The following is a 258,241-nucleotide window of genomic DNA, read 5'->3' as shown; positions in this document are numbered from 1 at the left end:
AAACAAAAAGCAATACATACAAGCAACAACAAGAAACAAAATATAATAACAGTATAAGTTTACAAAACAAGATGATAGGAATTTGACAGTGGCTGTAATATTGCATATTGTTACCTTAAAGAGAGTGGCTTAGACTAACAGATACAGACATATAAATTGATCTAAACGTATCAACTGTTTTTTTCCAATAACTAATACAATTAGTTCAGTCAGTTTAGCTATCTTACATTTATAAATATACAAATTTATGTCTTTTTTCTTTTCTCTTCCTTCTTTCCTCCTTTCCCTTATTCCAATTACTTTTCCTCTTGGAATGGTTTCTTACCCTTATACAGTATTTGTTGCAGATTTTGGATCAGATATACTTTTTCAGTTGCCTACACTTGAGAGACAAAATGGTATTTACCCATATATGAGTTTGATTTATTTCACTTATAAGTATGGTCTCGACTTATATCCATTTATTTATAAAAGTCTTGATGCAATCTTTATTTATACCTGAGTACTACTCCACTGTATAAAAATATCACACCTTTATTATCCATTCCTTGATTGATGGGTATTTGGGCAGTTTCCAAGATTTGGCTGTTACTAATTGTGCTGCTATAAACATGGGTCACCATATATCATTGTGTTGTGATGTTTTCAGTTCTTCTGGGAAAATGCCCAGAAATGGGACAGTAGGGTTAAACAGAATCTCTTAACCTAGCTTTCTGAGGAATCTCCATACTGATTTCCACAGTGGTTATAACAGTCTGCACTCCCACTGACAGTGGAGAAGAGTTCCTTTTTTCCCACAAGCCATCTAGAATTTGTTATTGGTTGATTTGTTGACACTGGCCATTCTTTCTGGGGTGATAGGAAATCTCAATGTGGCTTTAATTTGCGTTTCATGAATGACCATTGATATTGAACATTTTTTCATATCTATATTTGCCATTTGTATTTCTTCATCTGTGAAGTATATTTTCATCTCAGATGACCAATTTTGGATTGGGTCCTTGAATTTTGAGGGCCGGATATTTTAAATTCTTTATAAGTTCTAGATAGAAGTCCTTTGTCTGAGGGACACCTGGCTAAGATATTTTCCTAATTTTGTGGGTTTTCTCTTCACTCTGTTGGAGATTTTCTTTGACATGCAAAAACATTTTAATAAAACAAGTTCCGAATTGTTGATTCTTCTTCAGTTCATAAGTATTTCTTCCTCAGTTTGATTTTTTTTATGAACGCTCTACCTACTCCTGTTTTCTCAAGATTCCTACCTACTTTGTCTCCCAGGAGATTTAGTGTTTCTGTTTTAATATTTGGATCTTTGATCCACTTTGACTTTAGTGCAAAGTGTTATACATGGACCTAGTTTTACTTTTCAGCATATGGAGAGTCAGTTTTTCTAGCATCACTTATTACAAAGGCCATCTTTCTTCCAGTGCACATGTTTGGCCCCGTTGTCAAAGATGAGGTAGCTGAGTGTGTTTATAATTGTGGCTATATCTTCCGATCTACTCCATTGATCTTCAGGTCTGCTTTTATTCTAATACTATGCTGATTTTATCACAGTAGCTTTGTAGTATAATTTAAAGTTGGAGATTGTGATGCCTCCTGTCTTAGCTTTCTTGCCCAGAATTGCCTTTGCTGTTCTAGGGCTTTTATGATTCCAGATGAATTTCAGGAATGATTTCTCTAGATATGTGAGGTATGCAAATGATATTTTGATTGGAGTTGCATTAAATATGTATAAGAATTTTGGGATAATGGCCATTTTGTCAATGTTTGTTCTTCCTATCCATGAACAAAGAGTGTCTTTACATTTTCTGAAATTCTCTTCAAGTTCCTTTTTCAGAGTAATGTAATTTTCACTGTATAGATCTTTACTTCTATTGTTAGACTGATTCCTGAGCATTTCATTTTTGTGGATGCTACAGTGAAGGGTGTTGTTTCCCTTATTTCTCTCTCAGTGAGTTTGTTGCTTGTGTACAAGAATGCTATTGATTTTTGAGTGTTGACCTTGTATCCAGCAACATTACTAAATTTGGCTATTACATCTATAAGTTTTTCGATGGAGTTTTGGGAATCTTCTAGGTAGAATATCGTATCATCTGCAAATAATGATAATTTAACCTCTTCGTTTCCTATTCTTATTCCTTTTATTTCTCTTACTTGTCTAATGGCTCTGGCTAATGCTTACAGAACTATATTGAGTAGGAGTGGTGGTAGTGGACATCCTTGTATTGTTGCTGATTTTAGATGGAAAGTTTTTCCATTTTTGTACATGGACTACATTAAAGAGAAATGAAAATCTATTGTCTATGCAAGAAAACCAAATAGGAGGTAAGAGGGATCACTTCTTTTTTGTACTTGTGGCACACTCAATGACACTAAGTGTGGTGTTTCATTGCTCTTTTCTCTGCCTATGTTTTTACAGTAGAGATATTGGTAATAAATCTCTTATTTTTCTTTGATGGAGAATATCTTGATTTCCTGTTCAGTTTTGAGGATATTTTTTGCTTGATAAAGGATTTTGGTTGACAGTTTATTTCACTAAATAAAAAATTTTGTGCCATACCGTTCTGATCTGCATGGATTATGCCATACAGATCACTCCCATGTAAATTACTTTTAACATATAAGTATGGTGTTGCATCCCTCTGAATTGAAAGGCTGATAATGTAGAAGACAGAATGAGAATTCATGAACTTTGCTGTTGATGGTACATAACCATTTCCTCAAAGGCTCTTAAAGTCTGATCGGTTCCTGGCTTTCTTTGTAACCAATATTTTTCATGCCAAATAAGAAAGAACTCTTCATAAATCATACCTTAATTATGTGTCATAATTCACCAGATTTTAGTTAATGTTTTTCTACCTACTATGGGTGCCATAGTCAAATTCAGACTTTGAGATTGTCTGAAGAAATAAATAGTAAGTGCCCAGGCTGAAAACATTGTCAATGTATTATTTGACATTACTCTATTTCTTACTTCTCATGTATTTCATAGGCCTTCAATTTTTCAATGGATGTAATAAACACTAGCAAACATGGAGTTGTATGAATTGGTGCACAAATAATATGGATTTTCAGTCTATTTTCCATTTATAGCTATTCCTTTCTCATTTTATGGAAGGTACAAGCTATTTATTTATTTATTTATTTTAAAGGGAGTAAAACAGAACAGTAAAATGAAACAAAACAAAACAGCGATAAGGCAATAGGAAACCTACAGTCATTATTATTTTGCATATGGTTATTCTCTAAATAGTTGCCCAGAGCACCAGCGCCAGCCCTATAAAATCAATCAAACAACATAAATGTCAGGTTACTTCTCTGCTTCAGTGATTATCATCTCAGCCTGTGTCCCATCTGGTCGCTCATGTGGGGGTGCGACATGAGGTGAAGGTGCCGCTTGCTGCTTCTCCCCAGCTAACAGGATGGAAGATGCAATCTTTTTAATAGTTCTGCACTAAGATTTTAATTTTAGTGCCCTTTGGCCATCTACATGGTGAAGACAACAGTGACAAGAGTGAGTAAGACCTCTCCCTTATAACTCCTCCTCTTCCTCCTCCTCCTCCTCCTTCTTATTCTTCTTCACTCTGACCATTACTTCATTAGGATTTCATTTGTCAGCACAAGGACACTGAGCAGACTCTGCTGCTGACTGATGGAATAGAACAGTGGTCATGATTATGCAATATTAGCCTTTACTCTGTCCCCATTCCTAATAGACAAATAAATGTATACTCAGCCTGAGTTTTAAAACACAGTAACTGAAAAAGGAGAACCCATCAACAGCCCTGATCCATCCCGTGTTTGAAGTGGGATGTGTTAGTTTGATGTTTTATGTGGCGTCAGGATCACTTTCACAGAGGTGGTAGTTGTGTCTGCAGTTTGAAGTCTTCAGCATGCAAATAGGCTTCCCCGTGTTGCTATTAACTTCTGACACTGCTCCGCTTCCCCACCACCATGCTCTTGCTTTCTCAAATGAGTGTGTGTTGTCTTAGGTTTTCCACTTCAGTCTCCAGCATCTGTGCCTACCCCCATCTCCTCATCCTGTGAGTGGCCACTGCTACACCTTTACAGGTAAAAGTGTGAGCTACAGAGTGGTAGTACCATGATCTGAAAGTTCAGTAGAAAGAAATGTCACTTGCCTGTAAGCCCAGCGCTTGGAAGAGTGAAGCAGGAGAATTGCTGAGAGTTTGAGGCCAGCCTTGTCTACATAATGAGTTCAAGGCCAGACTTTACTACAGTACCTAAACAAGACCCTGCCTCAAAAAATAAAAACAAAAGTGGATGTGAGCCCCAATTCAAGACTGACTCCATCAGAGTGTGTATTTTAGTAAGATTTTCATATGAAAAGTAAATCAACAAGTTAAAAAAGTAAAGTGACAGTGATGAATCTTCATATTTTCTTCAACCTAAATTATGAAGACAAAATTTTCCCTTCATAATGGAAAAGAATTATAGGTGTGCACTAGTTCCCCACCTCCCTCTCCAGCCCCTCACTTAGCAGGATGTTCATAGTGTTTTCAACCCAACAACATCATTTTATGTCTGTCTGAACAAGCTAGGATAAAAGAAAACTAGTGAGTCCAAAATTAGGGTGTGATTCCAGTCCACCAGTCACAGGGATGATTTTTTTTTATTTTATTTAAGGAGAAAAAGAAAAAAGGCAGAAAACCGGTACAAGTTATACAGAATTTCAGAAAAAAATAAACAGTAGGAAGTCACTAGTTAATAGATTACATATTGTCATCTTAGAAATATTTGTTCAAGTTACATAATTAAAGCATATAAAGTGGACATCAAATAGTGAGACTGCAAACAGTTCCGTTCAGTGATCCAACAAAACTCAGTAATATGGTTATCTATCTTATACACTTAAATATACATGCAGTTATATCCTTTAGAGCAATTTCTTTTCCTCTCTTTTTTACAATAACAATTACACATTTTGGGTTTTATTACTCCCACAGTTCTTATTACTTTTTTTGAAGAGAATAAAATCAATTGTGACAAAACAAAACAGGGACAGCCAAATCAAAAGGATGAACATACTACATGATGTAAAAACAGAATACAAGATGATCAACAATGGTTACCATAATGCCTCTTGCAGTCTTAAAAAGAGTTGCCTATATCATCAGTTATAATAAAATTGAACAAAACAGTGCAGAACAAAACCAATAAAACCGAAATATTGGAGACATTACAGGACTTCAAAAGAAGATAATAATCAAACCAGAATGAGCAATATAGTGAATCTTAGTGTCTTCAAAGTAGTTTCCTGTACCCTCAAACTTGACAATATCAAGCAAAACAGTATAAAGTCAGTCAAAACAAGATGGTGACAGCAATACAGGGCTTCAAATCAAGTTAATAGGATATAAAAATGGTTACTATAATATATCCTGCTTTTTTACTTATTTTTCCCTTAATTAAAAAAATAAAAATAAATTTTAAAAAAGGAGATTGAGATAAAAGAGGACATAACAACACAACAGCACAGGTCAGAACAGAACAACTTAAGCAACATAGTATTTCACCACAAGATAGTGTCACTTTCCTTGAAATATTTGAGTATAACTTCGTATACTATAGCATCAAACATATCAAGACAATGTAAAACCATTCAAGAGAATGAAATTATTACAGGGTATTCAGAACCAACTAACAGAAAACAAACAATGGTTTCTATGTTATCTCCTTGTCTATAAAAGTTTTTGTTGTATTATCACATATAATAAAATCTAATAAGATTTTAGGATAACACTGATGGAGACAGAAGAACATAAGCTTGATGGGACTTCAAAATAACATGATATTACATCAACAATAGCTATTATAATGTCCTTTTTTCTTCAAAATAGATGTTCATACCTTCACAGACAATAAAATCAAACAGCACAGAATAAAACAGTTCCAACAAATGAATGAAAATATTATAGGCTTTAAAGCAAAATAATGGGAAATCATTATTAAAACATACTTTTATGTATTCTTACCATTTCTTACACTAGGGAAACTACTCGGTATTTATACATGCGAGTTTGATTTATTTCACCTATGAATACGGTCTCAAGCTGCGCCAATTTATTTATGAATATCTCAATGTGATCATTCTTTATAGTTGAGCAATACTCCATTGTATAATAATACCACAACCTTTTCTCCATTCCTCAGCTGATGGACACTTATGTTGTTTCCAAGATCTGGTGATTACAAATTATGCTACTATAAACATAGGTGCACATATATCACTGTGGTGTGATATTTTCAGTTTTTCTGGGAATATGCCTACAAGTGGAATAGCTGGGAAAAAATGGTACTTCCAATCCCAGATTTTTGAGAAAATTGCAGACTGACTTCCACAATGGTTCACAGTTTGTGGGTTTTCTTTAACTATGCTGGAGATTTTCTTGATGTGCAGAAACTTTATAATGAGTGGTGAACCCAGGTGTTGATTCTGGGAAGTATTTCCTGTGCCATTTGATTCCTGTTCATGAATTCTCTACCTACCCCTATGTCTTCAAGGTTTTTACCCAATTTATCTTCCAACATATTTAATAATTCTGTTTTAATATTCAGATCTTTGATCCATTTAGATTTTAATTTAGTACATGGTGATAGGCATGGGTCTAGTTTTAGTATTCAGCAAATGGAGAGCCAGTTTTTCCAGCACCATTTATTAAAGAGACCGTTGTACTTCCAGTGAAAATGTTTGGCCCCATTATCAAAGATAAAGTTGTTGAGTGTGTTTCTACTTGTAGTTCTATCTTCTAATCTATTCCATTGATCTTCAGCTCTGATTTGATTCCAGTACCATGTTGATTTTACTATAATTGCTTTATAGTATAAATTCAAGTCAGGGATTGTGATGCCTCCAGCCTTGCCTTTGCTGCTTAGAACTCTCTTTGCTATTCTAGGGCTCTTCTGGTTCCAGATTAATTCAAGGAGTGATTTCTCTAGATCTATGAGGTATGCTGATCATATTGTTATTGGGATTGCATTGAATTTGCATAATAGCTTTGGGACAATGGTGATTTTCACAATATTTATTATCCATATTCATGAGCAAGGAATGTCCTTTTTTTAAGGAGAAAAGAAAAAAAGTGAAAGGGTACAAGTTATACAGATTTACAGAAGAAAACAAATGAACAGTAGGAAATCACTAGTTAATGGATTACATATTGCCATCTTAAAAATAATTGTTCAAGTCACAAAATTAAAGCTTGTAGAGTGGACATTCCAACAATGATACTGCAAACAGTTCTGTTCAATGATCCAATAAAACTCTGTGATACATTTTCTATCTTACACACTTAAATATACATGCAGTTATATAGTTTAGAGCACTTTCTTTTCCTCTCTTTTGTACAATGACTATTACACATTGTGGGTTTCATTGCTCCCACGGTTCTTATTGCTTTTTTGGAAGAGAGTAAAACCAAATGAGACATAACAGGACAGAATTGGTCAAGTCAAAAGGGTGGACATAATAGATAATGCAAAAACATAATACAAGGTGATCATCAATGGTTACCATAATGCCTCCCGCTATCTCTAATAGAATTGCCTATATCATTAGTTATAATACAATTGAACAAAATAGTAAAGAACAAAACCGACAAAACCAAAACATTGGAGACATTGTAGGTCTTCAAAAGTAGATAAAAGTCAACGAGAATGAGTGTTATAATGAATCTCATTATCTTCTCAGCTGATGCCTAAACTTTCGAACCTGATACTATCCATCAAAACAGAATAGGGGTACATCAGTCAAAAACAAGATGGTGAGAGTAATACAGGGCTTCAAATCGAGATAATAGAAAGTCAAAGTGGGTTACTATATTATATCCTGCTATTTTTTTTTCCCTTTAATTAAATGGATAAAAATAAAAAAGTAAATAATGGAGTGGAGATTGAGAAAAAAGAGGGCATAACAGCAAAACAGCGCAGATCAAAACATAACCATTTAAGCAGAATAGTGTTTCACCACCAGATAATTCCGACCTAAAAGTAGTTACCATATTGACTCTTTCCTTGAAGTCCTTGAGTACAACTTCATATACTGTAGCATTAAGTATATCAAAACAATGTAAAACCATTAAGAAAATGACAGCATTACAGAGTATTTAGAATCGACTAACAGAAAATGAACAATGGTTTCTGTATAATCTCCTTGTCTTTAAAAGGTTTTTGCTTATACTATCGTAATAATAAAATCCAATAAGATACAACCTGTTTAGACCATTGGAGACAGAAGAACAAAAGCTAGATGAGACTTCAAAACAAGATGATACTAAATCAGTATTACCTATTAAGATGTCATTTTCTCTAAAATAGCTGTTCCTATCATCCAATCTTCTCTGTCTCATTTCTGTTGAGCTCTTTTTCTGTCAGTAGCTGTCAGTTTGTCTTCTTCATTTTGTTCTCTGCTCCATTCATTGTGGCCTCCCCACCACCATTTCTGGGTTCTTTGTATTTTTCTTTTTTTAGAATATCCTGCAATACTTTCTGTAGGGTTGAATTGGTGGTTGCAAATTCCCCCAGTTCCTCTTTATCCTGAAAGCACCTTGTTTTTCCATCAATTTCCAGGGACAGTTGTGCAGGATATCTCAATCTTGGCTGGAGATTATTATCTTTCAAAGCTTGAATTATTTCCTCCCACGCTCTTCGTGATTTGATGGTTTGTGCAGAGAAATCTGCTGTAATTCTGATGGGTGTTCCCTTGTAAGTGGTCTGTTTCTTGTCTCTTACAGCTTTTAATATTCTGTTCTTGTATTGAATTTCTGGAATTTTTATTATTATATGCCTGGGTGTTTCTCTGTTAGGGTTGTAGGTAGCTGGGGTCCTGTATGCCTCGTACATCTGAGTATCTTTACCTTTTGCTAAATTAGGAAAATTCTCCTGGATTATTTCTGTGAGTAGCTTTTGTAGTTCACTTGTTTGTGTCCCTACTTCTTCTTTTATGTTCTTAATCCTTAAGTTATGGCTCCTCTTATCATCTTCTTGTCTTTGTATTATTGCTGTTTGTTTCTTTGTTATTTTTAAGAAGTTTTTCATTTCATTCTCCCATATTACAAGTCTGCCCTCCAGCTCAGATAGTCTGTCCTTAGTTTCTTTCAAGCTGTTATGCCAGTCTTGGATAGACTTCTTAATTTCTTGATAGTCCCTTTGAACCTGCTTCACGTACTCTATGCTTTCTTTGTTTTCTCCATCAAACAATTCTCCCCTCTTTTTCTGTTCTTCCATTCCACCATCTGTTTTTTCCTGGGTGGTGCTTAGCATTTCTCTAACTATTCTGCATACTTCTAGCTTCAGGTTGTTGATAACTTCATTCCTGAATTGGTCTATGAAGCTCTCTATATGGCGCTTAATGTCTATTGGTGCGGTGTCCGCTATTGCCTGTTTCTCAGAATTGGGGGCCGAGGAGCCTTTCTTGTTGCTTCCCTTCCCCATTTTCTCCGTTCCTTATAAAATGCAAGCTTACATAGGAGGCCCAGCTTCCCTGCCTGTCAGCCACAGCCTGATCAAATTGCGCTGGCTAGGTGTTCCCGCCACCGCTGTGCACCAGGGAGTTACGGACTAGGCAGCCTACGCGGGAGTCACCCCTCCGGGCCACCATCAGGCTCTGGGATCTGGGTTAGGCCAGCCTACCAAGTCTGCCCGCAGTGTCACACAGGCCAGGCACTTTTCACCAATCCCGTCCGAGAGGGGAATGTGTGGCTGGAGTCGCCACCGCGCCCTGCTCTTATAGGACTGCCAGAGCCCAGAAAGTCCTCCGCTGGAGTCAAACTGTGGTGGAGTGTCAGTTTCTCTCACTCACCTCGCCACCAGTCAGTGTACGCCTCCTTGTCCGTCCTGTTTTCGACTCCGTTCGCAGACTCCCATTCCCAGAGCTTCTGCGCATCTCTCCTTGCTGAGCCGCTGTGGAGGCAGTCAGCCGCCAAGCGGCGGGAAATCCAAACCATGGTTTCCAATGGCGCGGGGTCCAGCCTCCACAATGAGACTTTTCTGTTCCTATTTTAGCGCCAGGACTGCATTCCAAGTTGGTTTCTCTCAGCCCAGTTCGTTCCTGAGTCAGCAGAGCATATCTCTACCGGCTCATGTCTCCTTAGTCCGCATCATTCCTGATTTCTGAGCCGAGCCTTTCAGAGAGCCTCCGGTAGTTGCTGTTAACTATCTGCCATGTTCTCCCGGAAGTCAGGAATGTCTTTCCACTTTCTGAGATACTCTTCAATTACTTTTTCAGTGTATTGTAGTTTTCCCTGTATTTCAATTCTTTTGAATTTTTCAATTCAATTCTTTTTGTTTTTCAATTCTTTCATGAGAGTGATTACTAAATATTTCAGTTTTTTGGTTGCTAGTGTGAAGGGTGTGGTTTCACTTATTTCTGTCAGTGATTTTGTTGTTAGGGTATAGGAATGCTATTGATTTTTGAGTATTGATTTTGTATCCAGCTACATTGCTGAATTTATTTATAATATTTTAGAGTCTTTCCATGGAGTTTAGGGGGTCTTCTACATAGAGTATAATGTCATCTGCAAATAATGAAAATTTAACTTTTTCTTTTCCTATCTTTACCCCTTTTATTTCTCTCTCTTGTCTAATTGCTCTGGCTAGTATTTCCAGAACTATATTAAATAGGAGCAGAGATAAGGAACATCCTTGTCTTTGCCTGATTTTAAGGTAAAGGCCTTCAATTGTTGCCATTCAGTGTGATACTGGCTGTTGATTTGTCATAGATGGGCTTTATTATATTGAGGTAAAGACCATCTATTCCAATATTCTGTAAGGTGATTATCATAAATGAATGTTGGGCCTTCTCAAAAGCTTTTTCTGCATCTATAGAAATGATCGTGTGATTCTGGCTTTTGGCTTTATTGATTTGGTGGATTACATTTATGGATTTACTTATGTTGAACCATCCCTGCATGCATGGGATGAATCCCACTTGGTCAGGGTGTATGATCTTCTTGATGATTTGCTGCATCCTATTTGCCAATGTTTTATTGAGGATTTTTGCATCATTAGAAAGATTGGTCTATAGATCTCTTTTTCAGATGGGTCCTTCTCAGGTTTTGGTACTAGAGTAATATTTGGTTCCTGGAATGACTTAGGAAGGACTGTTTCCCTTTCAATTTCATTGAAGAGTTTGAGGTGTGTCGGCATTAGATCTTCTTTGTATTTCTTGTAGAATTCTGCAGTGAATCCATCTGGGCCTGGGCTCTTTGTAGGTAAGGACTTAATTATGTTTGCAGTTTCATTAATAGAAATTGGGTTATTCAGCAGTTTTACATCTACTTGACCTAGCTTTGCTACTTCATATGTTTCTAGGAATCTATTTCTTCTGTGTTATTAAACCTTTGAGAGTAGAGTTTTTCGAAATAGGTGTTTATGATTTTCTGTATTTCTATAGAGTCTGTAGTGATTTTGCCTTTTTCATTCCTTATTGCATCAATTTGAACTTTTTCTTCCCTTTTTTAATAAGGTTGACTAGGGGCTTATCAATTTTATTTATTCTTTCAAGGAACCAACTCTTTGATATATTGATTTTTTGGATTGTTTTCTTAGTCTCTATTGCATTGATTTCTGCTCTGATTTTTATAATTTCCTCTCTTCTTTTGGCGTTGGGCTTCACTTGCTCTTCTTTTTCTAGATGTTTGAGGTGTAACATTAGGTTATTTATTTGTATTCGTTGTGTTTTCCTGATGTGGGAACTCAGTCCAATAAATTTTCCTCTGAGGACGGCTTTCATTGCGTCCCACAGGTTCCAATAAGTTGTATTTGTGTTTTCATTTGTTTGTAGGTATTGTTCATTTTCATCTTTAATTTCCCCTGGGACCCACTGATTACTCAAGAGTGTGTTATTCAGTTACCATGTGTTTGTGGGATTTTTGCAGTATTTTTTATCATTAATTTCTAATTTCATAGCACTATGATACGATACCATGCAAGGGATAATTTCAACTCTTTTACATTTATTTAAATATGTTCTGTGAGTTAATATTTAGTCTATTTTAGAGAATGACCCATGTACTGCTGAGAAGAATGTTTATTCTGTTGTTGTTGGGTGGAATACTCTATATATGTCTATCAAGTCCATTTGTTCACAGGAGCGATTCAGTTCTTTTATTTCTTTGCTGATTTTTTGTCTGGTTGATCTGTCCATTGGTGTTAATGGTGTGTTAAGATCTCCTGTTATGATTGTATTACTGCTAATTTGGTTTTTTATTTCTGTTAATACTTGTTTTGTATAACTGGATGCTCTGGAATTTGGTGTATATATATTTATGATAGTTGTGTCTTCCTCTTGAAATTTTCATCTAACCAGTATGTAGTGACCTTCTTTATCTCTTCTGATCATTATTGGTTTGAAGTTCACATTATCTGCAAACAGAATAGCTACGCCCACTTTTTTTGGGTTCCTGTTGCATAAAGTATTGTCTTCCATCCTTTCACTTTCAGTCTGTGTGTATCCTTTTGGATTAGATGGGTTTCTTATAGACAGCATACGGTTGGATTTTGTTTCTTGATCCATTCTGCAAGTCTGTTTCTTTTAATTGGTGAATTGAGACCATTTACATTAATGGTTATAATTGTTATATGTTGGTTTATTGTTGACATGCTGTATTTCTGCTGTAGCATCTTTATCTTTCTGTTCTGTTTAATTGTCTGCTTTGTTTAGTCATTTTTTCCTAAGTGTATCTAAACTGTCTTTCCATATTCTTTGCAGGGTTGGCTTGGTGATCATGAATTTCTTCAGCTGTTCTTTGTCATGGAAGGATCTTATTTTTCCATGCATTTTGAAGGGCAGTTTTTCAGGGTACATCAGTCTAGGTTGGAAATCATTTTCCTTTAGGATCTGACATAATTCACTCCACGCTCTTCTTGATGTTACTGTATGTGCTGAGAAGTCTGCTGTGATTTTGATAGGTTTTCCTTTATAGGTGATCTGTCTTTTCTGTCTGACATCTTTTAATATTCTATTCTTATGTTGGATTTCTGGGATGGTGATTATTATGTGTCTGGGTGTAGTTTCATTTTGGTTATGACTATTTGGAGTTCTATATGCTTCACTGATCCTGATGTCAGTTTCCCATCTCATGTTTGGGAAATTTTCAGCTATTACTTCTCTAAATATCCTCTTGACATCATTTATGCTGTCCGCTTCTTTTTCATTTATCACTATTAATCTTATGTTGTTTTTCTTTGTGTAACCTTGCAGTTGTTGAATTGTTATTTTCTGATTCCTTGTTATTTTTAAAAGATCTTTCCTTCCTGTTTCACTAGCTGCAATCTTGTCTTTGAGGTCTGAAATTCTGTCTTCACTTTCATTCAGGTGGCTTTTACAGCTTTCAATGAAATTTTTACTCTCTTGTGTATCTCTTTCATCTGCTTTATGTATTCTTTTTGTTTCTTATATTGTCCATCCAGGAATTCTATCTTTTTGTTTAGTTCCTCCAGTTTTTTAACTGTGTCTTCTTTAGATGTGTTCGGCATCTCTTTCATTTCTTTTATCATTTCTTCTTTACCTGGGAGATTATTTCTAGTTTGAATTCCTTTAAAGTTTTCAAGAGTTGCTTCTTTATTGCTATTATGTCTGATATTTCAGGTGTATGGCATATATATTCTTCCATGTATATCACTTGGATGGGCTAGAGGTTTGAGATTGTAATTTGGTCTTTCATTTTGTCATTTTCCTATATTTCTGTGTTTCAAGTGTTTCAAGTGTTATTCCTAGGCTTCCCCAGGTTTTGTTGGAAATCCTCTTCTATGCCCTCAGCTACTGGTACTCTGGCCACACATTTTCTCAGATTGAGAGAGGGTCACTGGGCGTGGGGCAGACTGGCTCAAGCCCAGCCTCTGGAACCGATGGCACCCACTTGCTTGCTTAGAACTCCAGAGTCCACCAAGCTTTGCCAGTAGCAGGGAGGCAGTTGTAGGCCTGCTCAGGACCTGCTGTGCTATTTCCTGTATATCTCTTTGCATCTGCTTTATGTATTTGTTTGTTTGTTACATTGTTCATCCAGGTATTTTACCTGTTTGTTTAGTTCCTCCAGTTTTTTAACTGTGTCTTCCTTAGGTATGTTCAGCATCTCTATCATTTCCTTTATCATTTCTTCTTTTACCTGTGAGATTATTTCTACTTTGAATGTCCTTAAAGCTTCCCAGAGTTGCTTCTTTATTTCAGTTGCAATTATGTCCAATATTTCAAGTATATGGCATGTATTTTCTTCTATGTTCATAGCTCCTAAGGTTTCTTGGGATGGGTTGGAGGTTTGAGATTGTAATTTGGTCTTTCATTTTGTCATTTTCCTGTATTTCTGTGCTTCAAGTGTTATTCCAAGGCTTCCCCACCTCCTGGGACTCTGGCCATCCAGTTCCCTGTTTCAGAGAGGGTCACTTGTGGTGAGGCAGGCCAGCTCAAGACCTGCCAAGCTTGTCCAGTGCAACAGGAAGCCACGAAGTTCCCTATCCAGGACTGAGAGAGGATCCCAAACTAGCTGGGCTCAGAGGATGGTGCAGGGGCACTCACCCTAGGTTGCCCAGTCTCTGGAATGGATGGTGCTGGCAGGCCCAGAACTTCAGAGTCTGCCAAGCCCAGCAGGGAGCAGCAAGACCTGTGCAGGCCAGTACAAGACCCACATTTTCCTTTCTTATCCTTATTTGATTTATTTCTCTCTTTTGTCTAATTAATTTGGCTAATGTTTCCAGAACATTGAATAATAGTGGTGATAATGGACATCCTTGTCTTGTTCTGGATTTTAGGTTGAAAGTTTTCAGTTTTTGTTCATTTAGTAAGTTATTGGCTCTTGGCTTATAAAATATGGCTTTTATCAGAATGAAGTAGAGACCATCTATTCTGATTTTCCTTAGGATTTTATCATGCATGTGTGTTGGATTTTGTTGAAAGGTTTTTCGGCATCTATTAGGATGATCATTTGATTCTTGTCCTTGGCTCTGTTGATATGATGTATTACATTTATTGATTTGCAAATGTTGAACCACCCCTGCATTCCTAGGATGAAGCCCTCTTAGCCATAGTATACAATCTTTTTTGTTTTTTTTTTTATTTAAAAGGAAAAACAGAAAAAACAAAACAAAACAGTGTAAGGGTACAAGTAATACAGAACTCCAAAAAACAGTAAGAAATCACCAGTTAATAGGTTACACATTATCATCTTAGAGATAGTTGCTCAAGTCACAGGATCAAAGCATACAAAGTGGACATTCAAACGGTGAGACTGCAAACAGTTGTGTTCAATGATCCAACAAAACCTCAGTAATATGGTCATCTATCTCAACACACGTAAACACACTTGCAGTTGTATCATTTAGAGCACTTTTTTCCCTCTCTTTTTTTACAACAAAATTTACACATTTTTTGTTTTATTACTCCTCAGTTCTTATTACCTTTTTTGGAAGAGAATAAAGTGAAATATGGCAAAACAAAGCTGTCAGTCAAAACCAAGGATAGACATAGCACATGATGTAAAAACAGAGTACAATGTTATCAATAATGGTTACCATAATGCCTATTGCTTCCTTAAAAAGAATTGTCTATCTCATTAGGTATTATAAAGTTGAACAAAACAGTAGAGAACAAGACCAATAAAACCTAAACCTTGTAAACATTACAGGACTTCAAAAGGAGATAATAGTCAAACCAGAATGGGCATCATAGTGAATCTTACTGCCTTCAAAGTAGTTGCCTATACCTCAGACTTGATACTATCATACAGAGCAGAACAGAGTCTAATCAGTCAAAACAAAATAGTGAGAGTATAGTGGACTTCAAATCAAGTTAATAGGAAATCAAAAAGTTACTATAATATGCCCTCCTAATCTTTTTGATTTTTTTCTTCATCAAAAAATCATAAAAAAATAACAAAATAATTTTTTGATGAATAAGGGAGAGATTGAGATAAAACAGGACATAACAACATAACAATGCAGGTCAAAGCATGACAGTTTCAGCAACCTAGTGCTTCACCAGCAAATAACCCGACTTAATAGTAGTTACCATAGTGTCTTTTTCCTTGAAATATTTGAATATAACTTCATATACTATAGCATCAAACATATCAGGTCAGTGTAAAACCATTCAGGTGGATGAAAACATTGTAGGGTATTTAGAACCAGCTAACAGAAAACGAACAATGGTTTCTATAATATCTCTTTGCCTATAACAATTTTGAAATATTTGAATATAACTTCATATACTATAGCTTCAAATATTGCCATATAAAGAAGCCCAGAATAAAGCCTTTCCAATTAATAAGTGGAAACTTTATGAGGCTTCAAGGCCACATAATGGGGAATCATGATTACCACATACTTTTATATATTTGAATCATTTCTTACATTAGGGAAACTATTCAGTATTCACACATACGAGACTGAATTATTTCACTTATGAGTATGGTCTCAAGCTGCGCCCATTTACTGATAAATATCTCAATGTGATCCTTCTTTATAGATGAGTAGTACTCCATTGTATATGAATACCACAACTTTTTTATCCATTCCTTGGTTGATGGGCACCTGCGTTGTTTCCAAGATCTGGCGATTACAAATTGTGCTGCTATAAACATAGGTGCAAATGTATCACTGTGGTATGATGCTTTCAGTTCTTCTGGGAATATGCCTAGAAGTGGGATAGCTGGAACAAATGGGACTTCCAATCCCAGCTTTTTGAGAAATCTCCAGACTGACCTCCACAAAGGTTGTACCAGTCTACACTCCCCTCAACAGTGTAGGAGAGTTCGTTTTTTCCCACAGCCTCTCCAGCATTTGTTGTTGTTGATTTTCTTGATCCTGGCCATTCTTTCAGGAGTGAGATGGAATCTCAGTGTGGTTTTAATTTGCATTTCTCTAATGAGTAATGATGATTAACATTTTTTCATGTATTTATTTACCAATTGTATTTCTTCATCTGAGAAGTATGTATTCATCTCAGATGCCCATTTTTGGATTAGATCTTTGAATTTTGGGGGTCTGAGTTTTTTTTAATTCTTTATATGTTTTAGACAAAACTCCCTTGTCTGAGGGGGAGTTCACTAAGAACTTTTCCCACTTTGTGGGTTTTCTTTTCACTATGCTGGAGATTTCTTTTGACATGCAGAAACTTTTTAATAAGAGGTGGTCCCAGTTATTGATTCTGGGAAGTATTTCCCGTGTGGTTTGAGTACTGTTCATGTATTCTCTACTTACCCCTATGTCTTCAAGGTTTCTACCCTATTTGTCTTCCAATAGATTTAGTATTTCTGTTATAATATCCAGATCTTTGATCCATTTAGATTTTAATTTAGTACATGGTAATAGGCATGGGTCTAGTTTTAGTTTTTGGCATATTGAGAGCCAGTTTTTCAACACCATATATTAAAGAGACTGTCGTTCTTCTAGTGAATCTGCTTGGCTCCTTTATCAAAGATAAGGTGATTGAGTGTATTTTAGTTGTGGTTGTATCTTCTAATCTATTCCATTGATCTTTGGCTCTGTTTTGATTCCAGTACCATGTTGATTCTACTAGTGCTGCTTTGTAGTATAACTTCAGATTGTGATGCCTCCTGCCTTGCCTCTGCTGCTTAGAATTGCCTTTGCTATTCTAGGTCTCTTCTGATTCCAGATGAATTTTAGGAGTGATTTCTCTAGATCTATAAGGTATATTGATGGTATTTTTATTGGGGTTGCATTGATTCTGTGATCCAATAACATGCATGGAATAATTTCAACTCTTTTTCATTTATTTAAATATGTTCTCTGAGCTAATATATGCTCTATTTTAGATAATTACCTATGTACTGCTGAGAAGAATGTGCATTCTGATGTTGTTGGATGGAACACTCTGTATGTCTATCAAGTCCATTTGTTCACAGGTGTGGTTCAGTTCTGTTATTTCTTTGCTGATTTTCTTTCTGGTTGATCTGTCCCTTGGTGTCAATGGTATGTTAAGGTCTCTTATTATATTTGTGTTATTGTTAATATGATTTTTCACTTGTATTAATATTTGCTTTGTATAATGGGGTGCTCTGTAATTTGGTGGATATATATTTAAGATTGTTATCTCTTCCTCTGGAAGGTTTCCCCTAACCAGTATGCAGTGACCTTCTTTCTCTATCTCTTGTGATCATTCTTGGTTTGAAGTTCACATTGTCTGCAAACAGAATAGCTACCCCTGCTTTTTTTAGGGTTCCTGTTGCATGAAGTATTGTTTTCCATCTTTGACTTTCAGTCTGTGAGTATCCTTTTGGGTTAGATGTGTTTCTTGTAAATACCATATGGTTGGATATTGTTTCTTGATCCATTCTGCCAATCTGTTTCTTTAATTGGTGAATTGAGACCATTTACATTAATGGTTGTAACTGTTATATATTGATTTATTGTTGATATGTTATCTTTCTGCTATTGCATCTTTATCTTTCCATTCTGTTTAATTTTCTACTTTGCTTAGTGGTTTTTTCCTAAGTGTATCTAAACTGTCTTTCAGTATTCTTTGCAGGATTGGTTTGGCGATCATGAAGTTCTTCAGCTATACTTTGTCATGGAAGTATCTTATGTCTCCATCCATTTTGAAGGACAGTTTTTCAGGGTACATCAGTCTAGGTTGAAAATCATTTTCTTTTAGGATTTGAAATACTTTACATCATGCTCTTCTTGACTTCATTGTTTCTGCTGAGAAGTCTGCTGTGATTCTTTATAGGAGATCGGTCTTTTCTCTCTGACAGCTTTTAATTTTCTATTCTTATGTTGGATTTCTGGGATGGTAATATGTCTGGGTGTAGTTTTATATTGGTTATGGTTATTTGGAATTCTATAGGCTTCACTAATCCTATGTCTGTTTCCATTCTCATGTTTGGGAAATTTTCATCTATGATTTCTGTGAATAGCCTTTTGATATCACTTGTGTTGTTCCCTCCTTTTTCGTTCATCCCTATTAATCTTCTGTTGTTTTTCTTTGCATCTGTTGCATCTTACAGCTTTTGAATTGTTATTTCCTGATTCCTTGTTATTTTTAAAAGATCTTTCCTTTCCTATTCACTGGCTGCCATCTTGTCTTAGAAGTCTGAAACTCTTTCTTCACTTTCGTTGAGGCAATTTTGACTACTTTCAAAGGAATTTTTGATTTCTTGTATATCTCTTTGAATCTGCTTCATGTATTCTGTTTGTTTCTTATATTGTTCATCCAGGGATTGTATCTTTTTGTTTTGTTCCTCTAATTTTTTAACTGTGTCTTCTTTAAATATGTTCAGCATCTCTTTCATTTCTTTTATCATTTCTTCTTTTATTTGGGAGATTATTTCTAGTTTGAATTCCTTTAAAGCTTCCAGAGTTGCTTCTTTATTTCAGTTGCTATTGTGTCTGATAGTTCAGGTATATGGCATTTTTTTTTGTATGTACATAGCTCCTAAGGTTTCTTGGGATGAGCTGGAAGTTTGAGATTGTATTTTGGTCTTTTGTTTTGTCATTTTCCTATATTTTCATGTTTCAAGTGTTATTCCAAGGCTTCCCCTGGGCCTGTTGGAAATTCTCTTCTATGCCCTCAGCTCCTGGGACTCTGGCCACCCACTTCTCTGGATTGAGACCCTAAGGCAGGAAGGTGGGGAGTTCCTTGACAGGCAGCCGCAATGAGCCCAAACTCCTGGGGCTCAGGATGGTGCGGGCCCATTCACCTCAGGCCTCCCAGTTTCCAGAATTGGGGGTGCAGGCAGGCTCAAGATCCCCAGAGTCAGCCAAGTATGGCAGGAATCTAAGAATTTGGTGCAGGCAGGCCCAAGACCTGCTGAGCCAGTCCTGTGTGTCAGGAAGCTGTGAAGTTCCTTGACCGATGGGAGCAATGATCTTAAACTCAACTCCTGTGTTTTCATTGACACCTATCAATCTTACATTGTTTTTCTTCGCATCATCTTGGAGCTGTAAAATGTTATTTCCATGGCTCTTTTCTTTTGTGATCACTAGTTGCTATCCTATCTTCAAAGTCTGAAAGTCTCTCCAGGTTTGTTCAAAACATTTTTCTGTCTTTCAGTGGAATTTTTAGTTCCCTAAATATCTTTTGGAATCTGTTTCAGGCATTCTATTTCTTTCCTATATTGTTCATTCAAGGTTTCCATCATTTTCCTATGCTCCCACATTTTTTTAAATCTATGTCTTCTGTAGCTAAGCTGTGCAATTCCTTCATTGAAGTTGTCATTTCTTTTTTTGCCTGAGAGATTATTTCTTATCCGATTTCTTCCATAGCCTCGTGGACTTCATTACTTCACTTACTATCTTTTCAGAGATTCCAAGTGTCTGTCTTCCAATGTCTTTAATGCTGATGTCTCTTTTACTTGTTATACATGGGCTGGGAGTTTGAGATTACATTTTGGTTTTTCATTTTGTCATTTTGGTTAACAGTCTAGTCTTTTCAAAGCTACTGCTTTTGACTGTCCATCAGGTGTGCCTTGGGGTCTTGCTGTATGTCTGACATTTACCCAGATGCTGGTCCCCACAGTGTAGGGAATAATCCAGTCACCTGAATTCCTCCTGAGGGGCCAGATGGGTGACTTGTGGATTTTTCCTGGGCTGAGTAGCTTAGGGGTATTGATGTGAACCCCAGCTCATATTGTTACTGTGACCTCAAACTGTTACAGGTTGCCAGACCCACCTGTCCACGGTGTGTGCCCCAGCCAGGCCCCTACTATGTCACTGGGGGTCGTACAGTCCCACCTGGGTTCCTCTGGGTGTGGGTGCCCTCACTGGTGTTCCCACTGACCTGCCTGAGGTTCTGTGTGTAGAAGAAGGGATTCCCTGCATTCTAGCCAGTCCCTGAGGTCATCCATTTGGGGTGAGGTGTTGCCAAGGTTCCTGCTGACCCACTGAAGTTCTCCAGGTGGGGAGCAATGTTGCCAAGCCTCCTCGGGTCCTCAGGTTGTCACTTTGTCCATTTTAAATTTCACTGTTCTTTAAAAAAAAAAAAGCCAGGGATCAGACTCATGACTTTGACCTTGCCATGCAGGTACTTATGGCACTCAGCTAACCCCTAGGCCCTGTTCATTTTTTCTTGTAAATTTAAAACTATTAATGTATTGTTTATTAACTCCTGTCTCATTCTATATGTTCCAATCTTTTTCAGTATGTGTTAACTATACTTTTATCTTTTTTGAGACAGAGTCTCACTATGCAGTTAAGGCTGGCCTTGAGCTTAATTTGTAGCCTAGGCTGGTCTTGAGCGTGCAACGATCCTCTGTCACAGCCTCCCAAGTGTAGGAATTATAGGCATATACCACCATGCCTGGTGTTGTTAGTTTTAGAGGGGCAACCATTTATAAGTTTTCTACAGTAAACTATGTCAATAATTTTAAAGTTTTTTTCTGATAAACTTCACTAGCATTACAGGTTTTAATCTATTAACATGTAATAGTCATATATAGATAGACACATACATAGATATATGAAATGATGTAATGTTTTGATGGATAATTGAAATGACACTGACTTGTATAGTAGCCCCTGTTTGATTGAAATGCAGAGATCTAACATAATTATTCAAATTGAAAATTCTCATTTAGCATGTAACTTTATAATGTCCTTAATTCTCACATAATTTTTCAGGTATTTGTTTTCATTTCCAAGCCAGACATTGGTACTACACTCTTTAAATTGTCATCCATTTACTGCACATTTTTCATATGTTTGAACAAGTTTTTCATTTTTTAAGGTTTTCATTTTTATACTCTACTTTCCAAAGAACATGTTTTGCATGTTTGTTCTTTAAAGTAAAATTTAGAACCATTTTGTTAATTATTATACTCTCATTTTATTTTTTTTATTTTAAAGAGAATAAAATAAAACAGAACAAAGCAGATCAGAACAAAACAATACAAGCAACACAGGATTTCAAAACAAGAGAGCAGAAAATCAACAGTGGCTACCATAATGTCTCTTGTTTTCTTCAAAATAGGTATTCATATCTTCATATACAATGAGTTCAAACAAAGCAAAATGATATAAAAGCAATCAAAAAAAGAATGAAAACATTACATGCGTTCAAAACCAGACAATAGGAAAATCAACAATGGCTACCATAATGTGTCTTATTCTCTTTAAAACAGCTGTCCATACCTTCACACATACTGAAATCAAATAATAAAAAAAGCCAATAGAGACCAAAAAAAGCTTTACTGGACTTCAAAACAAGATGATAGAAAATCATCAATGGTTATCATGATGTCTCATTTTCTTCAAAGTAGCTGTACATACCGTCACACATAATAAAATCAATTCTTTAGAAGTTCTAGGCATGTATAAGCCTATACATGTACACCTATCCTTTCTGTATCAGCGAGAAAAGCAAAACAAACGATACAAGAAAAGCAAGAAACAAAAGAGACAAATAGCAATAACAAGGAGGAAAAAACAATAACAATATAAGTTTTCAAAACAAGTGGTAGGAACATAACCAAGATTGTTATTTTGCATAGTTATCTTCAAAAGAATTCTTCAGATTAACAGGCATAGACATGCAAAATTGATCTAATCCTATGCATGTTAATCGTTTTGTTCCAAGAACTAGTAGAATCAGTAGTACAATCATCTTAGATATCTTAAGTGTGTGTATACAAATTTACATCTTTTTTTTCTTTTCCCTTCCTTTTCACCTTTTCCTATTTTCCCCCTTTGTGTAGTTTCTTAACCTTTCACAATATTTATTGCAGATTTTGTATCTTATTTACTCTTTCAGTTTCTTAGACTAGGGAGACAATACAGTATTTACACATGTGAGTTTGGTTTATTTCACTTATGAGTATGGCCTCAAGTCTCATCCATTTACCTATAAAAGCCTAATGTGATCCTTCTTTATAGTTGAATAGTACTCCATTGTACTCAATGTGATCCTTCTTTATAGTTGAATAGTACTACTCCATTGTATAAAAATGCCACATCTTTTTAATCTATTTCTCAGTTGATGAGCATTTAGGTTGTTTCCAAGATCTGGCTATTACAAATTGTGCTGGTATAAACATAGATGCACATATATCACTGTGGTATGATGTTTTCAATTCTTCTGGGAATATGCCCATCAGTAGAATAGCTGGGTCAAATGGGACCTTCAATTCCAGCTTTGTGAGGACCCTCCACACTGATTTCCACAGTGGCTGCACCAGTCTGCACTCCCATCAAGAGTGGAGAAGTGTTCCTTTTTTCCCACAGCTTCTCCAGCATTTGTTATTGGTGGTTTTCTACATCCTGGCCATTTTCTCTGGAATGAGATATAGTCTCACTGTTGTTTTGTGCTCCCCTTGTGATCAATGATGCTCAACATTTTTCATGTATTTATTTGACATTCATATTTCTTCCTCTGAGATGTCTGTATTCATCTCAGATACCCATTTTTGGGTTGGGTCTTTGACTTTTGGGAGTCTGATTTTTTTAATGTTTTATATATTCTAAATAGAAGTCCTTTGAGGAACACTTGACTATGATTTTTTTTCGCAATTCATGGATTTCCTTGTTATTCTGTTGGAGATTTCTTTTGACATGCAAAAAAATTTTAATAAGATGAGATCCCAATGGTTGACTATGGGAATTATTTCTGTGCAGTTCAATGTTTGTTCATGAATTCTCTATCCACCCCTCAATTTTAATTTTCTTGTCTAGAATTGTTGTGTCTTTAACTCAGAGCCACTTGCATATCTGAGTGGGACTCAGGCTTAGGCTGTGTGAATGATGGGTCCTCAGTGGGAAGGGCTGGGGGTGGCATCGACTGCGTCCTCAGCAGTGTTTTCCTCACTCACACACTAAGCACAGGTCCTTCATGATTGTGGTTTTAGGGCACACTGCACACAGCTCAGCAATGGGGTGAAGATACCAGCTGGCACGCCTCCCTCCTTCTTTGCATGAACGCCACTCTGCTGAAATTCAAGCTTTACCATCCCTAGCCAGTAGAGGGCACAAAAGTGCTTTTCATCCTCTCTGAAACCTGCACCTAATGCATGCTGGGACCTGATGCCCTGAAGAGCACAAACTCAGGGAAAGGATTGAGGGGCGCTGTCACAGGTCGATCCATTCTTCTGTGTGAAACCCTGTATGTCTCGGTGAGCATGGTATTACCTGAAATGTGAGTCTTTTCAAGAATACAACACTTAAAACTTACAAAGTAAGAAAGTTTTAGAGGAGATTCCAGCCTTACAGCCTCACCTCCTCCCCGCCCCCGACTTACAGGGGAAGCACAGGACTTTTCAGTTAGCTGGAGACGCCCAGTCCCTTGAGTGCTCACTGGCGAGCACGGAACACCTTATGAAAGCTTTCTGGAGCCCAGATCCCCCCACTCCCACATTGAATCTGTAGATTACTTTTTCCAACTGGAACTGAAATAATTACGTGTATTTTTATTCATGGGACCTTGCTAACTGGTGGAGATTTACTGGTAAAAAGTGGTCCTTGCTTGTGGGGGTACATGAAAGTGTGAGCAGGGACCATAAAATAAGATGAGCACAGGAATGGTTAGGTTCCTGTCCGCAGATGTGCTTCTGGTCTTGGTTTTGGTTTAGTATTTTTAAGACTCCTTTGTCACCAGTTTGAAAAAATTCAGCTATTTGATAAAATCCCATTGACTGTTTCTTCCTAGATATTTTGCTGCTGCTGCATGACCCAAAGATAAGGATCGGGAATAGGAAAAGCAAGAGGATCACGGCTTTAAAAAAATCCTTAAACAACATAATCATTCCAAATGCATAAGGACAGAATAGACATCCTCTACTCAGACAATGACAAATAGAAACAAAGTAGAAAGTATATTGGAATCATAGAAAAAGTTAGACATGTCTTGGAAAAACAGATGTATCTTATAAATTCATGTGATTTCCTGCTTCAGGTACTCACAGGTAAATTTATTTTGCATTATTTGCTCACTCTTTCATCACTTAATGGCAGTCACCTTTATTTTAATAGCGCATACACACAAATATATATTTTAAGGCACTTTCTTTTTTATTTTAAAGATAATAAAATGTGATGAAACAAAACAGAATAAAGCCAATCAAAACAAAGCAGTGAAATTGGTATAGAACTTGGAAACAAGATACTTGAAAAACATTGGCTACCATAGTATATCTTGCCATCTTCACAATAGCTGTCCATTCCATCAAGTGTAGCAAAATCAAACCAAACAAAACAGAAGAAAACCAATCAAAACAGAACACTGAGTAAAGCAAAACAATCAGAACAAAGCAAAACAGTGAGAACAATATTGCATTTCAAAGACAAGACATAAGGAAATTCCTCATTCTTGCTACGTTGCATACTGGTATCCTCCCAGGAGATATTCAGACCGCAGACCCCAGGCCTGCAAAGCCAAACAATACAAGCACTCAGTTGCTCTTTGTACCTTAGTTGCTATCAACTCAGCCTGTCCTACAAACCAGCTGGTTGCTTGGGGGGGTGGCGCAGGTGAGGGGCGGGTGTTTGTTGATTCTCAGCCTCCCTGCTGGTAGGCTTATAGGAGACTCTGACTTTTGTCTTCCTGGGTCCCATAGGCTTTTGTGGCTTACCAGAAAGGCTGGCTGGTGGGCTTCCTTAAGACACTCCCTTTTTTTTTTATTTAAAGAGAAGAAAAAAAAAAAAAAAAAAAAACAGAAAACAGGTACAAGTAATACAGAATTTCAAAAAAAATAAACAGTAAGAAATCACTAGTTAATAGATTACAAATTGTCATCAAAAAATAGTTGTTCAACTGTTTGCACTCTCACTGTTTGAATTTCCACTTTTAATGCTTTAACTTTGTAACTTGAACAACTATTTCTAAGATGACAATATGTAATTTATCAACTAGTAATTTCTTAGTGTTTTTTTAAAATTCTGTATTATTTGTACCCTTTTTTCTGTTTTGCTTTTTCTTTTTAAATAAAATTTTTAAAAAAAAAGAAATAGTTGTTCAAGTTACAAAATTAAAGCATATAAAGTGGACATGCAAATAGTGAGACTGCAAATAGTTGTGTTCAATGATCCAACAAAAACTTACTAATATGGTTATCTATCTTACACACTTAAATATACATACAGTTATATCCTTTAGAGCACTTTCTTTTCCTCTATTTTTTATATAACAATTACACATTTTGGGTTTTATTACTCCCACATTTCTTATTACTTTTTTTTGAAGAGAATAAAACCAAATTTGACAAAACAAAACAGAGTCAGTCAAATCAGAAGGACGCACATAGTACCTGATGTAAAAACAGAATACAACATGATCAATATGGTTACCGTAATGCCTCTTGCTATCTTAAAAACAATTGCATAAAAGAGATAACATAGAAACCAATGTTTGGTTTCTGATAGCTGGTTCTAAATACCCTGCAATACTTTCATTCTCTTGAATGGTTTCACACTGTCTTGATAAGTTTGATGCTATAGTATACAAAGTTAGACTCAAATATTTTAAGGAAAGAGACACTATGGTAACTACTATTAATGTCAGGCTATCTGGTGGTGAAACACAATGATGCTTAAATTGTTCGGTTCTGACCTGGGTTTTTCTATTGATATGCTCTTTTTTTATCTCAATCTCCCCCTCCCCTCCTTTTTTTTTCTTTTTTAAAAAATTAATTTATTTCTTAGTATCTTTTAGTTAAGGGAAAACTAAATTAAAAATAGCGGGATATATTATAGTAACTTTTTTGTTTTGCTATTAACCTGATTTGAACCCTTATATTGTTCTCCATATCTTGTTCTGATTTTATTATATTCTGTTTTGTTTAATAGTATCAAATTTGAAGATATAGGCAACCACTTTGAAGGCAAACAGATACTCTATGATACCCATTATGATTTGACTATTCTTTGGAAGTCCTGTAAGGTCTCCAATGTGGGTTTTATTGGTCTTGTTCTGTACTGTTTCGTTCAATTCTTTTATACCAGCTGATATAGGCACCTCTTTGTAGGATAACAAGAGGCATAATGGTAACTATTGTTGATCACCTAGTAATCTCTTTTTGCATTATATACTATGTCCATCATTCTGTTCTAACTGACTCTGTTTTGCTTTGTCACATTGGGTTTTTTTTGTTCTGTTTTGTTTTGTCTTGTTTCTTGTTTTATATTTTTTTTCTTTTCCTCTTCAAAGAAAAATTATAAGAACTGTGGGAGTAATGGAACCCAAAATGTGTGATTGTTAGTGTAAAAAAGGGAGGAAAGAAAGTGATCTAAAGGATATAACTGCAAGTATATTTAAGGGTGTAGGACAGAAACCCATATTACTGAGTTTTTGTTGGATCATTGAACAGAACTGTCTGCAATCTCACTGTATTAATGTCTATTTTGTATGCTTCAATTTTGTAACCTGGACAACTGTTTCTGAGATGACAATATGTAATCTATTAACTTGTGAGTTCTTACTGTATATTTCTTCTCTTGAAATTCTGTATTGTAACCTTTTTACTGTCTTGCTTTGTTTTGTTTTGTTTTTCTCTTTAAATAAAAAAATTGCCTACATCATCAGTTATAATAAAATTGAATAAAACAGTATAGAACAAAACCAATAAAACTGAAACACTGGAGACAATACAGGACTTCAAAAGAAGATAATAGTCAAACCAGAATGGGCATCATAGTAAATCTTTGTGCCTTCAAAGTAGTTGCCTATACCCTCAAACTTGATACTATAAAGCAAAACAGAATAGAGTAAAATCAGTCAAAACAAAATGGTGAAAGCAATACAGGGCCTCAAATCAAGTTAATAGGAAATCAAAATGATTACTATAATATATCTTGCTATTTTTCTTTATTTTTTTCCTTTAATTAAAATAATTAATTAAAAGGAGATTGAGATAAAAGAGGACATAACAACACAACAGCACAGGTCAGAACAGAACATTTTAAGCAACATAGAGTTTCCCCACAATATATCCTGACATAACAGTAGTTGCCATAGAGTCTCTTTCCTTGAAATATTTGAGTATAACTTCTTATACTGTAGCATCAAACTTTCTTAAAGCAGAACTGCTCCTCGTGATAGCAGATCCAATGGCAACTCATTTCTCTGCCTCAAGTTTTTATAGATGAACACCCATACATACACACACACACAGCTTTTGGAGTCCATGTTATTCTTAAACAAAGAAAGTCATCTTTGCTTAACATTTTTCTGTTTCCTGCTCCTCAATGACCACACTGTGTGTTGAATGAATAATAGTTAGAAAGCAGTGAAGGAAGTGAGCACAGGTACTGAGAAGGGTCCCACACACAGGTCTTCACTGTGTGGTCTGCTTCTCTCACAGTCTGTGTATCATGAACATCTTTTTTGTGTCACAGTCTTTTCTCTTTAGGGTGAATTTAGTAACCTGCAGGGACCCATCACAGGGCTGCACCAGAGTTCGCGTCTGTTGCCCCATTGCTGGGCAATGGTTTGTGCTTTCTGGGTGACCACACTGTGCTACGCCAAGGGGAGAGCACTTTATTCACCATTACCCTGACAGTCCTAGGCTCCTTCTGGCCTCTGGGATGAGGACGTGGGCCTGTGTGGCTCATACCTGTTCCTCTCAGGAGCAGACTGGTAGCAGAGAACAGGCGATTGCTCTGCGATGTCCGAGCAGGCAGCCCATGGTGAAAAAGTCAGCACGATTAGTGTAGGGCTCCTTGTCAGCAGCGGTGTCTGCACACAGGAGTCTGTGCCCAAACAGTCAGGGTGGACAGTTTAATCTACACACATCTGTGTGTCCTCCTGGGATCATTCTCTCTGTGTATATGTCAAGATCATCATGTATATCTAAAATGTACCAATTAACTTTATATATATATATATATATATATATAATTTTTCGGGTTCCAAGCTGAGTCCCGTTGTCCCTAAATACTGTTTCTGGGATTTCCAGGGTTTCCAAAATCGGAGGACGATCATGGCATAGCATTTGGAGAGAACCTACACACACCCCTCCGTATGTATCCATCTACCTCTACATGCCTGCAATTCTTAATAAAGTATAAATATTGTGTGAGTGGTTGTTATGCTGTACTGTGTTGTTTAGGCAGTGAGAAGAAAAAATTGACATGATCATTACAGATGTAGTTTTTTAAAATGCTTTGCATCTGTAATTTGCTGGATTTTTCAGGCATAGGGCTAGTGATGTGGAGGCCAATTGTTTTTTTTAGGCCTTTTGATACGTGTACTTATCTTCCTCTCTAGGAAGTTTGTACAAAGTCTGAGTCCTACAACAGATTACAGTTAAGATTATGTTTTATTTAATTTTATTTAAGGAGAAAAAGAAAAAAACAGAAAAAGGGAACAAGTTCTACAGAATTTCAGAAAAAAATAAACAGTAGGAAATGACTAGTTAATAGATTACATATTGTCATCTTAGAAATAGTTGTTCAAGTTACAAAATTAAAGCATATAAACTGGACATTCAAACAGTGAAACTGCAAACAGTTCTGTTCAATGATCCAACAAAACTCAGTAACATGGTTATTTATCTTATACACTTAAATATATATGTAGTTATATCCTTTAGAGCACTTTCTTTTCCTCTATTTTTTACAATGACAATTACACATTTTGGGGTTTATTACTCCCACAGTTCTTATTATTTTTTTGAAGAGAATAAAACCAAATGTGACGTAACAAAACAGAATCAGTCAAATCAAAAGAATGGACATAATGCATAATGTAAAAACAGAATACAAGGTGATCAACAATGGTTACCATAATGCCTCTTGCTATCTTAAAAACAATTGCTTATATCATCAGTTATAATAAAATTGAACAAAACAGTAAAGCATAAAACCAATAAAACCAAAACATTGGAGACATTACAGGACCTCAAAAGAAGATAATAGTCAAACCAGAATGGGCATGAATCTTACTGTCTTCACAGTTGTTGCCTATATTTTCAAACTTGGTACTATCAAGCAAAACAGAATAGAGGAAAATCAGTCAAAACAAGATGGTGAGAGCAATACAGGGTTTCAAATCAAGCTAATAAGAAATCAAAGTGGGTTACTATAATATATCATGCTATTTTTTATTTATTTTTCCCTTAATTAAAAAGATAAAAATAAAAAAGTAAGTAAAAAAGGAGATGGAGATAAAAGAGGACATAACATAACAGCACAGGTCAGAACATAACCATTTAAGCAAAATAGTGTTTCACCACAAGATATCCCAACATAAAGTAGTTACCATAGTGTCACTTTCCTTGAAATCTTTGAGTATAACTTCATATACTGTAGCATCAAACATATCAAGACAATGTAAAACCATTCAAGAGAATGAAAGTATTACAGGATGTTTAGAACCAACTAACAGAAAATGAACAATGGTTTCTGTATAGTCTTCTTGTCTATAAAGGTTTTTGTTTATATTATCACATATAATAAAATCCAATAAAATACAACATGTTAAGACCGATGAAGACAGAAGAACAAAAACTTGATGGGACTTCAAAACAAGATGATTTTAAATCAGCACTAGCTATTATGATGTCTTGTTTTCTCCAAAATAGCTGTTCCTACCATCCAAACTTCTTTGCCTCATTTCTGTTGAGCTCTTTTTTTGTCATTAGTTGTAAGTTTGTCTTCTTCATTTCGCTTTCTGCTCCATTCATTGTGGCCTCTCTGCCACTGTTTCTGGAATCTTGGTATTTTTCTTTTTTAGAATGTCCTGCAGTATTCTCTGTAGAGTTGAATTGGTGGTGCAAATTCCCCTAGTTCCTCTTTATCCTGGAAATCCCTTGTTTCTCCACTAATTTCTAGGGACAGTTGTGCAGGATATATCAATGTTGGCTGGAGGTTATTATCTTTCAAACTTGAATTATTTCCCCCCATGCACTTTGTGATTTGATGGTTTGTGCCAAGAAGTCTGCTGTAATTCTGATGGGTGTTCCCTTGTAAGTGATCTGTTTCTTGTCTCTGATGGCTTTTAATATTCTGTTCTTATATTGGATTTCTGGAATTTTGATTATTATATGCCTGGGTGTTGTTCTGTTTGGATTGTAGGTTACTGGGGTCCTGTATGCCTCATACATCTGAGTATCTTTACCTTTTGCTAAATTAGGGAAATTCTCCTGGATTATTTCTGTGAATAGCCTTTGTAATTCATTTGTTTGTGTCCCTACTTCTTCCTTTACGTTCTTATTTCTTAAGTTATAGATCCTCTTATCATCTTCTAGCCTCTGTATTATTGCTGTTTGTTTCCTTGTTATTTTTAAGAAGTTTGTCATTTCATGCTCCTGCATTGCAAATCTGTCCTCCAGTTCAGATGATCTATCCTTAGTTTCTTTCAAGCTGTTATGCCAGCTTTCAATAGAGTTTTTAGTTTCCTGATAATCTCTTTGAACCTGCTTCATATATTCTATGTTTCCCTCTATTTTCTCCATCAAACAATTCTCCCCTTTTTTTCTGCTCTTCCATTCTACCTTCTGTTTTTTCTTGGGTGGTGCTTAGCATTTATCTAACTATTCTACTTATATTTTGCTTTACTTCATTAAATACTTCATTTTTTGAACTCATCTATGAGGCTCTGGAGATATCACTTTATGTCTATTGGTGCCCTGTCTGATATTGCATGTTTTCTGTCCTCATCCTCCTTTGCATTTACATTTCCTGGATCAGTGTTCTCAGGATTGGGGGCTGCAGACCCTTTCTTGTAGCCTCTTCTTCTCATATTTTTTGTTCCTTCCATACAGGTGTATATAGGAGGCCCAGTTTCTTTCTTTGTGGGTTACACTTTGTTTGAATCTACCAGCTAGGTGTTCCCACCCACTCCAGTGTACCTGGGAGACACAGACCAGTGACAGTGTATGCTGGTCCCACCCCTCCAGGTCAACCTACTGAAGGCTTCACTATTTTAGGATGCACTGCCAGGCATGGAGACCTGGTTTGGGTTAGTTTACTAGGTCTTAGTCCATGGCTTCAGCCAGGTCAGGCACTCCTCACCAATCCCACTTGAGAGGGGAATATGCGACTAAAGTCTCTGCAGCATCCTGTTCCAGCTAGTCTGCCCGGTCCCAGAATGTCCTCTGTTGGAGCCTCCTAGTCTATGGAAGGGTCCCCGTTCCTCTCACTCACCACAGGTTGATGCAGAGCTCCCCACCAGTTATGCTCCTAATTCAGTTCACCAATTCCTGCTCTCAGAGCCTTTGCGTCTCTCTCCCTGCTGTGCCGATTCAGACACAGCAGCAACAGCAGGAAATTCAAATCACGGTTTCCAGAGGCATGGGTTCCAGCTTCGGTGCTGAGATTTTATCTGTTCTGGTCATAGCATTGGGATTACATTTCCAGTTGGTTTCTCTCAGCTTAGGTCATTCCTGGGTCGGCAGAGTATCTCTCCCCTTGCTTAGGACTCCTCACACTGCACCATTCCTGGATTCTAAACTGGCTATCTTAGAGAGCCTCTGTAGCTGCTGTTATCTATCCACTATGTTCTCCCGGAAGTCTAATATTATGTTTGAAAGCTGAAATGTTTTTCAAAGACCTGTATCTAATTGAAGTTATATAAAATATACTTGAAATCAAATGCTACTCAGAGTAAATATTAGAAATAGAAAAAGAAAAAGCATCATTTATGGAGTTCTTAACCATCTGAGAAATTCCATATGAAATAACTTTGGCCATTTGATGTATATTAGTCTTGTGAATGTATGTTTCCATTACGTGATTTCAATAGGGGCATTTGGTATAAGACACACAGACAGGAGATTTAAGATACGTTATATCATTTTTAGAAATAGGGAATGGATTATTGAATCAATTAAGTCAGAATGACCTCCAAAAATATCACTGGGGCACTCCCTCTCCCTGGCACCCTAGAGCAGAGGTGTCACCCTTCCTCTGACGCCCCATAACAGGCACTTTGTGTCACTGAAAGCTCTAAAAGATTCAAGTCACTACCCTAGTGTTAAATAATGAGTGACAGTCATTGTATTCAGAAGCTGGAGGTTTTATTTTCATGAGTCACATGTTGGGGGGTCATTTATTCAACACAGAGGTTTCTGTATTTTGACCAGGAACAGGAGAGGGTCATAGATATCCATTGCTTTGCAAAGACTTGAAAACAAGGGCAAAATCTTCACCCAACTGTTGAAGGTGTTCATCCACCTCCTTCTCAGTACTGGGTGAAGTTGGCTAAGATGTGCTCGTGATTGAAGGGTACATACTCAGCCACCCCTAGAAAGAAGAAGAGCAGAACTTGAGGTGACCATGGTGCACATAACGATCCCTGTTCTAACGGGCCTGCCCATTAAATGCTAGAGCAGTAAAATCACCTAGAGAAAAAGCAGCTGTGCCGTTAGTCTGGAAGAAACAAGGAATTGGGACTTAGGATATTCTTGTTTCCAGTCTCTAGGTCACCACTCGTGGAGTATGTCTTCAGTTGCAGCCCTTAAGATGTCCCAGCCTCTTTCTCCTCAGATTGTGTCTTATTTACCTCTCCCCTTGCTGAGACAAAATACCCAACTCCTAGAGTTAAAGGAGGAAAGGTTTATGCAGCTCACAGTTTGCAGAGGTTTCAGTGCATAATTAGTTGGCTCCAAGGGTGGCATCAGAGAGGAGAAACAGCTCATGTCTTGTAGGAAACAGCAAAGGCAAGCAACTGAACAGTGACAAGCACCGTCTGTCCCTTATATCCTTTCCAGGCTACCTGCCCCCAGGGAGGGTATCATTTACACCCTTAATTCTGGCATTGTACCATGACTCAATCCCAACATCACATTCTTGAACCTGGCAGAACTGAGCTAAACCATCAGTGAACTAATTTAGTAATCACACACCCAGGATCCAGCTACCTCTGAAAAGCTCTACATATGACTGCATGAGGCTTTGGGGCACATCTAGATACAAGCCACAACAGCTAGGAATTTCTTCATAATATTTCTTCTGAAGACTTATCTTCAGGAACACAAGTAATGATTGCTGCATGCCTGGTTCAGTACCCAATGGGTAATATTTGTGCAATAAGTTATTATGAAAATGGCTTTGTAGGCCAAAATTAGAGCATTTCACATCAATTTTTGAAGATATTGAAAGAAATAAGAAAGGGCAGAGAATTGACAATTCTTGTTTCTCATGACAGAAAGGATATGTGTTGACAGCATCTATTATTTTTCACATAGTTCACACAACAGAAAGAATGTTACTCTCAGGCCCAAATATTTTATTGGGTCTCAGAGGTTTCTCTTGTACCCTCCTTTCTCCTAGAGAAGACAAGTACATAAATGGCAAACATGAAAATACACTGTGCCAGGTGTGGCGATACACATCTATAATCCCAACACTTGAGAGGCTGAGGCAGAAGGATTCTTTCAAGTTTGAGGCCCGTACAGAGTGACTTTAAGGTCAGTCTGCACGACATAGTGAGACCCTGCCTCAAAACAAATATAAGACTAATTTACATTACCAGGGCAATTACTTAAGAAAGGCAGTAGAAAAATGAAAGCCAATAAAAAATAATGAGCATTTAAACATATTTCATGCATCAGGTACAATAATAATTTAAAACATTATTTCTAATCCTCACAATAAAACATGAAGTGGTAATGCTGTTTCCGTTTTATAGTTGTAGAAACTGAGGCCCAGAGACAATGGATTACCTGAATATGTAGTTTGTAAATAAGAAAAACAGCTCCAAGTCTTGTGTGACCCCAGGAGCTTTCTTACATGCTTTTGCTGCAATCCCACAAATTCCAAGTTGCCAGGTTCTGTTAACTGTATGATAGATGCTAGGAAGGACATCAGCTACACTCTTAGCTGGGCTATTACTTGATCTGCCTTTACAATTTCTCCCCTGTAATGACTAGTATCAGCTTGACGAGTTTACATCACCCTGAGACAGAGGCATGCACCAGTGCTATTTAACTTGGAGGATATTGTAGTATTTGTAGAAACTTTAATGGATGCTAAGATTTGGCTGAGGCCCAAGGTTTAATCTCCTATTTTCTCCACCAAAACATGCAAGCACAGCTATTCTTTTCATTAGAAATTTTAAAAGTAATACACACAAAATGGTGAAGAATAAGTTTCCTTCTCTGTAAAATAAGAGTCACTAATACATATAAAGTTCACTTATCTACCTAACAATTATGTGTATGCCTATGTATATGTGTATGTAACTCAGATATATGATTGTAACGACATGTACACTCTGACAATTATTTATTGATTAAATAAATGAAAGAGTTAAATAATTAATAAACACAGCCTTCAGACTCCAGAAGTGACCAACCTCTTTCTTTTCCTTACCTGCATCCAAAGGTGTCCCATTACTCAGGAACTGCCAGTAAGTCTTGTGATTGGCGTTTTCAGCAATGTTATTGATAGAAGTAACCATAAGACCCCAGGATGTCATCACTGTTTCAAATCTAAGCACAGAAGCACATGTGATTGACACCTCACTTTAGGTCTGGCTATACAGGGTGAAAGCATAGTGCCATTCATAAGTCCTCTAAACTGAGGAAAAATCATGCCCAAAGGAGAAAAATACAGATGATTAATGAATATGAAATCACCTCACTTGATATTAAATGAAATTAACATGAATTCTTCCTAAAACACAACTTAAAAGTGTTAATGCCCAACAATGAGTGAAAAAGTAGGTGAGTGATTGAATATCCAAAATCAACATTTGAAAGTTACCAAAACAATACATTTTTAAGGATTTTCAGTAAAATCATTAACATTTATGTAGTATTATTAAGTGAACAGATGGTATAGAATTTCACAGAGCTATCTGTCCCGTGTAGATGAACCACAACCATTTGTGATATGCATAGAAAAACTTTTAAAATAGCAGTTGTTTTGAATGAACTGTAAATGATTTAGTTTCTTCTTAATAATTTTTTGTGAAATTTTTACTACGCATATTTCTCATAGTTACAATCCAGCAAAGGAAGTTCAGGTAACATTAAACCTAGGCTTAGAGGAGTAAGTACATTTGGAGGCTATGAAAATTAAATCACTCCCTTTCCACTAGTTGGTCCTGTTCCTGACTTTTCCTAACCTGAGATTTCTCCAAGCTTCTTTGCTGTTTTTCCTTTTTGCAAACAAAATGATTCCCCAATGTTTAACATTCTGTGCTTTCCCTCTCTGACGGGAACAGAAAGAATGCAAGCTTCAGAGTCCATCCAGCTGGGGCTTGGCTCTCAGCTCCCTCAGTTACACTTTATGTGAGTTTAGGAATTTTTTATTAATAAACCTTTATTGAAAAACAACTATGCTTCTACTTCATGGTGACAAACAAAACAAAATGTATCACATACAGGAGTTTTAACATATGAAATAATGATAAATCTCACCACAAAATTTATAACACATATACAGAAAACATAGAGAAACTGACCATTTCAAGTGACACATTTTGAAGTGAAATACTTAAAGGTAACAGTTTCCCAAAAACTGATTTGAAAACAATTAAATGAAAATTCCCAGTTTTTCCCAAAGAATTGGCAGTCTTTTCTGAAATTGATGTGAAGATCCAAAAGACTTGAAATCATTAAAACAATTTTGAAAAAGAAACACAATTTGGAAGGCTAACATGATGTTATTTGTAGAATTAATATACATTTATAATATCTTGTTTACCCTTTCAGCTTCTCACATTAGAGAGACACCACGATGCTTGCATATAGGCTTCTGATTTATTTCACTTATAAAGATGGTCTCAAGTTGCACCCATTTACCTGTAAAAACCTGCAGTGTATCCATTTTATGATTGAGTGCTACTCCATTGCATAAAAAGATCACACTTTTTTCATCTATTCCTTGGTTGATGGGCATTTGGGTTTCTTCCAAGATTTAGCTATTACTAATTTTGCTGCTATAAACATGAGTGCACATATATCACTGTGGCATGATGTTTTCAGTTCTTCTGGGAAGATACCGAGAAGGAGAATAGCTGAGTGGAATGGGACCTCTAATCGTAACTTTTTGAGGAATTTCCACACCGATTTCTACAGTGGTTGTACCAGTCTACATGCCCACCAGCGAGGGAGAAGGGTTCCTTTTTCACTGCAGCCCCACCAGCATTTGTTATTGTTTGAATTCTTAATGACAGCCATTCTTTCCAGGGGGAGGTGGAATCTCAGTGTTGTTTTAATTTGCATCTCTAGAATAACCATGGATACTGAACATTTTCTTTTAAAATATTCTTTAACTTCCTTGGAATTTTTAACTTGCTAGTAATGAATTTGATTCCCACAAAATTAATAGGTCTTAACTGCCTTACCTACAAAATGGGGATAACTGGAGCTGTCTCCTGATCCTGTTTTGTTTTGTTTCCGAGCACATGCATCTGCCTCCTCCTGCTTACACATCACTGTCACATATCTTGCTCATCCTGACCTCTTCTTTTTAGCCTCCTCCAAAAGCCTTCCAGGTTTCTGTTTTGAACGCCTTCAGTGAAACAAGCCTCAGGATAGGAACTCCTCTCTGAAAGATGGTCTTTCTTCTCAACGCTCCTGTTAGGAGTTCAGAAGCTGTGCGTTCTTGACCCCAGTACTTGGCACGGTCTGTTGATCCTGGGTCGTGCCCTTGTCATGTTACAGCTTCCTGAGTTAGTGGCTCCCAGCTTTTCTCCCGTCCTCTATCCCCACAGCCCAAGTCACACTGCAGGGTGGATTTCCTGGCTCCAAATTTGCAGTGCTTTCATTTGCATTTCTCTAGTTGCTGGTGGTGTTGAACAATTTTTCATGTATTTGGGGGCCCTTTTTTGTTTCTCTTCTGAGTTCATTTCAGTTCCCCATTTTTTGACTGAGACTTTCAGTTTGGAGGTCTAATTTTTTGAAGTTTTTGATATATTCTAGATATTACTGTGGAACTCTCCCGAAGGACTAGTTGGAAATTTGTTTTTCCGCTTTGTAGGTTATCTCTTCATTGTTTGTGGCTTCCATTGCTGTGCAGAAGCTTCATAGAATAATGGAAAAAAAATGTGATATTGCTGACTTCAATTTGGAGCCTTATACAGAACCAGTACACACAGTGTATTGGCATACACAGTACTCTGATATAAAGAAGGACAAAATTCAGTTATTGATAGGAAAATGGATGCTCCTTGAAAATGCAATGTTAAGTAAAATAAATTAGACTCACAAGTTTAAAATCATACAGTTTCTCTCATGGGAGAAATTTAAAGCATAATAAAGAGCAAAATAAAAGAGATAAAAGGCACCAAGGAGACAGATCAAATGCAAATGGACAAGGGAACAAGAGATGGAGGGAACAGAAAAAGGACAGCAAGGGGAAAGGGACATAAAATACTCAGTTGTGTCACAAACATGTGCCAAACAGCCACGGGGAAAGTAGCTATTATGCATCTCAAGCATGCACACACACACACACACACACACACACACACACACACACACACAAAAGAAATTAAAGGAAAACACACCACACAGTAAGAAGGCTACCTCCTACCTGGGGTCTCAGGCCCCTTGCAGTCTCAGCCAAGCTTCTTTTCATCCCGCATTCTCTTCCAGAGCAGCTGGCTGTTCCCGGACCCCACATTCCTTGCTCACTACTCCCTCAGATGCTTTTCTACAGCCTTGCATTCTTCCTGGAATGAACCCACCCCACATCTTCCTAAACAGTAACTAATCCCTGTGGTCCAGAGCCCAGAACCCCCTATGACTATTCTAACCTACCCTCTCACCTTTGAATTTCTGGAATCATAACTCTCTATTGCTTTGGATGATTTAACTTTTATTAAGAACGTCTTTTCTATGTACAACGCTGCAAGCTAACAAGCTGTTAGATAAAACATGGTAAGTGAATCAGGAGAAACATAAGAAAATGAAGGAAAAAGAGAGAATTGAGATTGGATTAAACCAAGGAGCAAGGTGAGCACCTCGCAAACACTCACTTGAACGTAGCACTTTTGCGCTGGGCTTCCTGTAGGACGACCAGGAGCACTGAACCCTCTTTCACGCTGACCTCGGTGGTCACATTGAAGAGCAGCTCCACCCCTCTCAGCTGGTTGTTTATGGTGTACATGACTGTGATGTTAGATGTTGATGTGGGAGCTGGGCTGGGAAAGATGGGGTCAGACGGTGGTGTCACTTGATCTGTGAAGAACAAAGTGGTCACATCGGTCAGGGATTTCAGGGTTTCTCTGATACATGCAAAACCTCTATGAGTGGCAGCTTATCCCTGAAGGGAGTGAGGGAAACAGTAAACTTCAGAGCATTTAAGGAAGCCCTTGGGCAGTTTATGTAGAGTCCTGGCAAAGACTTCCCAGCAGTCTCCCAAAAGTAGGGACATTCCCGAGAGCAGGGTAAGGAATTGGGGAGATGTGGTGTGTTTGATATGATTGGGATTGGTTTGCTAGGTTTTGGTCTCTATAGATTCTTCATTGTGATAGACAAGAGATTAATAACTTTTTTCTTGTCATAATAACTCCATGCAGTGTCAATGAATAACATGTTAGTAGTTGTTCAGAAAAAAAAATCAAAGAAATAATTACTTCTGGAATGCTCCAACTTTTGTGAAGAATATAATTTCTAAATGTGTATTTTTCACGTGTTTATTATATTTATAATTGTAGAAAATAGTGATATTTCAAATTAAAAAATTGGATCCCATGTTTCTACCTCATCCCTTTGGGGTTCTAGGAGGACAAAGCTTTTTTAGTTCCATCTCTAAGGCTTGGCTGAAATTTCAATTCTATTCGCCCAAGCCTCCCAAATAAAACCAACAATTAGTCCCTACTTGTTGTAATGTGTTTGTGCTGTATGTAGATTTAATTTTGTAATAATTTAATTTTGTAATAGTTTGAATTAAGTTTCTATTTAATACTTGAATCATCATTCCAAATACTGTAGCTCATTGTATACATATTTCATAGTTTGCAAAGAGCAGATATAATGAAATAGACATAATATTTGGTGGTATATTTGCCAAGAGAATGAATGAAAGTATTCATGCAGGTGAATGAATGAAAGAGTGAATGCAGGTTCCCCACCCCTAGGATCACACAACATGCTTCCCCATAGCAGGTGCTCAGAAAATCAAAGCTGATTGAAGTAGATGGGGGGCTGCATTCTGAGGGCTGAGTGACTGCCTGGGTGGTAGTGTATGCCCTGGGAGACAGGAAGGCAGATAACTTAGCAAGCTTGTGTGCCACTTAACATCGAACCCCCTTGATCCTTGGTGTGTATCGCTGCTTTTGGATAGAAGAAGAGGCTGATGGTAAAAGAGTTCTTACCAGAACCACATTTCACATGGGGCACATCTAAGTAGGTCTTGCCCTTCAGAGATGGCAGGATTTGGGCAACGGACATAGGATTCTGGAATTTCCCCTGCTTGATCTCATCGAGCACGGTAGCCATCGTCTTCTCACAGTCCCACTTCTTGCTGGGCTGCTCAGGGGTCACAGACAGCGCCTGGGGCGGGGGTGGGGAGTGGCAGAGAGACAGAGAGGGAGAGATGAGGCCCAGCTGAAAGTCAATCTCTACCGGCCTGTAAGGGGCAGACCTGGTCAGTAACCTTAGCGATCTTCACAATCCCTACCAAGGCCACACAGGGACTGGGATTACATTTACCCTCTGCGGTGAGACATGGGCATCCTTAGGGCCCTGCTCATCACCTGGGAGTCCCAGAGCAAACACCTGCATGGGATCAGCTTGAGCGATCACTGCTCAGGCTGCCGCACTTCTGAGCAGGCTTTGGGTGCAGAGCGAGGTGAGACCGAGACAGGCGAGCTCCCCAGAGCTCTGTGTGACACCCTGGCCACATACATGCTTCCCTGAGTTTCACATGGTCACACACAGGCTCTGTGAACTTCTCCCACAATTGTAATTGGTCGTGACTATGGGGCTGAGGCTCCATAAGCCTGGACACAGGGTGGATTCATGGCCCGGGCTGGGCAGAGCAGGGTGCCCTGTGCCTCGGTGTAATGGTTAGTGGGTCCAAGCACTCCCCAGCACACATTCACTGGGGAAGAGGGACCTTTACTCCTATGCTGTGGTCATTCAGCTGGGACCTGTGCACAAACACCAAATTGCTAAGAACTATCTTTATTAGACACCTTGCAGAAGTCATCCAGAATGAGGGAAAGCAGGGTTACAGGTGACAAGAAGAATGGTGTCTCATTTTGTCATCTGAGGCCTTATTTTAATGATTTCTGAAACCACCTAATCCTGGAATATCGATATATATGCAATAGTAAGTCACTATTTTTTCTTGAACAACAAGGACTTGGGTTCTGTCGCTTGCAAAATGAATCTCAGTGAATGCACCTAGCAACTTATTTTGCCCTGCTGAGTTTTCTGTCTTGTAGGTAAAATAGAAATCACAATTCCTGCCTGTCCCTGGGGGAGCATCATTTGATGGCTGGAAATGCATTCTGTAATGCAGGATGCAGCATATATCAGCAGCTCCTCCCTTTACAGCTGTGCCCAGCAGGGCCAGTGAATCATGTTAGGGGCTGAGATTTGTGATGACCAACTGGCCTGTAGCTGGGAATGGAGAATGAAAGGAGGGGAGTGAGGAATGGTCTCTCCTCCAGAGGGCAGTGTGCACACTTGGATGGTTGTGACAGGCGTGACCATCTAGGTAACTTTGGAAATCATGGGCTGAGTCTTGCTAAGGGCCACATTATGAGGTAGGTTGATTTAGGAGGCATCATCAGGCAGTTACTCCTTAGCAAAATCAACACCCTAAATTGCACTGAGTGAGAAATTTCCCTGGGAATAAAACATTACCGATGCCAGCCCTCTGGAGTGTTAAGCTGTTAGAAGCTGTTCATAACTCTACACGAAGAACTTTGTCAGATGCTTGGTCAGTGTAAGTTCCTATTTCAGGAAATTTGAAAGCAATACAGTATTTTTGGAAAAAGGGAGAAATTTTGGGACATGGGAATTGTTACTCAGGTCCCTTTGGGAAGGGATGAGGTATCTTGGGCCATGTGAAGGACACTGACACTGGGAAGTAGGTAAGTGAAGGTGAAAACATTTAATGACCCTACTGTTCTGCTATAGGAGACTGTGAATAGTGAGCATGACATTGATTCTGTCGTGCTTTTGGACATTGTATTTCATTTAACCAGCTGCTATTGTGGAGAAGATTAAATTCAGAGAAAGTCAATATTGGTTCAGGATGGTGGTGGATGTAGGATTGAAGCCCAAGTTGATAATGCTTTGAGTCCTTTGATCTCAATACCAGAACATTTTAGATTAGACAAAGGGCATATTTTAGACATCTGCTGATTTGAGATCTGAGAATCCCTGTGCAAATTCCACATAGGGACAGTAGGGAGGGTAGAGGGAAGTTATGTATCTTAACTGACAAGAAATCCACATGGCCGGTGGTATCTGCATACAGCTTATCAAAGGTTCCTAGCAGCTGATAAACTTCTAAACAGAATTCAGGAGCCATATTAGCAAGAGTCAACACTTTTCAGTCTGGCACTAAATTGAAGTGATGTTATCTTAAGAGAGTAGCTCTAGCCATCCCCACCAAAATTTTGTATTGATTGCATTCATTCCTTCCAGCATACATGGTTTCTTCTACTAGAATTGAGTACTGGGAGTAATTTTATGTTATTTACCCTTGGAAAAAATGATAGTTTCTCCTATGAAAAATTCTCATTGACCATAGCAGAACTGACATTGTTCTTAATAGTGACTTGTGCATGTGGTTCTTTGGGGTGGAAGGTTATTCTTATTCTTATGCTCATTGTGAGCTAATTCTTAGCTGCTTACACTGTTTCTCGATTTTTAATATATGGATATTAATTGTGGTCTCTATTTTTACACTGAAGAGACAGTTTCTTTCTCAGGGGAATCCAGAACTATACTAGTTTTAGAGCTAGCAGCAAAACTCCATGTTTCTCCCTTTTTATTAAACACTATAAATACAAACTTGCTTTTTTGATTAAGATGAAAGGTTGAATAAAGAATATTTGGTTGCAAGCCTGAATTTAAAAATTCAGTATTTTTAAGCACTTGCTTTACATATCATTATTTAGATAGTGTTATAACCTAAGCCCCCCTAGCTATCCTAAGGTCTGTTCTAAGGTATAAGCCCACCTGCTGCTTCCCCTCCCCTTCTCCCTTCAAATTTAACTAGGTTAAGTTTTAACTTCCTAAAGGCCATAAAACAAAGGCCTGAGGTAATAGCTCCTCTTCCCTACCCGGTAGCCCGTCACAAATTGTGTTAATTGTATTAGATTGTACATTCTTCACAAAAATAGCTTCGTTTATATCACAGTAATACCTGTAACTTGGCCTTACTGTAAATGTGTGTTTTCCTTTCCCTCTGGGCAAAAGATTGATATGTTAATCGATGCTCTCTGCTGTAAAGAATTGTAAAATCTTACCTAATTGATATGTTAACCATTGTTGCCCACTACAAATAGAACAGTTGTGGTGCTAAAGTAAGGTAACTAAGGTTGTTAATTGCTGTTAGACCTCTCTATTCTTTGCTAAGGAAAACAAGATTTCTTCTTATCTAAACTTGATAGTATGCAGGGAGACTTGCAATTGCCGTTTCTGCTTTGTAGTGCGTCACACCCCCACCCCCCTCCTTACATTGTGTGACCAGCAGCTGTTTGTGGATTTACAAGATAAAAAGTCCTGACTTTTAGCTGTGAGGTGCGCAGTCTCCAAATTGGCTTCCAGAGACTCGTCACCAGGCCTGGATTTTACCTAATAAAGCCTTTGCTTCCCAAATTTTAATTTCTTGCTTTCTTGGATTTTATACCAGGGTCCGAGTTATCACAATAGGACATTTGATAGTCAATATTTATTACCAGTGAACTGTTCGTTATTGATAACAAACCACAAATTTCTTGAGTATTTTTCTATTTTTTCCAAGGGAGGAAAATTCATTTATGTTAGATTATTTTCCTCCTATTATGTTGTTTGGAAATTGTATAACACTATTTTTATTCTTTTTCATTGTAAAGTAAAAAAATATTGTCTTTATGCCTTATTCATGAGGTAATGAGCATTGATTTGCATTTTACCAGCAGAAACGTGAAGGCCCAGGCACCACCAGGATGTGCTCTGAGTCGTGCTGGTTGGCATCTCCAGAGATGTCTGATACAGAGTATCCAGACACCAGAGTCCAGGCTGGTTGATATGGACTCAGTCTAGAGCACCCAGGGTGGCTTTACCTGCATGGCGAGGCCAGTACTATAAATGTCTCCAATGATGCCGCTGTCTGTGACCCGCCTGCTGATATTCTCCACAATGCTCTTCAGCACTTGGCCAAACAGGGTTCTGTAACTGTACCCAGAACCCACAGGGGTCCTGTTGTACATGCATGTCAAAGCCAAGGTCGCTACCGCTCCTGTGTCTGTGAATCACAGGGGAACAGGACCATTACTACCACCACCACCACCACAGTTGAACACCCACTCTTGCCATGTTCTTATTGCATTGTAGGCAGAAAATCAGGATGAACTGGGGAAAAGTCCCCACAATAATTTAAGAGATGAAAAAATGGAGGCTCAGAGAAGCTAAGCTGCCCAAGGCCACATGCCCAATAAGCAGCGTGGCCAGAATTTGAACCCAGCTTCTCAGCTCATGCTTTTATTTAATGAAGATTGTCACTGTGTTCAATTCCACTTCTCTTGCCCCAGTGTTTATCTCTCCTAAGGTCATCATTCTTCAAGGCCTGGCTGTCACCTTGTTCTGTGAAGCCTTCCTGGTCTTTTCAGTACAGCACGTAGTCTGTGTCCTGAGCTTCTCTAGCATCTGTTTTTATGTCTACTTTGCCATCTCTGTGCTCTCTGCTGTGCAACATTGCTCCTATGCTCTGTGAATGCTTGATGGTGGAAATGTGGTACCCCCATGGCATCCAAAGGATGGATTTTTTTCCATTTGTACATGATAAACATATTGAAGAGAATGAGCAAGTTCTGGAACAATAAGACCAGAACAAAAGAAAAATGTGTCCAGTAGCATCTTTTATTTCAGTGACATTTTCCTCCCACCCTAAGCAAAAAGTTGCATAATTTCATTAAGGATAATGTTTCTGAAAGCCAACGACCAAAGGTGCAGACTTCTAGAACTGGCCAAGATGTCCCAGCATCATGTGAGGTTTCTTATGGGAAAAGCAGACCAGACATGTCCTGCCCCCAGGAGAGAGACAGCAGAATATTGACCTGCTCTCTTGTCTGATAGAATCTGAAATTGGAGGCATTTCTGAGGAGGTGTGTATAAAGAGTGAAAGTGTGAGATACTACCACAGCTCAGAGAGCAGCAGAGGAGGAAGGGGGACCAGGACAGAAGGCCATGATACTGGCCTAAGGGGAGAGATCACTGCACAGTGAGAGGTGGATGGAAAACAGATGTGACATTGCAGAAGAAAAAGTATCTGATCAACACAGTCATATGCTTGCATGGCCAAGAAACCAGATGGTCCCAAGTTTCCCGGAAGGTTTAGGGTTGAAGTAGTAGCTATTTAATAGAAAGAGATGTAATAAGAAGCATCAAGGGGAACAGAGGGTGACACAGTGGCAGCAATTAAAGAAATGGTTTCATGGCAGGGAGGATGCCTGACTAACTTGCTATTTAATTTGGAAACAACTTCTGACTCGAGTGATATGTTTACTGTTTACTGTTGAGGTTTTTTAGTTTCTGGATCTTTCATGCATTGCCCTTGTTTCTACATGTTGCTGCCTCTTAAATCTGTGAAGTCCCCATCTGTACTCCTTCTAGGCTCTCAGGTCCCCCACGGGAAGTGCCCCACACTGCCCACCGGCTCCAGCATGGGCTCAGGGCAGCTTCTAGCAGTGGCCAGCCACTTACCTACATCAAAGGGAGAGGTGTTAGCCAGTAGCGCCTTGGCAAAGCCTGCAGCTACAGGCAAGGTGGCCTCTGAGTTCTTCTGGCACAGAGCCAAGACTGCCAGGCTGGGCCCATAGAAGGCTACAGCTTCTTCATGGGGTCCTGGAAATGGGGAGAGAGTATGTGTCAGAGTAGTGGTCATCACGCCAGGGACATCTGTGAAGGAGGAAAAGCCAAAGCTTTTCAAAAGAAATAAAGTCTATCTCTGAAGACAGGCACAGTCACAGAGAGGGATCACTGTGGCTCAGGATGAGGGTTTTAGCTAGCATTTGAATGGCAGGGAAGGGACAATGCTATCTGCAGAAAGGAGGTGGCCCTGCCAGTCTGTGTGGTGGGAGAACTTGGCTTTCAGGTCTTTTTTGGCTCAGAGGGGAGTCCCTCACAGGTGAGGCTGACAGAGTGGAGGGGACCTTGTGTATCATCTCTCACTTTCCACTCTCACCACCTCTGTCCTTCTCCTTCTGGGTTCCACATTCTCAAGAAGGTCCCTATGCCTCGCCATTCCCTCCGTTCCTATGAGGACTCACCTGGTGGTGTCCATCTCTGCATTTCTCTTTGTAGAACTGACACTTTGCTCGCAGTGTCTCTGCAGGAGGAGGTGAGGGCCATGATGTTGAGGGCAAGTTGTCCCATGGTTAGGTCTGCAGAGGAACAGACAGCATAGTGACACAGAGGGACAATCTCAGCTAGGGACCACAAGAGTTGGGTTGAGCTTCCTGCTTCCATCTCAGAATCATTTTGATTTTTAAAATAGTGCACTCACATAATGTTTTCATGTTTTCCAATAAAGATAGAAATATACTTAAAGGTATATTGAATCTAGGATCTTCTCTATGACTATATGACTCAATCAAAAATCGCTAGTTTATCTGGATAGAAAAGCAGCAAGAACACCCATCCAAAATATCTGTGGAAATCACCACTTGTAAAATAATTTAAACTTTATTATTCAAAGTTTAAATTATTTGCAAGGTTTAAATTATTTGAGTTGCTTTAAAGCAACTCAAATATGTGGAATAAATATCTTGTTGTCAATGCCATTGCTACTGTTGTGGCACTGAAGCATTCTAGAGGGTAAGATGAGGAAGAGTAACAAGGAGGGACTAAGAGTGTGTACGCAGCACACAGAACCAGAAGCCTGCTATTTTCATATCTATCCAGGGCTCATTCTATTTCCCTCACCTCCCGCCTGAATGCTGTGACTTCAGCCTTACTTCCTTCTAGGTCTTTTTCCAGTGTGCAGGGAGAGGAGCTTTAGATACTAACACTGGTGGCACTGGGATGCAGGGTAGCACCAAGCTGGGCTGGGGGGAATACTGGTCAGTGTTATAAGACTCAAGGAGTAGTGCTGCTCTTGGGTCTCTCACCAGCAGTGTCACTGGCAACAAGCTCTTCAGTCAGGAGCTTCTGTGCCTCCACATTGTAGGGTCCAGCCAAGTTCATCGCAATCAGGATGCTGGGGTTGGGGTAGGATGACCGGGTCACTGAGTTCTCCATGAGCACTTGTATGCGATCGACCCAGGGCTCCTCTTCTGAGGGGACAGCTGTGAAGACAAAAGCCACTTACCAGACCCCTCAGCACCAGCCCTCATCTCAGAAACATGATCTCCAGGTCTCTTACTTAGCCTCGGTATCCTAAGTAGTTGAAGCAAACCACAGGGAACATTGCAACTTTTTGTTGACAATCAGTTAGTCCTTATATTGTCTCAAATTCCCCATTCTACTAACTTTAAGCTATATAATAGTTCACTACCCTTCTATGTAATTCCTAGAACTTTTTAGATTGACTTCATTGTATGCATTCTCCCTCAGTCTTCCATAAATAATGTTGAAGATCTGGGATATCATGTATACCCAGCAAGCACCAAAACCTCCAGCTCTTAGTGGTCCTGGTCACAAGAACCATTTAAGCATCTGTACAGTAGCTGTCATTGTTGCATAAGAGTCACTCAACTGCTCTTAAAAAACACTTGTCACCTCAGTTCCCAGGGAGCTTGTTCTGTTAAATCAGGAAAGATGAGGTCATACACTAGCACCCACCTGCACTCATCCCCACTGGAACTCCTACAGTGATTGCTGTGTCACCCTCCTTCTCCTCAGCAAACTTCAGTGTCTGGGGTCTCTGCCTGTGCCCAGGGTCACAGTGGTCCTGTCCCATTGAGAAAGAGCTCCATACTCACAGCATGAGCTTCTGACCTGGGTAGAGGTCCCAGCTGTAGCCCAGAGATGGCTCAGGAGGAAGAGGACAAGCCAGGCCATCTTGCTCTCTCCTATCCTGTACCAGCCTCCTCACTTGTAGATCCAGAATTTGCAAGCGGGTGTTTCTCAACTTCTTTTATAGGTGCATCTCCTTACCCTATTGTTCCTAAGTACCCATGCTGACCTCACCTTCCCTAGGTAAGCAAATTACCATTTGCTTATCTATGTTTATTGGCAGTGTGGCCCTGTGATAGGTTTTGAAGGTGACTTCTAGACATTTCAGTCTTATGAGAGACTTAAGGATATGCAACAAAGCCAAAGGTGACGGTACATTCTTTCACAAATTCCTGGGTCATTGCCTTCGAAGTTTGGCTAACATGCAAGTATAAGAAATCTTTTCCTGGGATGTATTCTATGGATTCACGGAACCTTGTGCTTGTTTATCTGCAACCACTTCCTTGAGGTTTGGAAGGTCATACAGAGTCCAGCTCATTTCATGGTCCAGGGCACCCTTTTGGGCTCACAGGTGAGGCTCTGCCTGTAGCTGAAGTCTGACTTAATGCAATCAGCTTAACCAGAACCTGGGTGCGAGCCCAGACTCTGGGAAGTAGTTTGAGTTTAGCAAAAATAGTCCTTCGTTTTCGCCAGTATCACTTTGTTTAGTTTCTCTTTCCTTATTCAGGAATAGAAACAATTTCTAACACCCAAGGCTCTCAGATCTAGTCAGTAATTAGAAAATGTGGGATCAGTTAACTGTATCACTATGTACTCTCTTAAACTATACACCCGAATGTTTTTTATTATATTGTTATGTTTGATATTATTGTGTGTGAAGGTATGCTCAACTATTTCAAAGAAAAGAGACATTATGTTAGCTACTCTTGATGTCTAGTTGTTTTGTTGTGAAGTTCTGTGTTGCTTGCATTTTCCTGTTCTGATTTGCTTTGTTTCATTCTGTTTTCTTTTGTTCTCTTTAAAACAAAAAAAATTTAAAAACCTATACACCCCCCCTAAAAAAGTAGGCATATAATAAAGCTAAAAACTCCTCCCTATATAGAGAATTGGAATAGTCTCTTGAAATTGTGAGGAAGGGACTGACTCCTTACTGCATTTTAAATACATCCTTTGAAGGGAAATTCTCCAGTGGCTCCCACTGTAGAAGAAAGTAGAAGTCCTTTTAATGGCCTACATAGTGCTGGAGGATTGGCTTCTAGTTTCCTTTATAAATTCCCCTCCACCACATACTCTGTTTCAGCTGCATGCATCCTCTTGTGTTCCTTGAAAACTTTGCTCAGTGTTGTACTTGATAGCCTCCGGATGACTTCCCAAACAGTCTCCTGGATGGTCCTCGCTTTCTTAATTTCTCTGTCCAGAGGGAGACTGTTAGAAAGGGCTCCAGGCCCATGCTCATAAGACAGCCTCACCACCACCTGGCCACCCTGCATGCCTGTCCCTGCTGTACCAAGTCATGCTGTGTGTGTCATTCACTGTCACTTGTCTTCCTCCTCCCCAGAAGGTCTGCTCCAAGAAAGAGGCATCTTGCTCGCTATTCTATGCTTGGCAATTATGACCTGCAGGTCTGAATGAGTGAACAAATAAAACACGGTGAGTTCTAAAGCAGCCTTTTCCTTCTCAGGGAGCATGAGTAGCTTTGAGAGGTAGAAGCATATTGGGCTGCAGCAAACAGCTTCTCACATGACCTGTGTCCCCACTTCCTGATTGACATTCCCAGGAGTCCCCTTCCCAGGGTGTAAGCTGTCAAAACTCTGAGGCAGTTCATGCAGCAGGAACAATGGGCCCAAATCTCGAAGATTGACTACCTCTTGCTCACGATGAGGTTTCTCTGGCTCCTTCTGGCTGTTGCTGTGAAGAAGCGGCCAAGTTCTGAGCTGTCTTATGGAGAAGCCCATGAGATGAATACCTGCTAGAAGCTTCTAGTCCACATCTGGGGGAGAAGAATCCTGTAGACAGACCTTCCCCTGGGAGCTCTGAGGTGATCCATCTGGCTGCAGCTATCTAGAGACTAGGTTAGAGGTGACATTAAGTCCTCCTGACTCCTGGACCAATGGAGCTGTGGGATAAGAGATGTCCTATGTTGTTAGGCTTTGTGGTAACCTGTGACGCCATGATGCTCGGTGGGTGACTGAAAAACATGGTGAGTGTTTGCATTTAATAACAGTAAAAGACACCTTGCTATTAATCACAATCCCTCCTCACTTTTACACCCTCACCCTGTTGTCCTTCCCTCTATCCACAACAGCTCCAAATTCCTCTTTCTTGAGTGACTGTAGCTATGCTATCTTGGATGTATTGATGTCTTGAATTGATTCATAATGCTGACCTTTCATGTTCATTTTAACTTTGGGGTGGAGCCATAAGTCACATGATGCTAAATCTGGTTATAAGGTGGGTTGGGACATGTAGTAGTGTTTTTATGAGCCTGTCTTTCTGTTGGATGGTATTGGGTATCAGCAACCATTGTATTTTTATTTTTAAATTTTATCATACCTGGCAAGAATGATGAGATAAGTGTGTTCAAAGTGAGAGAAGGGGAATCCAGAGGAAGACTGTTTGGGTCTCTGTGGTGGTGGAACTTGTATGCTCTGGAAAGGAGCAGGGGACAGAATAATGCCATCTTCTCCTCCCTGCCCAGCCACCTGGCCTTGTCCCCATCTGTGGGACCTGAAAATATATCACATAGGTTGAACAGTAAAGGGGAATTAAAGTTACACATAGCACTGGGGTTGCTAATGAGTTGACTTTAGACAGGAGCATTAGCTAGGATTATCTGTGTGAGCGCAGTGTATCCATGGAGTCCTGAGTAGGTGGGAGAGGTGGGAGAGTGAGCAGGAGAAGCAGCCGTGCAGATGGACACAGAGGCCACAGTGATGGTGCTGAGGGCGGAAGGAGTGTGAGCTGTGGAGGGCTGGGAGTGAATGAACTGGGAAAGACCAGGGTACACTCTGAAGGGGATGCAGCTCATTCACACCTAGAGTTTAGCCTGGTGAGACCCATTTGGGATGTCCAATCTCCACAACCTTAAAATGATACATTTTTCTTGTTTTATATTAATAAGATTTTGTACTTCATTACAGCAAGAATACAGCTCTAACTAACACTGCATTAGTCACCAGCACGACTCTGCCCTTGGGGTCCACTTCCTGCTGGGGACCACTCCGAGGTGACCACACACCTGTCATGTCCTTGCTTCTCACCACGCATGGGTTTCCTGTAGGTTAACACTGGCACCCATGGTTGCCACAGAATATGACACAGCAGTTGTGCTTAACAAATACTGGAATTCCACAACAGGAACCCTGCAAACCAGACATTTCTCCATGAGTACTGTTTTGACACTCTGGTTAGCTCTTTACTGGGCTCAGCCATTTGCTTATTTCCCTATGCCTGAGATTTTGTTGTCAAAGTATACACACACGCACACAAGCACACATGCACACACGTATGCATGCACACTTACTCGTGTTTATTTTTCTACGCCTAATATTTTGATATTAAAGTTCTCTGTATCCCTGTCTCTCTGTGTCTGTGTCTTTGTTTGTCTCTGTCTCTGTTTCTCTCTGTATGTGTCTGTGTGTCTATCTCTGTCTCTCTGTCTGTCTCTCTGTCCCTCTCTCCTTGTCTCCCCCCCCCCGCCTCACGCTCTCTCTCTCTCTCTCTCTCTCTCTCTCTCTCTCTCTTTCTCTTTCTCTTTCTCTCTCTCTCTCTGTCTTCTATAAGGTTTATTTGTGGAGATTATTCTTCCCTATGGCAACAGATGGAAGTTTCTCTCCTTAGATTTAGTCTAGTTCTGACTTAACAGCCCTAAGCCTCAAGAGCTTCTCTTTAGGCAAATGTGACCAGAGCTAGGTCTTACTGACCAATGTTCATAGGGTGTTAGGCATGTCCTGCATCAGCCTTCATCAGTCTCTGAGATTAACAGTGCTTCTCAGGCAGAAGCGTCACTCTGCTCCAGTTAGAGAAGCCACTTGCTGGGGGAAATTCTGTCCTTTGTTAAATATGGAAACTGGAAGTGCTGGACAGAAATGCTAGAAAATATGAGAGACCATGTTTGAGCCAATTAGAAAAATTGAAGAACTAAAAAGAAATTGCTTTTTATTAACAATTCAATGTTTCCCTTTATTATTTTATTAGTATGTGTTTGGGGTTGGGATGAATGAAAAGGAAGGCCCAAAATCTGTTTCTGTGTGGAAGTCTATGTGATGAAGGTCCAAGTCTGTTAGTATTGGCTTCAAGGAGCCTCCACATCTTCTTCATTGTAAACCACATAATTACCAACTCCTGAAAGCAAGAAGGAAGCGAACTGGGTCACATAGTTTGGTCATGGGTCACCAAAGAGTGAGACTTATCTCTTCTGACTCTGTGGTCTGTTCCCAGAGAAGCTCACTCCTGCTCCCCTAAATGCTCTGGGCTGGTCCCTCTGTGCTCTTTTTGGTACATGTCCTCCTTACCTTCTTGGCTCAGGTTCTGCCTCAGCTTAAAAGTCCCCGTAGGTCTGTCATTATTGTTGGGCTTCAGGCCCTGAGCAGAGGTGATGAAATGGCCCCACAGTTCTCCACTGTGAAACTGTGGGGGCCAAGGCACAAGTTACATCTACTTAGATTTTCAAAGTAAACTCATGGGTATTCAGTACACTTTAATATACTTAAGAATCACCTGAATCACACTTTAATATACCTAAGAATCACCATTACAGAAATGTGAATTTCCTGGCTCCGTGCACAGATAATTTCATTCTTAGATTGAGACCAGGGTCCAGGAATCTGCCTTGTTTATAAACAGTCCAGGTGATTATGATGTAGCGCTCAGCACTCTTGGCTAGTGGCCCACCCGTGGTTCTGCCCCCACCACTGGTACAACAGACACTTTGAAGTTAGCAGCTTATCAACAGTTATCAACTGTTGAAGACACAGAAGCAGTAGAAGAAAATGTGAACCTCATATTCCAGAGGCCACATAGGCTAATGGATTTTCTCTTAGGAAAGACAATCAGGAAACAAATAATTTGTCATTTCATGTTGTGTGTACTAAAAAATGATGGTCAATGTCCCAATTTCCCATTCTTTAGTTATCTTTCTCCCTTAATCCTGGCTGTGAGGTATGGATGAATAGCAAAGGTACCTGAAGTATTTCAAATGTATTTTTGTAGGATAGGGATCTAGCTCAGCAGTATAAGCCCATGCCTGTGACATCATGAATTTGATCCCCAGTACCAAAAAAAATTTAAATAAATAAATAAATATACTTTGTATTGGGTGCAGTTGTATTCTTGCTAAGTCTTTCAAAATCTTTGTAAATGTCTTAACCCTAGGTAACATTTGGACACACTCAAATAGTCTCATTCTTTTTCTGAGCTTCCTCCATCACATCTAGGAAGACAGAGCCAATGGGCATGGTGATGCTGGTGGAGTATAATTACTGATTTTCACAGAGTAATGGACGGATGTATCTAAGGGTGAGTTAAGAGGTGTGATAGATGTAGGCTTATGACTGGAGATATGGGAGTTCCCTGGCAGAGAAAGAAGAACAGAGAGAAATATTCAGAACATTAAAAATGATGTCAGAGTCTCCACACTTAGCTGATATCTAAGGATTCCTTTCCCTTAAAGAAAGATGGACTTGTTGCGAGTAGCAAGTATCACCAATTAAGGGGCAGAGCTCTCATATAACTAAGGCAGAGACTTCACAGGCTATGAGTATTGCCATTTGTCCCAACTCCCAGTTTTTTAATCAGTGTAGTTTCTCCAGTGGTCCATTTCTCAAGGACGGCCTTGATTTTTCCTGTTCTTTCTCTTTTTTGTGAAAAATCCAATGATGCTTGTTCATTTCCCCTTTTAAATTTAATACTTACCATACTCATAATCCTACATCAATTATTTCACTCAACCTTACAAAAATCAGTATTAGGTACTGTTATCAGTTCCCATTTTTTTACTTTAGAGCTCCCTAATTTGTAAGTGGTTGAATCAGGAATGAACAGAGACTAAAGGAAGTGTCTCCTTTCTTCCAACCTTGTGGCAAAATTATGTCTGAATAATTGACTCATTCCTGGTTTTTATTAGATTACTGCCACATTCCCTCCATGCAGATGTCTTAGTTCCCAAAGGGGTCACTGACTGGGAAGAAAGGAAAAGTCAGAAGCATGATAGGCAACTTCTTTACTTTGTTTAGAAGGAGAATAGGGCTCAGATCTTGTGTGTCCAACAGGAGACATGCCCGGGAGTCAGACATCATTTAATCAAGTCCACCTTGCAGTATTTGACTGGGAAGCTATGTCTACCACTCTGGCAACAAATCCTCAGGGATTTGTAGTCCTTGGTGATGGTAGAAGAGCTGAATTTAGCAAACTGTTATGCTTGCTTATTTGGACATTTTGTTCCCTTGGGACAGCTATATCACACAAACTTTTGATTGAGTGATGCTGAAAGCCAAAAGGCAGCTTACTCTTTAGGTCTTATACCTAAGCGACTGGCACAAGAAGAGTCTTGGCTGACATCCAGGTAGGTCTTCCCCACAAGGGCAGTAAGATAGGAGCCTCAGCAGCTGGAATATCAAACACTCCCTGAGAAATCTCCTTAAGTACTGTATCTAGAGTTTGTTGGCAATTCGACTCACTTTCTTTGTAAAGTCTGATGAGATGAAGAACGTCTGATGAGAAAGAGGAAATGAGAGACCCTTCCATGAGGGGGACAAGGCTACATCTACCTAACTCAGTAAGTATTTTTTTTATTTAAAGAGAAAAACAAAACTAAACGAAGCAAGACAGTAAAAGGCTAGAAGCAACACAGAGTTTCAAGAAAAAAAAATACAGTAAGTGTTCACCAGTTAATAGATCACACATTGTCAACTTACAAACAGCTGTCCAGATTACAAAATTAAAGCATACAAAGTGGAGATTAATACAGTGAGATTGCAGTCAGTTCTGTTCAATGATCCAAGAAAAACTCAGCAATATGGTTCTCTTTCCTACACATTTAAATAAACTTGCAGTTATATCCTTGAGATCACTTTCCTTCCTCTCTTTTTTACACTAACAATCGCGCATTTTAGTTTCCATTACTTCCACAGTTTTTTTAACTTTTTCTTTGAAGAGGAAAAGAAAAAAGTTTGAAAAAAAAGGCCAAAAAACAAAAAAACAAAGCAAGACTTACTGAACATTGAGTACTCAGGAGGCAACTCACTTAATTCAGTTATCATTTCTGCAAACAAGAAGTTTATAAACTAGCTTGGATGGAAAGGTAAGGAATTGCTTAATAACATAAGCTACAGTGGCTTCAATGGAAATAGAGAGTCCCAGCCATACTCACTTCTCTATCCCAAGTGCTGAAAGAATCACATAGGAGGCTCTCAATCAATACAGTTCTCAGGTGAACTGTTGAGAAGGAAGCCCTGAGAAGAATGCCGTGAAAGGTGTGACATGGTACAATCTTTCTAAAGAGGAGAGGAGCTCATACATGTTTCCTGAGGCTGAGGAAAGGCTTCGTCGGAGAAGGCAGTGATTGAAGTAGGCATGGAGAGTCCCAAAGGGCCTTGCGGAGCTCTGTGTAAGTGAAGGTCTCATATAGAGACAACAAAGACAGGACCTGTGTGGTGAGGGCGCCTGCATTTTTACAACCCCTGCCCCGAGGAGTCTCTTCCTCCTCTAGGACTGGTGGGTAAAGAACATGCAAGATAACCATGGAGGAATAGCCTGGCTCACAAGCTCAGGGGAAGGCGTGTAACTTCCTCTGACTCTCGTCATTTGTTTGAACAGAAACTGTCTCTGCAGAAGAATGTAAGCTCAATGAAAGGGACAGAACTATGATGTCATGGAGGGTCCAAGGGCAATCGAGTAAGTGATGCAGTGAGCAATAACACCTAACATACGTTGGGCTTGCATATGTTGCTCTGTATTTTCCAAGAAAAAGACACTTCAGTTTTTCTTGAAGATTCTTAAACTGATCAAGTGTCAATAAGCACTCATTATACCTTAAGAGAAAAGCAAACCTGATCCTATTATACCTCCTCTTCAGAGCTATCTTACAGGCAGTTGGTTCTCAGGCTTGCCAGGCAGCAGTGCCACCTGTTGGGCTTTCAAACAAGACCAGGGCTTGTGCCTTGCCCCTCCATTTCTGTGTCTAGCGCTGGCAAGGGATTTAGACTTTGCATTTCCTCAGAGCTGCCTCAGATGATTCAGCTATGCAGCCAGACTGGGAGAGTTCACATGTGGCAAAATACATGACACTATTTTGTACCTTTTCTTTTTTGTCCTTGCCATCCTTTCTCCTGGTAAAATCCTCTCACCACCAGTCTCACCTCAGGCAAACAACTGTTAAAACCAGCGTGTTGGTGGGTTTTGAGCTTTACTAGCTCTCTTCCTGTATCTGCCTCTTGATGTTGAGTAAATTGATGAATGAATGTGGAATTAAAGTGCTGGACCTCAGGGAATGTGTGTAACAGGTGGGTCCTGGGAAGGGATTTTGAGAAATGTCAAGGTTCCAGGATCTCCAACAGCAACGTTTTGTGGCTGTGTAAAATTAGGCAAGTTACCAGCCCCCTGTAGCAGAGCCGCCTCTTCTAGGAAATGAAACTAATGATTCTTTCCTGATTGTGTCATTGTGTGCATTAGTAAGTTAATAGTGCCCCACATAAACTAGCTTCTGTACCACCACTGCTGCTTGCTACTTCTGCAGCAATTATCTTATTTGGGAGCACTGATGCATGCTCAAAAGCAGGATGCACAGCAGAGTGTAAAACTGCATGGGATAGCACAAGACAGGTAAATTTCACACTTCACAAGAAAATTGTAGTTAGGGAGGAGAGACAGCGCTCCCAAGATCTGGCCATGGTGGGACTTAGGCAGCTTATTTGCCCACTTATTTGGTAAGCATCCCTGGCGCGGGCCAAGAAGAAAACTAGCGGCTCCTGTGAGACTACCAGTGCTCAGTCTGTGAATCAAACACACACACACACACACACACACACACACACACACACACACACACCGTAGCAACTGAGGTTAGATGTCTCAGCATCTCTTGGGAGGATGACCATATGCAATATAGCAAATATGGGGGATTTCCTTCTATCTTCAGTTTGAAGGCAAATGTTGTTTTCACTGGTTTTTTTTTGTTGTTGTTGTTTATTTTGCTGTATTCAATACTCTCTTTCAACTGGTTTTATAATGTTCTATTTTTTGGTTTGATTTTGCTATACCTAATTGACTGGACAACTATTGTGAAGATAATGAGATATACTATGATACCTGTTACTACTATCCCAATATCCTGCTGTGAAGTTCTGTACCAATTCCACTGCATTGTCTCAATTGGCTTTGTTCTGTCTTGTTCTGCTGTATTTTTACTACCTTCAAAATAAAATTAAAAAGAAAGAAAGAAAATTATAGTCAGGAACAGCCTCACATAGCATTTGGATATGGAGAAGTAAAGATTGACGGTGAAGGGAATGCATTTCAGATGAGGTGGAGAATCCAGTGGAGATTAGCATAGAAACACTGAATGGAGAAGATGTTAGGGAACTCGAAAGAAAGCATCGAGGCATCACTTTCCTCCCTGGCTCATTTCTCCTCTTCCTGTTTTACCCTGTGACTCACCTGCAAAGCGGCTCCAGTGCTAAATGTGTTTCCAACAAGATCATTTTCTTTTTTTCTCAGACAAAATCATTTTTACCAGTGACCCTATATGATTATAGAGGCTGCTTAAATCTTCTGTATCTGTCTCTGTCTGTCCACATGTTACAACTGTCTTCACACATGTCAGGGCCAAAACAGCCATTGCCCTGGTGTCTGTCGGGAAGGGAAACTCTGGTGAGCCTCTACACAAGTTTGTCCTGGACTGAGGGAATTTCTGGGATGTGGGACTTTCAGTGCTCTGAGAGTGACAGAGCTGGAAAATGCAAGATGGCTGGTTGCACTAATCGATGACAGGGGAGAAGGATTTCAAACATTCCTGCCATACCTGCCCTTGAATATTTTAAGCTTCTGCCCTGTGTCAAGTTGCCAGGTGCCCCATACTTAACCCTGCATTTCATATTATGGCTGTGGATTTGTGAGTGCATGCCTGTGAATAATCTTCCACTTTTAGATGCTGGTTGCTCTTACCTTTTCTATTTTTCTCTAATATTCCAGCCACATTGGCAAAGGAATGGAGGAAACTCAGGATGATAGACTAAACAATCAGTCCACTGTACTGAGAAGGAACTGGCGGTTAGCAGAAGTCCTCATTAGTGGCAGGATGGGGTTCCTTATCCGGCTTGGGACTTGGTTAGTATAGCATCTTCCCTTCCTGATAGGAAAAGGAGTATGAGAAAACTTGCATTTTCCTCTCTGAAATACTGAATGGTGCCTCCTTTCCAAACCTCTTGTGGAGAATGGACTTGCATATCTGGATCCCCAGTCCCTAGAGGCTGGATACTGTGCTGGTGCTGGCGGTCCAGAGACTTCTTGTTGAGGGTGAAAGTGACATGAGGGTAACTGGTCCTGCTCCCTGGGATCCTGCTCTGTGTTGATCAGACTTGATAGACTTTGTCACAGAAGCCACTTTATCTAGATCACTGCAGCAAATCAGAAACAAAGGCAATTTTAGTAAAGGAATTTCACTTTCCCAAGCTCTTACACTTCCTACAATGTTTCATATAAATATTCTCATGCTTGCTCCTTGTTTCATAGCTAAAATGACCAAGGAATTAGGTCTTTCTGTTGTACCCTATATCCATAAAGAGGCTAAACTGTCATCTGTTATCCATTATTCCCCCTCAAAACATTCTCTTCTGAGAGTAGTAGGGTAAAAAAAAAAGCACTGAAAATGAAAATTTGAATAATTTTCATAGAAAACTCAAAGTACATAAAAACTATTGACCAGGACCTCTGTGTCAAGGGGATTAGATGGTGACCTACTACAAGGTGGCAATGGAAATAATAATTTTTATTTTCAGGAGCAAAGAGTTCAGCAATCTGGGTGGTGGAGCATCATCCATGGCACAGGCACAAGGTCAGTACATCCAAGATGAGTGGGGAGCACTTAGTAAGAGTGATCATATGCCTCAGAAAGACAGTGAAGAGAAGAAATGCTTTACCCAGAGACGTGGAACTGGGGAGACACAATTTTTAATCTACTATTGGTTACTCTATTCCCATTTGGCTATAGAGAAAGGAGTGCAATAGATGGGAGAGATCACCCAGAAAATCAGCAAACCTGAGAAATTTAAAGGCTCTTTAGGGACACCAAATCCAACTCCACTAGCTTCATTTTTATTTTTTTTATTTTTTTAAGAAAAAAAAAAACAAAATAGTATAAGGGTACAAGTAATACAGAACTTTAAAAAACAGTAAGAAATCACTAGTTAATAGATTACATATTGTCATCTTAGAAATAGTTGTACAAGTTACAGGATTAAAGCATTCAAACAGTGAGACTGCAAACAGTTGTGTTCAGTGATTCAACAAAAATTTAGTAATATTGTCCTCTATCTTAAAACACCTAAACACACTTGCAGTTGTATGATTTAGAGCACTTTTTTTTCCTCTCTTTTTGGCAACAACATTTCCACATTTTGGGTTTTATTACTCCCATAGTACATATTAATTTTTGGAAGATAATAAAACCAAGTATGATAAAACAAAGCAGTCAGTCAAAACAAAGGATAGACATAGTACATGATGTAAAAACAGAATACAGGGTAATCAACAATGGTTACCATAATGCCTCTTGCTACCTTAAATGCCTATATCATTAGGTATAATAATATTGAACAAAACTGTACAGAGCAAGTACAATAAAGCCTAAACAATGGAAATATTACAGGACTTCAAAAGAAGATAATAGTCAAACCAGAATGGTATCATACTGAATCTTATTGCCTGCAGAGTAGTTGCCTATACTCTCAAAACTTGATACTATCAAACAGAACAGAACAGAGTAAAATCAGTCAAAACAAGATGGTGGAAGCAATACATGGATTCAAAGTTAATAGGAAATCAAAATGGTTACGATAATATATCCTGCTAATTTTTTTTTATTTTTCCCTTAATTGAAAAATAATAATAAAATAAATAAATAAATATTTTTTTAAAAAGAGGGCAATGGAGATAAAAGAGGACATAAAAACATAACAATACAGCTCAAAGCATAACAATTTCAGCAACCTAGTGCTTCACTACAAGAAAACCTGACTTAATAGTAGTTACCATAATGTCTCTTTCCTTGGAGTATTTGAGTATAACTTCATATACTATGTATTCAAACATATCCAGGCAGTGTAAAACCATTCAAGAGGATGAAAGTATTACAGGGTATTTAGAGCCAGCTAATGGAAAGCAATGGTTTCTACATTATCTGTTTGCCTCTAAAAACTTTTGTTTATACTATCACATATAATAAAATCCAGTGAGATGCAACATGATAAAACCAATGGAGACAGAAGAACAACAGGCTTCAAAGCCACATAATGGGGGATCATGAGTACCACATACTTTTATATATTTGAATCACTTCTTACAATAGGGAAACTATTCAGTATTCATACATGTGAGTTTGATTTATTTCACTTATGAGTACGGTCTCAAGCTGCGTCCATTTGTTGATAAATGTCTCAATGTGACCATTCTTTATAGCTGAGTAGTACTCCATTGTATAAAAATACCACAACTTTTTTATCCATTCCTCAGTTGATGGACACTTGAGTTGTTTCCAAGATCTGGCTATTACAAATTTTGCTGCTTTAAACATGGGTGCACATATATCACCGTGGTGTGATGCTTTCAGTTCTTCTGGGAATAAGCCTATAGGTGGAATAGCTGGGTCAGATGGAATCTCCAATCCCAACTTTTTGAGGAATCTCCAGACTGACCTCCACAATGGTTGCACCAGTCCACAATCCCACCAACAGTGCAGGAGAGTTCCTTTTTCCCCACAGCCTCTCCAGCATTTGTTGTGGGTAGTTTTGTTGAACTTGGCCATTCTTTCAGGAGTGAGATAAAATCTCAGTGCAGTTTCAATTTGCATTTCTCTAATGACTAATGATGATGAACATTTTTTCATATATTTATTTCCCATTTGTATTTCTTCATCTGAGAATTGTTTATTCATCTCAGATGCCCACTTTTGGATTGGGTCTTTGAATTTCGGAGGTCTGATTTTTTTTAATTCTTTATATGTTTTAGACAGAAATCCTTTGTCTGAGGGGCAGTTCACTAAGATTTTTTTCCCAGTTTGTGGTTTTTTTTCACTATGCTGGAGATTTCTTTTGATGTGCAGAAACTTTTTAATAAGAGGCGATCCCAGTTATTGACTCTGGGAAGTATTTCACATGCGGTTTGAGTCCTGATCATGAATTCTCTACCTACACTTATGTCTTCAAGGTTTTTACCCAATTTGTCTTCCAATAGATTTAGTGTTTCTGTTTTAATATTCAGATCTTTGATCCATTTAGATTTTCATTTAGTATATGGTGAAAGGCATGGTTCTAGTTTTAGTTTTCGGCAAATGGAGAGCCAGTTTTTCCAACACCATTTATTAGAGAGACTGTCGTTCTCCCAGTGAACATGTTTGGCTCCTTTATCAAAGATAAGGTGGTTGAGTGTGTTTGTAGTTGTGGTTGTATCTTCTAATCTATTCCGTTGATCTTCAGCTCTGTTTTCGTTCCAGTACCATGTTCATTTTACTACAGTTGTTTTGTAGTATAACTGAAAGTCAGGGATTGTGATGCCTCCTGGCTTGCCTTTGCTGCTTAGAATTGTCCTTGCTATTCTAGATCTCTTCTCACTCCAGATGAATTTTAGGAGTGATTTCTCCAGTTCTCTGAGATATGTTGATGGAATTTTTATTGGGATTGCATTGAATCTGTATAAAGGTTTTGGGAGAATGGCCATTTTCACAATATTTATTCTTCCTATCCATGAGCAAAGGATGTTTTTCCATATTCTGAGAACATTTTCAATTTCATTTTTCAGTGTAATATAATTTTCCCTGTACAGGTTTTTCACTTCTTTTGTGAGAGCAATTCCTAGATATTTCATTTTTTTGGTTGCTAGTGGGGCTTCTCTTATTTCTCTCTCTGTGACTTTGTTATTAGTGTATAGGAATGCTATTGATTTTTGAGTATTGATTTTATATCCAGCTACATTACTGAATTTATTTATTATATCTAGCAGTCTTTCAATGGAGTTTTGGGGATCTTCTATATAGAGTATCATGTCATCTGCAAATAATGATAGCTTAACTACTTTTCCTATCTTTATGCCTTTTATTTCTCTCTCTTGTCTAATTGCTCTGGCTAGTATTTCCAGCACTATATTAAATAGGAGTGGTGATAAGGGACATCCTTGTTTTGTGCTTGATTTTAAAGTGAATCTTATTGCCATCAAAGTAGTTGCCTATACCCTCAAACTTGATATTATCATATAGAATGGAACAGAGTCTAATCAGTCAAAACAAGATAGTGGGAGTATTACAGGACTTCAAATCAAGTTAATAGCAAATCAAAAGTTACTATAATATATCCTAACTATTTTTTTATTTTTTCACCTTAATTAAAAAAGTAATAAAAAGTGAAATAATTTTTAATGAATAAGGGAGAGATTGAGATAAAACAGGACATAACAACATAACAATACAGGTCAAAGCATGACAGTTTCAGCAACCTAGTGCTTCACCACCAAATAACCTGACTTAATAGTAGTTACCATAGTGTCTTTTTCCTTGAAATATTTGAATATAACTTCATATACTACAGCATCAAACATATCAAGACAGGGTATAACCATTCAAGCATTATAGCTTGAATTCTGTAAGCATTATAGGGTATTTGGAACCAGCTAACAGAAAACGAAAAATGGTTTCTATATTATCTCTTCACCTATAAAAAATTTTGTTTATACTATCACATATAATAAAATCCAGCAAGATACAACACGATAAAACCAATGGAGACAGAAGAGCCTTAGTTTGGTGGGGCTTCAAATCAAGATGGTATTAAATCAGCACTAGCTATTATGATGTCTTGTTTTCTTCAAAATAGCTGTTCCTTTCATCACAGGCAATAATATCAAGCAGCCCAGAATACAGCCATTCCAATTAATAAGTGAAAACTTTATAAGGCTTCAAGGCCACATAATGGGGAATCATGATTACCACATACTTTTATATATTTGAATCATTTCTTACAACAGGGAAACTATTTGGTATTCACACATGCAAGTTTGATTTATTTTACTTATGAGTATGATTTCAAGCGGTGCCCATTTATTGATAAATATCTCAATGTGATACTTCTTTATAGCTGAGTACTAATCCATTGTATAGAAATATCACAACTTTTTTATCCATTCCTCAGTTGATGGACACTTGGGTGGTTTCCAAGATCTGGTGATTACAAATTGTGCTGCTATAAACAAAGGTGCACATATATCACTGTGGTATGATGCTTTCAAATCTTCTGGGAATATGCCTAGAAGTGGGTTAGCTGGAACAAATGGGACTTCCAATCCCAGGTTTTTTGAGAAATCTCCAGACTGACCTCCATGAAGCTTGTACCAGTCTACACTCCCACCCACAGTGCAGGAGAGTTCCTTTTTCACCACAGCCTCTCCAGCATTTGTTGTTGTTGTTGATCCTGGCCATTCTTTCAGGAATGAGATGGAATCTCAGTGTAGTTTTAATTTGGATTTCTCTAAGGAGCAATGATGATGAGCATTTTTTCATGTATTTATTTGCCGTTTATTTCTTCATCTGAGAATTGTGTATTCATCTCAGATGCCCATTTTTGGATTGGATCTTTGAATTTTGCGGGTCTGAGTTTTTTAATTCTTTATATGTTTTAGACAAAAGTCCCTTGTCTGAGGGGGAGTTCACTATGATCTTTTCCCAATTTGTGGGTTTTCTTTTCACTATGCTGGAGGGGTTTTTTTTGACATGCAGAAACTTTTTCATAAGAGGTGGTCCCAGTTATTGATTCAGGGAATTATTTCCCATGTGGTTTGAGTCCTGTTCATGAATTCTCTACCTACCCCTATGTCTACCCCAAGGTTTCTACCCAATTTGTCTTCCAATAGATTTAATGTTTCTGTTTTAATATTCAGATCTTTGATCCATTTCGATTTTAATTTAGTACATGGTGATAGGCTTGGGTCTGGTTTTAGTTTTCAGCAAATGGAGAGCCAGTTTTTCCAGCACCATTTATTAAAGACACTGTCATTCTTCCAGTGAACCTGTTTGGCTCCTTTATCAAAGATAAGGTGGTTGAGTGTGTTTGTAGTTGTGGTTGTCTCTTCTAATCTATTGCATTGATCTTTGGCTCTGTTTGGATTCCAGTACCTTGTTGATTATACTATGGTTGCTTTGTAGTATAACTTCAAGTCAGGGATTGTGGTGCCCCCTCCCTTGCCTTTGTTGCTTAGAACTGTCTTTGCTATTGTAGGTCTCTTCTCGCTCCAGATCAATTTTAGGAGTTATTTCTCTAGATCTATGTTGATGGTATTTTTATTGGGATTGCATTGAATCTGTATAACAGTTTTGGGAAAATGGCCATTTTCACAATGTTTGTTCTTCCTATCCGTGAGGAAGGGATGTCTTTCCATTTTCTGAGATCATCTTCAATTTCTTTCATGAGAGTAATTCCTAAATATTACATGTTTTGGTTGCTAGTGTGAAGGTTGTGGCTTCTCTTATTTCTCTCTCTGTGATTTTGTGGTTAGTGTAGAGGAATACTATTGATTTTTGAGTACTGATTTTGTATCCAGCTACAATGCTGAATTTATTTATTATCTAGGAGTCTTTCAATGGAGTTTAGGGGGTCTTCTATTTAGAGTATCATGTCATCTGCAAACAATGATAATTTAACTTCTTCTTTTCCTATCTTTACCCCTTTTATTTCTCTCTCTTTTCTAATTGCTCTGGCTAGTATTTCCAGTACTATATTAAGTAGGGGTCTCCTTCCCTTCTACAAAACATCTATCTCTCTGTTTTCTGTCATCTTTTCTTCCACTCTTTTATTTATTTATATTTTATAAATATATTTATATTTGCAACCTTATTTTCAGTTTCAAATCTCTATGGAGATTCCCTAAAAATCTAAAACTAAAAATTCCATTCAACCCAGTGATTCTCCTTCTAGGTACCTCCATGAAAGAGTTAAAGACATCACATTACAGAGACCCATATATACTTAGTTTATAGCAGTACAATTCACAATAGCTAAATCTTAGAAGCAGTCTCTGTGCCCATCAGTAGATGAACTGATAAAGGAAATACGATATTTACACCACATGGAATACTACTCTGCTATAAAGTAGGATAAACTGGACAGTCTCTTAGTCTCTTTAGTGTTATATCTTCTGAGTTACAAAATGAAACCAGTTGATAGAAAATAAAGAGGATTTACAGCCTGTTTCCGCCTCCCTGTTTCCGACTGTGCTTGGAGGACTGTGGAGTTCTAAGCAAGCAGGTGAGTGCCACTGGTTCCAGAGGCCCAGCAGCCTGGCGTAAGTGACTTGTGCACTTTCCCCCAAGCCCAAAGAGTTTGGGGCCTTCTCTTGCCCTGCCCTCTCTCGCAGCTTCTGGGTGCACTGGAGCAGGCAGAAGGTACTAGGAGCAGGAATCAGCCTCCCCTCTCCCAGCTGTGCTGGGCAGATTGTTGAGTGCTAAGCAAGCAGGGGGCCGCCATCAGTTCCAGAGGCTGGGTTTGAGCCAGCCTGCTCCAACCCCAGTGACTATCAATCCAGGGAACTGGGTGCCAGAGTCCAAAGATCTGAGGGCATAGAAGAGAATCTCCAACAGACCCTGAGGAAGCCTTAGAATAACAATGGAAACACTTAAAACACAGAAATATAGGAAAATAACAAAACAAAAGACCAAATTACAATCTCAAACCTTCAGCCCATCAAAAGAAATCTTAGGAGTGATGTATACAGAAGAAAATATACGACATACACCTCAAATATTGGACATAATAACAACTGAAATAAACAAGCAACTCCGGGAAGCTTTAGCTTTAGGAATTCAAACTAGAAATAATCTCCCAGGTAAAAGAAGAAATGATGAAAGAAATGGAAAAGAGATGCTGAATATATCTAAAGAAAACACAATTTAAAAATTGAAAGAACCAAACAAAAAGATAGAATCTCTAGATGAGCAATATAAGAAACAAACAGAATACATAAAGCAGATATACAGAGATATACAGGAAATAAAAAACTCCACTGAAAGCTGCAAAACCACCTCAATGAAAGTGAAGATAGAATTTCAGACCTTGAAGACAAGATTGCAGATAGTGAACAGAAAAGGAAAGATCTTTTAAAAATAACAAAGAATGAGGAAATAACAATTCAACAACTTCAAGGTTACACAAAGAAAAACAACATAAGATTAATAGTGATGAATGAAAAAGAAGCGGACAGCATAAAGGATGTCAAGAGGATATTTAGAGAAGTAATAGCTGAAAATTTCCCAAACATGAGCTCAGAAACTGACATCAGGATCAGTGAAGCATATAGAACACCAAATAGTCATAACCAAAATAAAACTACACCCAGACATATAATAATCACCATCCCAGAAATACAACATATTAACAGAATATTAAAAGCTGTCAGAGAGAAAAGACAGATCACTTATAAAGGAAAACCTATCAAAATCACATCAGACTTCTCAGCACAAAAAATAAAGTCAAGAAGAGCATGGAGTGAAGTATTCCAGATCCTAAAGGAAAATTATTTCCAACCTAGACTGATGTACCCTGCAAAACTGTCCTTCAGAACTGGTAGTGAAATAAGATACTTCCATAACAAAGAACAAATGAAGAACTTCATGATCACCAAGCCAACCCTGCAAAAAATATTGAAAGTTTAGATACACTTAGGAAAAAACTACTAATCAAAGCAGATAATTAAACAGAACAGAAAGATAAAGATGCAACAGCAGAAAAAAAAACATGTCAACAATAAACCAACATATAACAGTTATAAACATTAACGTAAATGGTCTCAATGCACCAATTAAAAGAAATAGACTGGCAGAATGGATCAAGAAACAAAATCCAACATATGCAGTCCGCAAGAAACCCATCTAACCCAAAAGTATACTCATGGACTAAAAGTCAAAGCATGGAAAATAATACTTCACACAACAGGAAACAAAAAAAAGCAGGAGTAGCCATTCTGTTTGCAGACAATGTGAACTTTAAACCAATAATTATCAGAAGAGACAAAGCAGGTCACTACATACTTGTTACGGGAAAGCTTCAAGAGGAAGAGATAACAATATTAAAAATATATGCACCAAATTCCAGAGCACCAAGTTACATAAAACAAGTATTAACAGAAAAAAAATGAAATTATCAGTAACACAACTATAACAGGAGACATTGACACACATAGACACCAAGTGACAGATCAACCAGACAGAAAATCTGCAAAGAAATAACAGAACTGAATCACACATGTGAACAAATGGACTTGATAGACATACAGAGTGTTCCATCCAACATCAGAAAACATATTCTTCTCAGGAGTACATGGGTCATTCTCTAAAACAGATGGTACAATTAGCTCACAGAACATATTTAAATAAATGTAAAAGAGTTGAAATTATACCTTGCATGTTATCAGATCATAGCGCTTTGAAATTAGAAATTAATGAAAGAACATACTGCAAAACTCCCACAAACACATGGAAACTGAATAACACACTCTTGAGTAATTAGTGGGTCACAGGGAATATTAAAGAAATTAAACAATACCTACAAGAAAAGGAAAATACAAATACAACTTACCGGAATCTGTGGGATGCAATGAACGTCGACCTCAGAGGAAAATTTATTGCACTGAGTTCCCACATCAGGAAAACAGAATGAATACAAATAAATAACCTGATTCTTCACCTCAAACATCTAGAAAAAGAAGAGCAAGTCAAGCCCAAAGCCAAAAGAAGAGAGGAAATTATAAATATCAGAGCAGAAATCAATAGAGACTAATAAACAATCCAAAGAATCAATGAATCAAAGAGTTAGTTCTTTGAAAGAATAAATAAAATTGATAAGCCCCTAGCCAACCTCATTTTAAAAAGGGAAGAAAAAGCTCAAATTCATGCAATAAGAAATGAAAAAGGTGAAATCACTACAGACTCTATAGAAATACAGAAGATCATCAACACCTATTTCAAAAACCTCTACTCTCAAAGGTTTGATAACACAGAAAAAATAGACAGATTCCTAGAAACATAAGAAGTACCAAAGCTAGGTCAAGAGGATGTAAAACTGCTGAATAACCCAATTTCTATTAATGACATTGAAAACGTAATTAAGTCCTTACCTACAAATAGAGCCCAGGCCCAGACGGAATCACTGCAGAATTCTAAAGAAATACAAAGACCTAATGCTGACACTCCTCAAACTCTTCAATGAAATTGAAAGGGAAGCAATCATTCCTGGGAGCAAATATTACTCTGGTACCAAAACCTAAAAAAAAAAATCAAATAAAAAAGAGAAATATAGACCAATCTGACTAATGAACACAGATGCAAAAATCCTCAATAAAATATTGGCAAATAGGATGCAGCAAATCATCAAGAAGATTATACACCATGACCAAGGGGGATGCATCGCAGGCATGCAGGGATGGTTCAACATACGAAATCAATAAAAATGTAATCCACCATATCAATAAAGCCAAAACTAAGAATCACATGATCATCTCTATAGATGCTGAAAAAGCTTTCAATAAGGTCCATCATTCATTCATGATAAGAACTTGACAGAAAATTGGAATAGATGGTCTTTACCTCAATATAATAAAGGCCCTCTAAGACAAACCAACAGCCAGTATTATACTAAGTGGCCAAAAAATGAAGGCCTTTACTTTAAAATCAGGCAAAAGACAAGGAAGTCATTTATCACCATTCCTATTTAATATAGTACTGGAAATACTAGTCAGAGCAATTAGACAAGGGAGAGAAATAAAATGGGTAAAGATAGGAAAAGAAGTTAAATTATCATTGTTTATAGATGACATGATACTCTACATAGAAGACCCCTAAACTCCACTGAAAGACTCCTAGATATATAAATAAATTCAGTAATGTAGCTGGATACAAAATCAATACTCAAAAATCAATAGCATTCCTCTACACTAACAAAAAAATCACAGAGAGAAAAATAAGAGAAGCCACAACCTTCACACTAGCAACCAAAAAAATGAAATATTTAGGAATTTCTCTTCTGAAAGAAGTGAAATTTCTCTTCTGAAAGAAGTGAAATGTTTAGGAATTTCTCTTCTCAAAGAAGTGAAATATTTAGGAATTACTCTTCTGAAAGAAGTGAAAACCTTTACAGAGAAAATTATAATACACTGAAAAAAGAAATTGAAGAAGATCTCAGAAAATGGAAAGACATCCCTTCCTCACGGATAGGAAGAATAAATATTGTGAAAATGGCCGTTCTCCCAAAACTCTTATACAGATTCAATGCAATCCCAATAAAAATACCATCAACATAGATCTAGAGAAATAACTCCTAAAATTGATCTGGAGCGAGAAGAGACTTACAATAGCAAAGACAGTTCTAAGCAACAAAGGCAAGGGAGGAGGCACCACAATCCCTGACTTGAAGTTATACTACAAAGCAACTATAGTAAAATCAACAAGGTACTGGAATCAAAACAGAGCCGAAGATCAATGGAATAGATTAGAAGATACAACCACAACTACAAACACACTCAACCACCTTATCTTTGATAAAGGAGCCAAACAGGTTCACTGGAAAAATGACAGTCTCTTTAATAAATGGTGTTGGAAAAACTGGCTCTCCATTTGCCAAAAACTAAAACTAGAACCATGCCTATCACCATGTACTAAATTAAAGTCTAAATGGATCAAAGATCTGAATATTAAAACAGAAACACTAAATCTATTGGAAGACAAATTGGGTAGAAATCTTGAAGACATAGTGGTAGGTAGAGAATTCATGAACAGGACTCAAATCGCATGGCAAATACTTCTCTGAATCAATAACTGGGACCACCTCTTATTAAAAAGTTTCTGCGTATCAAAAGAAATCTCCAGCATAGTGAAAATAAAACCCACAAAGTGGGAAAAAAATCCTACTGAACTGTCCCTCAGACAAAGGACTTCTAAAACATATAAAGAATTTTTTTAAAAATAAGACCCCAAAATTCAACGATCCAATCAAAAAATGGGCATCTAAGATGAATACACACTTCTCAGATGAACAAATACAAATGGCAAATAAATACATGAAAAAATGTTCATCAAAAATAGTCATTAGGGAAATGCAAATTAAAATCACACTGAGATTTCATCTCACTCCTGAAAGAATGGCCAGGATCAAGAAAACCATGTTACAAATGCTGGAGAGGCTGTGGGGAAAAAGGAACTCTCCTGCACTGTTGGTGGGAGTGTAGACTGGTACAACCATTGTGGAGGTCAGTCTGGAGATTTCTCAAAAAGCTGGGATTGGAAGTCCCATTTGTTCCAGCTAACCCACTTCTAGGCATATTCCCAGAAGATTTGAAAGCATCATACCACAATGATATATGTGCACCCATGTTTATAGCAGCACAATTTGTAATAGCCAGATCTTAGAAACAACCTAAGTGTCCATCAACTGAGGAATGGATAAAAAAGTTGTGGTATTTTTATATGATAGAGTACTACTCACCTACAAAGAATGATCATATTGAGATATTTATAAATAAATCGATGCAGATTAAGACCATACTCATTGGCCATAGGTCTGCAGAGGAGGAGCTGGGCAGATCTGGGGTGCCCTCACCGGCCTGCGTGTCTGGAGGACTCTGGATATCTCCGCCCAGACTGCTGGAGTTCCCCCAGGCTTCCAGGTGCAGTGAAGGAGAGAGGTGGGTTTGAGGCTTCCATATCAGCCTCCCCATTCCGGCTCCACTTGGAGACCTGCTGAACTGCGGATGGATGGGCGGGCCCACACTATCAGCCTAGCCCAGCCTGTTTAGCTGCTGCGCCTGGCCATAGGTCTGCAGAGGAGGAGCTGGGCAGATCTGGGGTGCCCTCACCGGCCTCTCTGCGTGTCTGGAGGACTCTGTATATCTCCGCCCAGACTGCTGGAGTTCCCCCAGGCTTCCAGGTGCAGTGAAGGAGAGAGGTGGGTTTGAGGCTTCCATATCAGCCTCCCCATTCCGGCTCCACTTGGAGACCTGCTGAGCTCCTGATAGGTGGGCTGGCCCACACTACCAGCCTAGCCCAGCCTGTTTAGCTGCTGCGCCTGGCCATAGGTCTGCAGAGGAGGAGCTGGGCAGATCTGGGGTGCCCTCACCGGCCTCTCTGCGTGTCTGGAGGACCCTGGATATCTCTGCAACCAGGGAGGGTCCACAGGTTCCTGAACCACTGCGGCCTGTGGTGAGTACCCTAACCCGGCTGCGATTGAAGAACTGTGGAGCTTCCAAGGGGCAGGTGGGCGCACAGTGTCCCTGAGGCCGAGCTTGTCTGGAACTGTGGAGTTCTGAGCAGGCAGAGGAGGGACACTGGTTCTGTAGGCCCAATGGCTTGGGGTAGCACGGTGCCAGAGTCTCAGTAGCTCCAAACATAGAAGGGGATTTTCAACAGATCCTGAGGAAGCTTTCAAATAACACTTGAAACACAGAAATATAGGAAAATGACAAAACGAAAGACCAAATTACAACCTCAAACCTCCAGCCCATCTCAAGAAACCCTAGGAGCGATGTATATAGAAGAAAATATATCCCATCCACCTCATATATCGGACACAATAGCCACTGAAATTGACAAGCAACTCCAGGAAGCTTTAAAGAAATTCAAACTCGAAATAATCTCCCAGATAAAAGAAGAAATGATAAAAGAAATGAAAGAGATTCTAAATATATCTAAAGAAAACACAGATAAAAAATTGGAGGAACTAAACAAAAAGATAGAATCCCTAGACGAGCAATATAAGAAACAAACAGAATACATAATGCAGATGCACAGAGATATACAGGAAATAAAAAACTCCACTGATAGTTGTAAAAACCGCCTTAATGAAAGTGAAGATAGAATTTCAGACCTTGAAGACAGGATTGCAGCTAGTGAACAGGAAAGGAAAGATCTTTTGAAAATAACAAGGAATCAGGAAACAACAATTCAACAACTGCAAGATGATGCAAAGAAGAATAACATAAGAATGATAGGGATTAATGAAAGAGAGGGAGACAACATGAAGGATGTCAGGAGGATATTTAGAGAAGTAATAGCTGAAAATTTCCCAAGCATGAGATCAGAAACTGACATCAGGATCAGTGAAGCATATAGAATTCCAAACAGTCATAACCAAAATAAAACTACACCCAGACATATAATAATCACCATCCCAGAAATCCAACACAAGAATAGATTATTAAAAGCTGTCAGAGAGAAAAGACAGATCACTTATAAAGGAAAGCCTATCAGAATCACAGCAGACTTCTTAGCACAAACGATAAAGTCAAGAAGAGCATGGAGTGAAGTATTCCAGATCCTAAAGCAAAATGATTTCCAACCTAGACTGATATATCCTGCAAAACTATCATTCAAAATAGATGGTGCAATACGATACTTCCATGACAAAGAACAGCTGAAGAACTTCATGAACACCAAACCAACCCTGCAAAAAATATTGAAAGACAGTTTAGATACACAAAGGAAAAAACCACTAAGCAAAGCAAATAATTAAACAGAACAGAAAGATAAAGATGCAACAGCAGAGAGATAGCATTCCTACAATTAACCAGCATTTAACAGTAATAACCATTAATGTAAATGGTCTCAATGCACCAATCAAAGAAACAGACTAGCAGAATGGATCAAGAAACAAAATCCAACCATATGCTGTTTACAGGAAACCCATCTAACCCAGAAGGATACTCACAGACTGAAAGTCAAAGGATGGAAAACAATTCTCCATGCAGCAGGAATCCAAAAAAAGGCAGGAGTAGCCATTCTGTTTGCAGACAACGTGAACTTTAAACCAACAATGACCATAAAGGACAAAGAAGGTCACTACATACTCGTAAGGGGAAAACTCCAAGAGGAAGAGATAACTATCTTAAATATATATGCACCAAACTCCAGAGCACCCAGTTATATAAAACAATTATTAACAGAAATGAAAACTCAAATTATCAGTAACACAGTTGTAACAGGAGACCTTAATACACCACTGACATCAAGGGACAGATCAACCAGACAGAAAATGAGCAAAGAAATAACAGAACTGAATCACACCTGTGAACAAATGGGTTTGATAGACATATACAGAATGTTCCACCCAAAAACATCAGAATACACATTCTTCTCAGCAGTACATGGATCATTTTCTAAAATAGACCATATATTAGCTCACAGAACATATTTAAGCAAATGCAAAACAGTTGAAATCATCCCTTGCATATTATCGGATCATAGCGCTCTGAAATTAGAAATTAATGACAAAAGATACTGCAAAAATTCCACAAACACGTGGAAACTACATAACACACTCTTGAGTAATCAGTGGGTCACAGAAGAAATTAAAGAAGAAATTAAACAATACCTAAAAGAAAATGAAAATGCAGATACAACTTACCGGAATCTGGGGGATGCAATGAAAGCCGTTCTGAGAGGAAAATTTATTGCACTGAGTTCCCACATCAGGAAAACAGAACGAATACAAATAAATAACTTGATGCTACACCTCAAACATCTAGAAAAAGAAGAGCAAGTCAAGCCCAAAGCCAAAAGAAGAGAGGAAATTATAAAAATCAGAGCAGAAATCAATACAATAGAGACTAAGAAAACAATCCAAAGAATCAACGAATCAAAGAGTTGGTTCTTTGAAAGAAAGAATAAAATTGATAAGCCCCTAGCCAACCTTATTTAAAAAAGGGAAGAAAAAGCTCAAATTCATGCAATAAGAAATGAAAAAGGAGAAATCACTACAGACCCAATAGAAATACAGAGGATCATCAACACCTATTTCGAAAACCTCTACTCTCAAAAGTTTGATAACACAGAAGAAATAGACAGATTCTTAGAAGCATATGAAGTACCAAAGCTAGATCAAGAGGATATAAAACTGTTGAATAACCCAATCTCTGCTAATGAAATTGAGAATGTAATTGGGTCCTTGCCCACCAAGAAGAGCCCAGGCCCAGATGGATTCACTGCAGAATTCTACAAGAAATATAAAGAAGACCTAATGCCGACACTCCTCAAACTATTCAATGAAATTGAAAGGGAAGCAATCCTTCCTAAGTCATTCCTGGAAGCAAATATTACTCTAGTACCAAAACCTGAGAAAGACCCAACTATAAAAGAGAACTATAGACCGATCTCCCTAATGAACACAGATGCAAAAATCCTCAATAAAATATTGGCAAATAGGATCCAGCAAATCATCAAGAAGATTATACACCATGACCAAGTGGGATTCATCCCAGGAATGCAAGGATGGTTCAACATACGCAAATCAATAAATGTAATCCACCATATCAATAAAGCCAAAAATAAGAATCACATGATCATCTCTATAGATGCAGAAAAAGCCTTCGATAAGGTCCACCACTTTTTCATGATAAGAACTTGACAGAAAATTGGAATAAATGGTCTTTACCTCAATATAATAAAGGCCATTTATGACAAACCAACAGCCAGCATCATACTAAATGGCCAAAAATTGAAAGTCTTTACTTTAAAATCGGGCACAAGACAAGGATGTCCTTTATCACCACTCCTATTTAATATAGTACTGGAAGTACTAGCCAGAGCAATTAGGCAAGAAAGAGAAATAAAAGGGGTAAAGATAGGAAAAGAAGAAGTTAAATTATCATTGTTTGCAGATGACATGATACTCTACATAGAAGACCCCCTAAACTCCATTGAAATACTCTTAGATACAATAAATAAATTCAGTAATGTGGCTGGATACAAAATCAATACTCAGAAATCAATAGCATTCCTATACACGAACAACAAAATTACAGAGAGGGAAATAAGAGAAACTGGACTATTCACATTAGCAAGCAAAAAAATGAAATATTTAGGAATTACTCTTACGAAAGAAGTGAAAGACTTATACAGTGAAAATTATAATACACTGAAAAAGGAAATTGAAGATGATCTCAGAAAATGGAAAGACATCCCTTGCTCATGGATAGGAAGAACAAACATTGTGAAGATGGCCATTCTCCCAAAACTCTTATACAGATTCAATGCAATCCCAATAGAAATTCCATCAACGTACCTTATAGATCTAGAGAAATCACTCCTAAATTTCATCTGGAACCAGAAGAGACCTAGAATCGCAAAGGCAATTCTAAGCAGCAAAGACAAAGCAGGAGGCATCACAATCCCTGACTTGAAGTTATACTACAAAGCAACAGTAGTAAAATCAACATGGTATTGGAATCAAAACAGAGCCGAAGATCAGTGGAATAGATTAGAAGATACAACCACAACTACGAACACACTCAACCACCTTATCTTTAATAAAGGAGCCAAGCAGGTTCACTGGAAGAACGACAGTCTCTTTAATAAATGGTGCTGGAAAAACTGGCTCTCCATTTGCCGAAAACTAAAGCTAGACCCATGTCTATCACCATGTACTAAATTAAAATCTAAATGGGTCAAAGATCTGAATATTAAAACAGAAACACTAAATCTATTGGAAGACAAATTAGGTAGAAACCTTGGAGACATAGGAGTAGGTAAAGAATACATGAACAGGACTCAAACCGCACGGGAAATACTTCCCAGAATCAATAACTGGGACCACTTCTTATTAAAAAGTTTCTGCATGTCAAAAGAAATCTCCAGCATAGTGAAAAGAAAACCCACAAACTGGGAAAAGATTTTAGTGAACTCTCTCTCAGACAAGGGCCTCTTGTCTAAAACATATAAAGAATTAAAGAAACTCAGACCTCCAAAATTCAAAGATCCAATCCAAAAATGGGCATCTGAGATGAATACGCAATTCTCAGATGAAGAAATGCAAATGGCAAATAAATACATGAAAAAATGCTCATCATCATTGATCATTAGAGAAATGCAAATTAAAACCACACTGAGATACCATCTCACTCCTGAAAGAATGGCCAGGATCAAGAAAACCGACAACAAATGCTGGAGAGGCTGTGGGGAAAAAGGAACTCTCCTGCACTGCTGGTGGGAGTGTAGACTGGTACAGCCTTTGTGGAGATCTATCTGGAGATTTCTCAAAAAGTTGGGACTGGAAATCCCATTTATTCCAGCTATTCCACTTCTAGGCATATTCCCAGAAGAACTGAAAGCATCATACCACAGTGATATATGTGCACCCATGTTTATAGCAGCACAATTTGTAATCGCCAGATCTTGGAAACAACCCAAGTGTCCATCAACTGAGGAATGGATAAAAAAGTTGTGGTATTTCTATACAATGGAGTATTATTCAGCTATAAAGAAGGATCACATTGAGATATTTATCAATAAATGGGCACAGCTTGAGACCATACTCATAAGTGAAATAAATCAATCTCGCATGTGTGAATACCGAATAGTTTCCCTAATGTAAGTAATGATTCAAATATATAAAAATATGTGGTAATCATGATTCCCCATTAGGTGCCCTGGAGCCTTATAAAGTTTGCACTCATTAATTAGAAAGGCTTTATTCTGGGCTTCTTGATTTGAAAATATTTGAAGCTAGAGTATATGAAGTTTTATCCAAATATATCAAGGAAAAAGACACTATGGTAACTACTATTAAGTCAGGTTATATGGTGGTGAATTACTAGGTTGTTGAAACAGTCATGCTGTGACCTCTATTGTTATATTGTTATGTCCTGCTTTATCTCAATCTCCCCCTTATTGTTTTAAAAAAATTATTTAGTCATTTCTTATGTTTGTCTTAATTAAAGAAAAAATTCAAAAAATTAGGATATATAAATAGTAACTCTTTTTGATTTCCTATTAACTTGTTTTGAAGTCCTGTAGTACTCCCACGATCTTGTTTTGACTGATTAGACTCTGTTCCATTCTATATGGTAGTATCAAGTTTGAAGACATAGGCAACTACTTTGAAGACAATAAGATTCACTAAGATACCCATTCTGGTTTGACTATTGTCTTCTTTGGAAGTCCTGTAATGTTTACAATGCCTAAGTTTTATTGGTCTTGTTCTCTACTGTTTTGTCCAACTTTATAATATCTAATGACATAGACAATTCTTTTTAAGGAAACAAGGGACAACGTTGATAACCATTATTGATAAACTTGTACTCTGTTCTACATCATGTTCTATGTCTATCCTTGGTATTGACTGACAGCTTTGTTTTGCCATATTTGACTGTATTCTTCCCCCCCCAAAAAAAAAGTAATAGGCACTAAGGAGTAATGAAATCCAAAGTGCGTGAATTTTGTTGTAAAAAAGAGTGGGAAAAAAAAAGAAAAAGAGCTCTAACGGATATAACAGCAAGTGTGTTTAGGGGTGTTAAATAGCTGACTGTATCAATGTTTTTGGATCATTGAACACAGCTGTTTGCAGTCTACCTGTTTGAATGTCCACCTTGTATTCTTTGATACTGTGATTTGAGGAACTATTTTCAAGATGATAATATGTAATATACTAACAGGTGATTTCTTACTGTTATGTTTTTTTTGTTTGTTTGTTTTGTTTTGTTTTGTTTGTAGTTCTGTATTACGTGTACCCTTACACCGCTTTGGTTTGTTTTGTGTTTTTCTCTTTTTCCTCTTAAATAAAAAAAAAAAGAAAAATAAAAAAAGACCATACTCATAAGTGAAATAAATCAAACTCACGTGTATGAATACCAGTTTCCCTATTGTAAGAAATGATTCAAATATATAAGAGTATGTGGTAATCATGATTCCCCATTATGTGGCTTTGAAGCCTGATAAAGTTTTCACTCATTAATTGGAATGGCTTTATTATGGGCCATTTGATATTATTGCCTGTGATGATAATGAACAGCTATTTTGAAGAAAACAAGACATCATAATAGCTAGTGCTGATTTAATACCATCTTGTTTTGAAGTCCCACCAAACTGTTGTTCTTCTGTCTGCATTGGTTTTCTCATGTTGTATCTCACTGGATTTTATTATATGTGATAGTATAAACAAAAACTTTTATAGGCAAAGAGATAATAGAGAAACCATTGTTCATTTTCCGTTAGCTGTTCCTAAATACCCTGTAATGTTTTCATCCTCTTAAATGGTTTCACACTGCCTGGATATATTTGAAGCCATAGTATACAAAGTTATACTCAAATATTTCAAGAAAAAAGACACTATGGTAACTACTACTAAGTCAAGTTATTTGGTGGTGGTGAAGCACTAGGTTGCTGAAATTGTTATGCTTGACCTGTATTGTTATGTTGTTATGTCCTCTTTCATCTCAATTGCACCCTTTTTTAAAAAATTATTTATTTCTTTTATTATTTTTTGTAATTAAGGGGAAAAAATCAAAAAAATAGCAGGATATATTATAGTAATCATTTTGATTTCCTATTAACATGATTTGAAGCCCTGTATTGCTCCCACAATCTTGTTTTGACTGATTTTACTCTGTTCTGTTCTGTTTGATAACATCAAGTTTGAGAGTATAGGCAACTACTCTGAAGGCAATAAGATTCACTATGATACCCATTGTGGCTTGACTATTATCTTCTTTTGAAGTCCTGTAATGTCTCCAATGTTTAGGTTTTATTGGTCTTGTTCTGTACTGTTTTGTTCAATTTTATTATACCTAATGATATAGGCAATTCTTTTTAAGGTAACAAGAGGCATTATGATAACCATTGTTGACTACCTTGTATTCTGTTTTTACATCATGTACTATGTCCCTCCTTTGTTTTGACTGACTGCTTTGTTTTGTCATATTTGGTTTTATTCTCTTCCAAAAAAAAGTAATAAGAGCTATGGGAGTAATGAAACCCAAAATGTATAAATGTTGTTGTAAAAAAGAGAGGGAAAAAAGTGCTCTAAATGATACAACTGCAAGTGTGTTTACGTGTGTTGAGATAGATGACCATATTACTGAGATTTTGTTGGATCATTGAACACAACTGTTTGCAGTCTCACTGTTTGAATGTCCACTTTGTATGCTTTGATCCTGTGACTTGAGCAACTATTCCTAAGATGACAATATGTAATCTGTTAACTAGTGATTTCTTACTGTTTTTTTAAAATTCTGTATTACTTGTACTTTTTGGGGTTTTTTTTTTCCTTTAAATAAAAAAAGAAGGAAAGGAGACCAAGAAATAGTGGGAGGTCCAAGGGAGGCTAAAGAAAAGGAAGGACAAGCAGAATTAAGTTGTGTTATGTGCATGCACCACGGCTCCATGGAGAATGTAATCACTGCTTGGTGCAAAAATGTACCAATACACAAATAAAATGCTGTCTAAATATTTCAGTGGTCATGGAGCTAAAGTTAGGGTAAGTGGTCCTACCTTCAAACTTCTTGCCATTCCAGCAGTAAGACTGTTACTGGAAGCAACAAGCATGGGCTGGAGGCATCTCAGAGCAGATGGAGTTGGGGGAAATTAATAATTAACAGCATAAATATTGTTAGGAGTTAATGTTAAAACTGTGTGTTCTACCACCAGCCCCCATGGGCAACCTACGCTTCCCAGGGATAAAGTACTTTGGTCATCTTTAGCTCTTATATTAGCAGTGGATACTTTGGTACTAATGACACAGCTGTGTCTTGTGTAATTCATTATTTGTCTAAAGCCAAGCTTGTGGAGGACTAAGGGATTGTTTTGTGTGTGTGTGCATGTCTGCTGTCATGGGTAAAGCAGCTTGACATAGGTCAGTGCTCAACTGAACATGATTAAAAAGAAAATTCAAGGTGCTTCTGAGAGAAGGTGGGAAGGGGGCCTGTGTATCAAGAGGGATGGGGTGGACAGAGCAAAGGGCACCTTTCAATAGTTCTGAATCCACGGAGGAGAAGACAGGTTTGTCCAGCTGAACATCTGACTCTCACCCATATTTTCCATTTCTGCTTGGAATTTATTTTCTAAGTGGCTGAGCAGATGGTTATCATATATGATTTCATCAGGGGTACGACGTGCTCCCATAGCCAGTGTAATCAAAGCAAGCTGTCCTGAGTTTAAATTTAACCCTGAAAGGGAAATCATTCAAGTTTAACAAGGCACATGATTGTGACTTTTTGGCCTTCTGTCTTCTGAGCAACTTCTACAGCCCATCATTTTCTTTTTGTCTTTTAGTTTATACAATACTAATATTTTCACTTTGTCCCGAAACTGAGCCTTTTATAGCTATTCTGAATAACTGCAAGCTAGATCTTAGCTTTTCCATAACACCATGAGATATTCGTAAACATGTAATCTTTATAAACAGGAAAGCAGAAGAAAAATAGTTTTCAATAAAACTTTGGGTTTTCTCTCTGTGTGGTGTCATTTTTATAGTAATAACTGATTTCTATGTTCTGCTCTATAGAATATAAAAACTCTCAGACTTCTCATAGTTCTACAAGGAGATAAGTGGGCTTCAGTTCCGTCTCCTATCAATTAGAAAACTCGTTCACACTGAAAAGTGACTGGCTGTGGGCTGATCCTGGACTCACACCCAGTCCCAAATCTCTTCAACCTATGTCTTTTTCTCTACTATAAGCTTTCTGATCACATCCTTATGCTGTGATCTCAGCCAGTTCATGCAGCGTCTCAGTGAATGAGAGTCCATATCTTTTTTGCTTTCCTTCATGGTCTCTGAAGGGAAATGATTTTTAGAACCCAAAGGAGTAAGACTAAGTCCCAGTGTGAGCAGCATGGGATTGGTGTTTTCAGGCAGCTTTCTGTCACCAGGTTTTGTGCATCTAGGAGAACTGTGGCAGAGGTACGTTAGATGCCTACTTTTTAGGATTCAGGAAGATAACCTTTTAAAGCAGGCAGATCTCTTAAATCCTCCAGAGAACACAGGCACTCACCTTTGCTTCCTGAATTCTTTCTGATGTGTTATGAGAGTGGCTGGATTAGAGTTTGGGTCTGGACCCCAGAAAGTCTGAGAGACAGCAGGACATAAGAAGATTGTGTTCCCCTGGTGTGTTTTGAATGGGTCATTGTATTCAACAGAGGGTTTAGAAGGAAGTAGCTTTCTTCACTTACCTCTGTGGCAGAAGAGAGAAGAAGCACTGCAATATTATTATGAAGTAGATGAGGGCAGCTTTGTTTCCTCCTCCTTTTCATTAAACACTAATGCTCAAAGATGAAGCCTGGACTTGGACCAGGTTCAAATCCCTGCTGCTTCTCGATTGTCAGCTTTCTTAGCTGTGGTCCATATCCCTTGTGGTTGTTGGCTCAGCTAATTTACACAACTGTATTAGTGTGTGAGAAACACACAGAGAAAATATGAAGGCTAGGCACAGTGAGTCCATGAAAACAGTAACCCATGTGATATGTATCTAGATCAATTCAGTGACCGCAGGCTAGGCTGGGGGAACAAAACAGAGGTTGGTTTCAGCCTTCTCCCACCAGTGTGGAAGTGTTGCAATAGTCTAACAGCTAGGGTAGACTGATCATTTCACCATGTATCAGGAGAATATCAGTTCTGCCTGAGATACTCAGTATCATTCACTAATTTTGGAAATGAAGACAAAGAGACTGTCCCTAAAATAATCTCTGTGATCAGAAGCTCCATTGTAATTAGGACGCATGTCTCAACTCCCCGTCTGTGACTCTTTCTGCTTCCTTTATCCAGTTCTTCTGCTTCTTCCACCTGAATTGTTTTGACATTGTTTTACATTGGTGACTGACCACCAAAATTGCACTGTTTGAGTGTACAAGTGGTCAAGCACCAAGATTATCATTCAGCTGTAAACTCCCCCTCGCAAATCCCCCCAGTTTTAGCCTATAGCAGTTCCAAATCCCAAGGGTAACCATGGAGGAAGTCCCATTTTACAGTGGAAGCAAAAGAGAACCAGGAGCCTCCAAAGAATGGGAAGAGAATAATTAGATTTTGTTATCACTTAAACCATAAGACAGTTTCTCCATATACTTTATCTATAATTTTGAGAAGCATCACCATATCCTACCCCTGTCCAGATTATCTCATGAGTTTGTGGGATACATAGAAAAGTATGGCCCTGTTGGCTTTTGCTGTGCTCTGCTGCCTAACTTATTACTGGGTGTTAAGTATGTGATTTCTTTCATTCAAAATCATGAATATTAACTCCTACCTCACAGGGATAAGAAACTACTTATAACCTATAAAATGCTTTCTACATTCTCCTTTCCAGCCTAACTGGAATTTCTGTCATTATACTTAGAGAACTCATGAAGTATGATTTCCTTTCCCACTTTCCTTTTTCTCAGGAAAATCTGAATGGTACAATTGTAAGACAATCATAGTTTTTTTTCCCCAGGTATAATACAGCAATTGTCAATTGTATTTGAGGTTTCATGAAGGCATTAAGTTTGGCAGATTTTCTGGCATTGAAAGCAGAATTTTTAGTTCCTGGTAAATAATTCAAATCAGCTTCCTTGACCACTAAGGATAAATGTAATTATTTTGAGTAATAATCTGAATTGGAAAGCCTTCATAGAAATCTCCTGTTCTCAGGATCCAACAGGGCAAAGGACACTTCAGGAAGAAAAACTAGGGTTGACAGATTCTGTTATTTACCTGCTTGAATACGAGCCTGTCTTCTGTGGTGCTGAGCCCCTCTTTTTGGCTGTGGAATACCAGGAAGACTGCCTGACCCAGTCATCTCTGAGGTGGTTAAAAGGTCAGTTCACAAATAAGGAATCATGCACCTGACTTCAGGGATCAAGTGCTTCAATACCCTCCCCTCAATAACCCCATTTGTGGGTGAAGATAAAGAATCCAGGTTTATGTTGAGTCATTCTGATACCAATGGGTCAAACTAGATCCAGGCCCAGATTTCCCAATGTAGTATTTTTTTAAAACAACCATATACTCTGCAGAACCAACATTTGGAAGAGAGATGACTGGGCTTGGACCTGCATCCTGCAGGGAAAAGTTGCAAGGAGGGAGATAGACAGCTTGAAATTCCGTAGCACATTCATGAAAGCAGGCAGTTTTCACTATTGGGAAGAGATTATTTTCATTATCTTTTTTGTGAGCAGATACACAGGTTAAATCCAAGCCCATGGGATGAACAACAGGAAAATAGATTGCATTTCATAATCAAAGGATAAATTCCCATGGTCCTGAGACCTGTCTGGGATGATGAATTGTCTAATAAGGGCAGAAAATAAAGTCATTACTTCTTTGTGATGCTGTGGTAGATAGATCAGCGCGTGAGAAAACTGAGATAGTGGACACTGCACCTGTGGTCCCTCCAAAGTGATGTGCATGGTGGAAGTGTCATTGTCATTTCCGGCATCCCTCCTGCAATCCAAACACACGTTTACCTGACCTGGGACCTTTCCTTCATTAAGTCTGTACAGGTGGCCTTGCTGTCAGCTGACAGGAGATCACCATGGGAGACTAACTTGATCCCAAAGTGTACTCACCGAAAATCTTGCACAATTGTTTTGGAATAAAGGAAAAGAACAGGAGTCCAACTAAGGGGAGGAGGCGTGCTGGCCCTCTCTCTCCATGACTGGCTCCCCAGTGTCAGGGCTTGGCATGGGTGATGGGTAGAGAATACTGAGAGATCTTCCTTCAGGTCACCTCAGTCTCTGCCTCACAAGCAAACACTGAGCAGTACCAGGAGGTGTGATCAAATGTATTTGTTCACATAATGATAAATCAGGAAACAGCCTGAAAGGCATGGCTAGGGAGAATGAGGAAGCAATTTCTCTGTAAGTTCACATTTACAACATGTCTTTAGTCTAATAAGACATAGCCGAATGACTATTTTCAGTAATATTTCTTTCCTTTTCATTCTACTTGGACTATATTTCATTTTTATCTCCTGAGAAATTAGAAAAAGGGAAGTAGAAATTTTTTAAGTATGAAACTGGAGTAGGTTGGATTAGGGAGGCTGGAACCTGGGAGAATCTTTGGTCTGGTGGTTGTGACTGAAATTTTCTCTGAAATAGATGATTCCCAGAGAGTTTTTTTCACCCAGGAGGGAAAGCAGAGAGGTATTATCCCACGTGGGTTTGTGCCCTGCCAGGGTGGCTGCTCTCTTACATGTGAAAAGTGCACCCTACCATAATTCTTTTAAGAGTGGTTAAGGACACAACCAACTGACCTAAGGATGTTACCATGACTTAGGACGTGCTCTTGGCATTGCACTCTGCATGGCCAAAGTTTCTGTGTCAATTTGATTGGCTATGGAGTGCTGAGAGTAAACATTTCTAGGTGTGTCCACGAAGGTATTTCCAGATGAGATTGGATTTCGGGTCAGTGGTGTCCTGAAAGAGACTTCTCTCTCCCATGAGAGTGGACATCATGAAATCCATTGAGGGTCCGAATAGAATCAAACATGGAAGAAGGAAGGCTTTACCCCTTTCGGGTTCCTGCCAGCCCATTTGAGTCCAGGCATCTGATCTCATCCTCTCCAGACCTAGGTTCAGGATGCACCTCTGGAGCCTGTGGTTATTAGGTTTTTGGGCTAATATTGCATTGTGCCAGCAGCTTCCTCAGATTGAAGCTGGCAGACAGCAGAGGATGGGACTTCTTAGCCTTCCTGATTGGGTGAATCAATTCTTCATAATCCCTCTCTCTCTCTCCTTCCTTCTCCCCTCACTTTGATCCTGAGTAACAGAACTTCATTAAACATGACATTGTTCAGTCCATGAACATACTGATGTTCAACACAAAATATCAAAATAGAACTCGCAGGACCCAGGATAAGATAGACTCTGTCGGGGTCCAAATGGGGTGTGGGTTTTGTGCTGCATGTTGTAGACGTTGGGGGGTTTTCCTGAGCTGTGAGCAAACTGACCAGGAGAACTCCTTTTTCCCACAGTATTCCTGATGGGAAACATCTCCAGGCACTGCCACATGCTTCCTGGGGGTCAACATCGCACCCCTCCCATCCCCCGTGAGAACGGAATGAGTCTTCTAGACTTTGAGTATTTTGTGTTCTCTGGGGGATGATCTCATCCTCACTTAACTTCATCAGTGCAGAACCAATAGCATCACCCTTTTGTCTCACCCCTTCCTTATTCATGTCCTCACTTCTACCCATCTATACATAGATGGTTTTCTAGATTTTTTTTAGAATCACTTCCTGGAGTATATACTCAGCTCCTCAGTCTCTTTCTTGGTTTCTAATACTGTTTTTGACCCTGCCCTGCTTAACTCCAGTTACGTCTGTGCCGTGTCTGAACTCATGCAGTTTAACGAGGCTGCGGTCATTGGCATATGTGTGTCCTCCACATTCATAAGCTGAAACCCAAATGCCAATGCTATGCCATCAGGGCATGGGTTCTTCAGGAGCTGATTAGGTCAAGGAAGTGAAGCCCTCACAAACTGGCTTGGTGCCTTTTCTAAGAAAACCCTAGTGAGACCCCATTCCTTGCACCATGTGGGGGGACAGGAAGAAGGCAACATCTCTGTCTACCCTTGTCAGACACCCAATCTGCTGTCACCTTGGTCTGAGGCCTCCCAGCCTCCAGAACTAGGAGGAGTGAGGGCTCATTTATGAGCTGCAAAGCTCTTAGCAGCAAAAACAGACTAACACAGAGGGAAAATATCAAGGACCCACAGTGCTGATTTTGCTCACTAATCTCTAGTGGACCTGCAGTGCTGACCAGCAGTCAAACTGTCCTTCTCCACTAGGTTCCTTCTCCTATTATCCTTTAAAATGGTGTCGTGTGAATTGTTGGTCCTCCCTCCTCTTCTGTGAGGTGTCTAGGCATTTCATGTACACATTTTAATTTTTTTTCTTTTAAAACAAAACAAAATGGAACAAAAACAATGATATAAAATTTCAAAACAAAATAATAGAACATTCACCCTAGGTAACATACTTCAAAGTAGTTATCTTCAAAGTAGTTGTTCAGATTACAAGAGGTAAGCATGGAGATAATGATCAAACAGCTGAATGGTAGAAATACAAGCTGTTCTTTTTGAGGAACTTACAGAGATTAGTAGTACAGTTATCTATCTTGTGTATATGTATATATATATGAATATATATAAATATATACACATATGATCTTTTCCCTTCTTTCTTTTCTCCTTTCCTCTATCCCAGTTGTTCTTTCCTTTTGAGCACTTTCTTTCCCTTTAACTTTCACATTATCTATCATACATTTTGCATTTTATTTACTTTTTCAGTTTTTTAAACTAGAGAGACAATACAATATTTATACATGTGAGTCTGATTTATTTAACTTATGAGGATAGTATCAAGTTGCATTCATTTATGTATTAAAGCCTCAATATTATCCTTCTTTAGAGCTAATACTCCACTGTATAAAAATACCACACCTTTTTTATCCATTCCTTGGTTGATGGGCATTTGGGTTGTTTCCAAGATCTGGCTGTTACAAATTGTGCTGCTATAAACATGGGTGGACATAGATCACTGTGAAATGATGTTTTCAATTCTTCTGGGACTATGCCCACAAGGAGAATAGCTAGATTGAATGGAACCTCCAATCCTAATTTTTGAGGAATCTCCTCACTGATTTCCACAGTGGTTGTACCAGTCTACATCCCCACCAACAGTGGATTAGGATTCCCTTTTTCCCACAGCCCCAACAGCACCTGTAATTCTTTGATTTCTTGATGGCAGCCATTCTTTCTGGGATGAGATGGAATCTCAATGTTGTTTTAATTTGCATCTCTCGAATGACAAGTGATGTTGAACGTTTCTTCATATATTTATTTGCCCTTTGTATTTCTTCACCTGAGAAGAGCATGTTCATCTCAGATGCCCATTTTTGGAGAGGGTCTTTGAATTTAGAGGGCCTGATTTTTTTTTTAGTTCTTTATGTGCTCTAGATAGAAGTCCTTTGTCTGAAGGAAAGTTGGCTAAAATTTTTCCCATTCTGTGAGTTTTCGCACTCTGTTGCTAATTTCTTCTGAAATGCAAAAACTTTTTAATAAGATAAGATCCTAGTCATTGATTCTTTGAAATACTTCCTGTTCAGTTTGTGTTTAGTTCATGAACTCTTTGCCTACTCCTATGTCTTCAAGATTTCTACTTACTTTGTGTTCCAGTATATTTAGTGTTTCCATTTTAATATTTTGATCTATTTTGACTTTAGTTTAGTGTATGTTGATAAACATCAGCTAGTATGAGTTTTCAGCATGTGGAAAGCCAATTTTCTAGCACTGTTTATTAAACAGGCTATGCTTCTTCTAATGAACCTGTTTGGCCCCTTTACTAAAGACAAGGCAGTTGAGTGTTTGTAGCTGCATCTACATCTTCTAATCTGTTCCACTGATCCTCAATATTTTCAGTACCATGATGATTTTTATCACAGGAGTTTTGTAGTATAATTTCAAGCCAGGGATTTTGATGTCTCCTGCCTTGCCTTTGTTGCCCAGGATTGCCTTTGCTATTCTAGTTCTCTTCTGGTTCTAGATAAATTTTAAGAATGTTTTCTCTAGATCTGTGAGGTATGCTAAAGGTATTTTGATCAGAATTGCATTAAATTTATATAACAGTTATAGAAGCACAGATATTTTCACAGTGTTGATTCTTTCTATCCAAGAGTAAGAGATATCTTTGCATTCTGATATCCTCTTCAATCTCTTTTTTCAGGGTACTGTAGATTTCAAAATATAGACCTTTTACATCCTTTGTTCGATTATTTCCTACCCACTTCATTTTTGTGGGAGCTATTGTAAAAGATATTATTTCCATAATTTCTCTCTGTTTGTTGAATGTATAGAGGAATACTATTTACTCTTTGTATCTGACTGACATTGTATCCTGCTACACTGCTGAATTTGCTTATTAACTCTAGTAGTCTTTTAGCGGAGTTTTTGGGGTCTTCTATGTAGAGTATCATGTCATCTGCAAATAATGATAGTTTAACTTTTTCCTTTATTCTTTTATTCCTTTAATTTCTCTTTTTTGTCTAATTGCTCTGGCTAATGCTTCCAGAACTATATTGGAGTGGTGATAATGGACATCCTTTTCTTGTTCTTAATTTTAAAGTTAAAGATTTCAGTTTTTGTCCATTTTAGTACCATGTTAGATATTGGTTTGTCATAGATGGCTTTTCTCAGATTGAGGTAACCAAACCATCTGACCCAGTTCTCTTCCCTCTTCCTTTCACAAGTTGGTAATTATGTGGTCCACAATGGAGAAGATTTGGAGGTTCACTGGAGAAAACACTAACAAACTTGAACCTTTTTCACATGGACGTCCATGTGGAAATGGACCTTCTGCCTTCCTTTACATTTATCCCATCCCCAGCAGGACAGCCAACAATGTCCCCATCCCTCTCCCATGTCGGCAGAAGATCCACAGTGATACAAAGAGAGCACATGCTGATCACATCCTTTTTAAAAAGGACTTCAAAAGTTATTAGAGGGAGGATTACCTCAGGATGAAGAGAAGTAATAGTAGATAAGATCCTATGTCTGATAAACTGAGGAACTTGGGGAACCTGGGGCAAGTAGAGGCCAAGATCGAGGTCTAAGCTTTCGTCTGCAGCTTCTGAGATCAACAGAAAATTTTTAGGGAGACATGCAAGGGAGGAAACCAATTTGCACAGGCAGTATGCAGAGACAAAGAGGTTTCCTGAAGCAAAAGGAAAACAATAAACCTTGGGCATAAAAAGATAGCCCATAGCTTGAAGAATAATACCACACACTTCCACACCCATCTCCCCTGGCAACCGTTGTTCTTCTCCCATGTTTATTTTCCTCCTACTTCCCAATAAAAACCAGGTTGATATTCATGTCAGAATACACAGGCAAAAAATCAAAGCTAATTAACATGCTCATCTCCTCATTCACATTGTTGTGGTAAGACATTAGCAATGTATTCTCTTGGCAATTTTGAAATACACATGACATTATTGTTAGCTGTAAATAGCACTTAAAATGACGTCCTTTGCAATGCTCATATGGTAATGTAGGTCTATCATTTTTAACACATGCCACTCTGGTAGAGGATGTTGGCAACAGGAAAGCTAGGTTTGTGTGGGGACATGATAGTCTACAGATTATCTCTGTACCTTTCTCAGTTTTGCTAAAACTAAAACTTTTCTTAAAATTAAATCTTTATTTTTCTCTTAGTTCGTACTTTGCCTTATTTGGAGGGGATAGGCAAATAGGTGGACTGAAGATGTCGTGTACAAGGTCCTAATAACCTCATTGAATGGGGATCTTATATGCCATGAACTAAAATTAGTAATCTCAGCAAGAATGAGAAGTTGGAACAGGGGCTAGAGGAAGAGCGAGGGAGGAGGAGGGAAAGAAATTAAAAGAGAAATGAGCTACACTGTGTGCGTGTATAAATGCCCCAGATGACTAAAATGCACATATGGCAAACATGTACAAATAAAATAAAATAAAGGGAAAAATTAGATCTGTGAGTATGTTAATGTTATTTTGACTGGGATTGCATTAAATCTGTAAAACACTTTTGGGAGTATGGCCATCTTCACAATGTTGGGTCTTCCTAGCCAAGAGCAAGGAATAGCCTTCCATTTTCTAATATCCTCTTCAATCTCCTTTTTTAGCATAGCATAATTTTCAGCATATAGGTCTTTTACATTCTTGGTTAGGTTGATTCCTACGTATTTCATTTTTTTAGATGCCATTATGAAAGGTGATATTTCCATAATTTCTCTCTCTTAGAGTTTTTTTGTTTGTGTATAGGAATGCTATTCATTTTTGAGTGTTGACTTTGTATGCAGCTATATTGCTGAATTTGTTTATTACCTCTAGTGATCTTTTAACGGAATTTTTGGATTTTCTACGTAGAGTATCATGCCATCTGCAAATAGCGACAATTTAATGCCTTCCTTTCCTGTATCTATTCCTTTCATTCTCTCTCTTGTCTGATTGCCTGGCTAGTATTTCCAGAACTATATTGAATAGGAGTGGCGATAGTGGACATCCTTGTCTTCTTCCTTTTAGTGTGACAGCTTTTAGTTTTTGTCCAGTTAGTATAATGTTGGCTGTTGTTTTGTCATGGATGGCCTTTATGAGGTTGAGGCAGACACCATGTATTCCAAGTTTCTGAACGGTTTTTGTCACGAACATGTGTTTGACTTTATAAAAAGCTTTTTCTGCATCTATTGAAATGACCATGTGATTTTTATTTTTGGCTCTGTTGATGTAGTGTATTACTTTTATTGATTGGCATAGGTTAAACCATCCCTGAAAAATTAAATCCTTAATAAAAAGCAACTTCTTTTCAGTTCTCATTTAATTTTTCTGATTGGATCAAATGTGGCTCCTATATGTCCTAGCACGTCAGGCCTCCATTTTTAACAAAGGACAGAATTTCCCCCAGCAAGTGTTTTTTCTAAAGGGATCAAAGTGATGCTGCTGCCCAAGAAGCACCGTTAATCTCATAGACTGATGAAGGCTGATTCAGGAACACCTCTAGCCATGAGACCTAGCTCTGCTCACATTTGCCTAAAGAGGAGCACCTGAGGCTTAGGACTGTTAAGTCAGAACCTAGACTAAATCTAAGGAGAGAAACATAGGTCTGTTGCCATAGGAAACAATAATCTCCACATATAAACCTTCTAGAAAACAGAGACAGACAGACAGAGACAGAGAGAAACACAGTGACAGAGAGACAGACACACAAAGAGAGAGAGACAAAAACAGAGACACAGAGAGAGACAGAGACAGACAGAGAACTTTGACAACAAAATATTAGGCCTAGGAAAATAAACACATGAGTGAATGTGCGTAAAACACATGAGTGAATGCGAGTGGGGATATGGAGGGAGGTGTGGGTGTGGAGGCATATATACTTCAACAACAAAATTCCAGGCATAGGGAAATAAGCAAATGGCTGAGCCAAGTGAAGAGCTAACCAAAGTGTCAAAACAGTACTAATGGAGAAATGTCTGGTTTGCAGGGTTCCTGTTGTGGAATTCCAGTATTTGTTAAGCACAACTGCTGTGTCATATTCTGTGGCAACCATGGGTGCCAGTGTTAACCTACAGGAAACCCATGCATGGTGAGAAGCAAGGACATGACAGGTGTGTGGTCACCTCGGGGTGATCCCCAGCAGGAAGTGGACCCCAAGGGCAGAGTCGTGCTGGTGACTAATACAGTGTTAGAGCTTTATTCTTGCTATAATGAAGAACAAAATTTTATTAACATAAAACAAGAAAAATGTATAATTTTAAAGTTGTGGAGGTTGGACATCCAAGTGGGTCTCACCAGGCTAAACTCTAGGTGTAAATGAGCTGCACCCCCTTCAGAGTGTACCCCTGGTCTTTCCCAGTTCGTTCACTCCCAGCCCTCCACAGCTCACACTCCTTCTGCCCTCAGCGCCATCACTGTGGCCTCTGTGTCCATCGGCACGGCTGCTTCTCCTGCTCACTCTCCCACCTCCCCCACCCACTCAGGACTCCATGGATACACTGCGCTCACACAGATAATCCTAGCTAATGCTCCTGTCTAAAGTCAACTCATTAGCAACCCCAGTGCTATGTGTAACTTTAATTCCCCTCTACTGTTCAATCTATGTGATATATTTTCAGGTTCCACAGATGGGGACAAGGCCAGCTGGCTGGGACAGGGAGGAGAAGATGGCATTATTCTGTCCCCTGCTCCTTTCCAGAGCATACACATTCCACCACCACAGAGACCCAAACAGTCTTCCTCTGGATTCCCCTTCTCTCATTCCCCTTCTCTCACTTTGAACACACTTATCTCATCATTCTTGCCACTTTTGGAAGCAGTTCTGGAAGTCCTCTGTCATGAATGTCTTTACCAGGTATGATAAAATTTAAAAATAAAAATACAATGGTTGTTTCTACTCAATACCACCCAACAGAAAGACAGGTTCATAAAAGCACTACCATCTGTCCCCACCCACCTTATAACCAGATCTGGCACCATGTGACTTATGGCTCCACCCCAAAGTCAAAATGAACATGAAAGGTCAGCATTATGAATCAAGACAGCCACGACAGCACAACTGAAGACACTCACGAAAGAAGACTCTGGAGCTGTTGTGGACAGAGGGAAGGACAATGGGGTGAGGGTGTAAAAGTGAGGGGAATTGTGATGGGGACTAGTAGCAAGCTGTCTTTTACTGTAAGGAGCTACTTCAAATGCAAACACTCACCGTGTTTTTCAAACACGCATCAAACATCACGGCCCCACAGGTTACTATAAAACCTAAAAGCCAGGCAGAAGCCCGTTCCTTTGTCTGAAGGACTGAATACTTCTGCAAGCAGAGAGGCATCGCAGCTTCCTGAGGCACCTCAGCCTGTGGTGAGTGCCCAGCACAGTCTGCCCAAATCTCAGACTGTTCCGGACCCCCCAGGCTTCTGGGTGCAGAGAAGTGGAACAGTGGGTTAGAGGCCACTACAGCTGCCTCCCCATCCCCCCCCCCCCCCGGCTACACTTGGAAGTCTGCTGAGCTCCTGACGGATGGGCGGGCCTACACTAACCCCCGAGCCCAGCCGCGCCTAGCCATCTGCCTGCAGAGGAGGAGCTGGGCGGAACTGGAGTGCCTGCAGAAGTCCCTTCCTTTGCCTAGAGGAATGTGGATATCTCCGCAAGCAGGGAGGGATCACAGGCTCCTGAGGCACTGTGGCCTGTGGAGAGCACCCTAACCCGGCTGCAATTGAAGAGCTGTGGATCTTCCAAGGGGCAGGTGGGCGCACAGTGTCCCTGAGGCCCAGCTTGTCTGGAACTGCGGAGTTCTGAGCAGGCAGAGGAGGGACACTGGTTCTGCAGGCCCAATGGCTTGGGGTAGTGCGGTGTCAGAGGCTCAGTAGCTCCAAGCATAGAAGGGGATTTTCAACAGATCCTGAGGAAGCTTTCAAATAACACTTGAAACACAGAAATATACAAAATGACAAAACGAAAGATCAAATTACAACCTCAAACCTCCAGCCCATCTCAGGAAACCCTAGGAGCAATGTATATAGAAGAAAATATATCCCATCCACCTCATATATCGGACATAATAGCTACTGAAGTTGACAAACAACTCCAGGAAGCTTTAAAGAAATTCAAACTCGAAATAATCTCCCAGATAAAAGAAGAAATGATAAAAGAAATGAAAGAGATTCTAAATATATCTAAAGAAAACACAGATAAAAAATTAGAGGAACTAAACAAAAAGATAGAATCCCTAGACGAGCAATATAAGAAACAAACAGAATACATAATGCAGATGCACAGAGATATACAGGAAATAAAAAACTCCACTGAAAGTTGTAAAAACCGCCTTAATGAAAGTGAAGATAGAATTTCAGACCTTGAAGACATGATTGCAGCTAGTGAACAGGAAAGGAAAGATCTTTTGAAAATAACAAGGAATCAGGAAACAACAATTCAACAACTGCAAGACGATGCAAAGAAGAATAACATAAGAATGATAGGGATTAATGAAAGAGAGGGAGACAACATAAAGGATGTCAAGCGGATATTTAGAGAAGTAATAGCTGAAAATTTCCCAAGCATGAGATCAGAAACTGACATCAAGATCAGTGAAGCATATAGAACTCCAAACACTCATAACCAAAATAAAACTACACCCAGACATATAATAATCACCATCCCAGAAATCCAACACAAGAATAGATTACTAAAAGCTGTCAGAGAGAAAAGACAGATCACTTATAAAGGAAAACCTATCAGAATCACAGCAGACTTCTCAGCACAAACGATAAAGTCAAGAAGAGCATGGAGTGAAATATTCCAGATCCTAAAGCAAAATGATTTCCAACCAAGATTGATATATCCTGCAAAACTATCATTCAAAATAGATGGTGCAATACGATACTTCCATGACAAAGAACAGCTGAAGAACTTCATGAACACCAAACCGACCCTGCAAAAAATATTGAAAGACAGTTTAGATACACAAAGGAAAAAAACCACTAAGCAAAGCAAATAATTAAACAGAACAGAAAGATAAAGATGCAACAGCAGAGAGATAACATTCCTACAATTAACCAGCATTTAACAGTAATAACCATTAATGTAAATGGTCTCAATGCACCAATCAAAAGAAACAGACTAGCAGAATGGATCAAGAAACAAAATCCAACCATATGCTGTTTACAGGAAACCCATCTAACCCAGAAGGATACTCACAGACTGAAAGTCAAAGGATGGAAAACAATTCTTCATGCAGCAGGAATCCAGAAAAAGGCAGGAGTAGCCATTCTGTTTGCAGACAACGTGAACTTTAAACCAACAATGACCATAAAGGACAAAGAAGGTCACTACATACTTGTAAGGGGAAAACTCCAAGAGGAAGAGATAACTATCTTAAATATATACGCACCAAACTCCAGAGCACCAAGTTATATAAAACAATTATTAACAGAAATGAAAACTCAAATTATCAGTAACACAATTGTAACAGGAGACCTTAATACGCCATTGACACCAAGGGACAGATCAACCAGACAGAAAATGAGCAAAGAAATAACAGAACTGAATCATACCTGTGAACAAATGGGTTTGATAGACATATACAGGATGTTCCACCCAACAACATCAGAATACACATTCTTCTCAGCAGTACATGGATCATTTTCTAAAATAGACCATATATTAGCTCACAAAACATATTTAAACAAGTGCAAAAGAGCTGAAATCATCCCTTGCATGTTATCGGATCATAGTGCTCTGAAATTAGAAATTAATGATAAAAGATACTGCAAAAATCCCACAAACACATGGAAACTGAATAACACACTCTTGAGTAATCAGTGGGTCACAGAGGAAATTAAAGAAGAAATCAAACAATACCTAAAAGAAAATGAAAATACAGATACAACTTACCGGAACCTGTGGGATGCAATGAAAGCCGTCCTGAGAGGAAAATTTATTGCACTGAGTTCCCACATCAGGAAAACAGAACGAATACAAATAAATAACTTGATGCTACACCTCAAACAGCTAGAAAAAGAAGAGCAAGTCAAGCCCAAAGCCAAAAGAAGAGAGGAAATTATAAAAATCAGAGCAGAAATCAATGCAATAGAGACTAAGAAAACAATCCAAAGAATCAACAAATCAAAGAGTTGGTTCTTTGAAAGAACAAATAAAATCGATAAGCCCCTAGCCAACCTTATTAAAAAAGGGAAGAAAAAGCTCAAATTCATGCAATAAGAAATGAAAAAGGAGAAATCACTACAGACCCAATAGAAATACAGAAGATCATCAACACCTATTTCGAAAACCTCTACTCTCAAAAGTTTGATAACACAGAAGAAATAGACAGATTCTTAGAAGCATATGAAGTGCCAAAGCTAGATCAAGAGGATGTAAAACTGTTGAATAACCCAATCTCTGTTACTGAAATTGAAAATGTAATTAAGTCCTTACCCACCAAGAAGAGCCCAGGCCCAGATGGATTCACTGCAGAATTCTACAAGAAATACAAAGAAGACCTAATGCCGACACTCCTCAAACTATTCAATGAAATTGAAAGGGAAGCAATCCTTCCTAAGTCGTTCCTGGAAGCAAATATTACTCTAGTACCAAAACCTGAGAAAGACCCAACTAAAAAAGAGAACTATAGACCGATCTCCCTAATGAACACAGATGCAAAAATCCTCAATAAAATATTGGCAAATAGGATCCAGCAAATCATCAAGAAGATTATACACCATGACCAAGTGGGATTCATCCCAGGAATGCAAGGATGGTTCAACATACGCAAATCAATAAATGTAATCCACCATATCAATAAAGCCAAAAATAAGAATCACATGATCATTTCTATAGATGCAGAAAAAGCCTTCGATAAGGTCCAACATTTATTCATGATAAAAACTCTACAGAAAATTGGAATAGATGGTCTTTACCTCAATATAATAAAGGCCATTTATGACAAACCAACAGCCAGCATCATTCTAAATGGCCAAAAATTGAAAGCCTTTACTTTAAAATCAGGCACAAGACAAGGATGTCCTTTATCACCACTCCTATTTAATATAGTACTGGAAGTACTAGCCAGAGCAATTAGGCAAGAAAGAGAAATAAAAGGGGTAAAGATAGGAAAAGAAGAAGTTAAGTTATCATTCTTTGCAGATGACATGATACTCTACATAGAAGACCCCCTAAACTCCATTGAAATACTCTTAGATACAATAAATAAATTCAGTAATGTGGCTGGATACAAAATCAATACTCAGAAATCAATAGCATTCCTATACACGAACAACAAAATTACAGAGAGGGAAATAAGAGAAACTGGACTATTCACATTAGCAAGCAAAAAAATGAAATATTTAGGAATTACTCTTACGAAAGAAGTGAAAGACTTATACAGTGAAAACTATAATACACTGAAAAAGGAAATTGAAGATGATCTCAGAAATGGAAAGACATCCCTTGCTCATGGATAGGAAGAACAAACATTGTGAAGATGGCCATTCTCCCAAAACTCTTATACAGATTCAATGCAATCCCAATAGAAATACCATCAACATACCTTATAGATCTAGAGAAATCACTCCTAAATTTCATCTGGAACCAGAAGAGACCTAGAATCGCAAAGGCAATTCTAAGCAGCAAAGGCAAAGCAGGAGGCATCACAATCCCTGACTTGAAATTATACTACAAAGCAACAGTAGTAAAATCAACATGGTATTGGAATCAAAACAGAGGCGAAGATCAATGGAATAGATTAGAAGATACAACCACAACTACAAACACACTCAACCACCTTATCTTTGATAAAGGAGCCAAGCAGGTTCACTGGAAGAACGACAGTCTCTTTAATAAATGGTGCTGGAAAAACTGGCTCTCCATTTGCCGAAAACTAAAGCTAGACCCATGTCTATCACCATGTACTAAATTAAAATCTAAATGGGTCAAAGATCTGAATATTAAAACAGAAACACTAAATCTATTGGAAGACAAAGTGGGTAGAAACCTTGGAGACATAGGAGTAGGTAGAGAATTCATGAACAGGACTCAAACCGCACGGGAAACACTTCCCAGAATCAATAACTGGGACCACATCTTATTAAAAAGTTTCTGCATGTCAAAAGAAATCTCCAGCATAGTGAAAAGAAAACCCACAAACTGGGAAAAGATTTTAGTGAACTCTCTCTCAGACAAGGGACTCTTGTCTAAAACATATAAAGAATTAAAAAAACTCAGACCTCCAAAATTCAAAGATCCAATCCAAAAATGGGCATCTGAGATGAATACGCAATTCTCAGATGAAGAAATGCAAATGGCAAATAAATATATGAAAACATGCTCATCATCATTGGTCATCAGAGAAATGCAAATTAAAACCACACTGAGATTCCATCTCACTCCTGAAAGAATGGCCAGGATCAAGAAAACCAACAACAACAAATGCTGGAGAGGATGTGGGGAAAAAGGAACTCTCCTGCACTGTTGGTGGGAGTGTAGACTGGTACAGCCTTTGTGGAGGTCTGTCTGGAGGTTTCTCAAAAAGTTGGGATTGGAAATCCCATTTATTCCAGCTATTCCACTTCTAGGCATATTCCCAGAAGAACTGAAAGCATCATACCACAGTGATTTATGTGCACCTATGTTTATAGCAGCACAATTTGTAATCGCCAGATCTTGGAAACAACCCAAGTGTCCATCAACTGAGGAATGGATAAAAAAGTTGTGGTATTTCTATACAATGGAATATTATTCAGCTATAAAGAAGGATCACATTGAGATATTTATCAATAAATGGGCGCAGCTTGAGACCATACTCATAAGTGAAATAAATCAATCTCGCATGTATGAATACCGAATAGTTTCCCTAATGTAAGTAATGATTCAAATATATGAAAATATGTGGCAATCATGATTCCCCATTATGTGGCCTTGAAGCCTTATAAAATTTTCACTTATTAATTAGAAAGGCTTTATTCCGGGCTTCTTGATATGGAAATATTTGAAGCTATAGTATATGAAGTTTTATCCAAATATCTCAAGGAAAAAGACAGACACTATGGTAACTATTATTCTTTAAAAAAATTATTTAGTTATTTCTTATGTTTATTTTAATTAAGGGAAAAATTTTAAAAATTAGGATATATAATAGTAACTCTTTTCGATTTCCTATTAACTTGTTTTGAAGTCCTGTAATGCTCCCACGATCTTGTTTTGACTGATTAGACTCTGTTCCATTCTGTGGGATAGTATCAGGTCCGAGGGTATAGGCAACTACTTTGAAGGCAGTAAGATTCACTAAGATGCCCATTCTGGTTTGACTATTGTCTCCTTTGGAAGTCCTGTAATGTTTACAATGTCTAAGTTTTATTGGTCTTGTTCTCTACTGTTTTGTCCAACTTTATAATATCTAATGAGATAGACAAATCTTTTTAAGGAAACAAGAGACAACGTTGATAACTATTGTTAATAACCGTATACTCTGTTCTACATCATGTGCTAAGTCTATCCTTGGTTTTCACTGACAGCTTTGTTCTGCCATATTTGACTTTATTCCCCCCCCCCAAAAGTAATAAGAACTAAGGAGTAATAAAATCTAAAATGTGTAAATTTTGTTGTAAAAAGAGAGGAAGGGGAAAAAAGAGCTCTAACGGATATAACAGCAAGTGTGTATAGGGATGTTGAATAGCTGACTATATTAATGTTTTTGGATCATTGAACACAGCTGTTTGTAGTCTCTCTGTTTGAATGTCTACTTTGTATTCTTTGATACTGTGATTTGAGCAACTATTTCCAAGATGATAATATGTAATCTATTAACAGGTGATTTCTTACTGTTATGCTTTTTTTTGTAGTTCTGTATTATATGTAACCTTACACTGCTTTGTTTTGTTTTGTGTTTTTCTCTTTTTCCTCTTAAATAAAAAAAAAAAACCTAAAAGCCTGAGATATTTATTATCCCACAGCTCCTGTGAGCTAGGAATCCAGCAGACTTAACTGTGGCCTAGTCTCTAGGAAGCTATAGCCAGCATTTCAGCAGCAGCTGCCTCATCTCAGAGCTGCCAGGGAAGAAGATCTATCTGCAAGACTCCTCCCCCAGATGTGGACTGGAGGCTTCTCACAGGTGTTCACCTCATGGCCTCCACAAGACAGCTCAGAACCTGGCAGCTTCCTCAGAGCCAGGGCCTAGAACAGCCAGAGAGAAGCCAAACCACACCTTCCCGTAATCCAGGGGCAGCCACCATGGGGAATGGGAAGAGAAACAAGAAGCCAAACCATGCCTTCCCATGAGCCAGCCAATGCTTTGGCTAGAAGACAAGAAGAGAACCATCCCCTACCACCCCACCCCAATAAGCAATGGGCTGATTCAGAGGAAGTCAGTCTGAGATGATAGCAACTGAAGTAAAATAAATAACTTAATCCTTTTTGTCTTAATGCTTTTGGTTATTTTTCCCTCATTGCTGGGACAAAATACTCAACACCCAAAATTAAGGAAGGAAAGGTTTATTTAGCTCACAGTTTGTGAAGGTTTCAGTTCATAACAAGCTGACCGCAAGGCAGGGTCACATGGCATTGGGGCAGCACTTCAAGGCAGCAGCCAGAGTAAAAGGGTAAGAGCAAGCCTCTTTTCCTCCTTTATGTTATACACAGGCCACATCCCTCCCAGGAAAGGATATCACTCACAAAATCTCTGTGCCCTCCTCTCCCACAGGATGAGGATATTTACAAAGTAAGGATCCTGGCTCCCTGCTGAGTCTCTCAGCTACACTTGTAAAGTTCTCAAGTTGACACAGTGTATTAACCATAACACTTGTATTGTTTCATTAACTTTGCAGGCCTAAAGCTGATAGTCTGAGCATCTATTTGCCAAGTAATATGCATATTTCCTTCTGCCTTGTTTTTGAAATCCAATGTTTTGTTCCATTTTACTGTTTTGTATTATTCCTGTGCCTGGAACCTGAGCAACTATTCTGAAGATAACAATATGTAATACAACAACAATTGTTAAATTCCTATCATGTTGTTTTGAAAATCTATGTAACTATTATTGTTGTTCTTGTTCTTATGGTTGTTGTCATGTTGTTTTTGTTATTGGGGGGGTTTTGTTTGCTTCTTGATTTTTGTTTTTTTGGTTTTTTTTTTTTACTCTAAAATAAAAAAGAAGAAATGCCAGAGAAACCTCACTGTGAGCAAGAGGGCAGTCAGCCTTTGTGACTTGGGCCCATTGCTTATGCTGCGTGAACCTTCTCAAAGTTAGGACAACTTACACCCTGGGAAGGGTTCTTCTGGGGGTGACAGAGGGATGTCAATCAGGAGGTGGGAACACTGGCCATGTGAGAAGCTGCTGCACCTCAATATGCTTCTACCTCTCAAAGCTACTCATGCTCCCTGAGAAGGAAAAGGCTGCTTTAAAATTCACCTTGTTATATTTGTTTACTCGTTTAGCCCTGCAGGCCACAAATGCTGGGGACAGAGCAGCAAGCAAGTCCCCTGCTCCTCAGAGCAGACCTTCTGGAAGGGAGGAAGACAAGGACAGTGAACGACACACACAGCATGACTTGGTACAGCAGGGACAGGCATGCAGGGTGGCCAGGTGGTGGTGAGGCTGTCTTATAGGCATGGGCCTGGAGCCCTTTCTAATAGTCTCCCTCTGGACAGAGAAATTAAGAAAGCGAGGACCACCCAGGAGACTGTTTGGCAAGTCATTCTGGGGACTATCAAGTACAACACTGAGCAAAGTTTTCAAGGAACACAAGAGGATGCATATGGCTAGAACGGAGTGAGCAGAGGAGAATGTGGCTGGAGTGGAACTTATAAAGGAAACCAGAAGCCAAATCTTCTACCACCATGTAGGTCATTAAAAGGACTTTTACTTTTATTCTACAATAGGAGCCACTGGAGAATTCTCCCCTCAAAGGATCTGCTTAAAATGCAGAAAGGAGTTAGCCCCTTCCTCACAATTTAAAGAGACTATTGCAGTTCTCTCTATAGGAAGGTGTTTTTTGCATTATTTGGGGTGGGTGTATGTTTTTTTAAAAAAAGGTAACAGATGTCTTATTAAGAGAGGTTGAGTGACTTACATAGTGATATAGTTAACTGATCCCACACTTTCTAATTACTGACTTTAAAAGATAATACTAGATCTGAAAGCCTTGGGTGTTAGAAAGAGTTTCTATTCCTGAATGAGGAAAGAGAAACAAAACTAAATAATACAGGCAAAAATGAAGGGCTATTTGTGCCTAAAATCAAACTACTTCCCAGAGTCTGGGCTCACACATAGGTCACAGTTAAGCTAATTGCATCAAGTCAGACTTCACCTGCAGGTAGAGCCCCCGCTGAAAGCCCAAAACGGTGCCCTGGACCATGAAATGAGCTGGACCACAAATGACCTCCGAAACCCTTAGGAAGTGGTTGTAGACAAACAAACACAAGGTCCCATGAGCACATAGAATAAATCCCAGGAAAAGGCAGATATGCTTATATGTGCGCATTAGCCAAACTTCTAAGGTAATGACCCAGGAATTGGCTAAAGGATGCATATTCATCATTGGCTTTGTTGCACACCTATCCTTAAGTTCCCATAAGACTATCTAGACTCACTTCCAAACTTAGCAGAGGTCCATAACATCAGTACACATACATAGGCAAATGGAAATTAATGTACCCAAGGAAGCAGAGGTCAGTAGGAGTACTTAGGAGCTACTGGGTGAAGAGCAGACTGTTTTGCAAAGATACACACGTATAAAAGAAGTTAAGAAACACCCGCTTGCAAATGCTAGATCTGTGAGTGGCGAGGCAGGCACAAGACAGGAGAGACCAAGATGGCCTGGTTTGCCCTCTTCCTCCTGAGCCATCTCTGGGCTACAGCTGGGACCTCTGCCCAGGTCAGAAGCTCATGCTGTGAGTATGGAGCTCATTTTCAACAGGACAGGACCACAGTGACCCTGAGACAGGCAGGGATCCTAGGCACTGAGGTCTGCAGAGGGGAAGTGGGGTGACAGCGATCCCACTGGAGTAGGGGTTCCAGGGGGGATGAGTGCAGGTGGGTGCTAGTATGTGACCTCATCTTTCCTGATTTAACAGAACAAGCTCCCTGGGAGTTGAGGTGACAGATGTCTTATTAAGAGAGGTTGAGTGACTTACACAAGAGTGACAGCTACTGGTATAGCTGCTTAGTGGCTCTTCAGACCAGGGCCACTAGGAGGTGGATGTTTTGATTCTTGCTGGGTACACATCATATCCCAGATTTTCAGTATTACTCGTGGAAAACTGAGAGGGGAATACAATGGGCATACAATGAAGTTAATCTCTAAGAAAGTTCTAGGAATCACAAGGGTTGTGAACTGTATAGCTTTAAGTTAGTAGAATGGGGTATTTTGAGAAGACATAGGACTAACTGATTGTCAAAGAAACATTGCAATGTTTCCTGTGGTTCTCTTTAACCACTTAGGACACCAAGCCTAAGAGGCCTAGATATCATGTTTCTGAGATGAGGAGCTGGGGCTGAGGGGTCTGGTAAGTGGCTTTTGTCTTTGCAGCTGTCCCCTCAGAAGAGGAGCCCTGGGTTGATGGCATACAAGTGCTCATGGAGAACTCAGTGACACGATCAGCCTACCCCAATCCCAGCATCCTGATTGCGATGAACTTGGCTGGACCCTACAACCTGAAGGCACAGAAGATCCTTATTGAAGAGCTCATGGCCAGTAAAATTTCTGGTGAGAGAACCAAGAGCAGCACCTGCTCCATGAATCTTACAACACTGACCAGTATTCTCCCAGTCTAGCTTACAGCCACCTGTGTTTGTGTCTAAACCTCCTTTCCCTACACAACAGAAAAAGACCTAGAGGAGGAACTAAGTCTGAGGTCAGAGCTTTCAGGCACGAGGTGAGGGAAGTAGAACAAACCCCAGATAGATGTGAAAATAGCAGGCTTCCTGTTCTGGATGTTGCACGCACACAGTCCCTCCTTGCTACTCTTCCTCACCTTACCCTCTAGTAATGCTTCAGTGCCACAACTTCTAGTAGCAATGGCATTGACAACAAAATCTCTGTTCAGCTTACTTGAGCTACTTTGAGGCTCAAGTCAAATAAGCCCATTTAAATTATTTTTTAAGTATGGATTTCCATAGATAAATTTGGATGGGTGTTTCTGTTGCTTTTCTATCCAGATAAACTAGTGATTTTCGACTGAAACATACAGTCACAGAGAAGATCCTAGACTCAATATTCCTTTAAGTATATTTGCATTTTTCATTTAAAAAAAACATCAAAACATTATATGAGTGCACTATTTTAAAAATAAAAATGATTCTGAGATGGAAGCAGGAAGCTCAACCCAACCCCTGTGGTCCCTCCCTGAGATTGTCCCTCTGTGTCACTATGCTGTCTGTTCCTCTGCAGACCTAACTATAGGACAACTTGCCCTCAATATCATGGCCCTCAATTCCTCCTGCAGAGACACTGCGAGCAAAGTGTCAGTTCTACAAAGAAAAATGCAGAGCTGGACACCACCAGGTGAGTCCTCATGTGAACGGAGGGGATAGGAGGCATGAGGACCTTCATGAGAATGTGGAACCCACAAGAAAAGGAGCAGAGGTTTCAGGAGTGGAACGTGAGAGAAGAGAGACAAGGTCCCCTCCACTCTGTCAACCCCACCTGTCAGGGACTCCCCTCTGAGCCAAAAAGGACCTGAAACCCAACACAGACTTGCAGGGCTACCTCCTGTCTGCAGACAGCACTGTCCTTTCCCTGCCATCCAACACCAGATAAAACCCTCATCCTGAGCCACAGTGAAGTGATCCCTCTCTGTGACTGTGCCTGTCTTCAGAGATAGGCTTTATTTCTGTTGAAAAGCTTTGGCTTTGCCTTCTCCACAGATGTCCCCAGCATAATGACCACTACTCTGATGCATACTCTCCCCACTTCCAGGCCCAAAAGAAGAAGCTGTAAACTTCTATGCACCCAGCCTGGCGGTCTTGGCTCTGTGCCAGAAGAATTGGGAGGCCACCTTGCCTATAGCTGCGGGCTTTGCCAAGGCGCTACTGGCTAACACCTCTCCCTTTGATGTGGGTAAGTGGCTGGCCACTGCCAGAAGCTGCCCTGAGCCCATGCTGGAGCCGGTGGGCAGTGTGGGGCACTTCCCATGGGGGACCTGAGAGCCTAGAAGGGAGTCCAGATGGGGGACTTCACAGATTAAGAGGCAGCAACATGTAGAAACAAGGGCAATGCATGAAAGATCCAGAAACTACTAAACCTCAAAAGGGGACAGTAAACATGTCACTCGAGTCAGAAGTTGTTTCCAAATTAAACAGCAAGTTAGTCAGGCATCCTCCCTGCCACGAAACCATTTTTTTAACTGCTGCCACTGTGTCACCCTCTGTTCCCCTTGATGCTTCTTATTACACCCAAATGCCCTCTTTCTATTAAATAGCTACTCCTTCAACCGTAAACCCTCCTGGAAACTTGGGACCATCTGGTTTCTTGGCCATGCAAGCGCATGACTGTGTGGATCAGAAGCTTTTTCCTCTGCAACACCACATCTGTTTTCCATCCACCTCTTACTGTGCAGTGATCTCTCCCCTCAGGCCAGCATCATGGCCTTCTAACCCAGTCCCCCTTCCTCCTCTGCTCTTCTCTGAGATGTGGCATTTTCTCACACTTGCACTCCTTACACACAGCTCTTCAGAAATGCCTCCAATTTCATATTCTACCAGACAAGCCAGCAGGTAAATATTCTCGAGCTCTCTTCTGGGGGCCAGGAAGAGACCAGTCTTGGAAACCTTCCACAGAGCTTGAACATCTTGGTCAATTTTAAGAAGTTTGCACCCTTGGTCTTTGGCTTTCAGAAACACTATTATCCTTAATGAAATTATTGAACTTTTAGCTTAGGGTGGGAGGGAAGGATCAGTCAAATAAAAGATGCTGTTGGGAAAATTTTTCATGTATTCTAGTCGTATTGCCCAGAGCTTGCTGATTTTATGTAATATGTTTATTATGCACAGAAGATGAAAAAAAAACTTCTTTTTGGGATACTATAAGGGTGCCAGGTTCCCACCATGAAAGCATTCACATAATAAGGCAACAATGTATGTAGCACAGCAGAGAGCAGATCAATGGCAAAGTAGATATAAAAACAAATGCTTGAGGAGCTCAGGACAGAAAGTACATGCTATACTGGGAAGACTAGGAAGGCTTCATAGAGAAGGGTGACAGCCAAGCCTTGAAGAATGATGACCTTAGGAGAAATAAACACTGGGACAAGAGAAGTGGAATTGAACACAGTGACAATCTTCATTAATTAAAAGCATGAGCTGTGAAGTTGGGTTCAAATTCTAGCCCCATTGCTTATTGGCCATGTGGCGTGGGGCAGCTACATAGCTTCTCGGAGCCTACGTTTCCTTATCTCTTAAACTATTGCAGGTACTTTTTCCCAGTTCATCCTGATCTTCTGCCTACAATGCAATAAGAACATGACAAGAGTGGGTGTTCAACTGTGGTGGTGGTGGTAATGGTCCTGTTCCCCTGTGATTCACAGACACAGGAGCAGTGGCAACCTTGGCTTTGACGTGCATGTACAGTTCTTGGGACAGTTACAGAAACCTGTTTGGCCAAGTGCTGAAGAGCACTGTGGAGAATATCAGCGGGCGGGTCACAGACAGTGGTATCATTGGAAACATTTACAGTACTGGCCTCGCCATGCAGGTAAAACCATCCTGGGCACTCTAGACTGAGTCCATGCCAACCAGCCTGGACTCTGATGTCTGGAGACTATGTATTTTTTTCTATTTTTTTTTCTTTTTTTGGTACCAGGGATCAAACTCACAACCATGCACTTGCAAGGCAGGTGCTTATAGTGCTGAGCTAAATCTCCAGCCCCCAATGTCTGGCGACTATGTATCAGACAACTCCGGAGACGCCAACCAGCACGACTCGGAGCACATCCTGGTGGTGCCCGAGCATTCACATTTCTGCTGGTAAAATGCAAATAAGTGCCCATTTTTCCCTTTCTTGTTGATAAAGCATGAAAATGAAATTATTTATTTGAAAAAGTAAAAGAATGAAGATAATGTTACAGAATTTTAAGCAACATAATAGGAGGAAAATAATCTTACACAAAATGAATTATCTTTCCTTGGAAAAAACAGAAACAAATCCAAAAAACTTTTGGTTATTAATAATGAACAATTAATTAGTAATGAATATTGACTGTTGAATGTTTTATCTATAAATAATGATATTTAAAGCAAATGCCTTAAAATACTAAATTTTCAACTCAGTATTGCAGCCAAATATTCTTTTTTCAAAATTTCATCTTGATCTAAAAAAGCAAGTTTGTATTTATACTGTTTAATAAAAAAAGAAGAAACATGGAGTTTTGCTGCTAACCCTAAATCTAGTATAGTTCTGGATTCGCCTGAGAAAGAAATTGTCTCTTCAGAGGAAAAATAGAGACCTCTATTAATATCCATATATTAAAAATTGAGAAACAGTGTAAGCACCTAACAATTAACTCACAATGAGCGTAACAGTAAGAACAACCTGCTACTCCTAAGGACCAGGTGCAGAAGTAACTATTAAAAACAATGTCGGGGGCTGGGGATTTAGCTCAGCGGCATAAGCACCTGCCTTGCAAGCAGGCAGTCGTGAGTTCGATCCCCGGTACCAATAAAAAGGAAAAAGACCAAAAAAAAAAAAAAACAGTGTCAGTTCTGCTATGGTCAACAAGAGTTTTTCATAGGAAAAATTATCATTTTTTCCAAGGGTAAATAACATAAAATTATTCCCAGTGCTCAGTTCTAGTAGAGGAAACCATGCATGCTGGAAGGAGTGAATGCAATCAATATAAAATTTTGGTGGGGATGGCTAGAGCTACTCTCTTAAGATAACATCACTTCAATTTAGTGCCAGACTGAAAAGTGTTGACTCTTGCTAATATGGCTCCTGAATTCTGTTTATAAGTATATCAGCTGCTAGGAACCTTTGATAAGCTGTATGCAGATACCACTGGCCATGTGGATTTCTTGTCAGTTAAGATACATAACTTCCCTCTACCCTCACTACTGTCCCTATGTGGAGTTTGCACAGGGATTCTCAGATCTCAAATCAGCAGATGTCTAAAATATGCCCTTTGTTATCTAAAATGTTCTAGGTATTGAGATCAAAGGACTGAAAGCATTATCAGTTTGGGCTTCAATCCCACATCTACCACCATCCTGAACCAATATTGACTTTCTCTGAATTTAATCTTCTCCACAGTAGCAGCTAGTTAAATGAAATAAGATGTCCAAAAGCACGACAGAATCAATGTCATGCTCACTGTTCACTGTCTCCTATAGCAGAACAGTAGGGTCATTGAATGTTTTCACCTTCACTTACCCAGTGTCAGTGTCCTTTGCACGGCCCAAGATACCTCATCCCTTCCCAAAGGGACCTGAGCAACAATTCCCAAGTCCCAAATTTTCTCCCTTTTTCCAGAAACACTGTACTTCCTTCAACTTCCCTAAAATGGGGCCTTACACTGACCAAGCGTCTAACAAAGTTCTTCCTGCAGTGTTATGAATGGCTTCTAACAACTTAACACTCCAGAGGGCTGGCATCAGTGATGTTTTATTCCAAGGGAAATTTCTCACTCAGTGCAATTTAGTATGATGATATTGCTGAGGAGTATCTGCCTGGTGATACTGCCTCAGACAATCAACCTCATAAAGTGGCCCATGATTTCCAAAGTTACCTGGATGGTCACGCCTGTCACAGCCGTCCAAGTGTGCACACCACCCTCTGGAGGAGAGACCATTCCTCACTCCCCTCCTCCTTTCATTCTCCATTCCCAGCTACAGGCCAGCTGGTCATCACAAATCCCAGCCCCTTAACATGATTCACTGGCTCTCCTGGGCATAGCTGTAAAGGCGGGAGCTGCTGAGATATCTGCTGCATCCTGCATTACAGAATGCATTTCCAGCCATCATATGATGCTCCCATAGTGACAGGCAGGAAATGTGATTTTACCTACAAGACAGAAAACTCAGCATTGGTGAAATAAGTTGCTAGGTACATTAATTGAGATTCATTTTGCAAGTGACAGAACCTAAGTCCTTGTTGCTCAAGAAAAAATAGAGATTTACTATTCCATGTATATCAAAATTGCAGGATTACGTAGCTTCAGGAATCACTAAAATAAGGCCTCCGATGGTGAAATGAAGCACCACTCATCCTGTTACCTACAGCCCTGCTTTCCCTCATACTATACGGCTTCTACAGGAAGATGGTCATTAGCAATTCGGTATTTCTGCACAGGTCCAGCTGAATGACCCAGCAGGGAGTAAAGGTCCCTTTTCCCCCAGTGTCTGTGTGCTGTGGAGAGCACATACCCACCGACCATTACCCCGAGGCACAGGGCACCCTGTTCTGCCCAGCCCAGGCCACGAATCCACCCTGTGTCCAGGCTTGTGGAGCCTCAGCCCCATAGTCACGACCAGTTACAATTGTGGGAGAAGTCCACGGAGCCTGTGTGTGACCATGTGAAACTCAGGGAAGCATGTATGTGGCCAGGATGTCCTAGAGCACAGAGCTCTGGGAAGCTCACCTATCTCAGCCTCACCTTGCTCTGCACTCAAAGCCTGCTCAGGAGTGCCACAGCCTAGACAGTGATCACTCAAGCTGATCCTGTGCAGGGGCTTGCTTTGGGACTCCCAGGTGATGGGCAGGGAGCTAAGGACGCCCATGTCTCATCGCAGAGAGTAAATGTAATCCCAGTCCCTGTGTGGCCTTGGTAGGGATTGTGAAGATCGCTAAGGTTACTGACCAGGTCTGTCCCTTACAGACTGGTACCGGCCAACTTTCAGCTGGGCCTTATCTCTCCATCTCTGTCTCTCTGCTATTCCCCACCCCCACCCCAGGCACTGTCTGTGACCCCTGCGCAGCCCAGCAAGAAGTGGGACTGTGAGAAGACAATGGCTACCGTACTTGATAAGATCAAGCAGGGGAAATTCCAGAATCCTATGTCCATTGCACAAATCCTGCCATCTCTGAAGGGCAAGACCTACTTAGATGTGCCCCATGTGAAATGTGGTTCTGGTAAGAACTCTTTTACCATCAGCCTCTTCTTCTATCCAAAAGCAGCGATACACACCAAAGATCAAGGGGGTTCGATGTTAAGTGGCACACAAGCTTGCTAAGTTATCTGCCTTCCTGTCTCCCAGGGCATACACTACCACCCAGATAGTCACCCAGGCCTCAGAACGCAGCCCCCCATCTACTTCAAACAGCTTTGATTTTTGGAGCACCCGCTATGGAGAAGCGCATTGTGAGATCTTAGAGGTGGGAAACCCGCATTCCCAACAATGAAATACTTTCATTCATTCTTTTGACAAGCATACCACCAAATATTATATATATTGCACCATGTCTGCTCTTTACAAATTAAAAACTATGTATACAAAGAGCTACAGTATTTGGAATAATGATGCAGCTATTAAATATAAATTAAATCTATATACAGAACAAAAACATTACAACAAATAGGGACCAATTGTTTTATTTGGGAGACTTGGGAGAACAGAGGTAACACTTCAGCCAGGCCTTCGAAATTGAACTATGAAAGCTTGGGTTTCATAGAACCCCAAAGGGATGGGGTAGAAATTAATTTTTAATTTGAAATATCTCTATTTTCTACAATTATATGTATAACACAGAAACACTTAAAATTCAAAATATACAGAAACACTTAAAATTCAAATTATACAGAAATGCACATTTAGAAAACTAGGTGTTCTAGGGGCACAAAAATTGTACCACTCTAGAAGTAATTGTTTCTCTGATTCTTCTTTCTAATCAGCCACTAACATATTAGTCATTGATGCTCCATGGACTGCTTAAGACAAGAAAAACAATGAATTTTTTGTCTATCACAATGAAAAATCTACAGAGACCAAAACCTAGCAAACTGATCCCAATCGTATCAAACACACCACATCTTGCCAACTCCTTAGCCTGCTGCCGGGGAATTCCTTTACTTTCAGGAGACAGCTGGGGGTCTTTGCCAGCACTCTACATAAGCTGTCCAAGGGCCTCCTCAGCTGCTCTGAAACTTACTGCTTCCCTGACCCCCTTCAGGTGTAAGTTACCACTCACAGAGATTTTGCATGTATCAGAGAAACCTTGTAATCCCTGACCAATGTGACCACTTTGTTCACAGATCAAGTGAAGCCATCATCTGACCCTAACCCTAACCCTCTTTCCCAACCCCAGCATCTAACATCACCATCGTGTATACCATAAACAACCAGCTGAGAGAGGTGGAGCTGCTGTTCAATGTGACCACTGAGGTCAGCGTGAAAGGGAGTTCAGTGCTCCTGGTCGTCCTACAGGAAGCCCAGCGCAAAAGCCCTATGTTCAAGTGAGTGTTTGCGAGGTGTTCACCATGCTCCTTGGTTTAATCCAATCCCAATTCTCTCTTTTTCGTTCATTTTCTTATGTTTCTCCTGATTCACTTACCATGTTTTTATCTAACAGCCTGTTACCTTGCAATGTCGTACATAGAAAAGATGTTCTTAATAAAAGTTAAATCATCCAAAGCAATAGAGAGTTATAATTCCAGAAATTCAAAGGTGAGCGGATAGGTTGGAATAGTCATAGGGGGTTCTGGACCACAAGGATTAGCTCCTGTTTAGGAAGACGTGTGGTAGGTTCGTTCCAGGAAGAATGCAAGGCTGTAGAAAAGCATCTGAGGGAGTAGTGAGCAAGGAATGTGCAGTCCAGGAACAGCCAGCTGCTCTGGAAGAGAATGCGGGATGAAGAGAAGCTTGGCTGAGACTGCAAGGGGTGTGAGAGCCCAGGTAGGAGGTAGCCTTCTTACTGTGTGGCGTGTTTTCCTTTAATTTCTTTTGTGTATGTGTGCATGTTTGAGACACGTAATAGTTACTTTCACTGTGGCTATTTGGTACATGTGTGTGACACGTCTGAACTTCTTACATCCCTTTCCCCTTGCCATCCTCTGTTCCCTCCATCTCTAGGTCCCTTTTCCATTTGCAGTAGATCTGTCTCCTTGGTGCCTTTTATCTCTTTTATTTTACTCTGTATTATGCTTTGAATTTCTCCCATGAACGAAACTATGTATAGTTTTAAGCTTCTGTGTCTATTTTACTGAATACTATTTTCAAGGAGCATCCATTTTCCTACAAAAGAGTTGTTTTTGTCATTCTTTATTGCAAAATATCATGTATCCCAATACCATTGAGTATATCAGTTCTGTATAAGGTTCCCAAATAAAGTCAGCAATACCACATTTTTTTATCCATTTGTCTGTGAAGCTTCTGAACAGCAAAGGAAGCACAAACAGTGAATAAATAATCTAAAAATGGGGAAAAAAATTGTCATCTAGTCCTTAGAAAGAGGACCAGCATAAAATCTAGAATATACAGTGTACCCGCTGCCACCATAGGAAGGTTTGCTTCCTTCAAACAGCCTGCACCCACCAGGAGAATCAGACAGATACATCCCTGTGTGCCTGCTGCCATCAGGGGAGTCCTGGTACATGCAGACACACAGGCTGAGAAGAAGCACCACCACCATGCACCTCTGGCCACCAGGGAAGAATAAGTATAGCTTCACAGGTCTGAAGAAGCCCACCCCATGCTCTGCTACCTCTCTGGGAACCTGAGGTCAGAGGAACCCAGGTGCCTGTTCCATTCCCTTATACCATGGAGGGGCAACCAACATAGGAAGTGCCTGGGACACCACAACTGGCTTGTTGGGAGGAACCCAGGAAAATATCCATGAAGGAACAAAAGGGAATCTCAGACCTCCAGCCCACACAGAATAAGTCTAAATATAGTCTTGGATGAAAATGGAAGTCACACACCTGAAATCTGAGAGGATAGCAACCGAAGTAAAGAAACATCTTCATGAGACTGTAAAAGTAACCAGATCAGGAATGTCTCAGGTAAAAGAAGAAATCACAAACCTAATGAAAGAGTTTCTGAGCTTATCTAAAGAAGACATATATTTTTTAAGAAGAGGAGCATAAGAAAATCATGGAAACCTTGAATGAACAATAGAGGAAGGAATTACGATGTCTTCAAAATAGGTACATATAACTTCAGACATAGTAAAAATCAAACAGAATAGAAAAGAATACAAATAATAAAAACAAGACAATAAATGCAATAAAGGACTTCAAAACAAGCCAATAGTAAATTCAAAATGGCTACCATAGTATATTTTGCTATCTTTGAAACAGGTTCTCCTGCCATTGGGTTTGAAATAATCAAACAAAACAAAGGAGAATAAAACCCAACCCAATAAAACAATGGAAATTATCCAAAACAAGATCTTAGGAAATCAACATTGGCTACAACCCTCAGAAGGAGATGCCCCTAAATACTATACTGCATACTGCTATCATCTGAACTTATGATCAGATCATTTCCTATGAATATCATAAATGGTTGTGATCCATTGTCTACACAGGACAAATATTTCTGTAAAATTTGCAATCTCATATATTCATTTAATATTTCTACATAAGTGTTTTCCCACTTTACTAAAAATTATTAAAAATTTAATATTTTGTAATTGTCAATATTTCAATTATGGATATTCACTCTGTCACTCATCTACTTTTTCACTCATTGGGCATTTACACTTTTAAGTTGCTGTATTGGTCAGGGTTTTACTAGAGAGAACAGATATAACCCGGGATATACAGAAACAACAAGATTGGCTTACGATAGTCAGTCACAGAGTCCATGAGAAAGCGTGCAGAGGGTGTCTATGCACTGGAGGCCAAAGGATTCAATCCAAGGTCTGGAGTTCACCCTAGTGTCTTGTGCAAGTCCACATCAGCAGGCTGATGGGTCTGCGACAGAAGGCCGAAGGCTCTGTGATAAAAGGTTGAAGAGTCTATGCTGGAAAGCTGAAGAATCTATACTGGAAGCCAGGAGGCGAGGTCCAAACCAAAGGCAAAGACTGGAGCTTCTCCCAAGAATGGAATGGATTCCTCCTTCCTCCTCCCCTTTTATACCTCGAGGTGATGACCCACCCTAGGGTGGCTCTTATTCTACATCCTTGGGTGTAGAATTGCTAAACCCATTTAGTTAGCTTCTAACTGTCTCAAGTTGACACAATCAATCAACCACTACAGTTGCTTTTTAAAATCATTGCTTTTTAAAATCATTCATTTTAATATCATTTAATATTAAATGAAGTGATTTCATGTTTATTAATCATCTGTATTTTTCTCCTTTGGGCATGATTTTTCCTAATTTTAGAGGATTTAGAATGGCACTATGCTTTCATTTCACCCATTATGGTCCAACCTAAAGTGAGGTGTTAATCACGTGTGATTCTGTTCTTAGATTTGAAACAACAATGACGTCCTGGGGCCTTATAGTTACTTCTATCAATGGCATTGCTGCAAATGCAAATCACAAGACTTACTGGCAATTCCTGGGTGATGGGATACCTTTGGATGAAGGTAAGCAAAGAAAAAGATCTGTTATTTCTTCTGGAGTCTAAAGGCTGTGTTTATTAATTATTTAGCTCTTTCACTCATGTAATCAGTAAGTAATTCTCAGATTCTGTATGTCATTACAATCATACATCTGAGTTACACATATACAAAGACATACACATAATTTTTATGTAGATAAATCAACTTTATAAGTGACTCTTTTTCTACAAAGAAAGAAACCCATTCTTCACCTTTTTCATGTTATTTTTAAATGTCTAAATAAAGGAATAATTGTGCCTGCATGTTTTAATAGAAAAATAAAACTCAGATTCCAACCAAATCTTAGCATCCATTAAAGTTTCTACAAATACTATAATATTCTCCAAGTTAAATAGCACTGGCGCATGGCTCTGTCTCAGGGTGTGTCAGTGTCGCTCCCGGCCGGCAGGAAAGACACACGACAAAGTCTGGCGGTGTGCAACCTTGCCTTTATTTGTCTCCGCGTGGGCCCCGCGAGGCCTCCTCTCTGCCACCAGTCCTTTCTCGCCGGTGGACTTTCTCTATCTCTCTCGTGCTTCTTCCTCGTGGCGGGAGAGGCATTCACTTTTATAGGGCAACAGTAGCCAATCAGTTCAAAGCGCGCGATGCGGGCTGACTGGCTAACATCAGCTGTTGCTAGGCAGACTATCTTACAGAGCGGGTTGTTTAAGTCGCCAGGGCAATCAGGGGGCAGGAAGCAGGCGCCAACTTGGCTCACTCGATGGGAGGGGCAATCTAGCTCAGGCTCCGCTCCCACCCACAGGCCCTACGTCCGCCAAGTAAGGCGACTGGTGTCGGCCGCGGCTCCCAACAAGGGTGATGTAACCTCTCAAGCTGACACTAGTCGTTACCATATGGAGAAACTGTAAAAGCAAATCAAGTCACAGCCCAACTAATGCTATAGCTATATAAATGGTTTCATTACCCAGTCTTACAATGAAGAGATACTTTTCTTAGCATCTATCATACAGTTAACAGAACCTGGTGACACATAATTTGTAGGTTTGCAAGATCATATAAGAATGGTATTGGAGTCACACAAAATTTGAAGCTCCTTTTTTATTTACAAACTACATATTCAAGTAATCCATTGTTCCAGGGCCACAGTCTTTACCTTTATAAAGCAGAAATAACAATAACCATTTCCTGAGTTATTGTGAGGATTAGGACTAATGTTTTTTAATTTATTAAAGTGTCTTTTGCATAGAATGTGTTAAAATGTTTATTATTTATATTAGCTTCATTTTTCTACTACCTTTCTCAAGAAATTGCCCTGGGAATTTAAATTAGGCTTACATTTGTTTTGAGACAGGATCTCACTATGTAGTTCAGATTGGCTTACAGGTCACTATGTACCCTAAAATTATCAATTTTTCTGTTGCCTGAATTATGTGAAAAATAATGGATGCTGTCAACACATATCTTTCCTGTCCTGGGAAACAAAAATTGTCAACCCACTGTCCTTCCTTATTTCTCACAAAATCTTCAAAAATTAATGTGAGATACAATTTTGAATGCTGTAATTTTGGCCTACATAAGCCATTTTTAAAATAATATATTTCACAACTATTACCTATTGAGTACAGTACTATGCACCTGAAAGTCATTATCTCTGCTCCTGAAGACAGGTCTTCAGAAAAAATATTATTATGAAATTCCTAAATGTTGTGCTTATATTTAGATGTCCCCTCAAAGCCTCATGCAGTCATAGGTGGGGCTTTTCAGAGATGGCTGGATCTAGGATGTATGATTACTAAATCAGTCTGCTGATGGTTTGGCTCAGTTCTGCCAGATCAAGGATGTAAGGTTGGTATTGAGTCAAAGTACAATGTCAGGATTAAGGGTATGAGTGATACTCCGGGAACAGGTAGCCTGGAAAGGATATAAGGGACAGAAGGTGCTTGTCCCTGTTCCTTTGCTTCCATTTGATGTTTTTGTTCTGCCTTGAACTATTTGTCCTCCTTGATGCCAACCCTGCCTTGGAGCCAACTGACTATGGACTGAAACCTCCACAAAATGTGAGCAAAATAAACCTTTCCTCCTTTAACTTTAAGTATCGAGTATTTTATCTCAGCAAAAAGAACAATAATTAAGACCCAATTTGAGGGAAAGAGAGGCTGGCACATCTCAAGAGGCATGCTGAAAGATCTCCACTAAGTGGTGAGATAGAGACAGTGATTTGGTTACTTTTCTCTCATTGCTGGGACAAAATACTCAGCACCCAAAGTGAAGGAAGGAAAAGTTTATTAAGCTCACAGTCTGTAAAGGTTTCAGTCCATAATCAGCTGGCTCTAAGACAGGGTGGCATGGCACAGGGGTACACTTCAAGGTAGCAGCCAGAAAAAGGAGGGAGAAAAAGTATCTTCTCCTCCCTTATATTACACACAAGCCACCCTCTCCTTTCAGGGCAAGTTTAGCACTCACAAAATCTCTGTGCCCTGTTCTTGCACAAGATGAGGATATTCACAAAGTAAGGATCTAGCTCCCTGCTAAGTGTTTCAGTTAAACTTCTAAACTTCTCAAGTTAACACAATATTATCAACTGTAACAACACCCCTTGTCAACTTGGAAAGCAGACACATTTCTTTAAACCAGCCTTCAGATACAAAGGCATGCTTATTCTTAACATTTTTCAACTTGAACATTATAACACAGTTTAACAATCCTCAAGAACCAGCATTAAGTCTATCAACATTATACTATATTAGAACCATAACATTTTGTCCGTGACCCCCAAAGACTCATGCATATTCCTTTATGCAAAAGGAATTTAGTTCATCTGCAAAAGTTGCCAAAGTCCTGCCAGTTTCAGCATTGTTTAAAAGTTTTAAGTCCCAAGTCTCCTCTGAGATGTAAGGCTAACCTTAGCTACAAGCCCCTGTACAAATGAAAACAAAGTTAAACACTTCCAACATGAAATGGCACAAGATAAACATTTTCATTCCAAAAGATACAAACAGGAGGGTACAAAGGATTGAGACAAAAGAATTTCCAAAATCCAGCAGGGCAAATATTAAGTCCTGTAGTCACACATCCAGCATGTGAAGAAATCTTTGGCAAACTGTAAGCTCCAAAGGGCTTGTGTGGTTCCACCCCCATGATACTTCTGGTGGTTGTAGCTCCCACAGCTTCTCTCTTAGACCCACTTTGCTCTGTCTTTGCAGCTTTCTTTAGGTGAGTCACATTCTTGGCTTTTCCAACCTTCTGAGTTTTCTATTGAACCTTTGGCTTCACAGTCACAGCTTCAGATACTGCCTGGCCTCCCAGGCCTTCTGAAATTTGGGTGGTAGCCTTTTAACCTCAGAACTCTTGCATTCTGTGTGCACCTAAAACCAGCACCCCATGGATGATGCTGAGATCTGCTGCCAGCTGGAGCAGTAGCCAGGGTCTCCTCTCTTTTGTCTGTAGGTGTCAAGTGCCTGCATGGCTTGGTGCTCTGAATCCAATTCTGAGAAAGATTCTCTGCTACCACCATACTGGAATATTATGCTCTGTGACTTTTGCCTCAAAGCAAAGTCTTTCATTTTTGAAGTTTTGATGCTGCAAAGGTTTCAGATTTGCTGCTTTTCATGTACTTAAAGGCCATATTTTTCAACATTCCTGTTTTCCAGTTCTTTTTCAAAATTCAAGATTTCCTCAGCTCTATCTTTGCAATTCACAGTTTTACTGGAGCTTCTCTTCTGACCAAATTCACAATGTTTTAAATCATCCCACTGGGCTCTTTGATCTTGATTTGCAACATAAATCTGGCTAAAAGATTCCAACACTAGCCATGCCACAGCTTCAACATTCAACTGCCTTGAAATTTTTTCTGTCGCATTAATTAGTCCACCATCCTTAATCTTAGTCTCAGACAAAGTCTCTTCTGCCAAGCCATAACACACATCATCTGGATTCCAATAACCAATGTAGTCCTTTCCAGAAGAAACCTCCCAAGCCTGGTCTTTACTGTCAGGATTTCTATCAGCCTTCTAGTCTTCTGAGCTCTGTCCAGAATCCCCTTACAGAACAACCTAAGGCATTTCAGGGCTACTGTTTCAGGAGACATCTCAAAAACACTCCAAACTCTTCCCAAAAGCCATTTACAAAGGCTATTGAACCACATAGTAAAATATAGTAACAGAAATGACCCAACTCCACTGGTACCAAATTCTGTCTTGGTTACTTTTCTCTCATTGCTGGGACAAAATACATGACACACAAAATGAAGAAAGGAAAGGTTTATTTAGCTCACAGTTTGTTGAGATTTCAGTCCATAACAAGCTGATTGCAAGTTAGGGAGACATGGCACTGGGGCAACACTTCAAGGCAGCAGCCAGAACCAAAGAGGAAAGAGCAAGCCTCTTTTCCTCCCTTCTGTTATACACAGGCACACACACATCCCGCCCAGGAGAGTGTATCACTCACAAAATCTCTGTGCCTTCCTTTTGCACAGGATGAGGATATTTACAAAGTAAGGATCCAGGCTCCCTGCTCAGTCTCTCAGTTAAACTTCTGAATTTCTCAAGTTGTCACAATGTATCAGTGGTAACAGACAGGAAACATGAATGTTTTAAATCCCACTTATATGTTTATTCCAGACTAACTACACAGCTCCTTTCTCTCCAGGTGATTTAACTCTTCTGGCATTTAATGGGCAGGCGCTTTGGTGTCGGATCTGCACCATAGTCACCTCAGGTTCCGCTCTGCTTCTTTCTAGGGGTTGCTGACTACATACCCTTCGACCATGAGCACATCACAGCCAACTTCACCCACTACTGAGAAGGAAGTGGGTGAAGATTTCCACTTTATTTCAAATATGGGAAAAACAGTGGATATCTACGACACTCCCTTATTCCTAGTTAAAACATAGAAACCCCTGTATAGAATAAATGATGCCCCAACACGTGACTCATGAAAATAAAACCCCCAGCTTCTGAGTGCAATGACTGTCTTTCATCATTCAACACTAAGGCAGCAATGGCGAACCTTTTAGAGTTTTCAGTGACACAAAGAGCTTGCTATTGGGGTGTCAGAAGAAAGGTAACACCCTGCTCTAGGTTGCTGGGGAGGAGTGGCCCGGCGATATTTTTGGAGATCATTCCAACTTTTATCAATTCAACAATCCACTCCCTATTTCTACAAATGAAATAACGTATCTTTTAAATCTCCTGTCTGTGTGTCTTATAATAAATGCCCCTTTTGAAATCACTTAATCGAAACATACATTCACACAAACTAATATACATCAAATGGCCAAAGTTATTTCATATGATATTTCTCAGATGGTTCAGAACTCCTAAATGATGCTCTTTCTTCTTCCATTTCTAGTATTTACTCTGAGTAGCATTTGTTTAAGTATATTTTATATAACTTCAATATATTTACATGTAAATCTGATGTAGATTTTATATATAATACAAAGTTTTAAGTAGTGTGCCCTAAGGGTTAGATACAGGCCTTTGAAAAATATTTAAGCTTTGAAACATAATTATAACTGTAATCTGTGGTAGGACTCAGACTTGCTACAAACTTCTTAGAGAGGAAGATGAAAATGTGTAACCAAAGGCCTAAAAGAAACAATTGGCTTAGGGGCTGGAGATTTAGCTCAGCCGCAAAGAGCCTGCCTTGCAAGCAGGCAGTCGTGACTTCAATCCCTGGTACCAAAAAAGACAAAAAAGAAAATGGGAAAAAAAAAAAAACAACTGGCTTCCATAATCACTAGCCCTATATCCACAAATCGTGCCAACTACAGATGGGAAGTATTTTTTAAAAAACTAAATCTGTATAGCTAAGATAATTGTCGTATTGATACTATTAGTTCAAGGAAAGAAACTGTGATTACTTATACTATTTGTTCTGTTTGTCAGGCCTTTTCTTGTAACCTGAACAACTATTTTGAAGATAACAATATGCAATATAGTTACTACTGTTAATTTCCTATTGGCTTGTTTCAAAATCCTATATTGTTTCTACTCTTCTGTCTTAGTTTAGCTTTGATTTCTTTTAATCTCTTTAAAATAAAAGAAGCCAAATCTGTAATGAACGTAATGAACACATAGATTTTTTAATGACTTATTGTCTAAATAACACAATACAGTATAACAACCACTCACACAGTATTTATACTTTATTAAGCAGGTCACCTAGAGATATATTGATGTATACAGAGGGGTATGTATAGGTTCTCTCCAAATGCTATGCCATGATCATCCTCAGATTTTTGAATCCCTGGAGATCCCAGAAACAATACTTAACGACAACTGGACTTAACTTGAAACCAGAAAAACCCCAATTTTTATATATATACATAGTTAGGTTGGTGGGTACGTTTTGGATGTCCATAATGATCTTGACATATACACAGAGAGAATGATCCCAGGAGGACACAGATGTGTGAAGATTAAACTGCCCACTGCGACTGTCCGGGAACAGGCTCCTGTGTGCAGACACCACTGCTGACAAGGAGCCCTGCACTAATCAGACTGACCTTCTCACCATCGGCCACCTGCTCAGGCATTATGGAGCAATCGCCTGTTCTCTACCAGTCTGCTCCCGAGAGGAACAGGTATGAGCCACACAGGCCCACGTCCTCATCCTACAGGCCAGAAGGAGCCTAGGACTGTCAGGGTAATGGAGAGACCCCTCGGGAAGGTGAATAAAGTGCTCTCCCCTTGGCATAGCACAGTGTGGTCACCCGGAAAGCACAAGCCATTTCTGTGCCCAGCAATGGGGCAACAGACGTGAACTCTGGTGCAGCCCTGTGATGGGTCCCTGCAGGTTACTAAATTCACCCTGAAAAGAAAAGACTGTGACACAAAAAAGATGTACATGATACACAGCTTGTGAGAGAAACAGACCACACAGTGAAGACCTGTGTGTGGGACCCTTCTCAGTACCTGTGCTCATTTCCTTCACTGCTTTCTAACTATTATTCATCCAACACACAGTGTGGTTGTTGAGGAGTTGGAAACTGAGAAAAATGTTAAGCAAAGATGACTTTTTGTTTGTTTAACAATAGGCTGGGCAACCAATCTGGACTCTTCCATAGGTAGCCAGCCAACAGGGCAGGGAAAAGCAGCCAGCTTGGACCCCACACGTGCACACAGTCCATCAGGACTCTCCCTGGGTAGCCAACATAAGCCAGGAGAACAAGCAAGCCAAGCCTTGAAGAAACTTTGAGTGTATGGAGAAGCCCATTCTGTACTCCACTGCCTCCAGGGGAACCTGGGTTAAGAGAAACCCAAGTGCCTGACCCATCCCCCTACACTGTGGACAGGTAGTCAACATGAGAAGTGCCTGAGACATTATAACCCACTTATCTGGAGGAACCCAGGAAAATGTCAAGATGAAGGAGCAAACGGCAATCTCTGGCTCCAGACCACACAGAACAAGCCCAGGAGACATGGACACGGAAGAAAGCCAAAGCCACACAGCTGAAATTGGGATGATGGCAACTGAAGTAAAGAAACTACTTCATGAGGCTGTAAAAGAAATCAGATGAGAAACAATGTCTCAGGAGAAATGACAAATATAATAAATATAATAAAAGACATAGATTTTTTTCAAAAGGAACATAAAGAAGAGGGAAACCTTGAATGAACAATATGCACAAGAATTGGAAAGCATGAAACAGACTAAAGAGGTATCCAGGAAATTAAAAACACCATTGAAAGCTGGCAAAACCACTTGAAAGAAACTAAAGAAAGGGGCCAGGGATTTAGCTCAGCTGCATAAGTGCCTGCCTTGCAAGCGTGAGGTCGTGAGTTCAATCCCCAGCACAAAAAACAACAACAAAAAAAAAAAAACCTGAAGAAAGACTTTCAGACCTTGAAGACAGGATGGCAGCTAGTGACTGCAAAAGAAAGGTCTCTTAAAAAATCGAGGAACCAGGAAGTAACATTCAATGCCTACAAGATGACACATAGAAAAATAAATGAATAATAATAGATGTCAGTGAAAAAGCAAGACTCAACACAAATGACATAAAGAGACTATTTACAGAAGTAATAGCAGATAACTTTCCAAGCATGAGAAAATGACACGACATACTGATTAGCGAGGCATACCGAACTCCAACTAGTCATAACCAAAATAAATCTAAATAATAATCTAAACCAAAATAAATCTAAATCCATAATCAAAATAAATTTAAATAAAAGTAAGATCCCAGAAATTCAACACAAGAACAAGATACTAAAGGCTGTTAGAGAAAAGAAACAGATCATCTATACTGTCAACACAACCATCATGTCAAGAAGAGCTTGGAGTGAAGTGTTTCAAGTCCTGAAAGAAAAAACTTCCAACCCAGATTTATGTATCCTGCAAAACTATCTTTCAAAATTAATGGAGAAACAAGATATTCCATGACAAAGAACAACTGAAGGAATTCATGACCACCCAACCAGCCCTACAAAGAGTACTGAAGGACATTCTAGGGAGAAATAAGGATGATCCTAGTCCCAGGAACAGCAACAGAGTGGGATCACTGAGCAGGGCAGACAAGGAATGGAGGGGAAAAGTAGGAAGCGAAAGGCAAGAAAAAAGCATGTCAGAAATGAGCCAGTGCAAATTGGCCATAAGCATTAATGTAGATGGCCTCAATTTACCAAAAAAAAAAAAAAAAAGAAATACATGGAAAGTAGATCAAGAAACAAGATCCATCAATATGCTGTATACAATATGCTGTATACATTTAACTCAAAAGAAAATTCATATACTGAAAGTCAAAGAAGATAAAACACTGCTCCATGTGACAGGGAACCAGAAAAAAGCAGTGGTAGCTTGCCCATCATCCACAGAATGGATAAGAAAGACACAGCATTTTTATACAATGGAAAGCCACTCAACTGTAAAGAAGAAAAATCATGAAGCTCTCATAGGTAAATGAATGAAACTTGAGGTGAAATGACTCAGTCTCACATGAGCGAACATCATGTTTTCCCCCTAGTACAAAAAACTGAAGGAATTAGTGGGATCCAAAATGCACAATAGATATTGTAAAAGTGGAGGGGAAGAAGAAACCTCTAAAAAGGGAAGGTGGTAACCATTATTAATTTCCTGTTATTTTCTTTTGATGTCCTGTATCATTTTCATTGTTTTCTTGTGCTTGGTTTTTATTCTGTTCTATTTGGTTTGGTTTTATTATGTCTGGTGGCATAAGCAGCTGTTTTGAAGATACCAAAGGCATTATGGTAGCCATTGTTGACTTCCTTGTTTTGAAGTCCTGTATTGCTTTCACTATTTTGCTTTGGTTGACTTTATTCTGTAGTATTGATTTGTTTAGCTTTATTCTCTTAAAAATAAAAATTAAAAATAAATCAATAAGCCATGAATAAAAATTCAAAAAGTCCTGTGTGCATGTGTGTGTGTGTGTGTGCTCATCTTTACTGGCAAAGGTTTGGCAGAGAAATGTTGATACTGAAACTTGTATAACAAGTAGCAGTTCCGCTTTAAGAAAGTGCCTTAAAATATATATTTGTGTATGCGCTATTAAAATAAAGGTGACTGCCATTAAGTGATGAAAGAGTGAGAAAATAATGCAAAATAAATTTACCTGTGAGTACCCTGAAGCAGGAAATCACATGAATTTATGATACATCTGTTTTTCCAAGACATGTCTAACTTTTTCTATGATTCCAACATACTTTCTACTTTGTTTCTATTTGTCATTATCTGAGTAGAGGATGTCTACTCTGTCCTTATGCATTTGGGGTGATTATGCAGTTTAAGGATTTTTTAAAGCTGTGATCCTCTTGTTTCTCCTATTCCCGATCCTTATCTTTGGGTCATGTAGCTCCCAGCAAAATATCTAAGAGCAAACAGTCAATGGGATTTTATCAACATAGCTGAGTTTTTTTAAACGGGTGACAAAGGAGTCTTAAAAATACTAAACCAAAACCAAGACCAGAAGCACGTCTGCAGACAGGAACCTAACCATTCCTGTGCTCATCTTATTTTATGGTCTCTACTCACACTTTCATGTGCCCCCACAAGCAAGGACCACTTTTCGCTTTCTCTTTTTTTCTCTTTTTTGTCTTTTTATCGGTACCAGGGATCGAACTCACGACCGCCTGCTTGCAAGGCAGGTGCTTATGCCGCTGAGCTCAGTAAATCTCCACCAGTTAGCAAGGTTCCATGAATAACAATACATGTAATTATTTCAGTTCCAGTTGGAAAAAGTAATCTACAGATACGATGCGGGAGTGGGGGGATCTGGGCTCCAGAAAGCTTTCATAAGGTGTTCCGTGCTCGCCAGTGAGCGCTCATGGGACTGGGCGTCTCCAGCCAACTGAAAGGTCCTGTGGAAGTTTGGCCTAGAATCTCCTCTAAAACTCTTAGTTTGTAAGTTTTAAGCGTTGCATTCTTGGAGATGCACATTTCAGATAACACCATGCTCACTCACACATACAGGGTTTCACAAAAAATGGATCGACCTGTGACAGCGCCCCTCAATCCTTTCCCTGAGTTGTGCTCCTCTCCACCAGGTCAAGCACACATTTGGTGCAGGTTTCAGGGACGATGAAAAGCACTTTTGTGCCCTCTGCCGGCCAGGGATGGTAAAGCCTGAATTTCAGAAGCGGTGTTCATCCAAGGAAGGAGGGAGGAGTGCCAGCTGGTATCTTCACCCCATTCCTGAGTTGTATGCAATGTGCCCTAAAACCACGACCATGAAGGACCTGTGCTTAGTGTGTGAGTGGAGAAAACACTTCTGAGGACGCAGTCGACACCACCCCCAGCCCTTCTCACTGAGGACCCATCATTCACCACAGCCTAAGCCTGAGTCCCACTCAGTGTGGCTCTGAAGTTATAGGCACAAGAACTCTAGCCAAGAAAATTAAAACAGAGTATAAAAATTAACAAAGTGATTCTAAGTTTTATTTTAAAGAACAAGCATGACAAGTGTTCTTTAGAAAGCAGAGTACAAAAATGAAAAATTTTAAAAATAATGAAAAATTTGCCCAAACACATGTAAAAATGTGTAGTAAGCAGATGATAATTTAAACAGTGCAGCACCAATGTTTGGTATGGAAATGGAATAAAATGGCAAGAGGGATGTAAAAAACTATGTGAGAATTTAGCACATTATAAAGTTACATGTTATATGAGAATTTTCAACTCGAATAATTATGTTAGATCTCTACCTCTGGCCCAAACAGGTGCTATTGTACAAGTCAATGTCATTATACAGTTATGCATCAAAACATCATGTTTTTCCATAAATATATATGATTATTACGTGTCAATAGACTAAAATCCATAATCCTAGCAAAGCTTCTCAGAAAAAAAAAACAAAATTTCTGGCAGGTTTTACTTAAGAAAAATTATCAATGGCCATATCTCAACAAAATAGTAAGAGAGCCAAACACAGGGGCACACACCTGTAATCCCAGCACTTGGGAGGCTGAGGCAGGAGGATTGTTGTAAGTTCGAGACCAGCCTGGGAGTCAGCTCAAGGCCAGCCTGAACTGCATTCTCAAAAAGACAAAAAAAAAAAAAAAATAGTAACATATACTGAAAAAGATTGGAACATATATAACCAGACAGGAGTTAATAAACTTAATACACAAGCAGTTTTGAATTCATAAGAAAAATGGACAATGCAATTTAAAATAGGCAAAGTATACAAGCAAGCAGATAGCAAATGCAGAAACAAAGGCAAAAATAAATGAAATCAAAGAATTGATTTTCTTTTGTTTTTTGAGACTAGGACTCACTATGTAGTTTAAACTGGCATTGAACTCACAAGTAGCCCAGGATGGCCTTGAATTCACTGTACCCTCCTGACTCAGCCACCAGAGTGCTGGGATTATAGGTGTGTACCACCACACCTAGCGAAAAGTATTTTATTAGTCATCGTTAAACTATATGAAATCTAACCTATAACCAGTATTTGAATTACATAAATGGACATCAGAATGCCATGAGAAGTAAACTTTAGTTTACTGTCATCCAATCAACTCAGTGAGACTGGTTTTGTTGTAGTTGGGTTTTTGTTTTATGTTGTACATTTCCTCATTTAGCTTTAATTTAAAAATAACTCTTAAACCTGTTTTGTCACTTCTAGACTCAGGACACATTCACATTTCGATGCCTAAAATGTCCAATACTGTGTGATATTTACAGCTCTGAATTCCACCCAAAGACAAAGCTATTCCCCTCCTTTAGCTCAGTCCTGCTCCAGGAGACAGTCATTGCAATCCAATGGAAAAAGGGAATCTCTAGTTCCTCACTTTAGGTTTTTAACAATAAAGAAAGATCTCCCTGCCCCGATCTCACCATTTCTGACTTACCTGCTGTAGTCTGAACTGTATTTCCTCTGCATGTTGGGGTTCTAACCCTGATCTCTCAGAAGGGGACCTTATTTGAAGACAGGGTCCATCTGTTACCTGCAAGCTGGGTAACACAGCAAGGAACTGACCACACACTTTTATTCTGTGTCTTTGACGAAAGGTTTCAGACAAGACTACATTTTACAGAGCAGTGGTGGCCAAACCTTCGGCACATCTGCTACTGTTTTTAAGACAAAAGATGTTCACGTATGAATTATTTTACCTAAACTCAAACCTCTGTATTTAGTTGCAGTGTTGGCACCTTGTGATAAATAAGTGAGTTTGGGGTTGCAGTGGGAGTCCCCAGTCTCTTCAGAGTTTCCATCACGGATATAGGGTATATGCAGAGATTATTGGGGAAAGGATAGATTTTCAGAAAGAGACAATGACCTTCAAGCATGAAGGTGGCAGAGTGCTGAAATGACCTGCACTGAATGAGGTCCTAGGTTATATCTGGATGATTAACTGGGCCTTTCAATGAATATCCTTTCCTTCCCCTGAGGTCATTGTTCTCTTAGAAATAAAATGCGCTGTTTACCTACTTCAGGGAAAGTAGGTCCCTGTTTATTTTTAGGTGGCTGTCATCCTGTAGTCTGAGCCCTTGAGGTGTTGCTAATCTCTCACCCATTGACTGGACTTTATTATCTCTGGGCCTCATTAACCCACTTAGAGGATGTTACATCCCTTTAAGCTAAAGTTTGAAAGCCCAAACTTGTGAGGCTCTTATCTATCACTAGTGATGTAAACAGCGAAGGAGGGAAAGTGCATTTTCAGCCACCCAGCCACCAGGCCCCAGCCTGCTGGTGACTTTCTGCCAAGCACTTACAGAGGTAACCAAGTTAAAATGAAGTCCTTAGAGTAGCTGAGACAGCTTTCACTACCTCTTTGGGAGCCTATTCAGGGAGCAGGTGAATGAAATTATGAACAGCATTCTCCCAGAGCCCTTGCCAGTCTTTCACAGTTTTTGACATTGCCATTTGTGAAAGACTTAAGCCTAACAGACCTCACTCATTTGCTGATCCCACTTGGGGCCCAGAAGCCTGGATAAAGATCCTCTCTCATTCTAATTACTAAAAAGCCTCAGGCTCTTGAAAATTACTTATCCATCGTTCTCCTCAAATTATAATTACACATTATTTGCTTGGGTAGGGGCAGAGGATCCTGCAGGTAGGGGAAGGGAGGATAAAAGCTTCATTGAGCTTATTAAGATCAATACAGGAACTTATTAAAAGCAGGGTCTGCCTTCACAGGTAGACACAGTTAGGGTGATGAGAAAGACAAACGAGGGAAAAGCTAGGGGGACTCTGAAAAGTCACAGTGACCAGGAAAGCCAGCTCCCCTCCCACCCGGCAGAACCCAAGGGAGATAAGAGGCCCCCGCGTGAGGATTATTTAATATGTAAAACACATGCGCGCCCATGCTCACGCACCTACACACACGTGTGTGTTCTCACTTTGACATCGATGTAACACCGCATCAGACACGCACACGCACACGAGTACCCTTCACTTAACGATTAAGTAAGGGGCCTTCCCAACAGACCTTCACTGGTTCACTGAGGAGGGACCGAAAGACACACTCTGCCCGGTTAGCTCTTCCCCGGGCCGGGTTTAGGATCCGCCCGCCTCTGCCCAGGACGACGGTGCTTTCTCGGCCTGCCCAGGGCGCGCACGGGGTCCCCGGGGTGACAGCCCGGGAGGCGCTGCGAACCCCTGCGGGCGGATCCTCGGGGAACGCCGGACACCAACAGCAAATCCGTGGCGCTTTTGGCACGCGATGCCGTGAGTAAAGCACTGGCGAGCTGGGCAAACCCCACGCCTACGCAGTGTTGTAAACCGACAGCAAAACAGCCGTAGATGGTACAGCGGACGCCACACCTGGACGTGACCCGGACACACCCGCTCCGGAACCAAGATCCCAGGCTCCGATTTCTTCCGCTTCCGCTGGGACTCTCTGAGGAACGGACCAGCGTGAGCACAACTTCCGGCTCGCGACCCGGCCCTGTGGCGTCAGCATTGGTTTCCACACTGGCTTTCAAGCGTCGCTCCTCACCGCAGAGGGGAACCAGGACGCGCGAGCATGTGGCAGCTGCTGGCGCGCACCTGTGCGCCGCTCCTGCGGGCGCGTCTGTCAGGTGGGCAGTCCTTCGGGTCCTCTGGAGGCCTTCTCCCCGTTTTCTTCCCCTGCCTTATTGGCTCCGGGTTCAGGGGTCTGGGCGGCTTCCCGAAAAGCTGGCGGGCGGCGGACGCCAGGAGAGGGTTCCCGAGGCCCAGGGTGACTCGTCATCTTCTCACTTAACTAGTCTCGTCTTTGCAGGTTCGGGGCCTGCGCTTGCTACCCGCGCCGGCCTGAAGACGCTGCTTCCGGTGCCGACTTTCGAAGGTGAGACCCCGCCACGATCGTGATGAGGCACAGCCATGCTTTCCCCGACCTCCCTTGCAGAACTGTGTCAAGGCATAGTGTGTAGAGTGCAGTGGCAGAACCTACAGCCCTATCCCAGGCTGGATACGAACTTCCGCCTCATCGTCCCAGAGGGTCGGGATTGCTGCATGTGCGTACGGGAGGCGCAAGGTGTTGCCGAGCGGTGTCAAGGAGAAGCCATAAACTCCTTGTTCTTAAGGAGCGGGTGTCGAATGGGCTGGGTGCCCTGTTGCCAGCTACTGCACACACTCTGGAATGTGGCCCATGGTCCTCTCAGCCAGAGCTCATTGACCTCGGATTTGGTCTTTTTATTTAAGTCACCTAACCATTTGTGAAAAGTATGTTTATTTAACGTAAACATTTAAGGAAGTCACAATTCTGTAAATGTAACGTATCATTCTTTTTAATGTACTAAAAATCTTGAAGGGTACTGGACATTAGATGGCATTATCTTCTACACATAATTGTTAAATGATGTGTTCTCTGGAAGTACATACTGACTTGTAGACCAAAAAAAGGTATTAATAACTTAGTAGTTGAACATAGATGTTGGGAGGAGAAAGTAACTTCCGTAACTTGAAACATAATGTTATGTATCCAGTGTTGATACTTTCTTGAAGTCTCCGATTCCCTGTTTACTTTCAGATGGAACCATGCTTCTTTCACTACAGAAAAAAAAATTTTTTTTAATGACTCACAATTAGTGTTTTTTTCCCCAAGTTGTCAAAGCTGATAAAGATGCCACATATCTGGCCTGAAATCCTGCTGCCTGCCCTCACTCAGCAGGAACACCATTGTGCAGTATAGGAAATATACAGCGCTCAGCTGAAGAACCTCTGTATGCTTAAAAGAAAGAGCATTGATCAGAGGATTCCTGAGTTGTAAGTTTCAAAATGTGACAGAACTATTTAACTTTGATATTTTTATGTATTGTCTCCACTGTCTCCAGTAACCTCCAGAGGCAGTAATTTTTTAAAAAAAGAATCATGCTGTCTGACTTTGCTTGTTTAACTGGATAGTGTGAAACAAATTATAGATACTTCTAGGCTTTGGGTTCTTCTATAAAATAGATATTAAATAACATTTGTTATTTGTTAACCTGGGTGATCAGTGTATGTTCATGTGTTTATTTTCAAATAATTGACTGTTTATTTGTTTTGGCCCTTTGATGTGTATGTTAAACATCTAATTTTAAAAAGGAAGTCCTAAAACATGTGCCAAGGCTATAAAATTGTTTTAAAGATTAGATGAAATAGCAGTTTTCAAACAGTCCCTGTTACAAATGTTATAGAGTAGGGATTTAGTAAATACATTTTGTTTTGAAGGTTAAAATTTTGCTATCTTCAAAAGTTTGTCATAACCAAAAGACTCTGGTGTCACTAGAAGTATACACAAGAAGGATGTTATATATCTTCAGAATTACTCAGTGGTAACTTTCTTGTAATTTCACTTGAGTATTACTAATCTTTCCTGGGAGAAAGCAGATCCTTTGAGATAGTAATTTTGTTTGTTCTTGCTTGTCTCTGGTCTTGTAGGTGTTTCCATTCCAGAAAGGCCCAAGCTTAAGTTTATTGAAAGGGCACCACTTGTGCCAAAAGTAAGACGAGAACCCAAAAACTTGAGTGATATACGAGGACCTTCCACTGAAGCTACTGAGTTCACAGAAGGCAGTTTCGGGATTTTGGTGAGTGATGAAAGCTAGCAATGTTTTTTTGGTTTTGTTTGTAATGTACAATGGAAGTACAGTTGCTCCCCATCTTATCCATAGGGAATACATTCCAAGTTTCTACTGGATACTTGAGACTGAGGATAGTGCTGAATATATATAAGCATTGATACTGTGATAATCAGTCTAGTAACCTAGCTGGGCACTAAGTGACTAACAGGCAGGTAGTCGTGTGGATATGCTGCACAAAGATGATTCACATCCCAGGAAGAACTGAGCAGAATAGGAAGTAAAATTTTAAAATCATTACTCAGAAAAGCATGCAGCTTAAAAATTACAAATTATTTCGGGGTTTTCCATTTAGTATTTCTAGGCCATAGCTGACCACTTATAAGTGAAACCACAGAAAATGAAGTGGGGTGAGTGGTGCTAATGCAAGAAAGTAGAAAGAGGCTACCTAATCTGCCCAGGACATGAGTTTCAAGCCTCTGGGTAAAAATAAAACAGTCCATGCCCTGGGTGTGGAGCAGCTATTTCCTTACTTGTTGAATGGTTTCCACAAAGATTTAGCATGAGTGGCTGCACACTGGGGTTTCTTTTACAGCAGGCAGCCAGAGTGACATCATGAAGTCCTGTTCCCCAGGCTGCATGATCCACCTCTTCTGGCCTCCCAGAACCTCATGCTTATTGTCTGTTCTCCTCACTCCAGCCATGTGGTTTCCACTCAGAGTCACCCAGCCCTCTGCTTTTGCAGGTCTTTCCATGGCTGTATCTCTGACTGGAGCTATGCTGTCTTTTTCCTTGGCTGGTTCTTATTATTTCAGTCCTCAACTTAAATGTCACATTCTCAAAAAGGCTTCCCTTGTCATTGGAATGGGTCCCTTGTATCTCCTTCATCACTGTTAACCTCTAAGCTTTTTTTTTTTCCCCCATGCTACTTTTGAGAACTTCCTTTCATATTCCTGTGTGTGGTTAGAGCCACAGTTACCATAAAAGAAGACATAGTAATATTGGCCCTGAAAGACACCCAGGTCCCCATGCCTTTCTGATTCTCTTACTTTTAGGCACTTGGAGGTGGTTACCTCCATTGGGGCCATTTTGAAATGATGCGCCTGACAATCAACCGGTCTATGGATGCCAAGAACATGTTCGGCATATGGCGAGTGCCACCACCTTTCAAGCCCATCACCCGAAAAGGTGTCGGGCAGCGCATGGGGGGTGGCAAAGGGGCCATCGATCACTATGTGACACCTGTGAAGGCTGGCCGCCTCCTAGTAGAGATCGGAGGGCGTTGTGAGTTCAAGGAGGTGGCAAATTTCCTGAACCAGGTTGCCCACAAGCTACCCTTCCCAGCGAAGGCAGTGAGCCGAGAAACACTGGAGAAGATTCGGAAAGACCAGAAGGAAAGAGAACGGAACAACCAAAACCCCTGGACCTTTGAGCGCATTGCAACTGCCAACATGCTGGGCATACGCAAGGTGCTAAGCCCCTACGACTTGACCCAGAAGGGGCGGTATTGGGGCAAGTTCTACCTGCCCCACCGTGTGTAGCACGAGCACAGTAACATAGATGCCTCGGTCACTGGGACAAGAGTCTGTGTTTTTATTCTCCCCACCTTCCTCTTGAAGTCTCCAGGTCGCTCTTAGATTGTAACTAAGGAGCAGCACATAGTAATTTCTGAAAAACTCTGTTTGCCACTGATTCTTTAAAGTTTGAGCATCCCCTCAGTGTAGCTTCTTGCTGTCACCTGAAATCCCTCAGGAGAGTCAGGATGATTGGTGACACCTCTGGCTTCTGCTGCATCATAGACTTAACTGTCTTCAGGCATTTCACACCCTGCTGCAAGCCTGGCTCTGTTTCTGCACAGCCTGTTTCCTGTCCACACGTCAGGGGCTGGCTTCTGTGACATTTTCCCAGTCACAGACAAGGGAAAATGACAGAACATAAGGAACCCAGTTCAGCCAGTGTTCAGTGGTGCCCAGCTACCCATTTTCCCTCAGTGTTGGAAGAAGGAGTGCTGGACTTGGCGCCAAGGAATTCAGCTCACAGGAAAAACGATGGCTGGTGAAGCTGGGCTTCTGTAGAGCTCTCTAGGTTGGTGCTACCTTGTGTCCCCACAGGGTTTGCACAGTGCAGCACACAGATCAGCACCACTAGGTGAGTGGGGGCTCCACGTGAGTCACAGCCCCTTGACCCCACTTCCTTGTTTGTCTGCAGTGAGGTAAAGTTGTCTTTTAGAGCCAGCCAGCTGTAGTCTCTGCCCCTCTTCAAACTAAAGAAAATACAGATTAACAGAAATATTGAGCCATTTGTGCTAGGTATGGTGGCACATAACTGTAATCCCAGCACTTTGGGAGACCAAACCAGGAAGCTCACAAGTTCAAGCCTTGCCTAGACAACTTAGCAATTTAATGGGAACCTGTCTCAAATTTTTAAAGTATTTAAAAACATATTTTGGCTTTTTGAAAGTGGGCAGAAGACAGCACACTGAGGAAAAGTCATATTTTAATTATACTTTCTTTAAAAGAAAGAATTTACTTTCAACCAAGTACAGTGGTGCACACCCGTAATCCCATGTGCTTGGGAGGCTGAAACAGGAGGATCTCAAGTTCAAGACCAACCTAGGCAACTTACTAAGGGTGTCTTGAGACAAAGGGCTGGGGATAGGGCCTTGTAGTACAGTACCCCACGTTTGATCCCTAGTACTACACACACACACATACACACAAAGTGAACTTAGTTTAAGAGTACAAATTTGAACAGTTGGATTGACCCTCAAGAATTATATACTGTAATTTTTAAATAGATTTTTAGTGACCCTCTTGCAATATAATCACTAAATTATTAGATTTATATACACAGCTGCATGTGATGGCAAACACCTGTAATCCCAGCACTCAGAAGGCAGAGGCAGGATCATCACAAATTCGAGACCAGCCTGGACTACAAAGTGAGCTCAAGACCAGCAAGACCCTGTCTAAAAAAAAAAAATTCATATATACATAGTTGTTTTTAAAGCTGAACACACTGAACTCTCAGTTTCCACAAGTCTCTACTTCCTTTTGTTTAATGTCATTTGAAATATGCTGATTCAAAGTGAAATGTTTATTTTTTTAGTAAAGGACACAGTGGCCTTAAAATATAGAACTAGTATTTCCTTTGTTGTGGGTTAGATTGGTACTGCTGATTGCTGGGAGTTCCGCCTAGAACTTCTTCCACCGGGCCACCCTCTACAATGATCTCAGCTGTGGGATACAGAGTGCTGATAGGACTCCTGCGTTGCCACCCACAAAGACAACACTTCATAGCACCTTCTGTGATTAGGGGTGCCTGCTGGAGCATTTGTACATAAATGGCTTGGCCCATGGCCAGGCAACTTTTCACAGCCTTTGACAGCAACAACCCATGTTTCTATTGATGTCTTATAGATCAACGTCAAACCCAAGGGTTCTTTCTCAGTGAAATCACAGCCTGATTATAGGTCCCTTGGTCAGCACATATTTGAACATCTTTGAGTGACAGGCACAAGCCCATCCTTCAATAAGCCTTGAGGACTCACAAGTCTCTGATCAAGGGAGCAGGTGTTTGACGGCCCAAGGGTGAGACTGAAAGAACCCCAAGCAGAAGCAACAAGTGTTCTGGTGAGGATCCTCTGCAGCAGTTCACAGAGACCCTGGGTGCTGGGGAATGGGGAGTGTGGTTGGTGTCCCCCCCACCCCAAAACCTCAGGTGGTCTCAGCTGGGGCATTTTCAGAGGTGGCAGAACCTACTGTGTAAAGTGCTAGAATTAAGGGTGTGCGATTACTCCCAGTGACTGATTTGGCATCCTCCTAGTCCCCGTAGTTTAGATACAATATAAAAGGGGCAGGACGTTGTTGGTGAGGCCTCTTGCTGCTTCTGCTGTCCTCCACCAGCATGAACTGCTGCCCCCTGCCATGCAGCCAGTGGACTGACCTGAAACCTCTAGGAACCATGAGCTACATGTCCTTTAACTGTGGTGTCTGCATGTTCTATCCCAGTAATGCAAGAAAAGGAAGTTGGGTGGGCTGCAATGCTCACCTCTGCACAGTCAGAGTTTCAAGTGTGACCTAAAACTGGTGTGTCCACTCTACCTTGCAGGCCTCGCCCTTTAACCTCGCCCAAACAGCGGTACACCATGTGGTCCCTCCCTCCCCCCCCACCTCTCACCTACCTCCCCCCTACACCTCTGTGATTCCTTCCTCCCCTGCTTTGCACCTCTGTGATCCCTCCCTTCTTCTCCCTCTGCCCCCCCAACCCACCCAACTCCATGTTTTCATAAATGTGTTCTGCCTTTGCATAATTTGGAAGTTGTTTATTTGTGCCCAGCATCCTGAGAAGTTTCCTAATGGAAGAAGGGATGGCTGATGAGCTGTCTGCTCTGGAGAAGGGATGGCACCAGAAGTGGAAAGAGCACTAGAAATGCCAGTCCAGGGTCCACCTGTGAGGGCAGAACGGTGGGCCAGGGGAGTCATCAGTTAATGATGGTGGCCAGCACCACCAGCCCCTTCCCCAGGCTGAGCTAACTCGTCTTTACCTTGGAGGGGAAGACATTTATTTGATGCAGATCTGCTGTGGCTCTCTTCTGAACAGTTCTGGGTCCAGCTAGTGTGCAAACTAATTCTGCACCTTTACCCTATCTATTCAGAGTACAGTATTGTGTTACCAGATTCAGCTGTGGGACTGACAGCTGCCTTCTGCCTCCCATTCTATTCCTCTGACCACTGGCTTCTCACTCACTCGAGACTCACTGTTCTCCCTGAAACATCCCTTTAGTTTGCTCTAACCCTACAGGAGCACTGATCCTCCTCAGCCCCCAGAACGCAGTGGTATCCTGAGCACCAGTGTCATGTTGGAAGCAGGCCCACCCCACCCCACCCCACCCTACCCCAACGCACCCCGCCATGGCTCACCTTTCTAGGCGAATATGCCCCCAATGGTGGATGCCAGGATGATCGCAAGGATCACACAGCAGATCATGATCATGATCTTCTTCTGCTCATCCAGGCAAGGAGAGAAAAGTCACATGAGAAGTGGCATCACAGGGGATAGGGGCTCTGAGCTTGGGTTTGCAGACAAGAGGATGGGAGGAAGGGGAAGGGAGCATAAGGATAGGAGATGGATCTGGCTCCCGGGGCCCAGGTGCTCTCAGAAATGTTTCCAGGCAAAAGATCCAAAAGTAAGATCAACATGGCTGGCCAACTGGCCAGCCAGGACACTATTCTGCCTTACCTTCCAGCAGGCAGCATCACAGACCTTCACTTCCAAACTCCCTCAGAGGCAGTCCCTCAGTTCAAACGCAAATACACATTTGGGAAATTAAGCCATTGGCAAAAAGTTGAACTTCTCAACCATCATTGAGGAAGGGTTTACATCTATTCCAAAACCGGAACAAAAATCACCGCAGAGTGGCACCAAATTACTCTGTGCTTTGCAGGAAGGTAGAACCATTTCACAATCAATATAAAGTCATTTATTTTTAAATTAGCAATAAAATAATCAAATTTACATTAAAAAATACAAACAAGAAATGCCCTTCACATGTTGCATTCCAAGGTTTAAGCACCAGGTCTGTCTCCAGAAGGAAGCCAAGGCCTGGGATTAGAGTTCATCTCCCTCACAGATGCCACCCACTGTGAAGCCAGTCCCTATCAGACGTCATGACCTGTAGAAGGGGGCATGCTTGTGGCTCTTATCTGAGTGCTGGGAATGAGGAACTTTTGCAAAGGAAGCTAACAGGCAGTACTCACCCTGTCCTAGAGCTTGCAACTCAATCAGGAAGACTGATGAGACCAGCAGGGACCTAAAGGGCCCACCACTGGGTCAGCAATCACTGCAAGACTTCCTGGCTCTTGCTTCCTCTGTGATAAGAACCAGAGGAAACAAAGAAGCTGTGAATTTCACTAATCCAGAGCAGAAGAGCCACTCCAATTTCTGGCCTGTCTCAGCTGACCCAGCCTCAGAGACAGGCCATCCCGAAGGTCATGTGACTAGTACCAGCCTGCTGTGGGACGGCTTTTGGACAAGCCTCACAATAAGTAGCAGCTGCAGAAAGGTGCAAGCATTACACCTCCCATTTGCTATGCAGAAAAAATGTTACGGGGATCAACTCAGTCCTCACTCCAGAGAGCTCATTGGATTTCCCAATGCTCATCCAGAAAACAAGCTTCTAGACAGCATGGAAAGAGCCTCGTCCTGAAAGGAAAGCAGAGGTTCCTCACCTAGTTTTTAGTCTACCTCAAGTCGCTTTTTGTGTTTGGTTGGTTTTTGTGATGTCATAGTATCTTTTACCTCCCGCTTCCTGCTTCCTGTCAGATAGACACCTATAGGTACATGAATCTCACACACAGCTGCCTTTGCAAATGATAACCTCAAATGACTGAATCATCCTGGTTCCTCTGAGTAAACATGAAAGAATACAACGCAGGAAGGGGAACCTAGCCCCAAAACTGAACTTGTTAAGCACTTGATTTCAAAGCAGTCAACTTGCCAAACCAAAATGGCATCTGCTGGTCCCCCCTGCTTCCAAGACACAGGGACAACAGTCTAAAAAGTGGCATCTTGTCAGGCTGAAGACCACTCAAGCCCTTCTGCTGCCGAAGCTAGAGAGGTCCCTCTGCTTTGTTAGACATACTCCCCTAAAAAAGTACACTGCAATTTGTGGACAAAAAATACTCCATGAGGTAGAACATACAGCACTCTGAACAGTCGCACGTGGACTTCCCAAGGGACAAGGCACAGTGTGACACAGGAAGGGAGCAAGCTGGAGCAGCTGAGACAGTCCAAGAGAAAAGCGCTTCGGTTGCTGGGGCGGGAGGCGGCTTTGAGGAGAATGTGTGGTTGCCATCAAGTAGATTAGGTTCCTCCAGGGCTGCAGAGTTGGGTCCAAGGAAGGCTACAGGACACAAAGGGATGGGTCCCCCTTGCACTCAGGAAGGCCACTTGGACTTTGTTCCCATCTGAAGACAAGGGCAGCTGTGCCAGGCTGGAGTGAAATCAGGTTCTAAGAGAAGTGGGGAGAGGAGCTCATCAGTGTTCACGAGGGAATTGGAGAGCAGAAGAAGTCAGCCTCAGCCACAAACATAGGAGAGAGAGGAAAGAGCAGAGAGAACTGTGAAAAGGAGAGCAGTGGAGTAAATACCACACCACACCACAGATGAACCTGCGGCAGGATTAGGAGTCAGTATTCCATGTGAAGAACACAGGTCCCCATCAATCACAGGAGAGGAAAAGGGCCAGAGTTCCAGGCTTCTGCACACCCGTGTGGCACAGGCTGCCACACACTTATTCAGGGACCTACGTGGGGACAATCACTGGCTGACAATGTCCTCCTTTGAATACAAGATTAGGAGGCTTTCTGACAGTCCAGTCTTCCCTTTGAACCTACCCTTCTCTTTGCAAGCAGAAAGGCACAGTGCAAAGAATATGGAAGAGTTCCAAGGTTACATTATGGCTATTCCACCTTAAGCTTGGGTAAGTTTTTGGGGGTGTTTTTTTTTGGGGGGGGGGCAGTTTGAAAGTCTCACTGTGTAGTTCAGGCTAGCCTCAAACTTGCATCGATCCTCCTGACTTAGCCTCCCCACTGCTGGGATTACAGGCATAACCACTACACCCAGCTAATCAAAGACAATCCCGTCTAAATTGGGAGTGCAGATAGTACCCTAAGACTGGCATACCAGTGGGGAGTTTAAAGTGACTGCCTCCCTTCCCTTAGTGCAAAGGACACCCCAGGGTAACGGAGTCTGAACCTGGGCAGTATCGGTTTGGACAGGATGCACTATGACAAGTATCTCGGCTACTCAGCTGCATCTTAGAGATTGGGTTAACTAAAAATATGAGTCTCTTTGATTTACATTCAGAATTCCCAGAATGAGGGATGAATGTTGGAAGAACACCATGATTTACAAGATATGTTCCAGCCATATGGAAAGCTACCAAGTATTACACCATTTTTTATTCTAACATCTTTTCCAAAAAAAGATAGTTGAAACTCAGAATAACACTCAGATTTGAATAATCAAAAAGCCTTCAATAACTGTACTTTCTAAATGCCCCCCCACCCTCCAAAAAAAGGAAGAGAAAGAAGGAAAAGAGCCTATGGTTAAGTGCTTTTCTCTCAAAGCAACTCAATAATAATCCAAACTTCTAGACCCTACCATCACATGGAAAGATGATGAAGAGACAAAAATATTAGGCAAAAATAAAGGAGCCAGCCATGGTGGCACACGCCTATAATCTCAACACTCAGGAGACTGAGGCAGGGGGATTGCTGTAAATTGGAGACTAGCTTGTACTACAAAGGGAGGTCCTGTCTCAAAAAGAAGGAACGAAAAAGAAAGAAAATAAGACAAGATGAAAAAAGTCCCTGTGGATATCAACATGGAAGTATCAGGACTTCAGAATATTTGTATGATATCTCCGTAACCCAACTTCTATGAATTCATAATAAAGAGAAAAAGGAGACACATATTACATAAGGTTAGTCACACTATTAAGGCAGTACAATAAACTCCAACACTGAAGAAGTATTAAATATTTGGGAGTACATCCACAATTGCATGCTCAAAATTACATTTTAAGATTTTAGTGATGTGGAATAATGCTTATGATTTTGTAACTGGGAACAAACTATAGATAATACAGTCTGAACTAACTAAACTGTGTATGTGAATGCCACAAGATTATCAGCAATAATATTAAGAATTAATTTAGGGTGTTTTTTTAAATTTGTAGGCTTTTTTTTAGCAGTGCATGCTGTATTCAGGAAAAAGTATTTCAAAAGTGACAAAAGTCTTAGTAATCCCAATAATGATTTTGTCAAGTAGTCATGTCAACCACTATTAAACCTGAGACAGTGGTCAGCTCTATCTTTTTAAATAAAATTTAAAGAAACTAGCTTAAATTTTAAAACCCCATTCTCTGAGGTTCTCTAGGCTCTACAGACAATGACAAATGGCTTCTTTATTTTACAAAGAGAAGCTAAGATGTAGTAAAGAACTTCCCTAAGTGAACTACTGTCTGTATGAACCTGGCCCTGTTATTTAACTTCTCTTTAAGACTAAACTCTTCCTTGCTGGGCATGGTGGCACATGGCTCTGTGGAGGCTGAGACAGGAGGATCAGAGGCTGAGAGGATCAGCATGAGTTCAAGCCAGCCTGAACCACATCATGAGACCCTTTCTCAAATAGAAAAGACCAAGACTAAGCTGCTCTCTCTGTGAAAGCCCCCACCTACCCATGAGTGTGTTGTCATTCAGTGATGTGTGTTTGCAGTATTTAGTAGACTGTTAGGCCCGGCTCAAAAATGTTATGATCTCATTCAGATTCCAACCAGTTAGCCACAAATAAAATTCTAAAGGCCCAACCCTAACTCAAAGCTCCCTTTAGATAGAAAGCAAAGCCCAGCATTTCCAAGAGCCTCTGAGGATCGGAAGACAGCCCCCAGATCTAAGAGATTACGCTTAGCTGCCACCCTCACTGCGTTGGCAGGAGAGTCAGGTGCACCAAGAAAGGTGACAAACAAAACACATGACAGTAGAAAGAACAGTGACAGAATGTGCAGGACAAGAAGGAGCCAGAGACCTGACCCGTGTTCCACACTGGAGCCTGAGAAGAGAATTTTAAGGATATGAAGAAGCTCACAACCCCCAAGTTTCAGGATATTTGTTGTGTCTAAAAATAGTCCCTGAAACAAAGCAGCTGGATTGAAACCCCAGGCTTATTTCCTCAGAGAAGCCGCTCCCCAGGCCCAGACCAGCCATACTTACATTTCAGTGCAGCAGCCCAGAGGCTGCTCTCATTTCGGAACGGAAACTCCAATAATCAACGCTATAATGCCCAGCAACACAACTACTACCACAATGATAATGATCAATTTCTGGAGAAATAAGACAGGTGAAAACAAATTATTACAGAATAGTGACACGTCAAAAACTCAACCCCTCCATATAGAAGCTGTCTCACCATTCCAAGTGAGAAGCTTCTATTTCTACATGAAGACATTCTTTAAGGATATTTTATTTCTTAAGTTACTTCTTGGCTAGCAGTGCCAGCACACTGAAATACAGGGTTTTTCCTCAGCCCTCAGCTGGTCCTGCATACATGGACAGATGTAGACCACTACTAGAGAAATAAGCAGAAACTGCCCAAGTTACAGTTTTCCTCTTCAAGAGGAAATGTTATACAGTCCTCATTTCCATCTTCTGTTCATCTCTTCCCTCAAGCCCACCTGTGCCTGTCAAACCTCAAGTACTGAATGGGTACCAGGAAGTATGGCCCAGCACAGATTTGTGGTATAAAATGACTCCCCACCTCCCTAAATGCCTGCATACACGACAGGTGGAAGATAAAGAACAAAAGTCTCAGAGCCTGAGAGAAATAAGCAGATAAGAACAGGACAAGACAGATGCCACAAGAGCTGGACACCACAGTCCATGAGCAGAGAAGCTCAGTGTCCTTGAGCAGCAAGTGCACCATAAACACAGACAGCAGTGCTGCGAGAACACCATTAGGGTCTGTATTTGGATCTCAGCTCTGCTACTAGGTGGACTGAGGCGGCTCCTTAGCCTCCAGCCCTCAGCTGTTTTATCTGAAAGTAGGAAACAATAGCTGCTCCCCAAATGCACTATTTCCGTAGCTGTTAGCACAGTGCTACAAACAAGACAGAGAAAAAGATGCCTGGGCCAGTGCAGGAGAAACCACAAAAAGGAGGAGTCTGAAGAACAGGAGCCACACGTGCCACCTGCAAGGCTTACGAGTGGCTGGCTGGATGAGCAGCAACCCCTGGCTCTGTATCTGTCCTACACGGCTGCATTTCTCATGTGGAAAGCATGTGAGCCAGATCCATGCAGGACAGCCTGGGGGGAAGGGTAGGTGGACGGACTCCAGGAAAGACTTCAGGTGAGGCTACAAGGAGGAAGGTGTGGGCCCAGAGACACGGATGGGGTGACCAGAGGAAGAAGCAGGTCAGGCCAACTAAGACTATGGCGCTCACCCTCCGAGCTTCACTCTGATACTTGACTGCCTTTTTGGTATCTGCGACAGCCCGCTCCACGAAGCCCACTGACTGGTCCATGTTGTTCTCAATACGATCAATCATGGCCCCCTTTATCAAGGTGCAAGTGGCAGCGGCAGTGGAAACAGAGAGATAGAGACAACAAACAGCATGGACTCTGGCCTCTGCAGACAGCAGGAAAACCTCACCTTCCGGGCCTGACTCTGGTATTTTACAGCTTTTTTAGTTTCTTCTTGTGCCTTCTCCACATGGTCAACTGTGTGCAGGACATTCAGTTCTATGTTATCTAACATCTCACCCTGCAAAGAACAGAGATGAGTCACACCCAATAAGCCCACCAGTGCAGCCTGAGCTAACAATCAGTGCCCAGAGAAGCAACTGAGGACCTGGGGGGCACCCACACACTCTTCCCGTGAAGCAGCCTGCAGTTCCCAGGCTTGGAGGTCAGGAGTCAGGAATGTTCACTTAGTTACCATTCCATGCCCAGCCCTACTGAATAGGCATCTGCATTGGACTGGCCAGAAGCCTGGTGACTACGTGTGAATGTATTCTCAGGGACCCATCCCACCTTTTTTTAAACTTAAGCATAGGGGGATGGGCAAAAATAGTATCCTGGGATTTGTGTTTTTGTTGTTGCTGTTGCTGCTGCTGCTGTTTGAGCATAATCAGGATCCAAGCCTCTTCCAGGTCACTCAGGACTGAACCAAGGTCACTTAGCCCTCATGAGGTTTTTAGCCACTACTATAGAATAGTACATAGCACATAGCAGGTTTCCAGTGAGTGTAGAGGCTGGGAACATATGTTTTCTTCAAGAGAAGTTCCCAGGACCCATAAATGACATATATGAGGTTACTTAGGTGATCTGGGTTATCTTCCTACATAGACAATGGACTCCTAAGAAGGATCCCCCCATTCTCCAGCTGTTACTCTTGACAGGGAAGCTTGGTCACTGCTGTTAACATGCAGGCAGCTGAAGATGGGAACTCCCCTCACTCCTGCAACCCTCCTGGATCTAACACCCTCACAGATCAGCCCTCTATAAACAGCTAGGGACTTACCATCACTTGAATTCCAAACCAGTTCCTCGGCAAGGCAGTGTGAGGGAGAAAAGAAGATTCGGGATGGAGGGACTTGAGAAATGGTCTCAAGGGCAGAAAAGGGGTGAGGAAGACACCACACCCCACAGCAGAGACACACCCATCACGCAGTGCCTAGCCTATCTATGAAGGGGGCAGTTTACATCCTACTCAGGTGGCAGTGCAGCCAAGGCGCCTGTGAACATGGAACCTCCGTATGGCCCCGTGGCCCTGTGAGAAATTGGAGCCACCTGACTACATAAGACAAGGGCCATGGGCAGCAAGGAGTCCCTGGATGAGGGGCTGGGTGGACACCTACCCTGCCAAGCACCTGAGTATTTCCAGTCCACCTGTAAATATTCTTGGACTATTTCTTTCATGTCTGTTCTTGTTGCTTAGCAAAAAGTGCAAAAGTTTTCAGAAAGTTTTGAAAACACAAGAAGAAAAAGCATTTTTAAAAATCTTTTGTTTTTTTTTTTTTTTTGTTTGTTTGTTTGTTTTTACTAGGACTTGAACTCACGACCTTGCACTTGCCAGGCAGGCACTGTGCCTCTGAGCTGTATCCCCAGCCCTAAGACCTCCATTTGAAGTTGTACTACATTTTCACCTCGAACCAAGAAAAGATTATAGGTTTTCAGTGTCAACAATGAAATGGTTCATATCAGAAGTCTATGTTAAGACATCATTAAGAACTCGAATATAAATTTTTAAAAATTAAAAAGGAAGGAATAAATCGATCCTCAGGCTGAGTGGACAAGATATTACACAATGCATGAAAATGGTATGAATCAGAAAAGACTGCTTGCCACAGGCCGGACTGACAGGGCAGGACACCGCAGGGTCGGCATAGGCACAGGTAGGGGCTGAACTTGCTGTTCCCACCCCACCTCGCCTACAGTCCCACAGCCCTTGGGAGAAGCAGGGACTTCCTCTCACCCTGCCACTCACCTGGTTCTCCACCAGCATGGCGATGTCCATGAACATGTCATGCAGCTCCTTGATGCTGCTCTCCAGCCTCACGATGTCCTTATGCCGACCCTCAATCTCACTGAGGGCTTGTTTGGAAATCTGGGAGTCGATGATCTACGATCGAGCACACGCACGTGGGATGCTGGCACCACTGCAGCAATGGCTGCCTCTGCACAGCCCCAACACGCTCCTGCTGAACTCCAGTTGCCCACCTCCATGTTGCCACTCTCCTGTGCCTGCAAAGGGCTCAGTCACTCACCCCTGAAGTAAAGATGGCAGGATTGCCACTCTCCAGCATCTCCTCCAGCTCCTCATCTGTAGTCTTTTTGCCAGCTTGTTAACAAAAGAAGTGGAATATCAAACACAAGTTCAAAGCACACCCCACTTTAACAGCTCCTCAGAAACCAGAAATAAGAGGCTTAACCATAAGGACCAGAACCCACACACACTCCCCATGGCCTCCAGATTCCTTTTCCTAACAATGTCAGGAGTTCCCTTCCTGAAGTGCCTACTACACATTCCATTGTCTCCCGGCTCAGACTACTTTCTGGCCCCACGTGGTCCTCCCAGGAGATGGGCCCTTCATAACGCAGCACTGTTCACGGGCACACCCTCCCTCAGCCCACAGGGGCCTGACCTGCAACTGCAAACACCCTCTCCCCAGGACCTCCCAAACATACTTGTTCTTTCTTAACTGCACCCTTGTTCACATCACATCCCTCCCACGGAAGTACACCTGCCCTGCAGGGCCTGCCTTCCATATTATTAAACTCCTAGAGGCCACAGCTTTATTGGGTTCCTTATTCCTCATAGCAACTAGCTCCACACCTTTTACTTTGTAAACATGCTTTGCTGTCTAACACAGTAGAAATGTAGCAAAGCCACAGGAGACCAAGTGTTTAGCAAGTGTCTCCCCGATAGCCACATCCCATCAGAATAAAGTTACTCAAGCCTGACAGACCTTGAGCCCCTCCAGCCTAAGACACAGCGTTCAGGATGTGCTGATGTTGCCACACCTGCTCTAGGCTCAGGGCAAAACGGCACAGAGACCATGAGCAGTGCTGCTGCTGCTTCTCCCAGAGCCTCCCATCTAGGGATGGACAGCAACATGGCAGAACAAGCAGAGGACCGGCACATGCCAGATCTCAAACATACTAATTTCAAGCTGCCGCTGGATTCGCCCTTTGCTGCGTTCACGGAAGTCCACCTGCGCCTCGTTGTATTTGGTCATCACCTCCACAAACTTCCGGGAGAGGACAGAGTGCTATGGGAACAACATTAAGTGAGTAAGCCCACCGCAGGGAGATAAGAAAAGGAAGGTCTGTGACTGCCATAAAACCCCTTCCCCAACCCACATGGCCTGGTCTCCAGCAGCACTGAGTTTGGAAGTAGGAGGTTCCTTAGCAGATGGTCTTTAGTGCCTCTGGAAGAGTCCACTGCCAGTTTCAAAACATGGCTTCAGCATTTCTGCCTACCTTGCTGACCTCTTGTGGTAACTGTGAACCTACTTGCACTAGCAGTGGTTTTCTGCCCCGGCTTGCTTTCTAAGCTAGCATCTCCATGCTCACCTATCATGTCTGGCAAACACCCCCTAGATTCTCACTGAGCCTCCCAACTTTTCTTGCTAACAAGCAGTTATACTCTCTCAACAGGCCTGGATGCCTAACCCAAAGTTTCATAATACCTTGCACTCTCTGCCTACATCCCCACCATAGTCATTTCTTCTTCACAAAAAGCAACATCTGTACTTCTTCCAGACCCACCCTGACATGAAAATTCAGAGCAAACTTTTGCAAATTTGTGCAAAACTTAGAGACCTACAACTTCCTGTCTTTTTCCCACTCATATCCAGCTTTCAAAGTAGACCCACCAGAATGTCCTGAAACAGGCTATTGGATCAGATCCAGTCTCCCAAACAGGTATCCAGAGGCCTCTGAATATTCCATTGCCCCTCAACATGGCTGCACCTCAACAAACCTTTCTCCAGACATGCTGTCCTCTTCTTGTTACTGGATCCCCACCACTGCTGCTGCCTACACACATGCATGAGTAAGGGGGAAACCCCACTGCCCAAGCCTGTCCACACAGGCATTCTGGTCACCCCTAGTTCCCCTCAAGATTGTTGAATGCAAAGGATTCCATCAGTTTATGTCTTATGTCTTATAACTCTGTTATGCTGGCCCATTGGTAGTAGTTTCCTGTCCTACCTGGATGTCACATTACTTCTCTACGGTCAGGGGTCCCAGCTGTGATGATCTCTAAAGTGCTTTATTCCCCGGGCAACGTAAGACTAACAAGACATCAATTTCCTTGCCCATAAAAGGAGGAGACTACACAAGGCCCTGGGTTCAGTCCTCATGCCACCAAAAATAGATGAGGAGTGGACAGCGGAGTGAAGATAAGCACACACAAAGCTGTGCTCTAGAGAGGCTCAGGAGGTAATCGAGGATGCCTCAAAGAAGGAGAGCGAGAAAGGAGGGTCAAAGGGCAAAGCCCAGCCCTGACCCTGCTTCTGTCTGGACACTTCCCCTTTACTAGTTCTTCAAGCTGAATTCCAATTAAGAAGGGAAGGAAGCAGGGGGGGGGGGAGACAGGAAGCTGAAAAAAATATTAAAGGACTGGAGATGACTGCTAGACCCAGGATCAACTTACCTGGGATTTCCGGATCCGAAGGTCAGCTGACGATCGGACCTCATCTTCTTCAATGTGCCTCTCCATGCCTGGAGGGAGAGGAAGGTAACTGTAGCAGCACATCTGCTGTTCCTCTCAAGAAACACTGTTCCACACAGGTAGAACCCAGGTGACAGAACAACAGGTAGGCGCAACCTCCAAGGCCAGCTCATGGAGCCACTGTCTCACTCTTCTCCACCTCTGCTGTTTACTCCCAAGTCTCACAGTAGGGATGAAGAGAGTGGTCCTGGTCTCCAGGAGACTTATACCCACATCCTTGCTGTGCCACTGAATAGGTGTGTGACCTTGAGAAAGCACACAGTCCCTCAGTGTATCGGTTCTCCCGTCTATACGACGGGATAAGTAGCTGTACACGCCAAGTGATCTCACCTGAATATGTGAGGAGGCCAGAAGCATTTCACAGGGATTTTTTTCAGGTTTTAGAATATCTGCATGGACCTGACATATCTTGGGGACAGGACACCAAATATGTCTTATATTCACATATAAACATAACCTTAAGCTACATTTATACCATATTTCTTATCGCTCCTGTTTTTTAACTGAAATCTGTCACATGCGGTCACGGTGGACCATTTTCTGCCTCCGGCATCAGATTCAGAACACTTTGGATTCTCACATCCAGGAATCCCCACCTGTGCCTTCCATAGATACCAGCAGGGAGGTCAGCTGAAGACCCATAATGGGGAGCACAGTGCTCCCAACAGCCGCGCTCCGCTGCACGTCACTATAAGGAGCTGCCAGGAACAACCCTGTCCACACGGGGTTGGTGATAAATGACAGATGAGGCTCAGCAAAACCACCTTCCCCTCTGACCTCAGTGCACACTCATTAATTCCTTTCAGCACGGATCCAGGCTGACTAGGGTTTGTGGTGCAACCAATAATCCCACCACGCTCCAGGCAGAACTGGGAGGTGACCCCAGCATAAGCAATTTAGCAAGACTTTCTCAAAATTTAAAAAAGTTTAAGGAAATCTGGGGAGAGGAGAAGTAGCTAAGTGTGAAGGCCCTGTGTTCCAGCCCAAAGGTTCAAAAAAAAAACACAGTATCCATGGAACTAAGCAAACCTTCTGAATCCCTGAGAACCAAATCTGTGACAACAGCTTCACCAAAGTAAGTTCTCAGAGGACAAAAGGGTAGGAATGGGAAGGTGCCCACCACGAAATGCCTAGGCTGCAAAGACAATCTGCAGACTGTGTCACAGACCCTGCAACTACAGATCTCAAAATCACCATCCCATCAAATGTAGATGCCAGGAAAACAGGACCAGCAAGAGAAACCTGAGAGACTAAGCCAAGGGACCAAGCCAGTAGCTGAAAGGTTTGAACTCACATCTCCTAACTTCAATGCTAGACTTTTTCAACTATGGTCAGGATTCTGAGAAGGTAAACTTCTGCAACAAGCCATTTCAGGGACAGTGCCCAAACCACATGGAGGAAGAAGTGCCATGGCTTTGATTAAGTCAGGTCAGAGGAAGTGGACAGGGGGGCTGCAGTGGGGAGGGGAAGCCCCCTTCTTACTCTTGAGTTTGTTCCTGACATTGTTGGCCCTTTTCTTGATCTCCGAGGTGAGCTGTTCCAGGTCATCCTTAGTTTCTGGGTAAACAAAAGAGATAAAATCAGAGAAGATAGGACTGCTTTGCAAATTACCTCAGTCAACAGAGGACAGGCACTGTCCCCAGGATCTGGCCCATGGCAGTGCCTGTTCCCCAGAATCTACCCTGGAATCTCAGACAGCCTATTTGTAAAAGGCATGTTCCAGACACCCAATCCCAGACCTGGAAGTTTGGAGCCCTAAATCTGCCTTTTTAATAAATCTTCCTAGGTAATTTCCAGATATAAATAAAGTTTCCAGAGCCTTCCTTTTAGAGGAAACTGTTTTACCATTGAAAGCTTCATCTCGGAGGGTAGGAAAAAAGTGCTATGGACTCATTCACGGTTCCAAGGCTTTTCAACTTTGAACTGAAGCAAGTATTTGTGATACACCTACATTCTCCCCAAACCCATCCTGGAGTGTTTGGCACAAGATAAAGTATTTGCTTCGATCCATTTAAAAGCAATCCTTCTGACCAGGGATTTAGCTCAGTGGCATAAGTGCCTGCCTTGGAAGTAGGCGGTCATGAGTTCAATCCCCGGTACAAAAAAAAAAAAAAAAATCCTTCAACAGAATGGAGCTAGAAACTAAAGAATTGTGAAGAAAATACAGACTTTGTATCAAGGTATTCTGGTTTAGTGGGGCTGAGGGGAAAATAAATCAGCAGTAGAAGCATGCAATGTAGAGCCAAGTTCAAGCTGTGGTCAAGGTGTGCACTGGGCAGTTACAAGGGCCCTGAGCACAGCCTGGGAGGATCCAAGGACTCAGGGTCAAGCAGGCAGCAGAAGAGACTTAGGCACTGGTATCCTAGGCAGGAGGAGCAGAATAAAGCCTGTCCATGTGAACAGAGTATGCCATGAACAGAATAACTGACAGTGGCAGGGAGGTGACATGCCATCACCATTAGCACAAGTTGCTGTGTACACTCCCCTGCCCCACACACCACAAAGATCACAAGCCTGGCTCTGCCCCCAGGTTAAAAGTCATCATCGCTGGGCAACTCCACTGAGCAAGCACTCACTGGGCTCTGGAATGGGCGCAGAGAGAATGATACTGTACAGTTTCTTCGCCTCCTCCACATGCTCTGAGATCTTGTCAATGTTGAGCCGAGTTTCCTCAATCTGAAACCAGAAGGTCAATAATCCTTATCATCGGAGAGGAAGAATATGTCCACTGTTCAGCACAGCGACGCACCTTCTGGCATTGTGGAAGATGAGGGCTAACATGTCCTCAGTTGCCCAGTGAGCACCCTTTCCACAGTCCAGTTAATCTCAACAGAGCAGTTACAGGACCCCCCCACACACACCAAGCAGAACACATTCACCCACCCTGCTTGGGGATGGGGGATCAGACCACAGTGAGGAAAACCAAGAAACCCCTGAGGAATCAGTAGAGAGGAGGTGCCAGCAAACCCTAGCAGGCAGATCCTTCAGCCCCAACACAAGAGGACAGAGAAGAGTGAGGGTGGACAGAGAGGCAAAAGAAAGAAGGAAAGAAGTGACAGGGAAGAAAATAAGCCTTGAAAATCAAAGAATGAGAGGAAGAGGAGGAAAAACCAGTGAAAGAGATGAAAGTAGAAAGAAAGACACCGTGCAGTGCCATCTCAGGATGCAGCCACACTTCTCCTGAACACATGTCCAGGGACTCCTGCAGAAGCTGAAGCCAGGGACCATTTCTGCACACATTAAAGTTCCTGACTTTAAGGGCAGGAGGGTCAAGAAGTATTTCCAGCAGCATTTCACTACACAGTCGGGCACTGCAGCATTAGTATTGAGTGCAGCCTCCTCTCCTAGCATCACTGCCACACTGCAGCGGTAGCAGAGATACAGGGGAGGCACAGAGAGAAGAGACTTTAGTGCCCATAGTGCCTACCCAGCTCCTCCCAGAGTGAGCATCCACAGCCCTGCCACTCTTAACAGAAACCCTGCAAGCAGCCAGGCACTCACTAATAACAAACTGAGGTGCCCAATCTAAAACCTCAAAAGAGCCAGGTGTGGCACATGCCTCTAATCCACTTGGGAAGCTCAGGAAAAAGAACATGGGCTGCAAAGTGAGCTAAAGACCAGCCTGAACTGCATAGCAAGGACTTGTCTCAAAAAAAAATTTAAAGCTGAAGAACTGTTCATATGTTGCCGGGGGGGGGGGGGAGTTTGCTGTCAGTATGCTGAAAGTCATGTATTTATGAACTAAAATTGATTGAATACATACCAGACACTATCCTTAACCCTTCACAAATAAATCTGGAGGGTCAGTACCATTCCTTTACACAAAGAATTGAGACTCAAAGTGGTAGGGGAACTTATTCCAGTCCATCCGGCAGGAAGAGGCAAAATCGAGGCATCTGTGAGACACAAACCCCAGCCTCTGGGCCTCGCAAATATAAACCCACCGCTGGGGAAGGCTGCCTACCTCCTCTCCCAAGTTCCGGTGCGCTCAGCTGTGTGAGATGGATGTGCGTTCAGCTCATGTTCTGAGAGATAGCTACTGTCATGGTTCACAGAGTCTCTCTGCCTTCGTTCTCTATCGTCTGACCATCATTCCCTACCAGGTGCTTTTTACACAGTGAGTACTGGAGAAATGTCACTGGCCATGGGAAAAATCTGAAACTGTTTCTTTCTCAGCCACCATGCTAAATTTGCATCCAGTAATATCCCCAAAGCTTTCTTATTATACATCTCTTCATAAAATGTATTCTCTAAGAATCATCAGGAATACAAGAAACCAGATAGCAGGACTTAGTAAGTTAGGATCAGACAGATCAGATTCAAGTACTGCTACACCTCTTAGCAGTTTTATGACCTTGAACAAGCTCAGGTCAAATGCTTACCACAAAGTACATACTACACCATCATTAGATGTTGACAATACTAAATATGAAAATAGCATCTGCTCCATAGTTACACTGTGCAAGTACCACGCTGTCCTTTTATAAGCAATTCAGTCCACCCAGCAATCCTAACATCATCAATAGCCACAGGAAGACAGCAGGCCAACCGTTCTTGGGTGCTGCCCATTATATGACTATGTTAGTCAATCCACTATCACCTCCCAAAAGGAGGTAGAGATTCTGAAGGTCCAGCTAGCCTCCTCCCTCTGGATTTAATTAGCCAGAGGGATCTAATTAGACACTGGAAAGCAGAGAAAGTACTACTTTAGAGAGCTGGCAGTCACTGTGGGATAAAGTGAGAGGATAAGCAAAAAGCTTTGTGCTCCTAAAGAATTTGTCTCTGCCTCTCCAAAATTCCTGTGAACCTTGCATTAAGGTTAGTGGGGCATTAATTCTGCCACTTTTATTTACTGCCCTTCCAAGATGAGAAAATAATGAGGTTGTGTACTTGAATAAGTGATTTCTCCTTTTCGCAATTCACAAGTAAAGGATACCTTTACTCTCACAAAATGTCATCATCTAAAACACCTCACTTGGGAACTTCTCAGTCGGGTCTTTGACATTAGGGCTTCATCGCTTTAGAAAACACACAGTGATGAGAAGGGAGAAGTCCTCAGTCACCCATGCAACAGACTCCAAGCCTGAGGGGGTTTTAAAGAGATGGGGGCTAGTGTTCCAGCTTTCCTTTCATGAATGCAAAGAGCAGAATGATCTCAGAGTTCATGCTGACCAGCAAAACAAGGCTTCCTGGGCAGTAATTTCCAATCAATAAACTGTTCCTGGACTTTGGAGCACTGAAAATTTAGCCAGGGAAACAGAAGCCTATATAATGATTTTGACCAAAACAACACAGTACAGTAGACTCTTACACAGGGAGGGGCCAAGAGCACAACCTGAGGATCCAAGAGCACAACCTGAGGGCTGTGAGGTATTTGTAGGGGGGGCAGCAGCAGGTGGAGAGACAGAAGGGATAGGTGTGGTCACAGTGCTATCATCATGTAGGACAAGTAACTTCGAGAGACAGACATGCTTCACTCACCACAAAATAATCCCAGATTTGCTTAATTGCTTTTGAGGACTGCATGTCTGTCTCCCCACACGCAGACTGACAGGCTGACACCCAGTTCCCAGCACAATGGTGTTTATGGCTGGGGCCTGTAGTAGGTGAGCAGGTTACATAAGTGGAGCCCTCATCAGTGGGATTAGTGCCTTAGATGAAGAGGCCAAAAGGCTCGTTTTTTGCTCTCTTGCTGTGATGGAGGACAAAGGGAGAAGTCAGAAGTCTACAGGGAGCCCAATCATGCTGCCACCTTGAACTCAGAGTCCCAGGCTCCAGAATGGTGGAAGATAAGCTTCTATTATTTATAAACTGTTCCCTCTGTTGTTCTGTAACAGCAGCCCACATTAAGGTAGAACCCCAAAAAGAGGACTGCGTGCATAAAGAGCATTTTCCAAAGCACATCCATCCCACTCATCTTCATCAACAGAAGTTCCACGTCAGAAAAGTCAGTGAAAACAACATGCTGGGGCAGCCACACTAAGCAAAAGTCATTACTATATTAAATGAGTAGTGTACATTCTACATTTCCAAGAGGAAAACCAGGAATTTCTCTAGCCAGCGGATCACAGCATACATCTCTGGCCTTGCTGTTGAATGCTGGGACTGAGTCAGCAGGCGGCTTCCAGCACTATGTCCCTCAAAGCTGCGTCCTCTGGGCTCCAGAGGAGGAATCATGATGGCCTCAACAGCCGTCCTGGCAGTCGTGCCCCTCTGACAAGCAGTCACTCCCTAGTGTCCCTTCTGGCTGGGGTAGAGGGACCATCCCCTGGTTTTGCTCCCTGATAAAAGGATCTAGGGGACATTCTAGCTGCCCCTAGTCTTGTGGCTGGTAATACTGTGCAAGGTTGTGCTGAATGGAACTCTAGATTGTGTCAGCCTCATCTCATAAAGGGCACAAATTTTTTTAATGCCCTTCTCACTGAGAGGTGCGAACCCTGTGCTTCTGTCTGGAACCTGTGGCTTCAGCTGCCACAGAACTGTGCTGCTGTAAACAAGGGTACACATGCATCACTTCAGTAGGATGTTTTTAACTAGAAACAGTCACATACACACACACACACACACACACACACACACACACACACATACACGTTCATGGCATGCAGATTGAAACAGCTGTGCCGTGGAGACAGTCTGGATGCCCCTCAAGTGACCAGGGACTGAAGACCATGAGGCACATACACACACAATGACAGAAAAGATAACTGAGCCATCTGTAAGAAAACAGATTATCCTGAGACCACACTGTTAACTGAGGTAAGTCAGTCACAGGTTAAATATCACAAGGCTTCTCTTACAGGAGAACCCCAATAAAAATATAAAAGTAAAGGGGAGATGGTAGGAAACAGGGAGGCAGCCTTTAAGGAGGAACAGAGTGTGGGCAGGAAAAGCGAATCAGAATGATTGAGATATAATATATGTGCACCAGTTCCCCCTAACAAGTGTAATTATTACCTATCTCAAAGAGATACCATGGTAATAAAACAGAACACAAAACACAGTCACAGAGATCCCTGCCCCCCAACAAATGCAAGGAGCCTGGATAAACCATTCCATAGAAGCCCAAGCACAGAAAGTGGCCAAGGGTAGCTGCTCTGGTTGATAATCTCTTCCTAGGTTTTTCTTTGTGTCACCCCAGTCCCGGTGCCAGATGCTGGAATTCACAAGTCTCTGTAGCACAGATTCCAGCCTCTGTTTACTCAAATTTTTCCAACCACAGTTCTAGAAATTGTGGAGCTGAGAAAAGACAGTGCCTGACCAAATTCCTAATGAAGAGGACTACCAGCCATTTCACAGCTAAGGAGTTCCTTATACCACAGTAGGTAACCAGAACCCCCTCACTCTTGATCCTTTGGGAAAAGCCCAGTGGATATTAGAGACGCTGGCCCAATGTGATACCTCCCTCACTATTCCTAACTCCAAGCCCACTTTCAGTCAAGAGCACCCCTGAAGGTCTCACTCTGCTGCCTTTAGGGCTGAGACCCAGATCAGAATTCTCCCATTGTTCCACTGGGGCTGCTGCAGCAGCCAGACCTGGCCACACAGCCGCACCATCTTTGGTCTTTCCACCCCTCCACAAGCTACCATGGACTGATTTTTCTAAAATACACTCTGACCCAGCTCTTCCTTTCTGATAATCCTCATCATCGTTGTAAGTCAGAACATCATCTGGAAGAACTTCTGAAAAACGCAAGCCTGAGCCACTCAGGGTCTCTGACCAGGTATGCGTAGTACAAGTTCTGGGGGTACCTAATAAGCATGTCTACCTGGGACCAGAGAACCCATCTTCCTCTAGATGGAACTTAGCGCTTCCTTGTCTGTGCTCCCATAGTACTTTCTTGACATTTCTGTTTACGGGACAGCTTTTTAAAATCTCTGTCACCCTCACTGAGCAGGAGACATGGGGCAAGGGACCTTGTCACACACAATACTGCATCACCAACACTTCACATCCAATCTGGAAGATGGCAACTGTCAGACATTTTTTGATGGTTAAGTGAACACAATAATAAATTAACACTTCTGCCTCCAAAGGCAAGTCCGTTTCCTCAAAAATTTTCTTCTCTCTGCCAACTAAGGAAATGATCAAGAAGGGAAAATAAAAGGAAAGAAAAGCAGTAAGACAATAAAGCAGCCAGAAGATCTCGCTCCATCTCTGAAAACATCATCCACCCAGTGCTTTTCTATCCAGATCATTCTTGCCAGGTGTGTGAGGTCCTGTAGTTCTTAAACTAGCTTTGGAAGACAGCCACTAACTCTCAATTTCCAGAGCAGGAAATCAAAGCTCAAACAGCTTAAGTAATTTGACCAAGGTCACACTGCCTTGAAACGCTACAGGGTGGAAATGAGCTGTGAAGCTCACCACCTTCCCACCTCACAAGGAATCTGTCTTTCAGGAACCCTCCTTCTGGTTAAGGAGAAGGAGGAGAACTCAGGTATTAGAGAAGGTTCCTTTTTCTCTTAGGGCAGAGGTTTACTAATGCTTAGGGTTCTCCAGGGTAAGACTGACGGGGGACAAGATACAACACCTACAAACATCTCTTCAATTCCACCCACCACCGAACAAAAGGACCCTGTCCCACAGACCACAGTGGGTCAGGCTCCACCTGATCTCATGATAACACCTGGAGCAGAGGCCGACCCGATGGCATGCCTGAAGGAGGGCTGAAAAGGTTTGCCCCCACCCGCCGCGGCCAGCAGCACCGGTGCAGGGAGTTTTTCTCACAGGAGGTCAGGCATGAGCCGGCAAGCCCCAGTGCACCCAAGAGGCTGGGAAGTGCCCAAATTCTCTGCAAAAAGAATACAGTGCCTCTTGGTTTTTAACCCTCTACTCCCAGGGAAATAAAAACTAAAGAAACCATAGCACAGTGGCAAAAACCTCACCAAAAGTTTGTTTCCAGTTTGGTTTTTTGTTGTTGTTATTGTTATTATTAAGTGTTTTTTGATGAGCACTGTCTCAATTCTTACACTAAGTCTATAGGAAATCATTATATTACTGATCCCAGTTTATAGATGAGAAAATCAAAGCTCAGCAGGTTAAGGAATGTTAACAAAATCATTAGTTGGTCAGAAGCAAGCTGAGATTCAAGAGCCAGCCAGCATTTCTGTGCCTGAGCCACTCCCACTCCACAACTTCCCACCAATCTATGCCCCATCCTTGCACTCACCTTGAAAGTCAAAGGGTAGCTGAGTCCATGGACATGGACGACATGCCCTCATCAGACTTTACAAAGCTAAACTGGGGTTTCGTGGTCTCTCTGTTACCACTAGTATTAAGCCGAAGGCACTATAAAAATGCTTGCAAACAACAAATTTGACCTATCTGCATTACAAGCCTAATGATGCAATAATTCTTCACGTTCCTGGTAACTGGGTGAACTCTATGTTTAAAGTATACTCTTTAGGACAAAGGGATATGATTACAGTGCTGCCACGCGGCATAAGATTTAGCAGCACATCTTTGAGCACATGTAATTTCCCCTTTGCTGACCTTCTTAATAAGGCTGAGAAGGAACTGAAAAGATGCTCTTCCCAGGAATGTTCTCAGCCAGGTGCTGCCCCCGCCCCCGTCCCGCCGGAGCAGAAGGCAGCAACTTTTCTCTGCCACTCTGAAGGGATGTGAGGTTTCTGTGTCTTCACAAAGGAAGCTGTGTTTCTTTATGTACATTCAGAACAAAACACAGGAAAGAGGCCCACCTCAGAGAAGAATTCATCCATGAAGGCTGTGTTGTCGATGGCGATTTCCACCTCATCGGTATCGTCATCCTGTGTCAGCTGCTTCTGTAGGAGACAAAGGAGCAGAGGATAAAATGCTCTGAGTTCCAAGAGCTACAGAGAGCCTTTCACACGATTTCCCATGAGGGTCATAGGCAGATTCTGCTACTGTACTGTCAAGTTAAATACTGGCTCTGCCATCCACTGACTTTCACAGAAGACAAAGGGGGGCAGGCAAGCAAGTTACTCATTTGTTGGACCTAAGGTTTTGTATCCATTAAATGCTGACAATAACTACTTCATACAGCAATTTAAGGCATAAACGAGAGAATGAATATAAAAGACATGGATTTTAATAAGTGCCAGGCTTTGGTTTGGACTTTTGGTGCTGGCATGGAACCTGGGGTGGCTCAAGGCTAGGCCAGCACACGGCACTGAGTCCTGCCCCTACCCCATGCCAGCCTTGTTGCTGTTGGTGGTGGTGATCACAGCATGTATCTCACTGCAGCTGAGGAACATAGAACTTAGGGAGGTTTAAGAATGGGGCCAGAGGGGCTGGAGGTTTAGCTCAGCGGCATAAGCACCTGAGTCACAGAGCTAAACCTAAGGCCTGGCCAACTCCATGCCATTGTTGAACCTAGGCCCTCTCTCCACACCATTCAAAGAAGTTCCGGGCACAGCCCCTCTAAAGCTCTAAAGCTCGCAGTAGGAGCAAAGGTCTTCCTGTTTTAGAAATCATCTTTTAGAAAGGAAATGCTCCCTGTCCAAGAGCTCCTGTTTAGAAGGAAAAGCCTCCCCACCCCAGCCCAGGATCCTTTGGGAACCCTAGCTTCCTTGATCTCATTCACCCTCCTGTGTGAAACCACAATAATTGTCCAGTGGCAGGGCTCCCTTACCACCCAGCAACAGAGCTCCCAGGGCACTGCTACTCTGCACACCTGATTTCCAAGCACACACAAGGAACTGGCTGTGGAGGGTAGTGGTAAGGCAAGGGAAACCCCTGCGCCTGCTTCTTCATGCCCTGCAGCGGCTCTTTTTTAACTCTGAGAAAAAGTCTCACTAGATTACTCAATTGCTCAGACTAGGCTCAAACTTGCAGTCCTTCTGCCTCAGCCTCCCAGAAAGAAAGCCAAGATTACAAGCAGAGTGTCAATTCTTTACACAGACGGTATGTCTGTCTGTTCATCTGTCTATCTGCCTGTGTGCCCTGGGTTCCTTCCCCACATGATTCTGGGGAGACCACCAGTCACAACCCCAGCCTCAAGAGGGCAGGGAACTATGAGAGTGACTCAAGAGGAGGAAGCCAAGTCAGCCGAAGGCAGGCCACTGTCACAGTGACTATACACCTGCCCCTCGGAGCCCTCTGAAGCTTCTGGCAGGTTCCACAGACTTTTCAGCTTTATCATTTAGCATGCTGCTTTTCATTAATGTATTCCACCTGTTTTTCTGAGTGCTTACAATCAACAGGCATATGACAGAAACTGAATCCATTTTAGCTAAATAAAAAAAGTGCTTCCACAGAGCCTAGATCCACCCAGCAGTTTCTAAAGCATTAACTACAGGGTCCCTTGGCCAGTTGTCAGCCTCTGCAGGAAGATCTGCACCATCCTCACCGGAAAACAGGGCCCCAGCCTTCCTCTAGAAGCAAGATAACCAGCTTTGGGGTGGGGATCCTTCTCCATGGGCTGTCTGGAGACCCACATGAGACACAGACCTCGGGAATGTGGGTACATGCACGTGTGCACACAGTGGTCCCACAGGATGTCAGCTCAGCATTCACACGAGCTCAGCAAGCAGGAGGAGGCTGTCATCATGTGTGCATTAAGGGAACTTTCCAGGAGCCAGGAGCATGGGAGGTGGAAGCGCACTCCTCTGCCACAATAGGAGGTTCTTGGACCTCCACAGTTTGTACAGGGATTCCACATGCCTCAGTTCTGGCTGGGCAACTTCAGTGAGATGACCTGGGAAAGAGGGGCCTTTGACAGCCCACGACCTGGGCCCAAAGCCTGCCATTACCAGCCACAGCTGCAAGACCTCCATGGGGGACAGTGCCTGCAAATGGAAATGCCACCACCTGCCTCAGAACTGTCATGAGGCTGTTGAGACACTCAGCATTGAGCGCACACAAGGTTCACACACCAGTGCCTAGCAAATGTCCTTTTCCCATCAGCCAGCCAGGAAGACGTGGATAGAAAGAAATAGTCCCCTGCCTCCTCCTTCTCCTCCCTCCTACTCCCTAAAGGCTAAGTCAACAGGTCAGTTCCTCAGCACTGAGTGGCCAAGCTTGCATAACTGGCCTCATCACATGCTTGTCCTGGAGCCCTACACACGTGAACCAACGCCTGTGTCTCTCAGTTTCCTCCTCTGAGGCAGAGAAAGAATAGTGTGTTCCCGACCAGGCCTGAGTGGCAGCTCTGTCTGTGCCTCTGCTACGCCCCATGCATTGGATGACACTCTGCTCCAACCCCCTGACATCGCCATTCATGAGCACCCCACTTCACCACCACTGCCTGCCTGCCAAGATCCTTGGAGAGGTGGCTGTGCAGCACCCTACTTTGTCTCCACCAAGCATTTTCTGCTCCCAACAACCTGGGCTGCTCCCTACCTTCTGCACCCATCACAGTCAACCCTGCTCTGGGCTCGAGCAGTGCCTCCACCCCACCCTGCTCCCTTTCCTCTGTTGTCTGGACTCAACCCTCCAACCTCCATCTGGCCCCACTTCTCCCGTTCACTGTTACTTGGCAGTTCTGTGACATGCACTGTCAGGTTCAGCTCCACTTGCAGCATGATGTAGCAGGAATGGCATAAGTTGTGGAGCTTGTAGGGTACCTGGCACCTGACTGGGCATAAAGCCAGGAAGCAGGTCTCAGAGCTGCCTGTCACTGTGGTGGGAGGTCGGCTGACACTGCCAAGCTTCACCCAGCTCTTACAATAGCAAAGCCCTAAAAAGCACACCCTCCTCTTTCTGCCACCTTCCTCTGTTCAAATCTGTGTAACATTTCTGACATGTAGTACTATGGGTCTTTTTCTTTAGGTAGTATTAGGGGCTGAACCCATGACCTTCGCACCAAGATATATTCCCAGCTCCTGCACTCGACCTTTTTTTGAGACAGGGTCCACCAAGTTGCTAAGTTTCCCAGATCTGGCTCAGACTTCCCACTTTAGTTTCCCAGAGTGCTGGTATTACAGGCAGGCAATAGCGTGGGCAAATATATATATATATATATATGAATGAAAGTGTCTCTGTGGTTCTGGCTATGTATGTGTATTTCCTATTGATGTAGATGTAGATATTCTGTAAATATAGATAATGTTATCACAGAGATAAACAAACGGACATCCAGGACTTATGTGAAGATAAAACTTCAAACTTCCTTATACAATGTATGATACATGGTTAGAACTCAATAAAGTAATCACACATCAGATCTTAGCTAAGTCAGTTCCTCATTGCTTTAACCTAGAGCTGAGCATCTAAGGAAAAGGGGGAGGGGGGAGATAGGACTTGAGCTAAATGCAGCCTTAAGGACTTTACCACTAGTCCCTTCACCCAGATATGCAGAAATCTGAGCCCAAGACAAGGTAATGGGTCACTGGTACAGACTGGACTACAACTCGGGTCTCTGCTCTTCTGTCGTCCTGTGTGGCTGCCCTGTAGCATGCTGCTTCCAAAGCATAAAATAACTATACCTCATCTGAATCAGATGACACAAGGCAAAACTGTCCTTCCCACCCTCTGCGGGCCCATGAACCTGTAGCCCCTCAGGCTCCCTGATGACAGCCTCTACCAGGTCCTAGTCAGGGGCTCCTTCCCTTCAGCAGGCAGCTCTTAAGTCCAAAGGCCGGCAGGGTCCAAGGGTGAACAGCACACAGCGCCCTTTGTCCTCAGCTCACACGTGACCACCCTCAGCCAAGAAGAGAATTTCAGCATCATTATCAGACAATCAAGCCATCAAGCTGTGGGTTACCATAGCTGCAAGATCAACTACTGGGAAATGGAACCTGGAACCCCCCAGCCCCACACTTCTTCCTGCCCAGTCCCCTGGTGTTTCTCATACCAGGAGCAGGGAGAGGCTGCCAATGACTCAGACAGCACTGAACTGCAACAGGGGATCTGTGGCCCCTCGGCCCACCCTTTAAAAGTGCCCCACATTTCAGAAATGGCAGCAGAGCTACAGCCTCCACTCTGGGCAGGGCAGGGAGCACTCAGGGGCCCAGAACTCTAGCCTCAGCAGCTCAGCCTGCAACTCTTCCTGAATGCCCACAGCCCCTCACTGGCCTCTTCTGCACTCTGTCCGTCTGACCACAGGTGAGCCGCACAGCTCATGTGATCCATAAATATGGCTGAGCCTCTGTAAGATGCCTGGCAGTCATTGTGCCCCAGCTGCTCACCAGACACCAAGGCACTGACTCCCACTCAGACTCTCCTGCTCCTGAGAAACTGCAGTGCAGGGCAGTTACAAGGTAATATAGTCTGCCAGCTCCCAACCTGCAGAGGCGGGCCCAGGCTCAGGTGCTCTGTTCCAAGCCCTAAGCTACACAGCCCGGCTAGAAGGCATCTGGCCTAGAGCAACCCAGGGGCTAGGACAGCAGCTGCCAGTTCTGCAGAAGGACCCAGCCCAGGAGGGAGGAGCTATGGGCCTCAGGACAGCTCCTGTCTTTGTCAAGCCTTGGTCTTCTCACCAAGTTCAGAGCTTAGCTGTCAACAGCAGTTTGGGGGAACCCCAGGATCCCTCAGTGATGTCTTGAAAACCACCCTGGTTGTCAGGCCTCACCACCCTCTTTGGTCTGCCCAGATTCACTCCTTTAATCACTGGAGCTGAACAGATTTCATTTTAAGAGTCCTACTACTGGACTAGAGATATAGCTAAGGGTAAAGCACTTGACCAGCATGTGCAAGGCTTTGGGTTCCATCTCTAGTACAATAAAAGCACGGGGGGTGGGGGGGTGTCTCTTGTCAAAAAAGAGAAGAGAGAAAGGAAGAAAACCACACTGATGAATAGGGTGCCTCTTTTTATGGCTTATATCTAGATGTCCCTCCAAAGCCTCACGTAGTCAGAGGAAAGGCTTTTCAGAGGTGGCTGGATCTACAGTGTGTGCCACTGGGATCAAGGATGTGATTAATGCTAGGACTGATTCACAGTAATATGCTAGGGTTAAGGGTGAGTGCTAAGGGCAAGTAGCCTGGATAAAATAAAAAGGACAGAAAGCAGGCCGCTGCTGTTGTTGGTTATCGCTTGCTGCTTGCTGATTGCCACTTGTAGCCAGCTGCCTTCAGCCTTCCCTGCTTTGCCATGGACTGTTTCTCCTCTGTGGTACCCCTCTGCCACACCACCCCATCTAGGAGCCAGCCGACTATGAACTGAAGCCTCTACAAACTGTGAGCAAAATAAACCTTCCCTCCTTTGACTTTGGGTGTCAGGTATTTTGTCTCAGCAACAAGAAAAATAACTGAGACACCTGAGAAGAATTTGAAAAACAAATGAGTTCTTATTTCTACATAAACACATGGCAGCAATTTAAGTTTAAATCAGTAACTTAGTTTCCGTAAGGCTCTCACAAATTAGAGTAGAAGGGAAAAGGATGAAGAAAGATTGTAACGAAAGCATCTCAAATGAAGAGCACTTAGTTCATTGGCTCTCTGACCCGATCCCATGGTGGGAGGGTCCCGGGCAAGGCAGAGGCCCAGAAGCTCCCTGAAGGAGCATCTTGGTAAAACGAACAGCCACCACTGGGATGGAAGAGACATCTGGTCCTCAACGTCCTACAGCAGGAAAGGAAAGGACACAGGGATGGTGCCAGTGAAGGTGAGTGCGGACTCGCCCACCTCTTCACTCTGCAGACAGGCTCCTCTCCACCTGGCTCCGAAAGACGATGCTGATGTCCAGTCCATCCCCAGACTGCCTCCTGGAGCAGCAGGGCCTGTAGGTTCCCAGTGGGCACCACCTCCCCATACAGGACCAGTGCACAACCCAGGGCCAAAGCTCCTCACCCTCTGCTTTGATACAAAGAGCAGAGAGCCTGATGAGTGTGTGGCACTAGCACCCTCTTTCCCCATTTAAAGGGTCAAAGATGGCCCTTCAAACCCAGTGCTCCCCAGTGCACTGAGCTTTCTCTACCATGGAAACGAATCCCAGAAAACACTTCCTCTTGAGCCGAATCACATCTTCTACAACACCCTTAGCAGGAGAACCAAGAGACAATCGGTAGATATGAATACGCTAGGCAAGCCTGCTTTCACTCTCACGATGCCATTTCCGCAGAGCGACTAAGGCAACCATCGGCCCTATGCAAAGGAGGGAAAACACTGAGGAATGAACTTAAAACCAGAGTAGGGCAAAGCAGCAAGACAGTGGACAGCCGGACAAGAGCAGAGTGGATCACACATCCTGCTGTGACAGTGACAGTAGAAGATGTGTGTGTCACAGGCATCTCACGCTTTCAAATACATCATTTCTTCCTCACTTCAGCCCTATTAGAGACAAACATTACTTTCCCCATTGACGCACGAAGCAGCAGCTTCATTAGGTTGTTTCATCCAGTAAATCAGCTGTCAAATGCCATCAGTAGGACCCAAAGCGGGTCTGTGCTGCTCAGGGCCCCCATAGGCCACCTGAAGATGCACTGCTGTGCAGTCCTAGGGGCGCACTGTTATTTAGTTAGCAGACAATGTAACATCTCCAGATCTAAATTGGATTAACATATATGGGTGAAAGAGAAGGCTACAAGCACCTGCCATCCTGCTAACATGCATGAGCAGGGAGATACAGGAATACACCCACCCAATGTCTGTGCCGAACACCAGCTCTGGCCCTGGCGACTGTGTAACTCCTCTGCACCTCAGTTTTTTGATTTGTAACGTGACCACAATGATCTGCTCACAGCCTTGCCAGAAAGATTCCATGAGCCATCACATCCAAGATGCTCACAGCCGCACTGGACACCAGCCCGAGACACTGTAGCATCTAAAGCAGAGCATTGAGCGATTAAAGAGAGTTTCTGCAGTGGGGAGGAGATAAGCATAAAAGAATTAACACAGGTTATATACACGTCCCAGCTCACTGCAATGAATGTGTTAATGTGTTGATATACACATTAATAAAAATGCAGCTCTCAGACTGGCTGCAAGGTTTCTGAGGAAAAGATTTCACATAGTCACAGAATTTACTTCATTTATTTTAAATCTGCCATTTTCTACTATGTGCATTTAAATCCTGCTTCAGCTACCTCCTCACAAATTTTGATATTTACTGCTTTCATTATTATTCACTTCTGCTTTTCCTGCCATTTCTGTTTTAAGTCAAGAGTTACTTAAAAATGGTATGTTTAAATTTCCAACACAGATAAGCCTGGTGAACTACTGCTCATTTCAGATCGCATCACTATCAGGAAGGCAGCTGATGTGAGCCGTATTTAGTGGTATTTGACATTTTCTTTGTGCTTTAATGCAGGGTCAGTATTTCCTAAACTTCTGTGCATTTCAAAAGACCATGCATCCTGTTTGCTGGATACAAACACCATCATGATTCCACACCCATGTGTCATGCTCTTAGCTGCCTGTGCTCAAAACCTGAGCTAGGCCTCTGCGCTCTCGCAAGAGGCGAAGGGGCCTCCGGGTGGAGGCTATGCACACAAATGAGGAAGCTGTGGTCAGGAAGGTTAAATTATCCTCAGCCCCCGCTGATCAGGAACACAGCCAGTTCTAGATCCATCCTGGTCCAATCCAAAGTTTGCTGCTACACAAAGGGAGAGAGGCCTCAAGGTCTCATAACTGAGCACCGTGCCCATAGCTTCTCCTCACAAGGTCATCAGTCATCCTGCCATGCTCACAGAACAGCCAGCATCTGCAGCACCAGGGTCACAGATCACAGCAGCCCCTCTAGCTCCCTAGGGTCTCAGCCTCAGTCCAGAGCCATGTGGGCAAGCTGGCCTCAATACCACCGCACCGCAAGCATGGAATTACATGCCAGGAAAAAGCCAAGCTCACCTGAATGCCAGGCGGAGCCTGGGGAATATGGAAGCCATGGTGGCAGAGGTGACTCCCACGGACAGGCTGACATCTGAGTGGGTTCACCCAAAGGCAAGCGCTAAGGAGGTCAAGGCCATGAGAAGCCCACACCTTTTTTCCTGCTTTCTCCCTGCACCTGAAGTCATTCAAGGACATTCAAATAATCCCTTCTTCCTCCTCACAGATGGTATTACCCGCAGGCCCTTTCTGCTCTGCAAGCCTCTCTTCCCACTCACACTTCCTCCCCTCCTCCACCCCCAGTCCTGACAGCTCACAGCTTAGCTCAGGGATGCAGAGAGGAGGCGGGGAGGAACTCAGGATGTTTGGCTCCCTCCTCAGCCCTGTCCTCAAGCCTCCCTTTCAGCCTGTTCTATGACTATCCCCCTATGGTCCCTCTAGAGCATTTACCACATTAACCCACACTTCTAGCAAGTACCATTCACTAACCCTCAGCACCAGTAGAGGGTTCTTCTAAGACCTGAGCCGAAGGCTCCACTAAGACAGGAGCTTCCTGGTGACCATTTCCCTTAATCCCCATACTAATCTCCTGGTCACACACACACCACATGCACACCTGCCTGGCCAAGACAGCTAGCCCAGGCCAGCTGGCCAGGCTTTGTTCTCAGCAGCAGCCCAGCCCCAGCCCATCAGCAGCAAGCAGCTCAGGCCCAGAAGTCGCACTTCCAAACAGTGGAACAGATGCCTAGCCATGGAAGACAAGCAAGGCCTGCACTTGTCCAGGCCAGAGGAAGTATGTCCTGCACAGGACCCAAGGACGGAAAAGGACTCTAGAAGACAAACTAGCAAACTGCAGACAGAGCCGGTGTTGAGTGAATAGCGGGTGTATCCCAGTAGCACTTAGTCTCAGGAAGCATCACATTGTAACTCGAGATGTTAATAATGGAGGAAACTGGGTGAGGAGTAGACAGGGACTCCCTGAGCTATCCCGGCAACTTTCCTATAAATCTAAAAGTGATCCAAAATTTAAAAGTTATTTTTAAAATATCCTGATGCCATAGCAAGCTGCCTTAACCAGACAGCTGGGCACACGCAACCTATACTCCACTAATCGCTTTAGGAAGACTGAAGTTCAGTCTCCTCCAGTTGGAGGCCAGGAGAGTTACTATGGAAACAGCCCAATGCCAGAAAGCTGGCCAAGCTAGTGGGAAGATGGGAGGGGGGCAGGAAGCTTCAGAGACCGGATGTGAAGGGGCCAAAGGGACCAGAGCTAAAGGACTGCAGTCTGCAGGTGCACGCATGGGCAGGATAAACGTTCACCCAACACGCAGCTCCGAGCTCAGTTTTCCAGGCTCCAGGCTGGGAGGAAGGTGTGGGAAACAGTGAAGCATGCACAGTGGGTGCCCTCTAAAGAGCTCTGGACCTCGAAGTACAGGCAGCCCCTCAAGTGGCAAAAACCAAGCTGGCCATGCCCACAGATCAGCAAAAATAAACTCTGAGGGGCCTGGGAAGGTGAGGACAACACAGGAACCCTGCCTTCCGGGACAAGGGGCTGCTTCAGGGCAGAAGTGAGGCAGCCAGATTTCCACCTAGGGACCCAAGGCTTCTCATTCCGTCTGTCCCGTCAGAACAGCTTTCTGTGACATCTCACAAAACACAAAGTGCAAGGTGGCTTCAAACCCACTGTATGGTGATAAAGAACAGCACCTAACTGTTCAGCAGTACACGCAGCCCATGCAAGCTGAAGACTGGTGGCGTTCCCTCCATGCGTCCTGGGAAAGGTGTTTAGGGATGAGGGTAGGAATTTTAACATAAGGGGGCACTACAAAGAAGCAAGACGGCTTGAAGCTCTCTCTCCCAACCTCCCCCACACTCATAGAAATAAAAATAACATTAATCCCTTGCCTCAGCCAAGCCTTTCCTCTCTGGTCTCGGCTGATGGGCCATAATCCCCACTCAATCCCCACCGCTCCCATCTCATCTCTGCTACCCTCTCGCACACAGGGAGGAGGGAGGAAGGAGCCCTGGCTTGCCAGTCTCACTTACAGAAGCATGAGGACCCAAAGCACCCAGCTCAGTGTAGGTTCACTGACTGAGCTGAGGCAGGAAGGAACAGCAGAGATCCCTTCCAGGGTGGGGTTGCAGTGTGGCTCTATCCTGAAGCCTGTGACCCCACGACACTTGCAAGGCTGAGGGGATGAGGATGACCCCGTATAAAGCAGTGGGCCACAGACAGGACACAGAGCAAACAAAAGCAGGGTCTCCAGAGCCCCAGGTGGCCATCTCCTCAGTGTGTCCCTACTGTTGCTGGTCCTGCAGGGTCTGGAACACCTGAAGTCTTTCCAGTTCTCTAGAGATCAGTCTCCAAGATGTCCAGAGCCCTTGACCATAGGTTCCATGGGTCACCAGCGTCTCCCCCCTGGTTATTTACCGATAAGTTTTTGTTGTGGTTGGTGCTGTTATCTTTTTGTGAAATCCACTTCTTTGTTTTCCCTGGGCAGCCATTTACCCTTAAGACCAGGACTCCCTACCCTGATCCTGCCCACATCCTCGGGACACCCAGGGGTCAGAATATGCTGACCCAGGACACACACACACACACACACACACCTCTATTGGCGCCCCCTGCATCTCTTCCATTCTCCATGGTTTACACACAAAACCCTCACCAAGAGGAGAGTGGCTGAGAAAGATCCAGGAGCCTCCACACGTATCTGCAGAGATGGACCAACGGATGGATTGACAGAGGACTGACAAACTGACGTGCTCTGCCTCAGGGTGCCTGACTGCCAGGAACCCCTCCCTTTGCTCCAAGGCTGGCCTCCGGGCTTCCTGGGGCTGCTTTTATCACAGACTGGACTGGACTGAACAGTGCATCACTGCCTCATTCATCCTGTCTCCTACCTGACAGTGAACTTCCCAGGACACAGACATAGGTGGCCCCTCCCTCCATTTAGGACTGAGCCCGGCACACAGTAGGCACTCAAGGCTTGTCTGAGGACTACAGGGGCCAGGCAAAAGGTCTCTGGTCCCAGATTCAAAAGTCAGCTCCTGAGAAACGTGGGGATCAGGCCAGCCAGCACATTCCTGGCAAGCCTCTCCCAGGCCACTGTGGAAGTGGAGCCCCCAGGAGAGGCAGCAGAGAGGCCTGTGACCTCAATATGGTGACCACTACAGTGTAGATGCATCACTGGGGGACGATGGACTCAGACCTCCAAAGTCAGCAGCAGTCTTGTCTGCTCTCACCTGGAGAACTCACCACCACTCGGGCCGACCTCATCCTCCATCAGCTCTGACAGAGTCCCCATGTCTACGGAGCAGCCCATGCCTTTCTCTTCTATTTACACCCGAATGATGGTCCTCCAGCACCCAGAAGCAGGCATCTCCTCTCCCCACCCCGGGGTTTAGAGAGAAGTTGCTCAAGGTGTCATTTCGTTTCATGCAGGTTAACAAATGCTGTATGCTGATAACAGGAACTGTTGGGGGAAGCCCACACTTCTCCTTGCAGAGACGTTTTGTTCCCGACAATCGTTAAGAACACCAGAAAGGGCTTCTGAGATCAACCAAAGCCTCATTTCTGAAAGGACCACAGGGACAACAGAAGTGACACTCACTGGTGACGGCCACAGCCACTGAGCGCAGGGCCTCAGCTAGAAGCCTTTGAACTGGCCCTGTCGCCCTGCCTGCGCCTGGCACATCTCCGGGTTCCAACTTGACGCTGCCCAGCCGCTGTTATGAAAACAGCACAGCCCCACTCCCGCACCCCACAGCTGGCAGAGCAAGCGCTGGGACTTCCGGGGAAACTGAACTGCTGGACTCCAGGCTTGATTCAGACGCTTCACTGGGCTGATAATGAGCCGGAAGGGGCCGTACATCCTCTTTCTCTGGACATGGATCCCCGAAGATGGGGAGGAGAGGGAGATCCCCATCTGCTGCTCTTTGCTAGGGGCAACACAGAGGTCTTCAGAGCCTCCCTTGCTCCTCTCCAGCCGCCCCACCTGCCCGCTTCCAAGCCAGCGTCTGTGGTGTAGGTCGGGCGGCCCAGTTGTTCTGCTGGGCGCCAGGGCCCTGACCAGCCCCAGGACATAGGCATCGCTCTGCCCGGGCCAGCTCCGGTTTCCCGGCTATAAAACAGGGATCATAAACTGCCCTTCAAGGAACCGCGACACCCTGGGGGTTGGGGGAGGCTGCGCCCACAAGAGGCGGCTTCCCTGCCCTCCGACCACCTGGAGCGCAGCAGGGGGTACCAAGGTATTCCCAAAGCAAGGAAGGGGAAAGGGAACCGCGGGAGCTCTCCCAGCGGTGTGTCTTCTACCGTTTACCGCCCAGGTCTTAGGTCCCGCCCTCTCAACGCCGCCTCGGTGCGCACAGCTGCTTACTTTACGGGAACGAAATTCAGGCTCGGAGTTTAAGGGACGGCAGCACCACGGGGCCGCAGAAAACTACTCTCTCACCCCGCCCAGCGCTTCCCAAACGTCAAAGAGGCCGGGATCCCCCGGGATCTCCGGAAGCCTTGGGCTGCGCGGTGCAAGCCCGGCCTAAGGTGCTCCGATGGGCGCCGGGCAGGGGGCCGTAGGGCTGGGCAAGGTCCACGGAGGCCCAGCCCGGTCGCCCGGCCCCAGGCTTGCGCTCCGGCCACGCACGGAAGCACCGGTGTTTACTCAGTGAGTCAGTGGCGCCCTGCCTCGGCCCCGGCGCCGGCCTCTGCGACCCTGCCGCGTCTCTGGACCCCGTCCGGAGTCCCGGTCCGATCGCGTCCGCGTCCAGGTCCGGAGGCGCTCGAGGGAGCACCCCCGGGCAGCGGCTGATCGCGTGGACTCCTCGCCCGCACAGCTGCCCAGGGCCAGGAGAAGGCAGCGCCTACCACCGACGAGGGGCGGGGGGTGCGACGCACTCGGGGGGCAGGGACGGGGCGACCTGGCGCGGTGACCCCAAAATCCGCGGGGAACCCCAAAACCCAGCGCCCCCTGAGGACGGACGCTGTCCAGCCGGGTGGGAGGTCGGAGGGTCCGGGCCACTACCGCCGCCAAGGATGAATCACCGCACGAGCGCGCGACGGCCGGGAGGGAGTGCAGGGCGCGGGGGCCACGGGGATCCCCCGCTCTTCCTCTCCCCTCCCCCGCAGCGGGACTCACCGCCTTCAGCTGCTCCAGCCGGTCCTTCATACTGCTACCGGAGCGGGAGCGAGGCCCAGGTGCGCGGGGCCCAGGTGCGCGGCGGCTGCCGGGAGCTGGAGTCCCAAGCCTGGGTCCGCCAGCGCCGCGCCCCAAATCCGCCTCGGCCCGCCCCGCACCTGCGCCCCGCCCGCGCCCGCCTTAAAGGGCCCGCGCCGCCCGACGGACTGCGAGCGCCCTCGAGGCGCAAAGACTCCACTAGGGCCGGCGGTGCACCCTGGGAGGCCGAGGCAGGAGAGTCGCGGGGTCGAGCCCAGCCTGGGCACCTGACGACTCTGTGAGACCCTGCCTCTAAATAAAAAATGAAAGCGACTGCGGACGTGGCTCAGCGCAAAAGGCCCGGGTTCCAAACCTCGGGTCAGAAAAAGGAGATGGAGAAGACGTAGAGGGGCGTCGGCAGACGTAGAATCCTGTCCCCGCCCGCGCCGACTCCGTCCTGAGCAGCCTCGCGCGCTGAGGCCGCGGGCCCTGAGCACGGCGCCACGCCAGCCGGCCTCGGGGCGCAATGGGGCGGAAACAGGGCTCGAGGTCAAGGCACCCCAACAGAGCCCCGGGGTCCTCGGCCCCCTCCCCGCCCTTCCTGCCACGCCTCCCAGCCCCTTCCCTGACTCTTTTGAACCGCGACGGCCCCTAGCGGAGTGGCGCGCGCCCGGGGTACCCGGTCCCGAGCCTCTCCCTAGCCGCGCGGGATTTCGCCCCTGCCATGCACCCCAACGACCCCGACCCGCGGCCCGGCCTTGTCCTCGCATTTCCTGGGCGGCGCGCCCCACGATCCCAGGCCAGGGCGTCTGCGTCCTCTGGCGGCCGGAGATGGAAGCGCGAGTGGATCAGAAGAGACGCCACTTCCCAGACCCGCTGGCCCCAGAACTGAGTGAGGAGGCAGGACATGAAGAGGATCGAGGTGAGGACTCCCTACCAGGCTAGCAGCCAGCGGTACCGCTATAACCGCGCTCCTCCCCAGTGGCAGAGCCGTGACACATGCAGGGACAGCACAACAAAGATTTTATTCCTTAGCATATTAATAGTAAGGCGGGTCGGGAATGTAGCTCAGCAGCACTGCACCTGCCTGCAAGGGCAAGGCCCGGAGTTGGATTCCCGGTACAAAAATAAATAAGAAGGAAACCAGTAAGGAATTAAGTTTGTTCAGAGAAGAATTCAAAGCACGTATACACATAGACAGCTGAAATGATGAGATGAAATATGGTCATCAATGCAAAATTAGCTTTGGAAGCCGATCGTGGTGGAGCACTCCTGTAATCCCGGCGCTCTGGAGGCTGACTCAGGAGGACTCACCACAAGTGAATTCGAGGCCGACCTGGACTGCACAATCAGAGCCTATCTCAAATCAGACAAGGGACACAGGCATTGGGGTGGCAGGAAGAGCAATTGAACTTACACCAGACAAAATTCATTTGCATCTCTGTGGATAAGAATTGTTTGCTTTGCTATCAATTTTCTGTAATTTTCAGAGTCAGAAAACACAAGAGCACTAAAGGCCCAGACCATCGTACAAGCTGCAGCAGACCAGGCCACCATGGGACGCATGTCATAGGACAGCCAGGAGGCATTTTTCTTTTGGTTTCTTTTATTGTAATTTTTCAGTTTTCCCAGACACTCCCAAGGGAGCCTCTTCCATGGACAGCACAGAACCGGCTATGTTAAAATCTTTCTCTTACACAGAACAAAAATTTCACTCCCTGAAACGTTTTCCATTGCTTCTTGCTCCTTGTCCACGCATTTAAGCAGTTTAATCAGTCTTCATATGGTGGTCTCTCCAGGAAGGGAAGCTTGAGGTGCGGGTGCAACTCCACCCAAGATGAGCTCCTACACATAACATCACTTCTGTCAAACAAGGGGGCAAAGCAAAACTAGTGGTTCCCAGCCTTTCAAGGTCAAAATGTCACATATTTTTTATTCTTGGATCTCTCATTTTGAACATTTCACATCCTTACAAAATATGTTTACCAGGATAAAAGAATGGTTTTGGCTTCCTATAAGAGAATATTTTCTTTTTTATTTTACAGATAATGAAATCCAACAAAACAAAACTGAATAAAGCCAATGAAAACAAAACAGCAAATTGGTACAGAACTTCAAAGCAGAACAGTAGGAAAACAACAATGGCTACCATGGTTTATCTTGTTATCTTCACAATAGTTGTCCATTCCATCAGATATAGCACAGTCAAACCAAAACAAAACAGAATAAAACCAATGAAAACAGAACAGTGAATAAAACAAAACAATTAATTGGAACAAGACAAAATAGAACAATATTTGATTTCAAAGACAAGCTAGAAGGAAATCCCCATATTTGCTATATTGTATACTGTCATCCTCCCAACAGATGCTCAGATCACTGACCCCAGGCTTGCAAAGTCAACCAAACAATACCTCAGTTGCTATCAACTAACTCAGCCTATCCTCAGAACCAGCCAGTTGCTTGAGAATGCCAAGTTGTTGATTCTCAGCCTGTGAACCAGTAGGCTCAGAGGAGGTATTATCTGACTTCTCTCTTCCTGGGCCCCACTTTTCTTGCATGGTTTACCAGAAAGGCTGGCTGGTTGGCTTCTTCGTGGGCTCCTACCAGTCCCAGCATCGTTGTTTCTCGGGAGGCACTGACCGCTGTCTTCCTGGGTCCCACATGGCTTAAGAGAATATTTCCCTAAAGGAAAAAAAGTGATCTTTGGTTAATCCACACAGCCTTAGCCTAAATGACTGTATGATCTCCCTTAAACTTTTTCAGCTTTGGCATCAGCATAGTTAGGACCCCAAAACACAGGAAGAGAAACCGCCTAACATACTCTGCTGGTAGGTACTTGTTATAGACGTAAAGCCTCTGTAAAGATTCTGGCGGATGTGAGTCCTAGGTTGTTAGTTTTGTATTAATAATTGCTGTTCAGGGACAGGCAAAAGTCTGGGGACTCCATCTGCCAGGTGTGTACAAGAAACTGAAAACTCAAGTAACTGCCGGACAAAGGAGCTGAGGGATGGGAGTCTGTGCCAATAAGCAGGGCTGGTGCCGAGCCCAAAGCGCCTACAGTCTCCAAGGAGGCAAAGGTGACTTCGGGCTCCAGGGTAGTCCCTCTGAGCTATTTCTGTTTTTCTGCACCATGAAGGTCTTTGGTGTCTCACCTTCAATTGTTTTCTCACTAAACAGCCAAAATCAGGACTCATTCAAGTGTTTCCATTTGGTTGTTAATAAATCTGCCAACACTTAATTTCATCTCTACAAACAAACCAAGAGAGAATCATCAGACTTAGGGCTCCACTTTCCTCTCATCCCTCTTCCTTGTTTCCTTCCCATCTATGGGGAAAGACCAAGCCTTACCCCACCTTAATAGCAGCGCCTACCGCACGCAGGACAGAAGGGATCAGGTCCTGGCTGGTACCTCTGGGGGGTGTCTCCAAGGCTGAGCAGAGGAGGACAAGGGAACTTCAGACTTGTCCACCCCTGCCCACTACTTAGAGGCTAGAGGACAACCACACTGGTCATCAGCTTCCTGAGCCATGGCTGTCTCTCCTTCCCTCTGGGTTAGTACCAGTTACTACTTAACCCTCAGCTGTGAATCCTGACCACTGGGAAGAGCAGATGTCTCATCTGTGACTGAGGAGTCCCAGCTTCAGCTGCCTGTAGGTCTCTTCCAAGCCAATGAGGACATGTGCGGAGCTGTGGTCCAACCTGCAGTTACTCATTTGTCATCATTAGGACTGTTTCTCAAGTGCTGTTGGACAGAGGGTGATGTCCCTTGCTGGTCCGGGGCTGGAACAGCCCTTCTGTCCTTGCCATGTTGGAGCCACTTCCAACACGAAAGCCAGCTTCTATCAGAGCAAGAAGATGAGTAGGGCAGAGACAGAAAAGAGAAAGGCAGGGATGGGTGCAGGCCAGAGCATCTGCACCTGATCTCAGCTGTGATGTCACCACTTTACTGTCATTTTTATTATAATGAAGCCGAGAGGCTTGGCACACACCCCAGGGAAAGGGCTCCCACAAGGCTGAGGAGTCAGGAGCCAACCCAGCACCCTCCACACCGGTCAGTCCTGAGTCACGTCAAAGTATGTGTCACTGCCCCCTCACTGGTGGCCTGGACCACTGGAACTCAGGCATTGGTTAGATACTTCATAGAAAAGCTCTGTGCCTTCCCAGGGTGGCTGAGGAGCTTCTCTGAGAACCTCAACTTCCCTGCCAGTCCTCACCCTGTTGCATAAACACTCAGCCACTTGCCTGCCTCCCTAGTCTGTCACCGCTGGGAAAGCAGCAGCTTGTGCCAGGCAGAGAACAGAGACATCCTCAGGCCTCGGAGAATGCTTAGTGACTATGAAATGAGAGTGCCGCTCTCGTCCCTGTCTTCTTACTAAAACCCGGCAGTCATTTCTGCTACTGAGAGATAGTCCGGACTCACCTGGGATGGCATTCAAGATCTCACCCCTCGGGGCTCCAAACTGGGACACCACCACCTGCCCATGAGGCCGGCTGCCTGCCATGTCACCCTGTCCAACGTCTGCCCCCTGCGCGTTTGGGTCCTCCTCCCGCTTCATGTCTGGCAGATTCCCTCTCTACTTTCTGCCACTCACCCAGGTGTCACCACCTCGCCACACTGCCACACGTGGGACCCCTCCCAGCCCCAGCACATCTGTCCCACCCAGCGCTGACACGGGACCCCGACTGCAGGCCTGGCTTAGGAAGAGGCCTCCAGGTGATGACCCAACTAAGGTAATACTAGGACCCCTCAGCACAGGCTAGGACACATCTACTCTTCCTTCCCTTGGCCGAGGATCAGGGACAAGGGCTCCTCACACGCACACGCGCACACACACACACGCACACACACACACACACTCTCATTCCTCTGTACCTGAAGAAAGATTCCTCCTGGGTCCTGGTCTTAAAACTCAATGAGGCTGCAACTCCATGCATCCTGGGGGAGGAACCATGTCCCCAAATCAAGTGCCATTCTTACAGCATTTTGCTTCCTTACATGTTGTTCCAGCGTTTTCCTCCCAGTAATCTCCAGACATTTTACATCTATGCCTGTGTTTCTCATGATTGATTATTCACACTGCCATTTGTTTTAGTTCCTACAAACCCCTACACCCCTGAAGCTGTGAGGCATAGGGCACAACTCCAGAGAGCCCCGTAAGGACAGTGTGAATCCCAGGAAGAAGCCCGGCCATGCAAAGCAGTGGGGTGGTCACAAGGAAGCTCAAGCACCAGGATGGTGACCGCTGTCCATCTCAGTAACTAAAAGAGCAAGCCGTGTGGACACCTGAGGGATCTCCTGCACTTTTATAGCTTTCTCTCTTCTCGATACCGCCCAGTAACCTGGGGCGGAAGTTAGAACAGATATCACCCACAGATACACGCTGGAGTATGCAGAGAAATCAGGTGACCTTTCCAATCGTCTGGGGTACTGACCATGTCTGCTAGAGCCTCCAGCCCAAAACACTGGTTCTGTAATCTTGTTTCCCTCACATTCGTTCTGTAACCTCGGTTTCCTCATCTGCAAACAGAGATGACAGTGATATCCTTGTCATGGGTTTTCGTGAGAATGAAGGCGTTAACGTAGAATCTTCTTCTCTGTGTCATCCTCACTCCTTGAGAAGAGATGCCCACACCATTTGCTCAAAGGGGCTCGAAGGGAAAGGAACTGTAAAATGTGCAGACGCCCCCATCCCTAAGGGCCATGTGGCACAGGCCTGCTGTGAGAGCGGGCACAGGAGCTCCCCCACTGCCCTACAGCGAGCCCCTCCCCCAAGTGCCTGTGAGCTGGAGGTCGCAGCTCCCAGCCCTGCAGTGGATCAAAGAAGGAACCCTGTGGCTGTGAAGTTAGGAAGGAGAGGCTTTCTGAATTATTGTCTCCCAAGAAAAAAGGCAGAGTTTCAGTTTCACAGGAAGTGAATTCCAGCCATGGTTTTGTTTTCAGTCCTGCAAAACTGTTCCCAAAAAAATTTTTGCAGGATGCTTTTTTTTTTTTTTTTTTTTTTGGTGTTTTTTTGAGGCAAATGGTTTCACCATATGGTTCAGGCTGACCTTGAACTCACTTTGTAGCCCAGGCCAGCCTTGAACTTGCAGCAATCCTCTTGCCTCAGCCTCCCAAACGCTGGGATTATAGGCATTTGCCACTACACCCGGCCAGTACACTTTTTGTACTTTTCAAAATGAAACCCAGGAGAGGATTTCCTATTCTTATGCCTTCCCATTTCCCTCTTTCAGCAATGCCCTTCCTGCTCCAAAACTCTGAAGCCCATCCTCCCACTGCACTTGCCCCAGCACCTCTGAAGCCTCACAGCTGGGACCACTCCCCTCCCTGTGGTGGTGGTTTGAGGTCCCAGATCCACTGGACATGCCCTTCAAGGCAGGAGCTACTTCTTCCCTTCCACTTCCTGTCCCAGTCACCAGTAGCAGGTTCATAGTCCATAGTAAACTTGATGAATAGTTGTTTACTGCTAATAATTGAGTGTTATTGGGTGAATAGTCACTAAACAATCATGAGGGGGTGGGGGTCGAGTGCTCCAGACCTTCTAAAAGGTGGCAGACATCTGTGTTCTGACGAGAAGATGATCACCAGATGATGATTACTAGGAAAATGATCAGTTGCTAAATCCACATTTGCAAGTCCTTTCCCACCTCAGTGTGTCTAGCACTTGGCTTTGCTCTGTGTGAGTTCAGATTTGAGTCAGAAACCCCTCTCCCAGCCCGAAGACCCAGAGACCCAAGTAACAAGGCAAGGTTCCTGGAAGTAAGAAAAGGAGAGAGAATGAGCAGGTGAGCAAAAGAGACAGACAGACAGAGCATGCAGACCAGAGACTGAAATGCAGACAGGTTAGCTCCAAGTGTTAAAGTAAGAAAATGGAAACTATGCAAAGTTAAAGTCCAGATCTTTCCCCAGCATCTTAATCCTGGAAAAGAAACTAGAGTGGAATAGTAATGATTGGTTTTTAGTCCATGGGAGTCACGAGAGTGTGCTGGGTGTTCCCAGATTGATCTGCCCCTTCCCAGAGATGCAGCATTTGGGGTGACCAACAGCCTAAGCGCTGTCACTGCAGGCAGGGCTGAGGTGAGATGCAGGTGTTTCGTGTGGTGGCTGGGGTGGTAACAACATCTGTGCGTTTTCTCTCCTGAAAGTCACCGTCACTCGGCGTGTCTTTGCCCTCTGGACTACCCAGGGTTTAAAACCAAGGACAGTCTCTTCTCCATTTTGGAGAGCAGGGAACCCAAGACAAGAGGAGGAAGATGCCTTATTAACAGTAACTCTACCAGCTGGAGGAGACAAAAATGGCCCAAATCTGAAAGTAGGGAAGGAAAGAAATTATAAACACCAGCCTGGAGATCAGTGAGTGTGAGGCTAAAAAGCAACATAAAGGATCAAAAGATCAGGGTCGTTTCTTTAAAAGGCCATCAGGGACCCAGGGATAGGTGAGACAGGGAGGAGAGGAAAGAGGGCGGGAGGAGTAAGAAGAGGGTGTGCAGCCTATGAATGTGTCAGCTGCTCCTTGTTTCAAAAACACAGAGGCACGAGGCCGAGGCCTGTGACCACCAACTCCTCCTCCTCCTCCTCCTCTTTTCCTCTTTCTCCTCCTCTCCCTCCTCCTCCTCCTCCTCCTCCTCCTCGAGCAGACAGACATAGCCTCTCCCACAGTGCAGAGGAGCTCACTGAGTTTGCAGCAGAGGGACCTTGCTGCCCTTCTCGAGTCACCCTTTCGCTCTTGGCCCAGGTGCTGTGGAACAAGAAGCTAGGTCCCTGGGGCTGACTCCAGAGAGTCCTTGGAGCTAGCACAAAGCAGGACCAGGCTAGAGCAGGACTGTGGCCAGGCGAGAGGAGCAGGCAGAGAAGGCCCTGGGCTGCCCCACAGCAGAGTGAACCTTCAGGTTGGTGGCTACGATGAAGACACAGGAGAGGGTGAGCAGGACAGGATCATGAGGTCAGGGACACTGGCCATGAAGAGCCTGGCCCCGTTGGGAACCCAGGTGCCAGCACAGGCAGGGCTCAGGCGGGGTGGGTATCACAGTAGAGCAGGCTGAGTTCTCTCTGCTGCAGAGCACAGTCAGCCCCGTGGCCAAGAAGAGATCCTGGCAGCAGGGCCCCAGGGCCAGCTCCAGGTGAGGGAGCAACAGAGGGCAACAGGCAGCCACGTCGCTCAACGCCACGCCGGCCAGTGGAAAGTAGTCGGCTCTGGTCAGGAAGACGAAGAACATCTGTGTGCCACAGCCACGGACAGAGTGCTGGCGGGGCCCAGGGCACGGTGTGGACGAACAGATCTCCAGGGCCACGGAGATGGCCAGGAAGAGGTATCCAGGGGCGTGGAGACCCCGGGACCCAGACAGGGAAGGAAACGGGCACATTCCCACAGGTGTCAACCGGGCACACTAGGAGGAAGGCTGGACACTGCACTCTACCCTGGCCTCAGCCTCCTCCGTGCCCTCTGCTCCAGGGGACTTTCCATCCCACCTGAAGGTCATGGCTCACCTCCTCAACACCTCTGCTCTGTCCTCACCCGACAGCTGACTCCTCGAACCCTTCTTATTGCTCTTTATTTATATTTTGTTTTGTTTTTACAGAAAATGTTTTGCTATGTAGTTCAGGTTGGTCTTGAATTCACTGTGTCGCACACTGGCCTCAAATTTAGAGCAACCCTCCTGCCTCAGCCGCCCAAGTATGGGATTACTGGTGTGTGCCACCATACCCAGCTCACACCTTTTTTATTGTTATGAAATATATGTAACATAATTATCACTTAAGCATTCCTATGTGTGTAATTCAATAGCATTAACTATTTTCTCAGTATTATATAACTGTCACCTCTATCTTCAACAAAACTTCTGAACCTGCAATTCGATAACTGCTCCATGTTATCTCCCACCCTACAGGCCCCTATCTGGATAAATTTGTTTGTCTTCTGTACCTCATATAAATATAATCAAATGATATTTATCATATTGTGCCCAGTATATTTCACTGGGCCCAGTGAAATTATTTTTTAAATTAAAGTCATTTCAAGGTCCATCCATGTTGAATATTATGTCAATATTACATTATTTTTGTTACTGAATAATATTCCACAATATGTGCTACATATTTTTACTCATATATTTATTGCATGGAAAATGAGCTATTTCTACTTTCTTGACTATTATGGTTAATGGTGTTATTAATGGGTGCACAAATACCTCTTCAAAGCATCACTAAAGTCTTAACCTCGGTGAACCATTCTCCAAAACACAACCTCTTTACTTCCCTGCTCCCTGGCCTCGCTATCAAGAGCACAGTCGTTGGAGTGTCTGGGTATTCATTTACCTTGGATGAATGGCCAAGAAATACGACCTCAGACAAGGTCTGGAAGCTTCCGTCTTTCATGTCCTTGTTTGTAGCTGCAGCACTATGACACCACTCTCAGGAGCATTAGAAGAGAAACTGAAAGAGTAAATATGACCAAAATGTACAGTAGATACTGTGAATCGGGAAGAAAACTGTTCAAAAGCCATGGGGAACTACGGAGGGGGAAGAGGGGAAAAAAAAGGAAAAAATGATGAAAGCAGTCTGACGTGACAAAAAAAAGCTTTGTGAATAAGGAGGGGAGCGGGATTGAAGGGAGGGCAGGGGGATGTTGCATGCAGTTCAAATTCCTCATGACAAGTATGAGCACGGCATGCATCTAGATTGGACCAATAAGCTCAATATAAAAAGCAGTGGGGGGAATGAATGTGCATGGCCCCAGCAAGCTCTGCATGAATGTCAACCTCAGTGGTCCTTAAGGTCACTCTTCACTCTACCTCGAGGTGACCCCAGGGCTACAGCTGCCCCATACAGGCCTCCTGGGGGTCCTGCCCTGACAAGCTGGCCAGATCAGTCACCGTCCCTCCCACTAGCCTTCCACCACGTGCCCCCCTCTGCTCCCTGACCTCTGTCACCTTCTGTGATGCTCACTGTATCCATCCCAAGCCAAACAGAGCGACAGAAGAATGAAGATTCTGCTGCCCAGTGACACAGCAGAGATCCAGGGACACCACCTACCCCGTCCTCTAAGTCAGCACCCCTTCTGGTCTTCTCCCCGGGCTATTCAGTTCTTCTCTTGTAAATCCTCCCTCAGAGGAGCTTGTGTGTGTCTGGTGGAGTCTACGCTGGCTGCAGCACAGAGAGTGGTGCCATGTCTCACTCTGTTCTGCTGGTGTGACCTGAAGAGGCCAGGAGGCAGAGCATACGCTGACTGGGAATCTGTCAGTGAACACACAAAGGCATCTGTAAAATATATGGAGAACATCTGACGAGAACAAACCCCAGCAGCCATCATGTAGGGTATCTGTTGGTTTGATTTGGGCTGAGCTGATACTCAGACAAACCAACTATACAACAAAGACTGGATCAAAGAGGAGATCCAGGCACTGTTCCCTCAGGGGACCCACAGGCTGGAAAAAACTGAGCTGGAAACTCTGGGGCTGGGGGTGGCCTTGGGACCCAGGTGTGCACTAGGGGCTGCAGTGGGAGTTCTGTGTCAGCCATCCTGTTTCCGGCTTGTTACACTCCAGCCAGGAATCAATGGGTAGATGAACTGAGAGATGTGAGGGTCTCTTCAACTGGAAACCCCCATTGGCCCCTCTTTTTCTCTTTCTTTCTTTCTTTCTTTCTTTCTTTCTTTCTTTCTCTTTCTTTCTTTCTTTCTTTCCTCTCTCTTTTTTTACTTAAACATTTCTATGATGATTCAGTTGGATGCTGTTCCTTGTCAGAGTTGGTTCCAGCCCCTCAGATCCTATCTGCTTTATGACACTCACTGTGCTAATCTTTCAAGATGGGGAAGGGATGATAACCAACTTTAGTTTTGTCCTCACGAAAAAGTCTTAGTGAAGAATAAATGTTCTTTAGTTTCAAAAAAAACCTCCCTCAGAGCGGGTCCAGCCTCCAACTTCATGGGCGAGAAAGAAAAGGCCAGGCAGCCAGTCACGGAATCACCGCGCTCCGGTCCCACAGCCTCTCTGCCTGCGCTGGGTGCAGAGCGTGTGCGCATGGGCCCAGGTTCCTCACCCAGCTCCCCGGGACGGGACTGCACACAGGGGCCCCTCAGTGCCCCCCACCCGCTCTCCTGCCCCGTTCGGCTTCCTCCAGAACCGGCCCTTGTACTTCCTGGGATGTCGTTGACTGACCTTCCTCTGTCTGGAGGAATCTGGCGTCCACCTCCTCCCGCGGCTCTGTGAGACCCCCTGGCTACCCTCCCTGAGCCCTCGGAGGCCTGACCCTCATCACCAGCAGCGTCACGCTATCCCATTGGACGCCGTGCGCTGCACCCCCTCCTGGATACTCCTCAGGCCCCCCTTCCTGATGCCATTCTGTGGTTTCCCGAAGCCGGTTCTCTGCTGGCCTCCTCCATGCCCCATGAGAGCAGAGTCCCGCTCCTGACCCTCCACTTCCCCCAGCGTCCTCTTCCTCCAGCGTGCTCCCCCACCCCCACCCCCCACCCCCCTCACCTGCTCCTCTTGCTCCCCACCCCCCCTTCTAAGCAGCTCTGCCGGGTGACCTGTGTTCCCTGCAGCGGGCGTGAACGCCATTTCCCCAGGCCACGGTGAAAAACACCCCACTGTCGCCAGCCCGAGCACCTGGGCACCACTGGTCACGGGTTCTCCGGTTCCACACTCACTCATCTCTAAACCGCCCCAGCGCTGGACGCCGGTCCACAGACCTCGATTATTGAAAGTGCAATGGGTCAAAATCTTGTGTTACTGTTTACTGGGAATCACTTTATCTAGCTTTCTGGGCACTGCCTCCAATCAGTGGAAATGAATTTCACGGCTGGTTCAGGTAGCAGACGGAAATAAATATAAACACAGACGAGGTGCGAAGGCCATCGGCTTCACAATTCCTCCGGACACGAACCTGACGCTGCGCGAGGAGCAGGTGGGCCCTGGGCTCAGCGGGCTCCGGATACTGCTCCCAAGGGCCCCGGGTCCTGGCGGCCAGGAAGCCCAGGCCCAAGGCGAGGCACCCTGGCAGAGAGGGGCAGAGAGGGACAGAAAGGGACAGAGAGGGACGGAGAGGGACGGAGAGGTCCGCTTCCCCACTGTCTCCTCCCATGGAGGACCACAAGGCTGCATGGTCTCCTCCTCCCCAGGCTCACGGCCTCAGCTGACTGCTCGCTTCCCAAGGCCTCACACACGAGAGCAGAAAAGGAGGACTTGGCACCCAGCACCCCCAGATCCCAGGATCACCCCCACTGGAACGCATTCCGGCTCATTTTCACAATACTCCTGTCTGAAGAGACATCTCCTCCCTCCCTTCCCCTTCTTCCCCCTCCTGCCCCATCTTGTCCTCTCTCCAGCCTTGGGGCAGGATGCAGGCAGCAGCGCCATGGCCAGTGCCCACCTGGAGGCTCCAAGAGCCCCCAAAGGCTTAAGTCCCTGCCAGGGGCAGCACCAGGAACACAGGCTCCCTGCCTCCACGGAAATGCTTGCTCCACGTGGACAAAACCCCAGGGAGCCCAGCGTGCTGTAGAGAGGGCTTCTCACCTCTCCATTTGCTTCTGACTGCTCTATCCACGGACTTGAAACTGGACAGGACACGGCTGGCTTCACCGGACTCTCTCTAACGTCCAGGACGCCAACCAGAGCCTGGCATTATACAGCTGTGCAGGATGTGAAGAGTGAGGCTGTCCCGATCGGGATTAGGGGACTCCTGGCCACCCTGGGAGCCTGCCATGAGAAGAGACAACATTGGTCATCCTGTCACAGGATTCTAGAAGCAGCTTGATGTGTCATCTGAAGAAGTTATTCTAAGGAACCATCCAGAATGTGGAGCCCCATGGAAAACATGTGCGTGGTAGAGTTTAGCAAATTTTTACAAGCAAACAAAACAGCTGCTTAATGAAAGGAACATTCCAGGCAGCTTGGGGATATTAGGTCCAAGGTTAAGGTTAGCATATTAAAATTAACAGTGTTGTACTCAGAGGTTTCACAAAAGGCTTGAGAAATAACATTGGATGAGAGGACAACTTTGTATAGTGTGATGTCAGCTATGTTACCACTTATATGAAGCTATAAATTCTTAACTGCTTTTGAGAGAATTAAGAGATTGCCATTTTCTTCGTGCTTTTCTCTTCTGTTCACTTTATATAAACAACATTTATCTCCTTAAGTTATAAAAATGTTACTGACTTTTAAAATTCCCATTTAGAGGCTACAAATTGAAATGGCATAAAACCCCAAGTAATTCTACAGTTAGGAATTGTGAAAGCCAAAATTAAGGCTTACGTATGGCCACCAAGTCTTCATACTGGATAATGGTGTGGTTCACCAGTATATTTGTTCATTTTCTGAGGAATGGATAAAAAGATGTGGTATTTTTATACAATGGAATACTACTCAGCCTAAAGAAGGATAAGCTGGAGACTTTTTAAACAAATGGATGCAACTCAAGACCATACTCATTAGTGAAATAAATGAATCACATGTATAAATATTGTATTATCTCATTAGTATGAGAAGCTGAAAGAAATTATATATATAATTTATATATAATCATATATATGACTTTTCTGAGATCGCTGAAGAGAAATATTTGTTCAGACAATGGGATGTAGATGTCTTGTGCTCTGGGTGAATAACTGGGGGATGACAATGTGCAGTGTATGCACCATCGTTGCCCCCTGATTGATGTGTTTTGAAATTTTGTTTTAGTTTTATAATTGTACATTTTCATACATAACTGGCCTTCAGCCTTTTGTATAACTAACTGCCTTTCATTTCTTTCTTTCCCTGCATCCTTCCTGTCTCTTTACTTTTGCCTCTTCTTAAAATGAACCCTTTTAGCTACCCTTCCAGCCCTTTGAGATCTGCTGAAGAATTCCAATTCTCCTCCTCCTCCCATCCTCATCTTCCTCCTCCTCCTTCTTTTTTGGTCTTTTGGAAACAAAGTCTCACTATGCAGTTCAGGCTGGCCTTGAGCTCACTTTGTAGCCCAGGCTGGTCTCAAACTCCCAACAAATCCTCCCTCCTCAGCCTCCTGATTGCACCACAGGGGTGGAGCAAAGATGTCAGATAGATAACAGCTGGGTACAGAGGCTCCCTGAGATAGTTAGCTTACAATTCAACATAATACAGCATGGGGAGCCACAAACAAAGGGAGATGAATTCTCTTGTCCCAAGAAGAAACTAAGGTGAGAAGAACCAATCAAACATACAGTGGTGGTGCTATTGTTGGAACAGCTAATGGATCAGTGCTCCCACCACAGTGGGTGACTTGCCGAGCCATCCAAGGGCCTGCTGTTTTTTTTTTTTTTTTTTTTTTTTTTTTGGTCTTTTTCATTTTTATCGGTACCAGGGATCGAACTCACGACTGCCTGCTTGCAAGGCAGGCGCTTATGCCGCTGAGCTAAACCCCCAGCCGGGCCTGCTGTTTTGACTCACTGGAGGCCCAGTCACACTGAGGTCAGGGGTTGGCCAGCCAAATAGAGAGCTAAGCTGGTGGGGAGCCTGCATTGACCTACGGTATGACAGTACTAGAGCCATTCCACAGAAAGGGGGGCTCCAGCAGACAACATTCTGGGACCAGGCAGGTCTGGCAAGTACTATGGGCAGCAGTGATTTCAGTCATTGTTCCCTTCCCGAACGGGATTGGTGGATTGAACTAGGCCTGGGTTACGCAACCTGGCTGAGACACAATAGGTTATCTGCAATCAATTCCCTATGGCAGCGACACACACTAATGCAGTGAAGCCTCAGAAGTTTGACCAACCTGGAGGGGAGGAGGCACACAATAATACACTGAAGGCCTCAGCAGGTTGACTGACCCAGAGGGGAGGGGCCAGCATATGCTGCCCCTGTTTGCAACTAACTATCACACTGCAGTGGGACTCACTCACTCAGTGCAACTCACTAACACACTAGCCAGTGTGTTTCAGAAGAATTGTAACCAACAAAGAAAGAAACTGAGGCTTCCTGGAAGAAACAAAAAAGATGGGAAGAGGAAGCTACAGGACAGGTATATACAAAGGAGAATGACAATGAGGATGCAGCAAACATGCAACATCAGACACAGCACCAGGGGACATAAAGAGATATGTTTGGGTCCTCACAGATGAGCTCAAAAGTGAAATATTTAGCCAAGTAAAGCAAGATATAAGAAGATTAATAAAAGAGATGCTAAGCATCCCTCAAGCAGACACAGAAGAAGGGAGGAACTCAAAGGAGAGAAACATTTGATGAAAAATATAAAGAAAATATAGAACACATGAAGCAGATTCAAAGAGATTACCAAGAAATTAAAAACTCTATGGGAAGATGGCAAATCTGCTTGAAAGAAACTAAAGATAGATTATCCAAACTGGAGGACAGTTTTGCAATATGGGATTATGAAAGAGAAAACTTTTTAAAAATAACAAGGAAACAATCAGTAACAATACAAAGGCTAGAAGACAACCATAGGATCTATAACTTGAGAATAAAGAATGTGAATGAAGAAGCAGGGATACAAACAAAGGAACCACAAAGGCTATTCCCAGAAATAATTAAGGAAAACTTCCCAAACAGAGGAACAGGAAATGATATTCTGATGTATGAGGCATACAGAACTCCAGCCACATACAACTAAAACAGAGCTACACCCAGGCATATAATAATCAAGATCCCAGAAATACAGTATAAGAACAGAATATTAAAAGCTGTTAGAGACAAGAAACAATAACCTATAAAGGAAGGCACATCAGAATAATGGCAGACTTCTCAACACAAACCATCAAGTCAAGAAGAGCCTAGAGCGAAATATTCCAAGCCCTGAAAGAAAATAACCTCCAACCCAGATTGATATACCCTGATAAACTGTCTCTAGAAATTAATGGAGAGACAAGATGCTTCCAAGACAAAGAGGAACTTAGGAAATTTACAGCCACCAATCCAACTCTACAGAGAATACTGCAGGGCATTCTAGAAAGAGAGAAAAGTACTAGGATTCCAGGAATAGTGGCAGAGAGGCCTCAATGAACAGAGCAGAAAACAGAATGAAGAAGACAAGCAGACAACTGATGGCAAAAAAAAAACAGCATAACAGAAACGAGGCAGAGAAGTTTGGTTACAATCACTAATATAGATGGCCTTGATACGCTAAATTAAAAAAAAAGAACCACATGTGGAGTAGGTCAGGAGGTAGGGTCCACCGAGATGCTATTTATAGGACATATAATTAACATGAAAAAGAGTACAAGGGCTGAAAATCAAATATAAGAAAACAATGCTCTATGTGACAGAGAACCAGAGAGTAATAGGGGCAACTAGACCAGTGTTTGTGCCTAGGTTGGAAAGACAGGCTTTAATAGGTAAAGGAATACAATTAGAGATCAAGTCCAGGAGAGAGAAGGTTCAGAAACACTTAGGTAAATAGCAGGTTGCCCCCCCCCCAATTTAAGACCAAGGGTCTTAGACCCAAAAATGCATGGTGTACCCTGGGGAAGTGAAAGGGGAGGGAAAGTCTTAAAAAAGATGGCAGATGATATTATTAATAGTGTAATTTAAAACCCACATTACTCGCACCACTCTGCTTAGATAGATTTTATTCTGTCCCAGTTTGTCTACTTGCATTAGATTTGAGGGCACAAACAGCTATCCCAAAAACGTCAGGATATAGCACAGTAATCATCTTTAATTTCCTGCTATCTTAATCTGGAGTCCTATATAACTTATACGTTTTATCATGATTGATCTTAGTTAAATCTGTTTTGTTTGATTGCTGTTTGGTATTGACAGATTTTATTCAAAAATGATACGATTGATACTATCAAGTCTGAGAGTATAGGCAACTACACTGAAGATGACAAGACTCTACGATATACATTCTGGTTTGATAACTGCCTGTTTTTGAAGTTTTATACTATATACAAAGTTCTATTTTTATTAATACTGTCATGTACTGCTATATTAAATTATACTATGCCTGATGATATAGCCAATTTTATTGAAGATAACAAGAGACAACACAGGAACTATGGTAGAACTCCTTATACAATGGTCTTATATGTCTTTTTCATGTGTTTATAGGAATATGTTTTGTTTTGTCTTGATTTGTTTTGTTTCTCCATCTAATATAGAAAGGATAGAAATACATGTTAAGACTCATGCATGTGTAGAATCTATAAACAGTTTATGAGAATTGATCTTATGACACATGATGAAATGAACAGATACTTTGAAGAAGACGCACTAAAGTACCCAGTGCTGATCCTGCAGTATCATAATGTGAAACCCAGCAGTAGTATTATTCTTTGTTCAGAGGGATATTAGACTGCTTGGATTTGTTCAATCTCAACATAATTGAAGACATGGATAACTGCATGTATGTTTAAGTGTATAGGATTGATAACCATATTTCTAAGTTTTTGTTGGATAGTTGAACAGAACTGGTTGCAGTCTCACTGTTTGGATCCCCACTTTATATGCTCCACTTTAGTATCTTGAATAACTATTTGTAAGAGGACACTCTGTAATCATCAACTAGTGATTTCTTACTGTTTATTTTTTCTTTGAAAGTATGTATTATTTCTACCCATTTTCTGTTTTGTTTAGTCTTTCTTTAAATAAAATTTTTTTTAAAAGACACAACAGTACTCAGTGCTGATCCTGGAGTGTCATGATGTGAAATCCAGCAATACTATTATTCTTTGTTCAGAATGACTTTAGCCTGCTTCAGTTTGTTTAATCCCAACATAAATAAAGATATGGATAACTGCATGTATGTTTAAGTGTATAGGATTGACAACCATGTTAATAAGTTTTTGTTGGATAGTTGAACAGAACTGTTTGCAGTCTTGCTGTTTGAATTCCCACTTTATATGTTTCACTTTTGTATTTTGAACAACTATTTGTAAAAGGACAATATGTAAACATCAACTAGTGATTTCTTACTGTTTATTTTTTCTCTGAACGTATGTATTATTTCTACCCATTTTCTGTTTTGTTTAGTCTTTCTTTAAATAAAGTTTAAAAATAAATAAATAAAAACAAAATAAGAATGGCTGTTGTGTCAGCTATATCGATAACACTTAAAACCTGTGTAATTCACTAGTTTGTTTACAACATCCCTGTTGCATGCCCAGCCTCCAACAGACACACACTTCTCTTTGTGCAGACACATGTGTCGTCCATCTAACCATGCTTGCCACATGTCATGCTTCCCTTTCCATATTAGCTGCTAGGAGGCCCAAAACTGAGTTTTATATTCCAGGGTGAAGCATGTGTCAGTCCCAAGTGCATTAAGTAGAGATCTCTACTTCACTCTATTTGTCTTAATGCTGTGCAGTTGGCTTTGATATCAGAGTTCTATTGGAAGACACTCTCGAAGAGCATTCAAAGAATTATAAATACTTTACACAACTAAAAAATATTCTTGTCTTTTCTGTCTTTGTTCAAGGCAGTGCCTAGTAAATGAAAGCTCTCCCCAATTCCACACTCAGGTTTGCTCCTCCCCTGAGGTCCTCAGTGGGTTGAAGGTGGCCGTACTGTGAGGATGTGTGACAGTCCCTGCTCCCTTTCTTTGTATTTTTTTTTTTAAGTTTTCTTTACAGCCACAAAATCCTTAGGATGTATGAACTTCTCTCTCCCAGAAAACACAAGTGTTCCTGGACCTGGCATCTTCTGTGGGTCTCTTTTGTGGGATCACACACCTCCAAAGACATGGCCAGAACCCCTGAAAGCTTTGGATTCGAGGTTTAGAAACTGACAGCTCAAAGCCTGAGTATTCCGAGAGGTACTGTCTCACTCACCAGCCTTGGTCATCCTGGGAGGACAATCTGTAATCATCAACTAGGGATTTCTTAATGTTTTTTTTTCTTTGAAAGTATGTATTATTTCTACCCATTTTCTGTTTTGTTTAGTCTTTCTTTAAATAAAATTTTTGAAAAGACACTACAGTGTCATCCCCAACAGGGAAAAGGCTGTTTGGAAAGCAAACTTGCTGGGTCACTGCTGTGACAGCGCCCCACACTGGCTAGACAGATGGCAACCCATCCTTACCTGAGCCTGGGAGAACTGAGGTGTGGCCGGGGGCCCATGGGCCAAACCCCGAGAAAGCACCCTTCCCTGAGAACAACACCCACTGTTTTTCCGTCCAGCTGTCTCCTCACCAGAGAAGGGAGGAAGGTGCAGGTCCTGGCCACTGCAGGCTCCAGGCTGTTTCCCACTCACGCTCTTCACCTCCTTTCTGGAGAATTCCTTGCCCACTTCCATCCAGCCCAGCCCCAGCTGCTTGCTTGCCTTCCTTGGGCCATCCCAGCTGGGCTTGTGTGAGCACAGCTGCACCTCTTCTGGACATGAGCTCTCTCAACTGGCTGCTCCGGGGCTCTAAGCCCAACTCCCCACTATACTTCTGCTTCCTCCGTCAGTAGTCAGTAGGGGTGACAGCAAGAAGAAGCCAGTGTTAATTAGGACCCGCCCAGTGCTTGGCGATGCCCACCTGCATTTTTAGTACAAAGAAGCAAAAATTTTTTAGATCGGTGTCATCTGTAAACTAGTGAAGAAGCCAGGACATTTCCTTCACATAGTTAGTGCCACTGAAAGTTACTCAGCAAGCTTAGACCACAATTTTATTTACGAGTAAATTAAATTGGAACATAATTATGTTATTTTTTTACTGCTCACATGTAATTCCATTACAGTTCCATTGTGAAATTCGGGCACACTGACGGACATGAGTGACAGCATTGTAAACCAGTCACATCCACACCGTGTACAATGTTGTGCAAAACATCCGCCCTCCTTGTTATGGCAGAATACATGGATCTCAACTTGGATAGGAGATGAGACCAGGAGTGTTTCCTCCCCCAGTGCCTGTCCAGTCCCTCTCATACAAGAGAATGTTTGCAGAGCCTGTCCTCAGAGGCTCTGCTAGTTTAGATTTATTCCCTAATGTCCCTTTAGAAAATCGAAGGCCCCTGTTTGTTTGCTGATTGCAACAGGCCTTCCCAGAACTGTTCTCCCCCTGAAAACAGCACAGCAAAGTCACAGCATTGGGTCTGGCATGAGACCCCGCCTGGGGAATGCATCTCCACCTCCCCGTGTCACTCTGGACTGAAACCAGACAGCGCTTGCTTAGTGGATGCATGAGCCTGGGAAAGTGAGCATCACAGACATTGGGGTTCTATGTAAAATGAAGCTGGTGCAGTAGCTCCTCCATAGGACTGTGGGGCCCTATGACAAGCTCCCAAGTGCCCAACCATCCACAGTGCCCGGCACAGATTTAAGGTCCAGTGATGACGGCCAGCGCACTGTGACTGTCGGAGTGTTCTCATAGGTACCATGCACTCCTTTGAAAAATACAGAGAAGGATCCTCGTAAGTCTAAGTCTTAAAGAAGAAAAGCATTAGATTTCCCCATTAGTGTGTGTTATTAAATGAGTCCCAAAAATCTCAAAATTAATCGCATGTTATTTTCTCCCTTGGCTGCCAGGAGGCTCGACCCTGTGGACACACTGACAGAACTGAAGGAGCATTTCTGCACAGCTGGCTCACTGTGTTCCTCATAATCCCCACCTGGAAGGTTTTCTTTGCCCACCCCCAACCCCAACCCCATTTTCTTGACTATGTATCGTTTTTAAGCAAATACTTTTTGTTGTAGTTGTTGCTGGTTTTTGAAACAATCTCCCAATGCACTCAGTAGTATAGACTGGCCTTGAACTCACCTCATAGCCCAGGATGGCCTCAAATTCAAGGCAATCCTCCTGCTTCAAGTGCTGGGATGATTGGTATGTACCATCATGCCTGTATATTCTATTCTTTAACCTGTATTAGTACATTTGCAGTACATTATATTCATTTTGGGGACTTGGCACCTGTACATAAAGAGAATCGACTATGTGTTTTTAACTTTTATATTAAATTTGTATGTAAGCTGCTTCAAATCTAAGGAAGGACAATCAAAACAGAGTAAACTAAAAGCAAAAAGTGATTTATGAATTGCAACAACTGCCACTGCTAGCAGCAAAGTATCTCTCAGCTCTGTTCCCCACAGCGCTAGTGAGGAGCTACGCACTCTGCACCTCCGGAAGTTCTGCCTGAACTGTCCCCCAGGATACCACAGCTCCTGGCCCAGGGCTTCCTACTGCTCCTCCTCTCCCTTCCTCCTGTTCTCACACTCTGTACAGTTGGGGGAAGGATTGATGTCTTTATTATTTTTCTATTGTATCTGCAACATCAAGAAGAGAATGAGATTCTTTACTTCTAACTCTTTAAGGAAAAGATCTTTAAAAATTCCTTCCCCACCACAGTCCTCCTTCTGGTCCTCCCACTGATTTCCATCAGCACCCCCACTCATCACCTCCACGGGTCAGGACTTCCCAGCAAGAACCCCAGGACCTACAATAGTCTACAATGCTGAGAAGCAGCTAGCCCCACTGTGGGGAAAGTGCCTGTGACCACCAGGAAAGGGGACCTGAGACTCAGGAGAGCATCTCAGCTGCAGATGACTGAGGACTTCAAAGAAATATCTTTTTTTCTTTTTTTTTTTTTTCTTTTTAGAGGTAAGGGCTTGCAGTGTGGTCCAGTCTGACCTCAAACTCTGGATTCAAGTGATCTTCCTGGCTCAGCCGGCCAACTTGCTGGGAATAGAGCTAAGTATTACTGCAGCTGGATCCAAAGAAGCAGCACACACACACACACACACACACACACACACTCGTAGATATACGGAGTGGCTTATTGTATATGCTCCTATTATATTTTTGCCAATCCCTTATCTCATTTGATTACCATTCCCATTCCTTGACGTAGTTCCTTCATGATGTATTATTGTCCCCTATAACAGAAAGGAAAGTTTAGAGCCTAATTTAGTGCCCTGGATTCTTGGGCAAATCACTTACAACAATGTGCTTAGCACAACTCAAGAAAATATGAAGCAAGAAAAAGCTATTTTTGCTGCCTCAAGGGGCCTCATAGATTTATGATAGCAGTAATACAAAATCCACTGAACTCGGTTGAGTACTATGGTTTAGAGAAAAGAGAAAGATCACTGTCAGACAGAGGAGATAGACTTTTGGGAAGTGGGGCTTGAGCAGGTCTTGACATGAGAAAGGCCAGAAAGATATCTGGACCTGTGAATCCGCTGGCTGAAAAGAGGTGACGTAGATGGTGTCTGCTCTGTTACCCACCATCCCGAAACCTTTCATCCATTTGTCACTGCTTTCTTTCTCTGACTTTGCCATGCTCATCCTCACTCTAAGCTGGAGGGGAGGAGAGGCGGCCAGCTAGGATGTCAGGGGACAGCCAGGGGCTCCCCCCAGAGTTTAACAGAGTGGGGACATTAGTGCTGAGCAGGCTCTCTCCAGCCACGGACAGCTGCTGACAAAAGTCCTTCTTTTTGTCTCTTGAGACACCTCTCCCATATATCACGTCCCTGGGCTGGGAATTTTTTTCTAGGATTCCTGAACCACTCACTGTAAAAGTCAGACGACTGTCACACAGGCCTCAGAGCTTTGGTGAAAACTGCTTTTCTCTCGTTGCTGAGACAAAATACCCAACACCCAAAATGAAGGAAGGAAAGGTTTATTTAGCTCACTGTTTGTGGAGGTTTCAGTCCATAATCAGCTGGCTCCAAGGCAGAGCGGCACATGGCAGAGGGACAACACTTCAACACAGCAGCCAGCAAAAGCAGCAAAAGCAAAACGGGGGTGGGGGGAGAACAAACTTCTCCTCCTCCCTTATATTGTAAGAAGCCACCCACCTAGGATAGGTATAGCACTCATCCCACCTCTGCCCCTCTGCCTGCAAAGGATGAGGATGTTTACAAAGTGGGGCCTTTGGCTCACTACTGAGTCACTTAGTTAAACTTATAAACTTTTCAAGCTGATACAGTGAATCAACCATTAGCCAAGCCCCCCACCAGTCATGATGTGAGTTCTCAATAAGTGTTGCCTTTCTATTCCATTTTTTCCTTGCTGTTTGTTTGTTTTGGAACAGACTCTATGATCATTCTGCTGGATCTTCATTACTATATTTACCACTCATTTCCAACAATAGTTTAAAAATGTCTATATAAAAGACATGCAATTGATTCTCACATCCAGTTACCATCTCATAAATGGGGAGACGAAAAGCCTGCAGAAGACAGATGGCTCTCACACTGATCCTCCTGGTCCTCAGACACTGAGTTTTGGTGTTATTCTTTTTCCCCAAACACATTCAGCAACCTGATTTCATTCTGCTCTGTTGGTGCAGAGTATTCACCCTAACCCTGTCCCCTCCTCTCACACGCTGCCTTCCCCCGTCTGTGCCATGTGGGCTCCACTCAGTAGAATTTTCACCCGTCTCATGTGCCAAGCTGATCTTGACTTTCCTATTCCGCTGATCAATGAATTTCCTATTCCACTCGGACCATAACTTCCAAAATTAACTTTTAAATTTCTTATTCATGTGGTATCACATTCAATTACTACAGCCTGATTCGCAACACAATTTCCTGTGTGACAGTGGCACCCCCTGCTGGGAAACAATGAGCTCGCTCCAGGGTTCCGTGTCACCAGCTGCATCTTTGTGGACCTTTCAATGTCACCGAGCTTTAATATGTCACAGACACCCAACTGTGCATGCGCACCAGGGTTCTCCTGTGTTCACAGCTAATCTTTTCACTTGGGATCTGATGGCCAAAGGGAGCAGCCAGAATAGTCATCAACTCGATCTTTTCAGAGGATACTGAGAGACCAGACTGGACCAAAAGCACCATTCTGCCAATACAGACCACTGGGGTCAAGAAATGTAAATTAAAATGCTCAGTTGCCATCTTTCATTTGTTAGTTAGCCAACTAAGCCAAATTTCAATATTGTGCTTGGTTTGAGTCTGAAAAATAATGATTTGCAGTGGCAGTGAAGGTAGTCAGTAAAAATGGAAAAGGCTTAAAACCTTAAGAAGATGATTTAATAATGTTTAAAAATGCTGTCTGTTTTGTCAAACACAAGACAGTTTTCCAAGCTGAGTGGGGCTTGAATGCATTATACCATCTGTAAGTTTGAGACTTTGCAAATAAAAATGAACATTTTCACTTTAAATTTAGTAGTTACATTGCAGGAGTCCAAGTTTAGAAATGAATCTAAAATATATCACCAACCACTAAAGCCTTCTAGCCAAGGTAAAAATCATAACATAACTTTAATAGGGAATAATGAATACAACTTAACTAGATTCAGTTGATGAAATCATATACAATTGTTTACAATTATATTTATGAAACAATATAACATATAAATAGTTATGATATAATAATAAACAAAAACAACCAACAGGGAACTGGGGATTTAGCTCAACAGTATAAGCGCCTGCCTTGCAAGCGCATGGTCATGAGTTCAATCTGTGGTACTGATTAAAAAAAAAAAAACAGATTATGGACTCCACTTCATTAAAAAACATCCAGACTTTACAGACTTGCAGACTTTTTCCTGTTTTGTTCAATATTCTTCAATAAATATCAGTATTTTTATCATTTTGATTATATGCAGAGCATGTGAAAAGAGAGGCAAGATTTGTCCTGAGACTGAAAAAGAGCACTTTGCCAATTTTCACAGCAAAGTTATCAGATTATGCAGATCTCCTAAGAAGCATTCATCCAATCGCAATAGACCGCTGCATTTTCAGCAAGAGAAATGTCATCCCGGGAATGTAATGTTCATCCCTCAGTCACGGAGCAGATCGTCAGTCAGTCCCCTAGTGGAACTGGAGCTTACTTTTCGGTTTGGTCTGCTTTCTCTGCCTATGTCTGGAAAGACCTTGGCATCAACTACCATAACCCCTGGCATCAACTGCTCTGTGACCAAAGCCACCATGCCCAGAAGCATGAGCACCTCAGGTCAGGGACGTGCAGATCAGGCCACTTCAGAGAGGCTGCCTCGTACAAGGACAAGGTCGGCACACCCCTTAGGCATGTTCTGTGTGATACCCAGCTCCTCTTTCCGCTTCCTTGGAGGCAGCTTCTGCATTTTGTCCTTGTGCACTCGCACACACAGTTCAGATGCAGCAATCGCAGCTCCGTTTTCTTTTCATATTTATTACAGCTCAATAAGAGCAAACAGGAAAAAAGTGAAAATGAAGGCTAGCAGCAGAGCTATCACAAGTTCCCGCTGATGATCTGAGCATTACAAATTCATGCCCAGTGTTTACTGGATGTCAGGCACTGTTCTAAGCAGTTGACCAACTAACTCACAGCTCACCATAAGCAGGAAGCAAGTGATATTATTATCTTCATATTATGCAAGGGAACACTGAAACACAGATTCTAACTCCAGCAAAAGATTGCAGATTGGGTACATTCATCCTGTACTCCATGGTGACTCCCAACAGTCACACCTCTACATTTATCATCTTTGCCAGTCAGTCTTTACCTTTTTTGTCATTTTGAGAAAAGGTCTCACTTTGTACTGTAGGCTGGTCTTGAACTCACTGTAGCCATGCTGGCCTTGAAGTCACAGTGATCCTCTTGCTTCCGCCTCCCAAGTGCTAGAATTACAGGTGCAAGTCAGTCTTGGGTATGTGATCTTGTAGGAGATTAATTACTTACAGTGTTTCATCTATATGATAAATATATCATCTACCAGTTGGGAAAAAGAAGTCAGAGCAATTAAAGTACCTAATAATCCCATTACTGGGAAGTGATTCTAAAGAAACAAGTGCATAGAATGGGAATAACAGTCATGCAAAGCTATTTCTTATAGCATCACTTCTGCACCTAGAAGAAAGAAGCCAATACTCAGTCCATAGGAACTAAAATAAACAGCTGTTAAACAGTTCATTAATTTCATGGGATAAAAGGCAATAACTTAGAAAAAAGCCAGAAGACAGTGATAAAATGTGGAGGAGTAAGTACGGGAATGTCAGTTTTGTTTTGTTTTGTTTTGTTTTGTTTTGTTTTGTTTTGAGACAGGCTTTCACTATGAAGTTCAGGCTGGCCTTGAGCTCACTTTGTAGACCAGGCTGGACTCACACTCGCAATGATCCTCCCACCTCAGCCTCCCAAGTGCTGGGATTACAGGTGTGAGCCACCACACCCGGCTAAGGGAATGTCAGTTTTAAAACAAGCAAGAAAGGCTTCTTACCAGCCAAAACTGCAGCATGAAATGTCTTTGTAACTGGGCCATAAGAAACCACAGTGTAAATATACAGTGTTAAGAGAAATAAGAAGTTTTGTATCTACTTTTATAAATTTTACTTACCTAAATCAAAATAAAAAAGAGGAAACCCACCATCAGAGGGATTTTTCCCTCAAGCAAATCCAATCTTTGCCTCGGACTGATGGAAAATCTTGCTGTAAAGAAAGATTTGTGTTAATATTGTTTGGCCAGTATCACATGCCTACGTCTTGTACTCTGGGAAACTACTAGGGAGATAACCATATGCACTGTATTAATTATTGTTGCTCTCTTATTAGCCCGTTCTGAAACTCTGTTTTATTTTTGTTTCTATTTTTTTTTCTCTGAAATATAAAAAGAGCAAGCCGTAGCATAGACCAAGTAGAACAAGGAAGGAAGTTAAACCCTCACCGGTGAGCTAGCCTGCAGACAGGCTGGAGAGACGAGAACAACACACCCACACACTCCACTGTAAGCAACCTGCTCCTTAGAAGGAACTGTATTGTTTAACCTTGCAAGCATAAAGCTGAGCAACTATGTAGAAGACAACAATATACAATGTAGTAATTATTGTAGCTTGCCTACTGTCTTATCACTGTTTCAGTTCATTTCATTTATCTGTTTCATTCCCTTTTAAATTAAATAAAATATATATATATATAAATAACTTTTACTACAGAAAACAGAGAGAAAGAAAGAAAGCCACCAGGCGGTAAAGGTATGAGATAGTTCCTCAAGCACCAGCTCCCTGGAGCCAGGAAGTGGTACACATTATCTGGGAACCAGAAGCACAGTGCTCCCATCTCCTAAAACTCCTCTCTGAGAGCTGCCAGCCATCATGTCCTTCCTTCACGGCAATCCCCACTGAATTCACCCATTGAATGCCGACTGTTATGGTTTGAGTCTGGATGTCCCCCCAAAGCCTCACACATCCAAGAAGGCATGGTTTTCCCTTTTTGCTCCTTTGGTTTTGTTGCTTCTGGTATGTGCCACAGCTGCCAAGCTGCTCCTCACCTCTGTCACCCTGGTTTGGAGTCAGCTGATTATAGACTGAAATTTTCAAAAACTGTAAGCTAAATAAACCTTTCTTTCCTCTAATTTTGGAGGTCAGATATTTTGTCTCAGTAACCAGAAAAAAGTAAGCAACACAGAGTTTGGTACCAGTGGAGTGGTGTTGCTGCTGTGACTGTACCTGACCATGAGGCTCAAGAGCCTTTGAGAAAGGCTTGTGAGAAAAATTTGGAAAGCTTTGGAGAAAGCATAGAACTGGAATGGCTTAAGCTGTTCTGTATGGGAGAGTCTTGTCTTTGCTCAGAAGATCATAAACCAGTAAAGACTAGGCTCAGGAGGTTTCTGCCGGGAAAAAGGATTGTACTGGTTTTTGGACTCCAGATCATTGTGTTTTGACTTGGAAGAAAGTTTGTCTACATTTTGCTCCTGTCCATAGATTTTTGTCTGTGGCTGAGATTAAGGGCAGACTGATTAATCTGGCAGAAGAAATTTCAAAACCATCAAATGTTGAGGTGGTGGTAGGGCTATTGTTACAGGCTTTTAGCCAGATTTATGTTGCAAATCAAACAGCCCAAAGGGGTGATTTAAAATATTGTGAGCTTGGCTGGGAAAAAACTCCAGTAGTTGTGGATTGCAAAGAGAGAGCTGAGATCTCTATTGTTGAGAAGGAACGGAGACTACAAAAGATGGCGTTAGGGCATCACAAGCAGCAGCAGGTCCCCATGCTTTACAGTCTCAAAACTGAAAAAGTGAAAGAGTTTGCTTGGAGGAGAAAGCTGCAGAGCACCGTGTTCCAGAGTGGTAGCAGAGACCACACAAGGCTCCAAAACAGCAGCGGCTGCACCAGGTTCCAGAATGACAGTGGCATAGAGAATCTGTTCCTCAGAATTAGGCTCAGAGCGCTCAGCAATCCAGACACTTGACCCCTATGGCCAAGAGAGAGCAAAGCCTGGCTACTTGGTCCAATTGGCAGCGGAGCTCGGCATCATCCACATGGTGCTGGTTTTAGGTGCATATAGAATGCAAGAGTTCTGAGGTTTAAAAGGCTTCAACTCTGACTTCAGAAGACCTGGGAGACCAGGCAGTATGCCCCTGAGAGGCCAATGTGTGAAGCTGTGAGTGTGAAGTCAAAGGTGCAGTGGAGAATCCAGAAGTTTGGAAAAGCCAGGAGCATGGATGTAAACCTGCAAGGAGAGAGCAAAGCTCCCCAAGAGAAAATCTATTGGAGCTACAACCACCAGAAGTGCCACAGAAGTAGAGTCAGACAAACATTTTGGAGCTCATACTTTGCCACAGATTGCTTCAAATGTTCCACATGAAACTTCAGGACTTACTGTTTGCCCTGCTGAGTTTTGGAGTTGTTTTGGTCCCAATCCTTTGTATCCTCCTGTTTGTGACATTTGGAATGCAAATTTTTATCTTATACCATTGAAAATTGGCACTGTTTAACTATCTTTTCATTTGTACAGGGAATTGCAGCTAAGAGTTTGCTTTAAATCACAGAGGAGGCTTTGGACTAGGGCCTTTCAGCAATGTTGAAAGTGTTAGAATTTTGGCAACTCTTGGAGATGTACTAAATGTTTTTTGTATAAAGGATGTGCATAAGTCTTTGGGGACCCAGGGGTGGAATGTTATGGTTTAAGTTTGGATGTCCCCCCAAATCCTCATACAGTCAAAGAGACATCCTTTTTCCTTTTTGACCTTTTAGCTCTTGTTCCTTGTGGCCGCCATGAAAGGCTACACCACTGTGCCTTGGAGCCAGCTGAGCATGGACTGAAACCTCCAAAAACTGTAAGCTAAATAAGCTTTCCCTTCCTTCATTTTGGGTGTCAAGTATCTTGTCTCAGCAATGAGGAAAAAGTAACCCAGACAGCTACTGACTCTGTGTTCCTGGCACTGATCTTGAGGGTATACGTACAAAGCCAGCAAGACAGAAAGGTGTTTGACCTGATGAGTTTGCATCCTGATGAGAGGGAACAGACAATGAATTAGGAAAATAACTGAATAACATCATTCTAGGGAATAAGTGCTGTGTGTGAAATAAAGCAGAGTCATAAAATGGACAATGATGTAGGTGGGGTTTGGACAACTTTAGCTGAAGGAGTGAAGGAAGGAAATTTTAAACAGAGACCTGAAAATATAAAATGAGAGGCAAGAAAGTACTCGGAATGGAGGATCCAGTCTGAACAGTGTTCTGGAGCTGTAGTTTAATAAATCACAGGAAGAGCCATGTGGGCAGAGGAGGATAAACCACGGGGGAGCAGAAAGAGGAAACTGCAACAGGTGCTGCAGGACACCGAGAGTCATGAAAAGTACAGTGAATGTTTAAACTTTTAAATTTATTACAGTAAAAGACACATTGCATCATCTCCCTCAAATATCCCCTCCCTTGACTAAACGCATTTATCCCATCATTCTGACCACACTTTGCAGCAGCTCTGGAGTCTTCTTCACTGAGTGTCTTTAGCTGTGCCGTTCTGGCTGCCTCAATGTCCTGAAATGATTTCAAATGTTGACCTTTTGTGGTCATTCTGACTTGGAGGAAGACGTAGAAATCAAATGGTGCTGGATCTGGATAACAAAGTGCAAAATGGTGCATTATGTTTTCCATAAGCTGCCTTTCCATTGGATGGCACTCAGTGGCACTCATCACCTCACAAAGATGCTCACAAAGGATGACTTCTAGAAATGCTTCAGAAAATGACAAGAAGGGGTCGGTTACGATGTGTTTTTTCATGTAATACATCTTTTTATTCAATCACATGCAATATATTTGATCATCCCTTATATGTGTACCAATTCCCTAAACAGATGTCATTATGTATCACAAACATAAAACCCAATAAAACTCATTCTTAAAAGGTTAGAAACCACTGGAGGTTTCTAAGAAGAGCAATGTGCTAGCCTTTGTGTTGTAAGGAGGCCACTTGACTCTAGTGCTGAGAACATAGTAGAAGAGATGTGAGACAGACATGTGGCCAGGAGGATGAGAAAGATGGGTCCTCCTGCCAGCCCACCCTCCCCCTTCCCACCAGGAAGCTCACGTCCCAAGGTTTGCATGGATGCAAGAAAAGTATGTCAGATGTTCCTGTCTAGCAGGTGACTAAGACCTAACTGGGTTCATACCAAAAATAATAACATTAAATTAAAATTTTAAAAAGTAGTTTGGAATGTTTCCTATTCCATCTTTATTCACAGTGGTTGCCAAAGTAGAAAGTCAAAGGAAATCTGTGAGAGATGTTAATAAAACTGACAGCTACTAGTACTTATTCTGGGAAGATTCTTGATTTAGTATATACTTGCAATATTTATTACCTTTATTTTACAGATGGTAAACTCGGGCTCCCAGAGTTAAACAACTGATTGAAATCACGTGTCTTAAAAGAAGCAGAGCCAGGCATGGTAGTGCACCCGTTAATCCCTGCACTTGTGAGGCTGAGTTAGGAGGATCATTGTGAGTTATAAAGTGAGTTCAACCTGGATTATAAAGTGAGTTCAAACCCAACTTGAACTGCATAGTGAGACTCTGTCTCAAAAAGACAAAAGAAGAAGGAGAAGGAGGAGGAAAAGGAGAAGGAGGAAGAGGAGAAGAAGATGAAAAGGAAGAGGAGGAGGAGAGGGGAGGAGGAGGAGGAGAGGAGGAGGAGGAGGAGGAGGAGGAGGAGGAGGAGGAGAGAAGAAGAAGAAGAAGAAGAAGAAGAAGAAGAAGAAGAAGAAGAAGAAGAAGAAGAAGAAGAAGAAGCAGCAAAGGTAGGACTAGGACTCAATTTGGTGAACTTCAAAGCTACATTCTAGACCACTGTATTTGCAATGGACAGAAATTCTGTTCAAAGTACAGTACCGGAACTAGCAGGCAGCATCAGACAGGAGCTACAACAGAATTAGAATTTCATGTTTCATCCCAGACCATCTCAGTCTCTTAATAAATACTACAGTCATTCTTAGTTAAAATTCTTTTTGGTTTCCACATATAAGATCATAGCATCTGAAACAAAATATTTCTTTCTTTCTTTTTTGTCTTACTATAAAAGCTTTGGCTAATCATGGTAATAGTGGGCACACTGTCTGGTACCTTGTGTTTTACAAACATGGTTTGGTTATTTCACCACCGAAGTGATGCTTGCTGTGAGATTAAGTATAGCCGTTTTCAGAAGAGAGTCAATAGATCATAACAAGGGGATTCTAGTCAGAGGATCAGTAAACTTCTTCCACGAAGTCCCGGAGAGCAAATAAATCCTTTAAAGTTAGCAGACCACGCAGCATTTGTCACACCTATCCAGCTTTGTTGTTCAAGTGAAAGCAGTTAGGTCACGTGTGGTAGTGCATGCCTATAATTTCAGCACTTGGGAGGCTGAGGCAAGAGAATCACTGTGAGTTTCAAATCAGCCTAGGCTACAAAGTGAATTTGAGGCCAGCCTAAACTGCATAGTGAAACCTTGTCTCAAAAAGACAAGAAAACTAAATGAAAGCAGCTACAGACAGAAGACAATTCAATGACTATGGCTTTGTCCCAAAAAACAGTATTTGCACAGGGAGCAGCTGGCAGATTGGGCCTGCGAGCTACAATTTACCAAATTCCTGCTTTGGAGTCTTAGTCACTGTCTTCATCACGGAGACAAATACACAGTGCTCACAACTTAAAAGAGGAGAAGTTTATTCGGACTCACAGCTTTGAGAGTTTTCACACTCCACTGACTCTAATGCAGAAATAGTGATGGTGGAGGCTCTGGTGCAGGAGGGTTGCTCATAGCACAGCTATCAGGAAGCAGAGAGAGAAGAGGGGAGCCATGGAGAGGAGGTAGCCTTCCAGAAGACTCCCCCACTGACCCACCCATTCTGCAGACCCTACCTTCCAACATCAAGTCAGCTATACCACCCTACGGTCAGATTGCCTTCCCAGAGACCCATCCTACTGTGTGAGAGTTTTGGGGTGATTTTTGATTAAGCCCATAACAAAGCAGGATAGTGTAGCTTTCAATTTGGATTCCACTTCTTGCTTTTTGTGTGAACTTGGACAAGTTACTTAACATCCTCCTCCTCAATTTCTTTATCTGGAGAAGGAAAGTGGCATGGTACTGCCTTCATCAGGTAACTGTGAACATTTAAAAACACAAGTAAAAACTTAGAAGACCTTGATTCAGAAGAAGCATTCAGTAATGTAAACACAAGAGCAGAAATGATTTGGGACTTACCTCTGTACTTCAAATTTCTGGCCCACTGTAAGCACTCAATAATGAATCTTTGCAAATTATCTATTAGTTCACCATTATATATTTAAACAATTCCTCTTGTGATTTATGTCTATTTTATATTACGGTACATAGGGGGCTGGGGATTTAGCTCAGTGGCATAAGCACCTGCCTTGCAAGCAGGCAGTTGTGAGTTCAATCCCTGTTACTGATAAAAAGAAAAAAAAGTTTATTATGGTACATAGTTGATATGATTTTGCTATGGCTGTGTCTAGATTTCCCTTAAAGCCTCATGCAGTGATAAGTGAGGACTTTTTAAGAGGTGAAAGGATCTAGAATATGTGGTGCTGGAATTAAGGGTGTGTGATTATTAAATCAGTCTACTGATTGGTTTGGCACCTGCCCTAAGCCCAATAAGCTGATAGAGTATAAAAGGGGCAGAAAGAAACTGCTAAGGTCCCTTGGACCTGCTGCTTACTACTTCTGCCTTCTGCCATTCATGAACTCTTTCTCCTCTGTGATGCTCTTTGGCCAAGCCACCCTGCCTTGGAGGCAGCCAACTATGAACTGAAACTTCTGCAAACCATGAGCTACAATAAATCTTTCCTCCATTAACTTAGGAGCCAAGTATTTTGTCTCAGCAATGAGAAAGGAGCTAAGACAGAATTCAATATTCAATTTGTTAAGATTTGTTTTATGGACTAATATGTGATCTGTTCTGAAGAGTGTTATGTAGACTATCACGTGCAACCTTGTTAGGTCATTCTGAGATATAGGGAGTAGTGTAGGTCTGATATTTCCTCCACATGATCTGTCCATGGATGAAACTTGGCTTGATGGTCCTTTAATATTATTGTACTCTAGTCTCTCTCTCTCTCCCTTCAGGTATATTAATATTACCTTTATACATTTAAGTGATCAAATGTCTAGTGCATACACATTCCTCATTGTTATACATATTCATACTTACAGTTATCTGTTTTTTCTGAATGAGCCTCTTATCATATAATTGCAATTTTTAACTTCTTTTCCAATTTTCAATTTTATCCCATATTTGTATAATTCATCCTGCTTTCTTTTGGTTTCCAGTAGCATGGAGTATCTTTTTCCAGTCCACATTCCTTGACTGTTGGTTTGTGTGTTTCCCTCCAGATGAGGTGGATATCTTGTAGGCAGCATACAGTGGGGTCTTGTTTTTTCATCCATTCAGACATTCTGTCTTTTGATTGGAGAATTTCACACATTTACATTGATGGAAATGTTAACAGATAATGACATACTAGTGACAATTTTAAATTATTTTCTAATAGTTTGGTGAATCTTTCCTTCTTTATTTCTCTCTTACTCTCTTATTTGTGATTTTTCTCTGGAACTATGCTTAGATTCCTTGTTTTTTTATTTTTTATGTATCTATTATAGGTATTATCATCTTGTAGATAAGTTATTAACAACTTACTTTAAGCTATTTACAACTTAACTTTAATCATAAAAACAAATTATATTTTCATTCAACTCCTCCAACATTTTGAATTTCTGATGTCTCAGTTTACACCTTATACATTGCACATCAATTAACAAATTACTGTATTTAGTATTATTTTAAAATTTTCTTTTACAACTTTTATATTAAAATCTAATTTATATACCACTCATAGAGTACAGACTACTTTAAATTTAATTATATATTTTTACCAGTGAGTTTTATACTTTTGGATTATTTATGTTGTTCATTAGCCTTCTCTCCTTTTGTCTTGATGAACTTCCTTTAGCATTTCTTGTAAGACACATTTGATGGTGATGAACTCTATCATCATTTATTTGTCTGTAAAAGCCTTTCTATTTCATTGCTGATGTACGTTTTTCTTAAGCACAGTATTTTTCATTGGCAAGGTTTCCTTCCAGCATGTTGAATATATCACCCTGCTGTCTCCTGGGCTATTTGGTTTCTGGTGAGAAGACTCTGCTAGGCATTTGAAACTGCTTCATGCATTACTTAAATCTTTTTTTTTTTCATGCTGCTTTCAAAACCCTCTCTTTGTCTTTGATCTGTGAAAAATTGATTATAGTATTTCTTGGGGTATTCATATTTGGATTGAATCTGACCTTCTTGTACCTAGAATTCACATCTTCTCTAGGTTCACAAATTGTCTAACTGTTATTTCTTTGAATAGTATTCCTGGGGCTGGGGATTTAGCTCAGCAGCATAAGCGCCTGCCTTGCAAGCTGGCAGTCATGAGTTCCATCCCGGGTACCGATAAAAAAGAAAAAGAAAAAATAAATAGTATTTCTACCCATTTTCTTATTCTCCTTTTCTTGAACATCAATTATTTGAATATTTGACCTATTAATTCTGTCCCATAAATCCTGTAAAATATTTATTAATGACCCAAGTAGAGATGTCAGATAAATCCATATACAAGTCTAGAATTCAGAGGTGAAGTTAAGCTGTCAGGAGACAAACATTTGGTCGTTATCAGCATATTGCTTATATTTAAAGATAACTAAACATAATCACCTACAAAAAGATCTGAATAGAAAACAAGATCTGGCACTAAGATCCAGCTTGGGTAGAATTTAGGGAAATGGTAGAAGTCAGCAAAACACACCAAGAAGGAATATCAGAGGGAATAAAATTAGGAGGAAATTATTTCCCAGAAGCAAAGCAAATAGCAAGTACTATGGAACGTGTAAAACATATTGCAATTAGAATTTTTTTCTTTTTAGAAATTACTTTCATATAAGTCAAGTGAAAATTATTTTTCTTCCACCCAACTGACCTCATCATTGAAAATATGAATGTGTAATTAAAAGACAGTCCCTAGGGAAGATGTACCAATGGAGTACACCTGATGCAATTTTAACTCTAAGCTACACTATATTTAATCTTGTTGATTTATATTACCAAAGCAGAACGTAGCCATCTCAAGAGATCAGAATGTTTCTTCCTCAGTCAGGTTAGCTACAAATGTCATTATGGGACAGTAATTTCAAGTCTGACTACCAGCACAGCTTCAGAGGTAAGTTCCAAGGTGCAGAGATGTGATAAGTAAAATCCAGTAATCATTTTGTACAAAGAAGGGTAGAGGGAAACATATCCTCCATCCAAGAATTGCCACAGTGATAAGGTTTGGGGCTGGTTTAAGATTTCACCGAATCAGGCTTACATTTGTAAATATCGTATTGTCTCTCTAGCATAAATAATAATAACAAACTGAAAGAATAATAAGATCCAAAATGTATAATAGATATTGTAATAATGAAAGGGAAAGTGCTCTAAAGGATATAACTGTATATGTGTTTAAGTGTGCAGATAGATAACCATACTACTAAGTTTTTGTTAGTTTATCAAACAGAATAGTGTGTACTGTCATTGACTGTCCCCTTTTTATGCTTTGATTTTGTAACTTGAAAAACTATTTCTAAGATTCTAATATGTAATTTTTTTAAAAAAGAGTAAGTATATCACCAAAGTCCCCTGAACCAGTGACAATTGTGGTCTAGAAGTGGTCAGCATACCAGCCTGGAGACCACCAGGATGGTAAGACCTTGGAGCAGACCCCTGGAGGTCTCAGTGTTTGGCAGAGGATGCAAGTAAATCTGCATGGCTTCAAGTCCACAAATTCATCAAAAGATAAGACGCTCCTCCCAAACCTTGTCTCACATTATTAAGAATGTCCTGTGTATTTAATAAGGCCAAGTCTTGGGGTAGACATCGCTAGGGGACAGAGGCTGAGGATGGAACTTTCCAGAAGGTATTGAGGTCCATGTGCTGCTCAGAGCTAGCATTTTATACCAGTTGGGTCAGTAGAACTGACATTCTCTAAAACCCACACTCTTCAAACTGATGCAAGGCAAAAAGAAGCATCTGCTCAGCCAAAGAATCACAGTCTACATCAGAGAAAATGAGCTCGACACCAGTCAGCCTGAAATACAGAGAAAAAAAATAACTGCACTGATGAAATTTTTCAAAAGGCAGTAGAAGAGGTAACCTGCATTCCCCTGCACATTGTCATTTTATGGCAGCACTTTACTGAATTTGACCCACATTATTTTTATTACTATATCTCTCCTTCAAGCTTGAATTTTCTCATTTTTCATACTTGTCCATCTTTTCCCAGAATCTATTGTGTGATAATTTTTTTTTTGATACCAGGGATTGAATTCAGGACCTCATGCTTGCCAGGCAGGTACTTATGCCACTGAGTTAAATCCCTGGCCCTTCTCCCAGAATCTAGAGCTATGTCTTGAATACAGTCAGGCCTTATTGACGTTCATAAAGAGACTCATTAAAATAAATGAGTAGGTGATAAGTGAGGGAAACAAGAGCAAGAATGAAAGACGGACTATAAAGTTGGATGACTTAATGGTTGAGGGGATGTACATTAATATGTTAACCATATGAAATTAGCTGTTGCGGAGGGCAACAGTGATTGACATATCACTTTATAGTGATGTGGTTTACAGATGAAGAACAATTGGAATTAAAGGGTCTTATCTCTATAGATCACCTATTCTTTAGCCTTGCATTTATGCATGACTCAGTGAGATGTACTTGATTTTATGGCTAGAAACAGAGTTGATTCCAGAGTGACCTAGGAATTAATTCGTACTGTAATTTATCAAAAGTCAAGTTAAAACCTTCTTTAAATTTTTCTATTAGCATATGTCTGCAACCCGTGGTGATTATGCTCACCTTGGTGGCCGATGCATATGGAGACCACACACCAATCATGTTCACATCCCGCCCCCTCTCTCCCTCCTCCTTCCCATACCCCTTTCCCATTTCTAAATCTCCCTGCTTTTAAACATGCCTATTTTATTTGCTCTTTAAATTATCTATATTTTGGGTCTCCATTTTAGAGAAGCCATGTGATATTTAACCTTCTGTAACTGGCTTGCTTGATTTAGTGTTTTGGTCTCAAGAATCAACCATTTTCCTATAAGTAACTCAAACTTGTCCTTCTTTATGGCCAAATATTACTCCATTGTGTGTAAATGCTACATCTTTATCCATTCTTCTCTTGAGGAGATATAGGTCATTTTTAAATTCTCAAATCTCAATTTCTTCATTCAAAAAATATTAACAATAAAGGTACCTATTGCACAGGACCAAAAGACCATTCTAAGTAAAATAATGCCAGTCAAATGATCAGCACAGTATACAGGTCTTAGTAAGTTCCCTGTAAATATTACCCATTATTATTATAATAGGAAAACAGTAACTTTTGTGGAATGTTTGACTGGTTCATACGACCCTCTCGCTTGTGAAGGCGTCAGCCGAGCCCCATGAACTGCCTGTGTGTTACCAGCATTGCCCTCCCCAGCAGCAAATTCCATATGACTGACATAAATGGATTCAAGTTGGCCCTCCTTCTCACTAGATGCTCCTGCCAAAAAACAAGAGTTTTTTCTAGAAAATAGCCAAAAGAGACTCTTCAGGCACATATAAAATATTATTCAAGAGCAGATTACACTTTTGTTTGAATACAAATCTACTAAAATATGTTCTTTGAATAATATCAGCAGATCTTCCATGATTTTGCTACAGCCAGTGTAAGGATTTATAGATCAGTTAGGTCTTGCAGACATATCCAGAGTCAAGGTGTTTCCTACATCCCATCTTTCAAGAGTAACGGTTTATGAGTAGTTAAGGAGCGGTCATTCTTCCACATAGTTAAAGAAGGATTCTGAGGTATAAGGTGAGATAGGAAGCCAACGATGGAACTAGGTATGACATGAAAGCTCTCCCAGAAAATATTAGACTGGCCTGCCAGGCCACTCATCTACTCAGAAAGACTTTCCAGTCTCAGCATGCATGATGAAGGAATCAATTAATCCCTGTACTCTATTGAGCAGTTAATATGCTCTGGGAATTCTAACAGATTCCTGCCTGAATGCTATACATTTGCACCTCGTAAAAGTCTTGAGGTGTTATTCTTGAGTATATGAGGAAGTAGAAAAGCCATAATTTAAACATACATTACTGAATTCCAACAGAGCCTGCTTTTTACTGTTTTGTCTTAGAAGCATCATTTTCCCAAATTTGTGTGTGAGTGCATACATGTGCACATATACACATCCTTCTAAAATCTGGTTACAGAATCAAAAATACAGTTACTGACTCAGCCAAAAGCCCACCCAGAAACTCCCTCCTCCCTTTGCAGTTTTTAAGGAATTGAAATTTGCAATCTCGGGGCTGGGGATTTAGCTCAGCGGCATAAGCACCTGCCTTACAACCAGTCAGTCGTGAGTTCGATCCCCGGTACCAATAAAAAGGAAAAAGACAAAAAAAGAAATTTGCAATCTGCCTTTCTCTGCCTGTGATTAAACTGAGAAAACCGACAGGGTGGGAGGGTTACAGACAGAGGCACTGAAAACAGAACCAGACAAGGGAGACACAGCCAACTGCCTTCTCCCTTTGACTTCACTGAGTAGATGGCATCTCAGTCACCTTTGAGTGCCATAGAGTACCTTGGGTATTTAAACAACAAATGTAAACTGATTGCTTTTTCAACTTTGCACAGGTCAGGTACTCTCCTGAGAAAAGCCAGTCAGGGGAGCCTGGCACGGTTCTAATGGGGCATCCAGGACCTTCCAAGACCTCTCATCAGCTTGTGCAGGGATTACATGAAGGGTAAAGAACTGGTGGAGCCTGCGCTTGTTTGTCTGACTGTAAGCAGCTTCAAAAGATGATAAACAATCATCCAAAGGCCTGTCTGTTTAAAAAAATTATCTCCTGGGAGTTTTTCTCTGGGCTCATCTATCTTAGAAGAAATTTCCCTACTTTAGTCATTTTCTTTGAAATAACAAGGAAGAGCTATTTCAAATTAAGATTCTAGACTTGGGAGCATTAGGGAATCACATTCTCCACTGGGGAATAGCCGATCTATCACCTAAACCAACGCAGGTAAAGCTTTTCCATTTAGCACTGAAATAAGAACCAGACAGTTTATATTCCTAATGGCTTAATGATCAGCCATAGAAAGAAATTTCTTTAAAGTCTTGTATTTTACCTGACCCTAAATTCAAGAAAATCTGCCTCCTACTGTATACTATCTCCATGTTTGTTTCAATGTTAAATTATGAACCCAAAATTTTCTTCTGAGGTACTGGGAAGTGAACCCAGGACCTTTACGTTGAGCTATGACTCCAGCCCATTTTTATTATTTTGTTTGAGACAAGGTCTTGCTAAATCACTGAGTTGCCCAAGCTGGGCCTGAATTTGCAGTGCTCCTGCCTCTGCCTTTCAGGGTCCTGGGATTACAGGCATGTACTACCATGCCCAGTCCAAATTTTTCAAATTAAAAGGGATCCTTAGAAAAGTTGTGCGATATTGATCCTGGAACTTCACTTTCTCCCAAGAGATGGCTTTTTGCCCTCTAAATCTAGAATTTACACATTCCAGGGTAGGAAACATGATTCCTGGACCCAAATAGCCACTTTCATCCCTCAATTTATGTTATGGTTTGTGTCTAGATGTCCACCAAAGCCTCATGCAGTTGTGGATGTGGGCTTCCAAAGTCTGTGAATGACTCATGGTCCAGTGCTGGGATTATGGGTGTGGTTGCTACACCCACTTGGATGTGGCCTACATACACTATAAGGGACAGGAAGGGTCTTCCCTTAAGGCTCCTCCCCTTTTACTGGTTGCTTTCACTGTTTTCCACTTGTATGAATTGTTGCCCTTTGCCATGTACCACTCTGCCTTGGAGTCAACTGATTATGGACTGAAACCTCTACAAACTGTGAGCTAAATAAACCTTTTTTCCTTAATTTTGAGCATCAGGTATTTTGTCTCAGCAACAAGAGAAAAGTAACCAATACAGAACTATATGAAGAATGCGGACAGCAAAGCATGTAGCTATCTCATTGCAGGTTATATAACATTTGGTTCTACATTTTACCGAAATATGGATGAATTCTATTTCTGCCCATTCTGTACCATCCTTTGTAGATGTCTGGTTGGTTTTTTCCTTACAATAACAAGGGCACTGCTCAAGTTAAAACAGCCTCTAGGTGGAGGACACTGCTGCATTTGAATCTTTCAAGCAGCACTCTGAGTTTCACAGTGTAACTATCCATCTGTGGTTGATTTCTCCTTTTATCTAGGCTTGAGATGAAACAAAGGCTACTCACTCTAGTGAGAAATGGTCACTTTGAGATTAGATAGATTTATGCCCAGTAAACAGAGCAAACTTTCTGAGCACAGCGAGTCTGGAAAGAACATGAACCAAAGGCACCTCCAAGACTTTCTCCAGCACCCTACGGAATTGAGTGATTCGCTTTACACTGACTTGGTTCAGTCCCACGATACTGTCCAGATGTGCAGGAGCTGAAAACTGTATTACAGGTGCTACCCCCCAGCCATCGCACAGGGCTTCAGGCACCAGGTACAGAGGAGACTACCTGCCCTTTGTTTCCTTTGTCTCTCACGGAAGCTAAATTAAAACCACTGTCCCTCGATCTCTACCCAAAGCCCCATAGCATCCAAACACTTTCCTACTCCTCCTTAGAAAAAACCAAGGTGGGGGGTGTAATGGCTATTGTTGCACTGGTAAGAGAAGCATTTATGCATTAAGTCACAATCCAGACTGTGACTGTGTCTCTCGAGTCTAGAAACATCACAAACTGCTGCTTTTGGTCTCTGATCTTAGATGTACTTATTCCAGTAGACGACCTGGAGCTCACCAGAGGATTGAAAAGTAGGTGATCAATCACATAGCAAAGCTATTCAGGAGCAAAATACAGTACAGATCAAGGCAGTGTACTGCAGACTGAGGCTGAATCCAAATGGATTGTGGTCAACCCTGACTCTCTCTCACTTTGAAGCTGTGTGACTTTTGAGAAATTCCTGATCTTTTTAAGCTGTGTGTCCTAGTTGGTGACATGGAGCTGATTGTAGGACATGCTTATTAAAATAGTTTATGGATAAAATAAGCTGGTGCATTATAAAGCAGTTTTCCTCATGCCTCGCACTTAGCATACTGGAAATGAAAACTTGTCATCAGAGAGTTCCTGCTCTCAGAGCCTCATTGCCTACCTTCAGGGGAACTAAAATATAACTGGGGATAGCACTTATAAACACAGTAAAAGACAGAGAATCAACCTAACATCGTAACATTATGAGCAGCACAGAATTTCAGAGAAAGGAAAGATTTAAGCTAAGAGTATTTCAGGAAGACTTCATGAAAGAAGAGCATATCCTAGAATTTGAATGTTGAGTAGGATTTAGCTTAAGCCAAAGGGAAGAGGCAAAACAGATGTATATGAGCAGAAAGGAGAACCTGGATGGGAGGCCAATGAGTAGAGACCATCAATGCATACCATGGGCAACCGCATGCCATCGTGGGATTACTCGTAAACCAGATCTAAGAAAGACTGGGGAAACTGACAGTTTTGTGAAGGCTGAAATTGAACCATTAGAAAGTCAGTGGAAATTTCTAAGTAGATGAGTAAAAGGACAATGAAGAACAGAGTGGATTACAGAAGGAACAGAGGGAAAATGGGAAAGCGGATGGCAGACTATCACTAAAATCCACTCGTAAAGTCAGTAGATAAAAGCGACCAAGTCACAGCAAAATGACCAAAGCAACACACATAGGAAACTTTTCAAAGGATGAACTAGTCATGCTTAGGGTTAAATTGGATAAAGGAGACTAGGTCTTGTGAAATATAACAGATTTTATGATGTGATTATGCCATGCCAGTAGCACAGCTCCCTTTAGTTCAACTGCCTGTGCAATTATAAGTTCCTCAATATAAGTTTAACACAATGAATTAACATCCTATCTTATCCCTTTTACAATGTCAAGCTTTAAGCTGATGATTCATTAATTTCTCCAGCAAATGTATCTTGGAAACTCTTCTGTTTCAAGCACTGCTAGGCATTGGGATTAAATCAAGAATCACTGGAGCATCACCGAAAATTTTTAAATCTTTGCTCCTTGGGGGTAGGAGAGGAAAGATGAATGGGTGGCAGATTTTAAATGATAATGTTACATGACCTCTAATTGAAATGATGTATGTCACTGCTGAGGAACTGCTCTAACACTGCATGGAAGAGTTGGGGAAACACCCATGAAATGAGAGTCACCTTGAAAATCGTGTCATTTCTCCTCTTAGTAGGTTCAATACACGACCACGGAAGGAATGAACAAAACTGCAAAGATACAATTCTTCTTTCGCCCATTCTCTTCTGACCCCGAGGTCCAAATGGCGATTTTCATGGCCTTCTTGGTGATGTACCTGACCAGCCTGAGTGGAAATGCCATGATTGCTGTCGTTGTCCATATCAGCCCTTCCCTCCACACCCCCATGTACTTTTTCCTGGCCACCTTGGCGGTCCTGGAAATCTTCTACACATCTTCCATCGCACCCCTGGCCTTGGCAAACCTTCTCTCAATGGGAAAAACTCCTGTTTCCCTTGCAGGTTGTGGGACCCAGATGTTTTTCTTCGTCTTCTTGGGAGGAACCGACTGTGTTCTGCTGGCGGTCATGGCTTACGACCGGTTTGTGGCCATCTGCCGGCCGCTGAGATACAGCCTCATCATGCGCTGGCGTGTGTGTGTGGAACTGGTGGCAGGGAGCCTGGTGCTGGGGTTCCTGCTGTCGCTGCCACTGACCACGTTAATTTTCCACCTCCCTTTCTGCCACAGCAACGAGGTCTACCACTTCTACTGCGACATGCCTGCCATCCTGCGCCTGGCCTGCGCAGACACACACGTGCATGAGATGGCCCTGTACATCACTAGCTTCCTGGTCCTCAGTGTACCCCTCACACTGATCTCCATCTCCTATGTCCTCATCGCGCTGGCAATCGTGCAGATCCGCTCAGCTGTGGGGCGCCGCCGAGCCTTCTCCACCTGCTCCTCTCACATCTCAGTGGTCCTCCTGCAGTACGGCTGCACCAGCTTCATCTATCTGTCCCCTGGTTCCAGCTACTCCCCTGAGATGGGTCGGGCTGTGTCTGTGGTCTACACTTTCATCACCCCCATTTTGAACCCCTTCATCTACAGCATGAGGAGCAAGGAACTGAGAGACACCCTAAAGAAGACCCTGAAAAAGTTCTAGGTAGGGTGATCCTGCAGTTTCCTTAAAGGCAGGCACTTCTGAGGGTGACATGCAAAGTTATTCGTTATGATGTTGGGATCTGGCATGTGCGAGAACCTGAGTTTGATTCTAGCATTTCAAAAAATCAGTAAATAAAACTGAAAGTGATTATGCTGCTGTGACATCCATAAGACAGCAATGCCAGGAGCATAGTGAAATGTGTGGCCCGTTATTTATTGTGGTACTGTCAGAAAAAACTAGTGGTATTGTGTTCCTGTAAATAAAGCTGTGTCACAGAAAGCAAGATGATGTCCCAGGTATGAATGGAAAGGGAAGAATCAAGATGTATTGACAGCAGCTACACGCTAGGTACTTTATGTGGATTATCTCACTTAACCCACAGTAACCCAAGGTAACCCACGATAACCCATGGTAACCCACAATAACCTACGGTAACCCATAGTATCACCATCTTCATTTTTCAGAAAAGGAAACTAAAATGTTAACAACAGTTACCTCCAGGCTGAGAACATGGAGACTGAGGTGTCCTCAGGTCAATCTGCTCTGGTGGGAACCTGTTCTGCCGCGAGGATCATAGATACCTCAGCAAGTCGCCCCTTCTCCACCATCTGCGTCTTCCTTCCGGGGCAGCAGGGCTGGGCCAAGAGATGCAGAGCATCCTTTCAGTGTCACAATGTTATGATCCAAAATATTGGTCCACTCATACTAAGTGGTAAAACAAGCAAAAAGGAAAGAAAAAACTACAGTTTGGCATTTCTTGTTTCATTAACCAAAATGAAAACCCACAGCAGTGTTCATAATTTTTGAAGTGCATCTCTTCAATAAAAAAGGTGATTGTAAAAGAAAATTATTTAATAAATAAAATCAGAGAAGAAGATAAAGTGGGCATCACTGAATACTACATTTTTCAAGAATCATCCTTAATGAATAAACGCACTTAATGCCACAGTGGACTAATTACAGCCCTTGCCGAGTCCCACCTCCTCATACGGAGGCCTCCACCTAGCGCCTCCCAACACTGCAGTCATAGCTGTGTGACTGGCTGTGGCCAATGGGACATTGCAAAGCATAGACACCCACGCCACTTTGGAGACCATCATCTCTTTCACACAGGTGAGCTAGGATGTGACCCCATCGAGCAGAGACAAACAGTCCAGGCTGATATTTCTAAGACCACCTGGAGTTAATCTACCCGACAGCTTTAGTCGCACCAGTAACTCCGGTGAGACCAACACAGCCCAGATCAAACTTTTGACCCACAGAGCTGGGGACAAATAAATGATTGCTATCTTAAACCTTTGTTTAGAATGGTTTATTTTGTAGCAATAAATAAATAACGAATTCACCATCTAATCTATAATTAACCATTTCTTCCATAAAGATACCATCCAAACAAATGTTTTCATGTAAATAAAATATACTTCAGCATTTTATCAGGCACGTAGAGCCTTAATTTTAAAATGAGATGAATTTGACATGACTTAGCACAGGTCACTTCCTGTGTAGTCTTAGGAATCAGTCTTTTCAAAATGCTTCCAAATTAACCATTTAATCAAATTATTCACTGAAATCCTCCAGAATATTGCTGGGGGTTGGAACTGCGCTGGGTACCTCGCTGTTTTGACGCGCAGTGGAAGCTGTCTATATATTTGTGTCTGTAACTTCTCCTGGCAAGGAAAAGAATCACTTCACCAGCTGTGAATGCTCTGGGAACCAAGAGCATGTCATTCAGCTCAGAACGTCTTCCACCACGCGTGGCAAGCACTTGACCAGCGTTATTTAGCTTAAATGCCTGCACAGGTATGAGGTCGTGAGTTCAATCCTTGGTACCAACAAGAACAAATTTTTTAAAAAGTTTCTTTTATAAAGTCAACTTATTAAAAAAATTTAATATATATATTTCTACACTCAAAAAACGTTGACAATTTGTAATTTCTTCTTGCTTTGAAGCTAGCATTATTGATGTAATCAACTTCTCTAATATTTGCCTAGCTGGCATCCTCTATGTAGATATGTGCTACACCATGATTTCCAATTTACTGAATTCTTATTGTTAGAATTAACTTAATAGAAATTCAGCTTTATTCTTGACTCTCACAATTATGCCTGTAGGCCACACCCTATGAGTTGAGAATTATTATATTATGCCCACATATATATCCCTAAAGGTCTCTACTTCATGTAATAAGGCCCAAGGTAATCATTCTGTGGCGTGAATAATTACTGTGCCTCAAGTGTGGTCTCTTGACAAGTCTCCTGTTGCAATGTCAACATTCAAAACTGCAGCTTCCATTTCTGGTTAGTGTCTAAGTTTTGAAGCTAATTATTTCTTTTATTTCCTGTCTAAAACACCCATAGCTTTTGATAATCCCCTTTACTAGCTTTACTGATGAAGATGAGTGGAAATGACACACTACTCCTTTGACACCATAGCCCCACATATCAAGGTAGTGACAATCCACAAGTATACACTCACAAAAACTGTCTGAGGATATTATCACTGTAACATTTCCAACAGAACCTCCATGGAGTTAAAATTATAGCGCACACTGGATCGGGACTAGGAAATGATCACTGGTGTGGTTAGAGGATTTATACAGAGCCAACCAGCTAGCCAGGGTGGGAAGCAGAATTTCAGTCTAGTCTTAAGTGTTCCAATGAAGCCCAGCCCACACAGAAAGCAGCCCACATGCTCCAAAATGTCTGTTTGTGTCTATTACACAGGTCTAATTATGAGACTCATGATCTACTCTTCCATCTGCTGTATGAAAACTCAGATCCCACATTTTAATTGTACATTTCCTGGCAGTGTATTTGCACAGACAGCATGAATCCCAACCCAGGGAGACAGTAAACCAATCAACCTAATGATTATAAGCAGAAGTGGCTTAAAGTCTTCTATCACACAAATTCCAACATTCTGGATCAGTCATTTTGATTGCCATAGATGGAGAGTTCTTAAGACCATCTAACCAGAGCTGGGCATGGTGGCACATGCCTGTAATCCTAGCATTTGGGAGGCTGAGGAAGGGGGATTATTGCAAACTTGAGACCAACCTGGGCTACAAAATGAGCTCAAGGCCATCCTGAACTGCATAGCGAGACTCTGTCTCAAAAAGACAAAAAAAAAAATCTAACCTAAGATCTTTATTTCGGAAGGAAAGGAGGAAAGGAAGGGAGGGAGGGAGAAATGAAGTGGAAAAACAAGCAGACAGATACATAATGGAAGAGCAGAAAGATAAGGAGGAGGTAGAGAAGAAAGAGAGCAGGAGGGGCACTGAAACAAGGCTACGCAGTGGCAACACCAGACTGAATGCCCAAGTCATCAGCCAAGATCTCCCCAAGTGACCACATGAAACTAGAGACAGATTGCCACTGCCTGCTGTCCAGAACGTACTGTCATGGTTATCAGTGTTCAAGTTCTAGAGAAGAATTTGGTCGGAGAAATAAAATTTCATACCTATGCAGTAAGTTTTTATTTACAGAATGCTTTCATGGGTACTTGATTCTCAGAATCAAAATGATGCTAGCTTGGTGTTGTATTACCCACATTTGCCACGGAGAAGTGTGACTGGCTTCTGTGGGTTGGAACAACTTCCCTGAAGTCCTCTGATGGCAAGCATCTTTCTCCTGCTACTTTCTGGGTCCTGTCCAGTAAACTGGCAGCAGAAATCAATACCAATGTGCAATTGTTATTAACATCGCCATTGAGCAACTTATTAATACTTCGTTAAATTTCTATTTCATCTCTTGCACAATCTGGTTTTTAAAATTTTATTTTAAAGAGAATAAAACCAAACAGAATAAAGCCAATCAAAACAAAAGAGTGAAAGTGATACAAACTTTAAAACAGGATAAGAGGATATCAACAATGGCTACTATAATGCCTCTTGTTATCTTTAAAATAGCTTCCCATATGATCAGCCATCGTAAAGATCAAACAAAACAAAACAGAATTAAACCAAACCAAACCAAACAATGAAAATGATACAGGACTTTAAAACAAAATAATAGGGGATGAACAATGTCCAGCTACCACCTTCAGAAAGAAATCATCCATATTTGGTATGCATATTGCTATCCTCCAAATAGATGCTCAGACTACCAGCTTTAGGCCTGCAAGGCCAATCAAACACTAACCACTGCAGGCATTAATCTTTTTTTTTTACTTCAGTAGCTATCATCCCAGCCTGTGTTTCTCCAAATCAGCCAGTTGCTTACAAGAGATACTCAGCTTTTCTTGTCTCCCACCTCGCATGCTGGCTGGCTCACAGGAAGGGGCTGGCTTCTTGTTTCTCCTCTTGGTGGCCCATGACTGCTGCTGTGTATAGCCCTGCTTTTAATATGACTGTCACAGTTTCATTGGGATGCATATTCATCTATGTCATTACAACCTAATTATTGACATAGTTTGTGTAATCATCAACTGGTTATGGTCTTCTCAAAAAAATTATTTGTTCTAGGACTGTGCCACTGAGCCACCTCCCGTCTGAGGCATTCTTCTAACCTCTCCACATGGCCTGGTCGAGCCTGGCGGCAGGAGAGATGAAGAGTGACGCCTACAGAATGCACAACGGAGGCAAAACTGACAGAGCCAGGTGACTGATGGATGTGCATGCGAAGGAGATGAACTCAGAATGGCTTGGGTTCAGGCTTCAGCAGTTGGGCAGCCAATAACCAGGAAGGGGGAGAGAGTGGTCGGGTTAAAGGAGGAAACTGTTATTTCTATCAGATATCCAAATGGAGATTTGAGCAGGTAACTGGATACAGACTTTTGAAATCTGCTCTATTTTTAAATTTCTCTTGTAGCTGCTTTGCTAATCCTTACTTCTGAATAAACATAGTCATGGGTTGGGTTTGTTTTTGGTTTTTTTTTTTCTGCTCCAAGTTCATAACCTGGGATTTCAAAATGGCTTCTCAAACCTTCTAAACATGTATAAAAAATCCTACATGCATGAGTTTATCTGAATAGTCAAGATGTTGTACATATCACATTTTCAAAAGGAGCCCAGCCTTTTTAAAACATTGGAAAACTATTGCATTCATTGATAGCAGCAAATATTAAAAACTATAAACATTAAACTGGGCATGGTGGCTCATGCCTGTAATCTAGCATTCGAGAGGCTGAGGCAGGAGGATCCTTGCGAGTTCGAGACCAGCCTGGGCTACAAATTGAGCTCAAGGCCAGACTGAACTGCATAGAGAGAGCCTGGCTCAAAAAAGACAAAAAAAAAACTATAAACCTTAAAAAGAAAGTGAACAGCTAAAGCCATTATAAAAATGTATAATTGAGCAGGTGTGGTGAATACACTGAGGACTATGACACTGATGTAAATGTAGTGTATGAGGAACTAAAGTCCTTAGATCTCTGAGTTCTAGTATGAGGGTGGACCTTGTTAACACAGAGCAATGTCTCGTAGTAATAATTTGCTGGATATATTTTCAAATACTATTTATCTCTCCAGATTTCTAACACTCATTTTTAATTTTGCCAGTATCAATCACTGATGGAGAATATGGCTTCCAAGTTTAATATTTGCTAAAAATTTAAGGCTTACCATGGCACAAGATGATAATACAATCTAATGATGATTTCTATAGAAACTAGTAATGCATATGCACTAAAATGCATTAAAATATTCATAAAAATTCCTTTCAAAAAGCAAGAATTTGTAAGTAATTTATAAGAAATCAATTTCCTATTAGCTTTGAGTTCATACTTATTATTATTAAAAATTCAATTTTCTATTATTTATATTCAAAATCTGGTCAGTATGCTTGATACAAACAGGATTCATGGTTGCTCTAATTATTATTGAGAAACAATTTGTTAAGTTTGACTTTTTTAAATTGAGAAAGGATCATCTTTCATTAATTATGACAGAAATGTTTCATGAGCCAGGAAACCCTGAAAATGACCCTGCTCTAGGAGTTATAAATATATGATCAAGAAATACACAGAATGAAAAAGACAAAGGAGAGATTAAAAATGTTACTACAAATCTCTAACAAAATTGCCACAGCTCAATATGTATAATGAGAAGTAACAATTATTGTATTCGCAGTGATACTGATTGACACAGCTTACCAGGATGAAAGAACAAGGATTTCAAGCCATCAAATCTAGGTTTCAGCAGGGGCTCAAGGCTCTAGATGATGAACACATTATGCAACCTCAGTGATGTTCTATTGATTCCTCTGAAACCAGGAATAACAAGCTCCACCTGGCAAGGTGGTGTTAGGATGCAGGATACACATTGCCCTGTGGAGATGACCGGCTGCAGGGAGGCATGTTGCTGTACATTGACACCTGAAGGCAGGAGATGATGTTCAACAGGGATTTTACAAACTGTGGTATCAAAAGAACACAGAGGGCCACAGGATAGCTATTTAGAAAATCAGTGATAGCAACAGCTCGCTTTTAATGAGCATTACCAACACCAGACACTGCACACAGAATTTTGTAATCAGTATTGCATTCAGTCTGTACAACTTTAAGGCAGACATTAGTATCATTTGCACTGAGAGCTGAGGAAACCAGAGCTCGTGAAGATCACACAGATGGTAAAGAGTGGAGCCTGAGGATGACCCACTCCAAGACCTGCTGGTCCCCAGGTTCCCAACCCTGCTAGACTTTGTGCCCCACAGTTGGTCAGACTGTTATGTCTTCAGTGATCAGAATGTATCCATTCAGTCAAGGAACAATACCGGCCAGCATCATAAAATCCAGTTTTAATTCTGAGGAGACCTGAACCCCTAACAGGCTCATCTGGGTCTCGGCCACATAATTTGAATCAGCAGTATTTTTAGAATAAAAACCTTGTATATCCAAGAGTCAAGCTAGGAGTTCTGTGTGGAAGTCTCTTTGTCTTTTCATCCAGTATCAGTTAGGGCTCTTTCCATGCACCTGAAGGCTTCAACTTGGAAAAAGACATTAGTTGTTTTGCTGAGTTCATGGAGTGGTCAGTGATGAGATCACGGCTGAGATCACAGCTTGGAGGCCCTATGAGAGGAAAGAGGCCAAGATCTGGGTAATCATTGACAGCCGTAAAGAGCTCTCACTGCCAGCCTCTCTTCTCCATATACTATGCTGTGAGGTAGGGTAACTTGGTGACCCTCTGCTCCATCCACCACAGAGAGGTAATATTGAACTTCTTGCCTGCTGAACCCCTTAGGAAAATTAAACGAGATAACACACACACATTGGAAGAGTATGAAATGGTCCATAACAAATTATTCTCCAGTTGCTGCTGGGCATCTAGTCACTCTTCAACATTTATACCCAGCTCATGTCACTCTCTGCTTCCCACTAATTTTATGAATTAGAGTTTTCCAGAACCCTCAATGCTACTGACTTAACACCTTGCTCCTTGTGTGGATAAGCCCGTTCCAGGTCCAAGCAGTCATGAACAAAACCCGGGTGGCTTTAGGTCCATGGTGCTCTTGGGAACAGGGGATGCATCAGTGTGCCAGCCAGAACAAACAAAGCAGCTGAATCAAGGCCCGGTTGTATTAACTTCCCTAGTTGCCCTTTGAGGCTCCATTTCACCCCGCTTCACTTCTAATGGCCTGGGCAGACACTGGGGGGCAAAACTCTGAGCCAGGAACCTCCTGTACCAGAAAGGCACAGCAGCCTGATCTGTTTCAAGTCGAGTTTCAGGACAACGGAGAGAGACTTTTCCTCAAACAATGGAAGAGTTTGAGATTTATGCAATGAGTAACATGAAGTCAAATCAAAGGGGTAATAAGATGCACCAACCCTGAGTAAACACGTTTCCTGAGTGCAGAGGAAGTGACCTGCACCAGGCCTGTGAGAGGCATAGTTTCTCCAGGGAGCTCTGAGTTCACACATTCTCAGGCCGCGTACTCTGCTTCAATGTAATCCTTTCCTGGTTGTTAAAAGGGATGTGCTCATTTACTCATTCATTCAGTGAACAGTTACTGATTGTCATACTAGACAGAGGATGAAATGAATTATCATTAGAGGATGTGAAATAAGATAAAGGAAATTATACATGTATGAAGAATAAAGACACATGTAAAACAAATTGTAAAAACTAAATAAAGTTTGTTTCAGCAAGCTGTGCAGGATATTCTACAGGATGCTCTACCATTTATAAGAATGCATGCATTCTCCAATTACAATGAGGAGGAAGTCTTACCTGTTGTATATATTGCTGTTTTTTACACAGTTGCTATCCGGTTTTTGGCTCTCAGAAACAGAAAGAAAATGCATAAAGGAATGGGTGGGTGGTTACCATCAAGGGCTCCTATACTGTAAGTCTCAGAATTTACAGTCACTATGAACAGCAATAGAATCATCATACTCAGTGCTGCTTAATTGGTTCAGCTGACTTCTCTCTAGAGAGAAAACTCTTCTGACAAAAATGCACTGTCTTTTACTGCGACACAATGGGCCCTATGCATAATAGGACAGGTCAGGGACTAAGGATGGTAGGACTTCACACTTGATACCAGATTACTGCCATGTAGTGTATAAATTCAGAAGCCCAGGGGTTATTACTGTAGCTGGTTCTTGATAAATCCCACCAAAAAAGAAGTCAATATACTCAACTAAATGCAACACAGTGCAGATTAACTTACTTATACACTAATTTATAATTTACCTCAGTCTTTATAATTAACCTCAGTCTAATCTCTGGAAAAGATGACAAACACAAGCAAGAACACCTGCACACCATAAAAATTCACCTTTAGAATTATCATTAATACTATGAGTGCTAAAACCCTAGCATCACCCTAAAGATGAAACGCTTTCTTCCTAAATCTCTCTTTTGTCCAAGAAAATCCAGTGTGCCACTTTCATAAGTATGAAAACAAACCGGAGACATCTGGTCCACAGTCACCATGCAAAGGCACAGACATGTATCTCTGCGGTTTTTCGGCTACCATACACCTGTGGTCTCACTGGTAGAGCCATGATCTCTCTCACTCCCTATGTTTTGTTCTAGTCAACCTGGCAGTTCTGGAAATCTTTCCCTCTTCCCTTGCTGCCCTTCCAGCCTCAGTCGATTTTAGAAGAATATTCATCTCTTGCACTTGGGAAACTTGGATCATAACACGGACACAACTTTTGCAGGCCATTGGGGACACTGCCATCAGCACCCACTGGAGAAAGTGAGAAATTGTGAGAAAAGCCCACCTCTGAGTCCTCCAGCTGCAAACCCCAGAGGGTCTGGCTGAGAGAGGTGGCACCATGGGCCAGTGAGTAAAACCTCAGACAACTCCTCTCTCGCTCAGCCTCTGAACTGAGGGCCTCCGGAGTGGACAGGAGCCGTGCCCCTATGTCAGGGGTAAACTGCAGATGCATTAGTGAAATAGACTATTGTCGTTATTTATCTGCTACTCCCACAATAGTTTATTATGCACAGTACACAGTCACAAATCCCCCAACATTAAGTGTCAAATTTCTGACTCAGCTGTATCCAATTCAGTGAATAAAGAAAAAAATGAAAGAAAATCATAATGGAAATGTCTCTCCACCAATCAAAATGTCCCTGCCTTAAATGTCAGCCAATAAGCGAGGGAAACAGGAAGGAAGGGTAGGGCTGGAAAAGCATCCTTAGCACCCAGTGCCTAGTGCCACCCACCTGGCCACCCTGTGGCGACTGTGTCTCATACCTTAAGGCCTTCTACAGGCTGCAGTTCAGTGACATTGTAAATACCACCCCAGTCAAAGGCTTTTAATGTGAGCAAAGCAAGCTGACTTTAGGAAATTCCACAACTGTCACTTTTCACTTCTGGATGTAGGTGGACAAAAGAAACTGAAGCCACCGTGGAAGTTTCACACCAGGGGCTCAGACAGCCTCATGGGTCTTGTAGGCTTGGTCGATGTTGAAGAGATGGAAGAAACCAAACCTGAAGTTCCTAAGACAACTAGGATATCCGAGGAATTCCTGTACTTACCATCACTGCTGACAAGATCTGAGGAGCTCACTACTTCTCACTGGAACTGAGAAATGGTTAGTATTGAGGAAATTGAATCATCCACTCCTTGGCATCTGCAGCCCACCTATGCAATCACAGGAGATGGACTCAAGGGAGGACCTCAAAGATCCCATGTTCGGGTCATTCCAAGAAGGAAAACGTTGCAGCCACAGAAAAGATGACGAACATCGGTGCCTTTTGTATCTGGGTGGAGCAGGTTTTCTCTGGTCTGGTTTTGATGAACCCAAGCATCCCTGCAGCCTGGTTTGCCTGCTTGCTCTCTTGGATGCCCTTAAAACTTCTCCTTGTTGAGCAGTCAGATGCCCAGCTCTGCTGCCTTGTGAAAGGTGAGTGAAGGTGTGATTTTCATAGTGGTCTTTTCCCTGCACCACAAAGCTTTTTATACATGTTGGGAAGCCAAACTAAAATAGTAAATTGACCAGAAAACAGTTGTGGAAATTTGACCTGAAGTTAGTGAAATAAAACTCTGGAAAAGCAAGGGAAACCATAGTGCCAGCACCGGAGTGGGAAGGGGTCTGGAAATCAAACCCAGGGACTTACACACACCAGGAAGCAGGGCTGTACCACTCAGCTACACCCAGCCTCACCAAAATTTCTCAGCATTCTTGTAGTTCACATGGAGCTCCTGCACTATTCTTTACAATGCCTCAGGACTTTCAGCAGCGATCACGGAATTTTGACAAGTTTTCCTTATTGAGCCAATCTCTCTCCTTTCTGCTAAGGTTGCCCAAAGGAGACAGTGTCAAACCCACACAAACACCAGCAATCACTCTGCTTCACATAGGTATCCCAAAAAAAGGCCAAAAACTAGAATCTGCACTTACTCCCACACACACATAGATACTCATGAACACGGCCGTCTGACTAATGCCACACATTCCAGTGGCCTCAGGCCAAGGGCTTTAGACAATGGGGGCTATTTAAAATTCTGTGTGATTTCATTACTCCTTAACTCTTCTTGGTTTCCCTGCCTGAATCCCATCTCCTTAGCAGCATCTATCAGTACCGCCGGCGAATGGGCAAGGAAGGATGGATTGTGTACAGTGTCCTCCATTCTAACTCTGCTGAAGACATAAGAAAGCAAAGCAAGGAATTGGTAGAGCTTCCGCCAGGACAGCCTGCATGACCCAGGCTTAGTGAGTGACATGATTTTTGTTATCGACAAGTGGTAATTTCTTTATGTTGCCATTCCTGTTTCATAGATTGGTTTAGGATTTAAAGACCAATTCAAGGGGCTGGGGATTTAGCTCAGTGGCATAAGCACCTGCCTGGCAAGTGTGAGGTTGCGAGTTTGATCCCTGGTACCAAAAAAAAAACAACTCAAAAATGTCAACACAAGTTATAGTCAGTGCTAACGTGGTTCTCTACATAACACAATGAATGAGAAAGGTACAGTTTCTGTCCTTAGACACTTATTCTTGCAGGGACAGGCCAAGCAGAGGAGACCGTCACCCTTTTTCTGGGTCATATAAATGATGTGGGATCTGTGCCCTATGTCCCTTCCCTACCATGGACTCTCACAGAATTTAAGCCCTGAAAACTTCCCCTTCTGTTGCAAGTTCAGTCACAGAAAAATGTGCAAACTGGCTTTTTACTTTTATCTTCTAATGCCACAATCTACCCCAGCAAACCGCTGCCTGCCTTTCCTCCACATAACAGCCATGCCAGGACAATGGAAGTGGCTGACTCCGTGACTCACCCGACAGAGGGCCACTTCTGCAGACCTGTGTCTTTCCTAATTTACCTTGTGACATCCTTTGCTTGCCATTTTTAAGTAGCACATAAACAAATACCTGAGCTTTGAAATGTTTTCTCACTGAGTTTCTCACCAAAACTCAGAATACCCCAATAACTCACATCTGGTAGCTCCCCAAAGACACCCTCATCCCAACTCCCAGAATGTGTGTGTTCAGGATATTACTTGGCATGGCAAAAGGGCCAAGTGTGGTGGTAGATGCCTGTACTCCCCACACTCTGGAGGCTGAGTTCAAGGCCAGTGTGGGCTACATAGTGAGTTCAAAGCTGACCTGGGGTACACAGTGAGACCCTGCCTCAAAACAAGAAAACCTGCTACCTTTTGGGACCAGGGATGTGAGCCAGTGGTGGAGCACTTGGCTAGCAAGCATGAAGCCGTAAGTTCGATTCCAGAGGGCAAAAGTGAAAGCCTAAGACCTTACTAATCACACTCTATGGGTCAGAAATTTGGGGAAGGCTTGGCTGAAAGATCCAAGATAGCTTTGTCCACCTGCCTGGTCTTTCGTGGCTTGGCTGGAAAACTGAATACAGGTGGACCTTCCTCTCCATGTAATCTCTGTAGCACAGGGGCTGGTCATCTTATTATATTGTACATCTTCTTGAAAACCAGACACTAAAAGGATAGGATGTCTTCTCTACTTGCTCCTTTAGTCTAAGTCAACAATATATCCCAAAAGGCTCACACGTGGAAGGTTTGGCCCCCAATATGGTCACATTCAGTGGTGGGGTGTTTGGGTAATGATTGAATCATGAGGATTCTAACTTCAAGAGCAGGTTTCCCATTGATGTTTCTAATTGTCGGTATTATTGGAAGGTGACAGAATCTCAGCAGGTGGGGCTTAGTTCATGGAGTGCGTCAGGGGCATGCGCCCTTGGGCACCGTACATTTTTCCAAGCCTCTTCCTCTCTGGCTGTTTCTTGGCTGCCATGAGGTGAACAGTTTTCCACCATCACACCCTTTTCCACCGGAACGTTCCTGCCTCATCAGAGGCCTAGAAGCAATGTGGGCAGCTGACACTGGAATGAAACCTATGAAATTGTGGGCCAAAATAAAGCTTTCCTTTTATATGGTTTTCCTCAGGTATTTTGTCACAGCAACAAAAAGTTAACACAGTCTGCAAGTACTGTGACAGATTAGTAACAATGCCTGCAAATCACAGATCAAGAAAGCCACGGTGGTAATTTTTCTGACATGCTGTCTTCCTGCAACTTTCAAAAGCCACTTCCACCCACTGGCATGCAGGAAGACGCCCTCTTCCACCTACTCCAGGGACTCTTTGGAACTATCAGAGTTGGGGACGTCACTGCTACGCACTCACCTGACATTTGGGAAGCCATGGATTTCATTTCTAGTATTCCAAAACAAGTAACAACAAAATAACAATTACCTAAGGAAAGAACTCATGCTCTCTCCATCTTCATGGGCCTATGATGCAGCTCCAAACGTAGAAACACACGTATTAGGGTGTGTGTGTGTGTGTGTTTGGTTCTGGATGTTGTAGTGTTTTTTGCAGCACTAGGGCTCAAACCCAGACCCTGGCACACACTAAGCTCTGTACCCTGAGCTGCACCTACAGCCCTACAGGGTTTTCTTTTTAATTTCTGAAAATGTTAAGAATTTTTTTCCTACTTATTTCTACCGTAATGATCAGAAAACATGATCTGCAATGCCAGAGATCAGCAAAATCTTTCCATAAAGGGCCAGAACACGTATCTCACATTTTGCAGACAACTCTGTTTTTCATTTTTATTAGTACATGCTTGCAGTACACAATGATTACATCACAGGCAACTGGCACCTGCAGGTAACACATCTTATTTCTTTTTGCAACCCCTTCCTCTGTCTTTTCTCCCTCCCTCTCTTGGTCATGTTCCCAAAGTAACCCCCTTATCAAGAATCAAGGGTGGCTGTATTTCAATTAAAACATTTTTTACAAAACCAGTGTGTTGTGGGCCACCATCCCTGAGAGCACGGGGTGTATGGGCCATCGATTTTCTGGCGACTGCTAAAGGCTTGCTGCTACCTTATAGGCGAAGATTTATGATGTCTCATGCATGTTTGAGAGCCAGTTACCATCTCATCCCTGCCCTGCTCCATTTCAAGGCTTAAGTCCTAGCCACAGAAACATTTGCTTTCATTATTCTAACACCGTGACTAACAAACCGGGCTTCCACTTTGCTGCTCCCCACGGGATGATCTGAAGCAAGTTACTCATGCTTCTCACTCTCCAGTGCTTCATCTATAAACAGAGAAAGTCATACACCAACCTCCGTGGGGTGAAAACAAGCAAGAATCCGATGAGATAACTCAGGAAGCAAGTTAAGAGTGCGGGGTGGCGTGCGATCATTAGCAGCAGCAGCAGCGGATTCCTGACACTGCTCAGAGAGGCAAGTATAATTACACCCACGTTTACAAAGAAATGAAGGCTCACAGACGTTCACACGATTTGCCCAAAGCCTCATGTGTCACAACACCGGGCCCTCTACTTCTAAATCCAGCATTCCCAGCACAGAGGGAATTCCCAGGTAAAGCTATACTTTAAAACACCCTGAGCAAGCGGCTGTGAAACCCGCAGGAACCCTACACGGAAGAGACAGTTCCGGGATTCCAGCGGGCTCTTAGGGTCAGGCTGAGGAGTTGGGCAGGGGCTACATCCTGCTCTGGCTTCTCCATTGCATGGCGGTGGGGACGGGCTCGGCGGCGTCCCAGCTGCTGTAGGTGGCCCAGGCCCAGCTGGGCTCCGCATGCCTGAAGCGCTTGGAGCCTAAAAATACCCTCGCCCCGGCTAAACCTCCGGGGTCAGGCGCCAGCGGGGCGCAGTGAGGCTCGCCTGCAAATTTTCGCCTACTGGGAGACCGAGGCAGAAGGATCGCAAATTCGAGCCCAGCCCGGGGAACTCAGCAGTATCTTGCCTCGAAATAAACATCAACAAACAAGGCTGGGACTGCATCCAATCCCCAGTACCGCAAAAAATAAGCAATAAAATAAAGGCGGGCGCGTCTCCACGCAGAGCCGCCAGACCCGCCGCCGGGCCGCAGCCGCTCCAACCCGACTTTGCGATCCTCTCTCGGCCGCCGAGCGCCCTGGAGTCCCTCCCCGGCGCCGCGCACCCTGTGACCGTCACGCGGCCTCCCCCGCCCCGGCTGCTGAAGCGAGCTTGTGAACCGGCCCGGCGCCAGGCCGACAGGGGGTTGGACGCCGGAACGCCAGGGGCGGAGCTACAGGTCCGACTGCTCCTAAGCCCCCGAACTGGCGGCGCGTGCGCAGTCTCTCACCACGAGACCTTCCCGCCGCGCAGAATAGGAAGCGGAACGCCAAATCTGTCCCACGCAGCCGCCGCCGCCGCCGGGCGCAGAGCAGAACCGTCGCCGACCTAAGGCGCGCCTGCGCACGTTACCACGCACGCTCCGGCGTACGGCGGCGGCTAGGGGTCGTGAGCCGGTAGACGACCCGCGCGCGGAGGAGCCCGGGGACGCAGCACTTCTCCCCTCCCTTCCCACTCCCCTCCCCGCTCCCTTCCCCTCCCCAAGAATGTTCCGCTACGAGGTGAGCCCCGGACACCGGAAGTGACCCCTCCCAGCCCCGCGCCCCTCTTCCTCTTCGCCCGCCGGTCCGCGCCGGCGAGGGGTCGCCGCGCGGGGAGCGGGCCAGACCGGTGGGGCGCTGGAGCTGCGCCGGCGTGAGAGACGCGGTGGAGCCGAGCTGTGTGGAGCGGAGGCCGGGAGGCGCCGTCAGTGAGCCCCCTCCCCGGACCGGGCCAGGCTGTGAGGAGCGGCGCCCCGTGGGTGCCGGGCCGAGTTTCCCGCCCCAGGCCCGGACCGCCGCGCCGCTCCACCCGGCCGGCCGAGGAGGGGGCGTGCCCTGCGGAAGTCCCGCTGCCCGCGCCTGCTGACCTTGAGCGCCTCGGGCTCCTCGCGCGAGCCCGGGTTCGCAGGGTGGAGGGCGGCGGGGGGACCCCGGGGGCCGGGGCGGCTGTGGGAGGCCGAGATTTGGAGACCGGGGCCGCCGAGGGGGCCGCTGATTTGGAGGCGGCCGTTTTCTTGCCTTGTGTGAGTCGGAGAGGCAGCTGGGACGGGTAGAAAAGCCTTGGGACGGCGCTGGGCGAGGGCCTCACGGACCCAGCCTGGAGTAGAGGGCAGAGCTGCGATTCCGAGTCCGTGACCCCACGGCCGAGTGCACACGGCCGAGTGCTTCGCGGCCAGTCCGACCGTGTGTGGACGGGAGCGTGGGCGGGAGTCACTAAGAGAAAATTTGGAGAATACATGAGATGGGGGGCGGTAAAATACAACAGTTCTAAAGTGCCGTGTGTCTACGCTGTGTGCAGCAAAACCTAGCTGGCTCCTCACCTCACCGCACACTTGCTGGAGGAAGTGGTGTTTGTCTCTGCACCACGATTTAAGTTAAGGCCTAGAGAGCCTTGTGGAGCCTGAGACACAGCAGGTTCTCAAAAGATACTTAATTATTAATCAGAAAAGGGACTTCCATGGGGTTCACACTACCTGTAAGAGTGGAGCCAGAGCTTGAGCTCCCAAATCACAGTTGATTTCTGGAATTCAGCTATTTCTGTGTTATCACTGGAGTTCAGATTATAGGAAACAGGAAAGAATGGAAAATGTAAAGAAACCCTTAAACAGTAATGACATAGTTGAAAAAGTGATACCAGTAGAGGTAGGGAGATGTGAATTGTGTTGCTAACAGTGCATGAAACTCAAGCCAAGGATCATGAAAGTGTTAGTGTTAGCTGTCACTTTTCCAACCGGTGAAGTAAAAAATGTGCACTTCGTTTCTTGGGTATCTGAGAAAATACTGAGAATAGAGTCTTGATAGACTAGAGAAATGGAATGCTTGGTGGGGGGAGTTAAATGAAGTAAGAAATAGAAACTAAGCCGGGCATGGTGGCTCACGCCTGTAATCCCAGCATTTGAGAGTCTGAGGCAGGAGGATCATTGTGAGTTCAAGACCAGCCTAGACTATAAAGTGAGCTTAAGCTAGCCTGAACTACATAGAGAAACCCTGCCTCAAAAAGACAAAAAAAGAAAAGAGACATAGAAACTAAGCCAGGGATTTAGCTCAGCGGCACAAGTGCCTGCGAGCAAGTGCAAGGTTATGAGTTCAATCCCTGGTACCAAAAAAAAAAAAGGAATAGAAACTAGAAGTCAAAAGAAAAAAACTGCTAGGAGCACCCAGTGCATTAGGGACTACAGACAAAATGCCATCTTTACAGAAAGTCAGCTGACTAGGGTTGTTTCCTAAGTGGTAGAGGGCTTGCCTAACATGCAGGACACCAAGGTTTGATCCCTAGCACTGGGGGAAAAAAAATCTAGGTGACAGTAACACAATGTACCTTAGTCTTCATCCTCAGGGGGCTGAGGCAGGAGGATCACTTGAGCACAGGAGTTTGAGGTTAGTTTGGATAACAGAATTTTCTCTTAAAAAATATTTTTTAAAGTCATAATGAAACTTACATTCATTGAAAAGGGAAGATGAACTTTTCTTTTTTCAGACAAGGTCTCACTGTGTCGTCCTGGCAGACCTCAGACTTACAGTGATCCTCCTGCCTCAGCCTCCCAAGTGCTGGGATTAAGGGCCATACTGTACCACACCCAACCTTAGAATATTTTTTGAGAATGTAAATTTCACTCATGAAAGCTACTGTTTTTTTCTCTTTTCAGTCTTTAGAGGATTGTCCTCTAGATGAAGATGAAGATACGTTTCAGGGCCTTGGAGAAGAAGATGAGGAGATCGATCAGTTCAACGATGATACATTTGGATCAGGAGCAATTGGTAAGTGACATTTTTCCACTATTGTAGCACCTTGGCCTCTTAGTCTTTTCAAGTGTGTTGTCTTGACAGTGACCTCCTTCCTTCATTTGATAACATAATCTCTTCCTGATCTCAGTCAGCATAATCCACCCTTCACTTGGGATAGTTCATCCTTCTGCCTGGGGTCTCTGGGCCTCTTTGGCCTCAGGAAAACCACGGGTTCTCTAAGCCAAGAGTCCCCATGCCTGGTAGCTGCCAGGGGCCTGTTCGGACACCTGTGGTGCAGCAGGAAGTAAGCGGCAGGCATGCTGAGCCGGGAAAGCTGCTGTGTTCCCAGCTGCTCTGTCACTTGTCACCACCTGAGCTCCACCACCTGTCAGATCTGTGGCATCCCCTAGGAGCTTGAAACATACCATCACCGCACATGCAAGGGCTCTAGGTTTTGAGCCTCCTCAAATCGTCATCCCAAAACCACATCCCTGTGCCCCACCCTGAAAAATTCTCTTCTGTGAAACTGGTCTCTGATACCTAAAAGGTTGGAAGTCTCTTTTCTAAGCCCCATGTTTTGCAGCTATACGATCTGTGCTAGTTGGCCATTACCAAGGAATTCAAATGTTGAGGGAAATAGACATTTAGAAGAAATGTTCCAAGGTGTAGAAAAGTTTAATAGCAGGGTACACAATTTAAAACTAGCTGACCAGGGGCTGGGGATTTAGCTCAGTGGCATAAGCGCCTGCCTTGCAAGCAGGCAGTCGTGAGTTCAATCCCCGGTACCGATAAAAAGGAAAAAGACAAAAAAAAAAAACTAGCTGACCAATGGGAATCCAGAGTCTGGTAAGGGTGCATGGGTGTTTGACAATTCAGCCATCACTGCTGTGTTGCATAGCCATGGCAGTTATCTTAGAGCATCTTCAATGAAATAGGAAGCTTATGGGACCTGGCGCTGTGGTGCTAGGAAGGCTTCATGTGCTATGCGTCCCTAGAAACCTAAGTTTCCCATTCCTAGATACGGAAAAGAGCAATAGGAGTCAAAAAGAGTAGAGGAGCAAAACTGAACTCAAAGCCAGAGTGTGAGTGCCCAGGTGAAGAACTGAAGAAGCAATCGTGTTTGATGAAATTTGAGAAGAAAATTTACTTAGAACAACTTTGGAGCAAGTGGACTAATAAATTATGAACTTAAAAAACTGAGTAGGCTGATTTCACTTTAACTCTTGGCTTCAGAATGCTGCTCTCTCCATGTTTATGTCAGGCTGTGTGAGTGTTTTCCTTGGAACCATAGTCCTTCCATCCACACAGCCAGTACTCAGAGTGAAACAGTGAGCCAGAGGAGAAATGTCAGCAGCATGAGTGACTCCAGAGGTTCTGTGGCAGAAGCCAGCATTGTCAAGTACTCCCGGGAGCTGGCCGTGCAGTGCCTGAGCAGCCTTAGTTTGCCAACCCTTGCATGGAGACACATGAATGGGTGAAGACAAAAATGTCTGCAGCCGTCAGCCTTTTACAGGATTTCAGAGCAAACTGAAGCTGTCCCAGTGCAAAGGAACAAGAGAAATGTTGCACGTGGAAGCGAGCCTCATTGCAGAGGGAAGAAAAGACACTGGGGTGGAGCCCTAGTTTAGGAAGCTAGGTGTTTCAAGAGGAAGGTAGGACCCCAGGTGCCATGTGCTCTCCTGGGAGACCACAGGGCAGCAGTGCAAAGCAGAGTCACAACATAGGCGGCTATGAGCAGGCGCAGTCTGTATTTTGGAGATCGTTCAGTAATAATTTACAGGATACAGTCATAGCTACAGGTTGCATGTGCTTGTCTTGGACTCTTTTTCTGTTAAATACTCTGCTGAAGGTTACCACTTTTCAGCAGACCCTTTACTAGTCAAAGGAAGCAGACTAGAGTGACTTACAGGTGTGTACCGTATTAGGATCAGATGGCACGGTTTCTAACCTGAGCAGGAAAGGCTTGGTCTTGCTTTCTCACTGACTTTCCAAAGTACTGGTCTCTTTCTGTTTGTTTTTCCTCATACGCTGGCAGTATTGGACTTAAAAGGGTGAGGCAGCGTATAGAGCTGTATTTTATATGAGAAGAAAGTATACACAGGTTAAAAAGCTCTTGAGTCCTCAGGAAGAATAGGTAGTGAAAAAGATATGTGTGACCAAATGATATAGCAATGGTTTTTTTTAAAAGTTTTTAAGTTTATTACAGTAGCAGACATACTGCCATTAACTCTATAAAGCGCCCCTTCATTTTGGACACACCCTGTTGTCCTTGTCACTTTCTGAAGCAGTTCTGGAAGAGCTTGTACGTGTCTCTAAGAGGTGTGATCAGAAGGGCCGTGAATGCTGCTGCTACATGCTGCACAGTGGAAAGGCTGCTCATGACAGCATCACAGGGAGTCTTCGTCCACATTGTTCACCAGGGCTGGCACACTGCTTAACCTCCAGTTCTTCCCCAAAGTCAAAGTGACCATGAGAAGTAAACATTTCGGGTTAATTCAGGACAATGAGGCAGCCACATGGTGTTGCTGAAGATCCTTAGGAAAGGGGATTCCAGAACTGCCCGGGAAAGTGTCAGGAGCAATAGGAAGAATACATTCACAGGGAGGAGAATGTATTGAGGGGATTGATGCCAAGGTGTCTTTTACTGTGATAAATCTTTTAATTTGAAATACTTAGTGTATTTTCCAGTCACTCCAAATACGGTTTTCTCACTTTGTAACCTGGGACAGAAAAGTGATGAAGAAGGCCCTCTTGGCAGGCACCTCAGTGCCTTCCTATAACGGCAGCTATGCAGGAAGCCAGCCTGAGCAACTTAGTAAGAGCCTGTCTAAAGTACAGAAGAGGATGCAGCTCAGTGTGAGGCCCTGGGTTCACCCTACTTCTGCAAAAGTATAAATAACACATACATAGTTCAATGTAAAAGTGCTTGCCTAGTACACATGAGGCAAAGCTGGAGTTCATTCCTGGCCTCCCACCCAGAAAGAGGGCTTTTTGATTAACAGAGTTAATAATGGAGGAAAGATTGCCAAAGGGGAACCCTTGCCTTTGAGAACTTTAAAGTAAAAATCTTGGTTCCTTATACTGTCTTGCTATCAGTATTATTTTAACTATTGCTGAGTCAGCCCGTGGCTTGCTGGTACACCTTTGCAGGTACACACCTGTGTAGGGTAAGCCAGTAGACAGAATACTAGACTGCTGACTTGTGTGATGATTTTATTATTTTTGATTGATGGAGTAGGCATCTTGAATACCTGTTAGTGCAGCTGATATTTTAGATCACTGGCGTCACCTTTCCCTAAGAAACCAGTCATTGTCTTCTGAATTTAAAAAAAAAAAAATTTGCACCATCTCAGGGCAGCAAAGCATTGCTGTCCTCGCTGCTGGTACTCTAGAAATGCCTGGGGTCTATGACATGTTCATGTATACCATGTATTGCTAGCACTCACAGCAACCTCATGAGGTGAGATACTGTTGTCACCCTCCTTCCAACAGACAAGGAAGCAGAGTGACCAAGAGGCCAACTAACTATAGTTAAAGTGAACTTGGAATCATGTTCGGCCAGTATTTAGGGAATCTGGGCATCTGCCTCTGCTGAAAAGGACCTAACCGGCCTTAAAAATCCAATCATGTCTACTTCGTTTTGTTTTGCGTTTATTGAAGCATATCCCAAAGATAGGTTTCCAGGGGCAATGTAGTATAAACTTAGAAAAGCCAAAAATCCAGCAGCTCACACAAAGGTGCAAGTGAATTAGTGGATGGAACACAGATACTTATTTCCCTTCATTTCTCTGTTGTTCTTTAGCCTTGCTGCATCATTTTCAACAAAATTAATTGAAGTCACTGATGTTAAGTCATTTGAAGCAGATGCAGGGTGAAATATTTTCCAGCAGAGGGTGATTTCTCACTTTCTGCCTCAGATGGTTTTCACAAGAGCAAAAAAAGTTGGAACTGATGATGACAGTGTTTTTATTTATTTTTTTTTTTTTTATCGGTACCAGGGATCGAACTCACGACCGTCTGCTTGCAAGGCAGGTGTTTATGCCGCTGAGCTAAATCCCTAGCCCCCGATGACAGTGTTTTGTGACACAGATTCCTCTGTTGGGTGTTTGGAGATAGCAGCCCATGCCCAGTTGATCCATGTGCACAGGACATGACCACAGTGTTGAGTGTTTTTAAAACATTTTTTCAGCTAGCTGCATTGGTGCACACCTGTAACCCAGCACTTTTGAGGGTAAAATAGGCTGTGGCCCACTTAGGCCACATTGCAAGACCCTGTCTGAAAAACAACCCTTCTGTTTCTGTACTGGGCCTTCACACTGTGCTACGTCCCCAGCCTTTTTATCTTCTGAAGTAGAGTCTCACTGAATCACTGAACTACCCAGGCTGGGCTCAAACTCATGATCCTCCTGCCTCCAAAAGTGCTGGTGTGATAGACATCACCACACTTGGTTTTCACGTTAGTTTTAAGAACAGATGATGTTTAGTAGGATCTGGTGAAGTTAGCCCACATGAATGTAGGAAGTGGTAACTGAAAACAGGTAACGTAGAACGTTACTACATAGGAAGCAGTAAATTAACAAGTTAACTGTGAATTTGGGAGATGTAAAACAAAAAAAGTAGAACTGCAAAGAAGCAGCAGTTTGTCCTTTCTCAGCTTACTAAGGATGACACAGATATGAATGTCTGGAATGATTTTTAATTATACTGTTCCTCAAGAGCATCACAGATGCCTGGGATTTAGCTCAGCAGCGTAAGCACCTGCCTGGCAAGCATGATGTTGCAAGTTCGATCCCTGGTACCAAAAGAGAAAAAAAATCATCACAGATGACCAGCATTTAAATGAGCACTGATTTCCATGGAGAGGGGTTTTTTTTCCCCTTTATGAGCACATCAAAGTGTACTTGTCAAAGGCCATTATAACACAGTTACTACTTTTAAGTTCTTCTTTGTGAAATGATGTTTCCGAGTGCCACCGACTAGGCACCTGGATCAGAGAATGCTGTTGGGTAGGGAAGGAAATCCCGCGTGATAAGAGAGAATCCCAGAGGCTCGCATGGTTGTAGCATTGGGTGCCTGCAAGACTTTCCTCTTGGACTGGAGCATAGCCAGTGTGTCCCGTCCACTGCAGAGCTGGGCCAGTGTGAGTCCTGAGATACCAATTCTGAATTTGAAAGTCCACTTTCCTTATTTTTGATCACTAGAGCTCCACAACACATTATTACCGGAAAAAAATAGCAAATGTAAAATGCTCACATTCTGGCCCTTGAGAAGGGACCAATCTATTTATACATTGGCTTAGGATTCTAAGATAACAAATAATGTTCAGTTGTTGGGTTGAAAAGTTGCAAATTATCCAAACATTTTCCAGTATGAAATAAATCACATTTTCAGTAGATTAGAATCATGCCTAGGTGTTAAAGAAAACAAAACAAAATAAGATCGGTTTTATCTTGTACATGTCTGTGTATACATATATTACTTAAATAAAAAGCTTTCAACGATTTAGTTTGTTTTTTGAGATAGTCTTGCTCTTGAGTTTAGGTGCTGGCCTCGAACTCACTTTGTTGTCCAGGCTAGCCTAGAATTCACAGGGTCCTCCTGCCTCAGCCTCTGGAGTGCTGGGATGACAAGTGTCCAAAACCATGCCCAGCATAATTTGGGCTGATGGGGAACTTCTGCATTGTAAGTTATATGTTATTGTGATGTAAATCTCTGACCACATCAGAGCTTCATCAGCTCCCCAGTCCAACCTGAAAAGCCTAGGAAACCCTAAGGGAGCACCTTCCTCCTGGCTCTGCAACCTCATTTTGTTGTGTACTCCTCTTGCTTGTTTCCTTCCCAGGTGAACAGTCCTGGCTGGCTGTCTCCCTGAGGCCCTGGCCCTGACCACTCTCTGCCACTTCACTTGGTCTTTGAAACTCACTCGGGTATCATCTTCTCAGTGCAGCTTCCTCCTGGTCATCAGAAGTTTTCAGTTTACCTTTCTCCCTTTCATCTTCTGAGGGAGTCACTAATTATTCATTATTTCATTACCTTGATGAGCAAAAGTTAGATAAGGACACAGTCCTCATTTCACATAGTGCTTCCCATGTAGTGGGTACATGCCAATTAGTAACTGAATGAAATAAACAGGAAAAGGCTGTGTCATTGGCAGTTACAACATAGAAGAAAGTTGTATACCAGCAGTATGGTTTTCTGCTCTTTGAATTTATTGCCTGAAATGTCACCAAGTCTCAGCCAGCCACCAGCTTAGTTCAGACCCCACTGATCATGTTTCAGGCTGCGGGTCCAGGTTTTTGCATCCTACTCCAGGTGCACCTTTGCTCTCAGTAAGGAAAAGCCCACCCCATCATCCTGCCATTTGACTGACTCCATGCATGTCTCCAAGCAAAACTTGAGCTTTCCACTCATGCTCCAGATTTGGGACATCTGTTGGATTAATGGGAGAGTTCAGAAGCCTTTCTGGTTTCAGTGTCACGGGTTGTGCTGTCTTACAGACGATGACTGGCAGGAAGCTCACGAGCGCCTGGCTGAGCTGGAAGAGAAGCCGCCCGACGCCCTTAGGGAGCAGACAGGCAATGGAGAAAGGGACGAGATGGACTTGCTGGGGGACCATGAGGAGAACCTGGCCGAGAGGCTCAGCAAGATGGTGATTGAGAACGAGTTAGAGGATCCAGCTATCATGAGGGCAGTGCACACCAGGCCAGTTTTACAGGTAAGTCACCCTGACTTTGAGAACTGTGGTACTCATTAAACTGTTACACTGGTGCAAGCTTTAGTGGACTGTTCAGCTGTTAAGCTTCACCTTTACAAATTACATATGCCAGAGAAAACTGATAATCCAGTGTCCAGTGAAAGCAATTGTAGAAGATGAAGTTGGAAAGTCTTGAGTACCCTGTAGCCCTATAGTTCCTTCCTCAAGCAGTTGAGGTTCTTCTGGGCCTCTGATCCCCCCAGCGAGTGAGTCGTTCTGATTGCTGCACAGTTCTAGACTTGTGTGCCTGTGTTCCTTTTTTGGTAGCCGCAGCCAGGAAGTCTGAATTCCAGCATCTGGGATGGATCCGAAGTCCTGAGGCGAATCCGCGGACCGCTGCTGGCTCAGGTATTACACAAACATGTGTCTTTCTGTAACTTGACAGCTGTAAAGGTTCAGTGGTGTCTGGCATACCCTTCCTTGCTGTAAGAACACATCAGTTTAGGTCCTTTGCCAGGGGTACATTCCCCCTGCCCATGCTTGGCACACCCTACAGTCCCTGGATGAAGTTGAGAGGGCACTGCTGGGGCTTCTGGGATGGGGTCTGAGTTAGCTAATGAGTCTTGGCAGAACCATAGGGACAGAAGAAGTAAGTGCTAGCCAGTGACTGGATGTGGTGCAAGTTGTTGACTGTAGAAGGCCAATGCATGGGCATTCGGCAAGTGTGAAACTCTTCTGTATCATTATTATGGTGGCAGGCCCATTATTCTGTGTGTTTCACCAAACTCTGAATTGTGTACTAAAGAAGGGAATTTTCCTATATATATATTGGAGAAAAAACTGTTAAATAACTACCCAGTGTACTTTGGCATCTGTAGAGATTATCAGTAAAGCATTTCAAGTACTCATTCACTTAGCTTGTTAACCACTTCCTCGATCAGGACATGCCCGCGGTGTCTGTGTTAGAGTATGCCTTGCCTCCGAGGCCCCCACAGGGTCCGGAAGATGAGCGAGACCCCTCTGAGCGTGCACTGCCGCGGCGGTCGACATCACCCGTCATCGGGAGTCCCCCTGTGCGAGCAGTCCCCATTGGCACCCCGCCCAAGCAGGTGGCTGTGCCCAACTTTAACCAGCAGGTACCTCTCCTTAACAGGCACCCAGCCCAGGCCAGCGGGAACCTGGGCAGGGTCTCATGGGCCATGGGCAGTGCGGGCGGAGGGTGGAAGGCTCAGGTAGGCATTATATTAGGCAGAAGAGTAGCCGTTAGAGAAATTAGCCCAGCTAGAGACAGCCCCTAGCAACCTTCGCTGCTGCTGCTGCTGCCGCCGCCGCTACTGCCACCACCACCTTTTCAGTGGGGGAGAATGAGGGTAGTTACCACGGTTAGAGCAGAGTCCGTTTTTGAACTGTTTTTCTGGCTGCCCTATACGTTGGCAGGGAGAAAAGCGAAAGCTGGGGGGAGTGGGAACTCTCAGCATTGTCCACGTCCCTTTTTACCTTTAAGATATCCCTGCTTTCCCTAGAGCCTGTGCAGTCCTGTTCCATAGACTTCCCTCCACCTGAACCAGCAGCTGGAAAGGAAGGCCAATTTGGAAGGTATGGGGGGAGGGCGGGGTCGGTACAGCCAGTCAGGCTCAGCGCCCCGACATGGTGGAACCCTGGCCTAGCAGGCAGTGCTGAGCATGGCGGCCAGATCCCAGAGGCTCCTGAGTAGGGCATAGTTAATCCTCCAGCTTTCTTACTATTCCTTTCTCCCTTGCTGCTACTGCAGTCGATCCTCTTAAGAGAGTCTACAGTTCAGGACATCTGCTGGCATCCCTCAGACAGTGTGGAAGGGTGGGGACAGCTGGAGAGCCGGCTACGTCTTCCTCTATTAATATGCCACCTTGCTGGACCAGTGAGGAAGTGAGCAGAGGCTCCATGTTTGAACTCTTAGCCAGAGCGATCCGAATAGACTTAGGGCTTTGGCGTTGAGGTGTCGCGGCCAGGACTTGGGGGGAGGGCTGTAGGTGGAAGAAAAGCTGATTTCATTGAATGTAGTTGTATATATGTTTGTCCCGATAGATCCTGTGTCCGAAGCCTGTCCACGTGCGGCCCCCAATGCCACCACGTTATCCTGCTCCCTATGGCGAGAGGATGTCTCCCAACCAGCTCTGCGGTGTCGCGGTGCGTCCCCTCATGGCCTGACGCGGCCATGCAGGGCTCATGCTATGGTCCCTGCCCATATGATCCGTGTTAGGACAGAGAAGCTCTGATGTCTCCCAAATGTCATTTTCCTTCTTTTAAAAACCAGTCTCTGTTTGAATCTCTGTCTCCAGGTCAGAATGCACAGTTCACTTGTTTCTTTAGTCTTTCCTGTAAAACAAACAAAGCTTATTCTCTTCAGTCTATTTCCTGCTACTTCAGTTTCTCAGTCTTTTGCTTTCTTGTTTTACAGTCACAATTTCTAGTATTTCCTAATATCTAGCGTTTTTTTTTTTTTATATTCATTCAGTAGAAAGCTACAGCTTGAGAGTTTTCCCATCTAAGTTTCTACTGCACTTCTAAGAACCTTCCCTGTTCTGTTTCATACTGTGGATGTAATTTTCCCTTTTTTTTTTTTCTTTGTAGAATTCTTCCCTCCTGGGTCCCCCTTTTCCTGCTAGTGCTCCTGCTGTTCTCAGCCCCCTCCAGAGAGCACAGCTTCTTGGAGGAGCTCAGGTGAGCCTGCGCCGGGCAGTGCAGGAAGGAGCTTGCCTGTGGGCCTCGGTGTCCACAGACATGTGCTGGCTCTGTAGTGGTTGCTACTTGTGCTTTTCACACCAAGTTGTTCGTGGAGACAGTCTTGGCTCTGCTGTGGTTCAGAACAGGGGGATTGTAGCTGGATCAGATCTGAGATCTTGTCCTCTTGTAGCTACAGCCTGGACGGATGTCACCCAGCCAGTTTGCACGGGTCCCTGGCTTTGTCGGGAGCCCACTCGCTGCCATGAACCCCAAGCTGCTACAAGGGCGAGTTGGGCAGATGCTACCCCCAGCTGCAGGCTTCCGTGCCTTCTTTGGCGCCCCACCCCCCACCACGCCACCTCCGCACCCGCAGCAGCACCCACCTGGACCAGGACCTCATCTGCAAACCCTACGGTATGGAAGCAAACCCTGCGCTTAGGGTTCCCATGGAGAAGAAGCCTCTGGGTATTTGCTGACTGAAGTGGTTTTGTTTTTTTGTTTTGTTTTTTATTTAAAAGGGAAAAGAGAAAAAAAGCAGAACAAAACAAAACAGTGTAAGGGTACAAGTAATTCAGAACTACCAAAAAAAAAAAAAAAAACAGCTATCACCAGTTAATAGATTACTCACTATCATCTTAGAAACAGTATTTCAGGTCACAGGATCAAAGCACACAAAGTGAACATTCAAACAGTAAGACTTCGAACCATTGTGTTCAGTAATCCAATCAAAAATATTAATATGGTCTTCTATGTAACACACCTAAACACCCTTGCTGTTGTATCCTTCAGGGCACTTTTCTTTCCCTCTCTTTATTTCAACAAAATTTTGAGAAGTTTCTGGATCTTCCACTTGGCAATCAGGAAAATGTTGGAGAGTCAGTAGGCTTTCTTATCTTGCCCTCAACAGTCTCCTGCTATCACTATACATGCGTACATTACCAGTTAATTACCTGTTACCTCCTTAAAGTTATTTCTGTATCTCCCTTAGCATTCACCTGACAGATCCACATCAAGGTGCACACAGCACTGACTGATGCAGAATGACTTGTAACCAAGGAACTGAGATAACAGTGCTTAGAGCTCTGCTAATCTCCACACTAGCCAGCTGCTCTCTTCTGCCCTCTGGTTTTATGAGGGGCACGAGGTCCTGCTCTCAGAAACTGTGTTTTGTTGTATCTAATTCTCAAGAGAAACAACCAACAGAAGATACATAAATAGAGTTTACTTTAAGGAGTTGGCTCATGGGATTCTGGAGGCTAACAAGTCATAAATCCACAAGCAGGCAGTGGAAGTTGCAGGCTTGAGTGTGTAGGCCAGCAGGCTGGAGGCTCAAGCAGGCTTGAGTTTCAGTTGGTGCAGAATTTCTCCTTCAGAAACTCCGTGTGCTCTTAAAGCTTTTAAGGGACTTGGCACACGGTTGAGGACTGGAGGGTCGTCCCTTCCTCTGAAAGCCAGGTAATGATGAATGTTAATCTTGCGTAAAATGCTTTCATAGCACAGCTGAACCAGGAGCTCATCAAATAACTACATCCCGCAGCATAGCCAGGCTGACATGGAATTAACTCTCAGCCACGAATTTTCTCTGTCATTCTCATGTAGTTAAAGATGAGTATGTTAAACCTGTTAAGATATTTCTATTAAACAGGTGCCCTTTCCCCAAATATCTTATTACTGTTTACTACCAATTCCCTGAAATTCCATCATCATCCTCTTAGAAGTAGAGAGTTGGTCTTTGTGAGAGACCTGTGAAAATTGTAGCCATTTTGCTGTAAAAGTCTTTTGAATAGGCTCTTGTCTGATCCTGAGAGCGAGCCTGTGTACAGTTACTGTATGCTGACCACCTTCCAGAGCTTGCGCACCTTCAGCACGGTGGAATCGAGAGTCCGGCTTCCTTTCCCCTAGATCTCAGGCCCCAGTGTTCCGTGCAGACACGACCCACCTGCACCCCCAGCACCGGCGGCTCCTGCACCAGAGACAGCAGCAGAACCGAAAGTAAGTGCTCGTCATACCCCTTCATGTTCCACAAGGTACTGTCACCATACTGTATTTGTTTCATATGTTTACTTAACATGGAGCTTGCTTTCCTGGTAAGTTTGTATCATAAATGCTGTCTTGTGTTTTTCATATACTACTTTCTTTTTTTTTTGGTACTGTGAATGGAACTCACAACTGTGTCATGCTTGCCAGGCAGGCGCTGTGCTGCTGGGCTATATCCTTGGCCTTGATACACTGCTTTCTAATTAAAAATCCATTGGTGAAGTGCCAGCCTGTCACAGTTCTTTTGATCATAAATCAGAATTAAGGTTGAGCTGTGATTGTTTTTTGTTTTTTGTTTTTTTTCCTTTTCTTTTCCTCAGGAAACATTTTATCCGTCAGGTTTCCTACTCAGGTCTCGTGTGAATCCTGTGGTTGTCATTCTTTTATTTTTACCTCAAATTATATAATGCTTATTCAGTAAGTATAAATACATACTTATGTATGCGGCCCCAGCTGTGTACCAGACGCTGTGATAGGTTTTGAGGATTAAAAAAGAACAGGACAAGTAAAGCCTCTGCCTTCATGGGTCTATATAAAGTAATTCTATTACTATGCAGCTATATAAAATACACTAGACATAACTGTGAGGTTTCTTCACCCACTAATTTTATTTTTCTGTGAGTATTTCTCACTTTCAGAAATATCTTGGAATTACATTTGCAGGGGAAAAAAGAGGAACCAGCATGGAGTCTTATATAAGACTCAAAAAGTGCAGACTACATGAGAAAAGAGTAATATGTTTGATAATGTTAAATATTAGCCCTCTGCATAATGAAAGTGTACACAGATATGGAGCTCGTGGTGGGAGGAACCCAGGTGGCCTGTAAAGACGGGAGGGCGTTGACACTCCTCACACTGAGAGCGTGCACCATCCGCAGGTGAAGCTCCATGTGTCTCACCACTTGTCTTGAGCAAATTCGGTGATAGATAGTAAAAGCTGAAAATGTGGCTGTCCATATCCTAGCAGTTCCACTTTTCAGTGTGTGTTAGGTATATTAGAAACGTCACTATGAAAAGTGTAACGTTGACTAAAGAAGCAAGGAGCAGATTTCTATCTCCTGCTGTTGATGTGAAATATAAATCTAGGGCTGGGGATTTAGCTCAACAGCATAAGCGCCTGCCTTGCAAGTGCATAGTCATGTGTTTGATTCCCAGGACCAAAAAGAAAAAAAAAAAGGAATGTAAATCTGTACAGAACAGTAATAGGTCTTAGTGAAAGACAGGTGCATGAGTAATGTGGGGATAAAAACACTTCAGGGAAGATTCTTGCATGGTAGAAAGACAGGTGCATGACTGACTTGCTTGTGCACGTGTTTTGGGGAAGATTCATGTCCTGGACAGTATGTTGTTTGCTCTGTAATGGTGCCAAGCTTAGTACCCAGCATGTCTGAGGCCCTGGCTCCCATCCCCAGCAGCAAAAGGAGAAGCAGAGAACTGCAGCGTGGAGGATACAAGAGGAACATCAGGGGCTGGGGATTTAGCTCAGCGGCATAAGCACCTGCCTTGTAAGCGTACAGTCATGAGTTCGATCCCTGGTACCGATTAAAAAAAAAAGAGAGAGGGCCTTCAACTGCAGACAGTGGAGGGTGTTACCTTAAGGCTGTTGGAAAGTGGAGCAGATTTGCCCAGGTTTTTCCATTAAGCCTGTGTAATAGGTAGATAGGTCCTGATTTTCAGAGAATACTGTACAGATCTCACAGTGGGATCTATGCTGAACCCACTGCCCCAATCCCCTGATGGCTCCTGGCTGCAGCTCATTAGACCTCGGTGGAGCAGGTTACACTTTGTGTCCCTGGTTAGATTCAGTTCTTTTCATTCTTAGCAAAGGCAAAGAAGAATTCTTTTCGTTGACCCTTTTTATTCCTGAATTGCTAAAAGACATGGTCCCCGTGCCCCATGGGGTAAGCACGTCTTCTGTGTGTCTTCCAGTCAGCATCGGAACCTCAACGGTGCAGGGGACAGAGGAGGGCACCGGAGCAGTCACCAGGATCAGCTGCGGAAGGACCCTTATGCCAACCTCATGCTGCAGCGGGAAAAAGATTGGGTTTCCAAGATCCAGATGATGCAGCTGCAGAGCACGGACCCCTACCTGGATGACTTTTATTACCAGGTGAGCTTCTACAGGAGCCTGGAATTGTGCTGAAGCAGCCTCGGCAGGTCCCATCATCAGCTGAGAGTGGAAGCTCAAGTTGCGGCTCAGCAGTGTTTCGGTTCCTCCAGCATCAAGAATCTTGTTCATCTGATGAAAGATGCTGGCAAGTCTTAACTGATGACCCTTCCATTGCATCACATTTTTAAAGGTCGTAGGCTTTGGGGGGACTTCTATGTATTTTAACAGGGAAGACCGCAGTACTGTGAGCCCTTGGCTTCAGTCATGCTGACGGTCAGCTACGCGTGTCCCAGGCCAAAAGCTAGGGAATTTATAGCAGACTAACAGAAGTTAAACATAGGGCTAGGGTTGGAGAATTTGTCGTTAGCGTTTCTTTTTTATAAACGTCTTCCTGTATGTTCTTTTTGTTGGTACGTTTTAGATATATGTAATCATAACATTCATTGTGGGTAGAGTTTCAAGTAAGGAACATCAAGGGTGTGTGTCCCCAAGTCATGGAGGAATGAGCCACAGATCAGTGGTAGAGAGCTTGCCTGTTGTATACAGTACCCTGGGTTCCATCCTTTACCCTACAGAGTGAAAAATTAAATATGCACGTGTTCAGAGAGGAAGTTGTATTACTGCTGCAAGTATAAATGAATGATGTAGTGGTAAAGAACAGCTATGGTCTCTGCATGTTCCCTCTCATGGTTCTTCTCCTGTGGTAGAATTACTTTGAGAAACTGGAGAAACTGGCAGCTGCTGAGGAACTGCATGGTGATGGCCCCAAGAAGGAGCGCACCAAGCTCATCACCCCACAGGTGGCCAAGCTGGAGCACGCCTACAAGCCAGGTGAGGGCTGGGCTGGGGCGAAAAGGCCTGAGAGGTTGCGTTGTACCGCAGTGCCGTCCATCTGTGGGCGAGAGCAGTGCTGAGATGACTTGCAAAGCACCACTGTCCTTGATAAATGCAAAGACAAACTTTTATTTGAGCAGAGGCTGAGTGGCTTACCTGATGACCTCTAGTCCTTTTCTACTTGAGAGTCCATGATTTTCTTAAACCTATTATAATTTGAGCTACCTCTAACATAGGTAAGGGGGAGTACTTTAGATTTTTTCCTGTATTATTGCAACCAAAAAATGTGAAAGGGTAAACTATTAAGCTACTGATCAAGCACTGAGAAGAAGCTGGCCTTTAATGGTGCCCTCTGACGTTGCTCAGTTTCTCTGCGGCTGGTGTTTCTGTCCTGCAGTGCAGTTCGAGGGCTCTCTGGGAAAGCTCACTGTCTCCAGCGTGAACAATCCTCGGAAAATGATCGACGCGGTAGTGACATCCCGGACTGAGGATGATGTAAGTGAGAACGTTTGCATTTTTGGAGCGTCTGGCTTGTTACCCGCTATTCTGGGGTCACTGCGGGCTAAGCCCAGCGGGAGCTGTGTGGTCTGAGCTCACACATCCGTCACTCCGGTTATCACAGACATGTTTGGTGCTCGAGCCTCTATTTCTGCCACAGCTGGTCAGGGCCTGGGGCAGCAGCACCAGTAGACTGCCTGTACCAGGCACCTAGCAGCATCTGTTGACTCCAAAGACAGTTACTACTGTATTTCCTGTGTGTGTTTGGTACCGGAATCCAACTCACAACTTCACCCTTCCCAGGCAGACACTATGCCACTGAACTGTGTCCCCAGTCCTGTAGTTGCTGTGTTTTCAGATTTTCCCATGATGCCTTCCCTCCCTGCATATCTCTGAGTTCAGTTTATTAGTTTGCAAACCCCTTGATCCAGTGAACTCTGTGGCCATTGTCCACACACAGAGTTTTAGATCTGTGAAGCTATAGAAGGTCACAGTCGTTTTCATACCTTGGCACTTTCACAGTCAAACCTACAGATGCATGTTTAGCTATTTGTTCTTGGCAGGGGCAAAGTTTATAATGAATATTCTTTTGTTTTGTAGGAGACAAAAGAAAAACAAGTTCGAGACAAGAGGAGAAAAACACTTGTCATAATTGAGAAAGTAAGTTTCAGAAGCTGTTGCTCGGGTTTCAAATGAGAAAGTATCCCTAAAACGTGGGGCCCAAGCTGTGAGGCAACTTGGCTCAATCTTAGTGAGGTACAGACTCCCATGCACACCCGTCCTACACCTGCAAGACGTAGGGCACCTGCCAGTGGCATGGGGGGAAGAGCACTGTGGTTCAGATTAGACCTGTCGGGGTCTGGTTCGGAACCATTCCGATCATCCTTGGGAAGGTCAGCTTTCTAAGCCTGGTAAAATGGAAATAAAAATTATATTGCTTTGCCTATTGATGAAGTCAGGTGAGCTCACAGGTACATATTGGACATTTCCTGGTACAGAGAGAAAAGGTAATACACATGCACATGTATATATACACATTTAGCAGTTGGTTTGGGCACTTTTATTTTTTGTGGGAGTTTTTTGTTTTTGCTGGGTTTGAGACAGGTTCTCACTGTGTGGCTCAGGCTGGCCTTGAACTCACTGTGTAACCCAGGCTGGCTTCAAACTCAAGGCAATACTCCTACCTCAGCCTCCCAAGTGCTAGGATTGCAGATGTTTGCCACCACATCCAGCTTGGCAGTTGCTTTATAAAATGTAAATACCACCTTGGAAAACCATAGAGCATATTATATTAGAACCATGAGTCCCCAGGTTAGAAATCATGTTTTTTCTGTTTCTAAGTGACTCTGTGACTTAGGGTGAGTGGCGGTTCTGTTTTGCCTTCTTGTTGCTTGCTAGTGTGGTACAAGCATAGAGCTAAGGGCCTTCACCGCGAGCCACTTCCCCAGCCTGTTTTTGCTTTGGAGACAGAGTCTTGCTGAGGTGCCCAGGCTGGGCTTAAACTTTTGAATCCTCCTGCCTCAGCCAGCCATGCACTGCAAGGCCTAACTTTTAAGAGGCAAGGGGCTGGCTCTTGCTGTCCTCAGCTTCTCCCTCTGTAAAAATGCAGATGCTGATGCATTTTTCTCCCAGAGGGGCAGTGACTACCCAGGGAGGCCTGCAGAGCACTGGCACCACAGTGACACCAGCTCTCTACCCTTTTGTAGATGCAGACTGTCCTTGTGCAGTTACACAGGGTACCCTTACAGTGCTATGTTGCTGCCTTGCTGAGAGGCAGTTTAGAAAGTAATTATTTCACTGTCTTCAGCTGCTAGATTAGGTCAGAAATGGATGGAGAATGGTGTCTGCAAGACTCGTATAAGCTGCAAGTTCGCTGTGGGTTTTCATGCTTGAGTCTGTGGCAGTCAGCCGTACACTGAGCTGTCTCTGGTGCCCCAGAGGCCGGCCTGCCTGCAAGGCCCACGTCAGCTCTCCTCCATCTTTCCTCAGACTTATAGTTTACTCCTGGACGTGGAGGATTACGAAAGGCGGTATCTCCTGAGTCTTGAAGAGGAGCGACCTGCCCTGGTGGATGAAAGAAAGCACAAGATCTGTGGCATGTACGACAACCTACGGGGCACACTGCCCGGCCGAGATAGGTGAGCAGCGTGCACACACATGGGTGCCCTTTCCAGCTTCTCTGCCGGACTGAGTTTACTCCTGCCTTTCCATGATTTCTAAGCTCACAGTGTGGCTTTTTGATCAAACTCAAACCCTTTATCCTGAATTTATTCAACAAATGCAGTGTCTTCTAGGGATTGTGCTGGGTACCAGAGATTCATTAAGGAGGTCGATAGATTTGTTTAGGGGGCTGTCAGATTGTATCTGATTTATGATTACGAGTATGTTCAAACTTATAGTCCTTTTCTGTTGCTTTTTGAGACAAGGCCTCATTTTGTAGTTTAGACTGGCCTTGAACTTTTGCTGATCTTCGTACCTCGGCCTCCCAAGTGCTAGGATGACAGGCGTGCTCCACCACGACTGGCCCTCAACCTAGTAATGTTCATCTGTCTGCTCTCCTACTAAGATGAAGACTATAAACATTTCTGTGTCCTTGGAATTTCCGTAAAATGTGTGGGTCATGGAAACCAGTCAGTTTTCCAGTAGAGACAATGGCCTTTTAAGATTTTGTGTGTTGGGGCTGGGGATTTAGCTCAGTAGCATAAGCGCCTGCCTTGCAAGCAGGCAGTCGTGAGTTCGATCCCCGGTACCGATAAAAAGGAAAAAGAAAAAAAAAAGATTTTGTGTGTTTATAGTTTCTCTTCTACTCATTATTTCGGACAGAATCCCCAAATATTTTATGAATGCAGGAGGGCTACATTGTGTAAAAAGTCTTTTTCTTTACCTTGTCACAAGAACTATTGATTCTTCCGAGCTTCCATGCAAAACAACATAGCAGCAAGCACTTTCCTTTCTACAGGTGTTCACAGAGAAGGCCTGAGGGGAGGAAGTCTGTCCGCAGGTTAATACATTGTGCAGCCTTTAAATGCATGTGACACAGAAAAGTCTTTACAAAAGTGAGAAAAACAGCAAGTCACAGAGCCCTGAGAACTTTGTGGACTCCTTGTGTTATGAAAGAAAAATATGTATAGACAGCAAAAATCTCTTCAAAATTAACTCTCAGGTTGGGGTAGGAATGTTCACATCATACTTCGCTTATATATTTTCACATCTGATTCTGTTAACCATGTAGTATTTTTGTATATCACTTAAAAGTTAGCCATGGAAATAATGTACACGATGGTTGGAGCAGGTGTATGTAGTGTCTGAGTGGTGAAATGACGGTTATCTGTATTGGTGAAACTTGTGGTTCGGTGCTTTACGGTTGGCCCAATGCTGGAGCAGCTGCACTCACTCTCTGGAAGCACAGGCTGTGGAAGCAAGAAGAGCAGTGCTGCATGGCATTCTGCAGCTTATCCGGGAAGGCCAAGGGCTCCCCTGGCTCTGCATGACCTGAGTGTGTGTTTTTGTTCCCTTGCAGGCCGAGTGATGACCACTTCGTTCAGATCATGTGCATCCGAAAAGGGAAGAGAATGGTTGCCCGCATTCTCCCTTTCCTCTCCACAGAGCAGGCGGCCGACATTCTCATGACAACCGCGAGGAACCTGCCTTTCCTCATCAAGAAGGATGCACAGGATGAGGTGATCATCCAGGGACACTCTCCTCCTAGTTCTCTCTATGGCTGATAAGGTTTCAAGAACCCAAACTACTACTGTTCCTGCCTGTGTCTTGCCTTATCTAAATGGCAGCCACAGAATTTGACTAAAGCAAAAATCTTAAAACTTGAGGACTGTATTTTAGTCCCATTTCTGATAGACTGTGTCCCTAAACATAGGGAAACAAACAGTGCCACCCTGCTTACCACAGTTGTAGAGATATAATCTGCTACGAGAATCGCTTGGGAAGTAAAATAACTTGGCATTCCCCCAAAATGCTGAGTCAGAGTGCAGAGACAATAAATCAGGGCTTTTGTGTTTCTGACAAGGTCTGCAGTTGAATCAGGCACTTGTCTCAGTTCCCTCGTGGATATAAAGCATCATTCACTGGGCCTTTGTTAGCAGTTTAACATTAGCCTGTAGCCTGAGTTGACAGGTGTCCATAGGCCATTGTTAAGTCAGTTTATGGTTTAAACCAGTCCGACATTTGAAATAATGACTGTCATCAAGTTCACAGATGGCTGATGGATTAGAATTTCTCTCCGCTTATCTCTTGAAAAACTAGCAAATTTTGCAATACTTGTAGGAGGTTCAAAACAAGAAATAGATAAAAGTAGGGGAAAGAACAAATACTAAGTGAGAGATTGACAGTAATAAAATATATGAGTATATTGTGTACTACAAGTTGAGTAATAACTAGGTGGAAAACCAAGATGCCAGGATTCCTGATAGGACCATGAAAAAGTTGGAAATGACTCCTTTTGTAGACCCTTGGGAAAAAATTCTTTTTGACTCTTGAAATTTTAGCATGCAGAAAACTTAAGTTTAGGCTTCATCATTAGAAAACGGGAAGAGGGATGAGACTAGTGTATTTTTAAAAGTTTCCTAGAGTGAAAAACAGGTCAAAGGAACTCTGACAAGTTGAGGTCTATCCTAGAAAACAGAAGACCAGATTGAAAAGTTACAGCAATTTTAGAGCAGATATGTGTGGAATACAGTACTTAGTACTAGGCATTAGTTTATGACTTAGAATTCACCCCCTTGTTCTGGTTGCTAAAAGCTAGGAAACAAAAATGCCTGCCTTTCTAGCGCTTATCTGCCAGTGAGTACTACGTGGTTAAATACAGAGCCTGCATTTGTAACCATCATGCATTAAAGAAAGTAGAAGTGTCTTTGAAAACCATTTTCGGGCCGAGGATTTAGCTCAGCAGCATAAGCACCTGCCTTGCAAGCATAAGGTCGTGAGTTTGATCCCTGGTACCAAAAAAGAAAACCATTTTCTGCCAACAGCAGTTGGTCCCAGGCCTGAGGCCTGAAGGATACAGGATCACCCTGGAATAGCTCATGTCAGAAGCAAGTAAAGTGGCGAAGCTGGAGGCAGACAGCCGTGATCCCTGCACTCTGGAAGCAGAGACCATGGTCCTTCATGTTCGAGGCCAGCTTGGACTGCAGAGTGAGAACCTGTCTCAAAAAGCAAATGAGAAAAAAAGCAAGCAATTAAAGTGATAAATTACTACTTAGGTCCTGCGGGTGCCCAAATAAAAGGTGTTTAAATCTGACCAGGCTCCTGTTAACCGCAAGTAGGATGATTTACATCAAGAAAAAGAATTACAGCAGTGGGCTGAAGGAAATGTATGTAGTTTTACAAATTCATAGTTATACCAAACATGTTCCTCACCTTTGCGATTGCTCAGCCATCACCTCGTCCTGAAAGCCGGTAAATAAAGGATCAGCGTTTGCCCTGCCTTTCTATCACAAGCAGTGGTGTGGGTACCGACAGTTGGTCATACAAGGTTCTTGATAGAAGAATTTCAGCTAATAAACTAAACAAAAACAGAAAATGACCATTTTGCAAGCCTTCATAGATGAGGGATCTGGACAGTGGGCACTCCTGGGCGGGAAACAGAGGGCATGTTGTAGGTGGCTGGAACAGGCTGAGCCCTGAGCCCTCTGACCAGTGTGTGATGTGAAGGGAGACAGCATACAGCTCTAGGCCCCACCCAACCCCACCTCAGCCCAGGTAGCCACAGACGGCAGGGCTTGGTAACCAGAAACCACAGTGGCATAGCCATCCAGATCCAAATCTGGGACCTGTGGCCATCGCATTTGCAGTGAGCGGTGTAACGGGAGCTGCACAATCAGGGACTGGAGACCTCTTGGGCTTCTAAAGTGCAATCTGCAACAGATGGGTTGATCTCATTTACTCAGAACCAACCAGCTGCTGAAAGATGTGTTTGAGACATTAAAAAGATCAGAAATCATCAGAGTGGCATTGGCAGCTAAGAAGTTACTGCGGGTTTTCTTAGGTGCAGCAGTGCAAGCAATTCTGTTACAGATGCAGACCGGAGTGATCCAGATCAGACTGGAGTCATCTGAATGGACTATAGCTGCTGTGTAGTGCTGCATTGGGGAGGGTGTGGGTCACTGGTTGGGGTTGGCATAGCTGACGGTCATGCTGTCAAATATCACAGCACACTCGCCTGGAGTGGAAAGCCACTTTGTTTATGGTACTGGTGCCGAGCAAACCAGCCACTCCTGGTTTCCCGCATGTGGTGAACCTGGTTACAGCAGTGCCGCTGCTCAGACTTCCTGCTCTGGGCCGGCTGATGCTGAGGCCTAAGCAGCAGCAGCCTGAAGATCAGCATCCTGGGATCTGCTATGAGCCACCCACTATGTAGTGCTGCTTCACTGGAAGGGTGTCCCTAATTGCTGTTAATCACTGCTGTACTCTGCAGTGCTCTGGGCTCAATTTAGGCTGCTGATTTGGGGGACTGAAGTCCCTGGTTCCCACCCTGCCCCACAGCCCATAGGCACCTGAAGCTCCATGGAGCAGGCAAGAGCCTCAGAGCTGTGGGCACAGAGGGAACCAGGAGGGCCTCTGGGCTAAGGTCCTGGGATGGGCAGCTCTGGGGTCACACTCCGTCTCTCGTCTGCAGGTCTTGCCGTGCTTACTGAGTCCCTTCTCTGTCCTCCTCTACCACCTGCCCTCTGTGACTGTCACGAGCCTTCTGCAGCAGCTGATGAACCTACCTCAGAGTGCAGCCGCGCCAGCGCCCTGCAACCCTCACCTCACCGCTGTGCTCCAGAACAAGGTGCTCTGGCCCCCCCAGCCGACTGTCTACCATCTCCTCGTGATCTAGGCAGGAGTCACACGCATCCCCTGCCACGCAAGTCAAGTGGCCACATGGCCATCACAGTTGGTCCTGGACCTGGACGGCTGCTGGCTTCTAAGCCACGGGCTATGTCAAAAGTGGCTGGCTGTGCTCTGTGCAGCCTTTGCCACTGGTGTCTTCTCAGCTCCTAGTGTCATTGTGGGGCTTGGCCTCTGGAGCACAGCCAGACACAGGCTCATGGAGCCATCTCCACTGTCATGACTGTCACCATGGCTGGAGTCAATTTGGGCAGGGCAGGGCAGGGCAGGGCAGGGCAGTCCGCATTGGGACAAGCTCTGCAGAGCCCAGAGGAAGCAGAGTCTGGAGGAGATGCCAGAGGACACCACCTGGGTCACAGTCCTAGATGAGTTTTCCCACCACACTGTGCCGGCTTCCTGTCCTGTGACACGGGGCCAGCTGGGTACAGTGACCAGGCGGTGGCCAAGTCAGCTCCTAGGCACTCAGCTGCAGCATAGAGGGTCACATCAGGGTCACTTCGTCCTTGGCACTAGAAGCCCCGAAGCTTGTCTGAGACGCAGTGCCACACCTGGGGGCAGAGATGGGAGCTGCTGGTGCTCAGTCTATTCATCTCAGCAGAGGGGGTAGAAAACTATGAGGTCAGACAAGATTGCGCTGCCCGGTACTTATTTAAATCTGCAGGGAAGCCAGGGATTTAGCTCAACGCTGTTAAGGGCCTGCTTGGCAAACGAGGTCGTGAGTTCGATCCCTGGCACCAAAAAAATAATAATAACCTGCAGGGAAGCTTAGCATGGTGGCGCACTCCTGTCATCCCAGCACTTGGGAGGCTGAGGCAGGAGGATCACTGCAAATTCGAGACCAGACTGGACTATAGAGTGGGCCTGAGCCTGTCAAAGAAAAATACAAAAAAATCTGCAGAGAACAGATAAGTATGTGTGGCACGTGATGTGCTCATAGGAAAGCACTGCCCCTACAGGCACATTCAGGTCCTTTTCACTTCCCGTTCTCCCAGTCTCCCATCTTCTCTGGTCTTATGTTCCCTTCCCATCTCCACAGAGACTCCTTTCTGCTTCCTGTTTTTTGTTTTTTTTGTGTGTGGGGGGGAGGGATATATTTCTAATTTTATTAGTAGCTGTTTGCAGTACGTGAAGTATACATTCACCTTGGGAACTTAGATACATGTATATCATGCAGCTTTTTACTTTTTAAAAATGCCTTCCCCTTCCCCTGCCTCCTTCCCTCTCTCTGGATTCCTTTGCTCATGTTTGTTTTTGTTATTATTCTTAGCTCATGCACTCTTTTCTGAAACTAAGATCTGTCCTTGCCTTCCCTGCCTTTCCGAGTAGGCACCAAGTAGGAGGATAGCAATGGCAGGTGAGGCAAAGACAGGCTGGCGGGCTGGCATGTTCAGTCTCTGGTTTACAAAGCTGATTATTTTCCACGTAAGTCTTTCTGCTTCCTGTCTTATAGTTTGCTTCTTATTTATATCTTGGGTTTCTCATATGAGAGAAATCAGGGAATATTTAACCTTTGTCTGATTTATTTCATTTAGCATCATGATCTCAGGATCCATTTTCCTATAAATGCCTCACATTCTTTAGGGCTGAGAGTATTGTGTATGAGTATATTTTCTTTATCCCTTCATCTGTTGCTAGGCACATAGGCCACCTCATGACTTAGTTCTTGAGCACTGTGCTGCTATAGACATTGTGTACATGTCACTGAAACAGGATCCCTGTAACTCAGAGTTACTCCCATGGAGGGGGAGTAACTGGGTAGAGGGGAATTTATAGTTGTAGCTTTTTGAGGAGTCTCCATGATGGTTTCCATGGCAGTTGTACCAGTTTACACTCCACGAACCCTGGAAACGCAAAGAGTTTCCTCTCCAGCCTTGCTGTGCCTGTTGTTTTGGTGTCTGGATGAAGTGAAAGGAATCTTGGGGTGGTTCTAATTTGCTGAGTGCTTTCCGAGCATGCTGGCCAGTATCCTCCTGAGCGGTGTCTGTTCACCTCAGCCACCCATTTCTTGATGGGCTCTTACATTGGGGTGAGATCTTCATGTGTTCTGCATATTAGTGCTGTGTCCAAGGAGTGGCTGGCGGGGGTATTTCAAATCCATGCCATAAGGATCTGTGCAGTCTGCCAGCTGTTTCCTGTGCCATGCAGGGGGTTTTTCCTTGGAGTACTTTGGGTTGTTGACGGCTAGAGTTCTGTTCCAGGAACCCTCACCTGCGCTTTCAGCCTCATGAGGCTTATCTTTTGGCAGAATCAGTGTTTTTTGTGTTTATATTCAGGTCTTTGTTCCAGTTTGACTTTCTTGTAGCAGGTAAGAGCTTTGGTCTGGATTCATTCTTCTGCGTGTGGGCGGCTAGTTTCCCAGCTCTCAGTTTTTTGACAAGCAGGTGCTTTGGCCCCTTGGTCAGTGAGCAGGTGGTGGGCGTGCCCAGGGCTGCTTCCACGTCCTCTGCTTGGTCGAGGATCTGCGTGGCTGTTTTTGTCATGAAGATCTATAATAGAACTAGAGGTCCAGGCTTATGATGCCTTCTGCTTTGCTCCTGTCACTCAGGATTGCTCTTGCCGTTCCAGGCCTCTCCCTTCGCAACTTGTTTTCTTTGGAAATGCTGTTGGTCTTCTGATTTGGATGGCATGAAATCTGCGTATCATGTTTGGCATTAAGGTCATTTTGACTGTACTGGTTCTGCCTATCCAAGTAAGGCTGAGTCTTTCTGCTTTCAGATGTTATCTTCAGTTTTTTTTCTTTTTCATCTGCATCTCATTCATTGTGGAGGTTTTGTTTTGTTTTGTTTTGTTTTTTTGTCTTTTTCATCGGTACTGGGGATCGAACTCACTACTGCCTGCTTTCAAGGCTGGTGCTTATGCCGCTGAGCTAAACCCCCAGCCCCTATTGTAGAGGTCTTTTACTTCCTTGATTAAATTCATCTCAGCATGTAGTTTTTTGAAACTGTTTTGAATGAAATTTTTCTCACTTCCTCAGAAGGTTAATTATTACAGAAACACTATTGATTATGTAGTTTTTGTCTGTTCATGTGATGTATTATGTTTATTAATTAACAGTTGTTAAACCATCCTGGCATCTCTGAAGTGAAGCCAGCTTAGTCAGAATGAATGATCTTTTTTATGATTTGCTGGTTTCTGTTTGTCATTCTCTTGTGGATGATTTTTGCATGTCTGTTTTTTTTGAGAGATTGACGTGTAGTTTTCTTTGTTGTTGAATCTTGTTGGTTTTGTTACCAGGTGTTGCTGGCTTGCAGAATAAGTGTGACAGTGCCCCTTCCCTTTCAGCTCCAGAGAAGAGTTTGGCAAACACTGGTGCCATGTCTTCCCTAAGTTCTGGTAGAAATTCCATTAGGCCCAGGGCTTTGCTTAGTTAGGAAGGTTTTTATTACTGCCTCTGTCTCATATGGCAGTGATCTAGGAAGGGTTTCTCTATTTTCGTGGCTCAGTTTTGGCAATTCATATATATCTAGGAATTTCTGTTTCTTCTAGGTTCTCCAGTTTATTGGAATGTAAGTTTTCAAAATAGTTTCCTACAGTTTCCTCTGAATTTGAGTGGTGTCTGTTGTGATTTTGCCCTTTTTTATTTTCTAATTACACTGATGCTGAGATTCTTGAAAGGAAATTCTGAGGAAAGGCAAAGCTGTCCTTGGGGAGGTAAACTGAGGAACGTGCTTAGAACCCCAAATGCTGCCAGCTGCCTGTGGAGTTGTGATCTCCTGTGTTGAACCTGTCACTGCTTGTCTCTGTATGTTTTCATTCTGCACGCTTGAGATTGCTGTCAGTACCCACTGAACAACACATGTGTTCATGGTTTTTGGTTTTTTTTTTTTTTTTTTTTTTGTCTTTTTACTTTTTATCAGTACCGGGGATCAAACTCACGACTGCCTGCTTGCAAGGCAAGTGCTTATGCCACTGAGCTAAATCCCCAGCCCTATGTTCATGTATTTGCATCTCTGTGTCACACTGCTGAATTTTAATCATCATAGATAACGTGTTTGGATCTGTTCACTCTCCCTCTCTTTTCATTTCTTAGGCTCCTATTAACCTCTCCTCCTGAGCCTCTATATCTCCACTCAAGTAACCCTTTTAAGGAAATTTTCCCTTTACATCCTGCTCTGATTTTTTCTTTTGCCTTTCTTGGTATATATCATAGTGTTTTTTGTTTTGTTTTGGTATTTTGGGGGCGTTTTGTTGCTGTTGTTTGTTTGTTCTTGTTGATGTTACTGTTTCATCTTTTTGAGACCAGGCCTCACTGTGCATTTCAGGCTGGCCTTGAGCTCACTTTGTTGCCCATGCTGGTCTCAAACTGGAAATGATCCTCCTGCCTCAGCCTCCCAAGTACTGGGATTATAGGTGTGCACCACCACACCCAGCTTTCCTAAAGTGTTAACTTCTCTTTTTCTATATTCTCAGTATCTTTCTCATTGAATGTTTTTTACCATGAACGCTTTATTGACCTTCTGTTTTTTCAGTTTGGTTCTCAGTGGGGGGAAAAAGTTCCACATTCTCCTGGGGGCAGGGTGGAGTGGGTACTGGGCAAAGCCCCCTGGCTTCACCCAGCTCGGAGCCAGAGTCAGGAGAGGTACTGAGTTGGCCTTCTGTCTCTGCAGTTCGGCCTTTCACTGCTGCTCACACTGCTGAGCCGTGGGGAAGACCTGCAACGCACAGAGCCGGCAGCAGAGCCTGCACAGAATGACCAGTGGTGAGTATAGCCACCTTCCCCACAGCCTTCCACAGCCACCACTGCTGTGGCTCTTCTCACTGTCACTCGGCCTCCCATAGGACGGAGGTGATGTTCATGGCCACCAGAGAGCTTCTGCGGATCCCCCAGACAGCCCTGGCTAAGCCCGTCTCCATCCCCACAAACCTTGTGTCCCTCTTTGCTCGCTACGTTGACCAGCAGAAGCTGAACTTGCTGGAGACGAAACTGCAGTAGGTGCCTTCGCTGGGGCAGGAGGGGCTGGGGTGTTGGGCTGCGCGCGGAGCGGAGGTGAAGCTGAGTGTCTTCTGAGCACTGGGTGATGCAGAGACGGTGTCCTTATGAGGACGAGGATGTGACTTTGAGGGGAAGGCTTCACTGTCTTACTCGGGTGGCACAAACCCACTGCTTTGTGTCTCCGCCCCAGGCTGGTCCAGGGGATCCGATGAGGGCTCCACAGGGTCCTTACTCCTGATACTGCGCCTGCGCTGCTCATCGCTGGGAGCATTGCTGAGAGGAGGCAGCAGCCATGCCCAGGGCAGGCCGGTGCAGGGCGGCGGGGTCTCCTGCTGGTCTCACTGGTGCCAGTGCCAGTGCCGTCCGCCTTCCGTTCTGCATGTCCTCCTCTCACTCAGCTCTTCACAGCTGTTTCCTTCACCCTAGAGCTACCAAGGTAATACCTCACTTGGCCACCACACTACACTGCCCACAGCAGGTCTACCCTCATCCTGCTGCGGACTGTAGTCCTTGTCCCTCATTAGGGTGACGTTTAGGAGAACCAATTGAGTAGAACTCGGGATAGATTCCCATGCACCCGCATTGCCAGAGGCCCTGCCAAGTGAGTCTTAGGTGGACAGCTGCGTCCAGACACTTACCTCCTCCAACACAACCAGCAGCTGGCCTCAGCCTCGTACAGGGTCCGCAGCACTTTGAATGAAATCCAGGTCCCCCCTGGTGGTGTGGTGCCAGGAGGCTTAGGGTCCTCCCCTCCCATCTGCGTCTCTGCCTCCAACTCCCAAGCCAGTGAAGGTCGTACTCAGTGAAGCCTCCTGTGCTCCAGTGACAGCAGCCTCCCTGGTCCCCCAGGTGGGCCTTGACACACAGGGTGCTGTCCCCCAAACCAAGCCTGATGTGCCCGGTCCAGGAGGTGGGGACAGTGGCCGTGCCTGTCACTTGTCCTCCCCGGGGCAGCATCGGGGATGGGAACTGAGAATCCTGCTGGCTGTCCTGACCTGCATCCTGCTGCCCTCGCCTTCCGGATGTGGTCCGGTTGGCCGCCCGGCTCCAGGAGGGGCCGTTTTGCACGTCCCAGGTCCTGGTGCCATCCTACAGTGAGCCCCAACCTGGCCGCCTTCCTTGGCCTCAGCCTGCCTGCGGCCCAGCTCCACCAGCGTCCAAGCGGTCACCCGGGCCCTGCCATCAGCTACTGACTCTCTCTCCACATCCCCCTTCCATCCCCTCCCCTTACAGCGATCAAGTGAATACTTGGTTGTTACTTTTTCCTTACTGTGCTTTATCTTGTTTGGTTCTAATTAATAAAAATAAAGGTTTCTAAATTTACATTTTTATAGGGTATTGTAAATAAAAACAAATTGTATAATTGAAGGATGCGTGTGCCTGAGTGTGTTCCTGCTGTTCCTGAACTGGCTTCACATGTGCTGTACCCCGCAGGCCTCCTGATGTGGGACTGGTGAGTGTGCTAATGCCTTGCTTCTTTGTGGTATATTTCAGATGCTTGTATATGCTCAAGGAACAAAGGTAAGCCAACAGGTAGAGAAAGGCAGAAAATAGACAAGAGTTCTGGTAACTCTGGACATTGTTTGCATAATGCACACTTTTTTCCAATGGAAAAACAAGCTTTAAACAGCCAGCCTAGGTGACAGCAGGCCAAGAGCAGGTGACTCCACGGTGGACACTGCTCAGGGGTGAGGAAACTACCTTTAGCAGGGCACACCTGGGATCCCAGCCCTTGGGAGGCCAAGGCAAGGAAATTTGCAAGCTTGAGTCCAGCCCTGGCAACTTAGCAAGACCCTGACTCAAAAGTGCCCAAACATGAAGTCCCTGGGCTCTGAGAGGAGCATATCTCAGTGAGCCAACAGGAGCTCCCCTGCTCTGCCTGCAGGCAATCGTGCTCCATTTCTAGGTACTTTTAACGTCCCCTTGTTAAGACTTTGTAACAAGGATAGTAGCTCCCTGCTGAACAGGAGTCAAATATCACATGGAGATGGCAGCTTGATAGGTAGTGGGGTAGAGACAGTCTGAGAAAACTCAGATACTAGAATTTAACAGCATGGAGAAGGCCAGACGAAAGGAGAGGGATTCTCACAACCCAGGAAAAAACGGGGAACAAAAAAAAGGAAAAATGTGGATGAAAAGCTAGAACCAGATGTGCTCACTACAACTGGTCAGTACTGTGCTGGGTGCACCTTGGAGTTGGATGATTCACAGTCACACTGAAGCTGCAGTCGCCGAAATCAGGAGTTGATGAGCCCCAGGGCCCTTTTCCAGACGAAGCACAGTGTAGAGTGTAGCTAAGGTGGAGAGCTGCATTAATTCACGGTAAGTGT

At 42.8% G+C, this 258,241-nt stretch overlaps 7 protein-coding genes across 19 annotated transcripts; 4 read left to right on the top strand and 3 right to left on the bottom strand.

Annotated features, from left to right (window-relative positions):
• Window positions 1-32,887: 32,887 nt before the first annotated feature.
• Cblif (cobalamin binding intrinsic factor) lies at window positions 32,888-48,011 on the bottom strand. The gene is made up of 9 exons (XM_003464234.3): window positions 47,933-48,011; window positions 47,120-47,296; window positions 46,280-46,393; window positions 45,714-45,854; window positions 44,075-44,256; window positions 40,163-40,340; window positions 38,822-39,023; window positions 35,206-35,324; window positions 32,888-33,135 (listed from the first exon to the last, which is right to left on the bottom strand). Exons 1-9 carry the CDS (start codon window positions 48,009-48,011, stop codon window positions 33,074-33,076), a joined length of 1,254 nt encoding a protein of 417 aa, XP_003464282.2. The 3' UTR covers window positions 32,888-33,073.
• A 5,285-nt stretch (window positions 48,012-53,296) lies between these two features.
• Window positions 53,297-84,913, bottom strand: Tcn1 (transcobalamin 1). The gene is given in 12 exon segments (XM_063229093.1): window positions 53,297-53,382; window positions 53,385-53,477; window positions 54,429-54,491; window positions 54,494-54,595; window positions 54,598-54,616; window positions 57,561-57,614; window positions 57,616-57,879; window positions 58,863-59,035; window positions 79,941-80,083; window positions 80,945-81,083; window positions 83,452-83,540; window positions 84,834-84,913. Coding segments are annotated over 12 exon segments (1,305 nt in total).
• A 16,768-nt stretch (window positions 84,914-101,681) lies between these two features.
• On the top strand, window positions 101,682-118,208 carry LOC100735256 (cobalamin binding intrinsic factor). The gene is made up of 9 exons (XM_063228161.1): window positions 101,682-101,791; window positions 102,430-102,606; window positions 103,291-103,404; window positions 103,819-103,959; window positions 105,425-105,591; window positions 108,786-108,963; window positions 110,137-110,284; window positions 113,244-113,362; window positions 118,077-118,208. Exons 1-9 carry the CDS (start codon window positions 101,713-101,715, stop codon window positions 118,136-118,138), a joined length of 1,185 nt encoding a protein of 394 aa, XP_063084231.1. The 5' UTR covers window positions 101,682-101,712; the 3' UTR covers window positions 118,139-118,208.
• Stx3 (syntaxin 3) lies at window positions 114,419-168,747 on the bottom strand. 9 transcript variants are annotated; one of them, XM_063228166.1, is made up of 11 exons: window positions 161,126-162,005; window positions 155,281-155,364; window positions 148,158-148,257; window positions 147,064-147,138; window positions 145,504-145,571; window positions 144,007-144,115; window positions 143,111-143,184; window positions 142,831-142,965; window positions 140,786-140,896; window positions 134,707-134,788; window positions 114,419-128,774 (listed from the first exon to the last, which is right to left on the bottom strand). In XM_063228166.1, exons 1-10 carry the CDS (start codon window positions 161,354-161,356, stop codon window positions 134,711-134,713), a joined length of 1,065 nt encoding a protein of 354 aa, XP_063084236.1. In that variant the 5' UTR covers window positions 161,357-162,005; the 3' UTR covers window positions 114,419-128,774; window positions 134,707-134,710. The 9 variants fall into 9 exon arrangements, with proteins under 9 accessions (XP_063084236.1, XP_063084237.1, XP_063084235.1 ...); XM_063228167.1 differs by lacking the exon at window positions 114,419-128,774 and adding an exon at window positions 130,460-132,047; XM_063228165.1 differs by lacking the exon at window positions 114,419-128,774 and adding an exon at window positions 134,088-134,234 and having other exon boundaries at window positions 161,126-162,004.
• Mrpl16 (mitochondrial ribosomal protein L16) lies at window positions 127,664-131,365 on the top strand. The gene is made up of 4 exons (XM_003464316.5): window positions 127,664-127,822; window positions 128,005-128,070; window positions 129,645-129,793; window positions 130,840-131,365. Exons 1-4 carry the CDS (start codon window positions 127,768-127,770, stop codon window positions 131,323-131,325), a joined length of 756 nt encoding a protein of 251 aa, XP_003464364.1. The 5' UTR covers window positions 127,664-127,767; the 3' UTR covers window positions 131,326-131,365.
• A 42,112-nt stretch (window positions 168,748-210,859) lies between the features above and the next one.
• LOC100735529 (olfactory receptor 10V1) lies at window positions 210,860-211,780 on the top strand. The gene has a single exon (XM_023562649.2). It carries the CDS (start codon window positions 210,860-210,862, stop codon window positions 211,778-211,780), a length of 921 nt encoding a protein of 306 aa, XP_023418417.2.
• Window positions 211,781-226,858: 15,078 nt separating this feature from the next.
• Patl1 (PAT1 homolog 1, processing body mRNA decay factor) lies at window positions 226,859-257,279 on the top strand. 5 transcript variants are annotated; one of them, XM_013146438.3, is made up of 19 exons: window positions 226,860-227,051; window positions 229,178-229,289; window positions 235,754-235,971; window positions 236,278-236,358; window positions 236,892-237,086; window positions 238,015-238,116; window positions 238,561-238,650; window positions 238,850-239,067; window positions 240,502-240,645; window positions 242,620-242,800; window positions 243,508-243,631; window positions 244,032-244,129; window positions 244,733-244,792; window positions 246,122-246,270; window positions 247,653-247,812; window positions 250,764-250,919; window positions 255,586-255,677; window positions 255,758-255,907; window positions 256,102-257,279. In XM_013146438.3, the coding sequence occupies exons 1-19, from the start codon at window positions 227,037-227,039 to the stop codon at window positions 256,121-256,123; spliced, it is 2,367 nt and encodes a 788-aa protein (XP_013001892.1). In that variant the 5' UTR covers window positions 226,860-227,036; the 3' UTR covers window positions 256,124-257,279. The 5 variants fall into 5 exon arrangements, with proteins under 5 accessions (XP_063084230.1, XP_013001892.1, XP_005001190.1 ...); XM_005001133.4 differs by having other exon boundaries at window positions 226,861-227,051; window positions 238,844-239,067; window positions 240,556-240,645; XM_005001132.4 differs by having other exon boundaries at window positions 226,861-227,051; window positions 238,844-239,067.
• The last annotated feature ends 962 nt before the right edge of the window (window positions 257,280-258,241 follow it).

Source organism: Cavia porcellus, unplaced genomic scaffold (genome assembly GCF_034190915.1).
Source record: "Cavia porcellus strain 051 isolate PalLab524CR breed Dunkin Hartley unplaced genomic scaffold, mCavPor4.1 scaffold_17, whole genome shotgun sequence".
NCBI lineage: Eukaryota > Metazoa > Chordata > Mammalia > Rodentia > Caviidae > Cavia > Cavia porcellus.
This window is presented reverse-complemented; position numbering and strand designations above follow the sequence as displayed.

Bases quoted from the DNA above. Each gene is read 5' to 3' on its own strand.
- Patl1 (XM_005001132.4), top strand. The intron at 238,117-238,560 runs GTGCGTCCCCTC...TTTTCTTTGTAG, and splicing joins ACCAGCTCTGCGGTGTCGCG to AATTCTTCCCTCCTGGGTCC. The intron at 255,908-256,101 runs GTAGGTGCCTTC...TCTCCGCCCCAG, and splicing joins TTGCTGGAGACGAAACTGCA to GCTGGTCCAGGGGATCCGAT.
- Mrpl16 (XM_003464316.5), top strand. From the start codon at position 127,768: ATGTGGCAGCTGCTGGCGCGCACCTGTGCGCCGCTCCTGCGGGCGCGT. The intron at 128,071-129,644 runs GTGAGACCCCGC...CTGGTCTTGTAG, and splicing joins TCCGGTGCCGACTTTCGAAG to GTGTTTCCATTCCAGAAAGG. The intron at 129,794-130,839 runs GTGAGTGATGAA...TCTTACTTTTAG, and splicing joins AAGGCAGTTTCGGGATTTTG to GCACTTGGAGGTGGTTACCT.
- Cblif (XM_003464234.3), bottom strand. From the start codon at position 48,011: ATGGCCTGGCTTGTCCTCTTCCTCCTGAGCCATCTCTGGGCTACAGCT. The intron at 40,341-44,074 runs GTAAAGCCACCC...CCCCCGCCCCAG, and splicing joins GTACTGGCCTCGCCATGCAG to GCGCTGTCTGTGACCCCTGA. The intron at 39,024-40,162 runs GTAAGAACTCTT...TGTTCTTCACAG, and splicing joins CCATGTGAAATGTGGTTCTG to ATCAAGTGACACCACCGTCT.
- LOC100735256 (XM_063228161.1), top strand. From the start codon at position 101,713: ATGGCCTGGTTTGCCCTCTTCCTCCTGAGCCATCTCTGGGCTACAGCT. The intron at 101,792-102,429 runs GTGAGTATGGAG...TTGTCTTTGCAG, and splicing joins CCAGGTCAGAAGCTCATGCT to CTGTCCCCTCAGAAGAGGAG. The intron at 108,964-110,136 runs GTAAGAACTCTT...TCCCAACCCCAG, and splicing joins CCATGTGAAATGTGGTTCTG to CATCTAACATCACCATCGTG.
- Stx3 (XM_063228162.1), bottom strand. From the start codon at position 163,462: ATGTCCTTGAATGACTTCAGGTGCAGGGAGAAAGCAGGAAAAAAGGTG. The intron at 143,185-144,006 runs GTATGTTTGAGA...TTTGTTAACAAG, and splicing joins CCAGCGGCAGCTTGAAATTA to CTGGCAAAAAGACTACAGAT. The intron at 140,897-142,830 runs GTGAGTGGCAGG...ACCTTGATAAAG, and splicing joins CCATGCTGGTGGAGAACCAG to GGGGCCATGATTGATCGTAT.
- LOC100735529 (XM_023562649.2), top strand. From the start codon at position 210,860: ATGAACAAAACTGCAAAGATACAATTCTTCTTTCGCCCATTCTCTTCT.